The sequence below is a fragment of the Cetorhinus maximus genome, chromosome 1 (assembly GCF_964194155.1).
Source record: "Cetorhinus maximus chromosome 1, sCetMax3.hap1.1, whole genome shotgun sequence".
In the NCBI taxonomy this organism is placed as follows: Eukaryota; Metazoa; Chordata; class Chondrichthyes; order Lamniformes; family Cetorhinidae; genus Cetorhinus; species Cetorhinus maximus.
Genome location: NC_135879.1, coordinates 177,359,353 through 177,647,710, shown reverse-complemented (window position 1 = coordinate 177,647,710; position 288,358 = coordinate 177,359,353). Strand labels below are relative to the sequence as shown.

Below are 288,358 nucleotides of genomic sequence, written 5' to 3'. Positions count from 1 at the left end.
TGCGCGCACGCGCAAAAAAGTGCACTTTGACAGTTGGGGAATACTCCCCCCCCCACCCCCGCACAGTAAGCGCATGGCGCTTCCCGTCTGGCGGCCCACTGGGCGAGCCTTAATTGGCCTGCCCACTCAAAATGGCGGCAGGGCCCGTTTCGGCGGCGGAGTTCGGTTGCCGCCTGCCCATCGAGGGCTAAATTCTGCCCATAATGATATAGAAAATTTCTCTGAACATGCTTCAGAAGCTCTTCCCCCTCTCTACCATTATACTATTACTATACTACTCTATACTAGAATAATTAAAGCTCCCCATTATAACTAAAGCTTTTGCAGCTCTCTGGAATATCCCTACAAGTTTGCTGCTCTATATCCTTCTTATCACTTTGGTTTTGCTGATGTTCACTTTCATTCCAAAGTTCATGCCTGATGCTACTAATCTGTCTTCTAGCTATGTAACCCTGTGCTTTGAACTAGAACAGGTGCAAAAATTTAAGTATTCTGGAAGCATAATATCTGCAGATGGAAGGTGCAACAAAGAAAGAAGAACAAGGAAAGCAATGAGAAAGGCTGTATTTAGTAAGAGACAGTTGCTAACCAGAAATCTGAATAAACAAATTAATAAGCGACTTGTCGAAAGCTTGATTTGGAGCACTGTTTTGTATTATGTGAGACTTGGACCTTATGGAAATGGATCAAATTGCTAAATAGCTTTGAAATGTGGGTTTGGAGGAGAGTGGAAAGGAGCAGATCGAAAATAGGTTAAAACAATGAATAAAAATGGAAGCAAATTTAAAATATAATAATAAAAATAAGTGGAAAAAGATAAATATAAAAAAATAAAAATTAATTTTGAAAAAAGGGGATCAAAAAGGGGTGAGGATGAAGGAGGGAGTTCATGGTCTGAAGTTGTTGAACTCAATGTTAAGCCTGGAAGGCTGTAAGGTGCCTAATCAGAAGATGGGATGCTGATCCTCCAGTTTGCGTTGATCTTCACTGGAACATTGCAGCAAGCCAAGGAAGGACATATGGGCATGAGAGCAGGATGGCGTGTTGGAATGGCAAGTGACATGGAGGTCTGGGTCATGTTTGCGGACAGACCAAAGATGTTCCACAAAGTGACCACCCAGTCTGCGTTTGGTCTCTCTAATGTAGAGAAGACCGCATTGGGAACAGCAAATGCAGTCGATCAAATTGAGGGAAGTGCAAGTGAAGCACTGCTTCACTTGAAAGGAGCGTTTGGACCCTTGGATGGTGAGGGGGGCAGGTGTAGCACCTTCTGCGATTGCATTGGAAGGTGCCGTGGGAGGGCGTTGAGCTGTTGGGGATGATGGAGGAGTTGACCAGGGTGTCCCGGAGGGAACGGTCCCTACGGAATGCGGACAGGGGGAGTGAAGGGAAGATGTGTTTGGTGGTGGCTTCATGCTGGAGTTGGCGGAAATGACGGATGATGATCCTTTGAACGTGGAGGCTGGCGGGGTGAAAAGTCAGGACAAGGGGGACCTTATCATGGTTCTGGGAGGGAGGGGAAGGTGTGAGGGCAGATGCACGGGAGATGGGTCGGACTGGTTAGGGGCCCTGTCAACCACTGTGAGTAGAAACCTTGGCTGAGGAAAAAGGAGGACATGTCAGAAGCACTGTTTTGGAAAGTGGCATGCGACGGAGGCGAAGGAACTGAGAGAATGGGATGGAGTCCTTACAGGAAGCAGGGTGTGAGGTTAACCGAGGTTACCCACCCACAGTGGTTGACAGGGCCCTCAACCGTGTTCGACCTATCTCCCGCATCTCTGCCCTCACACCTTCCTCTCCCTCCCAGAACCATGATAGAGTCCCCCTTGTCCTGACTTTTCACCCTCACACCATGTTCCGGTAAGGACTCCTTCCCATTCTCTCAGTTACTTCGCCTCCAACGCATCTGTTCTGATGATGCCACTTTCCAAAACAGTGCTTCTGACATGTCTTCCTCCTTCCTTAACCGAGGTTTTCCACACACGGTGGTTGACAGGGCCCTCAACTGTGTCCAACCCATCTCCCGCGCCTCTGCACTCACCCCTTCCTCTGCCTTCCAGAACCATGATAGGGTCCCCCTTGTACTCATTTTTCACCCCACCAGCCTCTGCATTCAAAGGATCATCCTCCGCCATTTCCCCAACTCCAGCATGATGCCACCACCAAACACATCTTCCCTTCACTCCCCGTCAGCATTCCGTAGGGACCATTCCCTCCGAGACACCCTGGTCAACTCCTCCATCACCTTAACCCCCTCCCAAGGCACCTTCCCATGCAAGTGCAGAAGATGCAACACCTGCCCTTTTACTTCCCCCCTCCTCACCGTCCAAGGGCCCAAACACTCCTTTCAAGTGAAGCAGCGCTTCACTTGCACTTCCCTCAATTTGGTCTACTGCATTTGCTGCTGCCAATGTGGTCTCCTCTACATTGGAGAGACCAAATGCAGACTGGGTGACCGCTTTGCGGAACACCTTTGGTCTGACGGCAAGCATGACCAAGACCTTCCTGTCACTTGCCATTTCAACACACCATCCTACTCTCATGCCCAAATGTCCGTCCTTGGCCTGCTGCAATGTTCAGTGAAGCTCAACGCAAACTGGAGGAACAGCACCTTATCTTCCGATTAAGCACTTTACAGCCTTCCGGACTTGACATTCAGTTCAACATCAGACCATGAACGCTCTCCTCCAACCTCACCCCTTTTTGATCCCTTTTTTTCAACATTCATTTTTTTCCACATATTTTTATTGTTTTAAATTTATTTCCATTTTTATTGTGTTATCCCCATCTTTTAGCCTATGTTCGAACTTTTTTCCCACCACCGTCCCCTCCCCCTGCCCCACCCCCACTAGATTCACCTGTCACTTGGTCATGTTGTCCTTTCCAGAGTGCTTACCCTGGTCCGGCTGTTATCACATTCTGCTTTCTACTCTTAATGTCACCATCAGCACCTCTAGCCAGTACCACCACCATCAACACCCTTTTGACCTTTTGTTTATGACATCCATTGCCTCCAGCTGGCTTTCTATCCAGCTTCACCTGTTCCACCCCCCCCCCCACCCTTAAACAGTATATATTTCACCACATTTTAACTTCTCTTTCGCTCATAAGAGTCATACAAACTCAAAACGTTAACTCTGTCTTTCTCCCCACAGATGCTGTCAGACCTGCTGAGATTTTCCAGCATTTTTGTTTCAGATTTCCAGCATCTGCAGTATTTTGCCTTTATCTGAGGATAATATCAATGCTGGGTGGCTTAAAATTGAAGAAAGCTATTGGAAAATGAAAAGAATGGCATGGGACAGAGATACATGGAGACGACTATGATCCAAGGACCTGCCTTCAGGCAGAGTACACATGAGAATGATATCTTTCCCACGAGTTGGCGGCCTGTAGAATCCACCCAGTATTGTAATGACACCTCAAATGGTTTTGATTGTAACCAAATAGATTATGAATGTGAATTGCAACAGAAAAACACTGCCTCGCAATGACAACAGAATGTGAAACATCAGCCAGTCGGCCAGAGGAAGTCCAGGTGAAGATGTCGCCAATGAGCACTGGGAAGGAGGAGGACACCTCTCGGCACATCATTGGTCATGGTTTTGTGTCGTCATTGCTGGCTCTGTGGTGCCGGCCAATCTCATTGCCAGGTGTTACTGGAAACCCTGCTTCCCTGATTGGTTAATGTGCAGGATGAAGCGTCAGCTACGTGCTGACGTAGGCGGTGACGGAATTCCGGCCCGGCTAGTGAACTGTCAGAGGAGAAGGAAGTGGCTTCAGTTGTTGCATCAGCGGAGCGTGTGATGGAGGTTAGGGCCAGGGCAGTGACTGAACAGCTGGAGGCCATGGATCTGGAGGGCCAGGTGAGTGTGAGTCGAGGGCCTCCCTGTCTCCGCCAGCGGCCGACCCCTCTCGCTGAGTACGCCGTTTGGACTGAGCACCTTTCCCGGCTTGGCTCCCGCTGTGAAGTGAGGAGGGCTGAAGGGACATTGTCCACCTCATGGTGGTGAGGTTTCTAAATCCAGAGTCGTCTGTTTAGACCACGACTGTTTGGTCAGCAGAGGGTGCGGATGTGGTGTTTGTGTTTGTGTTTCTGACAGGAACCAATACTTCACTGGACCGTGGTCTAGGGACAGTTTACTCTGCTTTCTGTAGCCTCTACTGCAGCTATTATTCATTGTGGAAGCTTTGATAGAGGACTGGTGACTCCAGTGAGACAAATCACAGCTGACCTCAACAAGAACACCTATGTTCTTTCAACAAGGCCCCCTGAATATTTGTCAGGAGTGAAAGCCCATGACAGGGTTTTACTTTTCTAGATATACTGATGAATTGTACACAATGAGTGGTTAGGGCCTGGAATGCACTGCCTGGAAGTGTGTTGGAGGCAGGTTCAATTGAGGCATTCAAGAGGGCATCAGATGATTATTTGAATAGGAACAATGTGCAAGGGTACAGGAAAAAGGCAGGAGAATGGCACTAGATCATAATGCTTATTTGGAGAGCTGGTGCAGACACAATTAGCCGAATGGCCTCCTTCAGTGCCATTCTGTGATTCTTTGATTAGCTGAGTTTAGGATGGCCAACCCTGGTTGGAGGCTGTCCTGAAGATTTGTTCATGCAAGGTCAGCAAATGATTTTGTGTTTATCTGGTGGAGGTTGGGTTCCTGTAGTTGGGCACCTTTGTTCATGATTTTGCATCAGTAGCTATTGCTATTAACTTTTAAGGAGAGCATCAATCTTAAGGAAAAAGCATATAAGTAGGCAAAGATGAGTGGCAGGCCAGATGATTGGTCAGAATATAAAGAATGATTAAAAGGTTAATCAGTGGGGAGAAATTAGAGTACGAGAGGAAGCTAGCTAGAAATATGAAAAAAACAGATAGTGAAAGTTTCTACAGGCATTTAAAAAGGAAAAGAGTAAGTAAAGTGAGTGTCTGTCCTCTGGATTGTGACAATGGGGAGTTAATAGTAGATAATAAGGAAATGGTGGATGAAATGAACAAGTATTTTGCTTCTGTGTTCACAATACAGGATTCCAGTAGTAGCTGTAAATTACGAGGTGGAAGTGAGAGAGGAACTTCATGAAATTACAATCACTAGGGAAGCGGTACTGAGCAAACTGATGGAGCTGTGGGTTGACAAATCTCCAGATCTGGATGGCCTTCATCCTAGGGTCTTAGGTTGCTAAGGAGGTAGTAGATGCGTTGGTGTTGATTTGCCAAAATCCATTAGATTCTGGAAAGGTTCCATGTGACTGGAAAGTAGCAAATGTAACCCCTCTATTCAAGAAGGGAGGGAGGCAGAAAACAAGAAACTATAGGCCATTTAGCTTGCCGTTTGTCATGGGGAATCGATCATTAAGGAGGTGATAGCTGGGCACTTAGAAAAAACTCAAGGTAATTTTTTTTTTATTCATTCAGGGGACGTTGGCTTCGCTGGCTGGACCAGCGTTTATTTCCCATCCCTACTTGCCCTTGAGAAGGTGGTGGTGAGCTGCCTTCTTGAACCGCGGCAGTCCATGTGGTGTAGGTACAACCACAATGCTGTTAGGAAGGGAGTTCCAGGATTTTGACAGTGACAGTGAAGGAAGAGTGATATATTTCCACGTCAAGACGATGATTGGGAAGAGTTAATATAGTTTTGTGAAAGGGCAATCATGTTTAACCAATTTATTGGAAGTTTTTGAAGGAGTAACATGCGCTATAGATAAAGGGGAGCCTGTAGTTGGACTTCCAGAAGGCATTTGATAAGGACCACATCAAATATTCTTGCGGAAAATAAAAGCTCATGGCATAGGGAGTAACATATTAGCATGGATAGAAGATTAGCTGGCTGGCAGAAAAAGAGAATATGCATAAATGGGTCTTTTTCTGATTGGTAGGATGTGACGAGTGGAGAATCACAGGGATCTGTGCTGGGGCCTCAACTTTTTTCAATTTATATCAATAACTTAGATGAGTGGAGCAAAGGCATAGTAGCTAAATTTGCTGATGGCACAAAGATAGGTAGGAAAGTATGTTGTGAAGAGGATGTAGGAAGGTTGCAGATGGATATAGATAGGTTGAGTGCGTGGGCAAAAATCTGGCAAATGGAGTTTAATGTGGAAAAATTTGAAGTAGTTCACTTTGGCAGGAAAAATAAAAAAGCAGAGTATTACTTAAACGGAGAATGACTGTAGAGTTCCAAGGTGCAGAAGGATATAGGTGTTCTTGTGCATGAGTCACAACAAGTTAGGACGAACGTACAGCAAATATTTAAGAAGGCTAATGGAATGCTATCCTTTATTGCAAGAGGAATTGAACATAAGAGTAAGGATGTCAAGCTTTAGTTATACATGGCATTGGTGAGACCAAGTCTCATACTGTGTGCCGTTTTAGTCTCCTTATTTAAGGAAGAATGTAAATGTGTTGGAGGTGGTTCAGAGGAGGTTTACTCGATTGATACCTGGAATGAGTGGGTTGACTTATGAGGAAAGGTTGAACAGACTGGGCTTATTTCCACTGGAGTTTAGAAGAGTGAGGGGTGACTCGATTGAAGTATATAAGACCCTGAATGGTATTGACAAGTTGGATGTGTTGTGTAGGAGTTGCCCTTTTAGGACAGAGATGAGGAGAATTTTTTTCTGAGGGTTGTGTGACTTTGAAACTCTGTCCCTGGAGGCAGGGTCGTTGAATATTTTTAAGACAGAGGTAGATAGACTCTTGTTAGGCAAGGGAATCAAAGGCCATCGGGGTAGATAGGTATGTGGAATTGGAAATACAAACAGATCAGCCATAATCTTGTTGAATGGAGAGCAGGCTTGAGGGGCCAAATGCCTACTTCTGCTCCTATTTCACATGTTCGTATACACAGAAGATCTGAGAACCAAGAGACTACCCATGTGGAGACAAAGATGAAACCTGAGGTGTGTGAGGAACTGAGTGGGGAACCATTGGTAGAAGACTCCTGATTCCACTATTAACTAATACTAACTCACTGAAAGTGTACAAATGATGAATAGTTATATTGATGAGGCTTAGATTTCCATGATAATTGACAGTCTATATGTAACTGGTGGTAATACATGTAATGCTCTGATATTCTACATGTAACTAATAATAATCCTATAACTCTGATATTCATACTTTCACTAGAAAGGCAGAATCACCTAGAGGTGATCACCTAGAGCACCTAGAGGGTGCTCTACTGCATAACATATTCTTCAGATATTGATATTTATTTTCTGTGCTTTCAGCTTAAAGTTGCATCTGACAAACATAAAGGAGGAGGTAAGAAGAAAAGTATTAAGGATGGTGGTGATACAACAAGAGCAGAGGTGAGAACTATTTGTATTTACGTTTTTGTACAGAACAAAAACTATGCTAGAATTCAGCTGTTGGTAATTATTGGGTCACTGACAATTTTTAGTTTCTGATTCAGTATAATAAGAATTGGTCTGAAATTCTTTGGTATTCAATTCTTTCGTATAAACATAAGTCAAGCTGGGTGTGCCCGCACCCTGCATCACATGCCACAGTGTGGTTATCATTGCTTTATTGGATCAGTTTATTTCATACTCTTCAAGCAACCGCATGGCAAACATGTAGGCAGAAGTATCAGGAGAGTTATTTCTGGTGTCCTGCCAATATTTATCCCTCAGTCAACATCAGTACAATAGATTGTCTGATCATTATCACTTTAGAGTTATTGGGAGATTGCTGTGTACAAATCAGCTGCCAATCTCCTACATTAAAGCAGTGGCTTCAAAGGAATACTTGTTTGGCTGTAAAACATTTTGGAACATCCTACTTCTTGTGAAAGACAAATAATAAGCAACACCTTGACTTTAAAATTCTCACCCTCGTTTTCAAACCTCTGTAATCTTCCAGCCCCACCACCCTCTGAGATATTTGTTGCTTCTAATTCTGACTTCTTAAGTATTCTTGATTTTAATTGCACCACTGTTTGTGGCAGCGCCTTCAGCGACATGGGCCCTAAACTCTGGAATTATCTGTCTAATCCTTCCATCCTGTTACCTCTCTTTTCACCTTTTAAGATACTCCTTAAAACCTGCCTGTTTGCCCAAGCCTTTGCACATCTGCCCTAATATCTCCTTGTGTGCTTGGTGTCACTTTTTGTTTTATAATGCCCCTGTGAAGCGCCTTAGAACACTTATGTAAATGCACTATTATGTAAACGGGGAGATGGTGACTTAGTGGTAATATCGCTGGACTGGTGATCCAGAGGGCCGTATGTGTGTTAGCACCGGCAAGCACTTGTAAATCAGTGTCTCTGGTCATTGACTTTTCCAGACCATTTTGTGTTTTCAGTCCTTTTTGTTGGCAATTCTTGATTTCCTATTCTGCAGGCATTTCAGTTGTTTTCACACTGTTCATTTATTAAGGTTGATACATCAGGAATTTTACTCGCGTCAATCCTTTGCTCAACTGGACCACAATTCAGCAAAGAGTTTTTATTCACAGGAACAACTTTGAAACCATGACACTCCACATCACATACCTTCTCTTTCCTTTTGTCCAGTTTGCTTCAAAGTTCGAGAATCTCATTGTTCTTTTCTCGACGAAGTTCTAACAGTTAGTTTTGGTTTTTAATTCTGCAACCAATTATTCTGATTTACCAACAATTTCTTTTCTTGTTCAAGACATTTTCCGTGATATTTCATAGCAACTATTGATGCTTGAAGTTTATCAAGTTTTAACTGAAGATTGACCTTTGTTAAATTTGCTTCTACAACTTTATCATTTAGACATTCAAGTCCTCAGTCAAGTGTTCTACTTTCTGTGAATGTTTCTCAATTGTTCTCACCAATTCTCTCCTTTCATTAGCAAACTCCCCTTTCACACATGAAAGTTCATTTTCTACATTAATCAGGTTTTCCTTCAATTGCTTGTTAGCGCCAATAAGTGTTTTGTCTTTGGCCACAGTAGTTTCCTGAAGTTTAAGTTCAACATGATCAAACACCTGCTGCAATACAGTCGTTGCCACATTACAGCCTCCACTAGCGAAGTCATTACCCAGAATAAAATCCACCCCTTCAAAAGGTGATTTAGGAATAATTCCCACCGTAACAATTCAATTTACAAAGCAACTTTATAAGTTAACTTTACACAAAGAAACAGTTTCATAAATTCCATCAATATCCCTTATTAATACTTTTTTCTTCATAAAACTATCTGGAACACAAATTGTATCATCAGAACCATCAATGATTGATCTGCACCTGTATTCCTCAATTTTAATCTGTTTACTTATTTTGTTGAAGGAGTAAGGGGACACTTCTCCCTTTGATACAAAACATCCAGTCCCTCTAACAACCTGACTTCACCAGTAATCAAAGAAGAATTCTCTGGACTATCCTGAACCAAATCCCTGTTTCCTGTATGTTCTGAGGGAACATGTTTCACCTGTACTACTGCTACAGTTTTAACAACCATTTACTTTTCTGATGCAATCTTTCCTAAGGGTTCTTTGGGTGTTCGTACTACTGCATGAGGTCTACCATTTAATTTCCAGCAATCTGCCCTAACATGCCCCACCTTGTTGCAGTGAAAACACCTAGGTTTTCGAATGTCACTTCCACCCTTCGCACCTTCCTTTCTGGTCTGAGGAGAAATTTCCTGAGAATTCCCAACGGTCCCTTCTCTTCCCTGACTACTTGCTTTCCTTTCACCTTCTCATCTTCTATCCTTCTCAGGTTTATGGGGATGACAGGGAAAAAAGTTTTGATTTATGGACCAGTTCATAATTGTCATCCATCTCTGCTGCCTGTCTAGCTGTTTTAACCTTCTGGTCTTCAACATGGATTCTAACTACAAGAGGAAGTGATTCTTTAAATTCTTCCAAGAGAATTATTTCCCTAAGAGCTTCATATGTTGTCTCTACCCTTAATGCCCTCATCGAATGGTCAAAATTACTTTGCTTTACCCTTTAAAATTCAATATAGGTCTGCCCAGGCTGTTTCCTTATATTCTGAAATTTCCACCTGTATGCCTCAGGGACTAACTCATATATGCACTCAGAATAGCCTTTTTTTAACTGCATCATAATCCACTGATACCTCTTCTGAAAGTGAAGTATAAGCCTCATGAGCTCTACCTACCAACCTAGACTGTGAAAGCAATGTCCAGATTTCTTTTTGTCACTTCATTTGCTAGCTACCTTTTCAAATGAAATAAAGAATGCCTCTACATCCCTTTCCTCAAACTTCGGAAGAGCTTGTACAAATTTAAACATCTCCCCACTGGGTTCTGATTTGGAAATAAGTCCTTCCTCCCCTACTAGTGCCTTTTTTTAATTGCCAGCATTTTAAGCTGGAATTCTCTTACTCTCTCTCTCTCTCCTTTCTTTTTCCTCCTTTTCTATCCTCGCTGTTTATAACTCCCTTTTCTGTTTTCTTTCTCTCTCCTGCCTTTATGCCTGTTCCCTTTGGAATGCGCTTTCCTTTTTCTCCATTTCAATCTTTTTCATTTGCAACTGAATTTGAGCCCATTCCAATGACCCACCCCTTGGAGAACTCGGTCTCTGGAGTATTCCTTCCAACTTTAAATATGTTATACCTTCAATTATATCTGATTTCCTTACCCTTGCAGGTAATCCTAATTGTGACTTATCTGCCAATTCTATCAGCTTACTCTTGGTTAATTTCTGTAAACCAGTCAGAATTATATTTTCCACCTATAAAAAAGCCTTAGCAACCTCCAATGCCATTTGAAATTCCAACCTGTAAATACCTCGCAGCAACTCCAATTTTTATGTCCAGGAGCTCTTTACCGCCATGTACTTGTTAAAAGGATTCATTAAACCCCACCAATGTCAAGGATTTCCAATCCCGGACCAATTATTATTCCACGTCCAATCACCCGCTATCTGCGTTTCAAATCCCGGACGAGCCTCCACTTGTTATGATCCCCGGCTGAGGTTACCCCTGGACAAGTCTGATCCCAGAGTGGAACCCAACTTGACAAATCCTAACTTTTATTTGTTTATGTAGCTGCATGGAGAGTAACTACTGAGCAGAGACACAGAAGCCAGCTGATGAACTTTTAACAAAAGAATAAAACATTTATTCAACAAGAAAAGATGAACTATATTATAATATCCCTTCACCCACAACTACACCTTTACAGATATATACAGATTTGTAAGGTTAACACAAGTTACAAAAGCTATCTTATAATTTAATGTTCATAGTAAATACATAGTCCATCTAAGCCAATAGGCACCCTGTGGTCCGACACACCACACTCTGAAACCAATTAAGAGATGTCACCTCAACCAGATGCTATGAATCTCTCCTCAACTCCCCCCAGACACTTGTCACACTGTGAGGCATCCAGTCTCACTGAATTCTGTCCTTCACACTAGGGTTTCCAATCTCCACTCTCCAAGACTCCGCCTTGGAATCTTCTCCCAAATCGATCCTTTCTCACAGACACCTTCCAGAAGGGTTCACCTCCAAGATTTCGAACTCTCCTTCTGATGTTCCTCTTCCCTGGGTCACCACATGCATTCAAGCTGTTTTCCATGCACTTTCTCTCACCAACTCAGCCTTAACAGTACGCCACCGCCTCACGTGCCCATAGCAAAGAATTACAGACCTTCAGTTGTGCCTTTGAATCTTCATGCTTCTTGCAAGTTGTTCTTGCTTTAAATCTGCTTTCTGCAGTTTTTGTCCCTTTTAACCTGAAGTTGGGGCCTTTCTCTCTGCCCCTCACTCTTAACTTCACTTAACAGGACCTTTTCCTAGGCTCCTGTCCTTCCTTTGGCTACAAGGTCTCCTTTGGACTTCCCCCTCTTCCACTCTCCTGGATTTTTGGGTTTTTCTTTGCTTGGGACCTTTTTTGTTCTTTTGGGAAATCTGCAGTTCCTTAGCCTAGTGTCCAGGGTTCTGGCTTCAACTGAGCTTAAAGCTTCTGTTTCTTTCGTTCTGTGGGAGGAACCTGCCTATCTGGCCCCCCTATTGCTTGGCAGCAGCACTATTCTTTCTACTCTTGTGTTTACTTTTGGGGGTCGCATACTTCTCATTAGAAATGCAAGCAGCCTTTTAAAGTGAAACTAAAACTCTATTTGACCTTTCTTAACATACAGAAATACAAATCAAACTTCAACTTTAAAGCTAAAACTCATTCCTAACACCCACAAATACAAATATAACTTACTTAAGCTATCTCTCTCTCCTAACATCATCAGTGGTGTATTCTCCATGGCAACGCCACTTGCAAACCAATCAGCACTCTCTTCACATACATTATAAATTGTTGTTTTCCCCTTATATTGGTATTGCAAGTGTCCTGATGAGTGCAAGACGAAAAGCTTAGACATGTCTCTTTTCTCAGCAATACTCAAGTTCTGTATTACCAAGCACTCATTGTTGTTGTCAACCTAAATTATGCGCTGATCCTAATTTTTTTCACACCTTACATTTTACCCACTGACTCAAATTGGGGCTTGAGATTAACTACGGGAGCAAATAGAGTAATAAGGTTGAGCAACATTTCGCATTAGCTGTTAACACACTTGCTTAATACGGCAAAGTTACTTGGTGAAAATAATTTTGTTGTGAATGATCATGCAGTAAGTGGTTGCTACAGACTTTAAATATATAATGTAATTGACTGTTCATGTTTGTTTTGAACTTAATTTCTGTGTCAGTATTGACTGCTGCACTTTCTGTCACACGTGTGTTTAAAAAAGGATTTTTAATATATTTTTCTATATTTTCATATAGTGATATTCACATCCTCAATGACCCAAAGCTTTGCAACATTATCTTCTGAAGTATAGCAACAGTTGTTTTATAAGGAAACATAGCAGCCAATTTGTGCAAATTAATGACATGAATGAACACTTAAACTTTTGAGTGGTTTTGATTGAAGGATAAATGTTGATTAGGAGAGTTTGCCGCTCTTTCTCAAAGAAGCGAGTGCCATAGAATCTCCACTTAAACAGGTGTTGGGTTTCTGTTTAACATCTCATCTGAAAGATGCATCTCCTGCCATGCAGTACTTCCTCTGTACCTCACTTGAAGTATCCACATTCAATCCTGGAATGGAACTTGAACCCACAAATTAGCTGACAGGGCTGATATTTTACCATTAAGCTGTAAGGTTTACGTATTTAACAATGTACTTGGCTTTCAGTCTTACTAATGAAGGTGACACTGTGATGCCGTAAGAATAGGTTGAGGCTGCAGTCCTTGTCTATATACTGTACCAGAAATGAAGGTTTCAGATGCAGGAATCAAACAGCTTTAGGTTTACTAAGGGTTAAATGACATACTCAGACAGTGCCCAAGATGACACTTTGCTGTAGTAGAGCACAAGTGTGAATATTGAACTTGACGCTCTAGATACCTCTCTCGCTCCCTCTCTTTCCCTCTCTTTTTTTCTGTTTCTTCTCTCTCCTTTCTATCTTCTATCCCCATAGTATAATTTCACAATTTTTATTTATTTCTAACTACGTTACTTCATCACCAGCTCATAACAGCCTTTATCGGGAAGTTACTGGCCCTACATCTGTCATGGTTCAAAGGCCTAACAGGCTGGTTTTTAGGTTTAGCAAGACATGGAATGTACTTATCATGACTACACTTTGCAGAAGTGACTCCCTAAGTGTGTATGAATTTGTGTGAAAGTTCAGAAATAAATGAGACTTGTGTGCTTAACTTCCATCAGGCTGTTTGTAGACTCTGCCATTTTGATGCAAGCTCTACAGGCCTTGAGGCTAATACAAAATAGATTCCTTACCTGCTGTCATTTGTGAAACAGTGCTATTCCTCATATCTCAACCAACGAATATACCATAAAGAAGAGTACACACTCCTGCTTGTTTCTAATTGAGGTGATATTGGACGGCAACTGACATAATGAAGTAACTTTTACTTTTTTTCTCCTCCCTCTCTTTAGTTGGATCCATGGCCAGCTTATATTAATGAACGCCTTGAACTGTACAACAAACTCAAAGCAGAAAGTGATTCTATTTTAGCAGAACGTGCTATGAAAGAGAGCAAGCAAATAACAATTACTTTGCCTGATGGTAAACAAGTAAAGGGAGACTCCTGGAAAAGCACACCTTACCAGATTGCCTGTGGAATTAGGTAGAGTACTTGTACCTGTACTAAATGTCTGTTTTATTACTGTATTCTGTAGAACCTGTAAAGACCTCCTTTTTAAAAAGGACATTGGAATTGTGGAAAGGGTAGAGAGATTTCTCTCTGAAGGAGAAGTAAAAGTTGAAGATGAATGTATAAAATTGTGGTTTTTCCCCCTGAAATAGCGAGGGTTAAGATTCAAAGTGCTAAGCTCAATAGAATGCATCCCCACAAATAGCTATTGAAGTAAAGACAAAAACAATGTTTAAAATCAAATTGGATACTTATTTAAAAAGAGAAAACAAAGTGATGCAGTGAATGGGCAGGTTAATGATTTACCTGGCCTGAATAGTCTCTTGTACTGCAAATTCTGATTCTATATGTACATTTATTGAATATGAAACTCCATTCAAATTTCTTATAGCTTTTTTGGTGCATAAGCTTATTAACTGAGATTCTGATTCGGCCATGTGCCTATTACTTGGAACGTAGGAGATGAGTTAATCGGATGGCTTCTTAAAGTGCTTCTTAAGATGTTTTGGTCTACCGTTTCTTCTCAGTCAGTGAACCATTACGCGGTTCATTGCTGCATAGCCTGCCGTTAAAATTCCCATTTCCCATTGGCAATGTGCATGTTAGGTTTCATCCCTGAGGCCAAGCTTTTGGCAGGAACCTTGATATCAGTTTACTGCCCTGGCTAACCACCTGTGACCTGTAGTCTCCCATCTAACTCCTCCCCCACACCCCTGATGCTGTTCTTAGCAGTTCAAGAAGGCAGCTCACCACCACTTTCTCAAGGGTAATTAGGAATGAGCAATAAATGCTGGCCTGGCTAGTAACACCTACATCCCATAAATGAATTAAAAAAACTAAAAATATAATCTTTCTTGACTGGCCTGTTCCTGGCTATCAGAGCCATTCTTTGGCTAGTTACTTGCTTCATTTTTAATTGAGAGAATATTGTTGGCATAGAGAATTAAGACAATTCCAGAGATAATTCATTATGTGAATAGCTTTCAATATAGAAAGCACTACATTAATGCTAGTATTGTTACTTCATTGAACAAGGTTATTTCCTCTTGTATATTTGTTCTGTGTGTGATTAATCCAGTCAGGGTTTGGCCGACAATGTGGTTGTTGCTAAAGTAAATGGAGTGGTTTGGGACCTGGATCGACCACTGGAAGAAGACTGCAGCCTAGCATTGCTTAAGTTTGAGGACGAGGAGGCTCAAGCTGTAAGTAGTCTCTGTTTACAACTGGATGAAACATTAATAATAAGCCATAATCAATAGGTCTTCCCCCTTAGTGAATAATCAAAATTCAAATAATTAGGTAATAGTTTACTGCCATGAAAAGTTAAAACCCTGATCCTTGGCCTTACCTGAAGTAGCAGTGCAAAGTTAAAGAAAGCCAACAAAAGGCACATCGCAACCAGGATTTAGCCACAGTAAACTGGGAAGTCCTGATGAAGGTTCTGTGCAAATATGAAATAATGATCAGTATCATTCGCATGTTTCATGATGGGCAATGTGATGCAAGGTGGTACATCATCAGATGCCTTTCCTGACAGCGCCAAACAAGGCTGTGTATTGGCTCCAGCTCTGTTTGCCATATACTTCTTGGCTGTGCTACTGTATACACTCGAAGACCTTAACACAGGAGGACACATTCAATTCAGGACAGATGGCAAACTCTTCAACTTGCATAGGCTTGATGTTAGCGCAAACATTACTGAACAGCTACTGCGTGAACTCTTATTCGTGCCCAACTGCACTCTTGCAGCTTACACTCGAGGACATTCAGCTGCTTATTGATCACTTTGGCCTAACCTTAGGACACATTGGCCTCACAATAAGCCTGAAGAAGACAGAGATCTTGCATCACTGCGACCCTGGCCATGTACTCCAACACCTCACAGTCACCATCAACAACACACCCCTCCATTCAGTGTAGACATTTTGCTATCTTGGGAGTATACTCTCCAATAACATTATGCTGGATGACAAAACCAACAATTGCCTGGCAAAAGCAAGCTCAGGGTTTGACAAGATCACTCTCAGACTTTGGAAAGAACTTAGAGTTTTGTCTCAGAACAAATATCAAAGTCTACCAGGCAGTGATTCTTAAATCACTTCTTTATGGATGCAAGACTTAAACAACCTACCAGTTTCATAAAAAACAACTAGAAGCATTTGTCTTCGCTGTCTGAGATCTGTTTGCAACAGGACAAAATTCCTAACACCATTGCTCTTGAAAAATGCTGCATACTTGGCATCGAGAGTGCTCATCAGAGCTCAGTTTTGTTGGGTTGGTCATGTGGTTTGCATGAAGGATTCATGCATGCCAAAAGCAGTACTCTGCAGTCAGCTGAGCACAGGAACCCGCACCACAGGGTGCCCCAAACTTTTATATAAAGACAATCTGAACGCCAACCTCTGACCTTGCAATCTGGATCCCAATACGTGGGGGGAAAAAAGCGACCTTGGCAGACCCAAATGGAGAAGCCTCTGTCATCAATTACTTCTTCATATTCAGTATTTGCAATCGGTTATACAAATTGGAACTTGGCCTAATGTCAAACATGAGACAACTCAATCTAGACTGTAGATCGGTCTTTTTGTTCTTTGCGGACCACTCATCTGTTCTGAGGGATTTTGTGCAGCAAGCTTTATTTTGTATGCTTCTACAAAGCTTGTTGGTCAGCATGAACCAATTCCATCCTAGCTCTGACTTGGAATGTGTATAAAATATTTATTGAGTTGCGGTCCAGCAATTGAAAGACCTGATGGGCTCGATTTTGCAGTCATTGGTGATCAAGCGACATCAGTTGTTCACGACATGTACACTTGGCCATGTACTTTCTATGGGTTGAGCAATAAATGCTTTCCTAGCCAGCAACACCCACATCTTGTAAATTAATTTTTAAAAAAAATCATCAGAGCCAAAATGGTATGGTGCCCTTTACAGGGGAACTGGGATGTGTTAACAGAGCAAGCAACTGTGTATCTGTTTAACTGATATGAGATTGAAGAATCGTTAATGAACAGTCTGAGCCTGGGAATGTCACTTAGAAACCGATTAGATTTCTCTGTTGCATAATATTGGTTTTATTCCTAATGATTTTTTGTGTATGTTAGGTGTACTGGCATTCTAGTGCCCACATATTGGGAGAGGCCATGGAACGAGTCTTTGGAGGGTGTCTCTGTTATGGACCACCAATTGAAAATGGTTTTTATTATGACATGTTCTTGGAAGAAGGGTATGTTTTAGTTGACCTCTTTCTTTCATTGTTTTCAGTTCTCTGAATATCTGTTTAATGATAAATATATTTTTGACCTTTCTATTTTTAACAAAAAAAATCTTTACAACAGAGGTGTCTCCAGCAATGACTTTCCAGCTCTAGAAAATCTATGCAAGCGTATTATGAAGGATAAGCAACCATTTGAGAGACTTGAAATAAAAAAAGAGACTCTTCTGGCAATGTTCAAGGTAAACTATTTCTAAATTTTCCTGGGGATTTGTATCACAATAGAGGCTAAACAAAGACAGCCCATTTCCATGCATCTGTTCACTATGTTTTGAGTTGGCTGGTTAAACATGCACAAGCAGTTGGTGCAAGATGTCCTGATCAGAGGAAGCTTTAAGGAATAAATTATAACTGTGTATCCAATAAGCCCACCTGCACTCTGCATGGTGAACAATAGAGATTGGCTGCCCTTTTTGAGTACCGAATGTCTTTTGAAACTTGCGGGTTGTTAACGGCTAAAAACAAGAATGAATTTAATGGTCTTATTCTAGTTTTTACCTGGACTTATCAATATTATATTCAACATTCTTAATTCAGCATTTCTTTTAATTTTTAGTACAACAAATTCAAATGCAGAATTCTAAATGAGAAGGTGAATACTCCTACTACAACAGTGTATAGGTAAGGAACAGTTACTGTTGTTTGGAAGGTTTTGTTTGATAAAATTAAGATTTCCTTAAATACATGCATCTGAAATGAAGTGCTTTAGGAATGCAACTTTTTTTTAGTACAAGACATAAAAATTAGAGTAAAGATCAGTATTATGAGTTGTCTGTTTGTTAGTTGATCTGGTGAAAGATTTTTTTTTTTAACTTATTTGTTCAAGGGATGTGGACGTCACTGGCTAGACCAGCATTTATTTCCCATGCCTAATTGCCCTTGAGAAGTTGATGGTGAGCCGCCTTCTTGAACTGCTGCAGTCCCTGTGGTATAGGTACACTCACAGTGCCGTTAGGAAGAGAGCGCCAGGATTTTGACCCAGCAACAATGAAGGAATGGCAATATATTTTCCAAGTCAGGGTGGTATGTGATTTAGTAGGGTACTTGCAGGTAGTGTTCCCATGCATCTGCTGTACTTGTCCTTCTAGGTGGTAGAGGTCGTAGGTTTGGAAGGAGCTGTTGAAGGATCCTTGCTGAGTTGCTGTAGTACATCTTTAATATGGTACACATGGCTGCTGCTGTACATCAGTGGTGGAGGGTATGAACGTTTAAGCTGGTGGAGGGGGTGCCAATCAAGCGGGATGCCTTGTCCTGGATGGCGTCAAGCTTCTTTAGTGTTGCTGGAGCTGCACTCATCCAGGCAAGTGGAGAGTATTCCATCACACTTCTGACTTGCGCCTTATAGATGGTAGACGGGTTTTGGAGAATCAGGAGTTTAAGTTACTTGCCACAGGATTCCCAGCCTCTGACCTGCTTTTATAGCCGCTGTATTTATATGGCTAGTCCAGTTCAGTTTCTGATAATGGTAACCCCCAGGATGTTGTTAGTGGGGGATTCAGTGATAGTAATGCCATTGGATGTCAAGGGAGATGGATAGATTCTCTCGTTGGAGATTATCATTGCCTGGCAGTTGTGTGGTGCAAATGTTACTTGCCACATTTCAGCCCAAGCCTGAATGTTGTCCAGGTCTTGCTGCATATGTACAGGGACTGTTTCAGTATCTGAGGAGTCACAAATGTTGCGGAACATTTTGCAATCAATAACAAACATCCCCACTTCTGACCTTATGATGGACGGGAGGTCATTGATGAAGCAGCTGAAGATCAAAGGTTATTGGGGGTTTGAAGATTATCAGGGGTAGGTGGAATGTGGAGTTGAGGCGATAATAAGATCAGCTATGATCTTATTGAATTGCGAAATAGCCTCGAGGGCCGAATGGCCTACTCCTGCTCCTAATTCGTCTGTTCCTATGTAAGATGGTTGGGGAACTCCTAGGATTGAGATGATTGACCTCCAGCAACCACAATCATCTTTGTGCTAGCTATGACACCAACCAGTGGACAGTTTTCTCCCTGATTCCATTGACTCCAGTTTTGCTAGGGCTCCTTGATGCCACACTCATTCATATGCTGTCTTGATGTCAAGGGCAGTCACTCATGCCTCACCTCTGGAGCCCTTTTGTCCACATTTGAACAAAGCCTGTAATGAGGTCAGGAGCTGAGCGGCCCTAGCGGAAACCAAATTGAGCATCAGTGAGCAGGGTATTGCTGAGCAAGTGCCACTTTTTAATCACTGTTGGTGACACCTTTCATCACTTTGCTAATTGAGTGTAGACTGCTGGAGTGGTATTTGGATTTGTTCTGCTTTTTTGTAGACAGACATATCTGGGTAATTTTCCACATTGCTTTCCTGCTGTAACTATACTGGAACAGCTTGCTTCGTGGCACGTCTATTTCTGGAGCATGAGTACTATTGCTGAATGTTGTCAGGGTCTTTGCAGTGCCATCAGATAACTACGTGAATTGAATTGGCTGAGATGGATCAACCACTTGGCACTTATGGCTGAAGATGTTTGCAAATGCCTTGTTTTTTGCACTAATGTGCTGGGCTGCCCCATCATTGACAATGGTGATACTTAGTTAGTTGTTTAATTGTCTGCCACCATTCATAACTGGATGTGGTAGGACTGTAGAGCTTAGATCTGATCCATTCTGCCCTGAATCTGCCATGACCCCTCGTGGGTTTGTGGGTGTGTCCAGGACAGTGCCCTGGTGATGGTGGTGTCTTAGACATTGTCTGTAAGGTATGATTAATGAGTATGACTATGTCAGACTAGACTGTGGGAGAGCTCTCCCAGTTTTAGTACAAGATGTTATTGAATTGCTCCTAGATGTTAGGGAGGTGGACTTTGCAGGGTCGAAAGGGCCAGCTGTGCCGTTGTCTGCTGGGCGATCCATCCGGTTCCATTCCTTTTAGGATTTTTAAGGTTTGATGCAACTGAGTGGCTTACTAGACCATTTCTGAGGACATTTAAGAGTTAACCACATTACTGTGGGACTTTTTACGACAATCGACAATGGTTTTTTTTTTAATTCCAGATTTATTAATTGAATTCAAATTCCACAGGATTCGAACCTGGGTCCCCAGAGCCTTAGCCTGGGCCTCTGGATTGCTAGTCCAGTGACAATACCACTACGCCATTGCCTCCACAAGGGAAATAAGTTAGGTAGTGGGTTAAACAATGGCTTTTTAACCCTGGGGCAATTATTTAAGCTCAGTTGAAAATATCTTTTCTGATATCTGTAAACCTCCTACATGAAGTGAGGTTGGGCTCAGCACACAAAACATGATGTAGTAACAAAGTGTTAATCTGTCTCACTGACAATAGGATGCATGGTGCTGGAAATGGAAAATTGTCACACCACTGTGGCAGCAGATGGTTTTAAGATTGGGGCCATGCATAATGTTAGGCCAGAGTAAAGGAGATTTACTCTCCAATATTTATTTGTCTGATCTGTGAGTGCTTGTTGCTGATTAAAACGGAAAATGCTTTATTCCTCACCAATTGGTGAGTACATATTTTGAATTTGAAGTGATGGTCACCCAGTGTTTAGCCACAGAACTCTCACTGTTTGACACATTTAGGCAATTATTACCTGGCGATTTAATGCTGTGATATCCTCATCTGCCTGAAAGTAGAACTTTTGTACATTTGTTATTTTAGTAGCAAGTGCATTTCCAGTAATGGGAATGAATTATGTTTTCTTTTGTACCTTGGTTTCAGGTGTGGACCCCTGATTGACTTGTGTAGAGGACCTCATGTCAGACACACTGGAAAAATTAAGGCCATGAAAGTTCACAAAGTAAGAGCTTTACAAACTGAGAATGTTCTCATTTCTCAAAACAATAACTTCTTTCTACCATTTGTGGAAAAATTCCACTAAAAATATCCTCTATAAAATGTCTACTAAAATGAACAATATTTCAATTTAGCCTTGTCATTTGAGTTTAATCAGCCTGATCAGTTGTTATTGTGTTGAGCAAAAGTGACACTGTTAATCTAATTTTGAATTGCAGGTTTTTTTTGTTTGCTTTTATTTGTGTTACAAATACAAAATTTATAAGTTATGTTTTGGGGCTGTTTAATTTAAGGTGAAGGGGGTCATATGACCAACTCTAAATCCTGCTTGACAACAAGCCTGAGTAGTTTGGTTGCTATGGGGACAGAGAGGCCCAGGTTTATTGGGGAAGAAGAAGGTGCAAGATGTTCACACCTGTAGACAATGGCACGGGCATCTGTGATAACTCTGGATGGACTGTTAGTCTCCAAGTCAGAGGAAGGTGTTAGGAATGTCAGGTTTTGTAAACTGTTATACTTTATAACAAAAACAGAATTACCTGGAAAAACTCAGCAGGTCTGGCAGCATCGGTGGAGAAGAGTTGACGTTTCGAGTCCTCATGACCCTTCAACAGAACTGAGTAATATTAGGAGAGGGGTGAAATATAAGCTGGTTTAAGGTTGGGGGAGAGAAGTTGGGGGGGGGTGGTTGTAGGGACAAGCAAGCAGTGATAGGAGCAGATAATTAAAAGATGTCGCAGACAAATGAACAAAGAGGTGTTGAAGGTGGGGATATTATCTAAACGAATGTGCTAATTAAGAATGGATGGCAGGACACTCAAGGTACAGCTCTAGTGGGGGTGGGGTGGAAAGACTAACAGGTCATTAAAGGTATAGATTTAAAAATAATGGAGATAGGTGGGAAAAGAAAAATCTATATAAATTATTGGAAAAAACAAAAGGGAGGGGGAAGAAACGGAAAGGGGGTGGGGATGGAGGAGGGAGTTCAAGATCTAAAGTTGTTGAATTCAATATTCAGTCCGGAAGGCTGTAAAGTGCCTAGGCGGAAGATGAGGTGCTGTTCCTCCAGTTTGCGTTGGGCTTCACTGGAACAATGCAGCAAGCCCAGGACAGACATGTGGGCAAGAGAGCAGGGTGGAGTGTTAAAATGGTAAGCGACAGGGAGGTTTGGGTTTTTCTTGTGGACAGACCGCAGGTGTTCAGCAAAGCGGTCGCCCAGTTTACGTTTGGTCTCTCCAATGTAGAGGAGACCGCACTGGGAGCAACGAATGCAGTAGACTAAGTTAGGGGAAATGCAAGTGAAATGCTGCTTCACTTGAAAGGAGTGTTTGGGCCCTTGGACGGTGAGGAGAGAGGAAGTGAAGGGGCAGGTGTTGCAACTTTTGCGTGGGCATGGGGAGGTGCCATAGGTGGGGGTTGAGGAGTAGGGGGTGATGGAGGAGTGGACCAGGGTGTCCCGGAGGGAGCGATCCCTATGGAATACCGCCAGGGGGCTGAAGGGAAGATGTGTTTGGTGGTGGCATCATGCTGGAGTTGGCGGAAATGGCGGCGGATGATCCTTTGAATGCGGAGGCCGGTGGGATGATAAGTGAGGACAAGGGGGACCCTATCATGTTTCTGGGAGGGAGGAGAAGGCATGACGGCGGATGCGCGGGAGATGGGCCGGACACGGTTGAGGGCCCTGTCAACGACCGTGGGTGGAAAACCTCGGTTAAGGAAGAAGGAAGACATGTCAGAGGAGCTGCTTTTGAAGGTAGCATCATCAGAACAGATGCGACGGAGGCGAAGGAACTGAGAGAATGGGATGGAGTCCTTTTAGGAAGCAGGGTGTGAGGAGCTGTAGTCGAGGTAGCTGTGGGAGTCGGTAGGCTTGTAATCGATATTGGTGGACAGTCTATCACCAGAAATTGAGACAGAGAGGTCAAGGAAGGGAAGGGAAGTGTCAGAGATGGACAATGTGAAAATGATGGAGGGGTGGAGATTGGAAGCAAAATTAATAAATTTTTCCAGGTCCTGACGAGAGCATGAAGCAGCACCGAAGTAATCATCGATGTACCGGAGAAAGAGTTGTGGGAGGGGGCCGGAGTAGGACTGGAACAAGGAATGTTCCACGTACCCCATAAAGAGACAGACATAGCTGGGGCCCATGCGGGTACCCATAGCCACACCTTTTATTTGGAGGAAGTGAGAGGAGTTTAAGGAGAAATTGTTCAGTGTGAGAATAAGTTTAGCCAGACGGAGGAGAGTAGTGGTGCAGGGGGATTGTTCGGGCCTCTGTTCAAGGAAGAAGCTAAGGGGCCTCAGACCATTTTGGTGGGGGATGGAGGTGTAGAGGGATTGGACGTCCATGGAGAAGAGGAAGCGGTTGGTGCCAGGGAACTGGAAATTGTTGATGTGACGTAAGGTGTCAGAGGAATCACAGATGTAGGTGGGAAGGGACTGGACAAGGGGAGAGAGAAGGGAGTCAAGATAATGAGAAATGTGTTCCGTGGGGCAGGAACAGGCTGACGCGATCGGTCTGCCGGGACAGTTCAGTTTGTGGATTTTGCGTAGGAGGTAGAAGCGGGCCGTCCGGGGTTGGGTGACTATCAGGTTGGAAGCTGTGGGAGAAAGATCTCCAGAGGAGATGAGGTCAGTGACAGTCCTAGAAACAATGGCTTGGTGTTCAGTGGTGGCGTCATGGTCCAGGGAGAGGTCGAGGAAGTGTCTGCAAGTTGACGCTCAGCCTCCGCGAGGTAGAGGTCAGTGCGCCAGACAACAACAGCACCACCCTTGTCAGCGAGTTTGATGACAATGTTGGGGTTGGACCTGAGAGAACGGAGTGCAGTAAGTTCAGAGAGAGACAGATTAGAATGGGTGAGAGGAGCAGAGAAATTGAGACGACTTACTGTAAGGACTCCATCCCATTCTCTCAGTTCCTTCGCCTCCGTCGCATCTGTTCTGATGATGCTACCTTCAAAAACAGCTCCTCTGACATGTCCTTCTTCTTCCTTAACCAAGGTTTTCCACCCACGGTCATTGACAGGGCCCTCAACCGTGTCCGGCCCATCACCCGCGCATCCGCCCTCACGCCTTCTCCTCCCTCCCAGAAACATGATAGGGTCCCCCTTGTCCTCACTTATCACCCCACCAGCCTCCGCATTCAAAGGATCATCCGCCAACTCCAGCATGATGCCGCCACCAAACACATCTTCCCTTCACCCCCCCTGGCGGTATTCCATAGGGATCGTTCCCTCCGGGACACCCTGGTCCACTCCTCCATCACCCCCTACTCCTCAACCCCCACCTATGGCACCTCCTCATGCCCATGCAAAAGATGCAACACCTGCCCCTTCACTTCCTCTCTCCTCACCATCCAAGGGCCCAAACACTCCTTTCAAGTGAAGCAGCATTTCACTTGCATTTCCCCTAACTTAGTCTACTGCATTCGTTGCTCCCAATGCGGTCTCCTCTACATTGGAGAGACCCAACGTAAACTGGGCGACCGCTTTGCTGAACACCTGTGGTCTGTCCACAAGAAAAACCCAAACCTCCCTGTTGCTTGCCATTTTAACACTCCACCCTGCTCTCTTGCCCACATGTCTGTCCTGGGCTTGCTGCATTGTTCCAGTGAAGCCCAACGCAAACTGGAGGAACAGCACCTCATCTTCCGCCTAGGCACTTTACAGCCTTCTGGGCTGAATATTGAATTCAACAACTTTAGATCTTGAACTCCCTCCTCCATCCCCACCCCCTTTCCGTTTCTTCCCCCTCCTTTGGTTTTTTCCAATAATTTATATAGATTTTTCTTTTCCCACCTATCTCCATTATTTTTAAATCTATACCTTTAATGCCCTGTTAGTCTTTCCACCCCACCCCCACTAGAGCTGTACCTTGAGTGTCCTGCTATCCATTCTTAATTAGCACATTCGTTTAGATAATATCCCCACCTTCAACACCTCTTTGTTCCTTTGTCCGTGACATATTTTGATTATCTGCTCCTATCACTGCTTGCTTGTCCCTACAAGCACACCCCCCCCACCCCCAACTTCTCTCCCCCCACCTTAAACCAGCTTATATTTCACCCCTCTCCTAATATTACTCAGTTCTGTTGAAGGGTCATGAGGACTCGAAACGTCAACTCTTTTCTTCTCCACCGATGCTGCCAGACCTGCTGAGTTTTTCCAGGTAATTCTGTTTTTGTTTTGGATTTCCAGCATCCGCAGTTTTTTGTTTTTATCTCTGTGTTATACTTTATTCTATCTTGAAATTAAATATGCAGGTTAGAGCTTGGGTCTAGAGGATAGATAATTAGTACTTCTACCTAGGTATAAGGTCCATGTGATTCATGTTGCCGTGGAGGTGGGCTCTGAGAGAAGATGACTCCGTTGCAAGCCTTGTAGAATCAGATTATAGGATTTTCTTTAAAATATCCCCCACAGTTTGGTCTGCAAGAATCTGAGAGAGCAGAGAGATGGACGCAGCCAGTATCTATTGCTCACCATGCAGGAAGCAATGGGAGCTTGCACTTGGGTTGAAGAGATCAAGTTTGTGAGGATTTAAGAGACTGGAAGATTTGGCTAGAGCTTTGCGCTGGTTCCTGAAGAATGAAGTGTTCACTTAAGGGACAGACTAAAGTATAACCATGGAGGGGGATTTTCAGTCATTTTTAAAAGTTAAATGTGGGTTCTTTTCTACAGTTTAGAGTATGGGTTACCTACTGAATAGTATTTAGACAATGTTACTTTTAGTTTGTTTATTACAGTAAAAAAAGTCTTAAACCTGAAATCTTGTGTGATCTTTCAGTCGGTCATTGTAATCAAATATCTTTCTAAAATTTTTGTTCACAGAATTCCTCCACTTACTGGGAAGGAAAGGCTGATATGGAGACGCTACAAAGAATTTATGGAATTTCTTTTCCAGATTCAAAAATGCTGAAAGAATGGGAAAAGTTCCAGGAAGAAGCCAAAAACAGAGACCATAGAAAACTGGGGAGGGTTAGTCTTAAATAATTGTAATAATAAATCTTGATTACATGTGCTGAAAAAAATAACATCCAGCTCAGGTAAAGCCTGTTACTGAGATCCCTTCTATGAAGAACTGTACTTAATTCACATGTTGCACTTCAACAAATTATATCGAAAGTGTGCATAATGGCTTATAATGTGGCTTGTATGTGCCTAAAATGACATTAGCTCACTCTTGGTACGTTTCACTTGATTGAAAAGAGAATGTAAACCAGGTTTCTTCAGATCGCGAGGCAGGCAACACAGGAAGTTCTGCTAACCCTGTGTCTATTTGTTCAATGTTTCTAATTTGTTTATCCACTAGGGATAACTCCATTTTGGTATTGTCAAAAGTTTTAAATGGTTCTTGTAAACCAACAGTTTACTATTGGAATGCAGAATATCCTTTAGAAATTATTCCTTGTTAAATGAGGCTGTAACTGGAGTGGAAACCTCTTCATGTCGGTATATTGTTTCAAACAGCAATATAAAACTGCTTTTACCCTTTAACATAGTGTGTTTTAAATCCATAACACTAAATGAGATTGGGTTATTTAAAATATATTTTAGCTGCTCAATGCTGATGCTTTTCTTATAAGTAATAATTCTGAATTTTTCTGTTTTCAGGAGCAAGAGTTGTTTTTCTTCCATGAACTCAGCCCAGGAAGCTGTTTCTTCCTGCCTAAGGGAGCTTATATCTACAATGGACTCATTGAATTCATTAGGGTAGGAGTGATTCCTTCAAGTTTTTATTTCAGATTAACGGGCAGAATTTTCCCCCCATTGGGGGGTGTTGTGCGGGGGCGGGCGAGAGCGGGCGCAAACCCGATCAGCTCCCCCGATTGGGCCCGCGCCGCCATTTTACGTGGGCTGGCCAGTTAAGGCCCACCCAGCGTGACACACGCCAGGAAGCGCTGTGCGGTTGGGGTGGGGGGGGATTTCCTGAGTTGGGGCCTTCCCTCTTTGCGCATGCGCGCGAAAGAGCGCAGAAACCTCCGAGGCACAGAGGTGCCTCAGGGAGATTAGTTTAAGTTTTAAAAAACTAAATAAAGGAAAGAAAATATTTTAAGACCTGTCCCCTCGTGACAGTGTCACGTGAGCTGAGACATGTCAAGGAACATTAATGATAAACTTTATTTAATTGATTAAAAACTTCATGAAACCTCATTCCACCTGTGGACGAGGTTCTGTGAAAAATGCGAAGGCTGCCTGGGCTCTTTGCCTGCCCGCCAACCTTAAGGTTGGACGGGCAGCTCATTTAAATATTTTAATTAGTTTTTAATAGGCCTTTGACAGTTCGGTGGGCTCGCAGCCGAGTCGGCTGCGCGCCTGCTGAACTGGAAACCTAAATGACGCATGGTGACGTCGGGACGTACGCCTGACATCACCGTGCGTCATTTTACGTGTTGGCGAGCGGGCCCTGCCCCCGCTCACCGACCCGAAAATTCTGCCCTGTGTTTAAACTAATTAATTGAGTTTCCTGTGAAAGATTTGCAAAAATTTTGGATTTGAAGGGAAAAAAAATGGGTGGAGGAAATGTGGGCTTTTTACAGTATGCACTGGAGGATCTGCGGATAGGAGCATAGTTAACGTTTCGAGTCCGAATGACCCTTCAACAGAACTAAGTAAAAATAGAAGAGAGGTGAAATATAATCTGGTTTTGGCCGGTGGGGGGGGTGGAAGAAGAGCTGGATAGAGGGCCAGTGATAGGTGGAGATAACCAAATTTTGAGTTCAACAATTTTAGATCATGAACTCTCTCCTCCATGCCCACCCCTTTTCCGATTTTTCCCCCTCCTTTTTGTTTTTTCCAATGATTTATATAGATTTTTCTTTTCCCACCTACCTCCATTGTTTTTAAGTGTATTTCCATCCATTGTTTTATCTCTACCTTTTAGCCTATTTCGATCCCTTCCCCCCACCCCACCCCCACTAGGGCTATCTGTACCTTGCTCGTCCTGCTTTCTACCCTTAATTAGCACATTCCTTTAGATAATATCACCACCTTCAACACCTCTTTGTCCTTTTGTCTGTGACATCTTTTGGTTATCTCCACCTAGTTCTGTTGAAGGGTCATTCGGACTCGAAACGTTAACTGTGCTCCTATCCACAGACGCTGCCAGACCTGCTGTGTTTTTCCAGGTATTTTTGTTTTTGTTTTGGATTTCCAGCATCCGCAGTTTTTTGCTTTTATTTATGTACTGGAGGAGTTTGGGAAGAGCCATGAAGCAATGTAGTGGGAGTAGGAAAAGAGGATGTTAGAGCAATTATCTCTAATTAGTCATTCACGATGTGGATGCTTCAAGTCACATAATGATGGAAAATTCATGGTCAATAGACAGCCATTTTCAAACAGGTTTGTAGTTCATTGCGAAAGGATGAAGGAGTTTATTATATGTTGTCTCTTCCCACCAGCGAGGTGTGCAATAAGATACATCAGTGACGAGTTTTAGAGGAAATTACACTGGTGTATTTTACGAATGCAATAAAGGTGCCCTTTTTATGTAGTAAACTCTTTGTTTTATACTTTTAAATTTTGCTTTAATTTCTGGTGTTGGAAAAGAACAAGTGATTCCAGATAGTACTGGTGAATTGTAGTTATTATGTAGATATCGTGATCTGTACGCTTTCTGGAATGAGTGCTTTTATCTCCTCTGCCTCTAGAAGTAACATGATACTTTATTATGAACCCCTGATGAAATGCTTGTATATTTTCTATTGGCATTACTATTTCTGGACTTTATATGATTCATCAGTATCGGCATGTTTACTGGAAAAGCATTGTTCTTGTCTCTGATTTTAGTTGTTCCATTTCCTTGGTTGAGAGAATAGACAATTTTCTTCCATGCTGCTTTTAGTAGTTGAATATCTATGAATGCTAAGAGGCAAGCCAAAATTGTTCAGCATGACATCTTCTCTGTTGAAAAGCGTAAAGTTTTCACTGATGCCTTTGTTGTAGGTCTTCTGATAACAAACTGCTTTGCAAATTGAGGTTTAGGTGCCAATACATATTTTTAATCAATATAAATTTATAACTTTGGCCACTGATATATTTATGAATTTGTGTGTTTTTTAGAGCGAATACAAGAAAAGAGGCTTTACAGAGGTGGTGTCTCCCAACATTTACAACTACAAACTGTGGCAAACATCAGGGCACTGGCAGCACTACAGTGAGAACATGTTCTCTTTTGAGGTGGAGAAGGAAATCTTTGCCCTAAAACCTATGAATTGCCCAGGTCATTGGTACGTGATTGAATTCCTGAAACCTCAAACGTTTTAGCTTTCTTCCACTTTCTAAGTGCCTTCCTGAGACTCTTGCAATGTAGATCTATGATTTAGTCTTAATTAATTATAGGGTGTGATAGACTAGTGGTTATGGTACTGGACTAGCAACCCAGAAGTCAAATGCCACCATGATGGACTAATAATTTGGGGACGAGCACAGGAAAATGACAGTGTGAAAACTGTTGAATTATCTTAACCCAATTCATTTGTTAATGTCCTTCAGAAAAGGAAAAGTGTCACCCTTATTTAGTCTGGCCTTCATATGATTTGAGTCTGTCATTAAGTGGTTGACACTCTCAGGATAAGAAAGGATGTAATTGTAGAGTAATGATGTAAAGGTAAGTAAGTATTGTCCTGCCAGTAACATCCACAACCCAACAAGGCTTTTTTAAAAAAGTTAGTAATTCTGGTGCAAGAGGTCATAAAGAGCATCTCAGTCTCTCCAATTTTCCCTGCCTTTCTGTTAAAACAGTGTTTTCTCACAATGGGGTAGTTCCCATGGTGTACTTATATGCATGACTTCAAGTGCAGTCTGTAGAAGAAGGCACACTTAAATGTGGAGTTAAGTTTGTCCCAGTGGTTGCGAATCTTTTTAGTGTGCGTTTACATTATTTTGCACCCTCCCAAAAATCACTTTTTACTTCTGATTTGTGGGAGAGGAATGAAGAAACGCCTAAGGAATACTTAGACATCACTTTTTTATAAAGGATTTTGATGTTATGTCCATACATCATGTTTCATCTGCAGAGTTTAGAATAGTTCTTTACCTCTGACCAAGAGCTGATATTCTAAACTGTTGCAAGTTTGTCAAATTTAGAGCACAGGAAATATTTTTCGTGATTCCTTTTTTAAAAAATTATTAATATGTAAAGCAATGAAACCGTCATATTACCTAGTTTTCTATCCCTTGCCACCTTCCTGTCTATTTTCAAAACAGCCCCCAAACCCATTGCTTTGAGTCTGTCTTTGCCCCCACCCAACCTCTCCATTATTCCATTCCCTCCATTTATTTTAACCTGTTGACTCTGAACAGGTAGTGACTAATTGGCCCTTGTGTTTGTACCAGTTTCCCCAAAGGAATTACCTACCCTAATTCCTTCCTGTTTCCCAGCACTTAAGATTTTATCTTGGGGGTGATTTACTCTGCACTGATTAGCTTTTGATCAATTCTGGTGTTTCAGAGGCTTCGCTTAATTAAAATTCCATGAGGTTTTATCAAAATACTAACATTGAGCGTAACTTTTATTTTAAATGCAAGATGTTTTTATAATTATTTGTCCATATTTCAGCCTCATGTTTGACCATCGGCCACGGTCCTGGCGGGAGCTGCCAGTGCGGTACGCTGACTTTGGAGTGCTACATCGTAACGAGCTGTCTGGAGCATTAACAGGCCTGACTCGGGTCCGCCGGTTCCAGCAGGATGATGCCCACATTTTCTGTACCATGGAGCAGGTATAATTGTGATTCATTCATCTTGTTCAGGTTTCACATATGTTGTTCTGTTACTCGGGATTGTTGGAAACGATTGCAGTATGATTCTGGTCACTTCTTGACAAGTTTTGTTTTGCTTTTAAAAACCTGGGGTCAAAGTCAATAGTGCAAGGCACCAACAAGGTTGAGGAAGAAATGATAGGATAAATCTAGAATAAATAGTTAGATTACACTAAGCTTGAGTTTTGGCTGGAGGAAGGAAAGATATTTGATTCACTTGCTTGAAACCTAAAGTAATTTGTTAATGGGAAGTTTGCCCAAGAGCAAGGCAGTGCAATGAGTGATTTCAACCAAGGAAAAATATCTACAGCACAATGAATTTTGAGCCTCAAAAGAGAGAGGAAGAGGAAAATAGTATAGATAAGTGAGATGGGTACCAGGTATCAGATGACAAACTGCTACAGTACTTGTATTCTTTGTAAGCATGTGAGGTCATAGAAGAACCTCCCAAGGTTGGGGGTGGATGACTAGGTCTCTGGTGAGCTGAAAAGGGAAAAACTATGCATAATATGAAAGTTGTGTTGGTGATGCAAGGCAGAACATTGTTTTCCACCTGATGCTTGAGATAACAGAATTGGAACTGATTTGATATGAAAACATTTACTCGAAAATTAAGTTTTGTCATTGGAAATTATATCCAGCTTTTAGAAAAGTAAATTAGTCAGTAGAAGTGGGTGTAATCAGTCTTGTATGTCTGAGGTTTTTCCTGCTCCCAAATTATTGGAATTATTGAATTTTTGTTTCTGTAGAAATAAATGCACACGCTAAAAAAACGAACTGACACTCTGAATGTACTAACACTCTGAATACTTTAACTGAATCAATAATCCAGTATCAAGTATCTTTTCTCACCCTACCCTGCCATAATTCTAACAACGCCAGCAATGATTAGCTTATCTTTTTAGTCATATAATAAATGGTATGTTACTCTTATCTGCTTCATAATCATAAATTATTATACATCCAAGAATTCTGGAAAAAACAGAAGGAGGGTAATAATTTTTTTTGGAAATATGTCTTTTGTTGTTTTTTCCCAAGATTGAAGCAGAAATTAAAGGTTGTCTTGACTTCCTACGTGCTGTCTATGATGTTTTCGGATTTACTTTTAAACTTGAACTTTCCACTCGCCCAGAGAATTTTCTTGGTGATATTGATGTCTGGAACACAGCTGAAAAGGTCAGTAATCCTACTCTACACGTTTAGATGATGTTTAATGCTATGTTATTGTGCATTTTTTAATCATACCAATAATCGCATAACCCTTTCTCCCCCCCAGCAACTTGAAAATAGCCTCAATGAGTTTGGTGAGAAGTGGACCTTGAATCCTGGTGATGGTGCTTTTTATGGACCGAAGGTAACTTAAAATAGTGTAATACTACCAGAAACACTTAATATGACAAACACAAGGTTTCTAACATCTTTTTAAAAAAAATTCTTCCAGATTGACATAAAAATCAAAGATGCTATTGGTAGATATCATCAGTGTGCTACAATTCAGTTGGATTTCCAGTTGCCCATCAGATTTAACTTGACCTATGTGAGGTAAGCCTCTTAAAATGAAGAGCACTTCAAGTAGGAAATGTGTTCGTTTTTGAGCTGTATGACTGGTGATTTAAAACCAATTTAGCATTCTTGTCTCTTTTTTAAAGAGTAAATTTCTTTTGCTGTAGGACAATATAGAGAAAATGAACATTTATTATGGTAGTGAAATTAAGCCATGGAGTTTGATTATATTAGTGCTGCAATCTCAATGTTAACATGCTGGGAAAGTTTGCCAGCAAATTTTTTACCTTTTCACAATCTAATGAAAGGGATCTGATTTGCAGATTTTCAACAGAAAACGGGTGCAATCAACTGGAATAAAATTATACTTATTGGAGTCTAACATTATTATAACAGTTTTACTTGTTAAAACCAAAGCTTTCTGACTGCAATTTTTTTTTGGTGATAGGATATGAGTATTCCTGGTGAGGCCAGCATTTGTTGCCCATCTCTGATTGCCCGTGAAGGTTTGTGAACAAATAAAAAGAATTGCAGTCAGGAAGCTTTGGTTTTACAAGTAATGTTTTAGGAAGGGTCAGAACAATATTTGAACAGTAAATACTTACAACTGTGTTCATAAAATAAGATGCTGAAAAGGGTTGATGTTCACCAGCACCTAAATCCTTAGTACCTCTTGCCCCTCTTTCTTTCCAGTGGAACTTTATTCAGCCAAATGTATATGATGCAGATGAATGAAAGTACATAATATTTTGATGCTACATGATGGAACATATACTCTGCCAAACAGAAATAAGAGCTGTGTATGTTACACCCGATTTGCACTGTACTGACATTAATGTTTCTGGGTTGTATCTTGGTAATTCCAATTCTGGAATTCATTTCTTGAGAGTAATTTTGGTGATTAGTTAAGTTCAACACAAAAATAAGTGGTTTATTTATAAATCTTTTAGGTTTTTTCCCCCAGATTAACTCTTTTTGATCTTTATAGCTTATTATCCTGTAGTTGTGGACACTTTGCACTGCTCTATATGGTATATAAGTAGGTCAAAACACTGTATGTGCATGTTTTTCTTGCATCCTGAGAGCAATCTGGCATTATGGCTTGCTCCATCTAGCAACCTGTGTAAGAACCTGAAACCTCCTCTTACCGGTCATTGGGTAGACAGATATCCAGAATCACTTTTATTGTAACCTTTATGACAGTAATCATGAGTCAATAGCTTGTCTTTGTTTAGAGCTTACATAGCATATTTAATTATTCCTCCTCTTACTTAAAAAAATGTTTTATTTAGTAAGATTCATGTTAAAATACAAGAAGTAATGAAATGGTTCTATTTTATTTCACAGTCATGATGGTGGTGACCAGAATAAGCCTGTTATTATTCACCGTGCCGTCCTGGGTTCCGTGGAACGTATGATTGCAATTTTGACTGAAAACTATGGAGGCAAATGGTAATCAAGAACTCCATTTTCTGTGTTCAGTTAGATTACATAAGTGTTGCTAATATATACATAACTTTCAAAACCAGTGTTAAGCAATATATATGTATTATTTATAACATACACACATGTGTTGGCTGCTTCATGATTTCCAATGTGTTATAGTGAGCAGCTACCAATTTGAGAGCCATTTGATGTCAGGAACTGATCTCCCAGTAGGAAATAAAAATGTGCTGCTGGAAGTGTTCTGTGCTTTCACACAGGAAGCTAACAACACTTTTAGCTGTCCCTGTTGTTGGGTCACTTGAGATGAACCCTGGATATGTGCTCAACTCCTCAACTGTGGTTCTATAATGGGGGCAGTAAGTTGGTCATACAACCTTGGAACAACTCAAAAGAGTAATTGAAGAGAATTACATAGATGCTGTCCCTAAGCAGGTTAATACCACTGCCAATCCAATAGACTACCCTTGACTCCATGGTCCGTGATGCTGTGTGTAACCAACAGCCTGAATCCAGTTGTTGCTGCCTTACTATCTATTATCACATTGACATACACCAGAAGGACCAGAAGGGTAATTTTAATTTTAAAAAAGCAGGCAAAAAGAAGTGAATGAGGATGAAATGGTATGATCTAACCGCTGCAAAAATCAGAAAATTGATCAGGAGTTAAATGTTGCATTTAATCATAAAGCATTTGTTTGAGAAGGGAAAATATAAATGCAAAATGAGATGCCTCAAATGTCAGAGAATCAAATTGTTGCTATCATCTACCTAATTAAAAATCATGGAATATGATCCATAAACATCAATAAATATCCAGGGAGCTCATGTAATAAAAATGGAATTTAGCCTCAGTAAACCAAAGTATGTTGTAATTATAAATTTTCTTGACTCAAGTTAACTGGCATGTAGATCAAGTCCGCTTCCCCAAAAGATTGCACACCTCTGATTTAGTGATGCACAGACTAGCACTGTCATCAATATATTGAGTACCTGATTTTCATCTGAACTACTTGGAGGGACTTCTGAGTGCTTTCTTTCCCAGAGTGGGAGAATTGACCTGCACCAGCTTTGTTAAGCAACTTTGATAAATGTCTGGGAGCAAATAACATGCACTCAAGCAATAGTGTACAGTTTTGCAGTTATCTGAAATATGCTACAATTTCTACATTGTAGGCCTCTCTGGCTGTCTCCTCGTCAAGTTATGGTTGTACCTGTGGGACCTACATGTGAGGAATATGCACAAAAGGTAAAGTCTGTGAAGCTACAAATGTTATATAGTTCCCCATATTGTGCAGTAGATGTGTGAATGTTCAAAGTTCAAGCAATAGTGCTCTTTGTAGGATCAGGTTCATGTTTGTAATTGTTTACATGTGGAGTTTCTATCTTTGGCATGTTCTTGAAGCAAGCAGTTAGAATCTTGTAATTAGAATCTTGGGAACCTTTTGCAAAGGAGAGAAATACGGAGTTGTTGAACCCAAGGTGAACTGATGAGCCTTCATGTGGCTAGCTCAAGGGGATAAGGAACTAGTTAGTTATCAGCTTTCAATTTTGCCTGAGAGCTGGTGTGAGGAGAGTGGCAGAGAAGTTATAGTTCTTTCAGTGTACAAATGGGATAAAAGCACTTGAATTCCAAATGTTCCTTGGTACATGAGATTATTAATAGATTTTATTTTTGTCCTGTACATGGTTTACTAAGCAAGTTAAATTACCACCCTCAAGTATTTTGGCTTTTATTTTTGAAATAAATGTGAAATAGAGTTGCAACACAGTTATATTATGCGGATACTGAGATTAAAAAGAACTTTGGTCTGATAATTCCATTCTCTAGTTCCCAGCTCTGTAATGATTTTTATCTGCATATTAAAAATAGTTCAGATTTGGGTATTTAATGCATTCCTCATGATAGATGAGACTGTTGCTACTATTGGGTGAAAAGGCTTGGAATCAAAGACCAAACTTTTAAGAACAAATGAAACAGGAATAGGCCAAATGGCCCCCTCAACCCGCTTCACGATTCAAATAAGATTATGGCTAAACTTCTAGATCAGCCCTACTTTCCTGTCCTATTACCAGATCCCTTAGTGCCTAAAGATCTATCTCTCTCATGATAGATGAGATTTTTACATTATACTCATTAATGAGCATCCACAGCCCCCGGGGTAGAGTATTTCTGAGTGAAGAAATTTTTCTTCTCAGCTCTAAATGACTGACCCTTTATCCAGAGACTATGGGCTGAATTTTTGTCCCCTAACACTGAACACGGTGCTGGTCAATTTAATGGTCTCTTACCTTTTAAAGACAGAGCCCTATGATCAATCACTGCATTGAAAACATACTTAAATCATCAAACACCATGATAGTTGAAGTTGGCAACTATTTGGAGAATGAAACAGGTGGTGTATGGGCCACATTCCCGCTGATCGCCATTTTTGCTGGGTTGGGAAATGTGACAGGTCATACATGACCTGACGTTCGCTTAGAGTGACATGGAGTTCGCTATTTAAATGCCTGCTCCAAATTCAAGTTTCCTTGTCATTACTAATTTCGTAGAGGCAGGTGGGTGCCTGAAGGCTTTTGGGAACCATACCAGGGGAAGCCTGTTGTGAAGTCAGGAACCTTTTGACAGGTAAGTTTAAAAGCTCTTGCCAACTTCAACTATCATGGTGTTTGATGATTTAAGTATGTTTTCAATGCGGTGATTGATCATAAGGCTCTGTCTTTAAAAGGTAAGCGACCATTAAATTGACCAGCACTGTGTAAGGGTTCAGATGCAGAGTCCTTTCTCCAGTGGATAAGTCCTCTTTTGAATTCTGCAGTATGGAGCATCAGATATGAAAGTATGGAAAGAAACCTGTGACTTGATTTTTGAGGAACTCTCCCAGTATGCATTCAAAACTCCCTTCAAAAAGAAAATCACAAAACTATCAAATACTGAAAGTTCCATTGAAGAAACCTTAAATCCTCATAACACCTCTTAATCTTGTCCAAATTATTACAAGCTAATATAACTGTCAATCAAACAAACAGCCACACACAGGGAGGAATGCATTAGTCAGTCTTGGAGCTCAACCAAGCATTCATAATGAGGCCATCTGGCAACTGTAATAACAGTAGCAGACTGTACAGATGGTCAGACATCTGTTTTTGCCAGATGGCCTTATTAAGGAATGCTTCGCTGAGAAGAGCCGCTAATACATTCAGCCTTAAAGTTACACAACTTGAAGGAGGCCACTAACTTTGTTTGAGAGTTTTATTAGCTTGCAAAAAGTTCACCTTTCTTTGAAGTGGTTTTACAATACCTGTTTGTTTATTTGGACAAGATTAAGAGTTTGTCAAGAGGATTAAAGGTTTCTTCAATGGAACTTTCACTGCCTGTGTATGACAGTTTTTAATGAAAATTTAAGAGGGGCACTTTTTTCGAAGGAATTTTTGATTGTCTTTTTTATCTATTTCATGAGCATTTCAAAAGTTTTTCCGGTGTTATTATATGGTTCATTGGCTGTGTAGCTAGTGCATACTGGGTGAGTGGGTATGAGGGTGAGGGCTAGAAGACCTAACAACAATGAATACAACTGGGTCACTGTCACAGTAAACAGAGACGGCCCTTCAAACATGCTGGCCTCACCATCTGCCCAAATCTGTTGCTGCCTTGGGCCTGATTTTGGAGGCAGCAACCACAACTCCAGCCCTCACCATTTCTGGAGACACAAATACTGGGTGAATGAACTGCCTTAGAAGTTGGGATCATGATGTCAGGAAATGGCTGACTCATGGTTCCCGAACTGAAGACAAAAATTATACCCAGTGACACCTGATTCCAGACTCTCCAGTAGGAGAAACAATCTCTCAGCATCTACCTACACTTTTAAACCCTCTAAGATTTTTTATGCTTCAGAGTATAGGCACATTATACTCGATCTCACCTCACTGGCAAGCCCTTTTATCCCAGAAATCAATGGTTAAACTCTCTTGAGGGCATGTGTATCATTCCTTAGGTAAGGCAACCAAAATGTACACATTACTCCAGGTGTGGTCTTACTAAAGCCCTATATAATTGAAGCCAGACTTCCTTACTCTTAGCCTTTATTGCAAGGGGGCTGAAGTACAACATACCATTTGCTTGATGTACCTGTATGTTAAATTTCTGTGACTTATCAGATATTAAATTGAAATCTGTGTTGGAAAATGGACATCCTGTAATTTGAAAGCTGAAGTGTAAACGTCTAGAACTATTATAGTTGGCGGCAGCAGCAAATACCATCTAATACAAACAGATGCTGGCTACTTTGAAGTATTCCATTGCAACTGAGACAAACGGGAAACCTCCAGTCTAAAAGTTGTTTTACTGTGTGCAAACCTGAAATGATAAAAATGGACTTGTGCTTGAAATGTCCTTTGCATTCATTCACAGCTGGTGTAACTGTGCCTTTGCTGCATTTACTCTGCAGTACGTTGCTGTGACCTTCGAGTAAACCCTCAATGCTGCCACTTTAAGTGATTCATAAGCTCCCATAGGAATCAATGATAAAGACAGAATTAGGTTCCTTTGTTATTTTTCTGGGTGAGAAATGTCCAATGTACAAGTTGTAATACTGTACCATGCATGTACAGCACTGTGCATTCCTAGCTGAAAAAACTTGCAAAATAAAATACATCATTAAATATAAAAGAGAATCTTTTTTAAAAATTGCAGTATTCACCTCCGTACAAAGTACTTTTAGATCAGGCTTGCCCAACGTGCGGCCCGCGAAGCCCTGTGGAGCCAGTTTTCAAAATGCCAGTCAAAGATGTAAGTTTGAATGGAAGATTTTGCATAGGCCTGCTCCTCTAATCACAAGGCGTTTCTCTCCAACGTTTGCTGCTCTCTAGTGAGCCTATCAGCAGAAAAAATTGGAGAGAAACAATCCGTGATTGGCAGAGCAGCGAACACCAGCAATGGTGAGTTTGGGGCCCAGGGAGCTGACACAACTTCATTAACAACGTTTAAGTGAGTTGATGTTAATTGAGGACTTCCCGTACTGCTGTAGTCTTTCTGATGGGAGCCAGGCCCAGGGAGTGGAGATGCTGGGGAGCAGGGCCCAGGCGTCCAGTGTGGGGCCCAGATTGGGGCCAGATCAGTGCGTGAGGCAGCAGGAGCGGGGCCCACTGGCATCTGAGTGACAGAGTGACTGGAGACTGAGGGCGAGGGCTTGAAGAGGCAGAAGAGTAAGAGGGAAAGGAGGGGGCGTGGAGGGGCTTGAGGGGAGGGGTGGGGGTGGAGAGGGAGGGAGGGAGGGTGAGTGAGTGAGCACCCTCTGACTGGGAGTGAGCCAGACACGCACTCACCATATCTTTATTTATTAGTCTTTTTTTGCTCTGCAAATTGTTTCCTTTCATACCTGTTTTTTTTAAATTCACATTTAATGTTGTGCCAAATTTTATCTTTCTGAAATTTGCTCATTGGCCCCTCGAGGGGGAGAATTTTTGAAATGTGCCCCCTAACCCCCACAATTGAGAAGGTTGGACAAGCCTGTTTTAGATTCACCAGGCTCCATCTAGTGGCAGATGTTAGTCTGTGCAGTTAGCAGCTAAAGCCCTGACTACCTGCACCAATCAGCTTCTGTCACTAGATGGAGCCCAGGACTTAGTGCGAGTTCACAAGCAAAGCCAGGAGCTGTGGCCAGAAGCCGGGAGCCACTGAAGAACAGATCCCAAGGATTTGGGTAAGACCAGGGGCAAGGGAGGCGGAGGGGTATCATCAATGCCAGGAGTGGGGGGAACGTGGACTGAGGACAAGGGCGGAAGTGCTCTGTGAAAAGTCAAGTGAGCATATAGGCCACAGAAGAGGATGCCTGTGGCAAAAAGTTTAAGTGAAACTGGCAACATTAAATGGATACACTGACACCACTTGATTAATGACATTAAAGTGAAACAATGTTAAATGAATCGACATTAAGTAAGGACTTACTGTACTTTTGTAGTCTTTCTGATGGAAAGCTCAACCAACTATATATATTTATTTATTTTTACAAGCTTATTCAGTTTATCTCTGGTGTGTTCTGATGGTATTAGCGAGGTTCAGGATACCAGGACGTTGAAGCAGTGTGAGTTGAGATGAGAAAGGATAAAGGCAAGAAGTCACTAGTGGGAGTGGTGTACAGATCCCCTAATTGTAACTATATGGTAGGACAGAGTATAAAGGAATAGATAATGGGAGCTTGCCAGAAAGACACAGGAATAATCATTGGGGATTTTAATCTACATATAGACTGGAAAAATCAGATGGGCATAGGTAGCGTAAATGAGTTCATAGAACGTTTTCGGGTTAGTTTTTTATTCATTCATGGGATGTGGGCTTCACTGGCTGGGCCAGCATTAGGCTACAGCTAGAGTATTGCGTGCAGTTCTGGAATCTGGATTATAGTAAGAATTTGATTGCAGTAGAGAGAGTGCAGAGGAGATTTACCAGGATGTTGCCTGGGCTGGAGAGTTTTAGTTATGAGGAGAGATTGAATTGACTGGGGTTATTTTCCCTGGAGCAGAGGAGATTGAGTGGGTGCATGATTGAGGTGTATAAAATTATGAGGGGCACAGATAGGGTAGACAGGAAGGAACTTTTCCCCTTGGTGGAGGGATCAATAACCTGGGGGCATAGATTTAAGGTAAGGGGTAGGAGGTTTAGAGGGGATGTGAGGAAGAATTTTTTCACCCAGAGGGTGGTGGGAATCTGGAACTCACTGCCTGACAGGGTGGTCGAGGCAGAAACCCTCATAACATTTAAGAAGTATTTGGATGTGCACTTGCAATGCCATGGCATACAAGGCTATGGGCCTAGTGCTGGAAAATGGGATTAGAATAGTTAGGTACTTGTTTGACTGGCACACACCCGATGGGCTGAAGGGCCTTCTTCTGTGCTGTAGACCTTTATGACTCTGACTCATTTATTGCCCATCCCTAGTTGCCCTTGAGAAGGTGGTGGTGAGCTGCCTTCTTGAACCGCTGCAGTCCATGTGTTGTAGGTACATTCACAATGCTGTTGCGAAGGGAGTTCCAGGATTCTGACCCAGTGACAGTGAAGGAATGGCGACATATTTCCAAGTTAGGATGTTGAGTGACTTGGAGTGGAACTTCTAGGTGATGGTTTTCCCATCTATCTGCTGCCCTTGTCCTTCTAGATGGTAGTGATTGTGGGTTTGGAAGTTATTCTTAGAACAGCACATTTTGGAGCCAACCAGAGAACTGGCTATACTAGACATGGTATTCTGTAACGAGATGGGATTAATTAATGATCTCATAGTTAAGGTGCCCCTGGGTAGCACCGATCATGATATAATTGAATTTTACATTCAGTTTGAGGGAGAAGAGTGGGTCCAAGACTAGTATTTTAAACTTAAATAAGGGCAATTATATGGGAATGAAAGCAGAGCAAACTAAAGTGAACTGGCAAATGAGGTTAAGGGATAGGTCAATAAAGATGCAGTGGCAGACATTTAAAGGGATTTTCAGAATACACAGAATAGATTCGGTCCAGTGAGAAAGAAAAATTCCAAGGGGAGGACCCACCATCCATGGTTAACTAAAAAAGGTAAAGACAGTATCAAACTTAAAGAAAAAGCATACGATTGCACAAAGATGGTTAGCAGGTCAGAAGATTGGGCAGAATATAAACGGCAAAGAATGACAAGATTAATAAGGAGGAAAAAAATTAGAGTACAAGAGAAAGCAAGCTAGTAATATAAAGATGGATAGTAAAAGTTTCTATGGATACTTAAAAAAGAAAAGAGTTAACAAAGTGAGTGTTGGTCCTACAGAAAATGAGTCTGGAGAATTAATGGAAAACAAAGAGGTGGCAGATTAATTGAACAGGTATTTTGCAATGGTCTTTATAGAAGATACAAGTAACACCTCAGAAATAGGTGTAAGTCAGGAAATGGAAGGGAAGGAGGAACTCAAAATTACAATCACCAGGGAATTGATACTTAGCAAATTGTTGGAGCTGCAGGCTGACAAATCCCTCGGTCCTGATGGACTTCATCCTTGGATCTTAAAAGGAGTGGCAAGTGAAAAATGTTGATGCGTTGGTTTTAATTTTCCAAAATTCCTTGGATTCGCGGAAGATGCCATTAGAATTGAAAATAGCAAACATAATGACTTTATTCAAAAAGGGAGGGAGACGGAAAGCAGGCAACTGCTGGATAGTTAGCTTAGCATCTGTCATGGGAAAAATATTAAAGAATATTATTAAAGACGTTATAGCAGGGCACTTAGATAAATTCGAGGTAATAAGGCAGAGTCAGCATGGTTTTGTGAAAGGGAAATTGTGTTTAACCAATTTATTGGTGTTTTTCTGAAGGAATCACATGTATTATGGATGAAGGAAACCAGTGAAGATACTTGGATTTCCAGAAGGCATTTGAAAGTGCCACTTCAAAGGTTACTGCAGAAAATCAAAGCCCGTGGTGTAGGGGGTAAACATATTGGCATGGATAGAAGACAGGTTAGCTAACATGAAAAAGTTGGCAAAAATGGGTCTTTCTCTGGTTGGCGGGATGTAATGAGTGGTGTGCCACAGGGATCAGTGCTGGGGCCTCAACTTTTTATATAAATGACTTAGATGAAGGGACTGAAGGTGTAGTTGCTAAATTTGCTGATAATACTAAGTTAGGTAGGAAAGTGAGTTGTGAAGAGGACATGAGGAGGCTACAAGGGAACTTAGACAGGTTAACCGAGTGGGCAAAGATCTGGCAAATGGAAAATGTGGAATTGTCTATTTTGGTAGGAAAAATAAGAAAAGAAGCATATTATCCAAATGGTGAAAGATTGCAGAGATCTGACATTGAGGGATCGGAGTGTCCCAGTGCATGAATTACAAAAGGCTAGTATGCAGGTACAGCAATCAGATAGGAAAGTGAAGAGTGTTAACCTTTACTGTGAGGGGAATTGAATATAGAAGTAGGGAGGTTATGCTTCAATTGTACAGGACACAGCTGAGATGACATCTGGAGTACTTTTTATTCATTCACGGGATGTGGGCTTTGCTGGCTGGGCCAGCATTTATTGCCCATCCCTAGTTGCCCTTGAGAAGGTGGTGGTGAGCTGCCTTCTTGAACGACTGCAGTCCATGTGGTGTAAGGTGTTGTAACAGTGTTGTTAGGAAGGGAGTTCCAGGATTTTGACCCAGTGACAGTGAAGGAACGGCGATATATTTCCAAGTCAGGATGGTGAGTGACTTGGAGGGGAACTCCTAGGTGGTGGTGTTCCCATCTATCTGCTGCTCTTGCCCTTCTAGGTGGTAGTGGTCGAGGGTTTGCAAGGTGCTATCTAAGGAGCCTTGGTGAATTCCTGCAGTGCATCTTGTAGATGGTATACCCTGCTGCTACTGTGCGCCGGTGGTGGAGAGAATGAATGTTTGTGTATGTGGTGCAAATCAAGTGGACTGCTTTGTCCTGAACGGTGTCCAGCTTCTTCAGTGTTGTAGGAGCTGCACTCATCTGGACAAGTGGGGAGTATTCCATCACATTCCTGACTTGTGCCTTGTAGATGGTGGACAGGCTTTGGGGAGTCAGAAGGTGAGTTACTCGTTGCAGGATTCCTAGCCCCTGACCTGCTCTTGTAGCCACAGTATTTATATGTCTAGTCCAGTTCAGTTTCTGGTCAATGGTAACCCTCAGGATGTTGATAGTGGGGGATTCAGTGATGGTAATGCCATTGAACATCAAGGGGCGATGGTTGGATTCTCTTTTGTTGGAGGTGGTCATTGCCTGGCACTTATGTGGTGTGAATGTTACTTGCCACTTGTCATCCCAAGCCAGGTTATTGTCCATTTCTTGCTGCATTTGGACGCGAACTACTTCAGTGTCTGAGGAGTCGCGAATGGTGCTGATCATTGTGCAACCATCAGCGAACATCCCCACTTCTGACCTTATGATGGAAGGAAGGTCTTTGATGAAGCAGCTGAAGATGGTTGGGCCAAGGACACTACCCTGAGGAACTTTTGCAGTGATGTCCTGGAGCTGAGATGACTGACCTCCAACAACCACAACCATCTTCCTTTGTGCTAGGTATGACTCCAACCAGCGGAGTTTGTTTGAACCAAGGCTGTAATGAGTTCAGGAGCTGAGTGGCCCTGGCGGAACCCAAACTGGGCATCAGTGAGCAGGTTATTGCTAAGCAAGTGCCGCTTGATAGCACTATTGATGACCCCTTCCATTACTTTACTGATGATGGAGAGTAGACTGTTGGGGCGGTAATTGGCCAGGTTGGATTTGTCCTGCTTTTTGTGAACAGGACACAGCTGGGCAAATTTCCTCATAGCCAGGTAGATGCCAGTGTTGTAGCTGTACTGGAACACCTTGGCTAGGGGGCGCGACAAATTCTGGAGCACAAGTATTCAGTACTATTGCCGGAATATTGTCAGGGCCCATGGCATTTACAGTATCCAGTGCCTTCAGCCGTTTCTTGATATCACGTGGAGTGAATTGAATTGGCTGAAGATGGCATCTGTAATGCTGGAGACCTCCGGAGGAGGCCGAAATGGATCATCCGCTTGGCACTTCTGGCTGAAGATTGTTGCGAATATTTAAGCTTTATCTTTTGCACTGCTGTGCTGGGCTCCTCCATCATTGAGGATGGGGATATTTGTGGAGCCACCTCCTCCGGTGAGTTGTTTAATTGTCCACCACCATTCACGACTGGATGTGGCAGGACTGCAGAGCTTGGATCTGATCTGTTGGTTGTGGGATCGCTTAGCTCTGTCTATCACTTGCTGCTTATGCTGTTTGGCATGCAAGTAGTCCTGTGTTATAGCTTCACCAGGTTTACACCTCACTTTTAGGTATGCCTGGTGCTGCTCCTAGCATGCTCTCCTGCACTCTTCATTGAACCTTATTTAAGGAAGGGATGTAAATGTATTAGAAGCAGTACAGAGAAGGTTTACTAGACAAATACCAGGAATGGGTGGGTTGTCTATGAGGAAAGATTGGACAGGCTAGGCTTGTATCCACTAGAATTTAGAGTAAGAGAAAATGTGATTGAAACATATAAGATTCTGAGGGGTCTTGACAGGGTAGACGTGGAGAGGATGTTTCCTCCTGTGGGAGAATCTAGAACTAGTGGTCACTGTTCAAAAAATAAGGGATCGCCCAATTAAAACAGAGATGAGAAGAATTTTTTTCTGAGGGTAGTGAGTCCTTGAACTCCTTCCCTCAAAAGGCAGTGGAAGCAGAGTCTTTGAATGTTTTCAAGGCAGGGGTAGATAGATCCTTGATAAGCAAGGGGTGAAAGTTTATCTTGGGTAGGCGGGAGGTTACAGTCAAATCAGCCATGATGTTATTGAATGGCGGAGCAGGCTCGAAGGGCCAAGTGCCCTACTCCTGTTCCTAATTCGTATGTTCGTATGCTTTTTTTACATTTGAAAGACATATTGAGAAGAGGATTTGGAGTTTAGAGATGTTTAACATCGCCACTTGATTCTTCTGAGAACTTTGAGGAAATTAATTAACATTAACAAATGGTGTGATTGTGATAAAATGACTCTTGATGAATTAAATGGTCTTTTCACTCTGGATTTTCTCATGTGGAAGAGAAGTTTATCAATCGCAATTCCTATCAGGTAATCAGTTCCCAAATTTACCTCTGGTGTGTTCTGATTTTATAGCAAATGATCATATTGATTTTATTCCATTGGGAGCGAAGTCATGGCCACTTGAGGTTTTTTGGTTATTTTAAAACTTTAACTTTATAAACATTTTCAGTAAGGGTGTTTCTTTTTATAAATTCATATGACTAGGTTCAACAGCAGTTTCGTGATGCTGGGTTAATGAGTGATGTTGACCTTGATCAAGGATGCACACTGAACAAGAAAATCCGAAATGCACAACTTGCCCAATATAACTTCATCCTTGGTAAGCTTCGGCAATCTTTTTTAGACTGTTTGTTGAGGTGGGTTGAAAGAGATGTTAAATCTTTTTAATTACTTTGAACAATGTCTATCTTATTCTGTTTGGTATGGATTTAATTTTTCGACTCTTGAAATAATTAGTGCTACAACTGGCTCGATTTTTAACCGCTATCCAGTGGGGAAGGTGAGGAGAAAAGCCCAGTGCTCCAGTGAAGCTGTACCATCATTTCCACACCCAGGGTAGAGCTGGTTCAGTTGCAAAGAAATTTCTCTTCCAGAATTGGTATCTCCCCTGAGATATCCAGAAAACTCACTCTAAATTCACTATTACTTTAACTTTCAAGCAATATATATGAGTTTCTTAACAGTGTGGCAACATTTCCAGCTAGAGAGAGAGAGAGCCTTAAACTTTTCTGTCTTCATCCTGTGGTATACTCATACCAACTGACTAAAAAGCTACTTTCTGTTCCTGCCTGTTTCTGTGGGTATCCCTGTCTGGGCCCCTGTTGCTCAGTTGCACAGAAATAACATTTATTTCTACCTATGTGATTGTTTAACTTCCCTAAGCCACTAACCCTCCCTGGTCATGCAGCTCTTCACTTCAAGAGTCTAAAATCTCATTAAAAATGTATTCAAACAGGGCCTAGAAACTTCGTGGCCCCATCTCTCAGAAAACTAAAAGCCAGGTTCCACCTTTCTCAACACACAAATAAAACATATAAATTAAACTTAAATCTCTCTCTCTCATTCCTAACACCCATAAATTACTTAAAACTATCTCTCGTTCCTAAAGAAAGGAAACTGGTTGCCCTTGCTGGGTCTAGCCAATGTGATTCCAGTGCTACGTCAGTGTGGTTGACTCTTAATTCCCCTCTGAAGTAGCCTAATTGGAGATAGATGATAAATGTCTTGTTAGTGAATAAAAATAAATACCCATTATGATTGTTAATTAACCTATTTAAATTGAAGCATTTCTGCAAAGTTGAGAGGATGGAATATTTTCAGCATTTTAATTAAGCAAAACCATACCCTGAAACAGAAACTAGTTAGTGTTTAAGACAATACTATGAATGGGGGGGAATTGTCGTTTCTTTAGCCATGATTAAAGTAACAAATGTAACTTTTTTAAGTAAATACTCCGCCACGCCAAGGCACAGTGCAAATTAATACTGACTTCAGTCATGCCAAGAGGTGTTCAGATACTGCCATGTTGGGAAGAAGAAAAAGGACAGCGAATCATTCTTATACATCAGCTGGTTGTATCTGGTACCGGTCATCTACTTTATCAACATTTCTGACAGTAATTCCAAAGCATTATCACAGTACCTTCATATACAACTTTATTTTTTGGAATCTTTTTAACTGATTTTGTTTTCCCTGCTTAATTGCTAGAATGTACTGAAAATATGTTGTTGCCTTTGCAGTGGTTGGTGAAAAAGAGAAGAGCAGTGAAACAGTCAATGTGCGTACAAGAGACAACAAGGTGCATGGAGAACGCACAATATCTGAAACCATCCAGAGGCTTTTACAGCACAAGAAATCCAGAAGTAAACATGCTGAAGAGGAGTTCTGAAAATCTAATAATGGCATTTCCAAGCGGCAATCTCAAAATTTCTGTCTGCACAAAATGGTCAATAATGTGAGTTGTAGGTTAAGAATTAAAGTTATTGTTTCAATTTATGTATAATGGCAATTTCTTGCATGCAAAATGATTTTGAAAGTACATCTTCAAAACTTTATTTGTAGGTTTCTTTCTGTAATTCATATATCTGTATTTTTAACAAATATTAGGATTCACAATTAGAGTTCAAAGGCACCTAATAAAATAAATTTCCATTACCATTGATTCTTGTTATAAAATGCATTGTGCAAAAATGGGATCAGTTTGTATTCCAGTAGTAAATTGAGTTCTCCCCTTTTTCCATTGTTATAAATAGATATTTTTCAAGGTCATCTAAGTATATATTCTTCATATGTCCAAGTGAAGTTCATAATCTTAAGGAAAATGTCAGCCTGGTGCCATTGAGTTGCCACGAGATTTTATTTTCAAATCTGTTTAAAAACCAAAAGGCTACTTTTTAAAAAAAAACTCAAACAGCAAAACTATTGCTTTTCTCAACATGCAAGTTGTCAGGTGTTGCCTGGCAATGCCATTATTTCAGCCTGTACCATACTCCATCTCCAGATCAGTAAGTGGCAGTTACACTGGCACTATTATTCTTGCCTCAAACCCATGAGATTTGCAACCTTTGCATCCAATAGGAAATGCTGAAGTACAAGGGAAAGAAGCACCTGTAGATACTGTCTATTTATATCCTGTAGTGGGGGTTAACCACTAGCCCCCACCCTCTCCCACTTTTAAATTAGGGTCAGGTTGGCTGAAATCTCTAATGTTCTTGTGTTTGAGGTGTTGTTAATAACTATCGTTGGAGTCTTCTGAGGCAGGATTTAACATCAACTTTATTCAAATCATGACAAAGAATAACTACATCTAGAATGAGATTTCATCCTTGCCACGAGGCTGCAAGAAAGAACCCAATCATGATAGTCATGTGACCTTACATCACTTCCCTAAGATGGTATGAGCTGTCTCATTTACATATTCACACTAACCCTTTACACTATATCTCCCCCAAGTCTCTGACTTCATCTCTGATTCATAGAGACAACCACTGGCGATTTCACCAGTCTACTCGACCATGTTCTCAGTTCCCTCAGAGGAGGTTGTGAATTCGAGCTCTCCATGCATTCTCTTGGACTATGTTGGGCAGAATGAGAATTGTCAGAGGATACCAGTTCACCATCCAGGCCGTCTTCCAGGTCTCCTAAAGAACTGGTCAACTCTGTAGAAGGCCACCTTGTAGAAACTAGTGCACTCCAATTCCTTTTTTTTCCATCTCCACAAGATAGGATCAACATGTGTTTTCTCAAGAACTTGGCCTTGATGAGCTTTATCACAAATCCACACTGATTTTCCAGGCTGGAGGTCTGGTAGTTTGTGTATTTTGCGGCAATTATTACGGTTCCATGTTTGACTGGAATGGTACTCATCCTCCCTATTCCTCACCTTGTCCAAGTCTGCTGCTGTGCGCGGAAGAGTAGGAAGTTGAGTCCTTGGCTGCTTTCCCATTAAAAGCTTGCATGGAGCCAGATTATTCTGGGGCGGGGTAGAATGATAGCTCTGATGAAGAGTTATGCAGACTCGAAACGTTAACTCTGTTTCTCTCTCCACAGATGCTGTCAGACCAGCTGTTTTTCCAACATTTTCTGTTTTTATTTTAGAACGATAGCTTAGCAGTGCCAAGCTAATATCATTGTTCTTTTTTAATAAAGCCTTTACGGTCTCCACTTTTGACCTCACCATTAGCATGCAAATATCTCGGTGAGTTAGTTGTGTGTGGACATAACCATAAGATTCAGCCAATTCCCTGAAGTATTCATTGGCAAACTGTGGGCAGTTGTCAGAAATGACGAGGAATTTCTTTCAACGATGCAATGACAACCTTAGATGTATGACCATGTAGATGTTTTACCTCTATCCACATTGAATAGTAGTCAACCGCTATCAAAACAGTGTTCCCTCTGAGCTAGAAGATCCATCTGGAGATGTTCCCACAGTCTGGGAGGAAATGAGGATACAGTGGTTCCCTCTGCTCCTGCTGATGGATAGTGCATGTGATGCAATTGGATATTGTCTCTTCTAAATTTGGAGAGCCCTGGCCACCAGGCAGAATTACTTGCTCTGGCACAACACTTTGTAATGCTCAAGTGACCTTGGTGTAACTTCTGAAATATATCAAGTCGTAGGAATTTGGGTTTCCCCAGTCTCTCATCATAAATCAGCAAGTCATCCACAACATTGAAGTGTCGTCTTTGCTCAAAATATTGCCTTAGAATAGGATTTTGTGGTGTATATCCCGGTCATCTTCTGCTGCAGTACTCACGGATTTGAGCACATTCTTTGTCTGACATATGTGCATTTCTGATCTCTTAAGTGTAGTGTTGTAGCTGGCAGATATTTAGTCATTAATGAAGTAAAAGTCTACACGTCTTCAACAAAATGTACATCCCATTGTTCCAGCCTCGCTACAGGAATATGCGACAATGCATCCATTGTTGTCTGTTTCTTCCTTTGCACATACTCAGTTGTAGCATCAAATTTCATCAACCTCATACAAAATCTTGGCACCCTTGGGGGCATCTTTGCTAATTCCTTTGCATTTAATAGTGTAACCAGAGGTTTGTGGTGAATCTCAATTGTGAATTGAAGATCCAGGACATAGTCTGCAAACTTATTGCAAGCCCCCCAGGTAGCAGCTAAGATTTATTTTTCAGTAACTGCATACCTTTGTTCTGTTTTGGTCAAAGAACGAGATGTGTAGTACACCTATGTCTATGTTTACCAACACTCTGATGATAATCCAGCAACAATCGTAGGCAGTTCTGGATCATAATCAGCCAATATGTCTGGTGATATTAACATTTCCGTGATCCTTACAAATAACATCTGTTGGGCTTCTTCGCAGTACCAAGCCTGGCCCGGTTTTAGCAGCTGACACCCAACTTAACAAACATGAATGAACCAGTTTAAGAACTTCCCCACTTGATTCATCATCCCCATGAATCACTGGAGCTCTGACATTTCGAGGAGAAATTCTTTGATCACTGTAGTTTTCTGAGGATCCGCTCTGACCCCTGACACATGTACAATATGCCCTAGGAATTTAATTGTCGATTGCAAGAACTCATTTGTTATTAGGGGTAAGTCCCGCTTCTTGTATATGTTGTAGCACAGTTCTCTGGCATCACGCTCAGTTGTAATACTGCCATGGATTAGGACATCATCCATATGGCAAATTACTCCATCCAATCCTTCCAGGCTACCTGTCATGGTTTGCTTAAAAAGTTCAGGTGCAGATGTGATACCAAAAGGTAATCTGTTAAAGCAATACCTCCCCAATGGTGGATATAAAGCTTTAAATAACTTGGATTCCATATCTAAGGGTAACTGCCAAAAGTCACTATTTGTGTCTAGCTTAATGAAGTTTGAACTCTTTCCCAGCTTTCCCAGATTCTCATCCACAGATGACATTGGCTGAATTTCCCTTTCAACAGCTTTATTCAACTGTGTGAGATCAACACAGATTCTCAGTGATTCATTTCATTTCGACAGAACCATACCTGAACATCGACTTGCAGGTTTGTTACAGGTAAGATTACTCCTTGTCATAACATTGATTCGGCTTCCTGCTTTACCTGCTGCAGAAATGGTGAGGAACTTTCCTTGGTGTAAACAAACATAGTGGCTTTGCTTCAGGACTTAAGATGATGTGAAAAACTGTTTTCAGCTTCCTTTGAACAATTATGGAAATCCAGCTCCAAAAACTTTAGATAAAAGCAAAATGCTGCGGATGCTGAAAATCTGAAATAAAAACAGACAATGCTGGAAAAGGTCAGCAGGACTAACAGCTTCTGTGGAGAAAAAATACAGTTAACATTTTGAGTCCTTATGACTTCTTCAGAGCCAAAAACTTTAGGCTGCTCTTGATTTTCCAATTCCTCCACTCTGTAGATCAGTTGTAAATTAGTACAAGTTCTTCTACTTAAAAGTGAACAACCCGGGTTCTGGATTACGTATGAGCTTTTAGTGATTCTCCACTCTTTATATTGAAATGTTGCAGTCATCTGTCTCATGACTTTAAGTTATATGCCTCCTGTTCCATGGAGTTGTACACTTGATGGGTGAAGATCTCACTCCAACCATGTTCAGTGTCAGAAAGAACTGAAACTCCAGCTCCAGTGTCCAGTTTAAAACATGTTTTATGCCCGTCAACCAAAATTTGAGCACTCCAACAACTTCCCGTTGATCCTTTAATCTTGCCCAGGAACAGCACCTGTAGATCATTGACGTCTTCAATTTGTTGAATTTTGCTAACCTTTGAGGGGTTTTCTTTCTGTTTCTGCAATGAAAACTTCTTGATATGACACACTGCTTTAAAATGACCCATCTTCTTACAAAAATGGCACTCTGTAGTTTTGACAGGACAATCTCCACTTTGACCCTGCCTTTTCCCGCCACTCCAATAACACTTGGTTATGACGGTTGCTGTGCCCTCTTTTGCACTTCCCCTGTGTCTGTACAACCACATTTTTAATCTGAAACGCAACAAACTCCTGGAGTCGGGGCTTCTTTGTAAATGAGTCTCCCTGTCACCTTGAAGTACTGAACGAGTCTGTTTCCCAACCTCAGCTTGCCTGGTCAACTGAATGGGCCTTGGTTAATGTTAAGTCATCCCTTGGTTAGTGTTAAATCATCCCTCGACTGCAAGAGGTCTGACAAGTTTTCATCTAAGACTCCAACAAAGATTCTATCTCATATTAATTTTTCCTTTTAAGTTGCATTCATGTATGTGTAATTATGATATCACAGATTTTAAGGACAACTGTTTTAAAGGCCCATTTCTGTTTTCAAACCTTCACATTGAGTTTAAAAAGCTTTTTCAAAATGGCAATATGGACAGACAACATGGCACCTTTGTGTTTGTTCAAACCTTGTCAGACTCATATCTGTAGAACTGGCTACGAAGAGTCTTTAAAATGCAAAATATGTCTCCAGGGATGTCCACTGTATCTTCTAAAAATGTGTGAAAACCCCTTGGCTTCTGAAAGAATAGGAGACCAGAAGGGACTTCAAAGGACCACAATGTAATTAACTTCTTTGCTTGATGAAATAATGACTCCCGGAAATTAATGTAGCAGCCATTTTTGTGTTTTTTGAACTATGAAGATGGCTGTTAGATGCCATCTTGATTGGCAGCATGAGAGACAATAGCAACACATAGCTCTCAGCTGAAACAGCCAGGAACCCCTAAGAAGAGCTCTGAGAGACATCAGAGAGGTTTTCTCTCTGCCACCAACAGTCAAAGAGTAATGGATTTAAAAATCAGCTGCTGTTCTGCCGAAAGAGTCCAGGCAATCGTGTTGTAACTGCAGAACGAGTGACGAACAAGAAACCTCTCTCCCAAAATCTGCTTGACCTGCTGACCCCAACTGAAAAAGGCAAACACTGACTGACTACTTGACTGCAGAAGCCATTGCAGCAGCTAAACTGAACCACAAATTTCAATCCATTGACTTTGGAAAGAAGGAACTCAAACAGCGGGCCCTCAATGATATCTCAAAAAGACTGATTTGAAATCTCATCTTTAAAAGCAGAAAAAGATACTTAATCTTTGTATCTGTTTGTTAGTAACTTTATCACTTATTTCTTAAGTAGCTTTAAGTAATAGGTTTATAATAAATAACCGTTATCTATTAAGACTAAAGCTTGTCTGCTGGGTTATTTTTAAATTGAACCAGCCAAATTAAAAGGGGGCTACATACAAATTCTTAGCTCACAGACCACTTTGAGGAAACACCTTTTATGTGGCTGTGACAGATGCCACACTTGCAGTTTTCTACCAGTCATTATGGGTCATTAATAAACAAATCAACAAACATATGAACAAATAAATTAGGAGCAGGGGTAGGTCACTTGCCCCTTGAGCCCGCTCTGCCATTCAATAAAATCATGGATGATCTGATTGTAACCTCCCGCCTACCCCTGATAACCTTTCACCCCCTTGCTTATCAAGAATCTATCTACCTCTGCCTTAAAAATATTCAAAGACTCTGCTTTCACTACTTTTTGAGGAAGAGAGTTCCAAAGACTCTCAACCCTCTAAGGGAAAAATCTTTCTTCTCATCTCTGTCTTAAATGGACGACCCCTTATTTTTAAACAGTGACCCCTAGTTCTAGATCCTCCCACAAGAGGAAACATCCTCTCCACGTCCACCCTGTCAAGACCTCTCAGGATCTTATATGTTTCAATCAAATCGCCTCTTGACCTTTTAAACTTCAGTGGAAACAAGCCTCGCTGGTCCAACCTTTCCTCATAAGACAACCCTCCCGTTCTTGATGTTAGTCTAGTAAGCCCTGTCGCTGAGTGCGCTTATTAAACATTACCCACTCAACAATGGTATTTTTCCTGAGACTCAAGGAGGCATTGAAAGCTTTCATTACTTCGCCATCCCTTGTCTGACTAGGAGATCGTCTACACAATACCCATTGCGTACAGAAATGCATTGACCTGCTCCTTGCTCGGCTTTGTAGTGAATCCCAATGCAGTGCGCTACCTTGCAAATCTTCAACACCGCTTCAGCTTGATTTGGACCTGCAACTTCCTCAATGCAATCTGGTAATGGCAATGAATTCTCCAGTCAGTTCCTTTTATTTTTAATATGCTGCTTGTCCATGTGCTAGTCGGTCAGTCACTATTCATTTTCCTGCTGCCACCATCTAATGTTCTTGTGTTCAAGGTATTGTTAACAACTATTGTTGGAGTCTTTTGAGGTAGGGTTTAACATCAACTTTATTCAAAACATAGTAACTACATCCAGAATGAGACTTCGTCTTTGTCACGAGGCTGAAACAGAAAACCCAATCATGATGGCCATGTGATCTTACATCACTTCCCAAAGATCATGTGAGCTGCCTCATTTACATAGTCACATTAATTCTTTACACTAAAAAATCCAGCATTTCAATCATTATTTTTGTAGGGGAGGCAGTGTAGTGCTAATGTAGCGGACTAGTAATCCAGAGACCCAGGATAATACTCCGGGGACATGGGTTTGAATCCCACCATGTCAGTTGGTGGAAGTTAAATTCAGTTAATAAATATGGAATTAAAAAGCTAGTCTCAGTGATAGTGATCATAAATCTGCCGTCTTTACCCAGTCTGGCCTACATGTGACTCCAGACCCACAGCAATGTGGTTGACTCTTAAATGCCCTCTGAAATGGCCCAGCAAGCCACTTAATTATATTAAACTGCTAGAAAGTCTACAAAAAGGAATGAAACCAGACAGACAACCTGGCATGGACCGGAGCACCGGAAATGACAATGGCAAACCTGGCTCTGTTGACCCTGCAAAGTCCTCCCTCTGAACATCTGGGGACATGTGCCTAAATTAGGAGAGCTATCCCACAGACTAGTCATGCAGCAGCCTGACATAACCATGCTCACAGAATCATATCTTACACATAATGCCCTAAACACCACCTTCACCATCCCTGGGTATGCCCTGTCCCATGGGCAGGACAGACCCACCAGAGGTGGCAGCACAGTGACATACTCTGGGGAGGGAGTTGCCCTGAGAGTTCCTAGCATTGACTCTGGACCCCATGAAGTCTCATGGCATCAAGTCAAACATGGGCAAGGAAACCTATTGATTACCACCTACTGCCCTCCCTCAACTGATGAATCAATGCTCCTCTATATTGAACACCATGTGGAAGAAGCACTGAAGGTGGCAAGGGCAGAGAATGTAATCTGCGTGAGGGACTTCAATGGTCATCACCAAGAGTGGCACCATCACCATGAGCTGGACGAGCCCTAAACGGCATAGTTGCTAGATTGCGCCTGCTGCAGGTGGTGAAGGAACCAGCAAGAGGGAAAAACATACTTGACCTCATCCTCACCAACCTGCCAGCTGCAGATGCATCTGTCCATGACAGTGTTGGTAGGAGTGACCACCACATAATCCTTGTGAAGACAAAGTCCCACCTTCACATTGAGGATCTCTCCATCATATTGCATGTCACTATTACCATGCTAAATGGGATAGATTTTGAACAGATCTAGCACCTCAAAACTGGGCATCCATGAGGTGCTGTGTGCCATCAGCAGCAGCAGAATTGTATACAACCACAATCTGTAAGCTCATGGCCCAGCAAATCCCCCACTACAATCAAGTCAGGGGATCAACCCCAGTTCAATGAAGAATGCAGGAGGGCATGCCAGGAGCAGCACCAGGCATACCTAAAAAAAAATGGTGTCAATCTGGTGAAGCTACAGCAGTATTATTGGCATGCTAAACAGCAAAAGCAGCCATGTGGTAGACAGAGCTAAGTGATACCACAGCCAACAGATCATTTCTAAGCTCTGCAGTACTGCCACATCCAGTCAAGAATGGCAGTGGACTATTAAACAACTAATTGGAAGAGGATGCTCCAAAAATATCCCCATCCTCAATGAAGGGGGAGCCCAGAACATCAATGCAAAAGACAAGACTGAAGCATTTGCAACAATCTTCAGCCAGAAGTGTTGTGTGGATGATCCATCCCGGCCTCCTCCAGAGGTTCCCAGCATCACAGATGCAAGCCTTCAGCCAGTTCGATTCACTCCATGTGATATCAAGGAATGGCTGAAGGCACTGGATACTGCAAAGGCTATGGGCCCTGACAACATTCCAGCAATAGTACTGAAGACTTGTGCTCCAAAACTAGTTGCACCCTTAGCCAAGCTGTTCCAGTACAGCCACAACACTGGCATCTGGAATATGGAAAATTACCAAGATATGTTCTGTCCCCAAAAAGCAGGACAAATCCAACCCAGCCAATAACCCCCCATCGGTGTACTCTCGATCATCAGCAAAATGCTGAAAGGGGTTATCGACAGTGCTATCAAGCAGCACTTGTTCAGCAATAACCTGCTCACTGACACTCAGTTTGGGTTCCGCCAGGGCCACTCAGCTCCTGACCTCATTATAGGCTTAGTCCAAACATGGGCAAAAAAGCTGAACTCAAGAGTGAGGTGAGAGTGACTGTCCTCGACATCAAGGCAGCATTTGACAGAGTGCAGCATCAAGGAGCCTTAGCAAAACTGGAGTCAATGAGAATCAGGGGGAAAACTCTCCACTGGTTGGAGTCACACTTAGCACAAAGGAAGATGGTTGTGGTTGTTGGAGGTCAAGCATCTCAGTCCCAGGACATAACTGCAGGAGTTCTTCAGGGTAGTGCCTCAGGCCCAACCATCTTCAGCTGCTTCATCAATGACCTTCCTTCCATCATAAGGTGAAAAGTGGGGATGTTCGCTGATGATTGCACAATGTTCAGCACCATTCGTGACTCCTCAGATAATGTAGCACCCCATGCTCTTATGGAGCAAGACCTGGACAACATTCAAGCTTGGATTGCTAAGTGGCAAGTAACATACACGCCATACAAGTGCCAGGCAATGACCATCTTCAACAAGAGAGAATCTAACCATCTCCCCTTGACATTTAATGTCATTATCCTCGCTGAATCCCCCACTATCAACATCCTGGGGGTTACCATTGACCAGAAACTGGACTGGACCAGCTATATAAATAGTGTGGTTACAAGAGAAAGTCAGGGGCTGGGAATTCTGCTCAACTCCTGACTCCCCAAAGCTTGTCCACCATCTACAAGGCACAAGTCAGGAGCATGACGGAATTCTCCACTTGCCTGGATGAGTGCAGCTCCAACAATACTCAGGAAGCTTGACACCATCCAGGACAAAGCAGCCTGCTTGATTGGCACTCCATCCATCACCTTCAACCTCCACTTCCTCCACCATCAACACAGTGGCAGCAGTGTGTACCATATTAAAGATGCATTGCAGCGCCTCACCAAGGTTCCTTCCACAGCATCTTCCAAACCCATGACCTCTAACACCTAGAAGGACATGGGCAGCAGATGCAAGGGAACACCACCCCCTAAAAGCCACACAGCATCCTGACTTGGAACTGTTCCTTCACTGTCGCTTGGTTAAAATCCTGGAAGTCTCTATCTAACAGCACTGTGGTGGTACCAACACCACATGGACTGTAGTAATTCAAGAAGGCAGCTCACCACCATCTTCTCAAGGGCAATTAGGATTGAGCAATAAAAATGCTGGCCTAGCCAACAATGCCCACATCCCATGAAAGGATAAAGAAAAAGAGGCATCCTACAAAAGGCACAATCCCTGTGTGCCTGCTCATTCCTGGAAGAATGGTACAGTCCTGTAATAATGCTCTGTAATAAACATTTGCAGCCACTTTGTCCTCCCTCACTTGAGCATGATGTGTATTTCCCTGAAATATACTTGGGGGCTGTGGGCACACAGTATATGGGTGCAATCTATCTTGGGTACCGGGCCTAATCATCCTCCTCAAATTTAGCTAGTTTCTCTTGTATTTTCTTTACTTCTTTCTTTATTATTGTAATATTCCTCTGAGTTTCCACTGAGGATGTTAATTGAGGTGTTGGCAGAGTTTGGCCTGGAGGGCAATTAGCACTTCATTAAAAAAACACATCCTCTCCTCAGCTATATTCCACTTGCACAAGCCATCACTGTTTATGGAGAATATGGACTTTGGTATGTTACATCCCACCTTCAACTCATTGGCCCACACTGGTGTCAACAGACATTGAACGAGGTATTGGCATTTTATGGCCTGCATTTTGCAGTCAGCAGTGAAGTGACAGTGTTCACCTCTGACCTGAAAGAAAGCTGCCCTCTAAGACCTAGTGATCTCTGTTTGAATCTGATGCCAAATCCAGGAGATCTCCAGGTGTCCAGCAACAGTGGCATTGCCGAGCAGGGTAAGCAGCCACAGTGAAGTATTCCCACAGACAGCAAACCAGGAAGTAAAATGCATTGAACTTTTCCCATCTATTTAAAATTTTAAAGGGTGAAATAAATAATTGAGATATAGACATGGAATTAAAGTTGAAATTTAAAATGAATGTAATTGTAATGGAGAAATATGAATTCCCACAAATATAAAATAGTTTTTCAGGGGTAGTGAGGCTGTTCAGAAAGAATTTTTAACTTAGTACGTTGTTAAAAACTTAGTTATACAAGCTATGGCTCTTACGAAGGTTTTTTTACACAGACTAATAAATAAAGGGCAAGTTTAGATAAATGGCTTCTACTTGATTGCAGTCTGGGCGACTTCAACGCACCCTCGGGGGCAGAGTAGAATCACTGACAGTATTCCGAATGTCTGTGTTTAACTGGGCATGTGCGGACCCCAGAAGTTGCTGCTAGAGCAGAAATGACAGCAAATGGTGACAACCACAAAATCTGAGCCAGTGTATCATAGGGAAGAATCTGTACCCAGATTGAAGTGTGGCGAGCGTCACTAATTAGCTGCATCGCCCCACAGCTCCAGGGTCCCTTGCTCTCGCTCGGCCCCTCCTAATCTTCCCAGAACCTGGCAGTCCAGCGCCACATACAAACACACCTGAACTTACTCCTATTAAAAACCCTGTGCATTTAAAATAAATATTTATATGTATCTTAAAAATGATTATTTCCAGAAACATCTCCGTTTACTAATGTTTTCCTCCCAGAAATGGTCGCATAAACTTTTACACTTTTGTTTTTTTTTTAAGTGGGCGGGATAAATCCTTGCACTTGGGATATCACATGGCAAATTGACCTTGCTGTGGATAGTTTCTTTTCCTGTAATAAAGTTGAGTGACAATCTGAGGGTGTGAGTGATCTACCAGGCTTCCAAAGGTCAGTGTAACTTGGCAGGAACGCTGAGGGATTTTTTTTCCCAACAGATTTATGATTTTTTGGATTCTTTGCCATGTTGTATCATTTGTTGTCATGATGCCAGGAAAGCACATTGCTGCTGATCAGATCACCCGAAAATACATTCCCATAGCCTACATCCAGATTTAATATAATACGAACTTGTCGATTTAATTTAGCGTTAAAACAAATTGAGTTGGTGCTTCATTATTGCAATGAATTTATAAATTCGCTGCCTATGAAACTGCACTAACTAAACTCTCAATAAGTCCAAGGTTTCGATCTTATCTTTGCAATTATTACCAATCCCTAAATACTTACAGAATGTGTAAGTTGAAATCAACAATATCGTCATCTAGTTCTGGAAAACAATAAATGCCGGTGTTTTAATGAGACAACGACCAGTGATTGGTTTTAAATAAAGGAGATTGGAAAAAAAAGCAATGTGTTGCCGTCACAGGTAATTTGGGTGAAATGTTGTTAATGGAGGAACAGAATTGGACTCAGTCATTGACCACACCTTTAGCCACGCAGCATGTTTAGTTGTTGGAATGACCCTTTCCCTCCTCCGGGATCTGGGCAGAGTTCCAGTGGGTGAGGAATTGGACTCATTCGAGCGCCACAATTACATAGCACGGGGAGAAAGTGGAGGAAGGGATGAAGCAATCTTTCTGGCCCAGCTGTCTATGAATAACTCAGCTGAGTGGGATGCGAGCAATCCCAAATTCCTCATTGACGGACAGTCCCAAACCTTCTAAGTAATCCCTTCCGTCACTAATTATCACAGCGTCCTCTTGACCACAACTGAAACATAAAGTCCACCAGAAAATAAACATTCCAAACCAAATTTATCAATGAAATTATTAAGTATTGTAGGCAAACTTGTACATCCCCTTAAGTGTCTGTCTATAATGTTCCTTTGCCTGCCCTAATGCTCCTAGTGGAAGGCTACTGACTTTCAGTGGAGGGACTATAGATGGCCTAGGAGGATGTGCTGGAATAGCTCTGGCTTTAGGAGGTCGGCTTCACACTGCACCATCTTGGCCTGGGAAGCAGCTGACAGGAACCAGCAACAGTTGGTAGAGTGGCAGGGGTGGGAGGATGAATGCTGTCACGCTGAGAAAGGACACCTGACTCATGCTCTCTGGGCAGTGCCTCAGCAATCCTAGTAATTTGTTGGAGGACAGAGTGCTGGATGGCTGTGACACCCTACAAGCTCCTTTGCACAATGTAATCTGATCATTGTGGCAGCGGTCTGCCCTTGCATAACCTCAGTCTGAGCTTTTAGCGCAGTACTCAGAAATTGGGTGGCTGTAATTGTACTGCAGTGGAAGCTGGAACACAGCCATCAGATGCTGTATCAGGTTTATCAGGGTTTTCTCCATAAATATTCAAATAGAGTTGGTCATCACTTCCATGCTAGAGAGGATATGCTTCAAGCTCTGTACATTGCCATGTTGTAACTTGGTGATGGACTCTTCCTTGCACCTTGACGTTGAGTGCAGGCTTTCTGGTAGCCCTGCCAATACACCAAGCATTTCATAGTGCACACCCACCAGTCTTCTTCAGTATATTGCCCCATCAAAGTTTTTAGCTGAGTCTCTGTAGTAGAACCCATGAGTGACCTTGGCCACCAAGAAGCTGGTACGAGTGCTATCCTTGCTTATGTGCTGATGTCTCAGCATCTGCACATTCCGCCTCTAATCTACCCTTTAAGATACACACAGTGTCAGTACCTGAGCAGGTAAGGTGTGACTGAAATCAAGTGATGGTGCTGTGTCTTCATTATCACTGCTTTCTTGCTGTTCCTCCACTGCCTGGTGAGGTTGGACCTCTTGGGAATCTGAAAGGAGAAATGCACAAGTGTAAGGTTATGGTGCAGGGAGATGATGAAAATAAGAGGTGCATATTTACACCATCAGCAGCTTGTAAATCAGAAGAGATTGTGAGATGAGGTGGAAGTGGGATGAACCATCTCCTTCATGGGTGTTAGGACATACAGATGTGCCTGTCCCCATACGGTTAGCTCCTGCTGCTTCTGTTTGCATGTCAGCTTGTTCTGCAAAAGAGAGGGAAATGTGTTGGTTTCATGCAATCTGTTTGGCTGATGCTTGAATAGCTGGCACTGTGTGCAAGCTGTAAGATGTGAGTATGAGGCTTGCAGCAGTAAAAGTAAAGATGCCGTGTAGCATATAGAAACTAGGAGCAGGAGTAGGCCATTCGGCCCTTCAAGCCTGCTCTGCCATTCATTTTGATCATGGCTGATCGTCCAACTCAATAGCCTGCTCCCGCTTTCTCCCCATACCCTTTGATCCCTTTCGCTCCAAGAACTATATGATTGTTAGGTATGAGTACTAGATTTTAGAGATTGTTGGTAGGTGAGTGAGGGGCTGTGGCGATTTGAGCAGTAGCTGAGGCTGGCTATTGGTGTAATTAGTGGGTATGGCATTTGAAAATGTGTTAACTGACCTTGACCACTCATGTAAGGCCGTTAAATTTCTTGTGGTACTGCAGTCAGCTCCTTGAGGCTGACCTGGCATTGACAGCCACAGCTACATTGACAGCCACAGCTATCTGCTTCTATTGCCTGTTGACTGCGTATCTGGAGGGCCCCTTTCCTCCCACTGCAAATACAAAACATCTCTCTTCCTTTCCATCTCCTCCACCAAGACCTCCCATGCCATATTCTCTCCACTGCTGTGCCATTCCCCACTCTTTCCCCAGGTGAGATTCTCTTCATTGCACGGTGCCAGCATTGTAATCAATGCGCACAGTTAAGTCATGCTTCGTGGTTTTTGCACCTTTTTTTGGACAGCTATCTAACTTAGTGCCTGAAGATTTTAATCCATCTCACCTTATAGCATTTAGCATGGTTTGCTGTTACTAGCAGAGCATTTGCTGAAGGGAATACCCTGCAATATTTGTTTGTGATTTTCTGTGCATTGCAGGAGTACGGTGAGGATTGAAGAGTTGGCAGTGGCATTGGTTTTCCCCCAGAATGGCAAATCTTCTACGCGCTGTGGTCACCAGCTGCTGCAGTCCTCTTTTCAGTACAGTGGTACCAGTAAAATTGAAGGTGGTGAGGACCCAATGTTTACAGCAATTTAGAACTCATCAGGCCGTCTGGTGCCAAAAGCCAGGTACAGGAAAGACAACGTATAGAGGCAGTCACTTGTATCATTTTGTGTTTGGAAGTAATGTATAAAGAAGCAAATCCACTCGTGATTTACCATGGTGTTTCCAGCTGTGATTCTGAGGATGCAGTCTGTCACCCACATGTAGGTGATGTCTTATCGGGGTTGACGATTTTGGCATCCTGTCTGATCCAAACCTGATCATATCTGATGTGATGCTCCCTGTTGCCTCATAATCTTAAATGTCAGCCATCCTTGCAAGCAAGAACAAACCAAGATAATAGAAATAATAATATATGTGACTTAGAATGAGAAAAGAATGAAATATTCAAGTGGTGATTAATATGATTTGAGTTAAAATATTGCAGTAATTGTATGGAATAAAATATGGAAATGGTAAACTGTTTATGGAGAGGATCAGTCATCTAGTTAACATGTTAAAATTACAATTTTAAAAATTGTAATGTAAATTAAAATGACTACTGAATTGAAAACGTAAGAACAAGATATTTAAATTTACTCAATGAATAATCTTAATTTAACATTTCAAAATAAAATGTTATAGATGATTGAATGGACATGAATTCAAAAGTTTAAATTTATCAGTAGATAAAGTGACAAAATTAAATAGTTAATAATGGTGAAACTGTTGGAAAGGCCAAAAGGACAGGAAGGAGTTCATTGGAGCCAGGAAATGGCAGTCAGGCTTTCGGCCCAACATTGGAAAAAAATAAGCAATGAAGAGTGACAAAAAGGCTTCAAAAATATCATTTGCAGAAAAGAAGAAAAACTGTATGTCTCAAAGTGCTTTGCAGCCAATGAATTATTTTTTGAAGTATAGTCACTGTTGTAATGTAGGAAACACGGCAACCAATATATGAACACAGCAAACTCCCACAAACAGCAATGTGATGATGATCACAAAGTTTGTTTTTGTGATATTGATTGAGGGATAATTATTGGCCAGGGCTCCAGGGAGAACTCTCCTGCTGCTCTTCAAAATAGTGCCATGAGATCTTTAACATCCACCTGAGCAGGCAGAGTGGGCCTCAGTTTAACATTTCATCTAACAGACAGCACCTCCAACACTGCAGTACTGCCTCAGTACTGCACTGGAGTGTTAACCTTGGTTTTCATGTTCAACTCTTGGAGTAGGACTTGAATCTAGAATGTTGTGACTCAGGTGAGGATGCTACCACCTAAACCACAAATGATAGTCAAATAATATTCACAGGGAAAAAGGGATAGGTGAAAGTTCAGCCCTGGTCCAAACATGTTCAAAAGAGCTGAATTCCAGAGATGAGGTGAGATTGACTTAACATCAAGGCAGCATTTGACCCAGTGTGGATTCAAGAAGCCCTAGCAAAATTGAAGTCAATGGGAATCAGGGTGAAAACTCATCGCTGGTTGGAGTCATGAAGGAAGTTGGTTGTGGTTGTTGGAGCCCAATCATTTCAGCTCAAGGACATTGCTGCAGAAGTTCCTCAGGATAGTATCCTAATGCCCTAGCCCTAACCATCTTCAGTTGCTTCATCAGTGAGCTCCCTTCCAACATAAGGTCAAAACTGCGGATGTTTAACAATGATTGCAGTGTTCAGTTCCTTTCATGATTCCTCCAGATACTGAAACAGCTCCTGCCCACATGCAGCAAGACCTGGACAACATTCAGGAATGGGCTGATAATTGGCAAGTGACATTTGTGCCAACAAGTACCAGGCAATGACCATCTTCAAGATTGAGAGAATCACCTCCACTTGACTTTCAATGGCATTCTCATCGCTGAATTCTCCACCATCAACATCCTGGGATGACCATCGACCAGAAACCTAACTGGATCAGCCACGTAAATACTGTGGCTACACGAGCAGGTTAGAAACTGGGAATCCTACCATGAGTAACTCATCTCCTGATTCCTCAAAGCCTGTCCACCACCTGAAAGGCACAAGATTTTCCTGATGAGTGCAGTTCCAACAACACTCAAGAAGCTTGACACCATCCAGGACAAAGTGGAACGCTTGATTGACACCCAATCTGCCACCTTATACATTCACTCCCTCCACCACTGACGCACAGTAGCAGCAGTGTGCACCATCTACAAGATGCACTGCAGTAACTCATCAAGGTTCCTTCGACAGCACCTTCCAAACCCATGAACTCTGTCAGCTAGAAGGACAAGAGCAGCAGATGCATGGGAACACCACCACCTGCAAGTTCCTATCCATGTCACACACGATCCCAACTTGGGACCGTATCACCATTCCTTCACTGTCTCTGGGTCAAAATCCTGGACCTCGCTCCCTAACAGCATTGTGGGTGTATCTACAATACATGGACTGCAGCTGTTCAAGAAAATGATTCACCATCACCTTTCTAAAGACAAGGCATGGGCTGGAAATGCTGGCATTGCCAATGATGTTCACATCACACGAACAAATAAAAAGCAAATTACTGACTAGTGAGAGTCGGGTGGACAGTCTATGGAAGCTCAAGGTTGGGACATATTTGAGGTTGAAGGGGGCTGGTTAGCTCAGTTATTAACGAGGCTAGATTGTGGTCGAGTCCCTGTAGTGGTAGTTAATGAAGGGCTCCCTCATCGCCTTGCCCATGCTTGATGTGGAGTGGTGCCTCTGAAGTATATAATTCATTATTCCTCTTTAATGGAGAGAGATGCCCATGGTCCTTGGTGGACGACTGCCAATTACCCATTGGAATTAAATGATAAGCAGCTCCATCTAGTGTTAGGAGTTTGCAGCTTCAGGTAGAGTTGGGAGTGAGAGGAATGGGAGATCCTACACTGGAGTCAGGGAGAGGTATGGCAGAATGGTGATGTTCAAATAAGCCTCTGGCATGTGTGGCAAATTTTAAATATTGTAGATGTATGTGTCAATTTTTGTGCTGTTTAAATGTTTAATTCACATTAATAATTATTGGGAAAGACTGACAAAGCTAAAAAGACTGAGAGGTCTGAGGGGTGACCTGATTGTGGTTTTTAAGATGATGAAGGGATTTGATGAGGTAGATGAGGAGAAACAAGCCTGACTTGTGCTGGAGTCTAAAATTAGAGTTCATAAATCCTAATAAATCCAATAGGTAATTCAGGAAAAACTTTTCCCAGGGAGTGGTTAGAATGTGGAATTTGCTACCACAAGGAGTAATTTTGGCAAATAGAAGATATATTTAAGGAGAAGCTAGATAAGCATATGAGGGAAAAAGGAATAGATGAATATGTTGATAAGGCTGGATGAAGTGGCAGGGCTGCATAAAGGATAAATGTGGCACAGGCCTGTTGAGCTGTGTTGTAGATTCTATGGGGTGAATTTTAGTTAGTTAGCAGATTGCTGACTTTAAAACAGGCTGCCCCACAGTGATAATAGATTGGGGTGGCCTTAACAAGGTGAGAGTGGGACTTATGCTGCTGACGGACAGGAATTCCCAGCCTTTGAGTGCTGCCGGCCAATCTGATTGGCTGGGAGCTGAGTAACCCCAACAGCACCAGGATGAGGTAGTGGCCACTGCTGGGACTACAGGCAGTCCCTGAGAAGAAGATCCTAGATACAAGACTTCAAGATAAGTCGGGCATTTTTGGTTGGGGATCAGGGACCCAAGCGAGGGGAGCTGGTGGTGGGGGGGGGGGGGTGTTAGGGGTTAGATTCGAGAGGTTGGTGGTGGAGGCACAAGGGGTTGTTACCAACATGGGGAGTGCCCCTAATGAGGACAGGGGTGCCCCCAAAGGAGGTACTCCCCCTATTCCTTCTCTCTTTTTACCCTGAGTTGGGAAAGTAATGGACTGGCCACTTTTCTTTCACCTTCCCCTACCCACAGTATTGTGGCAGTGGAGGTGGAAAGAGGCCCTTAAGTGGCCTTTAATAGGCTCCTTAGGCAGTACCTCCCTAACCCATGACCACGAACCACCTAGAAGGACAAAGGCAACACATACATGGGAACACCACTACCTGGAAGTTCCCCTCCAAGCCACTCACCATCCTGACTTGGAAATATATCGCCGTTCCTTCACTGTCACTGGGTCAAAATCCTGGAACTCCCTCCCTAACAGTACAGTGAGTATACCTACACCACAGGGACTGCAGCGGTTCAAGAAGGCAGCTCACCACCATCTTCTCGAGGGCTATTAGGGATGGGCAATAAAGGCTGGCCTAGACAGCGAAGTCCACATCCCATGGGAGGCGATGGCGTGGTGGTATTAGGGGAAGGGGTCGTTAGCTCAGTTGGCTAGATGGCTACAGTGTGATGCAGTATGAAGCCACCAGAGTGAGTTCAGTCCCTATAGTGGCTAGGTAGTTCATGGACACTTGTCTCCTCGCCTTGTTCCATGCTTGTGGAGTGGTACCCTTCAAGCTATATATAACCAATTGTCACCTAATGGAGAGAGATGCCTATGGTGTTTTGTGGACTAATTGTGGCTAATTACTTAGTAAGAAGAAACTTTAAGTTTAAACTGGAATGGGAGGGGGAATGGGAACCTGAGCAGGGAGACAGGGGAGGGGGAAACAAGGATAGAAACAAAAGACAGAAAAGTTAGAAGCAAAAGTGGAAGGCAGAAAAAGCAAGGGCAAGAAACAAATGGGGTCATAGTGCAAATTAAAGCTAAGATGACCAACAAGCTTAAAAAGACAAGTCTAAAGGCATTGTATCTTAATGCACGGAGCATTCGCAATAAGGTAGATGAATTGACAGCGCAAATAGATATAAACGGTTATGATATAGTTGCAGTTATGGAGACATGGCTGCAGGGTGACCAAGGATGGGAGCTGAACATTCAGGGATATTCAGTATTTAGGAAGGACAAACAAATAGGGAAAGGATAAAAGCAAAATACTGTGGATGCTGGAAATCTGAAACAAAAACAAAAATAGCTGGAAAAACTCAGCAGGTCTGACAGCATCTGCGGAGAGGAATACAGTTAATGTTTCGAGTCCGTATGACTGTTCATCAGAATGGGGAAATAGGGAAAGGAGGTGGGGTAGCATTGTTAGTAAAGGAGGAAATCAATGCAACAGTGAGGAAGGATATTGGCTGGGAAAATCATGATGTGGAATCTGTTTGGGTGGAGATAAGAAACACCAAGGGGCAGAAAACGTTGGTGGGGGTTGTCTATATGCCCCCAAACAGTAATGGAGATGTAAGGGAAGGCATTAAGCAGGAAATTAGAGACACTTGCAATAAGGGCACAACTGTAATCATGGGTGACTTTAATCTACATATAGAGTGGACAAACCAAATTAGCAATAATACTGTGGAGGAAGATTTCCTGGATTGTATATGTGATGGTTTTTTAGATGAATATGTTGAGGAACCAACTAGAGAGCAGGCTACCCTAGACTGGGTATTGTGCAATGAGAAAGGATTAATTAACAATCTTGTTGTGTGGGGTCCCTTGGGGAAGAGTGACCATAAAATGATAGAATTGTTCATTAGGATGGAGAGTGAAGAAGTTGAATCCAAAACTAGGGTCCTGAATCTAAATAAAGGGAACTATGAGGGTATGAGGCGCGAGTTGGCAATGATGGATTGGGGAATCTTACCAATAAGGTTGACAGTGGATAGGCAATGGCTACTATTTAAGAAATATATGCAACAATTACAGCGATTATTCATTCCTGTCTAGCACAAAAACAAAACAGGAAAGGTGGCTCAACTGTGGCTTACAAAAGAAATTCGAGATAGTGTTAGTTCCAAAAAGGAGACATATAAAATTGCCAGAAAAAGCAGCAAGCCTGAGGATTGGGAGCAGTTTAGAATTCAGCAAAAGTGGACAAAGAGATTGATCAAGAAGGGGAAAAATGGAGTATGAGAGTAAACTTGCAGGGAACATAAAAGCTAACTGTAAAAGCTTCTATAAATATGTGAAGAGAAAAAGATTAACAAAGGCAAATATAGGTCCCTTACAGTCAGAAACAGAGGAAATTATAATGGGGAACAAAGAAATGGCAGGAGAATTGAACACATAGAGGACACAAAAGAGGACACAAATAATTCCCCAAAAATGTTAGGGAACCAAGGGTCTAGTGAGAGGGAGGAATTGAAGAAAGTCAGTATTAGTAAAAAAAAAAAAATGGTGCTCGAGAAATTAATGGGGTTAAAGGCTGAAAAATCCCCAGGGCCTGATAATCTACATCCCAGAGTACTAAAGGAAGTGGCCCTGGTGGTCATCTTCCAAAATTCTATAGACTCTGGAGCACTTCCTACAGATTGGAGGGTGGAAACAGTAACCCCACTATTTAAAAAAGGAGAGAGAGAAAAAACAGAGAATTACAGACCAGTTAAGTTTAGACTATTAGCATTATAGTGGGGAAAATGCTAGAGTCTATATATAAAAGACTTGGTAACAGAACACTTGGAAAGCATTAATGGGATTAGACAAAGTCAGCATGGGTTTATGAAAGGGAAATCATGCTTAACTAATCTACTGGAGTTTTTTGAGGATGTAACTAGTAGAATAGAAAAGGGAGAACCAGTGGATGTGGTGTATTTGGATTTCAAGAAGGTTTTTGATAAGGTCGCACATAAGAGGCTAGTGGGCAAAATTAAAGCACATGGGATTGGGGGTAATATACTGGCATGGATTGAGAATTTGTTGACAGACCGGAAACAGAGAGTGGGAATAAATGGGTCTTTTTCTGGGTGGCAGGCGGTGACTAGTGGTGTACCACAGGGATCAGTGCTTGGGCGCCAGCTATTCACGATATATAGAAATGACTTGGATGAGGGAACCAAAAACAATATTTCCAATATTGCTGATGATGCAAAACTGGGCAGAATTGTGAGAAGGATGCAAGGAGGCTCCAGAGCGATTTAAACAAGTTGTGTGTGGGCAAACACATGGCAGATGCAATATAACATGAATAAATGTGAAGTTATACGCTTCGGTGTGAAAAACAGAAAAGAAGAGTATTATTTAAATGGTGATATATTGGGAAATGTGGATGCACCAAGGGATCTAAGTGTCCTTGTACACCAGTCAATGAAAGTAAACAGGCAGGTGCAGCAAGAAATTAGGAAGGCAAAGGATTTGAGTTCAGAAATAGCGATGTCTTATTGCAGTTATACAGGGCCTTGGTGAGACCACACCTGGAGTATTGCGTGCAGTTTTGGTTTCATAAGACCATAAGACATAGGAGCAGAAATTAGGCCATTCGGCCCATTGAGTCTGCTCCGCCATTCAATCATGGCTGATAAGTTTCTCAACCCCATTCTCCCGCCTTCTCCCCATAAACTTTGATCCCCTTACCAATCAAGAACCTATCTATCTCAGTCTTAAATAGCTAAGAAAGGATTTACTTGCCGTAGAGGGAGTGCAGTGAAGGTTCACTAGGCTGATATCGGGGATGACAGGACTGTCATATGAGGAGAGATTGGTTCGACTGGGCCTGTATTCACTAGAGTTTAGAAGAATGAGAGGGGATTTGATTGAAACGTATAAAATTTTAACAGGGCTAGACACACTAGATGCAGGGAGGATGTTTCCCCTGGTTGGGGAGTCGAGGACCAGGGGCCACAGTCTCAGGATACGGGGCAGGCCATTTAGTACTGAGACGAGGAAAAATTTCTTCACTCAGAGGGTGGTCAACTTGTGGAATTCTCTACCACAGAAGGCTGTAGAGGCTGGGTCACTGAGTATATTCAAGAAAGAAATTGATAAATCTTTGAATATTAGAGGCATCAAGGGGTATGGAGAGAAAGCGGGAATATGGCGTTGAGATAGAGGATCAGCCATGATCATATTGAATGGCGGAGCAGGCTCGAAGGGCCGAATGGCCTACTCCTCCTAGTTTCTATGTGTCTGTGTGTCTATATGTTGTCGCTGGATTAGTAATCCAGAGATCCAGGGTAATGCTCTGGGTACCTGGGTTCGAATTTGAATTAAATAAAAATCCTGAATTAAAAATGTCTAATGATGACCATGAAACCATTGTTAATTCTTGTAAAAATCCATCTGGTTCACTAATGTCATTTAGGGAAGGAAACCTGCTGTCCTTACCTGGCCTGGCCTACATGTGACTCCAGACCCACAGCAATGTGGTTGACTCTTTAATGCCTCTGAAATGGCCTAGCAAGCCACTCAGTTGTATCAAACCGCTACAAAGTTACAAAAAAGGAAGGAAACTGGACGGACAACCCTGCATCGACCTAGGCACCGGAAACAACAACGGCAAACTCAGCCCTGTCCACCCTGCAAAGCCTTCCTTAATAACATCTGGGGGCTAATGCCAAAATTGGGAGAGCTCTCTCACAGACTAGTCAAGCAATAGCCTGACATAGTCATCTTCACGGAATCATACCTTATAGTTAATGTCCCAGACACCACCATCACCATGTCCTGTCCCACCGGCAGGACAGACCCAGCAGAGGTGGCAGCACAGTGGTATACAGTCGGGAGGGAGTTGTCCTGGGAGTCCTCAACATGACTCCGAACCCCATGAAGTCTCATGGCATCAGGTCAAACATGGGCAAGGAAACCTGCTGATTACCACATACTGCCCTCAGCTGATGAATCAATGCTCCTCCATGTTGAACATCACTTGGAGGAAGCACTGAAGGTGGCAAAGACGCAGAGTGTACTCTGGGTGGGGGTTCTTCAATGTCCATCACTAGGAGTGGCTCGGTAGCACCACTACTGACTGAGCTGGCCGAGTCCTAAAGGACATAGCTGCTAGACTGGATCTGCGGCAGGTGGTGAGGGAACCAACAAGAGGGAAAAACATACTTGACCTCATCCTCACCAACCAACCTGCCTGCCGCAGATGCATCTGTCCATGACAGTATTGGTAGGCGTGACTGCCGCACAGTCCTTGTGGAGACGAAGTCCCGCCTTCACATTGAAGATACCCTCCATCATGTTGTGTGGCACTACCACCATGTTAATGGGATAGATTTCAAACAGATCCAGCAACTCAATACTGGGCATCCATGAGGCACTGTGGACCATCAGCAGCAGCAGAATTGTACTCGAACATAATCTGGAACCTCATGGCCCGGCATATGCCCCACTCTACCATTGCCATCAAGCCAGGGGATCAACCCTGGTTCAATGAAGAGTGCAGGAGGGCATGCCAGGAGCAGCACCAGGCATACCTAAAAATGAAGTGTCAACCTGGTGAAACGATAATACAGGACTACATATGTGCGAAACAGAATAAGCAGCTAGTGATACACAGAGCTAAGTGATCTCACCACCAATGGATGCAGTCCTGCCACATCCAGTCGTGAATGGTGACGGATAATTAAACAACTCACTGGAAGAGGAGGAGGAGGCTCCACAAATATCCCCATCCTCAATAATGGGGGAGGCCAGCACATAGGTGCAAAAGATAAGCTGAAGCATTTGCTACAATTTTCAGCCAGAAGTGCCAAGTGGATGATCCATCTTGGTCTCCTCCAGAGGTCCCCAGCATCACAGATGCCGGTTTTCAGACAATTCGATTCACTCCACATGATGTCAAGAAATGACTGAAGGCACTGGATACTGCAAAGGCTATGAACCCTGACAATATGGCAATAGTACTGAAGACTTGTGCTCCTGAACTTTCTGCACCCCTAGCCAAGCTGTTCCAGCACAGCTATAACACTGGCATCTACCCGGCTATGTGGAGAATTGCCCAGCTTTGTCCTATACACAAAAAGCAGGACAAATCCAAACCGGCCAATTGCAGCCCCATCAGTCTACTCTCGATCATCAGTAAAGTAATGGAAGGGATCACCAACAGTGCTATCAAGTGGCACTTGCTTAGCAATAACCTGCTCACTGGTGCCCAGTTTGGGTTCTGCTAGGGCCACTCAGCTCCTGACCTCATTGCAGCCTTGGTTCAAACATAGACAAAAGAGCTGAACTCCAGAGGTGAGGTGAGAGTGACTGCCCTTGACATCAAGGCTGTATTTGACCGAGTGTGGCATCAAGGAGCCCTAGCAAAACTGGAGTCAATGGGAATCAGAGAGAAACCTCGCCACTGGTTGGAGTCATACCTAGCACAAAGGAAGATAGCTGTGGATATTGGAGGTTTGTCATCTTCGCTCCGGGACATCACTGCAGGAGCTCCTCAGGGTAGTGTCCTCAGCCCAACCATCTTCAGCTGCTTCATCAACAACTTTCCATCATAAAGTCAGAAGTGGGAATGTTTGCACAATGTTCCGCACCATTTAAGACTCCTCAGATACTGAAGTATTCCATATTCAAATGCAGCAAGACCTGGACAATATCCAGGCTTGGGCTGACAAGTGGCAAGTGACATTTGCGCCACACAAGTGCCAGGCAATGACCATCTCCTGAGAGAAGCTAACCATCTCCCCTTGATGTTCAATGGCATTAGCATCACTAATCCCCCACTATAAATATCCTGGGGTTACCATTGACCAGAAACTGAACTGGACTAGCCATATGAATACTATGGCTACAAGAGCAGGTCAGAGGCTAGGAATCGTGCAACGTGTAACTCACTTCCTGACTCCCCAAAGCCTGTCCACCATCTACAAGGCACAAGTCAGGAGTGTGATGGAATACCCCACCATTTGCTTGGACGAATGCAGCTCTCACAGCACTCAGGAAGCTTGACACTGTCCAGGACAAAGCAGCCCACTTGATTTGCACCACATCCACAAACATTCACTCCCTCCACCGCTGACGCACAGTAGCAGCAGTGCGCACCACCTGCAAGATGCACTGCAGGAATTCACCAAGGCTTCTTAGACAGCACATTCCAAACCCATGAGCGCCACCATCTAGAAGGACAAGGGAAGCAGATCGATGGGAGAATCACCACCTGGAGGTTCCCCTCCTAGTCACTCACCATCCTGACTTGGAAATATATCGCCGTTCCTTCACTGTTGCTGGGTCAAAATCCTGGAACTCCCTCCCTAACAGCACTGTGGGTGTACCTGCACTACAAGGGCTGCAGCGGTTCAAGAAGGCATCTCACCATCACCTTCTCAAGGGCAACTAGGGATGAGCAATAAATGCTGGCCCAGCCAGCGAAGCCCACGTCCCGTGAATGAATTTTAAAAATGAATAAAACAAACATAAGGACCTCAATAGGCCTAAGGGCAGGCAGGCTGGCTGACACCTTTACCCACCCACAGTAATGTGGGGGTAGGTTGGGGATAGGCAGGAAGGCAATGGGCTAGCCACCTATTTTATTTTACATGCTGCCCTTGCCTTTATATATGCTGGTGGGGGAGGCTGTAAAATTCCCCCTTACATAACTTGTTGAGTTATTCAATAATGAATAAGGTGCTCACTGAACTGTTCAGATAAGCACATTTTTATAATTAAAGGTTATTAAATCCACATTAAGTTTAAAAATATTTGAATATATTAATCTTTGGTGTAAACCACAGGACCTGAAATAGCATCTTTTAACTTGGTGAGGCCCTTGGTTTCTCCTCACAGAACCATCTAACTTTTTCTTGATAATGTTTGAAGAACTGCAACAAAGGAAATGAAAACTTCTTAATTTAACCTGAAAACTCAGGATGATGCACATTTGATTTTGCTCTGCTCTAAGCTGCTTTGGCAATGTAGGTGGTGGAATGTTTAGTTAATGCTGTGATTTTTTTCATTGGTGTGGTAATGGAATGAATGAGTAACCTGACGAGATTTCTCCAAGACTGTTTTCATTCTCTGAATAAAGTTTAACCTCTACTTTACAAAGGTTTGTTTTCCTCTTTGTAACAGGACAAACAACTCTCCCGACTTACATCACCAGTCTGATGTAATTTCATGGTAGTTTAATGAGCCATTCCCTCTTGAATATGCCTGAGGTTACCCTCTGGCATTCACCAAATTACTATGACTAAAGCAACCTAGGGCTGCTTCTTCACTGGCTGTGGCTCAGTGGTAGCAACCTCGCCTCTGAATCAGAAATTTGTTGTTTCAAATCAGGAGTGGAAGTGTAGTTATTGCTGTAATGTCGGGAACTATGACTCTTATCCAGTCCAGGAACTTGAACACAAAATTTAGCTGGCACTCCATTGTAGTAATGAGGGAGTCCTGCACTGGCAAAGGTGCTATCTTTCAGACAAAATGTTATCAAGTTCCTATCTACTCCCTCAAGATAATGTCAAAGCTTTTACAGCACTGTTGTGAAGAAGAGCTGAGATATACTCCCCTGTATCCTGGACAATATTTATCCCTTAATCCATTGTTTTATTGATGTGATTATGGTCATTATCTCATTGCTGGTTGTGGGACCTTGTTGTACATAATTTGGCTGCTGTGTTTTCTACATTACAAGAGTGACTACACTTCAAAACATACTTTATTGGCTGTAAAATACTTTGAGACATGCTGAGGTTGTGAAGGCACTATATAAATGCAAGTTTTTTCTTTACCAGCATCAACTCAATTCTGTTATCCTTCTGACCTTCCCACCCAGGAACTCACCTCACCATTGTTCTTCCTGCTTAACTTACCCACCATTGTCCCTTGGACCCCACAATCACTGCCCCTCTCCACGTTTCCTTCCAAAGTGCCATTAATTCACAAGCAAGACCCTTGCCATCCCCATTACATTGTAAATATGATGATTGTGTTAAGATAATGGCCTTTAATGAAATTTGCCAGTGGCTCTGACTGGGACCATGGCCATGGAATTCTTCAGTTTAAGATCCTCCCAGGCTAGAGTAGGCAACATCTGTAACAACTCCCAGTTCACTGCCTACTGCTGCATAAAGGAGGTAGGTGACTGACAAGAGAGGGGCATACATTGTGTTCTTTCCGACCAGAGCGAAGCACATGGAGCATGCAAGTGGCTTTGCCAGGCTAACAGGCATCCCCATGATGCAGGGTGCCATTGACTGCACACACTTAACTTTGCGGGCACTGCATCTAGATGAAGAGATTTGCGGCAACTGCTAAGGTTGAATGCAGATGACTGCACTCCTTGAATGTGCAGTTGCAGTGCTCAGCACATCATACAGATGAATTCCTGCTATCCTGGGGCTGTTCCCTCATAATGTGAGCCATGACATCAAACCAGCGGATGGCTGTTGGACAACAAGAGCTATCTACTGACCACCTGGCTCATGACTCAGGTGCATAACCCAACCACAGATGGACAGCTTGAAACATCATAGAGCAAACCAATGGTGTGCTGAAGCTGCCTGGATAGCTCAGGAGGAGACCTACAGTACTTGGAATATTTCTCCTGATTCATTGTGATCTCCTATGTACTGCATGACTTTGCCATCATGAGGACACAGCCCTTGTGCAGCTGGGGAGGAGGAACAGGAGGAAGGAAGGAGGCAAACGACACATTCCCTTTCTGGCCGGGCTATCTGTGATCGCCTCATTTGATTACAGTTTCACTGAACACAGCCTAAAATCCCCATTCTACAACAGTTACACATTTACCTCTCTCTGTCACTGATCACTACAGCGTCTGCTTGGCCACAACAGTGAAATAAAAGCCACCACAAAACTACCTTCCCAAGCCAACTTTATCACACAAACTGTCCATTATTCCAGACAAAAGTCAATGAACCACCCTTGAGGATTCACTTAGTGCCTGCTGTACTGGTGCCATTGCCTGGTGAGGGTCTTGGGGTGGGGGGTGGGGCGGTGGAGATTGCAGACGGTTTTGCAGGACAACCTCAAGCAGCCCTCTCCCTAGAAGGTCCAGCTTTGGACTTCACCAGCGTGGCCTGGCTGGCAGGCGAAGTAAAGGCACTGGTGGAGTGGCAGTGGTGGTCTTAGTTTTCACTGCAGTACTGAGACATTGTGTGGTTTCTCCTTATGCTGTAATGGAAGTTGAGATATCAACCACCAGATGCTGTATGCTAGTTGGGTCCAAGTATGTTCCCATGCAGTGGGCCAACACTTAGATGCTGAAAAGGATGGGCTTCAAGCTATGTGCAGAATCTGTGCCAATTTGGTGCTGGACTGCTGCAGGTTTCCTGACAGTGACGGTAGGCCTGTCAATGTACCAAGCATTTCACTGTGCATGCCCATCAGCATTCGTTTGAATCCTCCGCAGCAAAACGTGTCTTGACCTCCCCTCACGAGCTGGCACCTGAGCTATCCTTTTCCCTGCCCTGGATATGGGTCATTTGTTCCCGGTGACTCACCATGCGCAGAACCTGCTTTTATACTACCCTCTAAAGTTTGCACTGTGACAGTAACTGAGGTGGTGAATGTGATTGTGAGATTGAGTGATGATATTTCTTCCTGCTCCTCTTGCACTTCACGCTCTAGCACCACTCCCTGGTCAGGTTGCAGTTTGGAAGTGTCTGAAAGGAGAGAGTCACAAGGGTAGAGTTGGGATGAGGTCAGGGAGAGAAGCGGGGTGCACGCTTACACTATCTGCAGCGTGTAAATCGGAAATGGTTGTGGGATGAGGGGGAAGTGGGATGCGAGATGGTGGGTTCTGTAGGGACGTAAAGACATCTTCACAGAATCACAGAACCTTAATGGCACAGAAGGAGGCCATTCGGCCCATTGTGTCTGCACCGGCTCTCCAAACGAGCATTATGACCTAGTGCCGTTGCCCTGCCTTTTCCCCGTACCCTTGCACCTTGTTTCTATTCAAACAATCACCTAATGCCCTTTTGAATTCTGTGATTGAACCTGCCTCCACCACACTTCCAGGCAGTCCAGACCCAAACCACTCGTGTGAAATTCTTAAGTCACATTTGCTCCTTTTGCAAATCATTTTACATCTGTGCCTTCTCTTTCTTGATCCTTTCACGAGTGGGAAAAGCTTCTCCCTATCTACCCTGTCCAGCCCCCTCATGATTTTGAAAACTTCTATCAAGTTTCCTCTCAGCCTTCTCCTCTCCAAGGAAAACAGTCCAAACTTCTCCAATCTATCCTCATAGCTGAAGTTTCTCATCCCTGGGACCATTCTTGTAAACCTCTTCTGCACTCTTTCCAATGTATTCACATCCTTCCTATAATATGGTGCCCAGAACTGTACACAATATCCCAGCTGAGGTCTAACGAAGGTCTTAAATAAATTTAGCAAAACCTCCTTGCTCTTGTACTCTGTGCCCCTATTATTAAAGCTCAGGATACTATATGCTTTATTAACTCTCCACCTGTCCTGCCACCTTCAATGATCTATGCACAATACACCTAAGTCTTTCTGCTCTTGCATCCCCTTCAAAATTCCACCCCTTATTTTGTACTGTCTGTCCATGTTCTTCCTACCAAAATGCATCACCTCACAGTTCTCCTCATTGAACTTCATCTGCCACAAATCTGCCCACTCCACCAACTTGCCTGTGTTCTCTTGAAGTTCCACACCATCCTCCTCGCAGTTCACAACACTCCAAGCTTTGTATCACCCGCAAACTTTATCTAGATCTAGATTGTTAATATATATCAGGAAAAACAAGGGTCCCAATTCCAATCGCTGGGGAACTCCACTACAAACATTCCTCCAGCCTGAAAAACATCTATTGACCATTACTCTCTGCTTCCTATTTATCAACCAATTTTATATCCATGTTGCTACTGCCCCTTTTATTCCATGAGCAATAACTTTACTCACAAGTCTGTTGTGTGGCACTGTATCAAATGCCTTTTCAAAGTCCATGTAAACCATATCAACAGCATATCATCGACCTTTTCTGTTCAAAAAAACTCCAAGCTAGTTAAACACAATTTCCCTTTTAGAAATCCATGCTGGCTCTTCTTTATCAGCCCATATTTTTCCATGTGACTACTAATTCTATCCCGAATAATTGTTTCTAGAATCTTGCCCACCACTGAAGTTAAACTGACTGGTCTATAATTGCTGGGCTTATCCTTACAACCTTTTTGGAACAAGGGCATAATGTTTGCAATTCTCCAGTGCTCTGGCACCAAGACTGAAAGATTATGGCCAGTGTCCCTGCAATTTCTACTGTCACTTCCTTCAATATCCTTGGACACATCTCATCCGGTCATGGTGCCTTGTCAACTTTAAGTACCGACAGTCTATTCAACACATCCTCCTGATCAATTTTGAACCCTTAGAATTTCCTTGTCTGCCACCTGGCTCTACCTCATCTGCCTCCTTGGCAAAGACGAATGCAGAGTTTTCATTTAATACCTCAGCTATGGCCCCTTCATCCAAGTGTAAATTCCCTTTTCGGTCCCTAATCGGCCCTACTCCTCTTTTTACCACCTTTTTACTACTTAAATACCTGTAGAAGACTTTGGGATTCCCCTTTATGTTGGCTGCCAGCCTTTTCTCATAATCCCTCTTCACTTCTCTAATATGCTTTTTCACCTCCCCTCGAGCCTTTGGTATTCCTCTTGGTTCTGAATTGTATTTTCTACCTGACACCTGTCATAAGTGCACTTTTTCTTCTTTCTCTTAATTTCAATCTCCTTTTTCATCCAGGGAGCTCTGGACTTGTTTGCCCTACCTTTCCCTTTCGATGGAATATACTTTGACTGCGCCTGAGCCAATTATTTTTTGAACGTAGCCCATTGTTCAGCTGCAGTTTTTCCTGCCAATCTTTCATTCCAGTCTATCTGGCCCAGCTCCGTTCTTGCCCCACTGAAGTTGGCTGTTGTCCAGTTAATTATTTTTACTCTTTTTATTTTTATTTTCTATTTTTACATCCTCTGCGGTTTCAGCCCAGTTGCTGAGCAGCTGTGACCCCACTGGTTAGGTACTTCTGCCTCCAGTTATGTATCATTGCCCGCAAGAGAGCGGGAAGTATGTAAGTGAGTGTGGTGCTGTCTTTGGGTGATGCACCTGTCATAGTCCTTTGGTTGGAAATATATGCAAACTGAGGGACGTGGATGTGAGGCTTGCAGGTGTGTACAGTGTTTCAGGGTGAGGTGAAACTATGAATGATGGATGTGAGTTGTGTCCTGAGGATGTGTGGTGTGTGATCTGGAATATTAATCGTTAATTTCATCAACTGGTGGAATGTCTTGGATTGTTTTTAAGAAGGAAGGAATCAGCTAGAACTGCAAAGACACTGTTTTAAAATGGCTGCAGAAGTCACCTGACCTACAAATTGGCCATGTTTCTCTCTGCAAAACAACTCTCTGCAAAACATAAGGACAATAGGCCACCAGATTTTCTGACTCCAGAAACTATCAGGAATACAGAAGGACTAACGAAACTCATTATTCAAGGAGGGTGCTAAGGACCCCCTATCTATTTCAGTGGCAGCTTGATAGCTTTGACAATGCAGATTGATGCTCCTTTGTTAAATGGATTGCCCTCCATTTTATGCCAATAGCCAGCTGCCACATGATCAAAACCCCACTTATGAAAAGCTATGAGCGGAATCATCCCAGATTTGCAGTAAGTGCGGAAGTGGCAATGGCGGCTTTTCATGCCGTATTGTCCCAAACCCGCTGCATTAATTATGTATTCCCGGAAAACACACCGTTTCAATGGCGGGCAGGCTCTCATTCACCTGCCACACCAGTACTTCGGTGCTTCATCACACTGGGCGCCATAGTTAAAGTCCAGCCGCGCATACACCTCTCAGTGCTTCCAGCCCACGACTGCTGCACGGAAGACAGGATGGCCCCGAAAGGCAAGAAGACTGCAGTCCCCTGGTTTAGTGACGCGTCCCTCGAGCACCTTTTGGGCACCAGGGATCTCACATCTCAAGGGACAACATCACTCTCACACACACCCTCACATCTCCATCAGGCTCATACCCTCTTGAGCTCACATCCTCATCCTGTCCATGTCTCCGCTCACCACACAAACATGCCACGCAGTGTCATATGTCCTACTCTCACACTCTCCATCTGTTTTCAGGCAGGAGAAGCCTGCTCACACCAGCTGGAAGAGGTCCCAGACCGGGGGTGGAGTGGCCCACCTTAGGCCCCTCACTCACTTTGAGGAACGTGTCATTGCATTGACTGGTGAGGACATGGACTGTGCCTGCGCTGACGGTGAGGTTAGCGGCGAATACCCTCGTGAGGACTCTGCACCACATCATCCCTCTCTCAACGCAAATGTGAGTGCTCTCTCTGCTGCTTTTGACTCTGCTGCCATGCACTAATCATCTCTACTTTGGTTCACAGGGAGCTCTGCCAAGCGATTGACACCCTCAGCCAGCCAGTCCCTCAGCTTCATCCAGGTCCTCACCTCCAGCCAAGACGACACCTCCTCCATTGAAGAGCTGGAAACAAACAGCCTGGAGGACCTGTCACAGCGCTTATCCAACCCTCCACCAGTGCAGAGACACACACCTCGGTGGGACCTAAATCTAGAGCAGGCTCGGGGTCACAATCTGTAGGTCACCGCAGGAACACGTGTCCACAGCAGGAGGAGGCAGGTTTGTGCGAGCTCCCCGGCACCTGGAACCACTGGGGATGAGGTATCAGTGAGGTCCGAGTCAGATGACAAGCCTATAGATCTGGCCTTCCAACTCATCCTAGAAAGTCAGCAGTAGCCTTGGGAACATCATGCAGAGCTTTTGGAAGCCCTCAACATAGTGGCACGTGAGCCGGAGGAGTGCGTCCACCTGCTCTGTGATGAAGTGGTGCCCACATGTGCATGTATGGAGGTCTCCATGGGAGGATGGCGGACGCCATGGAGATCCTGGTCCAGCAGAATACGGAGATGTGTGCAGACCTGCACTCCATCGTGGGAGCCTGGGTGAGTTCCTGCAGTGGCAACGCAAGAGGGAAACGGGGCACCTTGACATCCCTCCAGGTGCTCCTTCCTCTCAAGGAGTCAGGCTGGGGTCCCTGGGCACCCGAAGGGAGGAGGAGTGGCCGCTGGATACCTCTGGGTCATCCACTCAGGAATCTCAGAGGCTATCCTCTTCGTCTGAGTTCTCTCTGCCTGTGAGCCCCTCAACCTCATTCTCGGTTGCCACAGAGGGAGCAGCTGGCCCACAAGTAATTCCAGAGGGAAAAGGGTGTGTGTGTGGCAAGCACTTTCCCACGCATGCGGATGTATCATGTATCACACTCACCTCAATGTCCTGAGCATTTTGAATGCTGCCTGTTGGGGTTCTCTTGCAGTTGTCCATCTGAGCTGACCTGCATCTCCACCCACCCAATGATCACACTCCATGCAGCACCTGATCCCCCCCACCACGACTGTTGTTTCACTTTCGATTTGGTTCTTTGTGTGCTCCCCCGTCTTTTCTGCCCTCGGTCATTCTCAGCATTCCCTCATACCACGCCCACCCTCAGTTCACTCCCCAGGAGGCAGCTGTGAACCCATCAGACGCCTCCCTTGCACATTCACCTGGATTTAACCCCCCTCCCCGGAGCCCCCTCCAGTCTCCTTGTCCCCACCCCACCTGCCCCTTTAGTCCTCCCACCACCACCACAACCCGGACTCCCCTCCCCGCTCCCTCACCCAGTCCCTCCCCCTTTCTGAGTCCCTCAGACACCCTTACTTCTTCTGCCACCCTTAGCCCTTCCCCCCTCCCGACTCCTTCCTCTACCTTTACTCCCTCCCCTCTCTGCACTCATTCCACCCCCTGGACTCTATCTCTTCTCCGCACTATTTCCCCACTCTGAACTCCTTCCCTTACACCTTCCACCCCCCTTTACACCTACCTCCCCAGTTGCCATCTTCTCCCCAGTTACACCCTCCTCCCCAAGTACTCCGTCCCCCACTCCCAACCTCCCCCGCCCCTGATACCTTCATTCCCCCTGTCCCAAGCTCACCCACCCCAGACATCTTCATTCCCCCCCCTAACCTGAACCCTCCAACACCTCTTCCTCTCCCAGATGATCCTGGACCTTTGTTTCCCACCCCCTCAACCATCGTCCGTTGTGAGCATCAACAATGACATTCCCCCTTCTGTGAACTGCTTCGCAGCAGAGCCATGTCCACGAAAATCCATCCAGCTTGCCATGGATGTTCCTCCAGGATCCCATTGCTATTGGGCTCCAGCATCTTCCGCTCCTTGGATGTCCACGATGTGAGCAAGGCCCTGGCGGTAAGTCCTGAATTCTGCACGTCACAATTGTCAAGACATGTCCTGCACCGGCCTGTTTTCCCGCCGACGTGGGCGGATGATCCAATGGGATGGGGGGATGAGTCTGGCAGGCTGGCCTTATAATGATATGCTGATGTAATACAATGAGGTTCCCAATGTCCTATGGTGGGGAACTCGACCTGCCATCGATGGGCTGTGCGGACAATCACAAACTGGTTTCACAACGTCGTGAAACCGCTTTTTGGCTTTCTCACCATATTGCCCAACCACGCCACCGAACACGCTTGATGGCAGTGGGCACGGATGAATCCGCCCTATGATTATAAACTTGTCTGTTACAGCAAATGGGAAGTCTGCAGTATGCACCAGGAACATTGAGAAGAAGCCTGCAGAACGTAACATCATCTCGCTCTTCCTGCTACTCTCAAGTTCGGACCCTATCTCGGTTACATTTTTGGAACACATCACAGAGATAGAGAATTTTAATAAAAAGAAACTGCAAGTGCCATAGCATCCACTTTGGAAAAACAGTGATTAAAGTTAAGGGACTGTCTCCAGTAAAACAATAAGCTTACATCAGCCACAACACCTCTGCAATTTCAAGACCGCCAAAGGAACTTTGGAACATATATTTCATTTTTTTTCTTATGAACTTTAACCCTTATCAATTCCACCCTCTTCACACAGTAACTTGTGCTGTTTTGCATGCGTGTGTGTGTATGTCATGGGATTCTTTTTACTTTTTTAATAAGTCTTATACTTTTACCTGAATGAGTTTTTAACAATAAAACTAACTTCTTACTTGTTAACTCGAGAACTGGCAGGCTTATTAGTTCATGTAACTTTACATACTAAATTGAAACATTACAACTTCTTAAAAATTCAAACTCTGTTAGAACCAACCTCAGGAGTGGAAAAGAGGAATTTATTCACCCTCCCTGACTTGGTTGTAACTTGGAGTTGGAACTATATGGCCGTTCCTTCACTGTTGCTGGGTCAAAATCCTGGAACTCCCTTCCTAACAGCACTGTGGGTGTATCTACACCACATGGACTGCAGCAGTTCAAGAAGGTGGCTCACCACCACCTTCTCAAGGGAAATTAGGGATGGGCAATAAATGCTGGCCTAGTCAGCGACACCCACATCCTGTGAAAAGAGTAACAATAAATGGGAGGATATTGGGGGGGCAGAGGAAGTGAAAGATCTTGGAGTATATGTCCACAGGTCCCTGAAGGTGGCAGGACAGATGGATAAGGTGGTAAAGAAAGCATATGGAATCCTTTCCTTTGTTGGACGAGGTATAGAATACAAAAGCAGGGATGTAATGACGTAACTGTATAAAACGCTGGTTAGGCCACAGCTGGAATTTTGTGTACAATTCTGGTTGCTGCATTGCAGGAAGGACGTAATTGCTCTGGAGAAAGTACAGAGGAGGTATACAAGAATGTTGCCAGGGCTTGAAAATTGCAGCTATGAGGAGAGATTGGATAGGCTAGGGTTGTTTTCCTTAGAACTGAGGAGGCTGAGGGGGTGACCCGATTGCGATGTAAAAGATAATAAAGGATCTAGACAGGGGTGCCCTGTCTGCTGTAATGGAGAGGCGAATTACTGGGGACACAGATTTAAGGTGATTGGTAGAAGGATTAGAGGAGACATGAGGAGAAACTTCTTCACCCAGAGGGTGGTGGGTGTTTGGAATTCACTGCCTGGCTTGGTGGTGGTGGCAGAAACCCTCAACTCATTTGAAAGATACCTAGATCTGCACCTAAAGTGCTGTAACCTGCAAGGCTATGGACCAGGTGCTGGATGGTGGGATTAGAATGGGCGGCTTGTTTTTTATTTTTTATTTTTCAGCCGTGCAGACACAGTGGGCTGAATGGCCTCTCTGGGCCATAACTTTTCTATGTTTCTATGTAGTGGCCACCGTACAGTCCTTGTGGAGACAAAACCCCATCTTGGGCATCCATGAGGTACTGTGGACCATCAGCAGCAGCAGAATTTTAAGCAACCACGATCTGTAACCTCATGGCCTGGCATACCCCCCACCCCACCATTACCATCAAGCCAGTGGATCAACCCCTGGTCAATGAAGAGTGCAGGAGGACATGACAGGAGCATCACCAGGCATACCTAAAAAAAATGAGGTGACAGCCTGGTGAAGCTACAACACAGGACTATTTGCATGCCAAACAGCAGAAGCAGCAAGTGATAGACAGAGCTAAGCAATTCCACAACCAATGGATCAGATCTAAGCTTTGCAGCCCTGCCACATCCAGTCGTAAATGGTGGTGGACAATCAAACAACTCACTGGAGGAGGAGGCTCCACAAATACCCCATCCTCAGTGATGGGGGAGCCCAGCACATCACTGCAAAAGACAAGGCTGAAGCATTTGCAACAATCTTTAGCCTGAAGTGCCGAGTGGATGATCCATCTTGGTCTCCTCCTGAGGCCCCCAGCATCACAGATGTCAATCTCCAGACAATTCGATTAATTCCACGTGATATCAAGAAACGGCTGAAGGCACCGGATACTGCAAAGGCTATGAGCCCTGACAACATTCCAGCAATAGTATTGAAGACTTCTGAACATACAAAATAGAAGCAGAAGTAGGCCATTCAGCCCCTCGAGCCTGCTCCGCCATTTGATAAGATCATGGCTGACCTGTTTGTGTTTTGAATTCTACATTCCCATCTACCCTTGATAACTTTTGATTCCCTTGCCTAACAATAATCTATCTACTTCCGCATTAAAAATATTCAATGACCCCACCTTCTGAGACAGAGAGTTTCAAAGTTTCACTACCCTCTGAGAGAAAAAAATTCCCTTCATCAGTGTCCTAAAAGGGCAGCCCCTAATTTTAAAACAGTACCCCCTTGTTCTGGACTCACCCACAAGAGGAAACCTCCTATCCACCTTGTCAATACCGTTGAGGATCTTATATACTTCAATCAAGTCACCCCTTGCTTTTCTAAACTCTAGTTGAAACAAGCCCAGTCTGTCTAACCTTTCCTCATAAGACAATCGACTCATTCCAGGTATCAATCTAGTAAACCTCCTCTGAATCGCCTCCAATGCATTTATGTCCTTCCTTAAATAAGGAGACCAAAGCTACACACAGTATTCAAGATGTGGTCTCACCAATGCCCTGTATAACTGAAATATAGATTCCTTACTTTTCTGTTCAATTCCTCTCGTAATAAAGGATAGCATTCCATTAGCCTTCTTAATTACATGCTGTACCTGCATAAGAACATCCTGCGACTCATGCATTAGAACACCTAGATCCCTCTGCACCTCGGAATTCTGCAATTGTTCTCTGTTTAAGTAATACTCTGCATTTTTATTCTTCCTGCCAAAGTGAACAACTTCACAATTTTCTACATTATACTCTCCATCTGTCAGATTTTTGCCTACTTGCTCAACCTATCTATATCCATCTGCAAGCTCCTTGTGTCCTCTTCACAACATATTTTCCTACCTATCTTTGTGTCATCTGCAAATTCAGCTACCATGCCTTAGCTTCCTTCATCTAAGCCCCTGCGGTACTCCACTTGTCACACCCTGCCAATCAGAAGAAGACCCATTTATGTACACTCTCTGTTTTCTGCCAGCCAGCCAATCTTCTATCCATGCTAATATGTTACCCTCTACACCATGAGCTTTCATATTCCACAATAATCTTTGATGTGCCACCTTATCAGATGCGTTCTGGAAATCAAAGTACAATAAGTCTACAGGCTCCACTTTAGCCACGGCGCATGTTACTCCTTCAAAAAACTTCAATAAATTGGTTAAACATGATTTCCCTTTCACAAAACCATGCTGACTCTTCCCAATTAGCTTGAGTTTTTCTAAATGTTCAGCTATAGCTTCCTTTATTATCGATTCTAATATCTTCCACATGACAGATGTCAAGCTAGCTGGTCTACAGTTTCCTGTTTTCTGCCTCCTTCCCTCCTTGAGTGGAGGGGTTATATTTGCTAGTTTCCAGCCTGATGGAGCCTTTCCAGAATGTAGTGAAGTTTGGAAAATTAACACCAACGCACCTACTACCTTATTAGCCCTCTTTTAAGACCCTAGGATGAAGTCCATCTGGGCCTGGAGACCTGTCAGCTCACTGCTCTACCAGTTTGTTCAGTGCCGCTTCCCTAGTGATTGTAATTTCACCAAGTTCCCCTCTTCCTTCCACCTCTTGATTTACGGCTTTTACTGAAATGTTTTTGTATCCTCTATAGTTAAGACAGAAGCAAAGTATTTGTTCATTACATCCACTATTTCCTTATTATCTACTCTTAATTCCCCACTGTCACTCTCTAGAGGACCAACACTCACTTTACTTACTCTTTTCCTTTTTAACTACATGTAGAAACTCTTGCTATCTGTTTTTACATTTATAGCTAGCTTCTTCTCATACTCTAATTTCTCTCTCCTAATTAACCTTTTAGTCATTTTAGCTGTTCTTTACATTCTGACCAATCATTTGACCTGCCACTCATCTTTGCCCAGTTATATGCTTTTCCCTTAAGTTCTTTCGATGACCATGGATGGTGGGTCCTCCCCTTAGAAGTTTTCTTTTTAGTAGGAATTTACTTATTCTCAACATTCTGAAATATCCCATTAAATGTCTGCCACTGTTTCTCTATTAATCTATCCCCTAGCCTAGTATCTCAATTCACTTCAGCTAGCTCAGCTTTCATGCCCACATAGTTGCCCTTATTTAAGTTTAAAATTCTGGTCTAAGACCCACTTTTCTCCCTTTCAAACTGGATATAAAACTCAATCATATTGTGGTCACTGCTACCTAGGGGTGCCTCCACTCTGAGGTCATTAATTAATCCTGTCACATTACACAACACCAAGTCTGATATAATCTGCACTCTGGTTGGTTCCAGAACATGCTGCTGTAAAAAAAAATCTTGAAAGCATACTATGAACTCCTCATCCAGGCTACTACTGCAAATTTGATTTTTCCAGTTTATATGTAGATTAAAATCACCCATGGTTATTGTCGTCCCTTTATCATATGCACCAAACATTTCTCCTTGAATACTTTGTTGGTTGCCGTTAAGGGACCTGTAAACCACTCCCACTAGTGACTTCTTTCCCCTAATATTCCTCATCTCCACCCAAACTGATTCTATATCCTGATCTCCTGAACCAAGGTCATCTCTAACTATTGCACCAATGCCATCCTTGATCAACAGTGCTCCCCTTCCACCTTTAGCTAGCTTCTTATTCTTCTTGAATGTCATATATCCCTCAGTATTCAGGACCCAATTTTTGTCATCCTGCAGCCACGTCTCCATAATCGCAATCAGATCATATTTATTTACTTCAATGTGCGCTATTAATTCATTTACTTTGATATGAATGCTACGTGTATTCAGGTACAGAGCCTTTAATTTTGTCTTTTTGTTATCTTTGTGACATCAGGTCTTCACTGTTGGTGTATTCTTAGGTTTTATCTCTTTGTCCTTCCTGTTATTCTATGACCCTCATTTCCCATATTACTATTATGGCCTCCTGCCATGAATTTATGTTTTAATTTGCTAGATCTACCCAAGCTTGATCCCATACCCCCTGTTTAGTTTAAAGCCCTCTCTACTTCCCTAGTTATATGATTCGTAAGAACACACGACCCAGCTCAGTTCAGGTGTAGACCGTCCCAATGGTATAGCCCCCACTTTCCCTAGTACTGGTGCCAGTGTCTCATGAACCGGAACCCACACCTCCCACAACAGCCACGTATTCATCTCTCTAATCTTATTTGCCCTATGCCAATATGCACGTGGCTCACGTAATAATCCAGAGATGATTACCTTTGAGGTTCTGCTTCTTAATTTAGTACCTAGCTTCTCATAACTGACTATGCGGAACCTCTTTCCTTATACTGCCTATGTCGTTGGTACATGGACCACAACAACTGGATTCTCCGCCTCCCACTGCAAGTTTCTCTGCAGCCTTGAGCAAATGTCCTGAACCCTGGCACCGGGCAGGCAGCACAGCCTTCTAGATTCTCATTCATTGCTGCAGAGAACGAGCGTCAATCCCCTTCACTATATGATCCCCTACTACCGCTACATTTTTTGTTTCCCCTGCTTGAACAGCTTCCTGTACCACAGTGCCATGGCCATCTTGCTCATCCACCTTGCAGACCTCACTTTCGTCCTTACAGGTTGCAAACATCTCAGAACTGTTTGACAATTGCAAAGTTTGACGCTCCTCCACTACTGTCTGCTCAGCCCCTTTACCTGCCTCGCACATGGTCACATCCTCCTGTCCCACACCGCTGACCAAAACTGACGACTCTATTTGAAGAGGCGTAGCCATCTTCTGGATCAAAGTGTCTAGGTATTTCTCTTCCCCCCCCCACCCCCCCTGCCTTTTTTTTTGTTGTGCAGGGTCTGCAGTTTGGCTTTCAGATCAATAATCCTGATCCAGAATTCCTCAGGCTACTTGCACTTCCTGCAGTTGTGTTTGTCATGGATCGACTTGGTGTTCAAAAGCCCTCACATTCCAAAGCTGCAACATAACACCTGTCCTGCCATTGTTACTTCATGGGAGCAGGAGTAGGCCGTTCGGCTCCTTGAGCCTGCTCCTCCATTTAACCTACCTCAACACCATCCTCCCACACTATCCCTGTATCCCTTGATGTCATTGGTATCTAGAAATCTATCAATCTCTGCTTTGAACATACTCAATAACTGAGCCTCCACAGCCCTCTGGGGTAGAGAATTCCAAAGATTCACTACCCTCTGACTGAAGAAATTCCTCCTCATCTCGGTCCTAAGTGGCCTACCTCTTGTGTCCCCTGGTTCTAGGCCCCCCACCCAGGGGAAGCATCTGCATCTACCCTATTGAGCCCTGTAAGAATTTTGTACACTTAAATGAGAGAACTCTAGAACTATCTGAACCGCTAGCCAAGCTTTTCCAATACAGCTACAACACTGGCATCTACCCAGCAATGAGGAAAATTGCCCAGATATGTCCTGTATACAAAAACAGGACAAATCCAACCCAGCCAATAACCCCCCGTCGGTGTACTCTTGATCATCAGCAAAATGCTGAAAGGGGTTATCGACAGTGCTATCAAGCGGCGCTTACTCAGCAATAACCTACCCACTGACATTCAGTTTGGGTTACGCCAGGGACACTCAGCTCCTGACCTCATTACAGCCTTGGTCCAAGCATGGACAAAAGAGCTGAACTGAAGAAGTGAGATGAGAGTAACTGCCCTTGACACCAAGGCAGCATTTGACCGGGTGTGTCATCAAGGAGCCCTATCAAAACTGGAATCAATGGGGATCACGGGGAAAACTCTCCACTGCTTGGAGTCAGACCTAGCACAAAGGAAGATGGTTGTGGTTATTGGAGGTCAATCATCTCATTCCTGGGACATCGCTGCAGGAGTTCCTCAGGGTAGTGTCCTCGGCCCAACCATCTTCAGCTGCTTCATCAATGACCTTCCTTACATCATAAGGTCAGAAGTGGGGATGTTCGCTGATGATTGCACAATATTCAGTACCATTTGCAATTCCTCAGATACTGAAGCAGTCCATGTCCACATGTAGCAAAATCTGGACAATACCGAGGTTTGGGCAGCTAAGTGGCAAGTAACATTAGTGCCACACAAGTGCCAAGCAATGTCCATCTCCAACAACAGAGAATCCAACCATTCAATGGCATTACCCTCACTGAATTCCCCCACTATCGACATCCTGAGGGTTGGGGCTACGAGAGCAGGTCAGAGACTGGGAATTCTGCGAATTCACCTCCTGACTTCCCATAGCTTGTCCAGCATATACAAAGCACAATGCAGGAGTGTAATGGAATACTGTCCACCTGCCTAGATGAGTGTTGCTCCAACAACACTCAATGAGCTTGACACCATCCAGGACAAAGCAGTCTAATGGATTGGCACTCCATCCAGTATCTTCAACATCCACTTCCTCCATCACTGGTGCACAGTGGCAGCAGTGTGTACCATCTACAAGGTGCGTTGCAGCAACTCGCCAAAGCTCCTTCAACAGCACCTTCCAAATCCTTGACCTTTACCACCTAGATGGACAAGGGCAGCAGATGCATGGGAACACCACCAAGTTGTACACCATTCTGACTTGGAAATATATCACCGTTCCTTCACTATCGTTGGGTCAAAATCATGGAATTCTCTCCCTAACAGCACTGTGGGTGTTCCTACAACACATGGGGAAAGATTTTCCTCCCATTGGGGGGGGAAAGCGGGAGCGGGCGCCAGCAGGCAGGCTCCTGATCAGCGCCGCCTGTGCGGGCGGGGGGGAAATTCCTTCAGCCGGGAGTGCGCTCTTTCACGCATGCACGCAAAATAGTGCACAGATCACCCTGAGGCTAAGTAGTGCCTCGGAGATCGGCTCTGTTTTGAAACTTTTAGTAAAGAAGTTTAAAAATTTTCCCTGTCACATGAGTTGGGACATGTCCATAACTTTTATTGCAACCTTTCATTAAAATTTTAAAACCCTCATGAAGCCTCATCCTGCCTTAAGGTTGGACGGGCAGGTCCATTAATGAGCTGAATTGGTTTCTTAATGGCCTTAATAGGCCGTTGACAGGTTGGCAGGCTCGCAGCCGATTTGGCTGTGCGCCTGCTGACCTGAAAATGTAAATGATGCGGGGTGACGTCAGCAGTTCCACCCGACGTCATCCCTCGTCATTTTACACGTTGGTGTGTGGGTACCACCCCCCGCAAGCCGTCGGAAAAATTCTGCCCATGGACTGCAGCGGTTCAAGAAGGTAGCACGCTACCACTTTTTCAAGGGCCCAGCCAGCAATACCCATATCTCATGAACGAATTTTTAAAAAAACTATTGTATCCAGATAAATGATAGTCAAATGATCAATATTGGGAGTTGCTATCACTCACTTATACATTTAAGGCTTTTCATTGTACCCATCAGCGAGTCCTGTGAGCAGGCTTGGTTGTGTCCTGAGTTTAGCTTTGATTAATCATGAACGATATCTGTCTATCTTCCCTTGGTACTGCTGGGCCAAAGGGAGGTGAGAGATGGTTGGGAGCGGATACTTTGTTGACCAGACAGAGGCGTGTAGATGACCCACACTTTTCACTCTTGTAAAATTGTTTCATTCAGGACAGGTGATTGAAGATGTGAAAGTACTGTAGAGATTTCTAAAGACTCCTGTCTTTGAAGAGATGTAGAGTCAAATTAATCTAATTAATCTAGTTAAATCTTCAGGCTTTTAAAATCTGTTAACCTTTCTCCTTAATAAACTTGCTGTTGAGACAAGAAGACTTGTGCTCAAACTGTCATTGTGGTATTTTCTATTTCTTGGACATGTTTGAAACTTGCATCATTTCCAGTGCGTATCTCCATCACTTGAGAGGATTTAATTTTCACTCTGTGACTCCAATCCCAGATTTACCTTGTGTGTTTATGTTTTGGGTAATATAGTTTTGGATCATAAAGAGTTTGCTTATTAATGTAGACTTTCCATCAAGGAGGTGAGAACAGGGTCCTTGTGATACAATCACTGAGAGCACTTTGTGCAGGTTTGTGTTAAAGTTAGGCACCATTTTGAGATGATTCAACATATGCTTGATGCTGATACTAAAAAAAACCCTCTTTCCTCCACATTTGACTTGTGAATTTCTCTTAAAACATGGCTCTAAAAAGGTGTTAAATAGGTAGGTTAAACCAGATAAAAAACACTTTGAGGCCTACTATTATAAGAGTTAATAATTGAATTCTTAAAAAAAATAGAAAACCTGTTTCTAATGAACCGGTATTATATCATACACAGCCCATTTTTTTCTCTTGTTGGTCCCTAAAAGCAGAGGCAGCTCAATTAAGTTGTGTCTAATAGCCAGACCATTTGCAAGGCACTTTTTAGCTTTTAAATTCGTTTTGGCATTGTTTCCAACAGTGACATCATATGCTAAAATGTTTAAATGTTTTCAACTGTGGAACTGTCTAATGTGGAACAACATCAATAGACTTAGGCCAGTGTTGCCTTAGCTGGGATGTGGGGAGATGGTGAGAATAATTATGTCAAATGGCCGAAACGAGCACATGTATTTCTCTATTTGCTCTGTGGTTTACATTATCGCAATAGTTAATGGATGGAATGTTGATTTGTGATGGTAGGAATTCCCCATAAACAAATGACAGTAGGAGTCCCTAAAGAGATCTTCCAGAATGAGAAGCGAGTGGCTTTGACTCCAGCTGGTGTTCAGGCTCTGGTGAAACAAGGATTTAATGTGGTGGTAGAATCTGGTGCTGGCGAAGCAGCTAAATTCTCCGATGACCAATACAGAGGAGTTGGTGCCAAAATTATAGGGACCAAGGAGGCCCTGGGTTCAGACCTCGTTGTCAAGGTAAGATTCGTTCTTATGATTTTATTATAGTGTTCTGCAATTCACTATACCATGTAGTGAGACATTCAAGTCACTAAGCTAGTTTTTTTTAAGCAATAATCATTATGTTTCTTGATCCTTCTTGGAGAATACAGTACATTCTCTGATTATTGGGGTTGTGCAAGCATACTTAACATTGGAGAGTTGAGATTCTACTCTATTAATTTTAGTGGAAAAGTACATTATAGGTGGGGAGAACCAGCATATTTGCATGGTTTGCCATTGGAATTAGTGAAGAATTTTACCTCTGGACTGTTCAATTTGCTCATTTAATTTTATGTTTAGGGCTAGACAGAGTTAGCAGGAGGCTATCTGACCTTGAGTTGAGGGGAGGGGTGGGAGGGGGTCAGGGGCAGGGGGAAGGAAAGGAGGGCATCACAAACATAAAACAATCACCACCATTCTTTTTAAAAGTATTCTTCTTTTATGTTCTATTCAGTGATGTGGGGTCGGGAAGTGAGCTACTCCTCTGTCATAATTATTTAGGAGATGTGAGTCAGCTTTTCTTCCCTGTGGAAAACCACCTAGGTTTCATTCAGTACCTATTAACAGGAGGAGAAAACGGATCTAAGTGCACCTTCCAAACCCACGACCACTACTATCTAGAAGGACAAGGGCAGCATATAGATGGGAACACCACCATCTAGAAGTTCCCCTCCAAGTCACTCACCATCTTGATTTGGAAATATATGTCGTTCCTTCATTGTCACTGGGTCAAAATCCTGGAACTCCCTCCCTAACAGCACTGTGGGTGTGCCTACACCACATGGATTGCAGCGGTTCAATAAGGCAGCTCACCACCACCTTCTCAAGGGCAACTAGGGATGGGCAATAAATGCTGGCCTAGTCAGCGAAGCCTACATCCCATGAATGAATAAAAAAAAATCAGAATTGTTAAATTGTTCTCTAAACTTAGGTAAAAATGTAACGTATTAGGAGTCGGTTTGAGAAATATACCTTTGATGCAAATTAGTTCCCTCACTCTCAAGAAAATAGCTTATGGAAAAAAATGTTAGTTCTTTCTCCTTTCTACTTTGAGAAACCACAACTTTTTAATGTAATTAGTAGTTTGCTGGAAATGTGATTCCCATCAGTGATGAATTGCTTCCCTGAAGTATGTGGTGGGCCTATCTGATGTTGGTAATTGTTTTGATAAGATTATGAGTCTGCATCCTTTTCAATCTGGGACGCTTATCCCAGAGCTCTGAAATGTTCGAAAGTGGTATCCTGTTTTAGTATGTTCTTCCAGATGTTCCTAGAAGTTTTTTCTTGCTGACATTGCACATTGGTTTATCAATATGATAAATGATTGGATCCAGGAAAATGCTTTGAATTTACTGCACTTGGATCAGTTTTCTCCTCCTGTTAGTCGGTATTGTTGGTTTTCCACATCTCCTAAATGATTATGACAGAGGAGTAGCTCACTTCCCAACCCCACATCGCTGAATAGAACATAAAAGAAGAATACTTTTAAAAAGAATGGTGGTGATTGTTTTATGTTTGTAATGCTGCCCCTGACCCCCCCGCCGCCACCCCACCCCCCCCTCAACCCACCCCCCCTCAACCCAAAACCAGATAGCCTCCTGCTAACTCTGTCTAGCCCTAAACATGAAATTGAGTAATTTGGTGAAGATATTCAGTGCCCTTGGGAGATAGAGGAGAAACTAAGTTGATAATGGGATATTTCTTAAAATAAAGATTTTAAGGACTGACTTCTTGGAAGTTGTTATATGTGTAACTTGTTCACAGAATAATATTTCGGCACAGACTAGAAGGGCCGAATGGCCTGTTTTCTGTGCTGTAGTGTTCTATGGTTCTAATAAAATGTGTTGCAATCCCATTGTATATTTATAAAATCTTTCTTTAAGGTTCGGGCTCCAACCTTCAACACTGCACTGAGAATTCATGAGACTGACCTTCTAAAAGAAGCGGCAACTCTGGTCAGCTTCATCTATCTAGCTCAGAACCAAGAGCTGCTTGATAAACTCTCGCTGCGTAAGACTACGGTGTTAGCAATGGAACAAGTTCCCCGAGTCACAATTGCCCAGGGATACGATGCTCTTAGTTCTTTGGCCAATATTGCAGGGTAAGAACCATTTGTGTTTTGTGATTGTTTGCATTGAAAATATTGCTTATGACTTGTGACAATTCAGGGACTTTGAGATGAATGTAAACCATTCTACCTTAAATTCCCCTTATCGCAAATATTTTTGTGATGCTCCCTTGACCCTTTTTGTTGAAAAGACCCCTTTTATCCTAATAGTTTTCCTGAACTAAGAAGATCAGATTGGATCCTGTGTAATCCTTGACCTGGTTTTTAATGTTTACAAGTGCCACTAATTTGATATAGCCCTCTTTACTTTCTCACTCTTTCTGTCACCCTGACCTCCAGTGAAGAAATTGTTCCTTTCCTCAGTGCCCTCTTTCCTCATGAGTAACGTGAAGTATAGTCAAGAAATAATTTGTGAAATACTATTGTTTAGCATTGTATGTGCAAAGATACATAATAGAGTATGGTATATACTGGCTGTGTTACTGGACTTATAGTCCAGAGGCCTGAACTAATAACCCAGAGATTTGGAGCTCAAACCTCATCATGACACTCCCACGGTTTGTATTCGGTCATAAGTAATGGTGAAAACAAAAAAAAAACTGCTACAGGTTAAAAAAATGAACACAAAGCTATCAGATAGAAGCCCAACTGGTTCACTGTTGTCCTTTAGGGAAAGAAACCTGCCATCTTTGCCCAGTCTGCCCTCTATCTGACTCCAGTCCCACAACAACATGGTTGACTTCTGAAGTGACCCAACAAGGCACCCAGTTATATTAAACCACTACAAAAGATAACAAGAAAAAAACCAATAGGAACTCACTACCAAAAGCATTGTAGGAGGGCCTTCAATCCAGTGTTCAAGAAGGTGTCCCATGACCACCTTAGAGCTAATAGGCATGGAACAGAAATGTCAATGACACCCACAGCCCAAGAATACATATTACAAAAAAAAATGTATTCAGTCTTCCTTTTCTAAAAAAATTAAGAAATTTGTTCTGGGAATGTCCTATCCCTGAGAGTAGGGTATGGATTTGTGTCTGTAATTCCGTCTACTAGACCTGCTTTGCTGACCTCTAGTGAATGTAATGATTCAGCTCTTAGGATATCAGCTCAGCTCACTATTTTCTCAGTTTCCAAACACATTAAATCACATATTTCCCCATTTGTCTAGAGAAAAGATCATTTTTTAATTTGTTGGGAGTCCTTTAGACTTGGCAGCACTCTTGACCATGAGTGAGGTCAGGAGTAGGCTCATTAATTTGCTGCTCATTCCTAGATAACTTGTGTTAAACCCAGGTTTTGCGCAGTGCATTAAAATATAAGGGGTCTCTTTTCCCGATTACTCTACAGTCATGCTGATTTTATCCCTGTCCTCTGCTCCCATCTGGACGAAATGAAAAAGGTTAATTTATAATTTGATAGTTCATCTGTTGTTGGTGGGCTTTCCTTTTCGTCAGATAAACCTAACACAGTACCAAGTTAATATGTTAAAGTGATGCAAATAGAATAAGAAAAACAACTTTGTAGATCTTTGATAGATATAACACTTTGGGGGAGATTAGCTGCATTCCTTTTGTAGTTGAGTTAAACCTATTTGCAGCTTTGAATCAGAACAATATAGTTGAGTGTTAAGATTTGTGGGCAGTGACAGGTATAGCAGGATTCTGTGTGAAAAAGCACTGTTGTTACTATATGCAACATAAATACTGAAATAATAATTTGGTGATTTGAAATTAATTACTTCTCCATGTGGCATTTGGAATATTCGAGAGTGAAGTTCAGGTCCCCGTTTTTCCAAGGGGGCTGAGAAACATCTGATCACAAATGGGAGTGGGTGAATTTTAGGTGTTCCTGGCAGCCGCTTAAACCTTACATATGTAAATGTAAGGCTGTCTGACATGTGTTTTAGGACAGGCCTTATCCCAAATTGGACAGTGCCGAGCAGAGCTGGTGCCCGACCTGCTGCATTTGGGATCCTTCATTGGTTGCTGTTAAAGCAGAGATTGGTATTTAGAAATCTATCAATAACATAAATGGTTATGTGGATAGTGTGGGAAAAAGGCATTGAAATGGATGATCAGCCATGATTGTATTGAATGGTGGAGCAGGCTTGATGGGCTGAATGGCCTACTCTTGGTACTATGTTCCTATGTGGAGTGAAGTGAATCCTCTTGTAATATGAAATCTGCTTCTGGAGATGAAGCAAGTAGTGGCAACTCGCCCAAATTATTGAGGTGAGGCCTGAGGCCTAATTTAGACCAAGCCTTGGGCCTCCCAGTTAGGGCATGCACTATCCATGTGCTGTTGGTAATGCGCACGAGAAACATGCTATGACCAGTTTCCACTGTCTTGTGTTTAATTGGAAGCTGATTTACTGTCTCTCCGTTTTTGGCAGGTATAAAGCGGTGGTGTTGGCTGCAAATCACTTTGGGCGTTTCTTCACAGGCCAAATCACAGCTGCTGGCAAGGTTCCCCCAGCAAAGGTAAGATTGGCAGGACTTGAGAGGTAAAGTGCAGCTGTTCAGGTTGCATAATTGTACAACATTGCCGGTGTTCGGGGATGATACAGTTTACCTTCATCAAAGTATTGTCAGGATACTCACCTCAGTGCCTCACTTTAATATAAAATTGATCAAGTGAGAAGAACAACAGATGAGTTGCTTTTTTTTAAAAAAAAAGTCCAAATAGTTTGCTTGCATGCAAGCTTAAGACGCTCCTACTAGATACGCCTGGCGGTCTAGATGACCATGTGTGCAGGAGGTGCCTGGAGTAATTCAAGCTCCGGGTTTTGGAGCTTGAGCGACAGCTGGGGCACTACGGTGCATTCACAAAGATGAGAGGTTCGTGGATAGCACGTTTCAGGACGTGATCGTCCTGCAGCGTAAGGAAGTGCAAGCAGAGAGGGAATGGGTGACCACCAGACAGAAAAAGGGGATCAGGCAGGTAGTGAGGGAAATCCCGAGCACATCTCGCATGCAAAACGTTTTTCGGCCTTGGATAACGGTGAGAGTGTCGGTTCCTCTGTGGAGGCCAACCAGAGCCAAGGCCATGGCATGGGTGGTCCAGCTGCTCAGGGTGGGAGGAAGAAGTGTGAAAGGGCAATAGTGGTAGGGGATTCGTCAGTGAGGGGAGTAGACAGGCGCTTCTGCGGTCATAGACGTGACTCCAGGATGGTATGTTGCCCCCCAGGTGCCAGAGTCAAGGATGTCATGGAATGGCTGCAGGGCGTTCTGACGGGGGAAGATGAACAGCCAGAGGTCGTGGTCCATGTTGGGACCAATGACGTAGGAAGAAAGAGAAATGACGTCCTGCGAGCAGACTTTAGGGAGTTAGGTAGGAAATTGAAAAGCAGGACTTCAAAGGTAGTTCTCTCCGGATTACTCCCGGATAGAGCAGATGAGTGCATGGCTGGAGAGATGGTGCGGGAGGGAGGGCATTGGCACCACTTCTGGGGGAGGTTGGACCTCTACAAGTTGGATGGGTTACATCTGAACAGGAATGGGACCAACATCCTCGCAGGGAGGTTTGCTAGTCCTTTTGGAGCAGATTTAAATTAAATTGGCAGGGGGATGGGATCCTGAAAAGTTGTTTAGAGGGGAGAGAAGCTGAAATGGAATTAAAAGTTAAAACATTAGTAAGTGAGTCCGGAAGGCAGAGGAAACATAGGGAAGAGTTTTCCCGTCGGCGAGCGGGGGAGGGGCCCGCTCACCGATTCGTAAAATGACACGCGTGACGTCGGGCGTGCGTCCCGACATCACCATGCGTCATTTAGATTGTCAGTTCGGCAGGCACTCAGCCGCATCGGCTGCGCTCCCGCCAAACTGTCAAAGGCCTATTAAAGCCATTAACAAAGTAATTAAAGCTGTTAAGAATGCTGCCCGTCCAACCTTAAAGTTGAGGGGCAGGCGAAGAGCCCACGAGATCTTTGCATTTTTCATGAAACCTCATCCACGGGCAGGATGTGGTTTCATGAAGGGTTTATTAATTACATAAATTTTTTTGAAAAAATTAATGGACATGTCCCAGCTCTTGTCTCACACGAGGGGACATGTCCTTAAATTTTTTTTTTTAACCTTAATTCCATTTTTCAAAACTTAAACTAATCTGCTTGACGCACCTCTGCGCCTCAGGCAGATTTCAATGCTCTGTCGCGTGCATGCGCAAAAGAGCGCAGGTCCCGACTCAGGGAATCCCCCCCCGCCCGCACAGGAAGCGCTCAGCGCTTCCGGGTGTGTGTCACGCTGGGTGGGCCTTAATTGGCCCGCCCATGTAAAATGGCGGCACGCACCCGATCGGGGGCGCCAATCCGGTTCGCGCTCACTCCCACCCTCCCCTGCACAACCCCGCACAATGGGGGGAAATTTCTGCCCATAGGCTAGATAAGAAAGAAGTGAGTTTAGCAAGGCTAAATGGAATATATTTTAATGCAAGGAGCTTGAGGAATAAGACAGTCAAGCTGAAGGCACAGATAGACACGTGGGAGTATGACATCATAGCTATGACCGAGAATTGGCTAAAAGAAGGGCAGGATTGGCAGCTCAACATTCCTGGTTACAGGGTATTCAGACGAGATAGAGAGAGGGAATAGAAGAGGAGAGGGGGTTGCAATATTGACCAAGGAATCAGTTATAGCAGTGAGGAGGGATGATATCCTGGAAGGATCATCAAATGAAGCCATATGGGTAGAAGTAAAAAACACAAAAGGGGCAAATACGCTGTTGGGTGTGTACTATAGACCCCCAAACAGCCAGGGAGAGATAAAGGATCAAATATGTAATCAAATTTCAGAAAAGTGTAAGAATAATAAGGCAGTAATAGTAGGGGATTTTAACTACCCAAATATTAACTGGGATAGTTTTAGTGTGCAAGGTAGGGAGGGAGCAAAGTTCTTAAGTTGCATCCAGGAGAACGTTTTTAGCCAGTACGTAGAAAGCCCAACAAGGGAGGGGGCAATTCTGGACCTAATATTCGGAAATGAGCCCGGGCAGATGGAAGGTGTATCAGTAGGGTAGCATTTTGGAGATAGTGACCATAAATCAATTAGATTTAGGATAGTTATGGAGAAGAATAAGGTTGGGCTGGGAAAAGTTCTAAATTGGGGAAAGGCTAATTTTACTAAGATGAGATACGATTTGGCCCAAGTAGACTGGGAGCAGCTACTTGCAGATAAAACTGTGTCAGAGCAGTGGGAGGCATTCAAGGAGGTAATAACGAGACTACAGGGCAAATATGTTCTCATAAAGACAAATGGGGGGACCAAGTCTGGGGAACCCTGGCTGTCAAGAGGCATGAAGGTTAGGATTAAGAAAGAAACAGAAGCTTATGGCTGATACTGAGGGCTCAATACAGCAGAGTCCCTAGAGGAGTAAAAAAAGCGCAGGGGGGACCTTAAAAAGGAAATTGGGAAAGCTAAGAGAGTGTATGAGAAAGCATTGGTGGGTAGAATAAAGGAAAATCCAAAAGGGTTTTTTAAATATATAAAGAGCAAGGAAGTAACTAGGGTAAGAGCAGGACCAATTAGGGGCCATAGAGGTAATCTGTGTGTGGACCCGGAAGACGTGGATACAGTCCTCAATGAATATTTTGCATTGGTCTTCACAATAGAAAAGGATGACACAGGTATAGACATCAGGGTGGAGGATTGTAAAATATTAGAGGAAATTAACATAGGGAGAGAGGAGTTACTAGTGAGTTTAGCGGCCTTAAAAGTGGATAAATCCGCAGGCCTGGATGAGATGTATCCCAGGCTGTTGAGGGAGGCAAGGGAAGAGATATCAGAGGCCCTGACAGTAATTTTCAAATTCTCTCTGGCCACAGGTGAGGTGCCAGAGGACTGGAGGGCTGCTAACATTGTCACATTATTAAAAAAGGGAGGAAAGGATAGACCAGGAAATTATAGGCCAGTCAGTCTACCCTCGGTGGTGGGGAAGTTACTAGAAAGAATTCTGAGGGACAGAATATATCTGCACTTGGAGAGATATGGATTAATCAGGGATATTTAGCATGGATTTGTTAAGGAAAGGTTGTGTTGGGCAAATTTGATCAAATCTTTTGAGGAGGTTGATGAAGGTAATGCTTTTGATGTGGTCTGCATGGACTTAAGCAAGGCTTTTGATAAGGTCCCTCATGTCAGACTGTCAAGAAAGTAAGAGCCCATTGGATCCAAGGCAAAGTGGCACATTGAATCCAAAATTGGCTGAGAGGCAGGAAGCAAAGGATGATGGTAGAGGGATGTTTCTGTGACTGGAAGCCTGTTTCCAGTGGGGTTCCACAGGGCTCGGTGCTGGGGCCCTTGCTGTTTGTGGCATACATAAATGATTTGGACTTAAATATAGGGGGTATGATCAAGAAGTTTACAGATGATACAAAAATTGGCAGGGTGGTAAATAGTGAGGAGGATAGCTGTAAACTGCAGGAGGATATCAATGGACTGGTCAGGTGGGCAGAGCAGTGGCAAATGGTATAAGTGTGAGGTAATGCACTTGGGGAGGGCTAACAGGGCAAGGGATTACACTATGAATGGTAGAACTCTGGAAAGTACTAAAGATCAGAGGGACCTTGGTGTGTATATATACAGACCCCTGAAGGTAGCAGGACAGCTAAATAAGGTGGTTAAGAAGGCATATGGGATACTTGCCTTCATTAGGTGGCTTCACGAGGTGTAGAATACAAGAGCAGGGAGGTTATGCTGGAACTGTATAAAACGCTGGTTAGGCCACAACTGGAGTACTGTGCGCGGTTCTGGTCACCACATTATGGGAAGGATGTGATTGCACTGGAGAGGGTGCAGAGGGGATTTACCAGGATGCTGTCTGGGCTGGAGGGTCTGAGCTATGAGGAAAGCTTGGATAGGCTGGGGTTGTTTTCCTTGGAGCAGCGAAGTCTGAGAGAGGACCTGATAGAGGTGTATAAGATTATGAGGCACATAGATAGGGTGGATAGGAAGGCACCTTTTCCATTAGTAGAGGGGTCAATAACCAGGAGGCATAGATTTAAGGTAAGAGGTAGAAGGCAAAGAGGGGAGTTGAGGAGAAATTTTTTTCACCCAGAGGGTGGTGGGAATCTGGAACTCACTTCCTGAAAGGGTGGTTGAGTCAGAAACTCTAGCAACATTTAAGAAGTATTTAGATATTCACTTGTGTTGTCATAGCCTCCAGGATTATGGGCCAAGCACTGGAAAATGGGATTAGTGAGGTCAAATCTTTGTTGACCTGTGTGGCCAAATGGCCTCCTTCTCTGCTGTAAACGTCTATGTGTTTATGAGTCTTAAAAATGAGTCTCATTTGAAGCTGTTTTGTATATTGTAAAGCAGTTAAAGAGTAACTCACTGCCTTCTTATCTATAGCTGTCCCGTTGGCGAGTTTGAAGGCAGGGCCATGTTGCACCATGCCCAACCTGCCCATCCCTCCAATTTTGCCACCAGCAGGAGGTGAGGACGTCGGGCAGCCCACCCACTTTTTTGTGCAATTTAATTACAGATTCCAGTAGGCTTAGAATTGGATTGCCTTTGATGCATTCGGGTACTATAGTTTCTCGCACGTTAGGTTTGTTGTGTTTGCTGGAGGGGGAAAGGTTGAGTAATTCCTTGTGAGAGGTGAATAGGTTCTGAGATGGTGTGAAATTACAGCCAGGATTTTCTCAGCGTTCTGGAGAAGGGTTGGAGCTGGGTGACAGGACGTGTGGGAAAATGGTGGCAAAAGGTGTTGGAGAGGAACTCCCATCGTGTTTATGTCGCAAACAGACTGGCAGGAGGAAATTACGTGTGAACACAGCGGGCAGGTAATTAGACCTGTGAAACAGGCAACTAATGGTGATTTTACCAGACTTTTTCCCTTTTATGAGGGTATAATGGAGCTTCAGAGCCCCTCCAGCTGTAACAAGGCAGTAGGCAGAATTCTCCCAGAATTGCACGAAGTGCGGTAGCGGGTGGGTAAAATGGAGTCCTACCCGCTGATGAAAATGGCGGGTTTTCACGAGCCCGCCTCATTATTTATGCATTCTTGGGAAACACGCCGTTTCCATGGCAGACAGGCTCTCATTCGCCTGCTCGTCATCACCCTGCTGTTGCATCATGCCGACTACAATCTTTAAAAGGCAGCCGCCAGCAAAGCACTCGTCACCACCGCTGCCTGGGAGACATGGCCAGCAAAGGTAAAAAAACTGCAGCTCCCCGCTTCAACGACGGGTCCCTCGAGGGACTGCTGGATGCTGTGGAGGCCCACTGGGATGTACTCTACCCCCACTCTGGCCACAGGATGGGCAGCAATGTCACCAACCCGTCTTGGGAGATGGTGGTAGTAGTGGTCAGCACGAATGCCCTGCAGAGGAAGATAGCCACCCAGTGCCACAAAAGGATGAATGATCTCCTCTGTTCCATCAGGGTAAGTCGCTCTTTTCATCACTCTAAACTCACACACTCACAAACCCATCAAACATCCATAAGGCCCTCACTCACTGCTAGTGCGAGGGACATCACTATTCACGCTTTCACACACACCGTCATCGTCCTCATCCATTCCATGGGACCACTCACCACCCATCCAGGCCAGGCATATTTATCATCTGGCCTGGCAGGCATTCTGATACACTCTCCCCATCTTTATCCATGCAGGACAAACTGGCTCACAACAGCAGGGAAAAATCGCAGACAAGTGGAGGGATTCTGGAATTCAAAGTTCTGACAGAATTTGAAAACAGCCATCCAGCTGGCTGGCGGTGACCGGGACCGGTCCTGTGCTGACGGTGAGGTCGGCGCTGCTCTACCAAGTGAGGATCCAGCAGTGCAACATCCATCAGCCAATCATGCTGTGTCCTTTTTCACAGGCCACTGCCATGCACTAATTATCTCCCCTTGCTTTCGCAGGCACATCTGCCAAAATGCCGACAGTCCATGACCCAGGGCCTCCAATCAAGCTCTGAAAAAACCTCTGAAGAGGAATCTGAAGGCATCCTCCCTGAAATCCTGTTACAGCGCTCACCCACACCCTCCACCAACGCAGGAACACACGGCTCAGTGGACCTAGCTTTAGAGTAGCCTCGGGATCACAATCTGGTGGGCACATCGCGCTTTCAGATCCACAGCAGACGGAGGCAGGGTCGTCCCAGCTCTCTGGCACTCAGAGGACTGCTGGAGGCCAGAACGTTTGCTGGGTCCAAGTCAGATGACGAGCCTCTGGACTCGGTCATGTCACAGTTGCTGGAGCTGCAAAGGCAAGCTCGGGAACATCAGGAAGGGATGTCCGCTGTACTCCTCAGATTGCAAGGCACGATGGAGGGGTCCGTCTATCTTCAGGCTGTGGTGATAGCGCCGGCATTGCAACACACCGAGGTCAACACTGGCAAGATGGCGGCCACCATGGAGACCTTGGTCCAGGACGTCACTCCTGTACTGCTGTGCGGGCTCAACCCCATCGCTGATGCCATAGTTGGCCTCCAACAGTGTGTACGTGAGGGGATACTGGGCAGTTCGATCTCACTCCAGCTACCCCTTCTGCTTACGTGGTCAGCCAGGGGCCCCTGGCCACCCATAGGGAGGAGGATCAGCAGGTGCATGCTCTGGGGCCATCCACCCAGGTGACTCTGGGAGTGACCAGCCCATCCGAATCCTATCTTCCTGTGACCTCCGCAGATCCAGCTGCAGAGGCCGAGGAGGCTGCCACTGCCACACAGCAGGACCCAGAAAGCAGGCCGGGGCCCTCCAAGTCTCAGCCCTCCAGAGGACACCCACCAAAATCATCACAGACATGATGTCACAGTCAGCAGGCTGCCTCCACCTCTGCTGTGGATGTCCGGGGAGCACCAAGACATAGCAGCAGGGTTAGGAAAGTTAGGTAGAAGTAACTCTTTTGAGTCAATCAAGTAAACGAAATTAACAAAATTAGGGGCAAAGTAAAAGGGAAACTGCAAAAACAAAGACAAAATTTAAAGGAAACTTTCAAACCAAAATGTGATTAAGAAGGTAAAAATAGTTGTACAGCCTGGCCACAGGTGTTGATCACTTGTACACACTGTTCACTATTGTCATTAAACTCATAAGAATGTCTCCCTGCCTGTGGCTCCTTGTTCTGATGAGCAGTCTTTGTGTCACTCAGATGTGAAACATTTTTGCACAAGATAAAGGCATGTGTCTCATTCCAGGGCTTCTTCCCTGTGCAGCCTTCAGACCACAGTGATGGTCCAGCCTCACACTTCCTGGAAACATTGCTGATCCCTGCACCTCGGCAGTGCTGGTCATTGCTGCCAGAATGTAGTGGGCAGGCGCCACAGAGTTCTCTCATTCTCTCTGTGTGCTCTCCGCATCTTTAAGGTGGGGCTGGCCCCCATCACACCAGCATCTGCCAGCAATGATGCTGTGCACCAGCTCCTGAGGTGCTGAAGGCGGACACAGCATCAGATGTGTCTAAATTTTCATGGCTGCATCTCTGAGATGACCCTGATCATGGAGCGCGAGCGAGTTCCCCTTGGCCAGACAGGAGTCAGACATTCACAGAGGCTATGTGAAGATTCATGGAGTGTCCTCACTGCATGTTGTCATCATCCTCCTGCGCTCGAGCGACTATTAAGGCCTCCACTACATCTCCATGACAGGAGCGTTCTCACAGTGGGTATTGGCGCTGTGGTAAGCCAAACTGGAGTCAAACATTCACAACTGCGATGTGAGGATCTATGGGGACACCTCACTGCATGTCGTCATCATCCTCCACAAATCTGGCACCTATTAGGGCCTCCCGAGCATGCCTGCCTCATCTAGCCAGTGTGACAGCCTCATTCCCGTCATCGTCACCACCGAGGACCTCCTCACCTTCATCCTCATCAGCGTCTTCCTGATTGGAGGAGACATGCAGCTCCAACGTCTCCTCCGGACTGTATTGCAGGACTCCACCATACCCATCCAGGCACGGGAACCACTTCGTCAGCATCCCAATGGTCTGCTCCACCAAGTTGCGGTTGCTGCCTGAGTCTCATTATACCATCACTCTGCTGCAGTCTGAGGCCGCCGCATGGGTGTCATCAGCCACGGCCTCTGTGGGTAGCCCTTGTCCCCAAGGAGCCAACCCTGTAGCCTCTGTGGACCCTGTAAGACTGAAGGGATGTGCGAGCAACCCAGGATGTAGGCGTCGTGCACACTCCCTGGAAACCGTGCACACACCTGCAGGATGCGTTTCTGGTGGTCACATGCCAGCTGCATGTTCAGTGAGTGTAAGCCCTTGCGGTTGATGAAATCCACTGAGTGTAGCGACGGAGACCTGAGCGCCACATGAGTGTAGTCAGTTGCACCCTGCATCTGTGGGAATCTGGAGATCAGGGCGAATCCAATGGCCCTTGTATCCTGGCTGTCCCGGTCCCAGGAGGAGTGCACAAAGTTGTGTGCCATGGAGAAGATGGCATCCATGACCTCATGGATGCATTTGTGGGTGGCGGATTGTGAAATCTCGCAGGGGTGACCTGTGGAGTCCTGAAAGGAGACACTGGCATAGAAATTGAGCGCCGCGGCCACTTTCACAGCCAGTGGCAGTGGATGCCCTCCATGTCCCCTTGGCGCCAAGCCCTGCAGTAAGCGGCAGATGTGAGCCATCGGGTCCCTAGATATGCGCAGTCGTCGGCGACACTGGTTCTCAGTAATCTGCAGGAATGGCAGGCAGCGTCTATAGTCCCTGGGTATCGCTAGGTGCCGACCAGCCCCGGCTTACTTACGCTTCTGGGCAGCGTGTGCTGGAGCCCCTGCTGCCCCTTCTTCATGAGGCTGCTGCTTCTGCCTTCGCATGGCCAGGAGCCTCAGTTGCTCTTTCCTCTGTCTTCTTCACTCTCTGTAGGCCAAAAGGCATACAGCTAGGTCACCAGGATCCATGATCCTGATGTGGTCCTCCTGCAGCATGAAAGAAAGAGAGATGTGGTTATCATGGCTGTACTTAGCACCTTTCCTGGCCCTGTGTGACCGCCCCTTAATGCTTCCTGGAGAGAGCTGGTCACCCCTTTGATGTCCAGAGATGAGTGCGCTGCATGGCTGCCCTGTCAGCCTGCGACATGGGGGACACTGGTCCAAACCAGGACCCTGAGATTGCAAGGGGCTGTGAGTGCCCCCAGCAGTGACTGCTACATATCCAGCATTGGCGAGGAGATTGTACAACATGTGCAGTCCAACTGCTCCGCGGTCCCATAAAGTAGATGCGGTTTCGAAGTCTGTGCAGGGTGGGTGGGGGTGGGGATGGCGGTGGAGATGGGGTAAGATATGGGGCGCCTGGTGGCCCTTTGGTGCCTCCGCATTGCTTGCATGGATGGGCAGGCTAGGAGCCTGACCCCCAATCATATCACTGTGGCTGCACCTGATCTGTCTCAGTTGCAGAGGCGTGGTCAGTTTATACAGGAGTTCCTAATGCGTGGCCACTTCCCTTGCTTATCCTGCCCCTCACCTCCATTGCCTGTGTGCGGGACGCAATGCCAGGGCAGCACTTGACCCCCGCTCCCCTCAGCAGTCGCCTCTGAGGATGGGCAGCATTTGCCCCAGACACCTTCCCCCCTGCCGCCCCCTCGAGTAGTTGCCTCCAGAGCCAGGCATCAGTTGCCCCCACTCCCCTGGCCATTTGTGTGCCGGTAACACTGCCCACCATAGAGGGTCGACCATCAAAAGCTCAACTTCCTGCAAATGTCAGAACAACAGTGTCATCGATGACTGCATCTTTCCAGGGAGGTGGTAACTGAGCTGAGTGCGATCATGGAAACCAGTGAGAAGTGGTAGTCACCCGCTACCCGTGGCCTTGAAGGTTAACATGGTACTGAATTTCTAAGCTCAGGAGCATTCCAGGGAATGATGATGCCAGAGCAAAAGTTTTTTTAATTCATTCATGGGATGTGGGCATCACTGGCTAGGCCAGCATTTATTGCCCATCCCTTGAGATGGTGGTGATGATCTGCCTTTTTGAACCACTGCAGTCCATGTGGTGTAGGTACACTCACAGTGCTGCTAGGAAGGGAGTTCCAGGATTTTGACCCAGCGACAGTGAAGGAACGATGATATATTTCCAAGTCAGGATGGCGAGTAAGTTGGAGGAGAATTTCCAGGTGGTGGTGTTCCCATGTGTCTGCTGCCCTTCTCCTTCTAGATGGTAGTGGTCATGAGTTTGGAAGGTGCCATCTTAGGCTTGGTGAGTTCTTGCAGTGCATTTTGTAGATGATACATTTCCAAGTCAGGATGGTGAGTAACTTGGAGGGGAACTGACTTGGAAATATATCATTGTTCCTTCACTGTGCATCGGTGGTAGAGGGTGTGAATATTTGTGGATGGGGTGTCAATCGAGTGGGCTGCTTAGTCCTGGATGGTGTCAAACTTCTTGAGTGTTGTGGGAGCTGCACTCATCAAGGCAAGTGAGGAGTATTCCATCACACTCCTGACTTGTGCCTTGTAGATGGTGGGCAGGCTTTGGGGAGTTAGGAGATGAGTTACTCACCGCAGGATTCCTAGCCTCTGATCTGCTCTTCTAGCCACAGTACTTATATGGCTAGTCCAGTTCGGTTTCTGGTCAATGGTAACCCCCATGATGTTGATATTGGATATGAATTACCAGTTTTTTTTTTCACATTTTAAAATGCCCACTCCCCCACACCAGCAGTGCACATTTTATTCTCTGGTTATAAGTCGACCCCCGTTTTTGGAAGGATTTTTGGAGGCTTCAAACGTTAATTTATATGCCGCAATCTACGGTAGACTTGTCTATGGAAAGAGAAGGAATTGAGGGATATGATAAGAAGGCAGGTAGGTGGAATTAATCTATCAAAGAAGAACAGGCTTGTTAGGTCCAGTGATTGTGTCTTATTTCAAAAAATTCTACTTTAAAGTTAGGTTATCAGGTGCAGGTTTCAATAATTCCGAATCAGCTCCTTAAGTTTAAGATAACAATCTTCAATATAAATGGCCAGATTTTTGCAGAGTGCAAAATGGTGGGGGGGACCTGGATGATGAAGTCCCGCCCCCATTTCCAAGAGATCCCATTTTTGTCGGCAGGGGGAAGGGGTGGGCATAAATCAGACAGGTGGAAAACCTGAACTCAGCAGAGCCATTTGAAGCTAGTGCTGAGTTCAAACAGGCTCCATTTTCGCTGTTTGAAGGGCATTAATCCGCAGTGTGGGAGTCACAAATTTATGGAGGAGGCATAACCTCCTCCTGGGGGAGATAGTGTTGTGGCAGTAATGTCACCAGATTAGTAACCCAGAGGCCTAGGCTAAATCTCTGGGGACGTGGGTTCAAATCCCACAATGGCACCTAGTAGAATTTGAATTCAATCAATAAATCTGAAACATAAAGCTAATCTCCGTACTGGTGACCGTGACAATTATCGTCAATTGTCATAAAACCCATCTGGTTCACGAATGCCCTTTAGAGAAGGAAATCTGCCATCCCTACTTGGTCTGTCCTACACGTGACTATAGACCCAGAGCAATGTGGTTGACTCTTAACTGCCCTTCAAAATGGCCTAGCAAGCCAATAGGTTCAAGGGCAATTAGGGATGGGCAACAAATGTTGGCCTTGCTTTATCCCATGAAAGAATAAATTAAGTGCTCTCACATGGCGATTAAGATCTGTTTAAGTATCATGATCTGAAGACATTTAACTCCCCAGCCCCTGAAAAATGAAAAGAAAACAGGCTCCAGCTTTCAGTTGGAGTAAGAAAGAAGACACCAGCTGCTGGAGTACATTGATTTTAAAGGTCAATTGGTATAACTTAGGAAAAACCATTAACCATCTGTTCCCACAGCTTCAGTGGGCTTCATTGTTGACATTTCCCAAAGGCTGCTATTACAGCTGAATGCATTATGAAGGCTTGACTGAGTTCACATTTTGATTGACAGTTTTAAGAGGCTATTAAAGGATTAGCTATCTTTGATGTGATTGGTGAATCAAAGGGTTTTTTTAAACAGCAGATTGACCACTTGAGTGGATTTAAAATTTTTGAACGGGTTTCATGAATGAGAGTTTCTTTTCTGTATCAAGTGTGTACGAGTGAGAACTCTCTTGGATTGTTAGAAGCACATATTTGTCATCTACACGTGGCTCTTGAGGTCTGCCCAAAGTTGATGCTGGATGACTGGCTATGGAGGTAGCATGGGAGGCATGGAGGTGGCATAGGGGTTATGAGGTGGCATGGGAGGAGGCATGGGGTATTGAGGCATGGAGCTGGCATGGAGATATGGGGGCATGGAGGTATGGGGACATGGGGCTAAGGTGGTATGGAGGCATGAAAGTGGCATAGAAACTGGTTATGAGGGGGCATGGTTGATGGGGGGGTGGTTGAGAGGTGAGGGCTGGAGGGCTGAATAGCCTTTTATACAACTGGGCCATAGTCTCAGAGAACCTAGGCAGACCTCCTAACCCATCCTCCTCTGTGGCCACCTCTGAACTGCCTCTGGAGGCAGTAGGCCCAACTTGACCACCGCACCCTCCCTCTCCCGGAGTGAAAATCATGGGTGTGGGGGCTGTTTCCGTGGAGGCAGGTCTACCGAGATTTCCCAATTTGAGCTTCCCACCTCCGTGGCGAAAATCCAGCCCAAAGTATCAGTTATCGTGAATGCAAACAATTTCATTTATATTTTTGTGAAGTTTCTTGTGGTGTGGCTCTTGAAGATTTGGATTAAGAGATTGGACAGTATTGTTGCATGATTCAGTTGCTTAGTGTCTGTATTTTTGGCGCTACAGGTGCCGTTTTAGTTAAAAAATTCAGCATATTCATATTTCTGGTATGAGTCATGCCATTGACATTTTGACAAGGGCGCCAGTGTACACATGGGGAACAATCTCCAGAAATATGCAGAGTACATAGGTTGTGATGTCAATCAGCATGTATTACTGATTTGACATCAGCGGAGCCATTTCGGAGCTCAATGCTCCAGCTAACAACCTCCCTTAACTTTTCTGCTGCTGGATGCCTTTTTAGCTGTGTAGAGGACCCCCAACAACATTACAACTACTTATTGTAAGTTGCTGATTGATTTCTGCAGGCTCCGGCTGATTTTGTAGAAGTGTTTGGTGCTTTTGTAGTGTCATTTAAATTTGATGAAATTTACAGGGATTGGCGTGGCACTTATGGAAAGACTTGGTCCTGACTTTAAGGATTCTGCACACTTGCTCCCAGGCAAGGGTGCAGTAATTTGGATCCCCTTTGATCTACAGCATGAGGTCAAATGAGCAGCAGCGACACAGAACAGGACAAACTGCTTGAAGAGGGAGGAGTGCAAGTAAGAGAAGGGCTCTAAGCAGGAGGCCATATCTGCCCAGAGTCTTTCGGAAGCAGTTCTTCGACCTCAGCCTCAGTGAGGAACAGTGTGTGCAGTGTCTCCGCTTCATGAAGGAGATCCTCACTGAAATCTGTCGCCAGTTGCAGCCAGACCAGCATGTCTCAGAGCAGGGACAGGACGGCAGTGTCAGTGGCTGTGACGGTGACTGTGGCCATGAACTTTTATATGTCTGACCCCTCCCAGGCTGGAACAGGCAACATTGGCAGCATCTCCCAGTTTGTTGTTGAATAAAGGACGTCACTGAGTCTCTGTATTCAAAGGGAGCTGAATACATTTCATTCCCACTTTCCAGAGAGAAGCAGGTGGAGTGAGCACGAGGCTTCATGAGTATTACAAGTTTCCCCATGGTGCAGTGTGGTGCTATTGACTGCACACAAAGTGCTTTGTGGGTATTGCATGTAAATTCAGAGATGTACCTCAACAGGAAGGGATTCCACTCCCTTAACCTCTAGCTGGTGTGTGACCATACTCAATGCATCATCTCGGTCAATGCCTGATATCCTAGCACCAGTCATGGTGCCTTTATTTTATTGGTCCACTGTACCATCTGCATCTGAACCACGATGACAAACCATTAGGTGGTTATTGAGCGGCAAGAGCTATCCATTGATAACATGGCTCATGACTTCGTGTGCAACCCACGCATACGTGAACAGCATGTGTATGACCAAAGCCATTTGTCACACAAAATGTGATTGAGCAGAACATTAGGGTAGTTAAACAACATTTCCACTGCTTGGATCGCTCTGGAAGAGCCCTTCAGCACTCAGCAGAGTGTGTGTCAAGATCTGTTGTGGTGTGCTGAATGCTGCAAAGTCTTGTCAACATGAAGTGGAGAGCCCTTAACCACCATTTGTATGGTAAACAGCTGAGGAGAAAGAGGGAGAGGAGAAATAAGGAAGCTATAAACACATCCTCTTTTTGGCCAGGATGTTTACGATTAACATTTGACCTCAGTACCAGTAAACACAACTCCAGTTTCCTATTTACCAATGTCACGACTGGTCCCCGGACGAGGTCCCCAATTTGTTACAACCGGAACGGGATCCCAGTTTTGTTATGATCCTGGGTGAGGAGGAATGAGCTGCCTTTCCTTCTTTATTAAACCCCCTTGGTTGGCCACAACAAGGTTAATTTAAAAATCCTTTACCCGTGGATACATTTTCCAGTCCAAATGTATTTACTTTTATTAAGGAGCCAATTTAACCAGGCTTTTTTGAATCAAAGAGAGAGTAAGTTTATTAGTTACGAAAACCCGAGAAAAATAATAAAAACGCGACACACGTACATACAGTTCAGAAATGAGAAATTAAGAGTCCAAATAAAAGTAAAAAAAATACAAGTCAACCCTTTGCTTGTCCAAGGCGCAGGTTAAGTTGGGTGATTCCAGTAGAGCTGACCTTGGCAGATTCGCAGTTAGTTGGAAACACTTAGTTCTGCAGGGTTGCTGAAGAGACTATTTCCTATTTCCTTTTTTATTGTGGTTTCTGCTGAGCCCTGCCTGCAGCAACAGAGAGAGAGAGAAAGAGATTTTGTCTGCAACTGCAGGGATGACTGATTTTTCTTCTCGCTGACACACTCACCCAGCACATTGGTCTGCAGCTGGCTTTTTAACCTATTTTTTTCCTGTGTACTCCAGGAGAGGAAATAGTCATGTCTTGCATCCATCTCAGAACTATTAACACACTTTGAGATATAAAACAACAGGAGATGGATTTTTGGGTGACTGCTGAGATGTGCAAATCAATCTTTTGTCTCTGCAACCACAGGAGATTAAATTTTAGTCTTTTGCATCTTTCCTATCTCCCTTTCAAGTATCTCTGCTTCAAGAAGGCTGTGACACCTTTCCAGGTGCAACATTCCATGTTCTCTCAGGACCTGTCGGTCAACTATAACCCATACAGGTATTTTCCAGAAAGTGGCCATTTTACATTATTAGCCATTGTTTTCTCAGTGTCTATGCTTGTATTTCTTTCAAAAAACACAGGTCTTCCTTACAAATTTCAATATGCCTGTAAGTAATTTGTGGCTGTAATCTGTTTTTCATGACACCAACTATCCCACATCTTACCTTACCTCTGTCATTGGCCATCACAGTGGCATCTTAGTCTCGATGCTTGAAATAAAAGCCACCACAAAACAACTTTCCAAACCAGCTTTGTCAAACAAACTGTCTAATATTCCATACAAAATTCAACCCTAGTGCATTCCCTTAGTGCTTGTCTTCCATGTGCTTTTGCCCACCCTAGTGCTCTTAGGCAGTGCCACCAGACTGCCTGCAGCATAGCTGGTGAAAGGTTGTTGACTTTCGGTAGAGAGACTGCAGGTGGCCTTGCAGGACACCCTTGAGCAGCCCTGTCCCTAGCTTCGGTCCGGTTTCAGACTTCACCATTTGGACAAGGGCAGCAGCAGCCTGGGCTAGCTGGCTGACAGGCAACAGCAAGGTCACTAGGCAGAGTGGCAGGCATGTGAGGCCAAATATTGTCATCCTGAGAGGGCAGTAGGCTTGTGCTCCATGGAACCACTGACATTTTAGTTAATATGGAGAGACTTGAGAAGCTAGGATTGTTCTTCTTAGAGCAGAGAAGGTTAAAGGGGAGATTTAATAGAGGTGTTCAAAATCATGAGGGGTTTTGATGGAGTTAAAAAGGAAAAACTGCTTCAAGTGGCAGGAGGGTCAGTAACCAAGGACCACAAGAATTATAATAATTGGCAAAAGAAGCAAAGGGCAAATTAGGAGAAATTTCATCACACAGAGGGTTGTTAAGATGGGGAGCAATAACCTGAAAGAGTGGTGGAAGCAGATTCAATAGGAACTTCAAAAAGGGAATTGGACACTGTATTGAAGAGTTGAAATTTACAGGGTTATGGGAAAAAGCTGGGCAGTGGATATTAGATAGCCCTTTCAAAGAGCCGGCATAGACACGATGGGACGAATGACCTCCTGTGCTGGAAGATTCTATAACCCTTCAAGCCTCCAACTGGAGAAGTGGGTCATGAAGATAAAGAGAAGGGGGAGAGAATTAAAAGTAAAGGGATCTTCTGCCATTATCCCAGGGCAATGCCTCAGCAATCCTATCAATGTGTTGGAGGACAGATTTCTGGACTGCTCTCCACAAAGTCTTGTGCAAGTTAGTGCTAAACTCCTCCATGCTCCTTGACATCGACAGCTGGCTTGCTGCCAAACCTGACAATGAACCAGTCATCTTAGATGTATCTCCATCTGCCGCTTTCTCTTGGCTGTGCTCATCTGAATTCTCTGTAGTGGAACTTGTGTGCAGCCTTGTCCTACAGGGAACTGGCGCCTGCACCTGGCTGCAGGCCGCCCTTCCCCAATGTGTCACCATGTGCAGATGTTGACTCTAAGCCATCGTTTGAAGTGTGCACAGTGTCAGTAACTGAACTGGCGGTTGCGAGTATGAGATCAAGTGAGGGAGTTTTTCTTTATCACTGTATCGTTGCTATTCCACCTCTTTTTCTTTGAACACTTCCTGACCAGATTTCTTGGGTCTATGAAAGGCACAAGGGTATGGTAGTGGTGAGGGGTAGAAAGTAAGAGTTTACACCATCGACAGCTTGTACATCAGAAGAGATTGTGAGATCTGTGAGAAGTGCGCTGTGAGAAGGAGAATTAGGTGTGAGGATACTGAGGGCATGCAACCACATCCGTTCCCTGCTGGTTGGGTGCTATTGCCTCCAGCTGTGACTGTTGGCAGGTAAATGATGGGTATGTGGTGAATTGAGCAGTGTCGAGTATAGTTTCACTTGGTGGCATATGGTATTTGATGATGCATTCACTGGCCTTTACCACTCTTGTGAGGTCATTGAATTTCTTGTGGCACTGTGTCCAGAGCCTTGGAGCTTTGCTGCTTGCACTGACCGCAATGGCTATCTGTTCCCACTGTTTTTGCACAGTGTATCTGGAGACCTTCCTGGTCCCCTGTGGATAAAGGACATCTTTCCTCCTTTCCAACTCTGGCAGCATCTGAGAACCTTGTAGCATGCCCTCTCCCCTGTTGCATCATTATTCAGTGTTTTTCCAGCTCTGAATGTCTTCTGCAATCAGTTCCAGCACCTGCTGCAGCCAGAATGCACCTCCTCTTTAAGAGTTACAGGCTAACGTTAAGTGATGCTACTGCCACATGATCCTGCCCCCATGCTAAGGTGTGCAGCCGCTCAACAATGCACTTAAAGCTGGGCTGCACATTACAATTATTTAAATGAGCAGGCAGCACAAAGTTTCTGCCTGCATTGAAAGCAATGGGTGTTCATTAAACAGGCATTGTGATCCCTACACCTGTATTTGGGGGCTGTCCAATTTTGTTTGCAATATGTTACAACCTTAGTAAACAGAAGTGGGATTATTTTGGTCAGAAGGTGGAAACAGGTACTAAGTGGATGCTGTGCTAATAAACCTTGTTGAAAGTCTGGCTTTAGGACTTCTGGTCCTAATTGCTGCTTACTATAATTAGAACATGCCCGGAGATGCTGAAACAGAGACTCCTACAGACTTCACAGAATCACAGAATCGTTACAGTGCAGAAGGAAGCCATTTGGTCGACATGTCTGCATGGCTCTCTGGATGAACATTTCACTTAGTGACATGTTCCTGCTTTCTCCCTGTAACCCTGCACATTGTTCATTTTCAAATAATTATCTAATTCCCTCTTGAATGCCTCGACTGAACGTGCCTCCACCATACTCTCAGGCAGTGCATACCAGACCCTAACCACCTGCTGTGTGAAAAATGTTTTTCTCTTTGCTTTTGCTTCTTTTGCCCTTTACTTTAAATCTGTGCCCTCTGGTTCTCATTCCTTCCGCCAATGGGAACAGTTTCTCCCTATCTACCCTGTCCAGGCCCCTCATGATTTTGAACACTTCTATCAAATCTGCTCTCAGCCTTCTTTTCTCCAAGGAAAAGAGTCACAATTTCTCCAATCTGTATTCATAACAGAATCTTCTCATCCCTAGAATTATTCTCATAAACCCCTTCTGCACTCTTCTTCACATCCTTCCTAAAATGCCCAGAACTGAACGCAGCACTCCAGGTGAGGTCTAACTAGTGTCTTATACAAGCTCAACATAACCTCCTTGCTCTTGCACTCTATGCCCCTATTAATAAAGCCCAGTATACAGTATGCTTTATTAACTGCTCTCTCAACCTATCCTTCCACCTTTAATGACTTATGCATATACACACCCAGGTCCCTCTGCTCCTGCACCCCCTTTAGAGTAATATCCTTTCTTTTATACTTTCTCTCCATGTTCTTCCTACCAAAATGTATCACTTCACATTTCTCCACATTGAACTTCATCTGCCACCTATCCACCCATTCCACCAACTTGCCTATGTCCTTTTGAAGTTCTACACACTCCTCCTCACAGTTTACAATGCTTCCAAGCTTTGTATCATCCACAAATTTTGAAATTGTTCCCTGTGCACCAAGGTATAGATCATTAATATATTATCAGGAAAAGCAAGGGTCCCAATACCGATCCCTGGGGAATTCCACTACAAACCTTCCTCTAGCCCGAAAAATAACATTAAGCACTACTGTCTGTTTCCTTTCATTCAGTCAATTTTGTATCCATGTTGCTACTGCACCCTTTATCCCATGAGCTATATCTCTTCTCACAAGTCTGGCACTGTATCAAATGTCATTTGGAAATCCATATACATCACATCAACAACATTGTCCTCATCAACCCTCTCTGTTACCTCTTCTAAAAACTCCTACAAATTAGCTAAACATGATTTTCCCTTAAGAAATCCATCCTGGCGCTCTTTCATTAACCTGCATTTGTCTTTGTGACTAACAAGTATGCCCCAAATTATAGTTTCTAGAAGTTTCCTCACCACCAAAGTTAAACTGACTGGTCTGTAGTTCCTGGGCTTATCCTTACTCCCTTTTTTGAACAAGGGTGTAATGTTTGTAACTTTCCAGTCCACTGGACCCACCCCTGAGTCTAAGGAAGACTGAAAAATTATGGCCAGCATCTCTGCAATTTCTACACTCACTTCCCTCAGTATCCTTGGATGCATCTCATCTGGTCCTGGTGCCTTGTCAACTTCAAGTACAGATAGCCTATCTAATATCTCCTCCTTATCAATTTTAAACCCTTCTTTTAAACCCTGACTGAATTTCTTCCTCTTTCACCTTGGCCTGGGTAGCATCTTCTTCCTAGGTAAAGACAGATGCAAAATATTAATTTAGTATTTCAGCCGTGCCCCCGCCTCCACGTGTAAAGCCCCTTTGTAGCCCCTAATCAGCCCCCCTCCTCCTTTTACCACCGTTTTACTGTCTATATGCCTTTGGAAGACTTTGGTATTTCCTTTTATGTTGGCTTCCAGCCTCTTTTCATATTCCCTCTTTGCTTCTCTTATTTGCTTTTTCACCTCCCCCCTGGCCTTCTGTATTCAGCCTGGTTCTTAATTGTATTTTCTACCTGACACTTGTTGTAAGCACACTTTTTCTTTTTCATCTTAATTTCTACCTCCTTTGTCATCGAGGGAGCTCTGGATTTGTTTGCCCAACCTTTCCATTTTGAGGGAACATAATTTGACTGTGCCTGAACCATGCCTTCTTTGAAGGTAGCCCATTCTTCAGCTACTGTTTTTCCTGCCAACCTTTGACTCCAATTAATTTGGCCCAGATCCGCTCTTACCCCATTGAAGTTGGCTTTCCTCCAGTGTTAGGAACTAGAGTTAGTTTTAGGTAAGTTATATTTGCATTGGTGGCTATCATTTTAAGTTTAAGTTTTAGCTTTAAGTTCATTTTTTTTATTTGTGAGTCAAAAGGGGGAAACCTGGGTCTAATTTCATTTAGAATGTTGCCTGCAAGTTTGTGGATTGTTTGTATGCCTGCATTTTAATGAGGTTTTATGACCTTTGAAGCGGTTTAGGGAAATTAAAACAAAGTAGGAAAAACTGGGCTGTTGCCTAGCAACAGGAGGCCCACACAGAAAGAGCCAGAAAACCAGTTTGAGTTCAGTTGGTCTATGGATACCACAGCGTGAGGAAGCTGGATGAGAGAGGGAATTTCCCAAAAGAACGGAAGAAAGTCCCAGAAACAAGGGAGTGGGGACAAAAGAAAGTCCCAGGAAGACAGTTAAGTCAAGGAACAAGAACAGGAATTGGGAACAGGCTCTGTTCAGTGGAAGTGAGAGCAAGGAGCAGAGAGAGAAAGGCTCTGAATTGAAGAGAGAAAGCTGTGGGGAGTAGAATCAAGGCATAGGTGCTTGTGAGAAGCCAGAAGATCCGAGGAGACAGCCAAAGGTTGGTGACTCCTTACTACGGACCTGTGAAGCAGTGGTGTTCTGTTGACACGGCTGAGTATCTGAGAGAGAGAGAGTGTGTGGAAGGCACGTGGCAATTAAAGGGAGAGGAACATCGGAAGGAGAGATTGAAACCCTGGAGGTGGACCTTTGTGGAAGACATCCAAGAGAAAGCATTGTTTGGATGAAGATTCCAAAGCGAGTTCATTGAGAGTGGGCAAGATGTTCGCCTCCCTCACTTGCCCTTCCTATCTATTTCTCTTTCTCCTGCAGCAGCTGGTGCTTGGTTCCATCCCCTTTTCCCATCCTTCCTGCGGACTAAAGGGACCCTTAGCAAGTTGTTGATGCCCAAGCACACCCTTTCTTCTGGTGACTCCTGTAAGGTGTCCAACATAGTACCTCAATCAAGCACCCTTGGGACTGAGGCCGTGCTGGATTTTGGATACTCATGGATTTTGCGAGGGGCGATTTGGATCGTGGGCAGTTCGGTCAAGTTGGGTTGGGTGGGGTCATGGGTCACTTGGAGTGCAAGATAGCGCGCCAAGTGGGGAAGCTGGTAAGTAGTCTAGAGCCACACCACGCTGATGCAGCACCTACCTGAATTGTCCAGGTGAGTTTTTAAAAAAATTTTAGTAGCTTAAAATTGATGGATGGAAGATTATAAAAAGACACTGCCAGTTTTCAGGTAGCACATTTGAGGTATTCTACCTGTAGTACTCTTTTGTAGGTGAATTTCTCAGACAACTTCTAGAATAAATGTTAATAAAATGTTGGCTAAATCTTGACAAGCTGTCCCACAAAGTCTCCCGATGTGTTTCAGAAGCCCTCTTCAAGCCTCCTGTCACAAGAGAACAGTGAAAGGTGATATACCTTTAAGCAGCTCCCAACATCCTCTTTACTGACTAGTTTATTCCCAATCAGCAGGTCACTGTTAGGAGAGGATGCAAGCACAAGCACTAGCTGTTAAAATGGCCTGGTCGTCATAATGAGTATTATCAGGAAATTTAAGTGACAATCCGCTGCTTAACAATCCTCCGGATTGTAGGCCTACAGCCGCAATCACTAATTTTTCGTAATATTATTTTTGCTTCTGTTTTGATTTTTGAGTTGACCTGTAATGAATTGTACTTTGTAGATGTTGATTTAAACCTAATTGTGATTGTGCTTTGATGAGTGATTAATTATATAATCAGTAATATTGTTATGTAGACTTGGTCTTTTTCGCAAGGATTTTATTTTCTTGTGTGTCATATCACATAGGTATTGTTTTGACTGAAGATGTTTTTCTAGATGCGCTACTAAAAAAAACAGAGATATTTTCCAATTTTTAAAAAGCAGAGCTGTTCTTACTGTTTTGACCCCAATGACCCTTGAACTACATGCCAAGACAAGGATGGCCTTACATGGGGAGCAACAGGAGATGTAGTTCGATTGATGGGCATAACACTTGATGGATGGCAGATGGGAAGACACCATCAAAAGGTACATAAACAACTTGGATGTTGCAAAGTCTGCATAACCTTGCAGTGCCTCTGAGGAGAATTGATAAGGACTGAGACTTGTTTTGAGAATGTCTGAACCGGGCTTTGAAAGGCTGGAATGGAGCCAGAAATTTAGCTTAAAGGGGCACTGCTTCGAGGACTCAGGGCTGCAGCCAGAGTAGAATAGTCAGCCACTGGAGATGACGGAGGAAGGGACATCGGAATGATTGGCCGAAGAGCCTACCCCCATAAGGTTACTCAGAAACTTGGTAATGTATGTAACAAGGGCTGTTTTTATCAATTTAGTGTCCTGTTATGGAACAGGCTCAGTTGGCGTGATTGTTTATATGTAATCAGAAGAAAAGAAGAAAGACAGATTTTTTAAAAGCATAAACAATCACGCCAACTTTCTCCTGTGCTTTCTCCTTTCAATTAAGTAATCTGTTTTTAGTTTTACTTCTTTGTCTTTTTATATTATCAATTATAATTGACATATCATTATTATTGTAATAATGATCCTTATTCAATATTCAATAAAGTTGTTGTTTTAACACATTACTTGGCATTGTCACTCATTCCTGTTACGTGCAGAGTACTGCTCCAAACCTAAGTAAGACTCCAAAGGGACTCTCATGACCTCTTAGAGGATGGATGCTCCTACCATACGTTTTAACTCCTTTACCAAGATGGTGTCTTGCATCAAATGCCGGCTAAACCAGCATTTCAGCTCAAGGCCCCCATTTTGGCCACCTTGAAAGTTCTTTAGCACCTAAAGCATTCAGTGCAAATCGGCCTCAAAATAATTGGAATGATATAAGGTCACCTTATGGCAGTTTGACACAAAATTGAAAGCATCAGAGTATAACTTTATCCTTTTATCTTTCTCCCCGTCTCCTTTTTATAAGCTCTCCACCAACTATTTATTTTTATCTCTCTACTCCTTTATTCTCTCTTTCCTTCTTCACTTTTACTCTCTTCCCCCTTTACAGGCTCCCTCTTTTGCTTTCACACCCTCCCTTCCCTTTACTGCTTCCCCTTTGATTTCTTCCCACTCATCTCTCTATTTCTCTCTGCCCTCCTATATCTTTAGAGTTAAAGTACAGATCAGCCAATAGAATGGCGTATTAGGCTTGAGGGGCTGAATGCACTTACTCCTGTTGCTATTTTCCATCTATTCCTCTCTATCCCCCTTCTCTGACTTTCTGCTCCTTTCTCTTCCCTTTCCTCTGCTCCTTTCTTTGGCCGCCTTTCTTGCCCTCTTCCCTTTTCATTCTCTCCCTGTTTATCTCCATCTCTTTCCCTTTCCTTCTCATGCTTATCTTGCAGTCAACTCTCTCTTCCCATTTTTTTGTTTACCTCACCTTTAAGAGTGCCTGTGTAGGAATCAACGACTTTGAAATTCTGCAGATCTTTTCTTGTCAGACTTTTGAAACAATGATATGCAGCAGTGACTCTTGTGTTTCTTTTTGATGTAGGTCCTTATTATTGGTGGTGGTGTTGCTGGTCTCTCTGCAGCAGGTTGTGCAAAATCAATGGGAGCCATTGTGAGAGGATTTGACACAAGGTATTTTTAATTTTCCCTGGGTTGCTGAGATACTTTCTCTTACCTCCAATCTCTGAGCTACTCTTATATCCTTTCCTATGTTGAGATTCTCATTTATCTGTATAAAATATTCCAACTGTAGCCTAAGCCACATCTTGTTCCAGTTCAATATTAATTACATGCTTCTAGCCCTATTTAAAACTTCAGAATCCCATTTACTGTTTCTATTTTCACTCCCACTTTTCAATATCTATAAGTGAGGCTTGGCAAAGCTTGCTATAATCCAGTTGATCTGGTAATACATGGCTAGGCCAGTTGTTCAACATTTATGTTCAAGTCAGCATCTTTGCACTTCAGAGCTGTAAGTTGTGGGCTGTACCAGGGGACCGTGAATGTTTTGTTGAGGGCAAGAGCATTAGAAGTAGAAGTGGTCGTGAAAATTAATAGTTGCAAAGGTATTGTGGGTGGAAGGCTGAAGGAAAGTAATCGAAAGTGTAGTGCTAAGCAACTGGGAAAGATATTTCTTCAAGGGGTGAATGCAAGGTGAAGTAGGGTGGAAGAAGATAGAGGAATCTGGGTGGTAAAGGATGCAAGCAAGTAATTAGAGAAGATTTTATCATTGGGAGGGTAGTCCAGAGGGCATTGGAATAGCCAAGTCCAGGGATAGCAAAGGCATGGATGAGGGTTTCAGCTGCAAATGAGCCGAGGCAAGGTGGAGATGAGCAATGTGACACAGACGGAAGTTGACGGTTTTGGTGATGGAGCAGATATGTGCTTGGAAGTTCATCCTGGGTCAAATAGGACATCAGGACAGGCTGGTTCAGATCGAGTGATCAGGAGAGAGATGAAGTTGGTGGCTAGGGAAAAAGTTTGTGGTTGGGACTGAATATGATGGCTTTGCTCTTTCCTATGCCTAGTTGGAGGAAATTTCTGCTCATCCTCTATCACATGCTGCGTGTCGTACAAGCAGCATGAAAAAACAAGTGCACTGGAGGGGTCAAGAGAGGTGATGGTGAGGTAAAGCCGGATGTGGAGGTAGAGCCGGATGTGGAGGTATAGCCGGATGTGGAAGTGGAGCCGGATGGTGAAATGGAGCTGGATGTTGTCAGCCCATATGACTTGGCTTGGCCTGAGGTATTGATGGGAGATATATGGAGCCGAAGCCAATTGCTGGTAAGAGCAATAGCTGATGGTTTCATATTTACTGGCATTAAGCTGGAACAAGTTTGAACTCATTAAGATATTTATTTCAGACAGGCAGTTAGAGCATGTAGCAACAACCATGGAAACTATAAAAGAAGCAAAGAGGTAAAGCTGAATATCATGTGGAAACTAATCATGGAGGAAATTTTCACCTTCACCAGCTGGGGAGCCAATCATCCACTTGTTTTTCTTTCTTTTCATTTCAAGAGGTGCAGGTGAAAATTTACCCCCTTTTGTTTACAGAAAGAGTAGCACTTAAGTGATAGAAGAAGGGACCAAGGTCACAACTGGAGATGGTTATCAACACAAGAAGAGAAATCGCTGGAGAAGACGCAGCAGATAGAAATAGTACCATGAAGGGGGAGTGTCATGGAGAAGGAGTTGTTGACAGTGTCAAAGGCAGCAGACAACAAGCGATGGTTGTTACTTTTGATATATGGAGTCTTCGTGCTGTGGATTGGGGAATAACTGAATTGCAGGATCTTGATGGGAGTGTAATTATGAGCAGCGATGCTTTCCAGTACTGAGAGAAAGGATGGCCATGTCGTTTCAGTAAATATGTTTTTGCTGGCAATATGTTTGTGGATAACTGTGTGCAGAAGACCATTGTGATTAAAGTATATTATCCAGATTGAAGTGACAATTTGAACAATACTGGATTTTATTTCACTACATCTTGCAGAGGAATAGCATATTTATAAATATTGCATTTCTGTTGCTGCTCATTTCTTGTTTTCACTCTAATCGTCATCTAATGGATGGTGGGAAAGTTTGGGATATGGAAAGGACTCCTAAGTTTGGAGTCCAGAGGTATGATTATATGATGTTCTTTTCAAATGCATGTCTAACAGACAGTATAATGGATAGATGTTTGCTTAACAAATCTGTAATTGATGATTCATCTTCCAGGAATATTTCATAAATTTACTATGGAGGTGTGTTCATACCCATTGTTCTGTTTCTGCCAGGTTTCACATGCCTGCTGATGACATCGAGCTACCTCTCTCAACCCCTTCATTGCCCCTGACCTGTCACACTGCTTGTGTGACATCTAATACTGGATGAGCAGAAATTTACTCCAATTAAATATTGGGAAGAGCAAAGTCGTTGTCTTTGCTCCTCGTCACAAATCCTGTTTCCTAGCTCTTGATTCCAATCCTCACCCTGGCAACTGTCTGGTGCTGAGCCAGACCAGTCACATTCTTGGTGTCATACTTGATCCCAAGATGAGTTTCTGAACATGTATCTGCTTCATTCCTAAGACTGTCTCCTTCCACCTTTAAAACATGACCTGTCTCAGCCCATGCTTTAGCTTACCTGCTGCTGAAACTTTTATCCATGCCTTTGCCATCTCTAGACTTCGTTATGCCAATGGTCTCCTCTCCAGCCTCCCGTCTTCCACCCGACATAAACTTGAGGTCATCCAAAACTCTGATGCTCGTAGTCTTACTTGCACCAAGTCCAGTTAACCCATCTCCTCCTGTGCTCGCTGATGTACGTTGGCTTCCAGGTCGGCAATGCCTCAACCTTAAAATTTCACCTTGTTTTCAAATCCCCCTGTGGCCTTGTCCATCCCTATCTCTATAATCTCCAGCAACTGACCAACTTGCCAATGATTCTGAACTCCAATACTAGCCTCTTGAACATCCCAAATTTTAATCGCCCCACCATTGGCTGCCATGCCTTCAGTTTGCTTATGCCCTAAGTTTTGGAATTCCCTCCCAAAATCCCTTCCCTTCTCAATCTCAATCCCCTCCTTTAAGACACACCTTAAAACTTTTCTCTTTGACCAAGCATTTGGTCATCTATCCTAATATCTCCTTATGTGGTTTTGTGTCAAATTTTGTTTGATAATGTTCCTGTGAAGCACCTTGGAATGTTTTACTAATGTAAAGGCACTATGTAAATGCAAGTTGTCATTGCCTCACTGTCCCATAATAATTTGCAATTTAACCATGTAATGTGTCTTAGCAGCCAGCAGGTGGCACTCATTGTCAAGTGAGCCAATATAATGTTACCTGTTAATCCTTTTCTACTTTTCAATTATTATTTTACTTCAGTTTGTCTTTATAGTTCAATGTTTTTTCTGATGAGAATAATGCTCTGAGGATGCAAGAAATGTAATGGAGTTTTATGTAACCTATCTCCCCTTTTAGTTAAATCTCTCAGTCATACAGCACTCTGGTTATTCATAGAAAATATATGGAAGTTATAAAAATGGATAAAAGACATTTGACCCCAATATGTATCCTCCACACAAGCGAATAGTTCTCAACACATTTACACATCCTTTTCTCATGTTCCTTCAACTCCTTTTCATCATCCACCATCTTACTTTGAAAGGCAGTTTAGGGGTATTTGAGAGTGGCAGTATAATTTGTTTCCCCAAACTCCCTGTGATAATGAATTCCATTACTTGTCACATGTCCTCTTTGAATTTAGGAATGTAAAATATTTTGGAATGGAGCCTGTACTTTTTTTTGGGTAGGTCGGATGAAATGGCAAATGAGATTTAATGCAGAGATGTGTGAAGTGATTCATTTTAGTAGGAAGAACAAGGAGAGGCAATATAAAATACAGGGTGCAGATCTAAAGGGGGCATGCTGAATTAGCTGCTCCAAGGTGCTACAGTTGGCCTCAGCATTCCTGTCTGAGGGAAGGAAAATGTTACTGAGAATTCCTGCTCTTGGTTTCTGTCCAGTGTTCCTGCTGGAACTGCATATTTGGAACTTTGGATAAAGCAGCACCAGGTTAGGTCGAGATGGCCCAGAGGTGAGTGGCTTGCTCGCGTATGAATAATGGCGACTAAGGTGAGATGCTGGCAGGCACCGTGTAACTGTACCCCAGCATCGAGTTAACAGCTCTGAAATGGTTAGGGCTAGAGAGGGCAGAAAACCAAATTCATGCCTGGGGTTGTGGAATTTTTGGCGCAACTTTGGTTTGCCAGGATTTCATCATGTTTTCCCCAGTGGTTTAAATTCTGGAGGGGGTTCCGTGTGCAAATCTTCAGCCTTTAGAAAGGCCTAGACCTTTGCTAGTCTAAGGTGTTGATCCTGGAGGGAATGGTCTGCTGCCTAGATAGCTTGTTTTGGTGCTCAAGGCTGAAGCAAATCAATTTTCTATCTTCGGCCCGATCAGGGTAGATAGGGCTGGGTGCTGCTGGAGTCCAACACGCTATGCAAATGTACCGCTCCCTGGAATTTGGAATAGGATCTGCTGCCTAGGGTTAGTTTGGGTTGATAATCCATGGGGGAGGAGAAGTTTCAAGGGGAAAGGAGAAAAATCAATGCTATTTTCTTTAACTTAAGAATCCATTTTATGCATCTTTTTTGTTTACTTTGAATAAAATCTTTATGTGGATCATGTTGTCCTGTATCTTTCCTTTGTTGCCATCTGGTAACATGGTTGTTTCATATTAAATTTGCATGAGTTCTAATTTGGCACTGTTCTCTGCCTTGGTTATTAAACAGATTTTGGATCTTTTGTCCCATATAGTGCTGTTTTATATTGCGGATCTTCCTTTCATGTGCCTTAGTTTGGATTGAGCAATTTCACAAATGCACAATATAGATTATTAACCATAACCATAAATTTTCAAAAGTATATATTGAAGTATATGCTTACTAATGTAGCATAATGCAGTTAAAATTTATGTTCCAAAATAATAATACTCAGCAGTAAGTGCAAGGGTTATGTATTTACCATTAAAAGCGCTTGTAATGGGAAAAGTTTCACCATTATTTATGAGGAGTAATGTTTTGCATTCCGTATTGCAAAAGGTTTTAAGCCTGATCTGACGAGGTCTAGATTGTGCTTTTGGGAGAAGACTTTCTTTCAGTTCCCTGTGCTACACATTAAATGGAAAACTTCATTTTGATGCTACGAATTTTGCTTCCCCCCACAATTCCCCCACCCATTCTTCCTGTAACTTAGTTTTAGTACCCCACCTAAGGAAGAACTGTATTGTTCTAGGGAAGATGCAGAAAAGGGACATTGATGATGGCCCCTGGCTTGAGATCATTGAGCTATGAAGGTAGACTTTATGTCTTAGGTTTGTACTTGCTGGAGAGACAGAGACTTGAAGCAGATCTAATCCAGGTATTTATTATGTAAGTAGATAGGGTGTTTGAGGTGATGAGGACAGATAATACGAGGTTACCTGCACAAACTGAGGAAGCAAAGTGGTGGGTTTGGAGGCTGGTGTGAGTGGGGTGGTTGTTGAATGTCTGAGACTGATGATCGACCAGTGGAAGAAAATTCCAGAGGAATTGGTGGAGACTTATTGCTTACAGTCCCTCAAGAAACCCTTGAATGAATTTCTGGAAAACAAGGTGATCATAAGGTGATTAGGCATCAGAAAGGCCCTTCAACCCTTTCTAATGCATCCATCCATGGAGAGACTAGAGCTCCCCTGATTGTTTCTTAAATGATTCCAGATATTTTGCCTCTGCTACTCTTATGTAGATTTGCAGCGATCATCGTTTATGTGAAGAAGAATTTCCTGGCATAAGCCCTAACTCTTTTACTAGCTTAAATTTACGTCCTCTTGTTCTACTTCAACAATTGAATTCATTGGTACAGTAGAACAGTGTTTATGTGATTTAACTAGTAACCTAGAGAGTGTGAGTGAAAATCCTACTGTGACAGTTTGAGGATATGAAGTTGCTTCTTCTCCCTCCCTGCAGCAATTTTTGTCCTCTTTCCACCCCTCTCATTACTCTTTTCACCCTCCTTTTCATCTTCTGATCTTCTCTACCACTCTCCACATCATTCTTGCCAGGTTTGGGTACCAATTAGATCTGGAATATGGTAATAAGGTCCAGGATTTTAAATGGTTCGGACCTCATGCTGGCAAAACAGAGTGAACCTGCTATTTTCCTTGCCAGTGCCGCAATGGCATCCAACCCCCGAGTTAAAATCAGGGCTAGAATATCTGAACTGAAAATAATGGGGATTGTATTACATCTGCTCGTGAGAAATCTCAATATCACACCAAATCGAGATCTATCCTAGGATGCGTACAATAGGTATTAAACCTTAAATTATGATTTCCTTCCGCAGAGCTGCAGCTCTTGAGCAGTTTAAGTCTTTGGGTGTAGAACCATTGGAAGTTAACATTAAAGAGTCTGGAGAAGGTACAGGAGGTTATGGAAAAGAAATGTCCAAGGAATTCGTTGAAGCAGAGATGAAGCTGTTTGCCAAGCAGTGTCGAGAGGTCGACATAATCATCACTTCGGCCCTTATTCCTGGTAGGATATTTTTAAGCAGAAAAACTCAAGTTATGTTGGACTCTTTGGAAGCCGTTACACTAAACTTATTATTTCTCACTTTGCAACAAGCATTTTTCCTGTTTAGCATAAAATTGGATTCATGGCAAAGTCAAAGGGAAAACTGCCGCGCGCTGGGATTTTGAAGTAAATAGTGGCTGCATGGATGGCGAACAGAGGGACAGTTGGGAAAACATGTATGTGTCAATGAAAAAAGTTAGAGGAGTTAACTCTTTTTGAAGGAATATCCTTGTTCGGTATTCAGCCAAGTGAAATTGAGTGTGTGAGCAGAGTTAGTCTGAAAAAGATAGAAATTAAAATGCCGAAAGTATTGATATTGCAGTTGGGTTTTTAAAGTAATGAAAACAACAGGATTTCCTGCCTTGGATGGCCATCTTCATTCTTGGAATGATGGCATTTCTCACACCATAAAACCTTGTCTAATCCTGGATGGTTCTTGACATTGCATGTGTTTTTTTTTCATGATCGTACAGAATTGGCATGATTCCCCCGCTATTGTTTAAAGGCTCAAGATCTTCCTGATGTGCAATTATCTTAAACAACTTCCCTGAAACCTTCCTTAGATTCAGACCACTCCTCTGTTGCATTTGGCTAAAGAGTTAACAACATGAGAGGGCTCTTGAGCGTAGGTGATATTTGAGAGGAAAAGATTACACCTGGTAGGGACAGCATCCAAACCTGGCCAAATCCTTCTGGCCCGCACAAGGCTCCTAATGTTTCTAGCACAGAGGCTGGCAAGCCAAGTAATATTGCCACAGCTTAGAGGAAGTGCCCGTCTTTCGCCCCAATCCCCGTCACCAGAAAATTTAAACAAGGCCAGAACCTGAAAATGGTTCAGTCGTTTTGGTGTCAGCTTTAGGTGGGCAGCACAGGTTCTCTACAAACGTGCCATACGTTTCAGGCAGTAATGGAAGATTACCCCCAATATGTCTTTGGTAGTAACAATGGATTAGCTGAGCATTGAGCTCTATCTTGGCAGAAATTGTTAACTGTTGGGCATAAATGGACAGCAGCAATGGTAACTGACACTATGTAGCGTTCTTAACATAGTAAAGCATACCAAGGTGCTTAACAGGAGCGTTATGAGACAAAATTTGACACTGAGCCACATAAAGCGATATTAGGACCGGTGACCAAAGGCTTGATCAAGAGGTAGTTTTAAGCAACGTCCTAAAAGAGGAGAGCGAGGTAGAGAGATGGGGAGGTTTAGGAAGGGAATTCCAGGGCTTTGGGCCTAGATAGTTGAAGGCATGGTCACCAATGTGGAGTGATGAAAATCAGGAAGATATCAAAGAGCCCTAAGACCAAATGTTTCTGGATTTATATCGTTGGTGCAACCAGATATCCGCGAAGTGGTCTACCAGTGAGTCTGGTATTTATCACAGTGTTTCATTGATAAAGCCTGCTGAATGCATGAAGAATTTAAAGAACAATAGATTCTGTGCCCAAAAAGAGTAATTGTCCTCGATTAGCTAAAAGGACTGGTATCCTGTGGTTTTAGTAAGGAGAAGTTGGTCCCAGCTGAATCTGCACATGAGGAATCAATTAAAAGAAAATCAGATAAGATCAATAATGACTCAGCACTGAAAAGGGTTAAAAGCTGTAAAGTAATTATCTCTTCTAAGCCTTGCTTTAAAGCTGCAGGCCTGAGGAAGTCAACAGAAGTGATATTGGCGGTTCAGAGTTTTCTCACAGTAACAGTTTAAAAAGAAGTGGACTGTTGCACAGATCTGATCATGAGCATGGGAACAGAGGGTGACATGGGCAGGGGGTGATCCTGTGTTGCATTGAGGAGATGGGGGGGGGCGCATTTGATCATAAAAACACTCATCATTTGGACAGGTTACCAGAGTGTGTGAGGAATACCTGAATGACTAAGAGAATTTTAAGATTTTGGGGCCATCTTCTAGTCTGAATCCTTAACTATGTTCTTGTAAATGAAGGAATGTATGGAACTGCATTCTATGTCTTCCTAAGTAGCTGTTAACAAGAGTTCCCATGCTTAAGGGAGGCTGCTGATTTATTCAGGAAGCACACTTCAATCGTCATTCAGTGTCAGTAAAAATGTATTTTCATTGACCAAGATGAAAACTAGGACTATACGTTTTGTGAAGCTTAACGAAAAATGCTAAAAATTGAACTTAAAAGTGCAAAATTAACACCGACATTAGTTCTAAGAAGAAAGCAACTATAAAAAAAGTTGGACCTTAACTCAGACAGATGAAACCTTAGGGCTGGATTTTACCACCAAGGCGAGTAGCTCGAGTTGGGCTTTGAAAGGGGCATAAAAATAAACTTTTAACAATCCAATGGAACTGTCACTCAAACATACTTCACACTGAAAAAAAACTCTAGATCCAATGAAAAAATGTTAAATCCATTCAAGTGTTCAATCTTGTTACAAAAACAAACTTATGTTCAGTAACTACATCGAAAACAACTTATCATTGAATAGTCTCTTTAAACTGTCAATGAAAATGTGAACTCAGCCCCAACCTGCTAAGATAAGTGTTTTGTAGATTTTGGAACTCAGCCAAGCATTCATAATGACCTCAGTTGTAATAACAGTCCTCGGGAGATGTCAACACAGAACTCTGTCGGAACTGTAGGAACAGATGTAATGGTTTCATTCTAACCCAAACCAGAGAGCCTGTCAATCAAAGCAGTCCAGCAATCCAAACTGACAGCTTCAGTCCACTTTTTTCATGTTTAAATGCCTAGGGATTTAAAACAACTTCAGATATTGAAACAAAAACATACCTTATTCACCCTTCAAGAGTGTTTATTGCTGTTCTATAAAGTTGTGACTCCCACACTGTGGGTTAAAGCCCTTAGAACAGCAGAATGCGTTTTTTTAAAACTCAGCATTAATTGCAAATGGCCCTGCTGAGTTCGAGTTTCCGGCCTGTGTGATTCATGCCTTGCCCCCTTTCCTCTGCCAGCAAAAATGGACTCTGTCAGAAATGGGGGCTGGACATCTGAATCTGTGTCCCACCTGCCATTTTAAAGGCCACTGGAATCAGTCTGACTCTTCGAAAACCTGGCCCTTAGTTGTAATTCAAATATTAGTTTTCAACATTTTTTGTGGCATTATGAGTTGTGTGATAAGTTAAATAATTCTGATTCTTTGAAAAAGAAATGTAGTACAGAAACACGGAAAACAAAAACTAGATCAGGGTGTCCTGATGAAGGTCTTTAAAATTATGAAAGGGTTTATAGGTTAGATTTAGAGAAGATATTTCTAACTGCAGAAGGGACCAGAAGTAGGAGCCACAAGATAGTCACGAGTAAATTTGAGGGAATTCAGGAGAAACTTCTTTTACCCAAAGAGTGGCTATAATGTGGAACTTGCTACCGCAGGAATAGTTGAGGCCACTAACATGGTTGCAACTAGGGGAAGTTAGATAAACACTGGAGAAAAGAATAGAAGGATATGCTAATGGGGTTTGTTAAAGAACATTGGGAGGAGGCGCATGTGGAGCATAAACACTGGCAATGATCTGTAGGGCTGAATGGCCTGTTTCTGTAAAAAAAATTATATATGTTCACATCACCTGAGCAAAAGATTACAAATAAAATGAAATCAGACACTTTGACAAAGAATAAAAACTAATATTTCCGATAGAAATTAACTTCGTCTGAAACTTTATGTTCTTCCTCAAATGCAGGTTTTTAGAAAAAATGTTGCTTTAGAAATAGACTTTATCTTCTTAATGTTAACTTCAAGTCCCTAAAAGCATTGGCTATAATTGTGTACTTTGCTTGTTATTCCAAGTGAGACTAAAAGATAAAATACTAAAAGGATTAAGATATCATTTGTTGAAAAAAGCCTTTTAATCCTTGCTAAATAGGATATTAATCTGTATCTATTGCAAAGATTTTTTTTTTGCAACAATTGAATATTTATACGTTCCAAAAGATAAGTGAAAACATACTTTGTTCATTATCTACGTTGGTTCTTTTCCTTTTTGATTACTAAGATTGCTAAATGCTGTTTTTTATAATTTGTATAATAAAGCTGTATCATGTGGTAAAGTTCAGTAATGCAGAAACTTGCAGTCAAACCCCAGCTTTAGGGCATTTGTTTTGTAGTGGGTTTTCTCACTCACAAACAGTAGAATTCATACAGAAATTGTGACCAGAACCAATTGCAGAGCTCTGCGTAAGAACTTTCATCCAGTTTTAAAATCTAGTTTGATATTTCTGCAGGCAAGAAAGCTCCTTTATTGATTACCAAGGAAATGGTTGAGTCGATGAAGGATGGATCTGTTGTTGTGGATCTGGCTTCTGAAACTGGAGGGAACATTGAAACCACTAAACCTGGAGAGCTTTATATACACAAGGTATGGAAGTTGGAGTTGATGTTCCTGATGCATAGCTTTTGACATAAGCCCATTGCATAGAGGTTACATTTTATGAAGAGTCACCATTTACAGTGATTGCAAAAATTATATTTTTGTAAAAGCTAATGATTGTTACTGGATTTTTCACCCCTAAGATTATCCTTTTGGTCCTAATTGTCCTTTTGTCTTCATGTTTTTGATTTTTTAAAAATATACTTTAAAGATGAGATAGAGCCTTTTCTACATGGACTTTACTGGGTCCAAAACCCCAATAACCTTGATTTTATGAAATGCTTTAATGGTAGTTTTACATAGATTCATAAGGCTGAATTTTACATGGAAATGGTAACCCTGCCTTCTGGTGAGAAAGTTTGGTCCAGGAAGCCATGATGCAATTCTGCATGGCTCAGGCAAATCAGTTGCTTCAGATCCTGGCTTTCGCTGCCTTGAGGGAAGATCTCCCACCTCCAACAACTGCGGGCCAATCAGATGGCTGGCAGCTCTTCAGTTCCAGCAGCGTCACTGTTGGGACTACAGTCAGCACCTGAGCAGGAGCGTTGCTGGAAGCCGGAGTTCAAGGCAAGTGGGGTGGCCTCACCGAAGCAGGTCAGGCAGACTGAAGGAGCCTTTCCGCTGTGGGCTTGGTGGTAAGGGGTTGGGGGGGTGTGGAGGGGCTGCATCCAGGGACACAGGAAGTCCAAACAGGAGGACTTCCCCCCGCACACCTGAGCCTGCAGCCAGGCAGCCTGGCAGCCTCATCATATGGCGTGGGAATTCCCCCACTGCTGATAAAATACCAGTGACAGCAGAATGAGGCCCTTATATAGCCATTAATTGGCCACTTTACGGTCTCAATTGGCCCAAGGGCAGATGGATTGCTTAACACCCACCCAGCTGCTGGTAAAATACAATTGGAGGCAGGTAGACAACGGACATGGCGCCCCCTACCAATTCACTGATTTCATGTTCGTTGCCATCCGCGCCCATCCCCCTCCCCGCCCCACCCTCCCGTGCATGCCAGGACATAAAATTTATTTCACAGAGTCATTACAGTGCAGAAGTAGACTATTCAGCCCATCAGATCTATGCTGGCTCTCTGTATAGAATCCCGTCAGTCCATTTATTTTTAAAAAATTAATTCACAGGATGTGGGCTTCGCTGGCTGGGCCAGCATTTATTGCCCATCCCTAATTGCCCTTGAGAAGTTGATGGTGAGCTGCCTTCTTGAACCGCTGCAGTCCATGTGGTGTAGGTACAGCCACAGTGCTGTTAGGAAGGGAGTTCCAGGATTTTGACCCAGCGACAATGAAGGAACAGCAATATATTTCTAAGTCAGGATGATGAGTGACTTGGAGGGGAACTTCCAGATGGTGGTGTTCCTGTCTGTCTTGACCTTCTAGATGGTAGTGGTCGTGGGTTTGGAAGATGCTGTCGAATTGGTGAATTCTTGCAGTGCATCTTGTAGATGGTATACACTGCTGCTACTGTGCGTCGGTGGTGGAAGGAGTAAATCTTTGTAGATGGGGTGCCAATCAAGCAGACTGCTTAGTCCTGGATGGTGTTAAGTTTCTTGAGTATTGTGGGAGCTGCACTCATCCAGGCAAGCAGGGAGTATTCCATCACACTCCTGACTTGTGCCTTGTAGATGGTGGACAGGCTTTGGGGAGTCAGGAGGTGAGTTACTCACCGCAGGATTCCTAGCCTCTGACCTGCTCTTGTAGCCACAGTATTTATATGACTAGTCCAGTTCAGTTTCTGGTCAATGGTAACCTCCATGATGTTGATAGTGGAGGATTCAGTGATGGTAATGCCACTGAACATCAAGGGTTGGTTAGATGCTCTCTTGTTGGAGATGGTATTGCATGGCACTTGTGTAGCATGAATGTTACTTGCCACTTGTCATCCCAAGCCTGGATAGTGTCCAGGTCTTGCTGCATTTGGACATGGACTGCTTCAGCATCTGAGGAGTTGTGATTGGTGCTGAACATTGTGCAATCATCAGCAAACATCCCCACTTTTGACCTTATGATGGAAGGGAGGTCGTTGATGAAGCAGCTGAAGATGGTTGGGCTGAGGATACTACTCTGAAGAACTCCTGCAGTGATGTGCTGGAGCTGAGATGATTGACCTCCAACAACCACAACCATCTTTTGTGCTAGGTGTGATCCAACTAGTGGAGAGTTTCCCCCCTGATTCCCATTGATTCCAGTGTTGCTAGCACTCCCTGTTGCCACACTAGATCAAATGCGGCCTTGATGTCAAGGGCAGTCACTCTCACCTCACCTTGGGATTTCAGCTCTTTTGTCCATGCTTGATCCAAAGCTGTATGGAGCTGAGTGACCCTGGCGGAACCCAAACTGGGCATTTTTGCTAAGCAAGTGCTGCTTGATAGCACTGTTGGACCCCTTCTATTACTTCACTGATAATGGAGAGTACGCTGATGGGGCAGTAATTGGCCGGGCTGGATTTGTCCTGCTTTTTGTGTACAGGACATGCCTGGGCAATTTTCCACATAGCCAGGTAGATGCCAGTATTGTGGCTGCACTGGAACAGCCCTCAAGTGTCCATCTAATTTCCTTTAGAAATCATTCATTGTCTCTGCTTCACCACCCTCATAGGCAGTGAGTCCAGATCATTACCAATCCCTATTTAAAGAAGTTCTTCCTCACGTTCTCTCTGCATCTCTTAGCCAAAACCTTAAATCTATGTCCCCTTGTACTTGTATCATCAGCTAATGGGAAGAGATTCTCTTTGTCTACCCTATCTAAACCTGTCATGATCTTGTCTTCTTCTTCTTCGTAGGCAGTCCCTCGGGAATGAGGATGACTTGCTTCCACTCTGGCTCAATGGGCTCCAGGGTGGCTGATAAGTCCAATGCACGATCTGCAGACCCTGCCACACGCGGGGTGGATGGTGCTTGGAGGGTCAAGATGAGTTCTTGGAAGGTTTGTGCGCTCACTCTGATGCCTCGACTTCACCTCTGCACAAAGCCCCTTGATGTATTTGGTGCTTTCCCAAATGAACCTTCTCCATTTTGGTTGGTCACGAGCCAGACCCTCCCATGAGTTGGGAGGAATGCTTGTCCTCTTTCCTGTACACTTTTTAGCACTGTGCCATTTCGTTTGTATTGCCTTTCGCTATCACTTCTGCCAAAATGCATCCCCTTACATTTCTCCATGTTGAATTCCACCTGCAGCTTGTCTGTCTATTCTGCCAACCTATATATGTCCTGTTGCAGTTGATTCATATCATCCTTGCTGGCAGCTACAGCTCCAAATATCATCAGCAAGTTTCAAAATTTTACTTTGTATTCCAATATCCAGGTCCAATATCCAATATGTCAGAAAAAGCAACAGTCCTAGCACTGAACCTTAGAGAACACCACTGTATACCATCCTCCAGTCTGAAAAAACAACTATTTACCAGGATTCGCTGCTTTCTGTCCTTAATCCAATTTTTCATCCAAATGGACACTGACCTCCTATTCCATGAACCCCGCTTTTGTAAACCAGCCTTTTATGTGGTACTTTATCAAAGCTTTCTTCAAATCCATATAAACTGGTACATCATTAAAAAATTCAATTGGGTTAGTCAAGCATGATCTGCCTTTTACAAATCCATGCTGGTTATCCGCAATGAATGCAAACCCTCCAAGTGCCTGTTGATTTTTTTTCTTTGATTATTGTTTCTAAAACCTTACATGTCGCTGATGTTAAACTGACCGGCCTGTAGTTAGCAGGAATGTCCTTACATCCTTTATTAAATAATGGAGTTACATTTGCCAGTCTCCAACCTTCTGGCACCCCCCTGTATCTAGGGAAGATTGGAAGATCATGGCAAGCTCTTCTGCTATCTCCAGTTCTACTTTCTTTAGTAACCTGGGATGCAAGCCATCCAGACCAGGTGACTTATCCACTCTAAGCATAGCCAGCATTTCCAGTGCATTCTTGCTATCAATTTTTACCCCGTCCATTACCTTTATGATCTCCGTTTTTACTAATATTTTAATGTTTAATGTCAATGTTCTCTTCTTTATGAACATCCAGGAAAGTACTCATTAAGTATGTTTGTGAAAGTCATGTGGCAGTCTCTGGGGAGAGTCACTGGCTAGGCTAACATTTTTGCCCATCTCTAATTGCCCTTGAGAAGGTGGTGGTGAGCCACCTTCTTGATCCGCTGCAGCCCATGTGGTGCCATAGGTACACTCACAGTGCTTGGAAGGGAGTTCCAGGATTTTGACCCAGGGCCTCAATACCTGCTCCCTCTATGTTGTCACTGACGTGTTTTCATATTATTCGTTCATGGGATGTGGGCATTGCATTTATTGCCTATCCCTAATTGCCCTTGCTCAGGGGGCGTTTAAGAGTCAACCACATTGCTGTGGGTCTGGAGTCACATGTAGACCAGACCAGGTAAGGACAGCAGGTTTCCTTCCCTAAAGGGCATTAGTGAACCAGATGGGTTTTTACAACAATCGGCAATGTTTCAAGGTCATCATCAGACTTTTAACTCCAGATTTTTGTTGGATTCAAATTTCACCATCTGCTGTGGGATTCAAACCCGGGTCACCATAGTTTTACCTTGAGTCTCTGGAAAATTAGCCCAGTGACAGTACCACTATGCACCACCTCCCTCCAGTTGTACCGTACCTTCTGGCACACTACCTTCCCTGTGCAGAATATTCTGCACTGTCTCTGTGATGTCCTTTACCCTGGCACCTGGGAGGCAACACACCGTACAGGAATCATGATGACGGTTACAGAAATGTCTGTCTGCTTCCCGAGCTATGGAATCTCCTAAAATGACTGCATTTCTATCCTTTGCAGTTCCTTTTGCCCTTTCCTTTACCTATTTGTGCAATGGTTTGAACTGTACTCCTTCAAGGTGTCGTCACTCCCAGTAACCTCCAATGCTGAGTGTCGGTTTGAGAGTGGAACACACTCTGAAGACTCCTGCATCTCCTGCCTTTTCCTACTCTTCTGGACTATCACCCATCTACTATCTTGAGCTTTCTCCACCTGTGGGATGACCACTTCCAGGAATGTACAGTCTAGGAAGCACTCATCCTCCCTGACGCTCCACTGTGACTCCAGCTGTCGCTTCAGCTTGGAAATCCTGAGCTCGAGCTCAAGCAGCTTGAGACACTTTCTACACATGTGGTCACCCAAGAGACATGAAGTGCCCTGCCATGTCTCACTATCTGCTGCACCCTCACTCGGGCCGCTCCTTCTAAAAGAGCAGAACAGCACATCTTCCCTCGCTACACTGAATTCCTTCACTAACCAAATTTGCCGAGTTAAGTACTCTGTCGAAGCAGTACTCCGTCAAGCTGGCCACCGTGTTGCTTACGATCCTATAAACAGCTGAAGGTTATTCGGCCCATATTAAATTATCCACTTACAATTTTAAAAGGTCTGGATTCCCCCATCATGCTAGCTGCCTGTATGTTGAACGAACTTAAACTCTACATCTCCTCTGGCTACAGCGAAAACAGCTCCAAAAGTTGGTTTATTCCTTACGTATATAACTTCTCAACAGCAGCCTGTTTCAGCCCTTACAAACTTGTTCAGTGCTTTGGTTTGCATTGAAGTAATGCTTTGGATTGACTTTATTGTTGATGTCCGCTATCTTGACTGCTTATATTAGATCCATTCTATTGCCACTTTTCAGGATCAATCCTGAATTTCTCTGATCTTCCCAGTGCTTTGACTTGAGACAGTATACAGTTTTTGTGTGATCTGTTCTGACATAATACTCAATTGATCTAGCAAAATAGTTCGATATGCTCAGCATTTTGGGTAGTGCTGTTCTTCAGTGGTTTTACTTGCTAATTGTGTTCATGACATGGTCTGAATTTTAGGCTTCAATTTGACTAAAGAAAAATGAATTGTGCCTAATTTGCTAACCCATCGGATTAATGCTGAAAGAAATTTAGCTCACTCTTAAGTTTGTTAACAGGCTGTCAAAAGTGTGGGAAGTAGCTTCTACAGAAAGGTTAATTTTCTTTCCTTTTTAAGGGGGTGACTCACATCGGCTACATAGATCTTCCCAGTCGACTAGCTACCCAGTCCAGCACGTTGTACTCCAACAACATCATTAAACTGTTGAAAGCTGTTAGCCCCGACCCGGAAAACTTTTACTTAGATTTGAAGGATGAGTTTAATTATGGCACAATGGATCATGTGGTTCGAGGAACTGTGGTGATGAAGGTAAGCACTGAACGCAGACAGAATCCATCTGACACTTAATGCCCATTCACGTTAATGTCAGATTGTAGGCTTGTGTAGCGTTTTCTGTTGGCATGAATCAACACAGATAGTTTTAAATAGATGTCAAGAGTATTAAAACTAGGACAAAATTTTACTGGGGAGTTTATTATTGCCTTTGTGCCTTCTTTCATCTGTGAAGGCACGATAGTTTGATCTAAGGGTCATTATGTTGATGACAAGGTTCCTTAATAATTCTTTCTTCCCAGCCCTCACCCACCGAGAAGGAAAGTGCTTTTTTTTTTTGACTGGTTTTAACCATTAGTCCCTACCATGAAGGAGCCAAGGGGTAAAATTCAACTGCAATGGAAATGAAAATGAATTGAATTGATTTCTGTAGCGGAGTCGAAAGGTACCAGTCACCTTCCTGTAATTTGCCCAACTGGCCATTGTTCCTGTCTGAGTTTAGCATGTGAGCATCAGCCTGCAGACCATCACAGTTAATCCTGAATTGCACTTAATATCATACGTGCCCACTTCCTGCAGGAAAGCATTGAGGAACAGGGATCCCAGCAGAAGGAAGAAACAGCAAAATATGGAAATGACTGGTCATGGTCCGAACTGGAGTTCTATTTTAAGGTATACAAAGCCAATTCAGACCAGTACCAGTAATTTCCCAAATTTTACTGGTTTTTCCTTCTGGGCCAGCTGACTGCCATTTCCCCCCAAAACCTTCCCCTTTCTAACCCAGGGCACTGAGGTGAATTGTAGAGCCTCCGCTGTCACTCAGCCAACAACTGGGCTTGAATGTGGATGTGTCTTGCATTGCACGGGCCACCTATGCATTGGATAAACTAGCTGTGCACCAAGTAATTTGGGTTACAATCCTGATTGTGTGTACTTACTTTAATTCTTCCAGTCCTCTTTCATTAACAGGATGGAAAACTGATCTTCCCAGCACCTCCACCACAGAATATTCCAGTAAGTACTCCGGTGCAGCCTAAGAAGGTGTCTGAGCTGGAGGCTGAGAAGAAAGAAGTAATTTCTCCGTTTATCAAAACTATGAACACATCTGCTGTCTGCACAGGAGGTGAGTGTATATCAGCATAGGGCATGTAATCATTGTTAACTCTTACATAGTCTGCGTTTAAACTGAGTATTAACCAGCTCTTTACCTGAAGCATTGACAGTCTCCATCCAATTGTTACTTCAGCACAACTTAATTACCATTTGAATTGACTTTAATCAATGTAATCTACCTTTATTTCATGTGGAATTAGGAATTTAAAAAAACATTTTTAAAAAATTCATTCACGGGATGTGGGCTTTGCTGGCTGGTCCAGCATTTATTGCCCAACCCTAGTTGCCCTTGAGAAGGTGGTGGTGAGCTGCCTTCTTGAACCGCTGATGTCCATGTGGTGTAGGTACGCCCACAGTGCTGTTAGGAAGGGAGTTCCAGGATTTTGACTCAATGACAGTGAAGGAACAGCAATATATTTCCAAGTCAGGATGGTGAGTGACTTACAGAGGACTTCCAGGTGGTGGTGCTCCCATTTACCTGCTGCCCTTGTCCTTCTAAGTGCTGGTGGTCGTGGGTTTGGAAGGTGCTGTTGAAGGAGCCTTGGTGAATTCCTGCAGTGCATCTTGTAGATGGTACACACTGCTGCTGTTCTGTGTCGGTGGTGGAGAGGGTGAATGTTTGTGGATGTGCTGCCAATCAAGCGGACTGCTTTGTCCTAGATGGTGTCCAGCTTCTTCAGTGTTGTAGGAGCTGCACTCATCCAGGCAAGTGGGGAGTATTCCATCACACTCCGGACTTGTGCCTTGTAGATAGTGGACAGGCTTTGGGGATTCAGGAGGTGAGTTACTCGTCGCACAATTCCTAGCCTCTGACCTGCTCTTATAGCCACAGTATTTATATGGCTAGTCCAGTTCAGTTTCTGGTCAATGGTAACCCCCATGATGTTGATAGTGGGGGATTCAGTGATGGTAATGCCATTGAACATCAAGGGGCGATGGTTGGATTCTCTCTTGTTGGAGATGGTCATTACCTGACACTTGTGTGGCGTGAATGTTACTTGCCACTTGTTAGCCCAAGCCTGGATATTGTCCAGGTCTTGCTGCATTTGGACATGGACTGCTTCATTAACTGAGGAGTCGCGAATGGTGCTGAACATTGTGCAATCATCAGCGAACATCCTCACTTCTGACCTTATAATGGAAGGAAGTTCATTGATGAAGCAGCTGAAGATGGTTGGGCTGAGGATACTACCATGAGGAACTCCTGCAGTGATGTCCTGGAGCTGAGATGACTGACCTCCAACAACCACAACCATCTTCCTTTATGCTAGGTATGACTCCAACCAGTGGAGAGTTTTCCCCCTGATTCCCATTGACTCCAGCTTTGCTAGGGCTCCTTGATGCCACACTCGGTCAAGTGCAGCCTTGATGTCAAGGGCAGTCACTCTCACCTCACCTCGGGAGTTCAGCTCTTTTGTCCATGTTTGAACCAAGGCTGTAATGAGGTCAGGAGCTGAGTGGCCCTGGTGGAACCCAGACTGAGCATCAGTGAGCAGGTTTTTGCTAAGCAAGTGCCGCTTCATAGCACTGTTGATGACCCCTTTCATTACTTTACTGATGATCGAGAGTAGACTGATGGGGCGGTAATTGGTTGGGTTGGATTTGCCCTGCTTTTTGTGTACAGGACATACATGGGCAATTTTCCACATAGCCGGGTAGATGCCAGTGTTGTAGCTCTACTGGAACAGCTTGGCTAGGGGTGCGGCAAATTCTGGAGCACAAGTCGATCGGCTCCACTCCGCAGTTTCATGCAGGGGAGCCAATTAAGGCTCTCCTTGTGTTGATCGCAAGTGGCAGCGCTGAGTGCTGCCTGTGCGGGCGGGGGGAGTAGGGAGAGCGGTTCTAGCACGCAGTTCATGCATGCGCGTGAAAGATCACTTCAATCTCCCTGACGCACAGAGCTGCTTCAGGAGATTGAAGCGCTTTTCTAAAAAATTAATAAAGACAGTAAGAATTTAATAAAACATGTCCCATCTCATGTGACTTTGTTACATGAGATGGGACATGTTTTTAATTCCAAAATAAAGTTTTTATTTAATGTTTATTTGCTTTAAGAAACCTCGTCCTGCTCGTGGATGAGGTTTCCTAAAAAATGTAAAGGCTGCTTGGCCTTTTTGCCTCCCCCCCCCCCAACCTTAAGGTTGGACAGGCAGTGTAAATTTGAATTTAATTAGCTTGTTAATGGCCTTAATATGCCTTTTAATTATCGGCAGACGCGCAGCTGACTCCGGCGCGCGCCTGCCAAACGAAATGTCGCACGTCATTTTATGCTCAGGCGTGTCGAGTGCTTGCCCACACGCCGAGCATAAAATTCTGCCCCAGGAACTGCAACCTGTCCATCCTTAAACATGAAGCGGTGTCAGAGAACTAGAGAATTGCAAATGTTACACCTTTATTTTAAAAAGGGTGGAAGAATAAACCCAGCAACTAGAGGCATGTTAGTTTAATTTTGGTGGTGGGAAAACCTTTAGAAACGATAATCCATGACAACATTAACAGCCACTTGGACAAATGTGGATGAATTAGGGAAAGCCAGCACGGATTTGTTAAAGGTAAACCATGTTTAACTAACTTGATTGAGTTTTTTGATGAAGTGACGGAGATAGTTGATGAGATTAATGCAGTCGATTTAGCATATAGCGACTTTCAAAAGGCATTTGATAAAGTGCCACATAATAGACCTGTCAGCAAAGTTGAAGCCCATGGAATAAAAGGGAAAGTGGCAGCATGAAGCAAAATTGGCTGAGTGACAGGAAACAAGAGCGTAACAGTAAACAGTTATTTTTCAGACTGGAGGAGGTTATGCAGTGGAATTCCCCATGACCTAAGCTTGGGTGTGCAGGGGACACTTTAAAAATTTGCAGATGACACAAAATTTAGAACTTGTATTGTGAACTGTGAGGAGATTGTGATAGACTTCACAAGGACATAGACAGGCTGGTGGAATGAGGGACACGTGGCAAACGTAATTTAATGCAGAGAAGTGTGAAATGATACATTTTGGTAGGAAGAATGAGAAAAGGCAAAATAAGATAAAGGGAGTGCAGGAAGAGAGCGACCTGGGGTATATATGTGCAAATCATTGAAGGTGGCAGGGCAGGTTGAGAAAGTGGTTAAGGATCCTGAGCTTTATAAATAGAGGCATAGCGTACAAACACAAGGAACCTTTATAAAACTCTGGTTCGGCCTCAACTGAAGTATTGTGTGTAATTCTACACTTTAGGAAGGATATAAAGGCACTGGAGAGGGTGCAGAAAAGAGCCGTACGAATGGCTCCAGTATGGATGGACTTCAGTTATGCAGATAAATTGGAGAATGTGGGGTTGTTCTCTTCGAAGAAGAGAAGGTTAAGAGGAGTTTTGATAGAGGTGTTCAAACCCATGAAGGGTCTAGACAGAATGGATAGAAGGAACCTGTTCCCATTGCCAGAAGGATCGAGAACTAGAGGACATCAATTTAAGCTGATTGACAAAAGAACCATCGGTAACTTGAGGGAAAACCTTTTTTTGCCAGGTAGTGGTTAGAATCTGGAATGAACTGCCTGAGTGTGCGGTGGAGACAGATTCAATCAGAACTGAAATGGAAGTTGGATAAGTACCTGAAGAGAAGAATTTGCAGGGGTATGAGGTAAGGATAGGGGAATGGGACTGGCTGAGTTGCTTTTGCAGAGAGCTGGCATGAGCTTGATGGGCTGAATGGCCTCCTTCTATGCTGTAACCATTCTATGATACTAAGTCTAACAGGAACAGAAGAGTGATGATGATGAAACATCTTTATCAATCTCCTACTTGCAGGCACAAGCTCAGATACTGGCACTATGCACTCTTTAGAGGGTAGCACAGAGGTGGGATCTGTACATGGTGAGTCACCCGGCATGTGTGGGCTGCTGCCAAGGTAGGGGAAAGGATCGCACAGGTGCCAGTTTGCTGGAGGGCAGCGCTGAACACGAGTCCAGCTGCAGAGGACGCAGATGAGCACTTCAATGGCAGCGTACATGATGGCGAAGTTGTAACGCATGTAACAGACCACAACGAATCATGATCCACGCTCTTCTGAAAACTGCAGAGAGAGAGATCCAGGCAGCCAAAGCATTGCTTGAGCACTCAATAATGTTTCATGTGACAACATGGTTCTCATCATATACATGCTTGCCATGTGTAGTCGGGTTCTGCACAGTAGTCACAGGCCAGGTCCTTGTCAAAGAGCAGCCACCCTCTGGTTTGACATGGTGGCTCAAATACTGATGGAACAGCTGACTGGTGCAGAATAAAGACATCATGCTGCTGCCAGGATACCAGATACTCACTTGCACGATGTGCTCTGCTTGCACACCAGCTGCACATTCAACCTTTTGCAATTGTGGCACATCCCTGCATTTAGATGTAGTGCTCACAACAGCAGGTGTGTGCATTCGCTGGCTCACCCTCCACCTTTCTTTACCCACCTCCGTGCCCCCTAACCTAGGCCTGTGCCTATAATGTCAGTGAACTAGTTGGTGAATCTCTTGCATTTTTCTCTCTTTTGCCCTGAGCAGAGCTTGCCACTTCCTGGGTTAAAACATGCAGAATTTTTTAAAATCCATTTTCATTTTCCTTAATGAAAGTTTTGCATCCTGCCAGTTTTACAATAAAATGGTAATTTAAAAAAAACTTAGTACAGTGATCAAAATTGGGGGGATTGTTTTGAATTTTTCTTGGGATGTCCATGCGTTGCCCTTCCCTTGTTACCCTGGTGGTGGAGTGACGGTGATTATTCTTACAACTGATTGACAGGCTGGGCCACTTCAGAGCGACGTTGAGCCAAAAACATAGCGTGAGACTGTAGTTATGTTGGCCAGACCAGTTAGGAATGGCAGGTTCTTTTCCCTGAAGGATATCGCCGAACCAGTTGGGGTTTATCCAACCATCTGGCAGCTTATTGTCATTTTTTGTAACAATACATAGATTAACAGATTTAGTAAATTCAGAATTATACGTTTGGTATTACAGAACTTGAGTATTGCTGAAAAAAGAGACATGTCTAAGCTTTTCATCTTGCACTTATCAGGACACTCGTAAGAATACCAATATAAGGGAAAAACAACAGTTTAACAGCAAGAATTAGAACTTGCCTTGGTGGAATATGACGTAGTTATGTTACCAGAGTTGTAATCCAGAGGCCTAGACTAATAATTCAGAGAATGCGAATTCAAATCCCCTCATCACAGTTCCTCTGTTTCACTACTTGCTGCCTAATATTATGAGCTATCAGCTTTGCTACCAGTATTCTATGGGCTGATATTATTAATAAATGGACTGCACTCTTATGATTCTTTGAATAAACTGCATGATAATTAAAATTACAGCCTATCTTGGCCGCAGGAATTTTATGCTAATAGAGATAAGGGGTGGAGTCATCCCAGATTTGCACTAAGTGCGATCGTGGGCGGGTAAAACGACGTTTTACCTGCCAGACAGGATATCGGCTTTTCACGCTATATCGTCCCAAACATGCCACATTCTTTCTGCATTCCCAGGAAACATGCCGTGTCCATGGTGGCGAACTCTGATTCGCCTGCCACGCCGTCACCATCATGCCAGGCACCACATTTAAAGTGCTTCCAGCCCAGGACTGTAGCAAAGAAGACATGGCCCTGAAAGGCAAGAAGATGGCAGCCCTTGAGCACCCTTTGGACACCATGGAGGCCTGTTGTGATATCCTCTATCCCCACTCTGGTTGCAGGAGGGGCAGCAGCATTACCACTACGGCTTGGTATGCGATGGCAGTAGCAATCATAGAACCATAGAACCATAGAACACTACAGCACAGAAAACAGGCCATTCGGCCCTTCTAGTCTGTGCCGAAATATTATTCCGCTAGTCCCATCGACCTGCACCCAGTCCATAACCCTCCAGACCTCTCCCATCCATGTATCTATCTAATTTATTCTTAAAACTTAAGAGTGAGACCGCATTGACCACATCAGATGGTAGCTCGTTCCACACTCTCACCACTCTCTGAGTGAAGAAGTTCCCCCTAATGTTCCCCCTAAACCTTTCCCCTTTCACCCTAAAGCCATGTCCTCTCGTGTTTATTTCTCCTAATCTAAGTGGAAAGAGCCTACTCGCATCTACTCTGTCTATACCCCTCACAATTTTGTAAACTTCTATCAAATCTCCCCTCATTCTTCTACGCTCCAAGGAATAAAGTCCTAACCTGTTTAATCTTTCCCTGTAACTCAACTCCTTAAGACCCGGCAACATCCTAGTAAATCTTCTCTGCACTCTCTCAATCTTACTGATATCCTTCCTGTAGTTAGGCGACCAGAACTGCACACAATACTCCAAAGTTGGCCTCACCAATGTCTTATACAACCTCACCATAACATCCCAACTCCTGTACTCAATACTTTGATTTATGAAGGCCAGTATGCCAGAAGCTTTCTTTACAACCTTGTCTACCTGTGACTTTCAGGGAATTATGTATCTGAACTCCCAGATCCCTTTGTTCCTCCGCACTCCTCAGTGCCCTACCATTTACAAGGTCAAACCTTGGTTTGACCTTCCAAAATGTAACACCTCACACTTTTCCGCATTAAATTCCATCTGCCATTTTCTGGCCCATTTTTCCAGTTGGTCCAGATCTCTCTGCAAGCTTTGAAAGCCTTCCTCGCTGTCTACAACGCTGATCCAATTCACCACATTATCATCCAAATCATTGATATAGACAACAAACAACAATGGTCCCAGTACAGATCCCTGAGGCACACCACTAGTCACAGACCTCCAGTCTGAGAAGCAATCATCCACCACCACTCTCTGTCTTCTCCCACACAGCCAATTTCGAATCAAGTTTACAACCTCTCCATGGATACCAAGTGTCAGAACCTTCTGAACTAACCTCCCATGTGGGACCTTGTCAAAGGCCTTACTAAAGTCCATGTAGACAACGTCCACAGCCTTTCCTTCATCTACTTTCTTGGTAACCTCCTCGAAAAACTCTACAAGGTTCATTAAACACGACCTACCACGCACAAAGCCATGCTGACTATCCTTAATCAACCCTTGGCTGTCCAAATAATTATATAGCTGATCTCTCAGAACACCTTCCAATAATTTACCTACTACTGACGTCAGGCTCACTGGCCTGTAATTACCTGGTTTACTTTTGGAGCCTTTTTTAAACAACGGAACAACATGAGCTACTCTCCAATCCTCCGGCACCTCACCCGTGGCTAAGGACATTTTAAATATTTCTGCCAGGGCCCCTGCAATTTCTACACTAGTCTCCCTCAAGGTCCGAGGGAATATCATGTCAGGCCCGGGGGATTTATCTACCTTTATTCGCTGTAAGGCAGCAATCACCTCCTCTTTAATCTCTATATGTTCCACGAAACTACTGCTTGTTTCCCTTCCTTCCTTATACACTATGCCAGTTTCCTGAGTAAATACTGATGCAAAAAAACTGTTTAAGATCTCCCCCATCTCGTGAGGCTCCACACATAGACAGCCACTCTGATCTTCAAGGGGACCAATTGTGTCCCTTACTATCCTTTTACTCTTAATATACTTGTAGAAACCCTTCGGGTTTACCTTCACATTATCTGCCAAATCAACCTCATGTCTTCTTTTTGCCTTCCTGATTTCCTTTTTTAGTATTTTCTTACATTTTCTATACTCTACAAGTACCTCATTTGCTTCTTGTTGCCTATACCTGCTATACACCTCCCTCTTCTTCTTAACCAGATTGCCAATATCCCTCGAAAACCAAGGTTCCCTATGCCTGTTAACTTTGCCTTTAATCCTGACAGGAACATGCAAACTCTGCACTCTCAAAATTTCGCCTTTGAATGCCTTCCACTTACTGAACACATCCTTGCCAGAAAACAACTTATGCCAATCCACTCTTCCTAGATCCTTTCTCATTTCCACAAAATTGGCCTTTCTCCAATTTAGAATCTCAACTCGAGGACCAGACCTATCCTTATCCATAATTAGCTTAAAACTAATGACATTGTGGTTACTGGACCCAAAATGTTCGCCTACACATACTTCTGTCACCTGACCTGTCTGGTTCCCTAATAGGAGATCAAGTATTGCATCTTCTCTCGTTGGTACCTCTATATATTGATTTAGAAAACTTTCCTGAACACATTTGACAAACTCCAAGCCATCCAGCCCTTTTACAGTATGGGAGTCCCAGTCAATATGTGGAAAGTTAAAATCTCCTACTATCACAACTTTCTGTTTCTTACATCGGTCTGCTATCTCTCTACAGATTTGCTCCTCCAATCGATCAGTGCCAGTGCTGCACAGAACAGGTTGGCCATTTAATGCGGATAGAGGATGAATAATCTCATCCATGCAGCCAGGGTATGGCAGCCATCTCAGCACTCTAAACTCACACACTCAAGCTCATCACACATTCACTGGCATCTCATTCACTGCCAGCTCATGGGACATCACCACCCATTCTCACACACATACCCTCACATGTCCATCTGGCCTCATGTCCTCTGAAGACTGCCTCTTCAGGCATCACCATCTTGAGGCTACTTGAACAGATCAACATGTGCCCTCCATGCACACCCTGGGCTACCCTCCTTCTCCAGTACAACTCTTGTCCTGCAGCCTGTTCCCTTGCCTGAGGCCACTTCTCCCCCTTCACCAAGAAAGACCTTGCCCTGCAGCCATTGAAAAGCCACCCACATATGGCTGATCTGATAGGTAGAGACCTGCCTGTGAGCCCCCCTAAAAGTGATGTGGTGCTGTCTGTGAAACCAGGCGCTGGTGACTGCGAGTGCTGATTGAAGCAAGGTAGGCAAACAAGTCTTGAAGCCCTGAGCGAATTGCAGCCCGTCAGGTGCACGTCGCTTATGTGCTGTTGTGAAACACGTCGGCGTGTTTTCCCACCTATGTGTACGGACGATCCAGCGGGGCGGGGAGACAATTCCGGTGGGCAGGCCTAATAATGATATGCTGATGTATTACAATGAGGTTCCCAACGTCTGATGGTGAGGAATGTGGCCCACATCGGCGGGCTGAATGGACAATCGCGAACTGCTTTCTCGCTGTCGTGAAACCGATCGCGCTATATTGTCTGCTCACGCCAACGGACACGCCCGACACCGGCAGGCATGGAAAACCCCTGCCAAGGACTTCTGTGAGAAATGTGTTCAACTTGCTCACTTCAGTGATTTTAAAAACGATCAAAATCTTTAAGCTATACACTTGAGGGTAGGAGGAGCAGGGTTGAGAGGGGAGCTCAGCCCAAATTGACTACTTGATCTATTGTGCCTTCAATTTTTAACATTTGAACAATTAATTTCTAAATAAAAATGCCGTTGTTTCAAGCACCTACGAAACCAGAAATTGGGAAACAGCTAAAGACATAAATTATCTAGCACCAAGTTTTCCAAGTCCTTAAAAATTCTCCAAAGATATTGCTCGATCCTGGCTGTAAGTTTATGCAAACAAAGCTATGCGAGTGTTTTGCCTGGGGTCAAAGCAGGAAGAAACATGAGGCAACCAATTTATTATAGTCAACTTCTTTCTTTAATTTTAGTTTATAGCATTTAATAGTGCAATAGCTTGCAAACAAAACATGAATACAAATTAAATTTCGATAATCCTCTTTCCCTTCCCTTGTAGAAAAAAATGAATGGAAAGAATAAATGGATTAAAATAAATATTCTTTATTATCCCTGAGCTGCTTGTGCATGCACTCCTACAGCTGCTAACAATTAGATTTTACTTTCAGCATTCCTAAGAAGTGAATTTTGCAGACTTTGCAGTGCTTTCAAGGGTGTAAATCCCTAGCAGTACCCTGGCTAGTTCAGTATTTTACAGTTACACTTTGGTGAAACTTATGCTATCGCCAGCTACCATTGGATACGCGTCAGATTTGCTAACATCAGCTGTCTTGCTGCCAGTGAATGACTCGTGAACCAAGTGGGACAGTTTATGTTGGCCTTTTACAGTTTTTGTGACAAATGCTTTGACCTTGTGCTCATTGACAATACTATGTACATGATTCTTTTTATTGGAAATTGATGGTATCCAGTCAGAAACCAGAAATCTGATCAGCCTCCAGATGCCTTCAATTCTCCATTGGGGTCTAATAAGAAATTAAAGACCCTACATCAGCCACATCTATTAAAGAGAAAGCCCCTTATCCATATGCAATGTGTTACTGATATTTTTTTGCTATTAAGCCTGCTGTGTTTTTTTTTTAAAGTTCAAAGTTCACTCTGTTTTATTTCTTTGTTGTGCATTTCTCCTCACTTAAAATTGCTGACTTGAATTATCCATTGATATGTAATAATAGAAAGCTTTCTATCCTTTTTAAATAGAAAAACTCATGTTTTAAAAAGTCAACTTTTGTGAACAAAAGTGTAATCAAATGGCAAAAATACATTTAAAGATGTGTGGAATTGGTGATGACCACTTTGTGTAAAAGGCTTCAATTACTAACTATGCTTTTTGAATGGTAAACCCTCTATTTATTGCTTCCCCACTTCCTTTCCCCATCCCATCCCCCACCCACCCCCTCCTTCTGCTCCATTTGTTGCTGCATTAATGAACTAACTTCAATATTCATGTTTACTCATAGGTCTAATTACTTTGATGGGACTTGGAATTTATGCCCCTAATGTTGCATTCGCACAGATAGTGACTATTTTTGGACTTGCTGGAATTGTTGGATATCATACTGTTTGGGGAGTCACTCCAGCTCTTCACTCCCCACTTATGTCCGTTACTAATGCCATCTCAGGTAGGTACTTCTGTAGTGAATGAAATGTTTTAGTAAACTTGTTGGTTACAGAATTTGACAACTGATTAAAATAATTGCAGGCTAATTTATAGTGTCTTTAGTTTCACTCTAATGGATGTTTCATCCATCACCGTGAAGTGATTCCAATCTGGTAGTTAATAGCAATAAAATTTGGGGAAAATTTTGACCATGTGTTGATATTGAGGCAATCTGCTAACTGAGACTGATAGAATCTCTACCCATGTAGCATTGTTTCACTTTGTTACTTGAGACTACGGCCCAGATTTTCATAGAACAATTCCGGAGCTATTTAAAAATGGAAGGCAGCATCCAGTTCTGGGATTCCCACCCCCATGCCCTTTCCATGCCAATTTATGCCCCACACCCACCTTCCATGGCCCCTTATACCATCCATGCCAACTCATGGTGCTTTCATGCCTATTCACCCAGTGTACATTATGTACAGAACCAAAGAACCATATAGTAACAATGGCATGTGTGGACTGCTAAAGAAAACACCCATTCACAAATATTCTTTTGAAATAAACTGCTGTTCCTACGACTCTATAAAACTGTCAATCAGATAGACCGTTACAGTATCAATAACAGAGGCTTCAAACACTTCACACATCTTAATCCTGTGCAAATAAACATTGAGATATTGACAAAAGAGACCACAAAAAGAACAACTTATTATAACCACTTAAAGGTGTCAATCAAGCAAAGGTAGTGTTCCCTCCAGCTGTCAAAACAGAACCCTATGCTGAGAAAATCCTTTATAAACCTGGACTTTCAGCCAAGCATGCATAGGGCCATGCTAGACAGAATCCTCTGTTATTGATACTTTATGGTCTTTAATGAGGGGGGCATGGGGTTGGATGTGGGGGCATGAGTTGGCTTGGAGGTGGCATGGAGAGTGGGTGTCGATGAGGGCTTGAGGGCCTAAAAGCCTTTGGAACAACTGGATGAAGTTCCAGGGAACCGAGGCGGTCCTTCTAACCACCACGCCTCGGCACTTGGCCACCCCCGTGTCTGCCTACACTCTGCTTCCAGGTTTGGCAAGCCCACACCTCTGCCCAGCATGGAGATAGCAGTGTTGTGGTCCTTTTTACCAATCTGGGTCTGGTGAGCTGGGAAATTTCCCTACTTGAGCTACCTGCCCCATTCACGAAAATCCAGGCCTACATCGGCAATTTGGACTGCTGTAAGTTGCATCTTTAATCTTTCACATGAACAGACATTTTGTATTTTATTAAAATATATTGCTGGAGATGCTTGACTTCTTTATTTCAAGCGTATACCTTGGTGGAGACCATTTTCATTTTGCAATTAGTAAAGTACAATTGGTGTTGAATTCGGAACATTTTTTGTGCTGTGGGTTTATATGTAGTCATTAGGATTGTTTTATGGTGTCCCTATTTCTTATTCTGTTCATTTTATCTGATATTCCAAAAGTTAGGTGATATCACCTATTAAATGAACAAGTTGAGGTAAATTTTCCTTCAAGATAAAATGAATCAAGAAACCAGTAGAGCCATAAATAAGGCAGGCTGATTTCTGGCTCCAGATCTCCAGCTTGCACTCCTGTTGAGAAAGGATCATTCAGGAGCACCACCAGGCACACTTTCAATTTTTTAGAAATAATTTTTAATTTGCGTTTAACAACGTTGCTCTGAATCCAAATATTTCTTGCAAGAAATAAGAATAATTGGAGGTGTAACTGAATCTAAAAGTCGGAATAGGAATAACATTGGATAGGCAGGAAATTTGAAATAAAGGCAGAATGTGCTGGGAAAAGTGTTTGATCAACACTTGAAAAAAGAGAGTAGGTTAACAGACTGCCCGTCCTTCAAGCCTGAGGTTTGATAAAGAGTCAGGTTCCCTACGTAAATTTGGGCATTACAATGATATGGCATTAACATAGGGGCCAGGGATTAAAATCAAGCCCTGATTACGTTTGATGGGCTTCATGGGAAAACGGTTTCCAAACGATGACAGACACAAAACAAAAATTTAAATAAAACAGAAATGCTGGAAAAACTTCTTCGGAGTCATATGGACTCGAAACATTATCTCTGTTTCTCTCTCCACAGATGCTGCCAGACCTGCTGAGTTTTTCCAGCATGTTCTGTTTTTGTTTCAGATTTCCTGCATCCGCAGTATTTTCCTCTTAGTTTAAAAAAGGAAAGTTCTTAATTTCATTTTTGTTTGAGTACAATAATGATAGCAAACTTGCTTCTTTTATTCCTCCTCAATTTCTAACAGGTTTAACTGCAGTTGGTGGGTTGGCATTGATGGGAGGAGGTTATACACCAGGAAATATTCCAGAATGTCTTGCTTTGATGGCAGCTTTCATTTCCTCAGTTAACATTGCTGGTAAGATTCATTTTAGGAATATTGTGTATCTAGTTTAAACAAAATAAAACTGTTCCCAAGCAATGGTTCCCAAAGTAATTTAGTATAATTCAAGTTCCCTAGCTGATAGTAAGCCATGGAGAAACAACATTTTCACCTCTCAATGGATAGTTAGTAAGACAAAGTTATTCTGTTCAGCCTTTGTTAAACAAAAACTCCACACCCATGCTCTAATTGTATCATGTTTCCTGGCTGATTGTCAGTTCAGGTTGAACTCATCTATCTGCTACATCAATATCCTGTTTGATGCCAAGTGAGTGTCAAACCTAATATTATATCCATTGTCAAGACTGCCAATATCCACCTTCCAGCATCAATTATCTTTTGGAACAGTCATCCTGCCTTTGTCACCCCTGGACTGGAATTCTCCAACCATTTCCTCACCATCCTACTAAGCATCGGTCTACATAACTTTAACACATCCAAAACTATCCTGCTCTCCTATCAAACATGCCAACCCTCAACCTCTAATGGTTTCCCATTCCCACAGTGTGTTCCTCCTTCCAATGTCTCCCACCAGCCCCCCAACCTCTGCAGCCACTCCCATTCTTTCATGCCAGGCTGTGCTTTGCTTTACTGTACCACCTTTCGTTTGCATTCTCAACTTTCAGAGGAAGGGTCGTTAGCCACCTTAGTGTAATGTACCCTGCAACACTCCTGAAGTCTCTACACTTTGCTACCTCCCTCCTCACCTTTACAAGCTTCCTCAAAACTCAACCCTTTGAATATGCTTTTGGATACCTCTCCTAATTCTTTTTTTACTGCATTGTGCACATCTTCACCTCTGAAATGTCCTAATTAACCAACATTACCGGAAAAACAGATTATTTGGTCATTATCAGATTGCTATTTGTGGGAGCTTGTTGTAAGCAAATTGGCTGCTGCGCTTCCTACATTATAACAGTGCCTGCACTTCTTATGTACTTCATTGGTTATAAAGCGTTTTGGGGCTTCCTGAGGTTGTGAAAGGTGCTATATAAATGCAATTTCTTTGAGATATCTACTACATTGTTAATGCTGTATCAGTGCAAGGTTTTGTTAACAAGAAATCAGAATATTTAACTAATATTTAACTAATTTCCTGTTTAATCTCTGTTAGACATTTAGCACCCACTCCTTTTTGATCATCGCGTGCTGAGTGTATTTTCTTGTAAATGCATATGCATGGATGGTGCATAAAGATAATACCCCAGTTTGAAATACCCTTAATCATTCTTATAAAGGAAAACAGATGCCTATTAGACAGGTTTATAGAAATTAACTTTGACAGCTTAAAGGTTTAGCTGATAATTAGTACCAGAGTATGTTATACTAATGATTCCCCTTCTTAAACTCCCCCTTTACAAATGCAGTTTGTATTTCTCAGTGTCTGTTTGCTGCTAAATAGCCAGGACACTAGGAAGTTTTATACATTGTAAACAACAGCCTAAACCTGATGACAGGGCTTTATCAATTGTTGTTCTGTATCAAAAAAAAGGTTGAACTTATATAGTGCCTTTCACAACCTTGACCACGTAGAAGTATGTGACTTGCTCTATCTTCATTTGGGGAACAACCAGAAGTTGCTGAGGGGTGACATTCTCTGCAAATCATCTCAAAAGCATCCTGCAAACATTAGTGGCTCCTTTCCTACCATACCTCACCGTGGGCAGAATCTTAACTGAACATACCTGTACGCAGCAGGCAGGCCGATAGTAAGTCAGGAACTCATTTGTTGTCTTAGTGGGCTTTGTGTCATGATAACCCACGCTCTGTCAATGAAGGATCTTCATTTAAAGGGAACCCACAAGGGGTCAGAATGCCTGCAGGAACCTTGCTTCTGAATGATACTGATGGCAAGAACACGACAGGAAGATCTGCGAAGGCTGCTTTCCCGGTTCTCTGACTCTTCTTGGAGATCATGCTAGAGGCGATGAGGGCCAGAGGGATGTGCTGTCTCCTCTGGACTCTCTTCCTCAGGAGGAAGAAGCCAGTCACCCAAACTAAACAGGTGTGGCTGGAAGATGCAAACACTGTCAATAACAGGAATACGGTGCCCAAGTGCCTGGATACAGCTTCAGAAAAGGCTTAATGACCTCATTTAGTCAGGAAAGGTGTCATACCACTTTCACATGGCATCCATCACTCTCTGTCTTCCTTAGCATTCTCCTGAACAACGCTACTCTGACTGACGCACCTTACAGTTCCACACTTCCCTTTCGCTCCAAGCATCGCCTCACATCTCCATCTGAACAGCCAACACTCGCACTAACCCTCATCCTATTGCCATCTCGCACCCATTCCTCATCAACACTCTCTACAAATGTTCTCATTCTATCCTCATACACGTTACATTTCTCACACTTATAACTCCCTGCTTTCTTTCATTACAGAAGAGAGCAGGGGACAAAATTTTTTTTGTGAGGGGTCTTTTTGAGAAAAAAAACTGCCTGCTCAATTTTAGTTGAAGACTACTTTTCGATTTTCAGGGACTCCTGTTTTATTTTCACTAACCAGCACACACACACACACACACACACCGCACGCACCACTCAGCCCCTGTTCCCCACACCCTGAGGTGTCAGAGGGGTAGTCAAGTTGGTGAAGGTAGTTGGAGGGGTCCCATGGTTGGCCGGGAGGGTACTCAGGAGTGTAGTCGGGGGGATGGGGAAGGCTGTCAGGGTGGGTAGTATAGTTGGGGGTTGTCGGGGGTGGGAAGGGTAGTTGGGGTGTCCCCTGTGGGCTCGGGAAGGTAGTCGGGAGGGTTGAGGGGGAAGTCATTGTAGAAACACACTCTGGGAGGCTTCTTAGTTAAACAAAACTAACTTTATTTACGTGTGAGCTTCCTTGGCTGCTTGTATCCAGCCAGCCCCTCATACAGTCATCTTTTTCTCGGAAACTCTTCTCTAGAATTTATTCCCCCGCACTAGCCACACATTGGCTGAACAAATCATGTGACCCCTACTTAGTTGAACTGATCTTAAAGTGACAGTCATCACAGTCAGGGTGTGTGGAGGGTAGCTGGAAGGTGGCGGGTATTTGGAGGTCCCATGTGGGTTCGGGAGGGTAGTCAGAGGGTGGGGGGTGGTAGTCAGTGAGTGGGGGAGTAGTCGGGTGGAGGGCGGGGTGGTAGTCGGGGATGGAGAGGGTAGTCAGGTGGGTGGGGGGTAGTTGAGGCATCCCGGGGTTGGGGGGAAGGGTCAGTACTATAGTTACCCAGGAGTTAGAAGTGGTTTTAATTCTTCTAAAGTTTCCTGAGTAAGTGTTACTGTAAGGCAGTTGGAACCATCTGAAGCCTGCAATTTAAATTGGAGTATCAGATAGTTCCCAGTGTAGGACAATTGCCCAATGCATCTTTGGGGTACGCCGCTCCCCACTCCCCACCCCCCCACCCCATCTCCTAGTTATGACACCCTGGAGATTGGAAGTTATGGGTCAGTATATTATCACAAACGTTTTAAATTCGGTATCTAGGGCCGCACAGTTCATTGAAACTCATTATCTAGAACACCTGTTACTTCTGTAGGTGGTTTCATGATGGACCTTTTCAATGTTAAAAGTGTCACGTTGTGTTTAACACAACAGACACAATTTTATCTTGAGAATCAATTGCAATGAGATTGTACATCTGGCCACCTGAATTCTAAAAATCACTTAAAAGTCTTTGCCAATTTTATCAATTGCCTTTTTTTCTCCCTGTAACTGAAATTTCTAATCTCAAAATATTGAGCATTCGAGAAAAAGTTTATCTAGAAGAGGTTTTAAATGTATCGTGTAATTCCTTTCCAGCACTTCCAGTTGTGCTTCTAACCAACAGGGCCTGAAGCCCTGATGATTTCAGTACTTTGATATTTTTTCTGCTGCTGCTCACTTTAGGTGGTTTCTTAGTCACAAAGAAGATGCTGGATATGTTTAAACGACCCACTGATCCCCCAGAGTATAATTTTCTGTACCTGCTGCCTGGCGGGGCTTTTGTTGGAGGTTATGCAGTTGCACTGGACAATGATTATTCTATTGAACAGGTGAGACACTTCTGTGAACTGAATCTGTAAATCTGCTACTCAAAGCCAGGTCTACTTCCCTTGTCTTTTTTTGTTTGTGTGCTATTTTTGCAAACTTTATTAACTATATCTTGTAGTCTTGAGAGTGAGCAACGTTAGTACCAGATAATAGAACACTTAATATCAGAAACAACAATAAGTTGCATTTATATGAACAGGAGTAGACCATTCAGCCTATGAGCGTGTTCCGCCATTCAGTGACATCATAGTTAACCTGTACCTAGCTCCATATATGCACCTTTTCCCCCACCCCTTAATACCTTTTGTTAACAGAAATTCATCAATCTCAACTTTAAAATGACCAGTTGACCCAATGTCATTTGTAGTTTAAGGAAGAGAGTTTCAAACTTCGACCACCCACTGTATGTAGAAGTGTTTCATAATTTCACTCCTGAAAGGCCTGTCTCTAATTATTGGATTATATTCCGTAGCCCTAGATTCCCCAATAATTGGACATAGTTTCTCTGTATCTACCTGATCAGTTCCTTAATCTCAGAAACTTCAATCAAATCACCTCATAATCTTCTAAATTCCAAGGAATACTATTCTAGTTTGTGTAATCTCTCCTTGTAATTCAACCTTGGGAGTCCAGGTTTCATTCTGGTATATCAAGTTGCTCTCCCTGCAAGGCCATTATGGCCTTCCAAAGGTGTGGTGCCCAGAACTGCTCACAGTACTCTGAGTGTGGCCTATCCAGGGCTTTGTGTAGCTGAAACATGACATCTATTCCCTGTGTTCTAGTCCCCTACACGTAAAGGCCAGCATTTCACCAGGCTTTTTGATTATTTTCTGTACCTACCCTTGATACTTAGGAACATAGGAGCAGGAGTAGGCCATTCAGTCCATGGAGCCTGCTCCACTATTCAATGCAATCGTGCTGATCATCCACTTCAATACTTATTTCTCACACTATCCCTATGTCCCTTTACGTCAATGGCATTTAGAAATCTGTCAATCTCTCCTTTAAACATACTCAATGACTGAACTTCCACAGCCCTCTGGGGTAGAGAATTCCAAAGATTCACAACCCTCTGAATAAAGAAATTCTCCTCATCTCAGTCCTAAGTGGCTTCGCCCTTATTTTGAAATTGTGTCCCCGGTCCTAGACTCCCCATCTAGAGGAAACATCATATCTGCATCTACCTTGTCTATTCCTTTAAGTATTTTGTAGGTTTCAATGAGATCACCGCTCATTCTTTGAAACTCTAGAGAATACAGGCTCAGTTTCCCCAATCTCTCTTCAGAGGACAGTCTTGCCATCCCAGGAACAAGTCTGGTGAACCTTCGTTGCACTCCCTCTATGGCAATACTATCCTTCCTAAGGTAGGGGGACCAAAACTGCACACAGTACTCCAGCTGCGGCCTAACCAAGGTTCTATACAATTGAAGCAACACTTTTCTACTCCTGTACTCAAATCCTCTTGTGGTAAAGGCCAACATACCATTAGCCTTCCTAATTGCCTGCTGCACCTGCATGTTAACTTTCACTGACTTATTGATGAGGACACCCAGATCCCTTTGTACACCTACACTTTCTAATCTCTTACTATTTAAGAAATACTCTGCACATCTGTTCCTCTTACCAAAGTGGATAACCTCACATTTTCCACATTATATTCCATCTACCATGTTCTTACCCACTCACTAAGTTTGTCCAAATCGTCTTGAAGCTGGAAAAACTCAGCATCGGCGGAGAAGAGCACAGTTGACGTTTCGAGTCCTCATGACTCTTCAACAGAACTAAGTAAAAATAGGAGAGGGGTGAAATATAAGCTGGTTTAAGGGTGGGGGGGCGGGAAGAGAGAAGTGGGGGGTGGTGGTTGTTGGGACAAGCAAGCAGTGATAGGAGGAGGTAACCAAAAGATGTCACAGACAAAAGCACAAAGTGGTGTTGAAGGTGGTGATATTATCTAAAAGAATGTGCTAATTACGAATGGATAGCAGGACAAGCAAGGTACAGATAGCTCTAGGGGGGTGGGGTGAAATAAGACTAAAACGGCATAAAAGGTATAGATAAATGATCGGTGGAATACATTAAAATAATGGAAATAGGTGGGAAAAGAACAATCTATATAAATTATTGGAAAAAACAAAAAGGGGGGGGGAAGAAATGGAAAGGGGTGGGGATGGAGGAGGGAGTTTAAGATCTAAAATTGTTGAACTCAATATTCAGTCCGGAAGGCTGTAATGTGCCTAGTCGGAAGATGAGGTGCTGTTCTTCCAGTTTGCGTTGAGCTTCACTGGAACAATGCAGCAAGCCAAGGACAGACATGTGGGCAAGAGAGCAGGGTGGAGTGTTAAAATGGCAAGCGACAGGGAGGTCTGGGTGATGCTTGCGGACAGACCGAAGGTGTTCTGCAAAGCGGTCACCCAGTCTGGCCACCCAATGTAGAAGAAACCGCATTGGGAGCAACAAATGCAGTAGACTAAGTTGAAGGAAATGCAAGTGAAATGCTGCTTCACTTGAAAGGAGTGTTTGGGCCCTTGGACGGTGAGGAGAGAGGAAGTGAAGGGGCAGGTGTTGCATATCTTGCGTTCGCATGGGGAGGTGCCGTAGGAGGGGGTTGAGGCGTAGGGGGTGATGGAGGAGTGGACCAGGGTGTCACGGAAGGAACGATCCCTACGGAATGCCACCAATGGTGAAGGGATGATGTGTTTGGTGGTGGCATCATGCTGGAGTTGGCAGAAATGGCGAAGGATGATCCATTGTGGAGGCTGGTGGGGTGATAAGTGAGGACAAGGGGGACCCTATCATGTTTCTGGGAGGGAGGAGAAGGCGTGAGGGCGGATGCGCGGGAGATGGGCTGGACACGGTTGAGGGCCCTGTCAACTACCATGGGTGGAAAACCTCGGTTAAGGAAGAAGGAGGACATGTCAGAGGAATTGTTTTTGAAGGTAGCATCATCAGAACAGATGGGACGGAGGCGAAGGAACTGAGAGAATGGGATGGAGTCCTTACAGGAAGCGGGGTGTGAGGAGCTGTAGTCGAGGTAGCTGTGGGAGTCGGTAGGCTTGTAATGGATATCGGTGGACAGTCTATCACCAGAAATTGAGACAGAGAGGTCAAGGAAGGGAAGGGAAGTGTCAGAGATGGACCATGTGAAAATGATGGAGGGGTGGAGATTGGATGCAAAATTAGTAAATTTTTCCAGGTCCCGACGAGAGCATGAAGCAGCACCGAAGTAATCATCGATGTACCGGAGAAAGAGTTGTGGGAGGGGGCCGGAGTAGGACTGGAACAAGGAATGTTCCACGTACCCCATAAAGAGACAGGCATAGCTGGGGCCCGTGCGGGTACCCATAGCCTCACCTTTTATTTGGAGGAAGTGAGAGGAGTTAAAGGAGAAATTGTTCAGTGTGAGAACAAGTTCAGCCAGATGGAGGAGAGTAGTGGTGGATGGGGATTGTTCGGGCCTCTGTTCGAGGAAGAATGTGAGAGCCTTCAGACCATCCTGGTAGGGGATGGAGGTATAGAGGGATTGGACGTCCATGGTGAAGAGGAGGCAGTTGGGGCCAGGGAACTGGAAATTGTTGATGTGACGTAAGGTGTCAGAGGAATCACGGATGTAGGTGGGAAGGGACTGGACAAGGGGAGAGAGATAATTTATATAGATTTTTCTTTTCCCACCTATTTCCATTATTTTAAAATCTACAACTAATACCTTGTCAGTCTTTCCACCCCACCCCCACTAGAGCCGTACCTTGAGTGTCCTGCCATCCATTCTTAATTAGCACATTTTCTTAGATAATATCACCACCTTCAACACCTCTTTGATCCTTTTGTCTGTGACATCTTTTGATTATCTGCTCCTATCACTGCTTGCTTGTCCCTACAACCACCCCGCCACCTCAACTTCTCTCTTCCCCCGCCCACCTTAAACCAGCTTATATTTCACCCCTCTCCTAACTATACTCAGTTCTGTTGAAGGGTCGTGAGGACTCGAAACGTCGACTCTTTTCTTCTCCACCGAAGCTGCCAGACCTGCTGAGTTTTTCCCGGTAATTCTGTTTTTGTATAGGGTCCCCCTTGTCCTCACTTATCACCCCACCAGCCTCCGCATTCAAAGGATCATCCTCCGCCATTTCCGCCAACTCCAGCATGATCCCACCACCAAACACATCTTCCCTTCACCCGCCCCCGGCAGCATTCCATAGGGATCGATCCCTCCGGGACACCCTTGTCCACTCCTCCATCACCCCCTACGCCTCAACCCCCTCCTACGGCACCTCCCCATGCGAATGCAAGATATGCAACACCTGCCCCTCCACTTCTTCTCTCCTCACCGTCCAAGGGCCCAAACACTCCTTTCAAGTGAAGCAGCATTTCACTTGCATTTCCTTCAACTTAGTCTACTGCATTTGTTGCTCCCAACGCGGTTTCCTCTACATTGGAGAGACCAAACGCAGACTGGGTGACTGCTTTGCAGAACACCTTCAGTCTGTCCGCAAGCATCACCCAGACCTCCCTGTCGCTTGCCATTTTAACACTCCACCCTGCTCTCTTTCCCACATGTCTGTCCTTGGCTTGCTGCATTGTTCCAGTGAAGCTCAACGCAAACTGGAAGAACAGCACCTCATCTTCCGACTAGGCACTTTACAGCCTTCCGGATTGAATATTGAGTTCAACAATTTTAGATCTTAAACTCCCTCCTCCATCCCCACCCCCTTTCCGTTTCTTCCCCCTCCTTTTTGCTTTTTCCAATAATTTATATAGATTGTTCTTTTCCCACCTATTTCCATATTTTTACTGTATTCCATCGATCATTTATCTATACCTTTCATGCCCTTTTTGTCTTATTTCACCCCACCCCCCTAGAGCTATCTGTACCTTGCTTGTCCTGCTATCCATTCTTAATTTGCACATTCTTTTAGATAATATCACCACCTTCAACACCTCTTTGTCTTTTGTCTGTGACGTCTTTTGGTTATCTCCTCCTATCACTGCTTGCTTGACCCAAAAACCACCGCCCCCACTTCTCTCTCTCTCTCTCTCTCTCGCCCCCCCCCACCCACCCACCCTTAAACCAGCTTATATTTCACCCCTCTCCTATTTTTACTTAGTTCTGTTGAAGGGTCATAAAGACTCGAAACGTCAACTGTACTCTCCTCCGCCGATGCTGCCAAACCTGCTGAGTTTTTCCAGGTTTTTTGTATTTTTTGTTTTGGATTTCCAGCATCCGCAGTTTTTTGTTTTTATTTTTGTTTTTACCTCTTGAAGCGGCTTTGCATCTTCCTCGCAACACACATTCCCACCTAGTTTTGTGTCATCCACGAACTTGGAAATATTAGATTTGGTCCCCACATCCAAATCATTGATATATATTGTGAACAGCTGGGGCTCGAGTACTGATCCCTGTGTTATCCCAGTAGTCACAGCCTGCCAGCATGAGACTGACCCACTTATTCCTACTCTCTGTTTTCTTCCTGTCAGCCAACCCTTAATCCATGCCAGCATATTACTTCCTATCTCATGTGCTTTAATTTTGCTAACTAACCTCCTGTGGGGAACTTTAACAAAAGCCTTCTGAAAATCCAAGTATACCACCTCCGCCGATTCCCCTTTATCAATTTTGTTAGTAACATCCTCAAAAAAACTCCAACAGGTTTGTCAAACTTGATTTCCCAGTCATAAATCCATGTTGACTATGCCCAATCAGATCATAATAATCCAAGTGTCCATTTATCATATCCTTTATAATAGATTCTAGCATTTTACCTACTACTGATGTAAGGCTGCAGAGCATGCATAAATGGGTCTTTTTCGGATTGGCAGGATGTGACGAGTGGACTTTCACAGGGCTCTGTGCTGGAGCCTCAACTTTTTACGATTTACATCAATGACTTAGATGAGGGGAACAAAGACATGGTAGCTAAATTTGCAGCTGACACAAAGATAAGTAGGAAAGTATGTTGTGAAGAGGATATGAGGGGGTTGCAGATGGATATAGATAGATTGAGTGAGTGGGCGAAGATCTGGCAAATGGAGTTTCATGTGGGAATATGTGAAGTTGTTCACTTTGGCAGGAAGAACAAAACAGCGGAGTATTACTTAAATGGAGAATGGCTGCATAATTCTGAGGTGCAGAGAGATCTAGGTGTTCTAGCACATGAGTCACAAAAAGTTAGTATGCAGGTACAGCAAGTAATTAAGAAGGCTAATGAAATGCTATCCTTTATCACGAGAGGGGCTGAACATAAAAGTAAGGATGTTATGCTTCAGTTATACAGGACATTGGTAAGACCACACCTCGAATACTGTGTTCAGTTTTGGTCTTCTTATTTAAGGAAGGATGTAAATGCATTGGAGGCGGTTCAGAGGAGGTTTACTAGATTGATGCCTAGAATGAATGGGTTGTCTTACCTGGAAAAGCTAGACAGACTGGGCTTGTTTCCACTGGAGTTTAGAAGTGTGAGGGGTGATTTGATTGAAGTATACAAGATCCTGAACGGCCTTGACAAGGTGGATGTCGAAAGGATGTTTCTTCTTGTGGGTGAGTCCAGAACCAGGGGGCACTGTTTTAAAATTAGGGGTCGCCCTTTTAGGACAGAGATGAGGAGAATTTTTTTTCCCTCAGAGGGTTGTGCAACTTTGGAACTCTCTGCCTCAGAAGGTGGTGGAGGCAGGGTCATTGAATAAGGCAGAGGTAGATAGATTGTTTGGCAAGAGAATCAAAGGTTATCAGGGTTAGATTGGAATGTGGAAATCGAAACACAAGAAGATCAGCCATGATCTTATTGAATGGCGGACCAGACTCGAGGGGCTGAATGGTCTATCCTGTTCCTATTTCTTATGTTCTTATGTCTGTAGTTACCTGCTTTCTCTCTCCCTCCATTCTTAAATAGTGGGGTGACATTTGCCACCTTCCAATCTGCAGAAACCATTCCAGAATCTATAGAATTTTGGAAGATGATCACTAATGCATCCACGATCTCCATAATTACCTCTTTCAACAGCCTGGGATGTAGGTTATCAGGTCCTGTGGACTTATCAACCTCAGTCCCATTAATTTCTCTAATACAACTTTTTTACTAATACTAATTTCCTTCAATTCCTCATTCTCCCTAGTCTCTTGGATCTCTAATTCTGGGAGATTTCTTGTACCTTCCTCAGTGAAAACAGACACAAAGTAATCATTTAGCTTCTCTGTCATTTATCTATTCGGCATTATGAATTCTCCTGACTCTGCCTGTAATGGATCCGCATTTGTCTTAACCAAATGTTTCCTTTTTACATTCCTATAGAAGCTTTTACAGCCCGTTTTTTATGTTTTATGCTAGTTTACTATATTTTATTCTCGCTTTCTTTATCAGTTCCTTGGTCCTCCTTTGCTGTATTCTGAAATCCTCCCAATCCTCAGTTTTACTACAATTTCTGGCAACATTATAGGCCTTTTCTTTTAATCGTATACAACCCTTTTAACTTCCTTTGTTGGCCATGGTTGACTGACTTTTCTTTTTGTTGTTTTTGTACCTCGAAGAATGTGTAATTAGTGTAAACAATTCTTTAAAGATTATCCATTGCCTGTGTACTGTCATACTTTTTAATGTATTTCCCCAATCCACCTCAGCCACTTCGATGCTCATACTTTCATAATTTCCTTTATTCGACTTTAACAATCTGGCTTCAGATTGAACTACCTCACTTTCAAACAGAATGTAAAATTCTATCTTATTATGATCACTCATCCTTAAAAGGTTATTTTACAACAAGATTATTAATTAGCCCTTTCTCGTTACACAATACTAGTTCTAAAATAGCCTATTCCTCAACATACTGCTCTAGAAAACCATCCCTAACACGCCCCAGAAACTCGTCTTTCACAGCATTAGTACTCATTACGTTTACCCAGCCTATATGCAGATTGAAGTCACCCATGATTACTGTGTTACCTATGCTACATGCTTCTCTAATCTCCTGATTAATACCATGGCTCACATTACCACTGCTGTTTGGTGGCCTATAAACAATGCCTACCAATGTTTGCTGTCCCTTGCTGTTTTTAGCTCTACCCAAACAGATTCCACATTTTGTTCTTCTAATCTGATATCCTCCCTTACTAATATACTGATCCCATCCTTTATTATCAGCACAACACCACCTCATTTTCCTTTTTGAATGTCCTTCCTAAATGTCGAATATCCTTGAATATTTAGTTCCCAGTCTTGGTCCCCTACAGCCATGTTTCTGTAACAGTAATTAAATCATACCCATTTACCTCTATTTGTACCTTTAATGATCTATGTACATGAATCCCTAAGTCTCCTTGGCCCTCCACAATTTCTAGCTTTTGACCATTTATTGAAATTCATTTTCCAGTTTTTCCCATTCACTCAGTCTATTAATATTCCTTTGTATGGCTATTTACCTACCTTGCTGTTATCAGAAAACTTGAATATAGGAACATAGGAGCAGGAGTAGGCCATTCAGCCCCTTGAGCCTACTCCGCCATTCAACTAGATCATGGCTGATCATCTACCTCCACACCAGTTTCCCACGCTATCCCCATGTCCCTTGATCTCATTACTATGTTGAAATCTATCGATCTCTGTCTAGAACATACACAATGACCGAGTATCCATAGGGTCTGGTTAGAAAATTCCAAAGACTGCTCTCTGAGTGAAGAAATTCCTCCTTACATTAGTCCTAAATGGCCAGCCCCTTATTTTGATACTGTGTCCCCTGCTTCTAGACCCTCAGTCAGGGGAAACATCCTTTCTGCATCTACTCTGTCGAGCCCTGTAAGAATTTTTTATGCTTCAATGAGATCACTGCTCATTCTTCTAAACTCTAGCAAATACAGGCCCAAACTCCTCAATCTCTCCTCATAGGATGATCCCATCATCCCAGGGATTAGTCTGGTGAACCCCTGCTGCACTCCCTCTATGGCAAGTATCCCCTTCCTTAGGTAAGGGGACCAAAACTGTACACACTACTCCAGATGCAGTCTAACCAAAGTTCTATACAATTGCAGCAAGATATCTTTACTTCTGTACTCAAATCCCCTTGCAATTTTCAAGGTGTTCAGTCCTATCCTTAATTGTAGACTCTAGTAATTTCCTGACAATAGGTGTTAGGCTAGCTGGCCTATAATTCCTGGGTTTCCCTCTCTCACCTTTCTTAAATAGTGGACTGGCCTGTGCAATTTTCCAATCTAAAGGACTGGGTTCTGAATGAAGAGAACCTTTGAAGATCATAATTAGGATGCATGCAATGTTCTCATGTACTTTCTTTAATCCCTAGGATGAATTTTCAACAGTTTTGCCCATTTGTCGCTCTTTAGGTTCATTATTTTCTTTGTTACTGTAACTTTGTTGATGTCAATTTTGATAAGCCCCTTTCTCTGATTCAGTATTAGTTTCCTTATTTTGTTTGGAATGTTGAACTCTTCCTCTGTTGTAAATACTAGCGCAAAGTAGCTATTTTTCTTGACTGCCATTTCCTTATTTTCACTTATAATATCACCATTATTGTTTTTAAGAGGCCCACATTGCTCTTAATCACCCTCTTTTATTATAATTTTAAGTGCTTTGGGTTGATTTTGCTATCCCTTGCGAGTTTCTTTTCACATTCTGTTTTTGTAGCTATATCTGTTTTGTCACTGTTGGCTCTACTTTATATCTTTCCCATTTACCAAGATCTGTGCTTTTTTGGCATTATTGTATACTTTATCTTTTACTTATACGTTGTCTCTTACCTTTTTAGTCATAAGCAGTTTTTTTTTAACAAATTGACCTCTTGCCCTTTAGGGTATAAACTGGTTCGGTATCACATTGAATTCTTTTTTGAACACCTCTGATTGATGTCCTTATTTTACCGATTAACAGATTTGCTCCATTTACTGTGGATAACCTGTCACGTTGCACTGAAGTTAGCCTTACCTAAATCCAGAGTGTTAATAGTTGTTTTGCATTTTTCCTTTTCAAGCACAATGTTGAATTCAATCATTTTATGATTGTGATTAGGTAAATGTTCACACACCATGCATCTATTAATCGATCAAAGGGAGTGATTGAAGCAAATAGAATAGATCCATTTAAGGAAAAGCTAGACAAGCATATGAAGGAGAAGGGAATAGAGAGTAAAAATGGTAGACTTAGATGAGGAAATATGGAAGAAAGCTCAAGTGGAGCATAGATACCAGCATGGGCAGGTTGGGCCAAATGGCTTGTTTCTGTTCTGTATATTGTATGTCATCCTACGTAATTAATCATGATAAAATCTAATATGGCCTTCCCCCTTGTCGGTTCTAGACCATATTGTTGCACTATCTGACTACTCTTCTCCCACCCCTCACCCCCTTCCCGAGTACACCCCCACAGCCTGAACACCAATGGAATCCCCTTAACCTGTCACGGGACCTCCGACTATACCTCCACCCACCAACTGCCAAACCCTCCCTGCCACCCCCCGCCGACCCCTCCACAGGACCCCTGACTACCGCTGCTCAAAGTGGCTGGACCTTTAAGCTTACTTGCTTTATGGCAACTCGTGCTGTAAAAAAGGGGCGTGCCTTCCTTTACCTCCAATGCTGCGGAACAGAAGGCCGTGGAAATCTGCTGCATTACACCCAGCCTGAGTTGGAAGGTGGGGTGAGATGGGAGTGGCTGGATTTCCAGGTAAGGAACTATGAATGAAGTGGCAATCTGACTCAATTGCCACTCCAACGGAAGTTACAGGACATTATGTCTAAGCGAAAACATCAGTTAATGCTGAACTATGACCAGCTTTATGTTGGGAACTGTGTTCAGTGGACTGGTAGTGCTGAAACTCATTTCAAGCAGGACTCTCCAGTAACTGGTTAGACAAGGATGTTGTCCACCACTTCTGACCAATATTCCTCCCTCAACAGCTATTCAGTTCATTGCTGTTGATAGGATTTAGCTGTGTGCCAAACAGCTGCGTTTTTGCTTCAATAGCAACAGCCACTGCATTTTAAAGCAATCCCTTGTATCTGAAACATTTCAGATATTTGAGCAATCAGAGTGGACATTTTCAACAATTCCCGCATTCGTGAAAAGAAGGGGACATAACCCGTGCCAAAGGTATGTTGAGGCAGGTTGGTGGGGGTGGCGGGGGGGCGGCGGGCGTGGGTGGTGGGGGACAAATCATTGGGAATAATGAGTGATGATGTAGAGCGACAGCATTTTGGTCTTCCTGTTTCAGTTCTTTGCACCCAATGGAAACATGAACCATATATAAAATTTGAATTAATTAATTTACATATTTCTTAAATGCTGATTTCATCTGGGTTTTCTAAATTAGAGTTTATCCACCAACAAAACAGCAAGACCTTTACAGCTGCCAGGCTGAGGATAATTTCATTTCATCACTCTTAATTTGAACCCAGAGCTCAGCTGAAAGGGCACTGCACCACCCAGTTCCCTCCTCTATTATGTACGTTTAGGTATACGGCAAAGGACATGTGACATTACATACAATTACACGTGCACAAAGTATCATAATAGGCAGAAATCATAGTCCTTCATGTTGGAGGAAACAAAGGAGAGAGAAAATGCAGTGCTGACATATTTTGTAAATATAGCCAACAGAGAATAGATTCCCTACAATCCAACAGTAGCTTTGGGGCTATCTTATCAATTGAAGGAAAAATTAAATCAAATAGTATTATCATACACCTCACCTCCTGGTTCCAATTCTATTGTTTGCTTATTCCTGGTTGCTTTTTAGGCTCTGAGCTGAATTTGTACTTGAATGGTATTTATATTCCTTGCAAATATAGCAAAATGTTTTTTTAGATGCAGAAGAAACATGTAGCACCAAAATACACTGAAAAATGATGCAGCTGCTTGGAAACCTGATTGAAGTTTTCTATTCCTAATCTGCTGCAGCATGTGGAATGGAGGAACAACGATGTAGTAGTTCTATCCTGGGTGCACTAATATATCTAATTGACATTGACATTGAGGAAAGCTATTGTGTAACTTAAGTGTAGCTCTTTAAAAGTTTTACTTGAAAGATCCTGAAGCGAATATATTTTGAGGTATTATATAGTAGCACAATAACCCTGGAAACAACCTGATCTTGTTTTGTAATTTAGGAGAATCTGATGTTTGTGAGATCCTGCACATATTGGTTCATGTTTGTCTACAAAACAACAGAGACACTTCAAGTGTACTTCTTTGGCAGAGAAATGCTCTGGGCTGTTCTGAGGATATGCAAGGTGGCACACCTTTCTCTACATGACATTATAAATTGCATTGACGATACATATTATTCTTATTCATCAGATGATGTATCTCGGATCAGGCTTGTGCTGTGTTGGAGCTTTGGCTGGACTGTCCACTCAAAATACTGCTCACCTTGGCAACGCTTTGGGAATTATTGGTGTAGCTGGAGGCCTTGCTGCTACACTTGGAGGCCTTAGACCTTCTCCTGAACTATTGGCTCAGATGTCTGGTGTGATGGCTGTTGGTGGCACTCTTGGTAAGTATTTGCTTGTCTGCGTAGGGGAAATGAGAAAGGATTTTTTCCTTTTCCTGCTTTTAAATTGATTAAAATTATTTGGAGAAGTGAGAACGAGGGAAAGAACAGGCAAGCCTTACCACATCCATGATGTCCAGCATCACAGAGAAATATTCACTAGGTCATTGTGTTTTTGTTTTGCTGAATCTAACCAGATATAATCTGTTGTCGCTCCTTGATAACCACATTCTTTCCTCCTATATCTCCTTTAGGGTGGATCACCACCCAACAGGAGTGTGTTGCTGCTACAGTTGTACAGTTTCGATGTACAGATGTACAGTCTCATAAGATGGTGGTGTGCCATGGTGGTGAACTTTGTGTTAAGCGTTGCCTGGTGAGCTCAGGAGCCCCACTCAGGCATGGCAGTCTCTGCCATATTTGCTCCAGAGGAAGACAGCAGGCTGAGAAGGTGCATGATTCACTGGCTTCTGTTTTCTCTGATCCCTCTTCTCAGCCAGATGAGATTTTTGTTTCTGCTTGCAACTTCCAGTGCCCTTCCAAACAGTCAGTCTCCAGAGGTAATGGCTGTCAACGACTGTCTCCCAGGTGTCAGTGTCCGCCACCTTCATATCTCGTTTGCAGGTATTGTTGTAGCAGAAGTATGGATGCGCAGGAGGCTGTGACCCAGTGACCAATTCATCAGTACAGAAGGTCTTTGGGTGTATGGCTGTCATCCATCCGATGAGCATGGTTGAACCACCGTAGATGGCATTGGTCTAGCAATGAGTGTATGCTGATGGAATTAGCACATTCCAGGAATTGGTGACCTTATCCTGCCAAGAGGTGCCGAAAATAGCGAAGGTGGAAACGGTTCAGCCTTTTCTCCTGCCTAGCATATGTTGTCCAGGACTCCCCATTGTAGAGGAGTGCGCTGAAGATGCAGGCTTGGTTGGTTCACAGTTTGGTGTTCTCATTCAGGTCACTGCTGTTCCACACTCTCTTACTCAGCTTGGGCATAATCACTGCAGCTTTTGCAATGTGTGTGTTGATTTCAGCATCAAGTGACAGATTGCTGGTGATTGTGGAGTCGAGATATGTGAAGCTATAAACAACCTCCAGCATCACATTGTCAATGCTGACAGATGGCAGTATGGCAACATCTGGATCATGACATTTGTCTTCCTGATGCTGATGGTCAAACCAAACTCTTTGCCAGCGTGAGAGAGTCTGTCCATTTGCTGCTGAAGGTGTTCCTTAGTTTGGAATGTTAGTGCGGTATCATCAACAAAGAGCTATTCTGATGAGGACTTGGTGCATCTTTGTCTTGAATCTCAGACGAGCAAAGCTTTCCATCAGTTCTGGTATGTAAGTAGACATCATCTGTCGAGGACCTGAAGGCATCTGACAGCAGCAATGAGAAGAATATGTTAAAGAATGTCGGTGCCAGAGCACGATCCTGTTTGACCCCACTGCAGATCTCAGAAGGTTCCGATGTTGCCCAGTCATAGCTGACCTTACCCATCGTGTTGTTGTGGAAAGAGGAGATCACATTGAGCAGCTTCGGCAGGCAGCCGATTTTCTCCAGCAGCTTAAATAAACCACCTCTGCTCACATGGTGAAATGCCTTGGTGATACCAATGAAGGCAATATATAGTGATCTCCTTTATTCATGGCATATCTGTTGCAGCTGCCGGACTGAGAAGATCATGTGAATTGTAGATCTTCCGGTTCTGAAACCATACTGGAATTGGGGATAGATGTGTTCAGCCAAGGACTGCAGTCTGACGAGGCCAACCCGGGCTAATTCCTTTCCCACGATGCTCAGCAGGGGGTGCTTCAATAGTTGTTGCACTCGCTGCGGTTGCCCTTGTTCTTGTACAGGATCACAATCTTGGCATCATGCATATCCTGGGCCACTTTCCCATCATGCCTCATGTGTTCTTGGACATTAGAATTACCACCGAGATGTGTGGGAACAAAACTGCACAGGTTGGATTGGTTCAATGGATATCTAATTTATTGTTCCTTATAATTCAGGACAAGCTCTTCAATTACATCAAATACTCCAATATATATACAGATATATACTTACTACCACCTGCTTGGTTGGTCTTCCGGTAGTGGAATAGGTGTTTGACAGTAGGTGATCAGCCTGCTGTCACTTCCTGCTTGCCTGCAGACCTGATGTCATCTTCTATATGTACTAACACCTGCTCAACTGGTCTTCCAGTGATAGAGTAGTCTCATGACAGTAGGTGACCAGCCTGCTGTCGCTTCCTGGTGCCTATGCCACGTTGGTTTCTTCTCCAAGGGCAGGATTTTACGTTCATCAAGCAGGCACGTGCCTGATACAATCATGCGTTAAATCCTGGCCCAAGTGTTCTTCTTGTGAGGAGGGCAGCTTATATAGGGTCTTTGTTGCATTATCATGTTAAGTTCTTCAACTTCACCTTTTTGCCATCTCAGCAGTTTCTACACATGGGCAGGGGCTTCTCAAGACCACAGTAATACAATCGATTTTCTCAAGACTCAGTAACACAATCAACTGTCTGTCATTGTTTGGCCAAGCCTAGCAATTCAGCAATGTCCACCTGTTTGTGTATCAAGAGTTCCACCTGCAATCTGCTGAGGCCCGTTGATTTATGATCAGTTTTGAACGATTCATAAGTTTGCTGAATTCACTGGCCTTCGACACTCTCCCTCCAGTAGAGATAGAAAAGCTCATGTGGAGGCTGCAGGAGTGTTGGTTTCCAATGTTTGATGAGTTCAGGTAGCAGAGCAACAGCACCTGAACAGCAACTTGCCCATGGCAGGCGAGTCAATAGCTTTGCTAAGCTCCTACACTGTGGGTTCGATATCCCGCTCTGCCATGACAGGCAGGTTTTCTATGGTGTTTAGAGCTTCCTTGGTGACAGTGTTCTCCCTAGAGTCCAACTCAAGGCAGTGTTCCACACAGCTGTCCCCTGTTTATTGCTGTTGCTGATGACCTCCCCTGCCTTTGTTTTCAGTGGAGCCATTTTTTTTACTGATGTACCTGTTGTCTTTTTGATCCCTTCACACATGTCTCTGACATTCCCTGTGTCAAGGAGCATCTGGATATTCTGACAGAGTTGTTACCAATAGTCATTGTCATCTAGCAGTCTGTTGGAATTTACTTGGAACAGCTCTTAGTACATTCAGAGTTTTCTCCCTTAGACCTCCCTTGTAATTAATGAGAATGGACAGCCTGCCTTCAATGACAGGTTCCATTACAGTGACATTAGCCTCAAACCAGTCTGCATTTTTCCACTGTTGCTTTCCATATGTTGAGAGTGTGGTATTGTAGATGATGCCCCCAAGTGTGTTCCATTTCACTTCTGCATTCTGTGTGGGAATGTCGGACAGCATCTGTTCAATTGATAAAAGCAAAAAACTGTGGATGCTGGAAATCGAAAACAAAAACAAAAATACCTGGAAAAACTCAGCAGGTCTGGCAGCATCTGTGGAAGGGAGCACAGTTAACGTTTCGAGTCCGCATGACTCTTCAACAGAATGTTGAGTTTTTCCAGGTATTTTGGTTCTGTTCAATTGAGTCATGGAACTGTTGGTTTTTATCTGGGTAGGCAGCATGGCTGATGTTGATATGAGGATGGCATTTCTGATTTGAACAAGGTTCGCGGTGAGGCAGTGGCAGAATGGTATTGTCACTGGACTAGTAATCCAGAGACCCAGGGTAATCCTCCGGGGACCCAGGTTCGAGTCCCACCAAGGCAGATGGTGAAATTTGAATCCAACAAAAATCTGGAGCGAAAAGTCCACAAAACCATTGCTGATTGTCATAAAAACCCATCCGGTTCACTAATGTCCTTTAGGGAAGGGAATCTACTGTCCTTACCTAGTCTGCTGTGACTCCAGACCACAGCAATGTGGTTGACTCTTAAATACCCTCTGCAGGAGTGCAATTAGGTATGGGGCAATAAATACTGACCTAGCCAGCAACGCCCACATCCCATGAACGAATAAAAAAAAGTTTACATCTGGTGCACACCAGGGAGTGACCTCTGTAACACTGTGGTAACTGTGTGTGTTGTGAATGATGCTCAGAGAGGCATGTCTGGTGATGATCCGATTCAGCTGGTGCCAATGACCTAATCTTGGATGTCTCCACGACACCTTGTGGCATGATTTGTTCTAAAAGAAGGTGTTAGTTATATAAAGCTCAAGTAGTTAGTTATATAAAGCTCAAGTAGTCTCTGGCCATTCTCATTTATCCTTCCCAGGCCATGATGTCTGAGGCAGGAGGGCCATGTCTCCTCATCCACTCTTGCATTGATAATCCTCAGTAGGTAAAGATGTTCTGCAGGCTCTCTCCGATAGTGGGAGGGGCTTTTGTATCCCATTGGATACGATAAAGACTTGGTGATTTTGCTGATAGTAGTGTCAAGCTCCTTGTAGAACTGGTCTTTCGCCTCTGTAGTAGAGCACAGTGTTGGAGCATAGATACTCATGAGGTTAACTGGCCCTGATTTGAGTTGAGAAGTGGATGAAGTGAACATGTTCAGAACCATTTGCGGGAATTCTGTCATCGAGAGTATTGAGTTCCTTACAGCGAAGCCTACACCTTGCCCATGCATTTCCTCTGAACTCTTTCCTTGCCAGATGAACGTGTAATGTTTTTCTTTCAGTGATCTGCTCTTGGCAAGCCTCGTCCCTTGTAGGGAGGCTATGTCGTTGTATCAAGTTCCATGTTGATCACAGCTGTCTTGCACATGTTATCGACCAGCTGCAAGTCGTTTGTCAGTCGCGTGCACATGGTCCTGACGTTCCAGCTTGAGCAATGGAGAGTTGGCATCTTCTTTCTTTTTGTTTGTTTTGCTTGTTTGCCTGATGTGATGGATTCCATCCAATTGTTGAGCAGAGACTCTAAGCTCCAAGCACCTATTGAAACAGATGGACTATGGCGGGTCAGCACCTTACTAGTCATGAGCTGCCAGACAGGAGGTAGGCGATGGCTTGCCAATGGGATACGATGGCCCCTCCCACTATCGGAGAGAGCCTGCAGCACCCATTCTTTACACCAATCGAGTTGGGTTTATCATTCATAACTGCTGTCCCCTGTATTGTTTTAACGCTGTGTAGCAAAACTGGAGTGTCCTCTCCAGGGGGGCAATTTATGGAAACACTGGGCTGCCCAAACATCAAGATCTCCTTCTCGACCTCCCCAGTCGAGTCCAAAGGAATGCAAAGCACTACGTTTGGCATCGGCATGCTTGCAGGAGTTGCTGGAAAGATGACATATTTAGACATTAATCCACCTTTGGGCTCCATGCCAGATTAGTTGACAGGATTCACTCTCTTGGCCTTCAACCCTCCCAAAGTATTCACAAAGCAGCGGAGCTATTCGCCTATAGCTGGGAGTTTAGTTCATAAATGCCAGGACTTGTCCACATGCCGCTGGGCCTGCACACTCCATATCTGGGGGTCATACCTCCTCTGAGTTCCCTGAAGTTTTAGCCTGGGGTCGTGAGGGACCCAGTTTTTGTGTGTTACCACGGGGAGGCACATCTAAGGAATTGCCGATGGAGAGGCTGTGTACTGACAGGGAGAGACTTACACATTTGGCTCTGTTTTTCACATTACTGCTAGCCAGTGGTGTGGGCTGAAAATGAGATGCAAACTGACAGACAAAAGCAGAAAGCACACTAACTCTCTTCACCCACACACATGCTCACCCCATGGACACACAACCGTTGCTGCTTTAACCATCACTACAACATCATCTGTACTCATTAATGAAATTAACTGAAATTAAAAGTAAAGCTTAAAATCTACATGGTGCCCAAGCATCAGCCAGCTCTCTTAATCCTCTATCTTTCCCCTTTGTGAAGTGCTTGGGATGCCTCATTATGTTGAAGGTGCTATGGAAATATTTGTAGTGATGATGGTCATTGCTAAAAACTACCCAAGTCCTTAAGTGAATACAGAAGTTGCTGATTATATTATAAATGTTATGATGCATGAATTGACAAGTGCAGCTTAACATTGAATCCTTTATGGTTAAGAAAAAAAAATGTATTTTTGAGTGAAATAGTTTATTTCTCTCAGCGTGTAAAGCACAAAGAGTTGATGCAGGGGAAAGATTATTGATGTAGCCTACAAACAGAGCTTATTCTTATTCAGGCACTTTATTTGGTAGACTGTAGTTGTAAATTTAACTTATTTCTAAAACTTCCTACAGGACTGGGAATTGCCATGCGTATCCAGATCTCTGAGCTCCCTCAGCTGGTTGCTGCTTTCCACAGTCTGGTCGGTTTAGCTGCCATGCTTACCTGTGTGGCTGAGTACATGGTGGAATATCCTCACTTCACTACAGACCCTGCAGCCAGTTTGACCAAGATCATAGCCTACCTTGGCACCTATATAGGTGGGGTGACATTCAGTGGCTCTCTGGTCGCTTATGGCAAATTACAAGGTGAGTTTGGAGCCATCTGTATTTTATATAAAATCATTAGATTGCACTTTAGAAACAAAATTGAACCGATTGCTTAGGAAGAAGCTAATTAGTGGAGTCAGATTTTCAGAAAAAGGTTGATTATTGTAATTATGATCCAGACCTGGAGATTCAGCAGAATAAATCACTACCTTTTCACCTCTGGGCTTCAAGGATTATAGGCAGGCCAAATAGAGGAAATGAAATATCCAGCTCCCCACCCCTCCCCTGTTGGTTTTTACAATTTATTAACTCAATGGACTAGATTTTCACTAAGTCGGATTGACTCGGGAGCCCTTTAAAAGTGGCAGGTGGGTTCTGATTCAGGGATTCCCAATCCCATTCCTGGGCTCTGCGATTTTTGGGAGTGCATTTAAAGGATGCGGGCTGCTTCCTGTCAGAAGCCTGCATTTGGCACTCCTGACCTGTCTGGCTCCATTTTGGAATTAACTATCTCCTACTCCGTCGCAATTTTCATGGAGTCGGGCCAGGTTTTTAAAGAGTTGTGGTTCACGGCCTCTCAGAGGAATCATGAACCCTAGTGTGCATGAGGGGACCTTTGAAAGGTAAGTTCAAAAGATCCCTTAAACCCCCATGCCAAGTTTTGCTTTTCCACCCACCCCTTATGTTCCGTCATTCCCCCTATATTTGTCAATGATACCAAACATAGAGGTGTGGCAGACAGCAAGGATGACACCAATTGTCTGCAACAGGACATAGGCTTGCATAATGGATGAACAAATGGCCAATGGAATTTAATATAGAGAAATATGAGGTGATGCATTTTGGCAGAAGGATAGGGAGAGGCAGAATAAACTTAATGATACAGTTCTAAAAAGTGTGCGGAAACAGAGGGATCTGGGGTTCATATGGATCGCTCTTTGAAGGTGGCAGGACATATTGAGAGGGTAGTTAGCAAAGCATATGGGATCTTAGGTTTCATAAATAGAGGTATTGAGCACAAAAGCATGAGGTTCTGTTGAACTGGAAAAAAGCTCTGGTTAGGCCACACTTTAGGAAGGATGTGAGTGTCCTTGAGAGAGTGCAGAGGAGATTTACCAGAATGGTTCCTGGGATGGGGGATTTTAGCTACAAGGTTAGGTTGGAGAAGCTGGGTTGCTCCCTTTAGAGAAAAGAAGATTGAGGGGAGATTCAATAGAGGTGTACAAGATTAGGACAGGTTTAGATAAGGTAGACAAGGGAAAACTGTTCCCAACAGCTGATAGTACAAGGACTAGGAGACACAAGTTTAGGATTTTGGGCAAAGAGATGCAAGGGGATGTGAGGAAGAGCTTTTTTACTCAGCTAGTAGCAGTGACCTGGAACACACTGCCTATGAGGGTGGGGAAGCAGAGAGAATAATTGATTTCTAAAGGAAATTGCATGGGCACTTGAGGGAAATAAACTTGCCGGGCTACGGAGATACAGCGGGGTAATTGAACTGACTGGGATTGCTCTACAGAGAGCTGACATGGAATCCATGGTCCCAGTGGCCTCCTTTTGTACCATTCTGACTCTATGACTAATCCATGATAGATTAAAATTTCTTTCTGTTGCATTGCCTCACAAATATGATTCTCTCAAAATGTGCATGTTCTAACCATTATGCTCACAGTATTTCATTGTCGGTTTGGTAGCTCACTGATGTCCTTGCTTTTAGCAAATGGTCATCCCTCAGAAGGGTGTTCTTTTGCATGTGCCCTGATGATGTAGCTAATGAGTATCAGCACTTTCTGTAACTAATGGATGCAGTATGTTGCCACCACCATAGTTACTAATCTCAGTCGGGCAGTTCTTAAAGAGAAGAAAGGTAAATGGGAGGTAGGGGTGTCTTTGCACGGCAAACAATTTGGGAAGATAGTTCTCAACAAGACTCTAGTAAGTTATATTAGGGCAGAGGAAATGAAATTGGAAAAGTTCTTAACATCCTTTGAACCTATTTGCTCCCCTACCCGGACATATCCCTAACAGCACTGTGGGTGTACCTACACCACATAGACTGCAGCGATTCAAGAAGGTGGCTCACCATCATCTTCTCAAGGGCAATTAGGGATGGGCAATGAGAATGCTGGCCTAGCCAGTGATGCCCACAACCCGAGAAAGAATCAAAAGAAATATTCTCTGGCTTTCTTTCTCCCTGTTTTTCTCTGTCGTGCTCTTTTCCCCCACCCACCCCTCAATCCATTTATCTACCTATTGATGTTTCGATTCTAGATTTGAAAGTACCACATCTAAAACTGGTATGTTATGTGCCCAATTCAGGATATGTTTATTACCCACTCATGTAAACAAAGAATATGCAACATGAGAGACCTGTGATTTTTGACAATAATTAGTTTGAAAGTAGCCCTTAGGGATGTTAATATGGATTTTCACAAGTGTAAAGTTTTGTTTTGGTTTTAGGCAGCTGTCCCATCTGGCCCTTTGGTCTTTCTGCAGAAGAATCCTCCTGTGGCATAAACTGTTAATTACTTATGAAATGCACATCTCAGTAGAATATTCATTAAAGTAACACACTCATTATTGTGTAAACAATGGCAACATTTGTGCTAAATGATAATTTTCCTCCAATATCAAAAAGAACAGTGGCTTATTTTAAATGCAGCTTTCTACAACTTTCAGAGAATGATCCATGCAATGCTTTCAGCAACGGAGATGAAAAGGAAAAGTTTTGAAACTAAAATAAAAGCTCTCTAATAAAGATGAAAATGGCAATATACCAGTTTATAGGGATGTGTTGTCTGTCAATAAAAGTCTGTTGAGATCTTTTCATGTTTGTTTTGAAATAAATCACCATTCTAAAAGGTTTTCAAAGCTCATTTTTTTTTCATCCCTAAGTGCTCACCCCCTGCTACCTTATCGTATTACCAAAAAGAAAAATAAATTATTACTTGAAATCTGAAATAAAAAACAGAAAGCACATAGCAGATTGATCAGCATCTGGAAGTGAAAGATAGGTTACATGGAAACATAAGAACTAGGAGCAGGAGTAGGCAATTCAGCCCCTCGAGCCTGCCCCGCCATTCATTACGATCATGGCTGATCTCATTTCGGCCTCAACTCCAATTTCCCGCCCTCTCCCCATAACCTTTCAACCCATTACTAATCAAAAATCTGTCTATCTCATCCTTAAATTTATTCAGCGTCCCGGCATCCACTGCACTCTGAGGTAGTGAATTCCACAGATTCACAACCCTTTGAGAAAAGTAATTCCTCCTCATCTCTGATTTAAATCTACCACCCCTTAGCCTAAAACTATGGCTACAGGGGTAGGCCAATCATACTAGCCCAATGCCAACCCCCCGCCCTATTTCCTGCATTTAGCTAGATTGTAGCTGATCTGTGCCTCTACTCCATTTACCTATCTTTGATTCATACCCCTTCCTACTATTAGCTACAAAAGATCTCTGTCTTAAAAATTCAAATGGACTAAGCATTCACAGCCTATTTGGAGAGAGAATTGTTCAGGTACATCATAAAACATAAGCACTGGCACCAAACAATTGCTATTTTTCTGCTTTTTACAGGTTTGCTGAATTCAGCTTCACTCCTTCTTCCCGGGCGCCACTTTCTGAATGGAAGCCTCCTGGCAGCCAGTGCTGGAGCAATAGTTCCATATATGATTGACCCAAGCTATGCAACTGGTATTGCCTGTTTGGGTTCTGTATCTGCTTTTTCTGTGGTTATGGTAAGTGACAGAAAACAATAACATTTGTAAGAACCTGAAAATAATGACTTGCAGACTTGGTGGTAAATTGGAGAGTTAGAGTTGTCCTTTGTTCGGCCTATAAGAGAAACATGCTTACTTGGGGTAATAGGTACTCATTGTGCTTTAGGGCTGAGACTTATTATGATATATGGCTTTCTTCTTAAAGAATAAAAAGTGGGAAAATGTTCTGTACCTGTGCCAGAGATTATTGAATCATCCGGGCACAGTCCATTGGGAATGCAAATCCCTGATAGAGCCCATCCATTTCTATCAATAGATGGAAAATTATATTGGCGCCTTTAGGCATCTGTTCCCCTCCCCACCCAGTTTCTCAGTGGAGAAAAGGGGGAAGAGTTATGCTTAAGATATCAGAATCAGAGGGACGGAGAGTTTGGGAGATATTGTGGGCTAGAAGAGGTTATACAAACAGATATGGGGCAATTCCACAGAGGGAGTTTAATATGAGAAAAATAATTTTAAATTTGAGACTAATATTATTCAGTTACAGGCAAGCGGGACCTGGTGTAAGATAGAATACAGGCATTAGCGTTTTGTAAATCCCAAATCACATAGCTGAAACAGACAGAAGAAACCAATAAAATATGTAATTTAATTAAAAAATTAATAGTTAGAGTCCTACGGGCCATCGATTGAAAAATGAAGAACTATTTCGATCTGACTGTGTAGCTGATCATTTTTAGATTTGTTTTCATGATTGTGTTTCTCCCAGCTTTAACTTGGTTGTGAAACGATTGTAATTCCAAGATATGGAGAGACTTGAGTTTCTTAAGCTTCAAAAAGGAAGTTTTCTCTAACCAAAGAGTTAAATAGTTTTTGTTCCCCTCTTGTAAAATTATGCTGCTTTCCAGAGTTCTTCTAAAACCCCAACATTGTGTTGCTAGGGATAGTTTTTTTGTGTGTTTTCTAAGTTATTTTGTACTCACTTTGTCTGTTTCTCCTTTAGGGTATAACATTAACAGCTGCTATTGGAGGTGCTGACATGCCTGTGGTCATCACTGTGCTTAATAGTTACTCCGGCTGGGCCCTGTGTGCTGAAGGGTTCCTGCTGAACAATAACCTGCTAACTATTGTTGGTGCCTTGATTGGCTCCTCTGGTGCCATCCTCTCCTACATCATGTGTGTGGTAAGCAAAGCATTTCTACATTTTGTTGCATACGTTACTCAAAAGGGAAAGTAAATTGACTAATTTGTTGAGTACATTTAAATTTCAGTATTGCGCTGATAATATCACGTCGACTTCCTTTAAATTTTTAATAAGAACATAAGAAATAGAAGCAGGAGTAGGCCATACATCCCCTCGAAGCATCTTTGACATTCAGTACAATCCTACATCAACTTTAGCTTCCTGCCCTACCCCCATATTCCTTGATTCCCTTGGTGCCCAAGAATCTATCAGTCTCAGTTTTGAATATGTTTAACAACTATAGCTTAAGAATTCCAAAGATTTGCAATCTTCTGAGTGAAGCAACTTTTCCATTAGCTCAGTCTAATTGACCAATCCCTTACCCTGAGACTATGATCCCTAGTTCTAGACTCTCCAGTTGGGTGAAGCAACTTCTCAGCATCTACCCTACCAAGCCCTCTAACAATTTAAACTTTTCCATGGAATCACCTCTCCTTCTTCTAAACTCTGGAGGCTGTTTCATGACTGATTTATATTTTACTTCAATTCATCTGCCTTAGTTCTTTAAATGTTAACTTGCTTGCCTAACAAAAATCAATCAATCAATCAATTGGAATTTTCAATTGACCTAGCCTCAACAGCTTTTTGGGGGAGAGAGAGTTCCTGATTTCCACTAACCTTAGTGTAAAGAAGTGCTTCCGGACAACATGTCTGAATGACCTAGCTCTAATTTTAAGGTTATGGCCCTTGATCTGGACTCTCTCACAAGAAGAAAAATTATTCTCTACCTACCATTTAAATCATTTAATGATCTTTAACAGCCATAGATTTCCTTTTCATAGCAATCATCTTTTTTTTGGCGGGGGGGGGCGTTGGAGTTACAATGTTTTTTCTTTGTGGAAATTCATTCCTATATTTATTCATTGTAATGGGGGTTAGAGATGGGAGAGATGGTGACCTCAATCACACAGCCATCAAGTCTGGTGTAAGATTGAAATTATGCATAATGAGCTACTTTTGAGGTGCAGGTTAAGGCAACATAGTGGGACCTTTGAATCTGACACACAGCAAAGCTGCCCTGGAAGTCCTCTATTCTAACACTTGAGTACAAAACTTGAAAAAAATGTTCCAAACCCTAATACTGAGATCCCTCCCTTTGGTAATGCAAACCTTTCTCGCCTGCCCCAAATAAAGGATTGGGACAAATGCTATGCAGCAGATTGGTAGGTTATCTGCTTGCATCTTCACCCATGATTCTTCATTACTAGTTCTTGTTCCAAGCTGGTCTGTCAGAAAGGCATGCACATTGGAAACTATGGGACACGTCTGTACAGGAGGAAAGAGAGCTTGAGCCATTGTTCAGCTGCAATTGTACACCTCCAAGTGAATCACTGACCTTAGTGAAGGGACGGAAATGATGGAATTGTGGATGCCATTGGGCACCTGAAAAAGATAATGATGGGAAAGAGACAGGAACTAAATATAGAGGAGAAAATAACATTTCTTAATTTGTGTTCTGAGAATAGATATTTATATATCTTTAAATTCCAAAGCCCTTAAGATGAAGGTCAACTTTCCATTAACCTTTTGGATTAGTTTTTCCTTATGTACACTAGATTTTAGTGATTTATTTAAGGAGAATTGATAAATTATGGCCTAGAGCCTCTGCTTTCTCCTCCCTGCCTTCTTTGTTTCAACAGTCTTCAGGCATTGATGAATTATCCACTTTGAATTCTGCTCTTTTTTTTAGAACCAATTCCTTTTCTGCAGTTAGCTCCATTCATTTATATAGTGCATATACTTCACATCCTCAGGATGTGCTTTCATTGTCAATAAATTACTTTTTGAAGTTTAATCACTGTTGATATGTAGTTATTATGTTCTCACCTCAATCATTTTTTAAATGTTAAAACTCCTTTTCTCATCCATGAATGGCTTTGCCCTCACCTAAACTATTCCTTTCTTAAGTTAAGAAATATCAGTTTCCCTTTAAATTATTTGCTTGTTATTATCATTATTCCCTTTTAGCCATTGTAACCTCCATTTCACCTCTCCATTGCACTTTCTATAGTCTTGTTAGGCTTATCTTTATTGTATGCTTCCAATAAACTCTCAGTTTAGTTTAAACCTCTCTTTATCCATGGAACTCTTATCATGATGCACCCTCTTTTTACCTAATAATGTTTACCGTAGTTTTTGATTCATCATGTGTTTGAAGATTTCCAATTGGTAATCTTTGACCCCCTTTGTTAACTTTTCTACCCAGTAATTTCGGGTCAGGTCTTGTTTAATCTCATTGAGCCTTGTCTTGTTCCCATCCAGCACCCTCATCATTGACTCTTTATTAGCCTTTTCTATCCTTACATTGAACCTAGCAATGTGTTTCCTGATTGTTCTTCTCTTGTCACAGCATTTATTTACCCCACTTCATTCCCCAGAACTAAATCAAGCATTTTTTTTTTCCCTTTGGGTCAGAAATGTACTGATCCTGCCATTAGTTTTGGCTGCAGACTGAAATGGTGATGCATTGCCATACCTTGGCCACATATGTAACCTTTATTCCAGTCTGTCTTCACATAGATAAAATTACCCAGGTCAGAATTTTACCTTCAGCGTGCAGGCACGCACCCAACACGCCGGAACGTAATATGACGCACGATGATGTTGGGCGTGCGTCCCGACATCACCGCGCACTCGCGTGATATTTCGTTTGGCGGGCGCACGCCAGAGCAAGCTGCGTGTCCGCCAATAGTTGAAAGGCCTGTTAAGGCCATTAAAGACCTAATTAACTTGAAATTTATGCTGCTCGTCTAACCTAACGGTTGGAGGGCAGGCGAAAAGGCCAAACGGCCTTTACATTTTTTAAGAAACCTCATCCACGAGCGGGATGAGGCTTCTTAAAGCTAATACTAATTAAATAAAACCTTTATTTTGACATTGAAAACATGTCCCATCTCATGTGACACAGTCACATGAAGGGACACGTTTATTCAATTTTTACTGTATTTATTAATTTTTTAAAAAAACACTTCAGTCTCCCTGAGGCAGCTCCGTGCCTCAGGGAGATTGAAGCGCTCTTTTGCATGCATGCGCGAACTGTGCTCAAGCCCCGACTCTCCCTCCTCCCCCCGCTCACACAGATAGCGCTCAGTATCCCCGCCCGCGTAAAATTGCAGTGTGGAGCCGATCGCAGGCGGCGGTCGGCTTCCCGAACACCCCTGTCCGCCCCCGCCGAGCCTGCACGCCGACCAAAAAATTCTGGCACCAGTGTTATTGTCCTGTTGTACTTGCAAATCTCTGAACTGAAGAATTACATTATTTCACTAAATATTTTCTCTTAGCACAACCTTCTGTCTTTGCCTTAGAACTCTTCATCATTACTGCTGCCCCACCTCCCTTTTTATTCCCAGTCCAGCCCCTCTCCATTATAACTATCATATCTAATGCCTATAACTTTAAAGCTGTGTTTGGATGCTTTATGCATTCACACAGCTACTACTCAAACCTGATTATTGTTTTGAAAAATGTACCCTTATTCTTTTTCCTTGCTTTCTCATTTAATTTCTTTGATGTCCATTGATCTTTCTACAGCAGCGCATTTATTTCTCACCATAGCCTGCTTCTTGCCTTTCATCCTTTTCTCAATATTTATTACAGCTAAGTATTCTGCTTCTATTCCAATAGCTTTACAATGACTGGTTCATCCTCTTTGGTCTCAAACATAGACTTTCCCTTGTCCTGCCTGTTACAGCTTAGGCTAGAAATCGCAAATGTCACATATAGGCTTGCTTTCTGTGACATGCTTTAACCCTAGGACAGACTTTTCACCCCGTTATAGGTGCTGGAACAGAAGTGTCCGGGCGCATTATTTCCCACTGCTGGCTGGTTTATCGGCATTATCCCACCCCTGGGTCATCATCTGCCCACAAGACGCCACGGCATTGGGAACAGGTGTCCTCCCAGTGGCAGAGCCAGCCCTCCAGGCAGGCATTGAGGCCCTCCCCACCCACCAGGCTACAGCTGCTGCCACAGGTCACCCTGTGGAGAGGCCACCCTTCCACAATGGTGGCCTAGCAACTGTGGTGATTTTTTAATTCAAAATTTTAATTCACAAGTTGCTGAGTGGTTGCCTTAAGGTGGAGGTGCCTTCACTCTCCCTTACCTGCAGTGGCAGGTTGCAGCTCCTTCCATGCTAGTGGGTCTCCTGTTGGCCCTCCAGCTCCAAGAGCTCACCTGCCATCCTTAATTGGACGAAGAGTGTGCCCTTTGACCACTAATTGGCCAATTCAGTAAAAATCACTGCCGGATGACCGCTCCTAACATAGTGCGGGGTCAGGACCTCCATTTGACCCCGATGTCAGCGTCCTGCCCAAATCCCAAAATCCTCCCCCTGTTTAAAAAAGAAAGGATTCAAATGTGTTTTTTTTTTATTTTGGAGCATTTGAAATGAAAATGAATTTGAAAATGTATTTTTTTCCAAGCAAATTATTGCTGAATATGTATGTGATGTTGCAGTTATGAAAACTTACCACAGGGAGACAGGCTACTGTTGCTGCACATATACTGGGACATTTATTTACAGGCAGCTCTTCCTTTTATTAAAGTCTTTGTTGTGTCAACTATTTTGTTCTCCACAAAATTCTTATAAAGCTACTAAGTAAATTCCTATGTAGTAATGAAGCAACAAAAAAAAGAAATGAAACAAAAGTAACAAAACTTAATAGATCAAAGCCCTTTATTTGTAGGCCATGAATCGCTCTCTAGTCAATGTGATTGTCGGTAGTTATGGTACCTCCTCTACTGGCATTGGTAAACCTATGGAAATCACTGGCACTCACACTGAAGTTAATGTGGACCAAACGGTTGAGATGATCAAAGAGGCCAATGATATCATCATCACTCCAGGTCAGTGTTTAGATGAGAAGTAAACTTATTTTTCTAAAGATGTTTTAGTTGATCTTTAAAAGGAAACTTGGGATTTAAAGTTGGCTTGGGAGGTTTGAAATTCCTGTGGTCAATGACCATGCTGTTGGGTGACCTTTTATGGCTGTCATTCTTGCTTTGTGTAGAAATACCATGTGAAACTGTGCATGAGGCCTTTCCAAATGTCACTTCACTTACTTTGAATAAATTTGCACATGATGTTAACCATGCTGGGTTTGGCTCACATCCTTTGTTTTTGGTCTGAGTTCCTTCAAAGGCATTCGTGAACAAAGTAGTTTTTGGTTTTGATTTTTATTAAATATATATATTTTTTGCAAAAAGGCATGGGGCTGGATTTAATGAAGGTGACAGGGGTCTTGCCCACCAGTTGGAGAACTGGCAGGAGACTCATGTCGCTTCCGTTGGGACACCCAAACAAATTAAGTTCCCATGCACTTAACTTAAACCCGACAAGGTTTGCTGAGCGGCCTTTGGAGGCACGAGAAAGCTGCATGATTCCCATTTAATCTATGAACCACCACTAAATTCTGGTGGGTTTGGGGATAATTGGTGTCAATTGGAACATTAATGAGCCTTATTGACACCCCATCATGAGCAAGCAAGCTTTTCGCATTGGTCTCTTCCTGCCTCTGACTTAATGCAGGAGGTTTTTCAACAGACTGACACTTGGCCTCTCCCACAATTAAGTGGGCCCACCCACCATGTTTCCTGCCATGATGGGCTGGATTAAATTCCACCCATGGTAACTGGAATTCAGCCAAGAACTTCCTTTGGGATTGTTTCAATCGGTCACCACACCTCAGTGAAAAGAAACACATATGTGCAGAGCTTCCGGCGGTCCTGCACCGAAGATACAGCAGGCCATTGGTAGAACCCTTGAGGAAATTCACAATGATTGAGCATTAAAATACAAGGAGTTGGAGAGGAGAGGCCAGCTCTAGCTATGCAATCCGAAAGGGTATTTTTAAATCTATTATTAACCCACGTTTAAGGGCAGCACAATTACCCATACTGGAGGATTGCATTCTCTACTGGGAGAGCCAACTTGAAATCACAGTCTCAACTGGTGCTTACATTTTAATTGTCAGTGTTCAATATGGTGTCCTGACCAATATCTATCACTCAAACAACATAACTAAAACAGTTTGATCATACCACGTTGCTCTCTGTGGAACTTTGCTGTCCACATATTGGCTGCCTTGTTCCCTTCAACGCTAACTACACTTCAAAAACTACTTATTGGTTTCAAAGTGCTTTGGAACAACAAGGGCTTGTGGAAAGTGCTATATAAATGCATACATTTTTCAATTTCCCCTAGGACCCTTAGTTTTAACCAATTTATCCAGCTTCTACTGGGCAATTTAGTTATGCTATCTTTCTTGCATTAATTCAGCTCACTAACTGAGCATTGGCTGATGTCTAGTGGATGAGAAGCAATTTTAGGTGCACATTGATGCAACAGCTGAAGTATAATGAGGGAGTCAGGTTGATTATCTGACCCAGACCCCATAATGGGAAGAGGTGTAAGACCGCCTTCAGAAACTCGGTTCACATGGCTCAGGTGTTCAAAATGGCTGCAGCGTAAAGGAAGTCTCTGGTGCGGTCTCCAAGTTTGGAAGGTTCTCTGGTGATTTTAAAATGTTATTACCAATCCTGTTAGCATTAGCAGAGAGTCAATTGTTAGCACTGGCTTTCCCCTAACATGAAAATCTAACCAACACAGCAGATCGAAGACTCTGAGTGGAGTTTTATGCATATATGCAAGTATATAAGCCTAAACTCCATCGTTTTTGGGCAAAAAGAAACATGAGCCAGCAGTGTAACTCAAATCTGAGACTCATTTGTCGTATAACTGGCCTAAAGCTGTTCTTTGTCAGAAATCAAGCATCCTGCTACTGTAGCTGAAGAGGGTAATGTGAGTTGGGTGAGCAGAGTTTAAAAATATGCAGGAGGGAAACAAAAAATATGCCTGAATGTCAATCTTTAATTGCACAAAGTATTTTTTACAGGAAATTTGTAAAATATTTGGAATATTATTTTCAGTTTTGTAGGTAAACATGTAAGAGAGTGAGCAATCTGAACGGAATGATGCAAATACTCTCACCTATGAAATTTAAATGATTGGAAAAGATTATAAGCAGTTATCCTGTAAATATAACCAAGTATCCACTGTTTGTATTGGCATACCATTTGAAGTTCAACTAGGGGTTAGACAAGGAGTTGTTGACTATGAAATGTCGGAAGGACCACTTGTAGACTGACCCAGACATACCTACAGATGGCTCGTGTTTGGTCTTCATTTTGGTTAAGCAATCTTTGCTATATTGATTCTTTAACCCATTATGTTGTTAGCCTTTTTGGATCAAAAAAACATATCAAGCAAAAACCATTTGTCCATTTGGGCTTTTAACTTCCACATCACATATAGACCTATTCTGAAGCAGAACCACATTAATTTTTAGACCAGTTAAGTGACATTCTGTTATTTAAGATGTTCAGCTATATAACACGTATAGCACTCTCATTGGAGAATATTCAGGTGTGCCAACATTCTGCTTCACAGAACATTAGGACTCTGATTTCAGGCATGGTCAGTTCTATATTAGTTGGCCCTGGTGGAGAAGGAGGAGAGAAAGAGGTATGGAGCAGTGGCATGTTGCTTTCAGGGAGTGAAGGAAGGCTACAATCATTTTTTCTCAACTTATCTCATTTGGTCTGGTGACCTCCAGCCCAACAAAAAAAGCATCACCACATGGGACCTTATTTTCCTTTCTTTGATAATGTTATCAGAAAAGAAAAAAAAAGTACAATATAAGTAGAAAGTATTACCCATGTACTCGTTCATGCCTAGTGTGGATTTTTGGGATTTTATTCAAAAATAGGTGCAGGAAATTTAGTATGAAGAACAAGAGTCTGTGTTTTTCTTGTTAAAGATTTGTTATTTGAGCAATTCGTGCTGAATTACACAGGAAGATATAAATTAAAAGTGAACATTGAATTTTCAGGTCAGATATGGTTATAGCTCACTGAATGAAGAACACGATTTTGAAATATCACTGCACCATTGTAGTGCATTGCAGTGTTTAGGGCAGAGAGGTTTTTTTAGCATACAAAATGAGTGTAGCAACAATTGTTGGGGATTTCAGTTAGTTGAGCAGGAGAATGCAGCTAACGCTTGCAAAGGGCAGAGGAGGTGCTGGGGTCACCAGAATGAACTGTTGCAGGTGGTGAATAAAAGAGAGTTGACTAGATAGGCATGATGTAGGTTCTGTGAATAATGAGGCTTAGACACAGTAGGGAGCCTGCTTTAGAATGAAGCTACTTTGCAATGTTAGAACAATTGTGAGGATTGAGAACACCCACCCAAACTTATAAAATAAAAATATAAAATGCTAGAAAAACTCAGCAGGTCTGGCAGTATCTGTGGAGAGAGAAACAGAGTTAACGTTTCGAGTCTGTATGACTCTTCTTCAGAGTTTTGCTTTCACCCAAACTTATAGTTCATTTTGTCTCACGAATTACAAGAGAACAAATTGATGACTGAATCAAAAAGCTGTTATGCTTAATGGTGTTAGTTTATTTGTATCCATTATTACAGATTTAAAATGACAGATTTGAAATGGAAACAGAAAATTATTACAGATTTGACTGGTTAAGGAAAAAAAGAAAAGAAAATAACAAAAAAAAACAGCTGCCTTGTTACCTTATTGCCAGCAAATGAATCCTTAAACAAGGTTACTCTACTCCCAGCAAATAAATTCTTCAACAATACCTAGCATTAGAATGTGCGAATATGTTACCAACCAGTCGTACAATCACCTGAAATGGTCAATCCATTGATTGCAGACTCTATTCAATGCTCAGCCAGGCTTACGATGTGGAATGGGATTTCTCCTACCAATGCTCGGTCGGGTTTACTCCTATCCTAGACTGCAATGCTGGTCTCTCGCCCGTGCAGTAAAAGGGCTGGATTTTCACAGAGTCGGGAAAGATTCCACCAGATGCAGTGGCCCCGCCCCCATTTCCGACAGATCCCATTTTTGCAGGTTGTGGGAAGGGTATGGGGTGTGATTCACAAAGGCAGGAAACCCGAACTCAGCATGGCCATTTGAATTTCTTGCTGAGTTCAAATAGACCCCATTTTGGCTATTCTAAGGGTCTTAAGCCATAGTGTGGGAGTCAGGAATTGATGGAGTAGATGTAAACACTCTCTTGAAAGGTGGATGAGATCTGTGTAAGTGTAATGATCTGAAGTGTTTTAAATCTCCCACTCTTTATACATGAAAAAGAACTAGGACTAAGGTGTCAGAAAGAGTCTAAAAACAGCCCTCTGTTGGACCAATTTGATTGACAGGCCATCTGGTGTAGGCTAGAAAAGGAATTATCATCTGTTTGTGCAGTTTCAGTAGAGGTTTTTGTTGATATTACCCAAGAGCTAGTAATTTGTTATTATGAATGCTTGGCTGAGTTTCAAAATCTACAATTATCTCAACAGAGGGTTCTAAGTTCATATTTGATTGGTAGCTTAAAGAGGCTATTAAAGGATTAGCTGTCTTTAATGTAGCGTCTGTTTGTTTTTAAACGAGGTTAACCACTAGAGGAAATTTAAAAACATTGAATGGGTTTCATGCATGGGTGCTTTTTCACTGTTTAGTGTGTATGAGTGAGAGCTGTATTGTATTGTTAGAAGTTTATTTTTTTTCATCTCCACATGGCTCCTGAGGTCTGCCAATAGTAAATACTGGGTGAATGGCTACGGAGGTGGCATGGGAGGTATGAAGGGACATGGTGGGTGGGCGGTGATGATTTGGCATGGAGGTGGTATGGTGGGTATGATGTGTGTGAGTGAGGAGATATGAAGGTTAGAGGGCTAAACACCTCTAAAACAACTAGGACAAAGTCCTAAAGAAGTGAAGCAAGCCTTCTAACCAGCCCGTCTAGGCATTGGCCACCCTGGTGGCCATCTAGAATCTGCTTCTGGGTTTGGTGGGTCTGACCCAATTTTGCTACCACCTCCCCAGAGCGAAAATTGGGTCCAGTGGGGCCCTTTAAACCCAGGCGGGTCTGCTGAGTCAGGAAATATCCCAATTCAAGCTACTCGCCTCAGTAGCAAAAATCCAGCCCAAAATCTCTGATGTATTCAACCTTTTGCGATTTTTTTTTAATGATAAGAAGAATGTTGCGCTGCTAAAGCCTTACTGATCAATCAATAATTGCCTAAGAGTACAATGCCCAATAGTCTGTTGCTCTTTTGTTTAAGTAAAGCTTGTCTCAACCATTCATCTTTCTTAAACTTCATTTAGTAAATTTGCATCATGTTCAAAAGCTGTGGCTGATTGACAGCTTTCAAGGTGCAAACCTCCAGACTATGGGCAGAATTTTCCGGTTGACGTGCGGGTGGCGGAGCCCGCACGTCAGCGCTTAAAAGCGTCCCGACATCAGCACGTGGCATCACGATATTTCAGTCGGCGGGCGCGCTTAGCAGTGGGGCCCTCGCCCGCCATTAATTAAAGGCCTTGTTAAGGCCCTTAACTTGCCAATTATCCAGGATTTTGAGGGGCCCGTGCGAACTTCGGGTCGGCGCACGGGCCCAATGGGCAGGCGGGTAGGAGATTTTTAAATAAAACTCATGCACTGGCTGGATATGTGGACTCAGAGGGGTTGTTCATCTTTTCCATGAAGTTTTAATTGGAGAAAGTGTTTTAAAGTTGCCTGTTTGGTTGTTAGCAGTTCACATCGATTTCCAAGTGTTTTTTTGTGTACTTTGAAACCAGTCTGCAGACAGTAATCCTTCTCGGGCCTGCAGCTTTCCAGAGGCCTCCATTTAGCCTGGGGGTATGGGTTCTGACATCTCCACTGGAGGCAGCTCCTCTGAGGAGGAAGGGAGGGATAGAATAAGGAGGAGGCCAGGAGTGGACAATCAGCATCCAGGGGAGCCACCTTTGGGAGGCCAGGCGCAGGCACAAGGGGCGCAGGGCCAAAAGGTTGCCCAAGGTGCAAGGGACCGCAGAAGACGCCACTATCCTGCTGCCAGGGTATACAGGCGGCGAAGCAGCTACCTCAATATGACTGAGGTGCAGTGCCGAAGGGGGCTCTGACTCTCAAGGGAGGCAGTCAACTATATCTGTCAGATGATTGGCCCTGAGATATCTCCTAACTGTGTGGGTGGACACCCCATGCCAGCGGCTCTGAAGCTAATAGTTGCCTTCCACTTCTATGCCTCTGGCTCCTTCCAGGGCTCGGTGAGTGATCTTTGCGGTGTCTCCCAATCAGCTGTCCACACTTGTGTCAAGCAGGTTACAGACGCTCTGTTCAGACGGGTATTGACCTTCATCCACTTCCGCTGCGACCAGGCAAGTCAGGCACAGCGAGCCAGAGGCCTCGCGGCCATTGCTGGCTTCCCCCGCGTCCAGGGTGCTATAGACTGTACACATGTGGCCATCAAGGTGCCAGCAGGTGAGCCCGGTGCCTTTGTCAACAGGAAGGGCTTCCACTTCATGAACGTGCAGATAGTGTGTGATCACAGGATGCTGACTCTGCAAGTTTGTGCAAGGTACCTAGGCAGCTCCCACGATGCCTCCATTCTCAGACACTCCCAGGTGAAGAGCCCCGGCTCGGCTGGATGGTTGGCTGCTGGGTGACAAGGGCTATCCCCTGCAAAGGTGGCTCATGACACCTCTCTGCCATCCAAGAACAGAAGCTGAGCAGTGGTACAATAGGAGCCAGAGCACCACAAGGGCTGTGGTGGAGAGAGCCATCGGTCTTCTCAAGATGCGCTTCCATTGCCTGGACCGCTCAGGGGGCGCACTCCAGTACCCCCCAGATTGAGTCTCTCTGATAGTGGTAGTATGCTGCACTCTGCACAATCTTGCGCTGGAAAGCGGGGATGCAGTTGATGATGAAGACCTTGAAGCCCTGGATGAGGCTGCACATGATGAATCCAGCAGTGCCTCAGAGGATGAGGAAGCACAGGGTGATGATAAGGGGCAGCACGCTGACCCGCTATTACACCAAGGGGGCAGGGACACCCGGGATAATTTAATCCAAAGAACCTTCAGCTAGCTCCACACACATGGATCAGCAGGAACAGCATTGCCTGGCGCTTCCACACGTGGCACTTAGGTGCTACATCTTCCACCTGATCAGCTGCAACTAAGGGCTTAGTACAGAAACATCAATGTCCACTCAAACACTCATGAAATGTCTGTGAAAAAGAAAAATGCACCACAAAGGAAACACGCTCAGCCATGGTCAGAAAAGTGGACTTTATTATGTCCAAAAAAATTACACAGACTTCTCCATTGCAATAAGAAGAATTTTGTTCCCTATTCTAAGGCTAACACAAAATCACCAGTGACATACCCGTTGATGGCGCCAGCAGCCGGAGGGCTGCAGGGGACGAGGCACATGCTGAGTCCGGCACTGATGATGTGCCTTATGCTTACGTATGCGGGTGCTACGTCTAGGTGCCGCCCCATCGCTCGGAGTGGCTTGTGAGACAGCCTGCTGTCTCTGCTGTCCTGTTGGCGTCGATGACCTTGGCGGGCGTCCTCTGGCCCATGGAGCCTGTGATGGCCCTGCCTGGGAGGGAGTGGCCAGTTCCAGAACTGGCACCTCCTCAGTTGTCGCAGCCTCAACGGAAGCAACGGTCACTGGCAGAGGGGCGAAGGAGCTGCTGCCCTCATCTGGAGCGCCCTGAGAGGAGCTCGCAGCGACGACAGACAGCTGCTGCACCAACGTGAGATCCCTTTCGACCTCCCTGCTCACCATAGATGCATGGGCACCGAGCGCCGACGCTTGGTGCCCACAGCATCTCCTACTTTGGAATGACCACCCGTGGCCAGTACCACTGTGAGGGCTTGCAGGTCAGAGCGTAACCCAATCAGAAGATTTTCCATCCGATTGAACCCCCTCCTGGCCTGGACTCCTCCATTGCAGAGACCAACTGAAGCATACCCTCATGCAACCCTGCCAGATGCGCTCACGCTTCCTGCTGTTTGTCCTGCAGCTGCTGCATTGGTGACAACTCCAGACGCATGTCATCAGTGCCGGACTCAGCATGTGCCTAGTCCCCTGCAGCCCTCCGGCTGCTAGCGCCATCGGCACTCTCTGTCCCTACCATCTCCTCCAGCGATTGTGATGTGCCCTCTCCACTGTGCCCCGGGACACTAGCCGACGGTAAATTCCCCACCGAGGTGTTTGTGGTGTGCGCTGGTGCCTGGCTGGCTGAAATGATGTGCCGCAAGTTGCATGTGTTGGGCCTCAGGTGTGGAGGGGGGTGCTGCGGTGTCTCTGGGCGTGGCCATCTGGTGGTGATGCTGAAATTAACAACAAGGACAGTGCATCAGTTAGCGTACAGTCAGTTAAACCTTTCATCCCTTTCCCCCCAGCCTCATAAGTCGCTCGCCCTTCAAGACCCTTAGGAGTCGAACATTGGTGGGGTGGAAAAGAGTCAAGAGGAGTCCCAACCATTAAACACGCATGCAGACAGGCTGGTCAGATGGCCTCAGGAATGCCACATGGCATGTTATGTACCATTGGAGTGGGGAGAGTGCAGAGGTACCTGACCTGGATGCATGCTGGCCTGGATAGTTGTGGTGTTGAGGAAACATCGCAAACACTTGCGACATTTGCCGTGGATCACAGGAAATTGAGAGGTCACATTATTGACCTTCATACCGTTAGGAGGGGCATAGACTGGGTGGGCAGAAGGCAACATTTCCCCTTGGCGCAGGAATGAGTAACGTGGTGGCATTTATTTAAGTTGAGTGCCATGAGGTTCACAGCTAAGGTGCTGAGGACCTTTTGACAGAGTAATATGTGGCGCACTGGCTGAAAGGGTGGTGGAGGTCCCAAACCCCCTAAGATGCAATAAGTCTTTGGCTGTGCAGCAGCGATGCCATGGCATGTTAGGCCATGGTGATAGTGGACAAATGGGATAAGGTGACTTTGGAAGGTGGTGGAGACGCAAATCGTCAAGGGGACGGGGGACCTTTGTGTATGACCCACATGTCAGAGTGTCTCAGTTTGTGAATGAGCAGTGTTGCAGCATTAACGATTGCAGCAACCATCAGTGGTTTAGAAGGTGGGCAGACAGAGTGGATGGGAATGTGGACCTCAAATACCTGGCTGCTGGACCCCAGCCTCGCCGCCCCTGGCCTCCTGACTCCTGCCCAGCTCCATGGCCTGCTCCTCAAAGGTGGTGAGGCACTGGAGCAGGGCGTGCCCACCTCCAGTCCTCTGGTGCTCCCGCAGATTGTGTTAACCTTTTGCCTGCAGAACAGAGAAGAGGATTTATTGGGGCTGATCGCTCATGTACTCTGCACGCACACGCCGCACCCCAACCACAGTGGCCCATCTGAGGCCTCCAGCGGCTCCTGTCCACACTACTGGTGATCAGTCCCCAGAAGATAGTACGGCTGCTCCCAACCCCCTCCCCCAATGGCCACCTTGGACACATTCGGCATCCATCACTTTGAATAACACACGGGTCTTAGCGCCCGTGGCAAGGAGGCGCAACTAGGTGTGGCGCCGAGGCCAGCAGATGGCACTTGGCCACAACACCTTGAAGCTCCCCTTCCACCATCTCATCACCATCAATATGACATGTGTTGGAGTTCTGAGTATGTATCTAGCTGCCTCCCCTGCAGGTTGCCCCCAGACTACTCAAATGCCACAAACACCAACATATGCTGCAGGGAGAACCCATCTTCTCCTCAACCACCAAGGTAAACATGGTCATTACCTGTTTGCGCACCCAGCGTGCGCCAAATGCCCAATGCAGTAACGATAGCAAGACGTGGGGCGGCGGCGGGGGGGGCTGCTCAAAGGCTAAGGTCGCCTTCTGGGTCAAATGGCCAAGAGAGACATGGTACTCACCCTTCCAGAGCACAGCAAATCATTGAATCTTTTGTGGCACTGGGTGCCAGTGCGCCGCACATCATCATGGGCGCTCACAGCTTCACCACCCTCCTCCCACGCCTGGCTGGTGACATGGGGTGCCCTCCTCCTCCCATCCTCTGGATACAACACATGCTGACGGCTGGAAACCTCTTGGAGGAGGACAACAAGGCATGCATCGGAGAATCGAGGGGCACAGTGGCCCCCCACTGGCTTCTCCTGCAGCCTGCTCCCCTCCTTCTGCTCATGCTCCTGTGGAACCACAGCTCCCTCCCTCACTTTCTCAGTGGCCACGGTGCACTGTCTCAAGCAGGCTGCCTGGCCACTCTTCATACAGACTGCCGGTTCCCCATTGGAACCGGTGGCCTGAAGCCGCCCGCCCCCGCGACTATTTTCCCGTTCTCCACGGGAGTCGCTAACCCACTGGGCGGGCCTTAATTGGCCTGCCCGTGGAAAATGGCAGCGCGGCCCGTTTCGGCGGCAGCAATTGGCTGCCCGCCCGCAGGCGAGTCGGTCGGGCCCGCCCACCTGTCAAACGGAAAATTCTGGCCTATTACATAGTCTTATCAGAAGTTGCTGGTGCACTGACCTAGCAGCCTCCAAGGCCTAATAACATGGCTTTACTGCCTTCTGATCATGTTTGCCTGAAAATGTCTCATATTTCAATTATTTGAGGGAGAAGGGAATAGATGGTTCCAATGGTAGATTTAGATGAGTAAAGATTGGAGGAGGCTTGAGTGGAGCGTAAATGTCAGCATGGACTGGTTGAACCAAATGTCCTGTTTCTGTACCATGTATCCTATGTAATCCTATGTAACTCAGCAAGCTTAATTTTAAAAGATTGGTTGAGTGAGTGGGTTAAAGATCTGGCAAATGGAATATAATGTTGGAAAATGTGAAATTGTCCATTTTGGAAGGGAGAATAAAAACAAAGCATATTATCTAAATGGCGAGAGATTACAGAGCTCAGATGCAGAGTGATCTGGGTGTCCTAGTGCATGAATCACAAAAGGTTAGTATACAGTTACAGCAAGTAATTAGGAAAGATAATAGCATGTTATTGTTTATTGCAATGGGAATTGAATACAAAAGTAGAGACGTTATGCTTCAGTTATACAGGGCATTGGTGAGACCACATCTGGAGTAATATGTACAGAGTTGGTCTCCTTACTTAATGAAGGATGTAAATGCGTTGGAAGCAGTTCAGAGAAGGTTTACCAGACTAATTTCTGGAATAGGCGGATTGTCTTATGAGGAAAGGTTGGACAGGCTAGGTTTGTATACACTGGATAAAAGCAAAAAGCTGCGGATGCTGGAAATCCAAACAAAAACAAAAATACCTGGAAAAACTCAGCAGGTCTGACAGCATCTGCGGAGAGGAGCACAGTTAACGTTTCGAATCCGTATGACTCTTCAACAGAACTAAGGAAAAATAGAAAAGAGGTGAAATATAAGCTGGTTTAAGGGGGGGGGTGGGACAAGTAGAGCTGGATAGAGGGCCAGTATCCAGCTCTACTTGTCCCACCCCACCTTAAACCAGCTTATATTTCACCTCTTTTCTATTTTTCCTTAGTTCTGTTGAAGAGTCATACGGACTCGAAACGTTAACTGTGTTCCTCTCCGCAGATGCTGTCAGACCTGCTGAGTTTTTCCAGGTATTTTTGTTATTTTGTATTCACTGGAGTTTAGTAGAGTAAGAGGTGACTTGATTAAAGCATATGAGATCCTAAGGGGTCTTGACACGGTGGATATAGAAAGGATGTTTCCTCTTGTGAGAGAATCTAGAACTAGGGGTCACTGTTTAAAAATAAGGGGCCACCCATTTAAAACAGAGATGAAGAGAAATTGTTTTCTCTCTGAGGGTCGTGAGTCTTTGGAACTCTCTCCCTGAAAAGGCAGTGGAAGCAGAGTCTTTGAATATTTTTAAGGCAGAGCTAGCTGGATTCTTGATAAGCAAGGGGGTGAAACGTTATTGGGGGTAGGTGGGAATGTGGATTTGAGGTTATAATCAGATCAGCCACGATCCTATTGAATGGTGGAGCAGGCTCGAAGGGCTGAATTACCTACTCCTGCTCCTATTTTCTATGTTTCTAAGTATACTGGTGTGTTTAATGTATTTTTCTGTTCTTTATTCCCAGTGAATTATGAACATCCTTTTATATCTCATATATATGGTCTACTCCCCTAGTTGAGAGAGTACAGGCATCAGATGGCTGTTTAGCCATTGTATCTGTCCTCTCATTCTCCAATAATTATAGAAAACGGTTTTTGGCTATTTCTTTCTTTCTGCATTCTGCAAACAAAATTGTGTTGCACAAGATTGTGAATAACTGCAGCTTTATCAAAATTTGGAAATGATGTTTTGCCTCCACAAGATTTTATCGCAGTCTTGGAAAGCCGGAGGGCATCCTATCAAACATTTGTTTCAGATATTAAGTAAGTTTATTTAACCAACAATGAACAAACCTAACGTGATATGATACAATTGTGTGTTTACAGTAGAAAGTTTGTTTCTTAACTTCTGGAGTACAAATGAATGAGTCACAGTATAAAACTAAGCTACACCTTTACAGAATGCTTTTAGCTACAGGAGTTAGCTGGTCTACCACAACTTTTCCTGTGAGGTTTTAGACTAGCTCAACAGCCTGCTACAAACTCAATGAACAGATCCAACCTCTTTAATAGAATCATAGAGCGGAATCATCCCAGATTTGCACTGTGTGCGGTAACGGGCTGGTAAAATGACTTTTTACCCACCGGTCGCGATGGCGGAATTTCACGTCGTATCGTCCCAAACCAGCCACATTAATTTTGCATTCCCAGGAAACACGCTGTTTCGATGGCAAGTGGGCTCCAATTCGCCTGCCATGCTGTCACCTCGCCGCTTCATCATGCCAGGCACCACATTCAGTGCTTCCAGTCCAGGACTGCAGCAAAGAAGACATGGCCCTGAAAGGCAAGAAGACCGCAGCCTTTGAGCTCCTTTGGATGCCGCGGAGGCCCACTGTGATGTCCCCTACCCTGGCTCTGGCCACAGGAGGGGCAGCCTCTTTCCCTCCCTGAGGCCACTTCTTGCCCTTCCCCAAGCAAGACCTTGCCCTACAGCCATTGAAAAGCCACCCACATATGGCTGATTTGGTAGGTAGAGGCCTACCCGTGAGCCCCCCTAAAAGTGATGGGGTGCTGTCTTGTGAAGCCTGGTACTGATGACTACAAGTGCTGATCGAAGCAAGGTAGGCAAACCAACCTTAAAGCCCTGAGTGAAGTGCATCCCGCCAGGTGCTGTGGTGAAACACGTCAGCGGGAAAACAGAGGGAGGGGGGGTGAGTCTGGCAGGCTGGCCTTATAATGATATGCTGATGTATTACAATGAAGTTCCTGACATCCAATGGCAGGGAATGTGGCCCACCATTAGCGGGCAGAGCGGATGATTGCAAACTGGTTTCACGACACCTTGAAACCGATTTTTGGCCTTCTTTCTCACGCTACCGAACACGCCCACGCTGGCAGGCACGGAAACCGCTGGCCACAGAGTTATCATGGCACAGAAGGAGACCATTCAGCCTATTGAATCCATGCCTGCTCCATGTAAGCAATCTAGTCAGTCCTATTGCCCCACTCTCTCCCCATGGCCCTGCAAGTTTAGTTCCTGCAAGTGCCTATCCAATTTCCTTTTGAAATCATTGATCATCTCCTTTTGCTAGTAGCCTTAACATGTTGGAATCTTTCATAGCTGGCACTTGGAATTAAAATAATTGGCTATCGTGCACTTAACCAAACAAATCTGTGTTTGTTCAACGTTAGCTTGGTTCTACCTCCCCTCAAGCACACAGCATGAAAATCAGTTTGAAATGACTTTACAAATTAAGTATCAAAAGTAAATTTGGAACAGGGATTTGAGCTACAGTTGTGTTCTTTAAACTATGAAATAGAGTGACTGAATGTAAAGAAACGGCAACTAATTAAACTAGGCATGAAGACTTAAGCCTCACATTTAACTGTGAGCCAGTTTTGGGTGGGTGGGCAATGGTGTGGGTGAAGAAAACATCCATTTCATCAGAGATGAGGCCCAGGCTATTTTAAGTCCCAGGCCTCGTTTAAATTCTGCTGGCTGACTCCCTGCCTGTCTTGGACAGCAGGAAGACGGTGGGAAGCATCAGGAAATTTGCTCCTAAATTGCGGGATTGAGCCCCCACTATCAGGGGAGTGGAGTGATTGCAGGAGCAGAGCCCCTAACCTTTAATTGTGGGACCTGAAGGGGGACTCCAGCTCTTTCTGGCCCCATGAGGAAACCAAAATTCAGGAATTCTTGAAAATTACTTTATGGGGGCCCTTTTCGTTCCTAAACCGCTTTGATGCTGGCTTGAGCTGCTGGGAAACATCGAAAAGCTTGCCACTCAGGTTGCTCCCTAAAAAATAGCAGTTGGATCCTCAACACATCATCGGCACCCAATATGCATGCTAGATGTCCAATGTATTTTTGTTCCTTAATGTACATTAGCTCAATAAATCTGGAAAAAAAAGCAAGTCTCAGTAATGGTGACCATAAAATTACCAGGTTGTTGTAAAAACTTGCCTGGTTCACTAATGTCCTTTTAGGGAAGGAAATCTAGTGTCTTATGTCCAGCAGACCTACATGTAATTCCAGATCAACAGCACTATGGTTGGCAAGCTACCCCATTGTATTCAAGAAGGCAACTCACCACCACCTTCTCAAGGACAATGTGGGATGGGCAATAAATGCTAGCTTAGTAGTACCACATCCTGTGAGTGAAAAATAAACATGAGGAACTCTAGGTAAATAAATAAAATTGGGCTGCTTCCTCTGACTCAAGTGGCTCTCCTCGTATCATCGGCAAATATGGACCATTTGCATTTCATTTCTGTAACTAAATTGGTGATGCAGATTAGGACTCTGAGCACTGATCCCTATAGGACATACACTCGCACTCCCCTTTCGCTCCCACCACCTTCACCTTGACATTACTTCTCTAATAAGCATCCACTGCTGGCCAGTTGCTTACTCGCATCTAGGTTTCACCTTGAACTCTGTCTCCAGTTTCGGTAATAGCTTCTCATAAGGAATTTTACGAAAGGCCTTTTGGAAAATGCATTCTTGGGATGTCGATCCTAAGCAGATTGGTCAGACAAGATCATCCACTTCTGAAGCCATGCTAACTATTAGCTACTGGATTGTTCTCATACAGACACTTTCTCCTTGAAGATAAACTCCCTTATTTCACCGATATTAATATGAGACTGAAGAAGGAAATGGGAAGAGAAAATAATTGAATGAAGATCAGATGCAATAATATCTACCAAATATATACTTGCTGTATAATTCTGCAGCTTCAGTGAGATTAAATAGTGGCCGGAATTTTCCATGCCCTCCCCCCACCGGTGTCGGGCATGATCGGTGGAGTGAGTGGACAATATGGCGCGATTGGTTTCACCAGTTTGCGATCGTCTGCTTAGCCCGCCAATGGCGGGCTGCATTTCCTGCCATTGGACGTTGGGAACCTCATTGTAATGCATCAGCATATCATTATAAGGCCAGCCCACCGGACTTATCCCTCCCCGCTGGATCGTTCGCCCATGTCGGCAGGAAAACACGCCGACGTGTTTCACAACAGCACATATAAGGCGTGCATGTGGCGGGCTGCACTTCACTTGTGACTTCAAGGTTTGTTTGCCTACCTTGCTTTGGTCAGCACTTGCAGTCATCAGCACCAGGCTTCACAGGCAGCACCAAATCACTTTTAGGGGGCATCACGGGTAGGTCTCTACCTACTCAATCAGCCATAGGTGGGTGGCTTTTCAATGGCTGCGGGGCAAGGTCTTGCTTGGGGAAGGGGGAGAATTGGCCTCAAGTAAGGGGAGAGGCTGCAGGACAAGAGCTGTACTGGGGAAGGGGGTTATCCCAGGGTGTGTGTGGGGGCACATGTTGATCTGTGCAAGTGGCCCCAAGATGGTGAGGGTGTGGAGGCAGTCTCCAGAGGAGATGAGGCCAGTTGTACATGTGATGGTATGTTTGTGAGAATGGGCGGTGATGTCCCTTGAGCTGGCCAGTGAATGTGTAATGGGCATGAGTGTGTGTGTTTAGAGATTTGAGATGGTTACCATACCCTGGTAGCTCAGATGACATCATTCATCTACTATCTGCATTGAATGGCCAATCTTTTTTGTGCAGCATTGGCATTGATCCCGCCTGCCATGCTGGATTGGTGATGCTGCTGCCCATCCTGTGGCCAGAGCGGGGGTAGAGGACATCATGGCGGGCCTCCACGGTGTCCATATGGCATTCCAGTGACGTGCCTTTAAACCAGGAGGCTGCAGTCTTTTTGCCTTTCATGGACATCTTCCCTGCATAGTCATGGGCTGGAAGCACTGAGATGTGTGTGTGTGGCTGGACTTTAAACATGGACTTTAAACAGCGTGATGAAGTGGTGAGGTGATGGCGTGGTGGGCGAATGAGACCCTGCCTGCCATGGAAATGGTATGTTTCCCGGGAATGCATAAGTAATGTGGCAGGCTTGGGATGATACGGTGCGAAATCCCACTGTCATGGCCGGCAGGTAAAACGTCGTTTTAGCCGCCCACTACCACACTTGGTGCAAACCTGGGATGATTCCGCCCAGTAGTTCTGTTATGAAGGTGAACATTTTAAATAACACACCCAAATTTCAGTTTTTAACTTTGTTTAATATTGTTGCCTTTACCTCTACAATTCTTGAAGTTAAGCCCTAATTGAAAATGAAATTATGGAATAATACCCAGTTGAAGAATTCTGTTGCCATATTTTGTGAACTTGTAACATTTTATACCTTTTATAGGATATGGTCTTTGTGCTGCTAAGGCTCAGTACCCCATTGCTGAACTCGTCAAAACGCTCATAAACCAAGGAAAGAAAGTTCGGTATGTACCCTCCAGAATTATTTTGCTTGTGGGTTTAGATGTGTAATCACTTCCTGGACTCCGTGTATTGTCCAGCTGGACAGGACTGTCATAGCCAGAGTGTAACCTGCAATGGCTTCTCTTCCCATGTCCGCAGTATTACTGACATCATCTGAAAACACAGAGTCAGTTTCCACAACATCTAGCTCTACCTCACTACCACCTCCTTCCGCTCTTCCAGCGTCACTAAATTTTCAGAGTTTGCAAAATAAACCCTTGTAAGTAATGTTCAGAAGAAATTTGATTACAGCAATCCAAAAGCTTTGTGATGATTTTAGCTGATGCCAGCTCTTTAAGAGTATGGGCAGCGAGGGGGATGGGGGGTGGGGTGGCGTGCAGTAGTTGCAGGGGTGGGGGTGAACTAATGCACACATATTAGTCCAAAAAAGCAGAGGCCCAGCTTTGCCAACCCAACTCTAGGAAAGAAGCAAAAACTCAAGGCATAGGCCCTTAAGTGAAGGGGAAATCTATTGGAGAAATTGCCAACACAAACTAGGTTTTGGTAAGTTTAAAATTTTTTACATTAAAGAAGCTTGCAGCGTGGAAGGGGATCATTCAGCCCATTGTGCCTTAGCTGGCTCTTTGAAAGAGCAGTCATACTTAGCCCCCCATCCTTGCTTTTTGTTCTTAACTCTGTAAATTCCTCACCCATGTGAGGAAGGAGGTGTCAGCTGAGATAGTGGATGCATTTGTGGTTATTTTTCAAAATTCTATACCCCACTATTTGAGAAGGGAGGGAGAGAGCAAATGGAGAACGACAGGCCTGTTAGTTTGATGTCAGTTGTGGGGAAATTGTTAGACTATTATAAAGAATGTGATAATGAGACACTTCTAAAATTATATGATTGGGCAGAGTCAACATGGATTTATGGAAGGGAAATCATGTTTGACAAACCTGTTGGAGATTTTTGAGGATATTACTTGTAGCATAGATAAAGGAGAAGCAGTGGATGTGATATATTTGGATTTTCAGAAGGCTTTTGCTAAGGTCCAACACAAGAGGTTAGTAAAGAAAATTAAAGCACATGGAATTTCAGGTAATACACTGGCATGGATTGAGAATTGGTTAACAGATAGAAAACAGGAATAAACAGGTCATTCTCATGTTGGCAGGCTGTGACTAGTGGGTACCACAAGGATCAGTGCTGGGTCCACAGCTGTTCACAATCTATAACAATGATTTGGATGTGGGGACCAAATGTAATACTTCCACATTTTCTGAGGATATGAAACCAGATGGAAATGTAAACTGTGAGGAGGATGCCAGGAGGCTTCATGGGGACAGGGAACTACGAGAGCAAAAACATGGTAGATGGAATATAATGTGAATAAGTGTGAAGTTATCCACTTTAGTAGAAAAAAACAGAAAGGCAGAATATTTCTTAAATGGTAAGAGGCTGGGAAGTGTTGATGTCTGAAGGGACCTGGGTGTCCTTGTTCATGAGTCATTAAAAGCAAGCATGTAGGCATAGCAAGCAATTAGGGAGGTAAATGGTATGTTGGCCTTCATCACAAGAGAATTTGAGTACAGGAGTAAAGATGTCTTACTGCAGTTATATAGAGCCTTAGTGAGACCACACATGGAGTGTTGTGTATAGTTTCGGTCTCCTTATCTAAGGAAGGATATACTTGCCATAGAGGGAGTGCAATGGAGGTTTACCAGACTAACACCTGGGATGGCGGGATTGTCTTATGAGGAGAGATTGAGGAAGCTAGGCCTGTATTTTCTAGAGTTTTGAAGAATGAGAGGTGATTGCATTGAAGTTTACAAAATTCTTACAGGGTGTGACAGGGTAGATGTAGATACGATATTTCTCCTGGCTGGTGAGTCTAGAACCAGGGCACAAAATGTCAGAATAAGGGGCAGGCCATTTAAAACTGAGATGAGGAGGAATTTCTTCACGCAGAGGGTGGTGAATTTTTAAAATTCTCTACCCCAGAGAGATGTGAAAGCTCAATCATCGAGCGTGTTCAAGACAGAAATCAATAGATTTCTGGATACTAATCACATCAAGGCATATAGTGATATCATGGGGAAGTGGCATTGAGGTAGATGATCAGCCATGATCAAATTGAACGGTAGAGCAGGCTCGGTGGGCCAAACGGAATATAATACAAATTCCATCTCCTGCTCCTGTGTTCCTATGTACCCGTCCAATTCCCTTTTAAAATTATTTATGGAATCAACTTCCACCACATTTTCAGGTAGGGCTTCCCAGAACCCAACAAATCTCTGAGCAAAAAAAAAATCTCTTCATCTCTGTCTAGATCTTTTGGCAGTGATTTTAAATCTATGACCTCAGATTATTGATCCAATGCACAAAGGGAATAGTATCTACTCATCTAAACCTTTCATTATCTTTAAAACCTGTATTAGGATACCTCTTAACTTCCTCTGTTCCAAGGAAAACAATCCTAACTTTTCCAATCTCTCCTCATAAACCAATTCCTTCATCCGTGGTAATACCCTGGTAAACCTCTTCTGTACTCCTTTACATCCTTCCTGAAGTATGGTGCACAGAATTGTCCACAGTGCTCCAGTTGAGGCCTTTGAAAATTATTTTTAAGCTTTGATCTCATTTTTAATAAGTCTAGTGTTCTGGACTCAATCAGCCTTCCTGATAACCTGATTACAGTGTGTAAACAAATATTTCCTGATGTTTGTTCTAAATTTGCTCATCATAAGCTTGAAACTGTGTCTGATTGTTGTACTCCAATCCACCTCCGATTGCTTTCCTTTATTAAAATAGTTGAAGTATTTTGTGTGGGTTGGCTGGTTCTTATTTGGCAGTTTTACCTACTTATCTACATTGGTGGATCATTGTGGTTACAATCAGGTGGCAGTCTGACGAACACTTTGCAGGCGTGGCACTTTAAAGTGCAACATTTCCCACATACTATACATTTGTGCTTGATGCAAAACTTTTAGTTAAATAGAAATAAATCTTTGGTAAGGTGTTTGGGCAAAGCTAAATGTAGCATTAATTTACTCAGTTTCCATGGTTGTAGTGGAACACACTGGTGCTGGAATTCTGAAGGAGTTCCTTCCTTCTGTTCTGCACTCTGCTGCTGTCACTTTGGTAGGAAAGTGTCACAATTGCTGGAGAAAATGGCTGTTACCACGGTCTCATTGAGGATTCCCTGGCCTCCTGTTAACATTATAGTGGAACCCTGATGTCGTGAAACATGCAAGCTGTCAGCTTCAGTTACAGACAACTTTGTGGAATGTTTTCAGGCCACTCCAGCACATTAGATGAATTCAGGTGGGACATATGTAAGTGTATTATGCCTGCTGATTTTGTTTATTAAATCTTCTAATCTGCTAAGTATTAAACATATCCCAATAAACCCAGTCGATCAAAGAGATGCAGATGGTCTCTAATTGATGAAAACAGTGTTTAAATTATTTCAAGTGTTCCCATGGTATTAAGTATATTGGTCTCAGAATTATTTATCTGAGCATTAAAGCCCTAATTTTTGAGACTTGCAATTTTTTACATGCAAGACTTTTTCTGTGCAGGCCTCATGAATGTGGCAATAATATTAAAACTGGGTTTCATATTCTGCTTGCCCAATTAATCTTAATGCAGGGGGGAGCCTGGAGCCTGGCTAGAAGTAGCCTTCTTGAAGGCAGATGACAGTTTTCAGCTGGTAGAATTGGTTTGGGATTTTTAATTATATTTTGATTATATTTTGCTGCATGCATGAGTTGGCCTTGCCAGGTAGCCCAACACTATCCTTCATTACACTTATTCACTGTTGCAATTTTAAATTGGACCGTTCAAAGGGGTATTCCTTCAGAGAAGATTTCAGGAGGGTTAACAAATGCACCTGAAATGATACCTGGGCCATTTTGTCTGCGTCTGTCATTAACTAGTTGCACAGGACCAACATTTGTAGGTCTCTGCAAACGTTCCCCAAGATATCAGCCAATTTCTGTCTTCTGTGTTAACCGTGGCTCAGTTGGTAATACACTCACCTTTAATTCACAAGGTTTTGGGTTCAAGTCCCACTCCAGGGCTTCAGCATAAAAATCAAGGTTGACACTCCAATGCATTACTGTCTTTTGGATGAGACGTCAAGCCAAGGTCCCATCTGCCTACTTGTGCGGATGCAAAAGATCCCATGGCACTACTTTGAAGAAGAGCAGGGGAGTTGTCCCAGTGTCTTGGCAAATATTTATCCATCAATTAACATTGCAAAAAACAGATTATCTGGTAATTAACATGTTTGTGTTTATGGGCATGACAGGGTGCAAATTAGCTACTGCATTTCCTACATTACAACAGTAACTACATTTCAAAAAGTACTTTGTTGGCTGTAAAGCACTTTGAGACATCCCGTGGTTGTGAAGCATGCTTTATAAATGCAAGTCTTTCATTTTTCACTGCCACCACTTCACAGGATTGTCAGTGATAGTTGCCCAGGATTTCATAGAATTTCCAGCACTGAAACAGGCCATTTGACCCAACCAGCAAATGCCTACATTTATGATCGTATCAAGCCTCCCATCCCTCTTCATCTAACTCTATCAGCATAACCCTCATCTGCTTATCTAGTTTCCCATTAAATGCATCTGTACTATGTAGTTCAACTACTCATTGTGATAGCAAGTTCTGCATTCTCACCACTCTCTTAAGTTGCACTAATTTCTGCAGGATGACTTACAAACCACATCTGGAATAGGGACAGCTCTTCCTGCAGAAGTGAAGCTTCACTACTGGATCCATCCAAGCTAAGGATTATTTGGCTCATTCGGCAATCTACAGTAAACAAACGTAACCAGCAAGATTCAAATTCTATATATGCAAAGGTGAAATACCTGTGGAAATAAAGTGCAGGTGGCACTGATTAGGGTGTAAGTGATTCAGGTATCTTCATAGTTTACTTGAACACTTGTACTTAGACTTGTACTTAATTCCAGACAGGTGGTATTGGGATGGAGAAACTTCAGTCTGTATGTTAAGGCCATTAGTAAGAAGCTCACAGTATTTGAAGGAGTAAAAAAACACTATTTAATGGGTGTTAAGAGAACATGACTATGTTCCGCATCCATGATGGTTAACACCATTGCAAAACCTGCTAGGCATCTTTGCACCTGTTTTCTGTCCCACAACTGCTACTTTCACCTTTAGGAAGAGGGTTTCACATGGCTTTGACACATGTTGCATATGCCTTTAAGGGATATCAACGTGCCATTGTAGTATAAGGGCATTCAGCAGAGCAAAGGTTGATGTGGGACTGACAAACAGTCCCACCTACGGTATGATGTAGAGAGTCACATGGTATTAGACTGTGGAGTTGAGTCTGGAAGGAGCCAACATGGAGACAGTGCCCATGCATGGCAGTGCCTGGGATATGTACATAGTTATGGGTTAACAATAAATGGTTTATGTTTAAACATACAAGTCTCCAGACCTCTTAGTGAGACACCAGGTGACCCTTTACAACATGGTGGCAGCTAATGAACGAACCCAGAACCTCAAAGCAGCTGAAGAAGGAGCTCAGAAGCTCAAGGTATGAAAAACTAAAGATACTGAAGCCTGACCTGTGAGAAGTGCGCCTGAATTGAAGACACAGCTGGAGATTGCCTAAAAAGAAAAGTTGAATACATAGTTGAAGATTGTCTAAATGAAAAGCTCCATTATAGACATGGAAGCTGGAGGACTCCACCAGAGTACATGGAGGTCCATTGCCAGACCTGAACAAAGGCAGAGTCAAGGAACTTGGCCAGATCATAAAAAAGGCTGAGAAAATTTCAGGAAAAAAAGGAACAAAGGCTGCCTGTGAGTTCTAATTCAATGCTTGTTGCTTACTGTTAGTGAGGCCCAGCACTGAAAATGGTCCAGGTCTCAAGCTGAGGAGATCAGGCAAGTAGCACAATTGCACCACCCAATTTCTGTCCCGAGTGAAAAATGATTCCATGATGTCTTCAAAGCTCATGAGTTGGTTTGCAGTCTTCACCTTACCCACTAAAACTCAGATTTTGGGGCAGTTATCCCATTCTGAAGACAAGAAGGGTACACTAAAACTCATTGAAAAGTGAGCACCGTGCAAATATTTACCTGACCAAATAGAATGACTGAGTGCATGTTTACTGCATTAATTTAGCTCAGTTATAGTTTACTGTGCTCAAAAATGAAATTTAAAAAACTGCACTCATATCAGTATAGTTACGGTAGTGACACCTTGTCTCATTTGGTAGCACACACACCTCTATGAGCCAGAAGGTCATGTGTTTAAGTCCCATTAAGCTGGCCCTTCAGTGAGGTGTTGAGGAAGGGCTACATTGTTGAAAATGCTGTGGTCTTACTTCAAGCTGCATTGCCTGCTTTTTCAGGTGGATGTAAAATATCCCTTGGTATTGTTCAAATAGAATAGGGAGCTGTGTTGGGCAATATTCCTTCCATTCCCACCACCGCCAAAAATAGTTTAATTGCACATTTGGATCTTGGGCACTGTGTCTTCCAATGCAATAAATACGATTATACTTCAAAAAGTAATTCATTCAATTATGAAGCACTTGAGACATCTTGAGGACGTGCTGAGGTAGGAATTAATCGTTGGAGAATCATAAATTGGAAGCTCAAGCCCCCAATCATTCTGTGATGTATAATCTTGGAGCACTACGATGAGCATTTTTCATTTCTTTCTCTCTTCTCCAAAGAATCTGGTACTCGTTGATGATCTGTGAGCAACAGGTACCTTATCCAGGTGACCTTTCTTCTTGTGCGATCCTAGATATTGACTGTTGGTTGGATATTGCTGGGCTGTTTGATTCAACCCTCACTCATGTCCATATGAATTTGCTTGCCAGCAGTGGTCCCTGAGTAGCAAACAGGAGCCGGAAACATGCCCCCAACCATCCCTGGCACTGAGGCAAATTTAGTAATCGCTCTGTCAGCACTCCAGATGAGATCAGCTAATATAGCACAGATCAGGGATTAGATCTTTTGTGGTGTGTAGAGCTTATTGCTCCTTGCGGACCAGGGAACTGTCCAACTGATACATTCAGGAAGCTTTGCCTTACTTTTGTTAGCCAGTCTGTCTGTCCACATGTTCTTATTAAACATTTGGAATTTCAGTATAAGTTTTTTCTATAAGGAGTTAGGCACTTTTTAAAAAATTCATTCATGGGATGTGGGCTTCACTGGCTGGGCCAGCACTTATTACCTATCCCCAGTTGCCCTTGAGAAGGTGGTGGTGAGCTGCCTTCTTGAACCGTTGCAGTCCATGTGGTGTAGGTACGCCCACAGTACTGTTAGGGAGGGCGTTCTAGGAATTTGACCTATAGAGTCATAGAGGTCTACAGCACAGAGAAAGGCTCTTCGGCCCATTGAATCTGCGCCGGTCAAACAAGTACCTAACTATTCTAATTCCATTTTCCAGCACTAGGTCCATAGCCTTGTATACCATGGCATCGCAAGTGCACATCCAAATACTTCTTAAATGTCATGAGGGTTTCTGCCTCTACCACCCTTTCAGGCAGTGAGTTCCAGATTCCTACCACCCTCTGGGTGAAAAAATTCTGCCTCACATCCCCTCTAAACCTCCTGCTCCTTACCTTAAATCTATGCCCCCTGGTTATTGATCCCTCCATCAAGGGGAGAAATTCCTTCCTGTCTATCCTATCTATGCCCCTCATAATTTTATACACCTCAATCATGTCCCCCCTCAATCTCCTCTGCTCCAGGGAAAATAACTCCAGCCTATCCAGTCTTTCCTCATAACTAAAACTCTCCAGCCCAGGCAGCATCCTGGTAAATCTCTTCTGCACTCTCTCTAGTGCAATCACATCCTTCCTATAAAGACATTAGTGAACCAGATGGGTTTTTAAAACAATTGGCAATGGTCTTGTGGGTCATCATTAGGCCTTTAATTCCAGACTTATATTGAATTCAAATTTCACTATCTGTCATGATGGGATTTGAACCCAGGTCCCCTGAGCATTACCCAGGGTCCCTGGAATACTAGTCCAGGGACAACACCACTATGCTACAGTCTCCCCCCTACCTCCCAGTGACAGTGAAGGAATGGTGATATATTTCCAAGTCAGGATGTTATGTGACTTGGAGGGGAACTTGCAGGTGGTGGTGTTCCCACGCACCTACTGCTCTTGGCCTTCTAGGTGGTAGAGGTCACGGGTTTGGAAGGTGCTGTCAAAGGAGCCTGGATGAGTTTCTGAAGTGCATCTTGTAGATAGTGCACACTGCTGCCACTCTCTGTTAATGGTGGAAGAAGTGACTGTTTAAAGTGGTGGATGGAGTGCCAATCAAGTGGGCTGCTTTGTCCTGGATGGTGTCAAGCTCCTTGAGGATGGTGGACAGGCTTTGGGGTTTCAGGAGGTGAGTTACTCACCGCAGGATTCCTAGCCTCTGACCTGCTCTTGTAGCCACTATACTTATATGGCTGCTCCAGTTCAGTTTCTGGTCAATGGTAACACCCAAGATGTTGAGAGTAGGGGATTCAGCGATGGTAATGCCATTGAATGTCAAGGGAAGATGGTTATTTCCTAGCACTTGTCTGGTGTGAATGTTATTTGCCACTTATCAGCCCAAGCCTGAATATTGTCCAGGTCTTGCTGCATTTGGACATGGACTGCTTGAGTATCTGACGAGTCGTGAATGGTGCTGAACATTGTGCAATCACCAGCGACCATCCCCACTTCTGACCTTATGATGGAAGGAAGGTCATTGATGAAGCAGCTGAAGATGGTTGGGCCTAGGACACTACCCTGAGGAACTCCTGTAATGATGTCCCAGGACTGAGATGATTGAACTCCAACGATGATAACCATCTTCCTTTGTGCTAGGTATGAAAATCTCAGTCATATCAGGAGTCTCTTCAAGTTGGTGCTCATGGGAAGGAGAAATAAAATTCATAACTTGGTGCAAAATATTGGTGACCAACCCATGCTTTGCTACTACTGTATAGTTATTATCTTCCTGTTATGTGATAGCAGTTTAATGGTTTAAAGGGACAAGACTCTTCAAATGCCATGGTCAGACCAGGCATTAGCAGGAAAACTCTGTTAAAAGTCTAGAGGAAATTTAGGACTTACAAGATTAGTGATGCAAGGGTTGCCTGGGATATTTAGTTACATGTGATTATCTTTACACCCAGGTTTGGAATACACCCTGTTGCAGGACGAATGCCCGGACAGCTGAATGTGCTGCTTGCTGAAGCTGGAGTTCCATATGATATTGTATTGGAAATGGATGAAATCAATGCAGATTTTCCAGGTAAGAGTTTAAGAAAAGGTGCTTCCTCAGGGAATAAAGCCTTGATCTTTTGGTAAATAATATGTTGTATCTTTGGGCAGAACTTTTGGGTTCCGCCGAGGTTGGGAACCATGCATAGCCAGCTGGCATGGTGGTTTCCCAACCGCATTCCTGACACTGGCCATTTTTGCCGAGAAGGGTTCAGGGCCTGGCAGGACTACCCATGCCAACGAGGCGGGCAGCCAATGTGGCTCATTGAGAGCCTTATTAAGGGCGCTGAGAGGAGGCCAACTGGGATTTTCCAGTCAGCTTTCAGTTTCCAGGTGTGACAGGGGACAGGCTGGGGCCCAGTGCTCCAGTGAGGCCTTCTTGCTTGACTTGGAGCGAGTCCAGCCACAAGCTGTCCTGTAGAGGGATTGCTCCCCACAGTGGTGGCATGGCTGCTTTTTCTGTTTTTTTATTTAAATTTTTAAAAACATTGCTGAAAGGGAGCATTCATGTTGAAGCACCTTCTCAGATCCTTACCCTTCCTTGCAGACTGCAGCCTCCTCTCAAGGCCTCTGTTTGGTCCTCCAGCTTTGAAATCCTGCCTTCTGCCCTTAATTGGTCTGGGAACCTCTCTCCAATTAGGGGAGTGCTCCAAGGAGTAACTGTTTCTCCCCTGGAGGCAGGTTTTGGGACCCGGAAACAGTCCCGATTCTTATTTCCCACACCCAAGATGAAACTTCAACCCATCCGTCAGAGGATTCAATGGGTAATTGTTAACAGAGCAACAACCTACAGGTTTACATATCCTCAGTGAAGTTTCAGTTACTGTAGGGCTCACTTCTGGAGCCATTGCTGTTTTCAATGTATATTAATGTTTTGAAGGAGGGGATGGTAAGCTTGAAACCAAAGTGGGAAAAGTTATGGATAGTAAGCAGCAACAGATCAATTGCAGAGGGAGCTGAACAGGTTGAAGAACTGGACCAAAAGCGGGAAAGATCATTTATTGTAGAAAATACACAGCCATAAAGCAGGGAAAAGAAATAAATGCAAACAGAATATACTAGAGGAACAAACAGGAGGAGGGGCTGGAGTTTTAGGAAGGTTGCTCCCCGGGTCACTCACCCTTACCTCAAGGTGCTGCTAAAGGATCTGAGGGGCTGTCTGGGAAGGCTGCTCCCCGGGTCACTCACCCTTACCTCAAGGTGCTGCTAAAGGATCTGAGGGGCTGCTGTGCAGTGAGCTTTCCCTAGGACAGGTGGAACCTTTCCAACCAATGAGCCAAGGTTAGAAGTGACCAACAAAGGAGTAGTAACCAACAGCAGGAGTGTGCTCCCTTTACCCTTGAGACAGTGAATGAAGAGGATCAAGGACATCAAGGGCAGAATTTTTAGCTTGGCGTGCAGGCGCGTACCCGATCCGTTCGGACTTGAAATCGCGCGAGATGACATTGAGCGAGCATCCCAACATCACACCGCGCTCATGAGATATTTTGGTCGGTGGGCGCCCGCTAAAGCCGAACGTGTCTGCCAACAATTAAGAGGCCAATTAAGGTAATTAAAGGTGCAGTTGTCTCCGATTTTTCATGTTCCGTCCAACCTTATGGTTGGCGGACGGGCGAATCGGCCAGGCAGACTTTTCATTTTCCATGAAACCTCATCCAAGGTTGGTTTGAGGTTTCTGTTATTAAATGAAAAAAAAATAAAAATCTATGGACAGCACTTTTATCATGCGTATGTCCAGGTGACTGATTGTGATGCTTGCACATTTTTTTTCCTGATTTTAAAAGCTTTATTTAATGCTTTTCAAGTCTTCAACTCCCTGAGGCAGCTCTCTGCCTTGAATGAGCTTTCTGTCAGTGCTCGCCCTCCTCCTGTTCCCACCCCGGCAGTGCTGAGCTTCTCAGCGCGCTTATCACACTGGCTGGCTGTTAATTGGCCAGCCAGTGTGAAATCACGGTCGGGGGCCAATTGTGGTCAGCAGTCCATTCCCCAACTGATCTGGGCCTGGCGATCATGCTCACCCGCCGACCAAACAATTCTGCCCCAGTTGGGTGGGAAAGTTGACTGGCACAACACTTTCAGGCCCCATACTCTGACTTGCCCAACATTCTCCTTCACAAAGTCCTTAGGACAACACATCTTGAGCTCCATTCGTCCCTTTCTTTCCAGGCATCTCATCTCATCCTATTCGCACCTATGCCTCACAGTTACCCTCCACAAATGTTGCCTTTCCTTCATTTCCATTATGTAGACTCATAACTCTGTCTCTCCTTGCAGGAGACAAGAGCACAGAACTCCAGGGAGAGGCAGAGACCTAGGGAGGGAGTGCTTCTCCAGTGACAAGCACTTTGATGACCACTGGCAATGCATGTTCACCTGGTCCACTGTGAAGGAGGTCTTGTTCCAGGAACCTGCAGATGTCTCCTGAGGCTTTGGTACTCAGACACATTGTGAGAGCTGATCCTCTTCCTGTAGACCCTATGTTAGGGGTCTCGCCTTCTTTGAGCTGGATCTCTGTGTCCATCCTTGTCCTGTGGAGTGGCGTCTGGCTGAGGAGACGGCAGCAGGTGTTGATGGTGTTGCTGCTGCTGCCACCAGTTTTGGTGGTGGCGTTGCTTCTCCTCGTCTTCTTTATTAGGGGTGCAAGTTCGAGCTACATAAGCTGCTACCATGCCATGTGAAGCCTGAGAGCATAGATATGCAGCTCAAGGTGAGTGAAGTGCTAGACAGATGAAGTGACTTTCAAGAAGTTGGTGATCATCTGTTAAGCAGTGAAAGTATACTGTGAGAAGGGGTGATGTGAGTACCAGCCTCTCACCTGGCCATGGCTGGAGCTCCTCAGTTTCACTGATCAAAGGCTTTCCAGCCTGTCAGTTTCACTTAAGGTGCACTCTTCGCTGTGCACTCACCTCTGTGACTCTGGCAAGTAATTGATGGCTTGAGAAACCCGGACACTAGCTGTTAAAGCAAGAATCCTTGATTAAAAACTGAACTTAATGACTTAGAAAATTTAAATGCCTTACCCGACAGCTGCATGGCGATTCCCCTTTTGCTTTCAAACCCACCCAGGTGAAATCTGGAATCGAATGGAATGATATCAGGATCCCGATCTGGCGTCAGTTTTGAGGGATTTATCTCCTTGTGCACACCCAAACCCTGCCTCCCTTTGCTTGTAAGAATTTCACCCTGTTTGTCTGTCATATCTAAAAACCATAGTAATTCCTTTTAAGAATTGTCATGTGGAATTTGAGAAACACAGTACATGTCTACTTCATAGTTTTTCAATGTTTGGTGCAGAATGATTTCACAGTCCTGAAAGTCCAAAGGCTGTAAGGTGCTAACTGGTTTGTAGATAGTTAACTTAAACTGCAGACAACAGCTGCAGCTTGTGGATTTCAGCCCTGTAGTGTTCTTCACGCTGCACTAAAACTTTAGTAGTTTTTGGGGAGAAGATGGAGCTGAGTGAATTAAATCTTGTGGTTACACAGGCATTTTTATTTGCATATTTCTTGAGTTGAACTTCTTTAAAAAAACATTTTATTTATTTTTCTGAGTAATGGATAGGTCAGATTTTATTAACTTTGTAAAAGTTTTATTGGGCTAGAGCAAGGCAAAAAAAGGCCAACATACCATGTTTAAAATGCATTGAATGAGTACTTGGCTGTGGTTTTCACTTCTAGTTCTGAATTATGTGTGTACAGTACAGCTAGCCTTTTTGGACTGGTGTATGCAATCATAAATTTAAAACTTTGGAGACACAACCTCAATTTCTCCATCTATCTGAGCAGTTTGCTTAACATGTGGATATCTCTGCATGGAAGGAAAAGTCCAGTGATAGGTAAATACAGTAGACGCTGAAGCAGGAATTCTAGATTGTGTGAAGTTATTCATTGCCAACTGAACACCTTGTCCGAAAGACAAATATACCAATTAATAGGGGGCTTGGTGGGGAGGGGAGATAAATAACGAATGTGCTAAACATGAAATTAAAAAAGTTGGAAATCCAAGTGAGTCAGCATTTGGAAGGAAAAAAATTCAAGGTTCAACTGTTCAATAGATGCGTGATGAGAATTAAATCAGAAATGTTAACCTACCATTCTCTTTGAGATACTGATTTATCTACTGCATAGATTGATCTACTAAGGACATCTCCTCAGGGCTGGAGAGCAACCTAGAGTGGGAGGGTAGGGATCCAGTTGTCGTCCACGTCGGTACCAATGACATTGGTGGGACTAGAAAGGAGGTTCTTCCAAAATAATTTGAACAGTTAGGAGCTAAATTAAAAAGCAGAACCTCCAACGTAATAATCTCGGGATTGCTACCTGAGCCACGGGCAAACTGACATAAAGTAAATAAAGTCAAGGAGCAAGGCTCAAAGATTGGTGTGGGAGGAATTGGTTTCAGTTCATGGGGCACTGGTACCAGTACTGGGGTAGAAGGGAGCTTTTCTGGTGGGACGAGCTTCATTTGAACGGTGCTGGGACCAGTGTCCTGGTGAATTGAATAACTAGGGCTGTAGAGAGGGATTTAAACTAAATAGAGAGGGGGAGGGTCCTGGAGAGAGGATACATAGGCTTACAGAGCAAAAGGATATGGCATCATTGCAGAGCAGCTATTTAGATAATGATATCCAGAGTGTGACAGGAAGGGATAGAGTGTACAAACATTAAAAAAAAAGCAGCAAATAGGGTCAAAGGGGGAAAAAATGATAAAAAGACAAAATTATTGGCTCTTTACTTAAATGCACATAGTAATCGGAACAAAATAAATGAATTAACGGCATAAATAGAGGTTAATGGGTATGATCTTATAGCCATTACGGAGACATGGTTACAAGGAGATCAAAACCGGGAACTAAATGTTCAGGGGTATGTGACTTTTCAAAAGGATAGTCAGGAAGGAAAGTGTGGTGGGGTAGCTTTGTTAGTACGAGATTGAATAAGTACGATAGCAAGAAAGGATCTTGGATCAGAAGATGTAGAATCCATATGGGTTGAGGTAAGAAATAACAAAGGAAGAAGACACTGGTGGGAGTAGTTTATATGCCCCCTAACAGTAGCTATACTGTAGGACAGAGAATAAATCAGGAGATAATGAGGGCATGTAAAAAAGGCAGTACCTTAATCACGGATGACTTTAATCTTCATGTAATTGGGAAAACCAGATTGGCAGAGGTAGACATGAGCAAGAATTTGTAGAGTGTATTCAGGACAGTTTCCTAGAACAATATGTTATGGATCCAACCAGGGATCAGGCTATTTTGGATCTGGTAATGTGTAATGAGGCAGGTTTAATAAATGATCTCAGAGTGAAAGATCGCCTAGGAAACAGTGACCATAACGTGGTAGAATTTAGCATTCAGTTTGAGAGTAAGAAATTTGGGTCAGAAACAACTGTGTTAAACATAAATAAAGGTGATTAAAAAGGAATGAGGGCAGAGTTGGCTGGAGTGGACTGGGAAAGGAGTTTAGCAGAAAAGAAGGTTGATGAACAATGGCAGACATTTAAGAAAATATTTCATGACTCAGAACAAAGATATATCCCAGTGAGGAAGAAGGATACTAGGAAGGGGATAAACCAACCATGGCTAACCAAGGAACTTAAGGATAGTATCAATTGAAAGAAAAAACACACAATGTGGCAAAGATTAGTGGTAAACCAGAGGATTGGGAAAGTTTTAACAACCAACAAAAGATGACAACAAAAAAGGAGGGAGAAAATAAACTTTGAGGGTAAACTAGCAAGTAATATAAAAACAGACAGAAGGAGCTTCTTTAAATACGTAAAAAGGAAGAGAGAGGCCAAAGTGAACAGAGGCCCCTTAGAGAATTTGACTGGAGAATTATTAATAAAAGGGAACCAAGAAATGGCAGAAGAGTTGAATAAATACTTTCAATCTGTCTTCACAGTAGAAGACATTAATAGCATTCCAAAAATACTAAATAGTCAAGGGGCAAAAGGGGAGGAGGAAATAAATACAATAACTATCACAAGAGAAAAAGTATTAGGGAAACTAATGGGGCCAAAGACTGATAAGTCACCTGGACCTAATGGATTGCATCCAAGGATATTAAAGGAAGTAGCTACAAAGATGATGGATGCAGTGGTAGTAATCTTACAAGAATCCTTAGATTCTGGAAAAGTCCGAGAGGATTGGAAAACTGCCAGTGTAACACCCTTATTCAAAAAGGGAGGGAGACAAAAAAACAGGTAACTATAGGCCAGTTAGCTTAATGCCCATCGTTGGGAAAATGTTAGAGTCTATTATAAAGGGTGTAATAGCAGAGCATTTAGAAATACATAATATATTCAAGCAGAGTCATGGCTTCATGAAGGAGAAATCATGCCTGACAAATTTATTAGAATTCTTTGAAGAGGTACCAAGCATGATAGATAAAGGGGAACCAGTAGATGTAATATATTTGGATTTCTAAAAGACGTTTGATAATCTACCACACATAAGGTTACTTAATCAGATAAGAGCCCATGTTGTTGGGGGTCATATATTAGCATGGATAGAGGAATGGATAACTAATAGAAGACAGAGAGTTGGGAAAAGGGGGGCATTGTCGGGAGGTCAGGCCTGTACTCATTGGAGTTTAGAAGAATGAGAGTCAACCTTATTGAAACATATAGGCCTGAATTTTTCAGTTGGCGGGTGGGCTCAGTGGGAGTGGGTGGGGGCGGTCGCCGAGCTGATCGCTGCCCGTGATCAGTTCTGCGCCGCCATTTTACGCGGGCGAGCCAATTAAGACACAAGCCGTAGCGCTCAGCGCTACCTGTGTGGACAGGGGAGGTGGGAGAGTCGGGGCCAACGCGAAAGGGCGCTTCAATCTCCCTGAGGTACAGAGCTGCCTCAGGGAGATTGAAGAGCTTTTGAAATAAAGAAATGGTTGGAAACTTTAATTAAACATGTCCCCTCATGTGACTGTGTCACATGAGATGGGACATGTTTTTATAATACAGGAACATTTTTTATTTAACTGTTAAAAGCTTTAGGAAACTGTTTCCTAAAAGACGTAAAGGCCGCTTGGCCTTTTCGCCTGCCCGCCAAGCTTAAGGTTGGACGGGCAGCATAAGTAAATACATTAATTGATTCGTGCTCCTCCATGTTGAATGTCATTTGGAGGAAGCACTGAGGGTGGCAAGGGTGCAGAATGTTCTCTTGTAGGGGACTTCAATGTCCATCACCAAGATTGGTTCAGTAGCACCACTACTGACTGAGCTGGCTGAGTCCTAAATGACATAGCTGCTAGGCTGGGTCTGCGGCAGGTGGTGAGGGAACCAACAAAAGGGAAAAACATACTTGACCTCATCCTCACCAACCTGCCTGTCGCAGATGCATCTGTCCATGACAGTATCGGTAGGAATGACCACCGCACAGTCGTTGTGGAGACGAAGTCCCCCCTTCACATTGAGGATACCCTCCATCGTGTTCCAACAGATCTAGCAACTCAAGACTGGGCATCCATGAGGCACTTTGGGCCATCAGCAGCAGCAGAATTGTACTCGAGCACAATTTGTAACCTCATGGCCTGGCATATCCCCCACTCTACCATCGCGTGTCATTTTACGCGTCGGCGTGTTGGGCCCGCCCCCGCACGCTGCCTGGAGAATCCTGCCTATAAGATTCTTAGGGGGCCTGACAGGGTAGATGCCGAGAGGTGGTTTCCCCTTTCCCGTCCCCTGTAAAGCAGGTAAGTTTAAAGGTCCCAGCCACTTTGCGGGTAGGGCAGGGGGGGTTCCCCAAACGCATCTTCTGGGGTACCTCCTGGTGCAACCCTTTGGACATCTGAAGTTATGGGCCCTTGTGTGCAAATATAACTCTTTTCTTTGCTCATATAAATATAATGATATCACTCTCTCTCCAGAACATATTATTAGCCAGGTAGCTTTTTTGAAGTCCAGAAATCTTGATAGTATGCCATATAAGTGTATTTCTCTGTGTAGCATGCTGTTTCCCTCATTTCCTCATACCCAGACTGGTTAGTCTTGAGGCTCTTTCCCCCTCCACTATGATCACTTTATAATATGAGAGTGCCATCTGTGCAAATCTCTAATAACAATACCTAAATCCATCTTCAGTTTATGAAGATTCAACAAGATAATGTAGATATTTATTTATTTTTCTGCTTCTTAGCCTTAAATAATTCCTCCTTTTTCAGGAACTGACCTGGTACTAGTTATTGGAGCAAATGACACAGTTAACTCAGCAGCTCAAGAAGATCCAAATTCAATCATCGCTGGAATGCCTGTGCTGGAAGTCTGGAAATCTAAACAAGTGAGTAAAGAAGGCAAGAAACCAATGAAAAATTATCTTGTCTCATTGATATGCTATAATTGAAATAAAAGTGCCATTGTACTATGTGTTGCTGTCAAGGCTTTTGGATAATAAGCAAATGGGCAGGGTTTGGAGGCAAATTTCAGAAAGGAGTCGATGCCTTCAGGTGCGATGGGAAAGGAAGAAATTTGCACAGGTGGAGGAGAACTTTGAGGTACAGCTGACAGCTATGATAAAACAGTCTCATAAAGTTTGAAGGGAAGCAGATATTTTTTGTAACAGCAAGAATTCCCAGAATAAAGCCAACGACTTGGGTTGTACACTGGGTATGAAAAATATGCCTTCACATTTGACTCAGTTGTCTGTTCCAAAACAAATTTATGAAATATTGTCATAAAAAACTCTGCAATCACCTTAAAACTCTTACCAGATAAATAAAATCATCCTTACGTGCATATCCTCAGACCTGAACAGAATTTCCATGCTGGAATATTGAATGCTAGGTACAACATTGAGATTTCTTTGAGGAAATTGCATCATTTTTGCATTTTTTTTTTCAATCTAGAGAGTCAAGATCAACTGTAGTCTTGGGTGAAGCAAGGTTAAAGGACAGGGATAATTGAACTAGCATGTGAAGATATGATTCAAGTCCCCATTTTTAAAGTCATACGTTCTTGATTTTATATAATACCTTGATGTATTATTTACAGTGAAGTAACAAAGCAGGCAGCAAATTGGGAATTGGAGAAGTAGAATTATTTGGACATGGGAGTTTCTCTGCACTGTAGACAGAAGCTGGGAAGTGGAAGGATAGGCATAACCACATCACCTGTGGTGAGTGGGCGCAATTATAGCTTGACCAGTTCACATAGGCCATTTGAATTCTGACTGTGGACATAGAAATTTATAATCAATAAAATCTCTGACAGGAAGTTTTTTATTTGTTCATGGGATGTGGGAATTGCTGACTAGGCCAGCATTTATTGCCCGTCCCTAATTGCACTTGAGATGGTGGTGGTGAGCTGCCTTCTTGAACTGCTGCAGTCCATGTGGTGTAGGTACACCCACAGTGCTGTTAGGAAGGGAATTCCAGGATTCTGACCCATTGTAAAGGAACAGCGATATATTTCCAAGTCAGGATGCTGAGTGACTTGGAGGGGAACTTCCAGGTGATGGTGTTCCCATCTATCTGCTGCCCTTGTCCTTCTAGATGGTAGTGGTTGTGGGTTTGGAAGGTGCTGCTTAAGGAGCCTTGGTGAATTCCTGCAGTGCATTTTGTAGATGGTACACACTGCTGCTACTGTGCATCGGTGGTGGAGGGAGTGAATGTTTGTGGATAGGGTGCCAATCAAGCGGGCTGCTTTGTCCTGGATGATGTCAAGCTTCTTGAGTGTTGTGGAAGCTGCACTCATCCAGGCAAGTGGGGAATATTCCATCACGCTCCTGACTTGTGACTTGTAGATGGTGGGCAGGCTTTGGGAAGTCAGGAGGTGAGTTACATGTCGCAGGATTACTAGCTTCTGACCTGCTCTTGTAGCCACAGTATTTACATGGCTAGTCCAGTTCAGCTTCTGCTCAATGGTAACTTGCAGGATGTTGACAGTGGGGGCCCAGAGATAATAATGCCATTGAACGTCAAGAGGCGATGGTTAGATTCTCTTTTGTTGGAGATGGTCATTGCCTGACACTTGTGTGGCGCGAATGTTACTTGCCACTTGTCAGCACAGGCCTGAATGTTGTTCAGCTCTGGCTGCACATAGATACGGATGGCTTCAGTATCTGAGGAGTCGCGAATGGCGCTGAACATGGTGCAATCATCAGCGAACTTCCCCACTTCTGACCTTATGATGGAGGGAAGGTCATTGATGAAACAGCTGAAGATGGTTGGGCCTAGGACACCAACCTATGGAACTCCCTGAGTAAGCATTTGTAGACAGGAAGTGTATTTGCAATTAAGATTTTTAACATATATTCAGATAAATAGAAGTACAAACCAACCAATAATTGAGGGGTATAGTAGTATTGTGGTTAAGTTACTGGACTAAGAATCCAGAGGCCTGGATTAATGCTCAGGATACATGAGTTCAAATCCCACCACGGCACCTGAAGAATTTAAATTCAGTTAACTGAATAAGTCTGGAATAAAAAGCTAATATCAATAATGGTGACTGTTGTGGATTGTCCACTAGTGGATTGTCTTAAAAATCCATCTGGTTCAGTAATTCCCTTTAGGAAAAGAAATCTATCATCCTGACCCAATTTGGCTGACATGTGACTCCAGACCCACAGCAATGTGATTTACTCTTAACTGCTCTCTGAAATGGCCCAGCCAGCCATTCAGTTGTATCAAACCTCTACGAAAAGGTCTAATAAGAATAACACTGGACAAACCACCTGGCATCGACCTAGGCAATGGAAAAGACAAAGGCACACGCTTTCCAGTTAACCCTGCAAAGTCCTCACTAACATTTGGGAATTTGCGCTAAAATTGGGAGAACTGTCCTATAGACTCGTCAAGAAACAGCCCGACAGTTATATTCACCAAATCATACCTTTCAGTCAATGTCCCAGACTCCTCCATCACTATTCCTGCATATATCCTGTCCAGTCGGCAGGCAGATCCTCCAGAGGTGGCAGGACAGTGGAATACAGTCATGAGGGAGTTGTCCTGAGAGTTCTCAACATTGACTTCAGACCCTATGAAGTCTCATGGCATCAGACATCAAACATGGGTAAGAAAACATTCTGATGACTACTGGCTGTCCTGCCTTCTCCCCATAACTCTGCACATTCTTTCTTTTCAGATAGCAGTCTAATTCCCTTCTGAATACATTGATTTAACCTGCCTGCAACACACTCTCAGGCACTGCATTCCAGACCTTAACTGTGTGAAAAAGTTATTCCTGATGTCCCTTTTGCTTCTTTTGCCAATTACTTTAAATCTGTGTCCTTTCATTCTCAATTCTTTCACGAGCATTAGACCCACTCTACGCGAGACTACGAGAGACAGCTGAAAGCATTCGATACAGCAAAGGCTATGGGCCCTGATAACATCCCAACTGTAATATTGAAGACTCCAGAGCTAACCACTCCCCTAGCCAAGCTGTACAGCTACAACACCAACAATGTGTAAAATTGCCTAGAAGTGTCCTGGCTGACAAGTCCCTAGACCTGACAGCCTGCATCCTAGGGTCTTAATGTAAGTGGCTGCAGAGATAGCGGATTCATTGTTTGTAATCTTCCAAAATTCCTTAGATCCTGGAAAGGTGCCAGCGGATTGGAAAACCGCAAATGTAACTCCACTATTCAAGAAAGGAGGGAGACAAAAAGCAAGAAACTAAAGACCAGTTAGTCCAACATCTGTCATTGGGAAAATGCTATAGGTAGTACCTATGAAGAGAGATTGGATTGGCTGGAGTTGTTTTCCTTGGAGCAGTGAAGGTTGAGAGGGGACCTGATAGATTATGAGGAACATAGTTAGGGTGGGTGGGAAGGCACATTTCCATTAGTAGAGGAGTCAATAACCAGGGGCATAGACTTAGGTTAAGAGGTAGAAGGCTAAAAGGGGAGTTGAGGAGAAATGTTTTCACCCAGAGGGTGATGGGAGTCTGGAACTCACTGTCTGAAAGGGTGGTTGAGTCAGAAACTCTTGTAACATTTAAGAAGGATCTAGATATTGCGTTGCCATAGCCTCCAGGGCTATGGGCCAAGCGCTGGAAAATGGGATTAGTGTAGTCAGATCTTTGTGGACATGATGGGCCGAATGGCCTCCTTCTGTGCTGTAAACGTCTATGAGTCTATGAGACATTTAGAAAATCATAATACAACCAGGCAGAATCAACATGGTTTTGTGAAAGGGTAATTGTGTTCAACAAATCCATTAGAGTTCTTTGATGTGACAAGCAGGGTGGATAAAGGGGAACCAGTAGATGTAGAGCATTTGGATTTTTAAAAAGCATTTGACAAGATACCATGTAAGAGGATACTGCAGAAGGTAATAATTCATGGCACTTAGGGACGATATATTGGCATGTAAAGAGGATTGGCTAACTAACCGGAAACAGTGAGTCATGATAAATGGGTCATTTTCAAGTTGGCAAACTGTAACTAGTAGGGTGCCGCAGGGAACGGTGCTGGGGCCTCAGTTATTTACGATCTATAATAATAACTTGGATGAAGGGACAGACTGTATGGTAGCCAAGTGTCATGAAGGTATTAATGTATATAATGTTATTGGAAAATATTTTTCTTCTTAACAAAAAAATTTAAAATTAGTCTGTGGGTGTGTCTTAATTGGATTAAAGCCAGCTAGTCTGGGTGCTTTGACGTGTACTAGTTTTGATATGGAAGAGAGGTAGCGAGCATTTGCATTTTTTGAATAGAGCATTCAAGAAATAGGGTGAAAATGGACACCTATCTAGCAGCTACCAAGCAATATGTTTATATTACTAATAAAATTGGTACTATGAAAGGGGTTTTATTGTTAGAGTGGTTTAGTTCAGAGGTTGTTGATACAATGAGAATTAACATTCAGTGGACAGTGGTAGGAATAACAAGACAACTGTTTTGGGTGTGCAGAGGAGAGGCAATAGAGAAAGGCAGCTGCAAGCCTCCAACTGGCTCCATAGCAACCAAAGTAAAAAACCTCAATTTGAATTCGTAAGGTGAAAATGCTTTGCCTGGTGTTTGGTTAAGTCTATGGGTTGCTGTTGCCTTAATGGAGATTAGTTTGGGAATTTGTTATAAGTTATGATAGTAGTAATTTGTAGCCATGTGTATATATTTTAACCTGTGTAAATTAATAAAATGTTTCATTTACGTTAATGTAAAACCTCGAGAACTGGTGGTCTGATTCCTGAAGTTAGAGTCGCATCTCAAACATAACACTTAAAATTATAGGTTGTGACAGTTGATTACAGTTTCCCTCTTAAATAACTCCGCTTTACCAACTGCATTGGCCATAACACCAAGTATGCTGATGATACAAATATAGGTAGGAAAGTAAGTTGTGAGGAGGGTACAAAGAGTCTGCAAAGGGACATAGATAGGTTAAGTGATTGGGCAAAAAATTGGCAGATGGAGTATAATGTGGAAAAGTGTGACGTTTATTGTTTAAATGCAGAAAGGCTGCACCACCACCAACTACAAGTTACCCTCCAAGTCAAACATTATAGGTTGTGACAGTTGATTACAGTTTCCCTCTTAAATAACTCCGCTTTACCAACTGCATTGGCCATAACACCAAGTATGCTGATGATACAAATATAGGTAGGAAAGTAAGTTGTGAGGAGGGTACAAAGAGTCTGCAAAGGGACATAGATAGGTTAAGTGATTGGGCAAAAAATTGGCAGATGGAGTATAATGTGGAAAAGTGTGACGTTTATTGTTTAAATGCAGAAAGGCTGCACCACCACCAACTACAAGTTACCCTCCAAGTCAAACACCACCTAGACACATTGTTGCTGGATTAAAATCCTGGAACTCCCTCCCTAATACACTGGGCATACCTATACTACTCGAATTGCTGTGGTTCAAGAAGGCAGTTCAACATTTTCTCAGGGAAAACAGGGATGGACAAAAACTGCTGGCCTTGCTAATAGCATTCACCTTCCATGAATGAATAAAAAAGAATAAAATTACTTTCCTACTAGTGACCGATTCTATCCAGACCTTATATTAAATTGAAAAATAGAAATAGTAAACTTTGCATATATATTACCAGACAACTGAGGACAAGGGACTGACCTGCAGACTCATCTTCAAATTAAGAACATAAGAAATAGGAGCAGGGGTAGGCCTTTTGGGTTTTAAATCTGCTCCGACACCTTTTGATCTTTTACCGTAGCTCCACCTTCCCACACTATCGCCATATTCCTTGACTCGCTTAGGGTTGAAAAATCTATTGATCTTTGACTTGAATATACTGAACGACTGAGCATCCACAGTTCTCTGGGATAGAGAATTTTAAGGTGCACAACTCTTTGCGAGACAAAATTTCTCCTCAGCTAAATACTAAAAGGCCAACCTCTTATTCTGAGATCATGACCCCCAGTTCTAAACTCCCTAGTCAGGGAAAACATTCTCCCAGTGTCTACTCTGAAAAGCCGCTTCAGAAGTTTATATATTTCAATGAGATCGCCTCACATTTTTCTAAACTCCAGAGAACATAAATCTGGTCTACTGAATCCATCCATATAGGACAATGCCTTCATCCCAGGAATCAGCCTAGTTAACCTTCATTGCACTCCCACTAGGACAAGTATGCCTTTCCTTAGATAAGGCAACCAAAACTGCACACAGTGCTTCAGGTGTGTTCTCACTAAGGCCCTATACAATCACAATAAGATTTCTTAACTCTTACACTCCAATCCCTTTCTAATCTAAGCTAACATACCATTTGATTTCCTTCTTGATTGCTGTACCTGCATGTTAACTTTGTGTAATTCATGTACAAGGATATCCAAGTCCCTCTAAATGCACACATTTCTCAGTCTCTCATCATTTAACATATACTCTGCCTTTCTATTTTTCCTAACAAACCCTACATTACTTTCCATCTTCCACATTCTTCCCCACTCACTTAGCCTGTGCATATCCCTTTGTATCCTCTTTGCATCCTCCTCACAGCTTATTTTACCACCTAGTTTTGTATCATCAGCAAACGTCGATACATTGCAGTCGGTCCCTACATCTAAGTCATTAATATGCTTAGATATAGGGACCGACTGTAATGTATCGAAATTTGCTGATTAATATGCTTTGTAAATAGCTGAAGCCAAATACTGATTCTTGTGATACCCTATTAGTTACAGCCTGCCAACCCGAAAATGACCAGCTTATTCCTACTTTCTGTTTGTCCATTCATTAACCAATAGCCAATTGTGTTAATATATTACTTCCAATCCCATGAGTGTTAATTTTGTGTAATAATCTCTTGTGTGGCACCTTACCTATTGCTTTTTGAATCTAAATAGACCTACATTCAACAGTCCAAGACAATTTAATCTGTCTGGTGTTGTCATTATTACTTAATTAGATGGTTACTAATCAAGTAATAATAATAACACCAAACAGATTAAAACACCTGAAATAATTTAATTTTTTTCTTTTACTTTGATAATTAAGGCAAAATGCTACCCTTCCTCTCTCCTTAAGAAAATTTCAACAAATGTTTTGTCAATGGCAGATATGTTTGATCTAATTTATTCCTAAATTCTGTCAGCCAGTAGTCTTGTTAAGTATCAACTCTGACATATTAATCTTTTCAAAGTTTTTGGTTGCGACAATGTGAATGTGTTGCTCTTGGATTTCATTTCAACACAATATATTGTAGAAGGGGAAAGGTTTTCACAGAATCACTGAATTGTTATGGTGCTTTGTGATGTTTTGTGGTGGGATTGAACCAGAGTAAAGTTTTACAGTAGTTTCAGTCACAAGGTTGTTGAGGTGGTGCTCCCTGATTGCTCAGCAAACTATCGAGTAAAGCTTGGCGTACAGTTTGTCATCTCAACTGGGACAGTGCTGGGTTACCAAGATTGGCTCTGTTCCCTAGATTACAGAGGGAAGAATTGACCTGGGCTTCACCTTCTCACCATCGTCCTATCCGCAATGCTATCTGCAATCATCACTTGACTTATTGTTGATCCTTCCATGTGAATAATGGAGGGTGGCCAGTAACCATGGAACCACCACTAATAATAGCTTGCATTGTTTTGAATATTCTTTCATGGGATGTGGGTGTCACTGGCTAGTCCAGCATTTATTGCCCACCCCTAATTGCCTTTGAGAAGGAGGTGGTGAGCCACTTTCTTGAACTGCTGTAGGCCATATGGTGTAGGCACACCCACAGTGCTGTTAGGGAGGGAGTTCCAGGATTTTGACCCAACAATATATTTAACATTTAACATATTAGGAATGGCGATGTAGTTCCAAGTCTGCATGGTGTGTGCCTTGGAAGGGAACTTGCAGCTGGTGGTCTTCCCATGTGTCTGCCACCCTTATCCTTCAGGTGGTAGAGGTCATGGATTTGGAAGATGCTGTCGAAGGAGCCTTGGTGAGAGGGGGAAGAGGGATGCCGAAGGGCGGTAGGGTCAGAGTTTGTGTGCAGCAGATGTAGTTTTCATCCATAGGGTCGTTGAGGGAGACAGGAACCGTGGCATGGATTACGGGGAGTAGGCAGGATCAGGGTGGGCATGGGCACGGTGACAGGTGTCAGCTCATCTGGGAGGGAAGGCATATCCAGGTTAATGGTTATAGGGTCCAGGGTGATGAGGGGAGGTTCAAGTGTTACTGAGGAGAGAGTGAAGGTCACATTAGGTTGAGGCGGGTGGTCAGTGGTGATGGGGGGAAGTTGGTGGGTGACCGGAGGAGGGTAAAAGGTGGTGGAAACAGTGTCAAACATTACATGCACCATCCTGAGACACAGGCAGCTCAATACCAAGGCAACACCCTTGATGTCCAACTCCAAAACATTGAGGTGGGTGGAGCTGAAGGTCAGAACAATTGGACTACCAAATTATAATCATGTGGAGACTGTATGAAAGCTTTTTGCTTTTGAAATCCACACTCTCTGGTGAAGCCCGCATGACAACAGATCTGGCCCTGAGGGTTCTCATTACAATGACATCCCCGCAATGTGTAGAGCTGCTGTTTACTCTGATCCATTTGTCATCTGCTCCATTCAGAGCGAAGGAAGAAGTTGAGGGAGGGAGGTGGATGCCTACAAGGGTCATGCAGGTGAATGACAGTCAACTCACGACTGCAAACCTCCATCCTCCCAGGGAAGTGCCATGGGCTCATGTGGTTAGTCTTTTTATTACAAGGCAAAAGTCGCTCTATAGAGTCTCAAGGGCAGTGGAAGCAAGTGGAATAGTGTGAGTGGAATGTTTCTCGCATATGGCTCTCATCACCATTGTTAAAGAGCAATGTCTCCATGCGCAGGTATGTATTAGTGGGAGGAAGAGCCGTACCAGGTCCCCCAGGATGTCCTTCACCTGGACGGGCTGGAGTGCACACGACCATTACAACAACTAGCCGTAAGAATGAATTCAGGAGACTTCCAATCAGTGCAAGCTAACATACATTTACTAGTGCCAAACTATATACAATGATTGTACGCCCATGCCACCAGTGATCATTCAAATCTTCTTAATTTTTCTAACTCAACCACTCCGCCTGGGTGCGTTCTTGACATCCGCAGCAGAGGCAGTGGCAGTCTGCTAACCACTATGTCCTCTTTCCTGTGATGACTTTGGCGGGCGTCCTCTGGAGGGCCCCAGCCTCCTTTGGGTCTCCTGCTCAAGGGCAGGTGCACCCTCCGCAGCCTGAGTAGCTGGAGCTGATGGGGTCACAGGCAAAGGGGGTTGGAAATGCCTGGACATCCTTGGAATGTCCTGGGTGGATGCCCCCAGAGGGGCCACATGACACTCCTCCTCCCTTTGGGTGCCCAAGGTTCCCTCCCTGATCTCCTGGAGGGAGGTCGAGGTGCCCAGTCCGCCTCTCATCTAGCCACTTCAGAAAAAGACCCATGGCTAGAACAATGGAATGCAGGTCCAAGTGCAAATCTGGCAGAACCTGCTGGATCTGCACCTCCATGGCATCTGCCATCCTCCCCATGGTGACTTTCATGTTCTCACATGCTAAAGCCACGACATCAGAGAGCACGTGGACAGACGCCCCCATCTCTTGTACTACTCTGTTGAGGGCCTCTGACAGCTCTGACTGAACTTCCTGTGTATCTCTTTGATATTCCAGCATCTTTTCTCAGGCCACTTCCAGAGGCTCGTCATCTGATTCTGAATTAGAAGGGGCCTCTTCTCCAGCATCCTCCGGGTGCCAGAGACCTTGGCCTTCACTGCTTCTGCCTGCTCTGGACACATGTCTGTGAGGTGACCACCAGAGAATGACCCAAGCCTAAACTAGATATATGAGCCACCGAGGTCTGTGTCTCTGGACAGGTGGAGGGTGCTGGTGAATGCTGTGATGGCTGTACAGGTGGGAAGTCTTCATTGTTGGAGAACTGGGAGCCAGCGCTGATTGACAACAAGAGAAGTGAGGGACAGCACGTAGGCAATAAAATTTGAACATGTTGGAGCTTGCGTAGGTTGGGCAACCAATGACTCGATAATTGGAGAAATCTGGTTTAGAGGTCACAAATGCATAGCTAAGAGCTTCAGTCACAATGAGGGTGAAACATGGGCAAGGGCATCGAACAGTGGAAGTATACAGTTCTGGTAATGGCTAGAAATTGGGATTTAAATTTCAACTTTACATGGAACAGTCTTGCAGAGCTTGTAATTCAGCTCAAGTGATGTAGCAGGGAGAGGAATAGACTTCACGACAAGGGAGTGGAAATGTTGGCCAGGGATTTTAATGTGGCAGTTACATATAAAAGTTGATGAGTGACCTGATTTATTTCACACCTACTGTGGTCCAAATGAAATGTGTTATCAACACATGTGTATGAATACAGATGTATTCTAAAGGGAAAAATTGTACTGCATACTTCCCTCTCCCCTCTCTCATCTAATCCCCACCAGCCCAAAAAAAGTGTGGCTGATGTGTACGTGCAAATATTAGATTTGATCCTATAGAAAATCAAGCACACAAGTGTTTTAAAAATACTTGACAGATTTTTGGCTGACGATTTTAAAAAAAACAATTAATGTTACTATCCCCGGGAGTGAACTCACATTGTGGTATGAGGCTCTAGTTACATCATCGACCACCACCCACTTTCCACAAAATCTTGGAACAACTGAAAATGGAGTTTAGAAGACAAACTACTCAAAATTAGTGTAGCCACAATATTTTGTAAAACTTTATTTTTGTGGTCATTTGTAGAATTTTGGACAACTGAAATGAGCAGTTTTGTCTCCATATCAGTGCCTTTTTGAAAAAGAATGACAGGCAAATGATCCATTATGTAATGTTTTTAAGAATTATTTGATCCAAGCATGTGGTTAACATTAGCAAGTGCACATTACTTACCTTGAAAATGTTGGAACATGGGAGCAGTAGGCCATTCAGGCCGTTGAGCCTGCTCCACCGTTCAATACGATCATGGCTGATCATCCACCTCAATGCCTTTTTCCCACATTATCTTCATACCCCTTTATGTCATTGGTATTTAGAAATCTGTCAATCTCTGCTTTAAATGTACTCAGTGACTGAGCTTCCACAGCCCTCTGGGGTAGAGAATTCCAAAGATTCAACTCAGTCCTAAGTGGCTTCCTGCTTATTTTGAAATTGTGTCACCTGGTTCTAGACTCACCAACCAGGGGAAACATTTTACCTGCATCTACCCTGTCTTTCCCTTGAAGTATTTGGTAAGTTTCAGTGAGATCACTTCTCATTCTTCGAAACTCTAGAGAATACAGGCCTAGTTTCCCCAATCTTTCTTCATAGGACAGTCTTGCCATCCCGGGAACAAGTCTGGTGAACCTTCGTTGCACTCCCTCTGTGGCAATAATATCCTCCCTAAGGTAGGGGGACCAAACTGCATACAGTACTCCAGGTGTGGTCTAACCAATGTTCTATACAATTGAAGCAAGATTTTGCTACTTCTGTACTCTAATCCTCTTGTGATAAAGGCCAACATTCCGTTTGCCTTCCGAATTGCCTGCTGCACCTGCATGTTAGCTTTAGGACACCCTGGTCCCTTTGTACATCTACACTTTCTAATCCCTTACCATTTAAGAAATACTTTGCACACCTGTTCCTTCCACCAAAGTGGATAACCTCACATTTTTCCACATTATATTCCACCTGCCATGTTCTTGCCTACTCACCAAGTCTGTTCAAATCCTCTTGAAGCGGCTTTGCATCTTCCTCACAACACACATTCCCACCTAGCTTTGTGTCTTCCATGAACTTGGAAATAATGCACTTTGTCCCCACATCCAAATCATTGATATATATTGTGAACAGCTGGGGCCCGAGTACTGATCCTTGCAGCATCCCACTAGTCACAGCCTGCCAACGTGAGACTGACCCCATTTATTCCTACTCTCTGTTTTCTGCCTGTTAGCCAATCCTTAATCCATGCCAGTATATTACCTCCTATCCCATCTGCTTTGATTTTGATAACCAACCTCCTGTGGAGAACTTTATCAAAAGCCTTCTGAAAATCCAAGTATACTCTGTCCACTGACTCCCCATTACCAATTCTGTTGGTAACATCCTCAAAAAACTCCAACTCCGAACATGATTTCCCATTCATAAATCCATATTGACTGTGTCGAATCAGATCATTATTATCCGAGTGTCCATTTATCACATTGCTTTCCCTACTACTGATATAAGGCTAACAGGTCTGCAGTGCCCTGTTTTCTCTATCCCCCCTTTCTTAAATAGTGGGGTGACATTTTCTACCTTCCAATCTGCAGGAACCATTCCAGAATCTATAGAATTTTGGAAGATGATCACCAATGCATCCTCTATCTCCATAGCTACGTCTTTCAATACTCTGGGATGTAGAATAACAGCTCCTGGGGACTTATCAACCTTCAGTCCCATTAATTGCTCCCATACAACCTTCTTACTAATACTAATTTCCTTCAATTCCTCATTTTCCCTAGTCGTACTCTATTTTCCCCTTCTTAATCAATCCCGTGGTCCTCCTTTGCTGAATTCTAAACTGCTCCCAATCCTCAGGTCTGTTGTTTTTTCTGGCCAATCTCTATGCCTCTTCCTTGCATCTAATACTATCTCTAATTTCCCTTGTAAGCCATAGTTTGGCCACCTTTCCTGTTTTACTTTTGCGCCAGACAGGAATAAACAATTGTTGCAGTTCACCCATGCGCTCTTTAAATGTTTGCCATTGCCTATCCACCGTCATCCCTTTAAATAACGTTTCCCAAACCATCATAGCCAACTTGCGCCTCATACCATCGTGGTTTCCTTTATTAAGATTCAGGACACAAGTCTCAGAATCAACTACGTCACTCTCCATCTTCATGAAGAATTCTATCATATTATGGTCGCTCATCCCCAAGGGGCTTCGCACAACTAGATTGCCAATTATTCCTTTCTCATTACACAATACCCAGTCGAGGATGGCCTGTTCTCTTGTTGGTTCCTCAATGTATGGGTCCAGAAAAACATCCCGTATACACTCCAGGAATTCCTCCTCTACGGTATTGTTACTAATTTGATTTGCCCAATCTATATGCATATTAAAGTCACCCATAATTACAGATGTTCCTTTATTACATGCGTCTCTAACTTCCTGTTTAATGCCATTCCCAACATCACCACTACAGTTTGGGGGTCTGTATACCACCCCCACTAACGTTTTTTGCCCCTTAGTGTTTCTGAGCTCTATCCATACAGATTCCACATCGTCGGAGCTAATATCTTTCCTCACTATTGCGTTAATTTCCTCTTTAACCAGAAATGCAACTCCACCGCCTTTTCCTTTTTATCTGTCCTTCTTAAATACTGAATACCCCTGGATGTTCAGTTCCCATCCCTGGTCACCCTGAAGCCATGTCTCTGTAATCACGACTATAACACCTGTTAACATCTATTTGCGCGGTTAATTCATCCACTTTATTGTGAATGCTCGTCGTGTTCAGGCACAAAGCCTTAAGGCTTGTCTTTTTAACATTACATGTCCCGTTCCCACTATTTTTCACTGAGGCCCTGTTTGATTCTTGCCCTTGAATTCTCTGACTATCACTTTTCTTATTCCGCTTTCTGTCTTTTGTTCTTGTCTTTGATTCCCCTTCCTCTGACTCCTTGCATAGGTTCCCATCCCCCTGCCATTTTAGTTTAAACCCTCCCCAACCACTCTAGCAAATGTTCCCCCGAAGACATCAGTCCCGGTCCTGCCCAGGTATAACCCGTCCAGTTTGTACTGGTCCCACCTCCCCCAGAACTGGTCCCATTGTACCAGGAATCTGAAACCCTCCCTCTCACGCCATTCCTTCAGCCACGTATTCATCCAATATATCCTGCTATTCCTACTCTGACTAACATGTGACACTGGCAGTAATCCTGAGATCACTACCGTTGAGGTCCTACTTTTCAACTTACTTCCTAACTCCCTATATTCTGCTTTTAGGACCTCATCCCTTTTTTTACCTATGTCCTTTGTAGCAATGTGTCCCACGACCACTGGCTGTTCACCCTCCCCCTTCAGAATGTCCTCTAGCCGCTCTGAGACATCCTTGACCCTAGCACCAGGGAGGCAACATACCATCCTGGAGTCTCCTTTTCGGCCACAGAAACGCCTATCTATTCCCCTTACAATTGAATCCCCTATAACTATTGCATTCCCACACTTTTTACTCCTCCCCTGTGCAGCAGAGCCAACCGGGGTGCAATGAATTTGGCTGTTGCTGCTATCTCCTGAGAGGCCATTCCCCCCAACAGTTTCCAAAGTGGTATATCTGTTTTGCAGGGGAATAACCACAGGAGATTCCTGCACTGCCTGCCTAGTCTTCTTGCTTTGCCTGGTGGTCACTCATTCCCTTCCTGCCTGTGGACTCTTAGCCTGTGGTGTGACCACATCTCTATATGTGCTATCTACCATACTCCGCGGATGCTCCACAGTGTCCCCAGCCACCGCTCCAGCTCCAAAACCGGGGCTTCCAAGAGCTGCAGCTGGAGACACTTCCCCAACACATGCTGGCCCTGGGCACTGGAAATGTGCCCAGCTTCCCACATAGAGCAGGAGGAGTACACCATGGCTTTGAGCTCTCCTGCCATGACTTACCCCTTAAAATTAAATTAAACCTTTTGGAAGATACTTAATATCAATTACTCTTGGGCCCTTCTTCCTTGCTCCTCATTGTTACAGAATATAGCCCCTACAAACGATGAACCACAAAATAAGACCTTAAAAACTATAAGCAATAAAAGTAGTAAATGCTTACCCGGCCCTACTCACCTTACTCAAAGGATCACCTCACTCCTTCCTCACCGAACTCCCTCAGCCACCCCTGCTGTCCCAGCTTCTTCTTCAACTCCCGACTCCTCTCGTGCTTTTCTTCAACTCCCAGCTCCTGTCCCACTCCTTTTCAATTCCCGACTCCTCTCGTGCTCCTCTTCAACTCCCGACTCCTCTCGCGCTTCTCTTCATCTCCTGACTCCTCTCGTGCTCCTTTTCGACTCACGGTTCCTCTCGCACTCCTTTTCAACTCCCGACTCCTCTAGATGCTGCTGACTGCCTGTCCCAGAGTCCTCCTCTCGCACTCTCCTCTAGGTGCTGCTGACTGCCTGTCCCAAAGTCCTCCTCTTGCACTCTCCTCTAGATGGTTGGGCCTAGGACACTACCATGAGGAACTCCTGCAGTGATGCCCTGGAACTGAGGTGATTGACCCCCAACAACCACAACCATCTTTTTTTGTGCTTGGACTACAACCAGTGCAGAGTTTTCCCCCTGATTCCCATTGACTCCATGTTGCTTGGGCTCCTTGACATCATACTCAGTCAAATGCTGCCTTGATGTCAAGGTCAGTCACTCAGCTCACCTCTGGAAATCAGCTCTTTTGTCCATGCCCAGGATTTTACAACCCTTCCTGCCCGGCAGGATATTATGGTCCCACCGAACTGAATGGTGGTTTAACTGGTTCGCTGCATCCACCAGGGGGAGACATGCTGCGGTGGGGCCGTAAAATCCTGACCCATGTTTGGACCAAGGCTGTAATGAGGTCAGGAGCTGAGTGGCCCTTGCGGAGCACAAACTGAGCATCAATGAGCAGGTTACTGCTGAGTAAGTGCCACTTGATTGTACTGTGGATGATCGCTTCCATCACTTTACAGATGATCGAGAGTAGACTGATGGGGCGGTAATTGGTCAGGTTGGATTTGTCCTGCTTTTTGTGTACAGGACATATCTGGGTAATTTTCCACTTTGCCAGGTAGATGCCAGTGTTGCAGCTGTACTGGAACAGCTTGGCTAGGGGTGCACTTAGTTCTAGAGCACAAGACTTCAGTACTATTGCCAGAATATTGTTAGGATCCATAGCCTTTGCAGTATCCAGTGCCTTCAGCCATTTCTTGATGATATGTGGAATGAATTTAGTTGGCTATAGGCTGGCGTCTCCACCCGAACCGATCTGGGACAAATGTTCTAGTGAAAAGGGTAAATAGGGTGGTCAACAGGACTTTAAACTAGAAAGTGGGGGGGAAGGGAAGGGTAAAACTCCAAGAAGTATGACTAATGGGAAACAAAGCAGCAGGTTAGCGTGTGGGGTGGTGGATTCAACTTCATGGAAAATTATGAAAAAACTGAAAAGAAAGGAGAGCCCAGGAGAGGCTATTAAAGTCTCCAGAACACAAAATAGGACAGAGTGTTTGGGAAGGGCTAGGAATCAGATAAAGGGACGACAATGAGAAAGGGGACGGGAAATACAGGACTGAAGGTGTTGTATCTGAATGCACGCAGTATACGAAATGAGCTTGTGGCGCAGATTGAAATTGGCAGGTATGATGTGGTGGGCAACATGGAGACATGGCTGCAAGGGGATCAGGACTGGGAGCTAAATATCCAAGGATATACATCTTATCGAAAAGATAGGCAGGTTGGCAGAGGGGGTGGGGTTGCTTTTTTGTAAGAAATGAAATTAAATCGATAGCAAGAAACGACGTAGGGTAAGAGGATGTAGAATCTGTGTGGGTAGAGTTGAGGAACCGCAAAGGTAAAAAAACCATATTGGGAGTTATGTACAGGCCACACAGTAGTCAGGATGTGGGGCACAAGATACACCAGGAGATAGAAAAGGCGTGTAAGAAAGGCAAGGTTACAGTGATCATGGGGGATTTCAATATGCAGGTAGACTGGGAAAATCAGGTTGGTAGTGGATCCCAAGAAAAGGAATTTGTGGAATGTCTACGAGATGATTTTTTGGAGCAGCTTGTGGTGGAGCCCGCTAGGGAACAGGCAATTCTAGATTTACTGATGTGTAATGAGGCAGATTTGATAAGGGAGCTTAAGGTGAAGGAACCCTTAGGAGGAAGTGACCATAATATGATGGAATTTACCCTGCAATTTGAGAGGAAAAAGCTGGAATCAGATGTAACGGTATTACAGTTGAATAAAGGCAACTACAGAGGCCTGAGGGAAGAGCTGGCCAGAATTGACTGGGAGATGAGCCTAGCAGGAAAGACAGTGGAACAGCAATGGCAGGAGTTTCTGGGAATAATTTGGGAGACACAGCAAAAATTCATCCCTAGGAAGAAGAAGAATACTAAAGGGAGGACGAGGCAACCATGGCTGACAAGGGAAGTCAGGGACAGCATAAAAGCTAAAGAGAAAGCATACAATGCGGCGAAGAGCAGTGGGAAACCAGGAGATTGGGAAGCCTACAAAGACCAACAGAGGACAACTAAAAAAGAAATAAGGAGAGAGAAGATTAAATATGAGGGTAAACTAGCCAGTAATATAAAAGAAGATTGCAAGAGTTTTTTTTAGATATATAAAGGGTAAGAGAGAGGCAAAAGTGGACATTGGGCTGCTGGAAAATGACGCTGGAGAAGTAGTAGTGGGGAACAAAGAAATGGCGGAGGAACTGAATAGGTACTTTGCGTCAGTCTTCACGGTGGAAGACACGAGTAACATCCCCAAAGTTCAAGAGAGTTGGGGGGCTGAGGTGAGCCATTACCAAGGAGAAGGTGCTAGGAAAACTGAAAGGTCTGAAGGTGGATAAATCACCTGGACCAGATGGATTACATCCCAGAGTTCTGAAGGAGATAGCTGAAGAGATAGTGGAGGCGTTAGTGGTGATCTTTCAGGAATCACTGGAGACAGGGAGGGTCCAGAGGACTGGAAAATCGCTAATGTAATCCCCCTGTTTAAGAAGAGTGAGGCAAAAGACGGGAAATTACAGGCCGATTAGCCTGACCTCAGTCGTTGGTAAGATTTTAGAGTCCATTATTAAGGATGAGATTTCAGAATACTTGGAAGTGCATGGTAAAATAGGGCAAAGTCAGCATGGTTTCATCTAGGGGAGGTCATGCCTGACAAATCTGTTAGAATTCTTTGAGGAGGTAACGAGTAGGTTAGACAAAGGAGAGCCAATGGATGTTATCTACTTGGACTTCCAGAAGGCCTTTGACAAGGTGCCGCACAGGAGGCTGCTCTGTAAGATAAGGGCCCATGGTGTTAGAGGCAAGGTGCTTGCATGGATAGAAGATTGGCTGTCTGGCAGGAGGCAGAGAGTGGGGATAAGGGGGTCCTTCTCAGGATGGCGGCCGGTGACTAGTGGAGTTCCGCAGGGGTCAGTGTTGGGACCACAACTTTTCACTTTATACATTAATGATCTAGATGAAGGAACTGAGGGCATCCTGGCTAAGTTTGCAAATGATACAAAGATAGGTGGAGGGACAGGTAGTATTGAGGAGGCGGGAAAGCTGCAGAAGGATTTGGACAGGTTAGGAGAATGGGCAAAGAAGTGGCAGATGGAATACAACGTGGGGAAGTATGAGGTCATGCACTTTGGTAGGAAGAATAGAGGCATAGACTATTTTCTAAATGGGGAGAGAATTCAGAAATCTGGATTGCAAAGGGACTTGGGAGTCCTAGTCCAGGATTCTCTTAAGGTTAACTTGCAAGTTGAGTTGGTAGTTAGGAAGGCAAATGCAATGTTGGCATTTATTTCGAGAGGACTAGAATATAAAAGCAGGGATGTGCTGCTGAGGCTTTATAAGGCTCTGGTCAGACCACATTTAGAATATTGTGAGCAATTTTGGGCCCTGTATCTCAGGAAGGATGTGCTGGCCCCGGAGAGGGTCCAGACGAGGTTGATGAGAACGATCCCAGGAATGAAAGGCTTAACATATGAGGAACGTTTGAGGACTCTGGGTCTATACTCGAGGAGTTTAGAAGGGTGAGGGGGGATCTGCTTGAAACTTACAGAATACTGAAAGGCCTGGATAAAGTGGACGTTGGAAGATGTTTCCATTAGTAGGAGAGACTAGGACCCGAGGGCCCAGCCTTAGAGTAAAGGGAAGACCTTTTAGAACAGAGATGAGGAGAAACTTCTTTAGCAAGAGAGTGGTGAATCTATGGAATTCATTGCCACAGAACGCTGTGGGGGCCAGGTCATTGAGTATATTTAAGACCGAGATAGATAGGTTCTTGACTGGTATGGGGATCAAAGGTTACGGGGAGAAGGCGGGAGAATGGGGTTGAGAAACTTATCAGCCATGATTGAATGGCGGAGCAGACTCGATGGGCCGAATGGCCTAATTTCTGCTCCTATGTCTTATGGTCTTATACTGGGGACCGTAGGAGGTTGAGATGGATCATTCACTCAGCACATCTGGCTGAAGATGGTTGCAAATGCTTCATCCTTGTCTTATGCACTGATGTACTCGGCTCCCCCATCACTGCAGGAGTTCCTCGGGGTAGTGTCCTAGGTCTAACCATCTTCAGCTGTTTCATCAATGACAATGATATTTATGGAGCTTCCTCCTCCTCTTTGATATCTAATTGTCCGCCAGCATTCATGACTGGATGTGGCTCGACTGCAGGGCTTAGATCTGATCCGTTAGTTGTGGGATTGCTTAATTCTGTTTATCGTATGCTGCTTCCGGTGTTTGACATGTAAGTAGTCCTCAGTTGTAGATTCACCGGGTTGACACCTCAATTTTAGGTATGGATGGTGCTGCCCCTGGCTTGCCCTCTTGCACTCTTCATTGAACCAGGTTGGATCCCCCGGCTTGATGGTAAGGGTAGAGTGGGGGATATGCTGGACCATGAGGTTACAGATTGTGGTTGAGTACAATTCTTCGGCTGTTGATGGCCCACAGTGCCTCAGGGATGCCCAGTTTTGAGTTGCTAGATCTGTTCGAAATCTGTCCCATATAGCTCGGTGGTAGTGCCACAGAACACGATGGAGGGTATTCTCAATTTGAAGATGAGACTTTGTCCCCATAAGGATTGTGCGGTTCTCACTCCTACCACTACTGTCATGGACAGAAGCATTTATGATACAAAAATCGGTGAGGACAAGTTCATGTAGGTTTTTCTCTCTTGTTGCTTCCCTCACCACCTGCTGCAGAACCAGTCTAGCAGCTATGTCCTTTTGGACTCAGTCATCTTGGTTAGTGATGCTACCGAGCCACTCTTAGTGATGAACATTGAAGTCCCCCACCCAGAGTACATTCTGTGCCCTTGCCAACCTCAGTGCTTCTTCCAAGTGGTGTTCAACATGGAGGAGCACTGATTCATTAGCTGAGGGGGACAGTATGTGGTAACCAGAAGGAGGTTTCCTTGCCCATGTTTGACCTGATGCCATAAGACTTCATGGAGTCCGAAGTTGATGTTGAGGACTCCCCGGGCAACTCCTTCCCGACTGTATACCACAGTGCTGCCATCTCTGGTAGGTCGGTCCTGCTGGTGGTGCGGGACATTCCCAGGGATGATGTTAGTGGTGTCTGGGACATTGCCTGTAAGGTATGATTCCATGAGTATGACTACATCAGGCTGTTGCATGACTAGCATGTGGGACAGATCCCCCAGATGTTAGGAGAACTTTGCAGGGTTGAGAGTGATGGGCGTGTTGTTGTCATTTACAGTGCTTAGGTTGTTGCCGTATGGCCTGTCCAGTTTAATTCCTTTTAGACTTCGTAGTGGTTTGATACAACTGAGTGGTTTACTAGGTCATTTCAGAGGGCAATTAAGAGTCAAGCAGAGAATCTTTACGGTGCAAAAGGAGGCAATTCAGCCCATCAAATCTGCACTGGCTCTCTGAAAGAGGATTCTGCCTAGTCCCACTCCCCTGCCTTATCCCAGTAACCCAGCAAATTCTTTCTTTTCAGATAGCAATCCAATTCCCTTTTGAGTACCTTGATCGAACCTGCCTCCACCACCCTCTCAGGAAGTTCATTCCAGGCTCCAACTCTCTGGGTGAAAAAAGTTTTCCTTACATCACTTTTACTCCTTTTGTCAATTATTTTGAATCTGTGCTGTCTAGTTCTTGATGCTCTCTTCAGTGGGAATAGTTTCTTATTATTTACTCTGACCATATCCCTCAGGATCTTGAATACCTCTATCAAGTCTTCTCTCAGTCTTCTTTTCTCCAAGGGAAACAGTTCCAACCTCTCCAATCTATCCACATAGCTACAGTTCTTTATCCCTGGAATCATTCTTGGGAATCTCCTCTGTACTCTCTCTAATGCCTTCACATCCTTCCTCAAGTATGGCACCCAGAACTGGATGCAATGTTCCAGACGAGGCCTAACCAGTGCCTTATACAAGTTCGACATGACCTCCTTACTCTTGTACTCAATGCTGTTATTAATAAAGCCTAAATACTTTATGCTTTATTTACTGCACTCAACACGCCCTGCCACCTTCAATGACTTATGTAAATATACGCTGAGTCCCTGGGTTCCTGCGCCTCCTTTAGAGTTTCTGCCTTTATTTCATCCTGTCTCTCCACATTCTTCCTGCCAAAATGAATCACCTCACACTTCTTTATATAGAACTTCATCTGCCACTACCTGCCCAATCCACCAACATGTCTATGTCATTTTGAAATTCAAGACTTTCCTCATCGCAGTTGACAACGTTTCCAGTCTTCGTATCATCTGCAAATTTTGAAATCATGCCCTGCATACCACAGTCTAGGTCATTAATATATATTAGGAAGAGCAAGGGTCCCAACACTGACCCCTAAGGAACTCCACTACAAACCTTCCTCCAATCTGAAAAACAACCATTTATCACTACTCTCTGTTTCCTATCACTCAGCCAATTTCTTATCCAAGTGCCTACTTTCCCGTTTATTCCATGAGCTAGAATTTTGCTCCAAAGTCTGTTGTGTGGCATTGTATCAAGTTTCTTTTGAAAATCTATATACACCACATCAATAGTGTTTCCTTTATCAACATTCTCTGTTACCTCTTCAAAAACCTCCAGCAAGTTAGTTAAACATGATTTTCCCTTAATGAATCCATGCTGGCTTCCCTTAATTATCTTGCACTTAGAGTCTAAGTGATTATTGATTTAGTCTTGAACTATAGTTTGCAGAAGTTTCCCTACCACTGAAGTCAAACTGACTGGTCTGTAATTGCCAGCTTTATCCTTGCACCCCTTTTTGGACAAGGGTGTAACATTTGCAGTTCTCCAGCCCTCTGGCACCACCCTTGTGTCTAAAGAAGACAGCAAGATTATCACGAATGCTTCTGCAATTTGCACTCTCACTTCTCTCAATATCCTTGGATGCATCTCATCTGGTCCTTATCTATTTTAAGCAAAGAAAGCCTTTCTAACACCGCCTCCTTCCCAATTGTAAATTCTCTGATTGTGCCAGTTAGCTTCTCTCTCACCTCGGCCTGGGTAGCATCTTCTTCCTTTGTAAAGACAGATGCAAAGTACTCATTTAATAATTTTGCTGCCTCAACGTACAAGTCCCATTTTTTGTCCTTAATTGACCTTAGTCTTTCTTTTATAGAAGACCTTAGGATTCCATTTTATGTTAGTTGCCAGTCTCTTTTCATGCTCTCTCCTTGCTTTTCTTATTAGTTTTTTCATTCTCCTCTGGTCCTTCTATATTCAGCCTGATTCTCCATTATATTTTCTACTGACATCTGTCGTACACACACGCTTCTTCCTTTTCATCCTTACCTTTATCTCTCTCGTCATCCAGGGCACCCTGTCTTACCTTTCCCCTTCAAGGTAATATACCTTGACATCACCTGCAATACTTGTACTTTGAAAGTGACCCATTGAGCAGCAACCGTCTTTTCTGCCAACATTTGATTCCAACTCATTCGACTCAGATACATTCTCATCCCTTCGAAGTTGGCTTTACCCCAGTTAACTATCCCTGCTCTGGATTGTTCTCTGTCCTTTCCCATGACCAACCTAAAGTTTATGATACAATAGAACCAGGTCCAACAGTGCCATCTGGAGTCACACATAGGCCAGACCAAGTAAGGATGGCAGATTTCCTTCCCTGAAGGACATTAGTGAACTAGAAGGGTTTTTACCACAATCGGCAATAGTTTCATGGTCACCATTACTGAGATTAGCTTTTAATTCCCGATTTATTATTTGAATTTAAATTACATCAGTTGCCGTGGTGGGATTTAAACCCATGTCCCCGGAGCATTAACCTGAGCCTCTGGATTACTAGTCCAGTGACATTACTACCACTACGCTTCTGCATACCCTTTCAGTGGTATTCAATGAATAATAGTCCGAGGCGAGGAATTTTTATCTTGGCTTGGCGTTTTGTAACATCATTTTTTATGTTTGTTCATGAGATTTGAGTGTTGCTGGCAAGGAAAGCACTTATTGCCCATCGCTAATTGCCCTTGAGAAGTTGCTGGTGAGCCACCTCCTTGAACCTCTGCAGACCATATGGTGTAGGTACACTCATAGTGCTTTAGGGAGATAGTTCCAGGGTTTTGACCCTGCAAAGGTGAAAGAACGACGATCTATTTTCAATTCAGAATGGTTTTTGGTTGGAGGGATATTGCAGGTGGTGGTATTCCCATGCATCCACTGCCCTTGTCCTTCCAGGCGGTAGAGGACGTGGCTTTAGATGGTGCTGTCGAAGGAGTCTCGGTAAGTTGCTGCAGTGCTCCATGTAGATTGAATACACTGCTGCCACTGTGCGTCAGTGGTGGAGGGAGAGAATGTCTAAAGTGGTAGATGGGGTGCCAGTCAAACAGGCTGCTTTGTCCTGGATGGTGTTAAGCTGCTTGAGTGCTGTTAGAGCGGCACTCATCCAGGCAAGTGGAGAGTATTCCATCACACTCCTGACTTGTACCTTGTAGATGGTGGACAGGCTTTGGGGAGTCAGAAGGTGAGTCAGTTGCTGCAGGATTCCCATCCCCTTGTAGCCGCAGTATTTATATGGCTGTGCCGGTTAAGTTTCTGGTCAATGGTGATTCTGGTCAATTATTGCCCCGGCTGAGATCAGATAACTCAGCAGCGGCTAGCGATCAAACCTGGGATAGTCCACATGTATTTATTTATCCACTGAGCTGCAGGCAGATGCCTCAGTTACTGGCTCATGACTGATGTTGATGTTTTTCCAGGTCGTTGTGATAAAGAGATCTCTGGGAGTTGGCTATGCTGCTGTTGACAATCCAATCTTTTACAAACCCAACAATGCCATGTTGTTGGGTGATGCAAAGAAGATCTGTGATGCCCTGCATGCAAAAATCAGAGAATCAGCTGAATCCAGCTAAATGCAACAGAATATTTGACAGCCAAGGTTTTTAAGTAAGCAGCGTTAATCAGAAGCAAATCGCTCAAGGTAACTAAATACAACATATAAATTGGTGGATCTATAGGTTTTGAAAGGGAAAGGTGGTGTACACAGGTACTTGGATTGAATGCTTCCTGGTTTTTTCAAGTACTTGTTAACCTTTTATACTGAAGTGTGGGAATTGTTTGCACACGGTACGGAATGTCACCATTGGAAGTTAAATTTTCTGATTTTATATCAAGGAGAATAGTTGCTCACAATGTATTTTCAGTAGCTTTGTGATGAGGCATGGAGCAAGTGAATTTTTATCTGGAAGTTCTGTGCACTACGCTGCTCTACTAAACAGCAAGCATGTTTCTGGTTGCTTCTTTAACAGAGAAACCATATGATGTGGACTACATGTGTCCTTTGTTACAAAATCCCTTTTGCAAAGGCACCAAAGGAGATCTACTCTATAATATATTAAATATTCCTAGGCCAGCAATTATTCAATAGCAACATTTGGAATATGCACAACTGAATAAATATTGTCAGAAGGCCAAAATGTGCTCAACAAACCACATGCTTCAAAATAGTCATTTCTTTTCATAGAAATGTCAGCCAGCGAAATAATAGAAACATCTTTTTATATTGCATTGAAAGACTTTGTGCCAGATATTCTACCGTATATATACTGATAAAGTGAACTTTCATTTTCAGTTGATTACTGACCTAAAATTTTATCGAGGATGTGTCATTGGTGCAGTGGAAACCGGCCAACGGGCTATAAAACTATGGGCTATGTTATGTGTATTGTGCAAAAGTGAGAGACAACAAATGGCAGTTATGTCAGATTAGTATGGAATCTACAGTATTTGTCATTTTATGAAATATTTTGAGGAACTTGTAAAATCACAATGAAGCAATATGTTTACATAACCAATATCTATATATTGGGACCACCTCTAAAATCTTTTTGAAAGACCTATTTCAATATTTTTTATGGCTACCTTTTAAGTTTCTTGCTAGATCAATTCACATTGCCCAACTGGTGCTGATCTGTATCAATGGTATTTTCTTTATGAATGCTATTTAAATTGCATTCTGCCACATTAGAGCAACAAGAATTTTGACTTATTAGTCCTTGCAATGAGTTCCGTTAAAGTTATATTTTTAATTTTAATTTTGGGTTGTAAGGTCCATCAAACAGTAAAACTGGCAGCTAGTTTTAATTAGTGTGTTGTGTTGTTCAGTTTGTTCTGTGGTCAGATCACAGAATAGTTTACAGTGCAGGGAATTGTGTAACAAATCTATTCCATAAACAAAAAGGGGGGAAATTCCATCTAACAAAATGTAACATTCGCAAATATTTATGTAATGGTTTAAATGCTTAGAACTTTAGCTCACTTTGGCTGTAAAGTATTTGGTTACTTAAAGATGTAAAGGTGCTACATGTTACTCCAACTTCTGTTGCCTATAATGTACCTTCATTCTTACATTTATAAATAAAGGAAGTTGAATTTGCTATTTTGCAGATTAAAGTCAGCGTGTTCCTGAATAAGAAACCAGCAGGAGTCTTCACATTGGGCTCATCAAAGAAAATAGTTCAATAAAGAACCTGACCAAACTGTCTAACTGGTGTTTGTTTTTATTAAAGCAATGAGTGTTGATGAAGGTAATGCATTTGATGTGGTCTACATGGACTTTAGCAAAACTTTTGATAAGGTCCCTCATGGCAGACTGGCCAAGAAAGTAGGAGCCCATGGGATCTAAGGCAAGTGGCACGTTGGATCCAAAATTGGCTGAGAGGCAGGAAGCAGAGGATAATGGTAGAGGGTTGTTATGGTGACTGGAAGTCTGTGTCCAGTGGGGTTCCACAGGGCTCGGTGCTGGGGTCCTTGCTGTTTGTGGTGTACATAAATGATTTGGCCTTAAATGTAGGAGGTATGATCAAGAAGTTTGCAGATGACACGAAAATTGGTAGGGTGGTAAATAGTGAGAAGGATAGCCATAAACTGCAGGAGGATATCAGTGGACTGGTCAGGTGGGCAGAGCGGTGGCAAATGGAATTCAACCCGGAAAAGTGTCAGGTAATGCACTTGGGGAGGGCTAACAAGGCAAGGATTACACTATTAATGGTAGGACCCTGGAAAGTACTGAAGATCAGAGGGACCTTGATGGATGTGCATATCCACAATTTCCTGAAGGTAGCAGGGCAGGTAGATAAGGTGGTTAAGAAGGCATATGGGATACTTGCCTTTATTAGCCCTACAAGAGCAGGGAGGTTATGCTGGAACTGTATAAAACGCTGGTTAGGCCACAACTGGAGTACTATGTGCAGTTCTGATCACCACATAATAGGAAGAATGTGATTGCACTGGAGAGGGTGCAAAAGGGATTTACCAGGATGCTGTCTGAGCTGGAGGGTCTGAGCTATGAGGAAAGATTGGATAGGCTGAGGCTGTTTCCCTTGAAGCAGTGAAGATTGAAAAGGGACTTGATAGAGTTGTATAAGATTTTGAGGGACATAGATATGGTGGATAGGAAGGCACTTTTCCCATTAGTAGAGGGGTCAATAGCCAGGGGGCATAGATTTAAGGTAAGTGGTAGAAGGCTAAGGGTGGAGTTGAGGAGAAGTTTTTTTTTTCACCCAGAGGGTGATGGGAGTCTGGAACTCACTGCCTGAAAGGGTGGTTGAGTCAGAAACTCTTGTAACAGTTAAGAAGTATTTAGATATTCAGTTGCGTTTCCATAGCCTCCAAGACTATGGGCCAAGCACTGGAAAATGGGATTAGTGTAGTCAGATATTTGTTGACTGGGGTGGACATGATGGACTGAATGGCCTCCTGTGCTGTAAACGTCTATGAGCCTATGTATTTTGATTAGTAACTGTTAAAACACCATTAATGATCTTTATGAATGTAATTTGTTTAATAAGAATTTTCATTGTAAGGAAGATTAAACTTAGCATTTCAAAGTGGTTGGTGTCGTAAGGTTTGAAGACTGGCCTCTGGGCTTCAGTCCAATATAGACAAGTAGGTTCAAGGCTTTGTATTTGGCTGTGGAGGGTCCCCTGTGAAATTAAAAGTGCAGGAGTTTACAGCACAAGTCTGCACACACAGTCATAATTTACACTTTATTACTAGAGTGATTGGAATACTTAACACTTGAAGCTGCTTCATAAAAATAAATCATATTTTTATTTTAAATTTGAGGCAGTGACTTTTTCCTATGAGCACGAGGCACCTATGGGTACCTCACACCCATAGCTGTTATTCACTGATCAGCCTTGGCAGTGACTCTTGGCAGACCATTTCATCACAACTGAGCTGATTTTTGTCATATTACATGTTTTTGTCCCCTTTTTTCTACTTCTCAACTAGGATAATGATCATGACTAGGAAGTTTTATTACCCCACTAACCGCCTCCTGCCCCTCCGAAACCTCTGAGCGAATTATGGTGCCACTATTGCTGCCCCAGCTAGTCTCAGCTAATGCAATTCAGACTAGTGATTAATCCTGGGACCCTTCTAATCAGTTATCCAATGCAAACTCTCCGATCCATTGGGGAGCCTTTGAATATTGGTTTAGATAAATCAAATAGCTGGAATTGATGGAATGACAGGAATTTGACTTGCATGCTCCTTGTTATATCTTAAAATACGAAAATTATATTCCTGCCTTGAAATCGCTCATTAGCACCTATTTTTAACTACATAATACACTAGCTAATTTTGTGTACATAGGGAGCAAAAAGTTAAACCTTATATTTGTCTTACTGTGGCTGCCAACTGAGATGTTATTGCAATCCCTCTGCTGTACATTCAGTTACCTAGAGCTGGGCCTGTTAGCAACTGCTGATTGTTGTAAAAACCCACCTGGTTCACTAATGTCCTTTAGGGAAGGAAATCTGCTGTCCTTACCTGGTCTGGCCTACATGTGACTCCAGATACGGAGCAATGTGGTTTACTCTTAAATGCCCTCAGAACAAGGGCAATTAGGGATGGGCAGTAAATGCTGGCTTAGCCAGTGACACCCACATCCCATGAATGAATAATAAAAAAAACATATGTTCACTACCTTAGTCTCATATTTGACCCCAAGATCAGCTTCCAAGCACTTCTCTGTGCCTTGACAAAGTTCTGTGCCATCTCTGTAACATTGCCTAACTCTGCTTCAGCTTATTTGCTGCCAAAACCCTCATCAATGCCTTTGAAACATAGAGCCATAGAAAAGTTACGGTGCAGAAAGAAGCCATTCAACCCATCGTGTCTGGGCTGGCCAAAAAGAGAATAAAGAAACTAGCCACTCATTGTAAACCCACTTTCCAGCACCTGGTCTGTAGCCTTGCAGGTTACAGCACTTCAGATGCACATCCAGGTACCTTTTAAATGAGTTGAGCGTTTCAGCCTCAACCACCAAGTTAAGCAGTGAATTCCAGATGCCCACCACCCCCGGGTGAAAATTATTTTCCTCATGTCCCCTTTAATCCTTCTATCAGTCACCTTAAATCTATGCCCCCTCATGATTGACCCCTCAGCTAGGGGAAACAAGTCTTTCCTGTCTACCCTATCCAGGCCCCTCATAATTTTGTACATCTTAATTAGGTCACCCCTTAGGATCCTCAATTCTAAGGAAAACAACCCTTGCCTATCCAATCTCCCTTCAAGCAGTTTTCAAGCCCTGGCAACATCCTTGTAAATCTCCTCTGCACTCTCTTCAGAGCAATCATGTCCTTCCTGTAATGTGGTGACCTTTAGACTTGAATACTTTTTAAAAATTTTATTTCATGGGATGTGGGCATCACTGGCTAGGCCAGCATTTATTGCCCAGCCCTAATGCTCTTGAGAAGGTGGTGGTGAGCTGCCTTCTTGAACTGCTGCAGTTCATGTGGTGTAGATACATGCATAGTGCTGTTAGGGAGGGAGTGGCCCAGTGACAATGAAGGAACGGTGATATATTTCCAAATCAGGATGGTGAGTGGCTTGGAGGGGAACTTGTAGGTGGTGGTGTTCCCATGTGTCTGCTGCCCTTATCTTTTTAGGTGGTAGAAATTTGTGGGTTTGGGAGATGCTGTTGAAGGAGCTTTGGTGATGTTACTGTGTATCTTGTATGTGGTACATACTGCTGCCACTGTGCATCGGTGATGGGGAGAGTGAATGTTTAAATTGGTTAATGGGATGCTGATCAAGCAGGCTGCTATGTACTGGATGGTATCAAGCTTCTCGAGTGTTGTTGGAGTTGCACTCGTCCAGGCAAGTGGAGAGTATTCCATCATACTCCTGACTTGTGCCTTGTTGATGGTGGACAAACTTTGGGGAGTCAATTGCAGAATGAGTAACACACTTCTGGCCTGCCTCCCAATTCTACCCTTCATTAACTTGAGGTCATCCAAAACTCTGCTACCATGTCCTAACTTACACCAAGTTCCATTCACTTCTGTCCTCGCTGACTTCCGGGTCAAGCAACAACATGTTTTTAAAATTCTCATCCTTCTTTTCAAATCCCTCCATAGGTGTCTCACTTCATGATCATTGTAATCTTCTCCAGCTCAATAGCCCTTTGAGATATGCTGACTTATCAAATTCTGGTTTCTTGATTCTTTCTGATTTCAATTGTTCCACTATATTGCTTGCCGTGCCTTTGGTTGCCTAGGCCCTGAGCCCTCGAATTCCCCCTCTAAACCTGTCCACCTCTCTACCACTCTTTCCTTCTTTTTGACGTTCCTTAAAACTTATCTCTTTGGCAAGCTTTTTGCCCCTCTGCCCGAATATTGTTTTATGGTTCAGTGTCAGATTTTGTTTTATAATGCTCCTGTGAAGCACTTTGAATGTTTTAGTATATTAAAAGTGTAGTATATGTATACAAATAGTTGTAATGTGTAGATTTCCATAACCTTCACTTTCAGGCCACTGGTGAGCGAAATGTATAAGAGTTTTATGTGCGTTTTCAGGTTGTATTTAATTATGCTTCAAATTAATAATTGGAACTTTGTGATTCATTTTTCTAAGAAAACTATTGGGTTGAATATTTTGTTCTTTTTGCCACCCACGGATGGGAGACTTTTGATCATAAATATACTATATTTTCCTGGTGAAGAGATAACCTGTAATCATTGGACTTTAAATTCCTTCCCAGTGTCAATTTGGCCCAGCTAGTGGCACTTGTCCCTCAGACTTCGAAAAGTTATGGATGTAAGCACATTATCCAGGCTGATAATTTCAATACCTGGACTTGATCTGCCTGCTCTCATGGCCGTAAAAGGTCCCATGGCACGAATGACAAAAGTGCAAGGAGCTCTACAGGTGCCCTGGCCAACATCGCTCCCTCATTTATCATCAGTAAAAACAGATTGGCCTGGAAGTTGGACCTCAAATTACGGCCATTCTGCCAGCGTCACATTGCACTCAAATTTCTTGCCATCTATCAGCATATGGCTGAGCGTAAAATGGGTATAAATTAGTGTGATTGGATGGTGTAATTTGAACGTAATTTGAACAGAACCAATGGGGCCTCAAGTTTTAGAGTGGAGCGCTATAGAAGAAGGGCATTGTTCATCAGCAATTCTGATGAGAGGTCATTGAACTGAAACGTTAACTCTGTTTTTCTCCATAGATGCTGCCTGACCTGGTGAGTTTTCCTGAACTTTTTTTGTTCTTACTCCTTGATGCCACACTCGGTCAAATGTTGCCTTGATGTCAAGGACAGTGACTCTCACCTCCATTCTTGAGTTCATCTGTTTTGTCCATTTTAGACCAAGGCTGTAATGAGGTCAGGAGCTGAGTGGCCCTGGCAGAACTCAAACTGAGCGTCAATGAACGGCTTATTGCTGAGCAAGTGCCGCTTGATAGCATTGTTGATGACACCTTCCATCGATCTGCTGATGGTCAAGAGGTGGCTGATGGGGCGGTAACTGGACAGGTTGAATTTGTCCTACTTTTTGTGGACAGGACATACCTGGGCAATTTTCCACATTGTTGGATAGATGTCAGTGTTGTAGCTGTACTGGAACAGCTTGGCTAGGGGGCATGGCTAATTCTAGAGCACAAGTCTTCAGTCCTATTACCGGAATGTTGTCAGGGCCCAATGCCTTTGCAGCATCTTGTTTCTTCAGCCATTTTTTGATATCACGTGGAGTGAATCAAATTGGCATAAGACTGGCATCTGTGATGATGGGGACCTCTGGATGAGGCCAAGATGCATCATCCACTTGGCATTTCTGGCTGAAGATGGTTGCAAATGTTTCAGCCTTATCTTTTGCACTGTTGTGCTGGGCTCCATCATCATTGAGGATGAGGTTATTTGTAGAGCCTCTTCCCCTTGTTAGTTGTTTAATTGTCCACCTCTATCCATGACTGGATGTGGCAGGACTGCAGAGCTTAGACCTTATCTGTTGGTTATAGAATTGCTTAGCTCTATCAATCACATGCTGCTTTGAACTGGCATGCAAATAGTCCTGTGTTATCACTTCACCAGGGTGACTCTTCATTTTTAGGTATGCCTGGTGTTGCTCCTGGTGAGTTGTTATTTTTTAATGACTACCTTGTTTTTGGAGTGTTATTGTTGCTAAGTAAAGCAATATTGATTCAAAGAGGTTAAATCTTTATTTAAAGTAGTCAACATTTGCCAAGGTTTTAACATTTGCTGACGTTTACATTAGGTTAACTCAGTTTCCAGCAGTTCTGAACATTGATTAATGTTCAGTAAAGGTTTAGTATTGTAAATAGTTGTTAAAAGTTCTACAGAGAGTTTAGCATTCCCATGAAACACTGTTTATAATTAAAATTACTTTCTCAAAGTCTGGTTAATGTCTTTTGGAGTTCCTGTAACAATTTGTTGAAATGCTGTAATCATAGGTTAACTTCTTCAGGCAGTTATTTGTAACAATTAAACACTTAATAATGACATGGAATATTTTATGTAACAAAACAGACATTGAAGTCAAAGAGCTATGTCTTGGTGCTCCTTCTGGTTATGATCTCTGTGGGGACGCACATTGGACGTAAGCCTGCACTATGGCCTTTTAGCTGCCTCTGACTTCCTTGACCTCTCGAAACGATGCTGACTGCAGGTGCACCGTGTCCTTTGGCTTTGTGCAGTCCAGAATCTTCTGTTTCGATTGACTCCTCCCCTGGTATATCAAGACTCAGATCTTCCATCATGGCCTGGTTGTGGAGGGCACAGCACATGACCATCCTTGCTACCGTCCCTGAGGATTATTGGAGGGCACCTCCAGACCTATCCAAACACCTGAAGGATTGCTTCAGCACCCTAATGGTCCTCTCAGCCATCTGTGTTGTGGGCATTGTTATGACCAGGATGGCAGGAGTGAGCAATTTGACTAGCCCCACTATCCACACGTCGCACCATTAGTTAAAAGTTTGTTTCACTCACCAAAATGGCCAATTGTTTACCTTAGCTTCTGTTACCCAGAATAAAAGTGATTTTAACCAAGCTTCTTTCAATAAACAGCAAACTTTTAGTTTAATATAAAACCAGTCTTGTCAAACAGAATGGCAAAGCTTATTAACATACGGTACGAATTATTAAAGTAATACAATTACTCTTTTGAGATAAGAACAAAAAATGCTGGAAAAGCTCAGCAGGTCTGGCAGCATCTGTGGAGAGAGAAACAGAGTTAATGGTTTGAGTTCGTATGGCTCTTTTTCAGACCCTGAAGAAGAGTCCAGGCGCCATACTTAAATGGAACCCATCAGCCATTCTCTTGCTGCAAATCAGGACTTCTGGAAAGAAAATGTCAAGGACAAGGCAGCAACCTTCAGCCCCATGGTTCAGCGATGCCTCCCTGGAGATTCTTCTCCAGGTGGTCGAGGAAAGGAGGGAGGTCCTCCTTCCGAGGGATGGGAGCAGGAGGTCCTCCAGTCTGACCACGCAAGCCTGGTTGGAGGTCACCAGGGTGGTGAGCACCCGTGAGGTCTAAAGAAGGAATACACTGCACTGCAGGAAACGGGCGAATGATCCCATCTGCTCTGCTAGGGTAAGTTAAACTTCTAGTCACTGCAAACTCACGCTCCCATAAGGGCATCAGACAGTCTAAGGGTTAGAGTCCACAGGGATGTCACACACTGTCAGCAGTTGGGATCTCAGCACTGTTTTTATCCTTTCACGGGATGTGGGTTTCGCTGGCTAGGCCAGCATTTATTGCCCATCCCTAATTGCCCTTGAGAAGGTGGTGGTGAGCTGTCTTCTTAAACCACTGCAGTCCATGTGGTGTAAGTACACCCACAGTGCTGTGAGGGAGGGAGTTCCAGGATTTTGATCTAGTGGCAATGAAGAAACAGCGATATATTTCCAAGTCAGGAAGGCGTGTGACTTGGAGGGGAACTTGCAGATGGTGGCTGTCACATGCATTTGCTGCCCTTGTCCTTCTAGGTTGTAGAGGTTGCAGGTTTGGAAGGCGCAGTCAAAGCAGCTTTGGTGAGTTGCTGCAGTGCATTATGTGGATGGTACACACTGTTGCCACTGTGCATCGGTGGTGGAGGGAATGAATGTTGAATCATAGAAAGTTTATGGCACAGGAATAGGCCATTTGACTCATCATGTCTGCCAGCTAAGAAACAAGCCACCCAGCCTAATCCGAGATGCATATCCAGACACCCTTTAAATGAGTTGAGAGTTTCTGCCTCTACTACCTTTTCAGGCAGTGAGTTCCAGACTCCCACAACCCTGTGGGTGATTTTTTTTCCCCTCAAATCTTTCCAATAATCACTTTAAGTCTATGCTCCCTAGTCATTGACCTCTCTGCTAAGATAAAGAGGCCCTACCCATCCACTCTATCCAAGCCCCTCACAATTTTATACATCTCAATCAAATCTTCCCTCAGCCTTCCCTGTTCCAAGGGGAACAACCCCAGCCCAGCGTTGGATGTGGTGCCAGTCAAGTGGGCTGCTTTGATCTGAATGGCATTGAGCTCCTTGAGTGTTGTTGGAACTGCACTGATCCAGACAAGTGGGGAGTATTCCATCACACTCCTGATTTGTGCCTTGTAGATGATGGACAGGGTCAGGGAGTCAGGGGGTGAGTTACTCGCTGCAGGATTCCTAGCCTCTGACCTGCTCTTGTAGCCACAGTATTCATATGGCTACTCCAGTTCAGTTTCTGGTCAATGGTAACCCCCCAGGATGTTGATACTGGGGGAATCAGTGATGATAATGCCATTGAATGTCAAGGGGAGACAGTTGGATTCTCTCTTGTGGAGGTGGTCATTGCCTGGCACTTGTGTGACACGAATGTTACTTGCCACTTATCAGCCCAAGCCTGAATGTTGTCCAGGTCTTGCTGCTCTTGGCACAGACTGCTCATTATCTGAGGAATTGCAAATAGTGCTGAGCACTGTGCACAGCTGACTTTCTGATGGAAGGAAGGTCATTGATGAAGCAGCGGAAGATGGTTGGGCTTAGGACACTACCCTGAGGAACTCCTGCAGCGATGTCCTGGGTCTGAGATGACTGACCTCAAACAGCCACAGCCATCTGCCTCTGTTCCAGGTACGACTTCAACCAGCAGAGAGTTTTCCCCCATTGACTCCAGTTTAGCCAGGTCTCCTTGACGCCACACTCAATCAAATCCTGCCTCGGTGTGAAGGGCAGTCACTTTCACCTCACCTCTTGCGTTCTGCTCTTTTGTCCATGTTTGGTCTAAGGCTGTAATGAGGTCAGGGGCTATGTGGCCCTGGAGAACCCAAACTGAGTGTCAATGAGCAGTTTATTGCTGAGTAAGTGTTGCTTGATAGCACTGTCGATGACACCTTTCATAACTTTGCTCATGATTGTGAGTACACTGACTCTGACTGGTGATTGGCTGGGTTGGATTTGTCCTGCACTTTATGGACAAATCTGATAGCCACTTTAACAACACTCTCCCATCAAAGATCCTGCACAAAAGGCATCTAAATCCCTTATTGGGAAGGGCTCTGCACACACAGCAGGCATGCAAACTTCTGAACTGCTCTTTTATCCACAGTGCTCACTCTTAATCCACCTGTCTTTATTCAGGACAAGATTGTACACAACAGGAGGGAAATGGAGACAAGATGGGAGGTGGGACCCCAGAGCTCAGGACCCTCACCCAATTTGAGGAGCAGACTGCAAAGTTGGAAGGGGAGGACGCTGACCGTTCCTGCGCCTAAGGTGTGATTGGCCTCCCCCAACAACCCAATGAGGAAGCATCCATTATACAGATAGAACATTCAGACAATGACTGTGAGTTATGTGTAATGTTTGAGCCAACCTATGCAACCACTCATTCTCTCTTTTCTCCATTCCAGGTACCAGCAGGAAGAGCGGGAGGACATCATCCTCCACAAGAGAAAGGCCACCTTGGAGGAGGAAGAAGAGGGTCCAGCAGCTGTAGGGCCGTCACTGCGTTCACCTGTACTCTGCACCAGCGCAGAGACTGACACCTCGGTGGGTCCTAGATCTGGAGTTGGCTCGGGTTCACAAATTGGTGATCACCTCAACAACACGGGTCCACAGCTGGCGCAGGCAGTGACAGCCGAGGTCTCTAGCACTCGGAGGATCCTGCAGAGTCCGAGTCCAATGATGAGCCTCTGCAATTAGCCCTGGGACATGCAAAGAGAGGCAGGGGAACATCAGACAGAGTTGTTAGAGGCAGTCAACAGACTGGGACAAGGGATGGGTGAGTCCGTCTGCGTTCTCACTGATGTCATGGCTCCAGCATGCGAGTAGATCAAAGTCTCTAGCGCAAAGGTGGCAGCTGTCTTGGAGACTCAGGTCCGGCAGGATTTGTGCTTGGACCTGCTCTCCATTTTCTCCTCAAGGAGTTTGGGATGGGCCTTTGGGCACCCACAGGGAGGATGAGCGCCAACTAGGCATCCTGTGGGCATCCACCCGGGACACTCCAAAAGTGCCCTGCTGCTCCGCCTCCCTCTGCCAATGACCTCACCATCTCCAGCAGGTCAGGCCGAGGAGGGCACATCTGCCCCAGAGCAGAAGACCCTGAGCAGGCAAGGGCCCTCCAGGCCTCGGGTCTCCAGAGGGCACCCGCCAAAGTGATCTCAGGCAACAGGTCATAGCAGTCAGCAGGCTACCTCCAACTCTGCTGCAGATATTGGGGCTAAACCTAGATGTAGCAGTAGAGTAAGAAAAATTAAAAAGTTTTGAATGCATACTGATGGCATAGCTGTTCACTCATTGTAAATACATCGCAGCTTTGTAAATATATTCTGCTCTGTACCTTATCCAAGCCTCATGGATTCAATGGATATTCAAATGATACAACATTTCACATGCATTCCAGGGTGAAACATGTCCCCCCCAAAGAACTCCCATCTGGAACTTTAATTGCATTGATTCCCACATGATCTCACCACAGTGAATAGCTCTTATTTTCACATCTGTGCCATCAGCAAAGGCACATCATATATGATCGTAATGGCTGGCCAGGACACCTGCCATCCTTAAATCTCAGGCAAACATCATGTGGACGTGGGAGAATTGCTCATCAGACTTGTTGATTATCCTGCTGCTGTCACCCTTTCCAGGTGAAGGGCACCCTGGATGACCAGAGATGGGTGTTCCTCCTGTTCGTACATGAATGTGTATGAGACATGACTCTTTGACCAGGGTAATTAGAGCCATGTGCAAGAAGTCTCAAGCGAGCACTTTTCCGCTTCTCTCCAGTATCCTTAAAACTCTATAGAAAGACCATAGACTCGGCAGCATAGAAAAACTAACCGCATGATCTCTTGTCAGTCATGACCATTCACCTGGGAAGGTGGAGGTTTGAAGTTGCAAGTGCCATGCCCCTTGTAGGCATCCATCTCCCTCTCTCCCTTCATTCCTGCCTCTGATTGCAGCCGATGGCAAATGGCTCAGATAAACGGCAGCTCCACATCTTGCTGAGATCTTGATGTTATGAGACCCATGATTCTGAAACAAACCACCTGTCCCTTTAGTCGGCCAATTGTGGTGACGTTGAACTCCACCAACCTGAAAATACCCTCCTACCACGTCAATGTATCGCAGTTTCACATTGAGGGCATTGCCTTGCTGCTGTGGGTGCACCTCCCCCTGTCACCCACCAACTTCCCCCATCGCCATTGACCTTTAGTCTCCCCTCAGTCACCCTTGAACCTTCCCCGTCACCCTGTCCCTATCTCCATCCACCTCCACATACCTTCCCTCCCCTCGGAGCCCACACCTGTTATCAGCCCCATGCCCCCCCTGACCCTGCCCTCTCCTGTTACTGTGCCACCTTTCTTGTCCCTCTCCATAACCCACCCAAAGACATTTATGCCTGCCAAACACACACCCTGAATCTTCCACCTACTGTACCCCACTTCCCCCTCTGACTGTCACTATTCCTCTTACCATCAGTAAGCTGAGTTCTCCTCCACAGTAGCATTTCAGCCATTTGATCAGCGCTGAAAAGCTGCAGAAATCTCTTTGAGAGGGCTAATTGACTCCACAGAGCCTGTCCTTTAAAACACTCTGCACCTCCCCTTTCCCAGACAATTTACCCCCTTCCAGCCTTCCAAACCCCTCCCTTCCAGGCTTCCACACTCTGTCACCCCCTTCCACCCTTTCATCCACCTCCCCTGCCCAACCTCTACTCCACCCTTCCAGCCTTCTACCCTTCCACCCACTTCCAGTCTTCCACCCCACTTCCAGCCATCCACCCTCACTCCTTCAAGCCTTCCAACCTTCCACCCACCTTTCCCTTGCGTACCATTTTCAGCCATAGCACAGCTTTGGCTCCCAGCATCAGACAGGGGTCTGCAAGAGTGGGGAAAGCAGTGTCAACTGCCTGGAAAGTCCAGGAAGAAGTCTCCCTTGCCAGGTGCATGCTACTTATGTACTGCCGTGAAACAGAATGTTATAAATTCCGGCCGACAGGGCACTAAATTTGGAGAATAAACAAGATGTCGGTGTATTGGCCTTTTAATGAGCATTCATGAGGTACAAATGGGGTTCCCGACATAGCTCCGCAGAACACTCGACCCACCTTTAAGCCACCATGGAAGTCAGGAGAACAAGATTCCAAACTAATTTCCTGCCATTGGGAAACAGATTTTTTGACTCACGCCAAATCTTGCTCCCACGCCTGCCATGATCCCACTGCTGATGAGAGCGGAAAATCCTACCCCATGTGTTTGGGCGCTCACAGAGGATACAGCTGTGTGTGCCCATAGCAGTAATGAACATGGGAAAGCTTGGCATGTCTGCATAGTGCTGTTTCCACAAACAGATCAGCCATGATCTTATTGAATGGCGGAGGAGGCTCAAAGGGCCGAATGACCCACTTCTGCTCCTATTTGGTATGTTCATATGTTCGTATGAATTTCTCACCCTTACATCTGAAAGGTAAGTGGGCAAGTTTGAAGTTCATGTAAATAATCTTGTCATCATCAGTATAAATAGGAAACTTTTCTCAAACCTTATCCAGAATTATTCTGATGGGGTGTTTTTCCAATTATCGTCCATGTAGTTATGATTAATGCTCTTTTTGGGAGTATGTGCTGCTTACTAAAAATGTACAAACTTCTAATCATAGCCCTTTTGATAAACTAATGACAATGAACCAAAGTGCAGTGGCTGTTTGACATTAATTAACTAAGTCTAACTTAAAAACATCTTGAAGCAATAGGCTCCTCTCTGCTTTTCTCCCTTTTGACTGACAATGTGGATAATTGAAAAGCACATAGCAATATCACCTTACTAAAGATGAGCAAACCTCCTCAAAGACAGATGTTCCTGGTGTTGCAACACAAAGTAAGTTAGAAATAACTGATAAAATCAACTTTGCACCTCTTCTTCAAAGTTTAGTGAGATGTTACAGTTAATCAGTTTGTTCCAATATTTGAAACCATCATATAATAACTGGTGCAGAATATTCCTGTCCTGCTTGTGGCTATTCCTACCAGAAGATCTGCTGTCATGATATGCCACGCTCGTCTATCTTGCACCATCCTCATACATCCACATCAGCTCGTCTGCAACCACATTGTGACATCCATTGTCCAACTACATCTAGGTCACAAGAACACAAGAATCACCAGCAGGATTAGGCCATTTGGCCCCTCGAGCTCGTCCTACCATCCGATAAGATCATGACTGATCTGATTGTGGCGTAAAACCCACTTTCCTGTCTGTCCCCCATAACCCTTGACTCCCACGTTGATCAAAAACCTACCTAACTCAGCCTTGAATGTATTCAATGACCCGGCCTCCACTGCTCTCTGGGGAAGGGAATTCCACAGAATAACGAACCTCTGAGAGAAAAAAATTCCCTCATCTCTGTCTTAAATAGGAGACCCTAATTTTTAAACCGTGTCCCCTAGTTCCAGACTCCCCTACAAGGGAACCATCCTCTCAGCATCCACCTTGTCAAGTTCCCTCAGAATCTTATGTTTCAATGAGAAGTCTTTCCACTTTGCCTTCTCGGAGAGATCTCTGCAGCTTTTCAGCGCTGATCGAATGGCCGAAATGCTGACATATTTTTCTGGATGTCATTTTTTAGACATTCGAAATACAATAAAATATACTATTCTGACGAGCATCTGATAAAAATAATTTCTGAACTCTGAAAAATGTCATCTCTATCAGAAGCTAAAACAGAGAGACAGAAAAGAAGCAAGGACGTGCATTTATAAAGCCTCTTTTATGACCTCAGAATATCTCAAAGCATTTCATAGCAAATGGAGTACACGTCTGAAATGTAGCAGCCAATGTGTACACAGCAAGATTCCATGAACAAATAATGACCAGTTAATCTATTTTTTTGTGATGTTTGTTGAGCAACAAAATTGGACAGTACCCTCAGGATAACATTCCCTCAGTATTGTGCTGAAGTGTCATCTTGGAATATGTACTCAAGTGTCAGGAATGAGATTCAAACTCACAATGTTCTGACTCAGAGGCAAGTATGCTGCTACTGATCCAAAGCTGATCCATGGCACCAAATGTCTTTGTGATTGTTTCTTGAAGATCATTTCACTCCAACATGTATTATTTTTTAATGTGGAAAGAAAGAAAGTTGGGTTAAATATCTTCTTTAAACATTTAATGTAGCGAATAAGTGTTTTTAAAAAATCTCCTGTGTACATTAATCCTGCATATCCTGCTTACAATTAGCTTTGATTTGGGGCTGTTTTCTTGTTGGCTCCAGGTATAAATTGCTTCTGGCGTAGGTTATTAAAAAGCTGAATCCAGTAAAGTAGCAAGGTAGTGTAGCAGCACATTTTACTCTGAGACACTTCCCTATTTTGTTTTATATGGAAGGGTAAGAAAAGGAAAAGGTGAGTGAGATTGTAAAGTGAGACTATCCAGAACAAGCTGTGTTAAAGTAACTTGGGTCTAGCAGCCCAATAAACCCATGGTAGTTGGAAGGAAGCAAAATTCTCATTTATTGGTGGTGTTATTAAAACTCCAAATTATTTTGACTTCATGATAAGGTCTGATAAAAGAGAACAGTTGAAAGTTGGGGCTGGAAGATTTTAATGAGTCAAATCCATAAATCTTGGAGAGGCAGCGGTGCCCATGCCTAAATCCATTGATCTGCTCTTATTTCTACCATTTACTTTACCTTACTGATAGTGATGATAAATCTTAATTTTCTAATTAAATAATTGAGTCATTAAGTCGAAATATTTTGCCACAGCCAAAGTCATGCTAAATATTCACTGAGAAAAAAATTATCAGCACCAGTGTCTTTGTTACAAAAGAAAATCTGGACCTTCTCAAACGTTAAGCTCTGACAATAGCCTTTGCTTGTTTTTCACAAATTTTGCAGAAGCTGGTTCCTGAAACCAGTGCATGACCCTACTTTGTATATGTATATTGACCCAATAATTTAAATAATTTATTCTTTCATGGTATGTGGGAATCGCTGGCTAGGCCAGCATTTATAGCCCATCCCTAATTGCCCTTGAGAAGGTAGTGTTGAGCTGCCTTCTTAAACTGCTGCAGTCCATGTGCTGTAGGTACGCCCACAGTACTGTTAGGGGGGAAGTTCCAGGATTTTGACCCAGCGACAGTGAAGGAACGGCGATATATTTCCAAGTCGGGATGGTGAGTGACTTGGAGGAGAACTTCCAGGTGGTGGTGTTCCCATCTATCTGCTGCCCTTGGGCAGGATTTTACGTCCTGCAGGCGGACGCACGCCCGACCCAACGGCATAAAATAGTGCACGATGACGTTGGGTGAGTGTTCTTGTGTTCTCACTAAATATGGGTGACTGCAAATGGTAGGATATCAGATCAGGCCCACCGTATATAATTAGTTTAACATCCCTGGTTTGGAATGTTGAAGAGAAATCTAATTAAGCTGTTTAAAACCATAAAGTGATTTGATAGGATGGATATGGTGAAACTATTTCTTTCCATGGGGGAATCCAGAATTGGAGAGTATAATTTTAAAATTAGAGCTAGAAAATTTATTGCTGACATCAGGAAATAATTATTCACACCTGGGACAGTGTAAATCTGAAATTCACTCCCTCAAGTGCTCAGTCAGTGTGGGCTGAAGTTGATCTTACCTGACCTGCTGGAAATGGGTGGGTCAGAAAGTCCCATTAATGTAACAATATTTTCTTTTTTCTGGTTGTATCAATCCACTAAATTCCTTCCTTTGGCTAATTTTTGTATTGTTGGTATTTTGCCCTCTTCTTCTATTCTGAAAATTGACACAAAGCACTCAGTAAACATGTCTGCTACTTATTAACCTTGCTTACATGCACCTTTAATGGATCCACATTGCCCTCATTTATTTTCTTGCTATTATCTTTAATAGTCCTTGTAAGCTTTTTTTAATACATTCCCTTCTTGTGCCTCGTTTCTTTTTTTCCCTTTTGCTCCTCTTTATGGTACTCCCAGCCCACTAAATTTTCACTTTGCCTTGCATGTGTGCAAACTTTTTACTTTTCTTGATATATTTCCAGGGTGTGATTAGGATCTTGGCGGGAACTTACCTTAGAATCAGAGCCAACTGGTGTTGCGATATTTGTGATTTTTTTTAATGGCAGCTAACTCCTAAACTGTAAGCTGAAATGCTCAAGTGGCCCATTGCTGGTGAAATAGAGACATTAATTGTTAATTGGTGCTGACGCTCTTATTGTATTGCAGATGCTTCCTTGTAATATATTGCTGTGTATGAGGCCATTTGAGGTGAACTTGCATTAAGATGCTCCAGTAATCTGTTAACAGGTTGAAGGGAGACCTGGCTAGCCTCCAGCGTTCGCACTCTCACATAGGAGGAAAATCAATCCTTCGCAAGTTCATCGAAACTATTGTGATGACATTTATAAACAAGCTGGTGGGGGAGGAGGAAAGGTAATGATAGGCATGATGATAGACAAGTGTTTGCTCATCAATTCATTTGTGGTTTGGGAAAGGGAAAAATGCAGAAAGACTCGTCCCCACAGCGTGAAGATTTACTGGTCTCTCTCAAGTGATAAACAGTCATCTGCTGCAGGTCATCCGATTCCCATGGTGCCCCTGCATCCTTTCATCCAGAGCAAAGTTCTGCACAACACTGCAGTCTTTGAAATCTTGCCTTGGACTATATAACAATGCTTTCCACAAGCTCTCATACTAGCCCAAATAACCCAGGCACCTGAAACATATTTTCGGAATACAAACTCTGATCATGCTGATTCCAGTGCAAGAAAGAAAGGCTTGCATTTATATAGCACCTTTCATGACCACTGGACATCCCAAAGTGCTTTACAAAGGAGTACTTTTGAAATGTAGTCAATGTTTTAATAGGAAAAGTGACAGCTCCCACAAACAGTAATGTGATGATGACCAGATAATCCGTTTTTGTGATGTTGATCGAGGGATACTAGGGATAACTCCCCGCTCTTCAAAACAGTGATCATCATGGGCTCAATTGCATCTGCCCAAGAAGGCAGTATGGGGTAAAGGCAAAATACTGTGGATGCTGGAAATCTGAAACAGAAACAAAAAAATGCTGGAAAAACTCAGCAGGTCTGACAGCATCTATGGAGGAAAAGACGAAGTTAATGTTTCGAGTTCGTATGACTCTTCAGAATGAGGAGTTAAACTGAGGTCCCATCTGCCCTCTCAGGTTGATGTAGACAATCCCATGACAATATTTTGAAGAGGAACAGGGTAGTTCTCCCTGGTGTCCTGGTCAATATTTATCCCTAAACAGATTGCCTTGTCATTATTACATTGCTGTTTGCGGGAGTTCATTGTGCGCAAATTGGCTGCCACATTTCCTGTAGTGACCACACCTCAAAAATTACTTAGTTGGCTGTAAATCACTTTCAGGGATCCTGAGGTTGTGAAAGTTGCAACGCATGAAACATGTCGCCATTCATGTGGGGCGGGAACCTACTGCCGAGCGTGGCGCAAAAACCAGAGACACAGCATCGAAGCGAGATGCAATGTCCGCTATTAGAAACAGGAAAAGGCCTAGTAGAAACACTTCAGCAGCGACTTCGAGATTAAATTGTTATAGATGTGGAGGTGACCGCGGACTGGACACCTGTAAATTCAAGGAGGCAGAATGCCATTACTACCATGAGAAAGGTCACGTAGTAAGGCAACACAGGGCGGTTGAAACAGCCCATAAAGCAGCAAACCAACATGGCTGAATTAAAGAATGCAGCAGAACCTGAAGCTGCCGACACTGACATTTAATCCTTGTACAACATAACCGCTGTAAAGACCGAATCTACCACTGTCATAATCCAAGTTAATGAGAAGCCACTAATAATGGAGGTGGATATGGATGTCTCAACTGCAGTGGTGGGAGAGCACACTTTCAAATACCTTAATGAAGGTAGACAGTCAATAAACCTGGAGCAGACAACCACTAAATTAAAGACATTCACATGAGAATCTATTCAAGTAAAGGGCATTGCCACAGTACCAATGTCTTACAGGCAACATAGCCCAGCTGCCAGTGAAAATAGTGAAAGAATGACCCAGCCTTTTAGGCCGAGGCTGTACAGAAGATCAAGCTTGACTGGTTTGAGATATTTCACCTGAAAACAGGAGTAGTTCCTGAATTGCTAAGGAAATACGATGTGGTTTTTCAGGATGAATTAGGGAAGTTAAAAGGCGTGCCGGCCAAGATATATGTGGATCCTCAGGCGACACCATGTTTCTTTAAGGCTAGGCCTGTGCCTTATGCCTTGAAAGAGAAGGTGGATGCAGAGCAGTGCTGGTTAGAAAAGCTGGGCATCATCCAACCTGTCCAATTCTCAGAATGGGCAGTACCCATAGTTCCACAGGTTAAGCTTGACCAAACCAGACGCATTTGTGGGAATTATAAATTGACCATAAATAAGGCAGCAAAACTAGACAAGTGCCCCATTCCAAGGATAGACAACTTATATGCAAAGCTGGCTGGAGGCAAGTCATATACAAAATTGGATATGAGCCATGCCTACCAACAATTAGAGCTGGATAGCACGTCAAGAGAATATGTGACTATCAACACACACACACACACACACACACGGGTCTTTATCATTATACTTGCTTACCCTTTGGAGTATTGTCTACATGTGCTATCTTCCAGACAACAATGGAGAGTCTTTTATGAGGACTTCCCTGAGTGGTAGCATATCTAGCTGATATTCTAATCACAGCGTCAACCGAGACCGAACACTTGGCCAACCTGAAGGAGATGCTAAGGAGTTTCATGGAAACTGGCGTAGGGTTAAAGAAGGAAAAATGCACATTTCAAGCACTAGAAGTTACGTACCTGGGTCACAGGGTAGATGCCATGGGTTTGCAACTGGTAGAAGAGAAAGTTCAGACAATAAAAGATGCACCCCAACATCCAATGTAACTGCACTCAAGTCCTTCCAAGCTATGATCAACTACTATAGCTGCTTGTTGCCTAACTTATCAACTGCATTGGCACCATTGCACTTGGTAAAAAAGAATTGCCATTGATTGTGGAATTCACAACAGGAAGAAGCCTTTGCGAAAGTAAAGAAACTGTTGCATTCGTCGTGTTTGTTGGTACATTACGACCCATCAAAAGAGTTGATATTAGCGTGATGCCTCCTTATGGTGTAGGAGCCGTGTTATCACATAGAATGGCAAATAGATCAGAAAGGCCAATTGGCTATGTCTCAAGAACCCTCTCCACAGTCAAGAAGAGTTATTCAGAAAAGGAAGGTTTATTGGTGGTATTCGGGGTGAAAAAATTCCACCAGTACCTACATGGATGGTATTTCACCATTAATGGGTTTATTCAATGAGGGTAAGGCTATCCCACCAACAGCATCAGCAAGAATACAACGTTGGGCTCTGACTTTATCTGTGTATGAGTATACTTTTATGTACCACCCTGGCTTACACATTACAAATGTGGATTCATTCAGTCATCTCCTGTTACCAGATAGCATCGTACATGCTCCTGTTCCACAAGCAAATTAGAAATTGGACGAACAGAAACCCAATGTTGTCAAGAGTCAGAGACTGTGTTTTGCAAGGATGGTCAAATTTGCTTGTATCTGGAGATTTGAGACCATTCCATGCCAGAAACAGAGTTAAGCTGTCAAGATGGAGTTTTGTTATGGGGATCAAGAATGCTCATCCCTTCACAAGGTAGAGAACCACTCTTGACAGAGCTTCACAGTGCGCATCCAAGCATATCAAAGATGAAAATGCTTATGCAAAGCTATGTCTGGTGACCAGGCATTGATAGTGACATTGAAAGCATGGTCAAGTACTGTCTCCATTGTCAGCAACAACAGAAGTTGCCTGTTTCAGCTCCCCTGCATCTGTGGGAGTGGCCTGGTTGACCCTGGGTTAGACTACATATCGATTATGTAGGACCATTCTTAGGTACCATGTTTTTGTTGATTGTAGATGTACATTCTAAATGGATGGATGTATACAGAGTCAAATAACCAACATAGAGGGCAACTATCGAGAAATGGCGTCACTGGTTTAGCATACATGGCCTACCAGAAATCATCATTTCTGATAACGGTACAGCCTTTACCAGCACAGAGTTTCAGAAGTTCATGAACTTGAATGGAATCAGACATATTAAAACAGCCCCTTACCATCCCTCATCGAATGGCTTAGCTGAGAGAGCTGTATAAACTCTCAAGTCTGGTATGAAAAGGTTATCAGAAGGTACTCCAGAATCTCAACTTTCTCGCTTTCTTCTCAGTTATTGTACAACGCCACATTCGACTCTGGGTTCAACACCATCTGACTTATTGATGAAACGCCGCCTACATACACGGTTAAGCCTGGCATTTCCAAGTTTAGAGGGGAAGGTAGAGCGGAATCAGAGTAATCAAAAATTTAATCACATTATACACAGCAAAGCTCACACATTCAGTATAGGTGACATGGTATTCATGCGAAATTTCTGAAGTGGACATTGTTGGGTTCCTGGAACCATTGCCTCAGAGACTGGTCCATTATCTTTCCAAGTCCAAGTGGAAGATAGAATCATTCATAAGCAAGTGGATGATATTTGTGCTAGAGACACATTCCAACAACCAACTATTCCGCCTGTGATTAACGTCAAACCATGAATTCCTGAGATGACTGATCGACCTAGAATAGACATGCCCGATGTCTCTGTAGAGTTGCTAAACCCTGAACTGCCACTTTCTAATGATGTGTCTATGCAGCAGTTCCAGATCCTGTTGAGGAATCTCAAGTGATAAGCCACACTACTCTAGCCAAATAAGGAGAGCACCGCAGAGGCTTGATTTTGAAATGTAGTAACTGAGGGTACAGCCTCTCCAGCTGTCTATCAGGGGTCACGTGATGTACTGGGAGGCTCCAACCCATGAGCAATCTTGGCAATCTGGAGGGTGGGGCTTCCTGACAAAGTGTCCTGATTGAGTATGCAGCACCTGAAAAGCTCTCTGTAATAAAGTTTATCTATTTCTTGTTGAAACCTGTTCGCTCCATTGAGTCATTACAGTCCTATATTTGGCCAAGCATTTCCTGCTCCTGCCATCACTTCTGGCATAAAATTATTGGGGATAGGTGTAAATGCACTGGCAGGGATTCATGCTTGATTTCACGCATTCGTCCACCTGTTACTACACCAAATAAGTTGCAATGCCTTTGGAAAATCCAACCCGGCTTTCTTAATAAACAGTCCTTTAAAACTTGTATGGAATGACTGTGTATTCACCCTTTTTTCCTATAGTTCATGTTACCCAGATTTGTCTACCTATGGGATGAGAACTCATTTGAACAGTTTGGAAGATTGATGCCTCTCATTAGACCATTAGGTTTGGAAGGGGATTTAATTGTTTACAAGTTTATGGTCTTTGAGTCTATGGCCTCCTGTAGCTGACTGACCTGTTTCTATTTAGAACCAGTCTTTCTTTTGTACCTCTCATAAATCAGAGCTTAAATATATGTATCACTGTACTGATGTAGAGTGTTTTGGTGAAGATGAAATAAATGTTTTCAGGAAAACGAAGCAGATGGATTCTTCTCTGGGAGGAGGATTTTGATCCAGTTTGCACCACCAAGTGATTGGTGGGGTCATTAGTGGAGTGTGGCTAATGTCCCTATCAAGTGACATGGATACAGGTTTGTGGTAAGATTAAAGGAAGTTTTTTAAAAAAAAGGAAACACAGCATTAACCAATTTTTCAAATTCTTATTCAAAACATCTATTCAGCAGTTACATGGCCTAGTCAAAATAATTTCCCAAGTTCTTGACCTAGCAGCATTACAGTTTTGGAATTTGGAGAGCTGTTCTAACTGCTGATATTATCCTGGTTCAGGCTGATTCCCTGTTCTCAATTACCAGATGTAGTCCATTCCACGTTATATGTAAGAGAATGATTGACTTTGTTCATTAAGTTCACCCCTTTACACTTTGTGATTGGAAAAATTCTGCATTTTGTTTTAATGGGGAAACAGAAAGGAGCAATGTGACAAGGGGATGCATTCTACCTTTAATTCATGCTTCAGGTGAAAGGAAGAGCACCTAAATCACAGAGAGTGTCAGATAGCTGGGAATCTGTCAATTGAAAAAGAATTAAGGCCAGATGGCTTGGGAAATCATCAGAATCTCAAGGTTTTTTTGCAGTCTCACAGCATTATCATTTCTGTAATAGATATAGGGAGCAGAATTGGGTATCCCACAAAAATAGATGTGGCAATCATGATGCATGATTAACCCATGTGTATTACTTCCGATGCAGACAGTGCCAAGAGGTCATGCAGGTGGCAGAGGAATGGCTGACCTGTCCACACAAAGGCTGCAACAGGTATGGGGAAAACAGTTACAATGTCTGTGTCTCGAGCATATCAGGGAGATTTATCAGAGGCTGTGGATGGGGAAAGACGCTGTGGTAATTATGGTTTTATCTAATTCATAACATACCTTTGGAGAAGAATGTTTGTTAAGGAAGATCACATGATCTTTAATACCCAATAGGAGAGTGGCACGGGCTACCTCTGTAGTTAGTGGTGTAGAGATAGAGTTTGAAGTGAAAGCACACGTGTAGTTGCTGCTGAGAACCTTTGTAAATAAAATAAACTAGAAGTTTTCCACCTCTTAAGTGCATGTGGGAATAAAGCCTATGGCTTGATTCCAAGTTTGATGGCACCCATTGCCCCAGATTTGAAAAGTTTTGATGAATTGGTGGACCTTGTGAAGGGTTATTACCAGCCAAAGCCCTCATAATTATGCAAAGGTTCAAGTTTAACTCGAGAAAGAGAGTCCTGGGTGAGACAGTTGCATGCTATGTGGCAAATTTGAAGCAGTTAACGGAACATTGAGTTTGGTACATCTCTAAACGACATGCTCAGAGATCGTTTAGTGTGCAGTGTGAATGAGGACATGATTCAGAAGTGATTGTTATCTGAAGCAAATTTGGATTTCAAGAAGGCACTAGAGATAGCACTGGCCAAGGAGAGCCTAGTAAGAGATTCAAAGGCCATATAGGTAGGCAAAATGGCGACATCCTCCACATCGGGTGGGAAACCCCAGCCAAAAAGGGTGCGAAAATGCAAGACTCTGCCGAGAAGTGGGAAACAGCCCCCGCTGGCCAGAAAATGAGAAAAAAAATTACTTAGCAGCGAAAACAGGAACAATTTCAATAGAGGTGGAAACAAGCAGTCTTTTAAAGATTGCCAATTTGAAAAAATAGAATGTTTTTATTGTCACAGAAATGGACATACAATGAGGCAGTGCAAGGAAAGAGTCAAGCAGGCTTTTAAATTAAAGAAAAAACCCAGTGAGATCTACAATGTAGAAGAGTCTGAAACAACAAATTCGAGTATTTACTCATTGTTTAATTTGAAGGTTGGAAAGACAGAACCAATATATGTAATAGTGAAAGTGAATGGTAGACCTATTAGAATGGAAGTGGACACAGGAGCTTCCACTACAGTAATTGGGGAACATACCTTCAGATACCTGAATAATGGGGAACATCAATTAAATTTAGAAGAACCAACTGCCCAATCAAAAACATACATGGGTGAAGACATTTAAGACAGAGGCATAAGTCGAGTAACTGTCCATTATGGAAGCCAATTGGCAAAGCTACCCTTGATGGTGGTAGCAAGTGAGGGACCAAGCCTCCTGGGGCAAAACTGGCTGAAGGAGATTAAGTTAGAATGGGGTGAAATTTTCCAGTTAAGAGCAAGTGGGTTACCAGAGCTACTTTGAAAGCATGCCAGTCTTCAAGGATGAACTTGGGAAGATTCATGGGCTGCAGACAAAAATTAATGTGGATCCTGAGGCAACCCCCCAAGTCATGAAGGCGAAACCAGTACCTTACACACTGAGAAAAAGGCAACACTGAACTGAACAGACGAGAAAAACTGGGCATTATACAATCTGTGCTGTTCTCAGAACGGGCAAAAAACCTGACCAAAGTGTCCGAATTTGTGGAGACTACAAATTGACAGTTAATAAAGTAGCTAAGCTAGACAGGCACCCCATTCCAAAAATCGGAGACCTGTATGCCAAGCTGGCAGGTGGAACCACTGACACGAAGCTTGATATGAATCATGCTCATCAACAACTAGAGTTAGATAATGCCTCCCAGGAATTTGTCACAATTCATAGCCACAAAGGGTTGTACCAATATACACAATTGCCTTTTGGCATCTCAGCTTGCCCCATCTTCCAGAGAACAATGGAAAGTTTACTGCAGGGACTGCCCCAGGTTGAAGTCTATTTAGATGATGTTTTGGTGATAGGATTCACTGAAAAAGAGCATTTGGCAAACTTAGAAGGAGTCTTAAAATGTTTCTTGCAAGCTGGAGTATGTTTAAAAAAGGAAAATGCACATTCCAAGCGAGGGAGGTAATGTATTTGGGTCACCGGGTAGATTTACAGGGCCTCCACCCGGTTGAGGAGAAAGTGAGAGCCCTAACAGAGGCACCTGCACCAAAGAAGGCCTCAGAGCTCAAATCATTCCTAGGAATGATCAGTTATCATGGGCGGCTGTTACCAAATTTGTCTACAGAACTGGCCCTGCTACATTCTCTACTCCAAAAGAATCAACGTTGGTCTTGGGAGGCGCCCCAGAAAGAAGCTTTCATAAAGGTGAAACAATTGTTGCACTCGTCCAATCTATTAGTGCATTATGACCAGAAGAAATAATTGGTATTGACATGTGACGCATGCCCCAATGGGGTGGGAGCAGTGCTGTCCCATCGGATGGACAATGGTACAGAATGGCCTATAGGTTACATACCAAGAATGTTTACCACAGCAGAAAAGAGATACAGAAGGAAAAGGAAGGCCTGTCCATCATTTTTGGTGTCAAGAAATTTCACCAGTATGTACACAGCCACCATTTTACAATCATTTGAGACCACAAGCCATTGCTAGGATTGTTCAGCGAGGACAAGGCTATACCATGCATAGTCTCGGCAAGAATACAATGATGGGCTTTAATCCTGACAGTTTACGAGTATACTCTCCTACGTAGGCCTGGCAGTCAAATCGCAAACACCGATGCACTTAGTCATTTGCTTATACAAGAAAATGATGAGGACATCCCAGTTCCACAGGAACATATTTTATTGTTAAATTTCTTAGATTCCTCGTCAGTATGTGCTGAACAGATCAGAGACTGGGCAAGTCGGGACGCAGTCCCAAGTATGAGAACAAGTGTTTCATGGTTGCTCAGAAGAACCTGTATCTGATTAAATGAAACCATACTTTAACAGAAGACATGAAATAACCAGCCAGGATGACATCTTATTGTGGGGAGCACGAGTGACAGTACCTCCAAAGGGAAGGGAGTCACTTTTAATTGAACTACACAACACGCACCCAGGAATATCCTGAATGAAGACCATAGCTTGCAGCTACCTATGGTGACCTAGGATGGATGGTGGAATAGACAGTTTAGTGAAGAATTGTGTGCAATGTCAGCAACTGCAAAAGTTGCCTTCAGTAGCTCTGTTACACCCTTGGGAGTGGCCAGGAAGTCCATGGGTGCGGTTACACATTGACTATGTTGGACCTTTCATGGGAACAATGTTTCTGCTCATGGTTGATGCCCATTCAAAATGGATGAACATATATGAGGTGAAGTCACCAATGACTTCTGCTACAATAGAGAAGCTATGTCAAAGTTTTGCCATTAATGGAAAACCAAAAGTAGTCATTTCTGATAATGGCACGGCATCTATGGGTGCTGAGTTTCAATGGTTTATCAGCCTCAACAGTATCACTCATGAGAGAACTGCACCGTACCACCCTTCCTCAAATGGACTGGCTGAAAGGGCAGTGCAAAAGTTCAAGGCAGGCATGAAGAAGCTAACTGAAGATTGCTTAGCAACCAAGCCAGCATGCTTTCTTTTCCATTATAGGACCACCCCTCACGCAACAACACGTGTCACACCTGCAGAGCTATTGATGAATGCCGTCTCAGTATGAGATTGAGCTTAATAATGCCAAATTTAGAGGGGAAGGTGGAAAGGTGTCAGGGAAGCCAGAAAACTAGACATGACAGGCATTGTCATGAGAGGAAGTTTACAGTGGGAGAGATGGTATAGTGAAGAATTTTGGAGAAGGTCCAAAGTGGTTACCGGGTGAAATAAGTGAAGTGACTGGACCTCTACCTTAACATGTGGAGGTGGAAGGCTATGTCATACAGAGACATGTGGATCATCTAAGGAAGAGAGAAACAAATCACCAAGAATTGATTCCACCGGTGTTCACAACTGGGTCAGCGTTTCCTAATGAGAGTACTCAACCCAGGACAGACATGTCTGATGCTCCTGTAAGAGTTGAGAATACAGAAATGCAGGTGCCCACTGAAGCACCTGATGTTCAGGCAACTCTGGAAAAGGAGGTTGCTGACAAAGCATCTGAAGTTGTAGAGCCGAGACATTCTACTTGCCGAAAGGAGCGCGAGAGGTGTTGGTAGTTGCAGAGAAGCGAGAGAGGAGCCTGGAGTTGAAAAGGAGCTGGGAGAGCAGGGGTGACTGAGGGAGTTCAGTGAGGAGGGAATGAGGTGATCCTTTGAGTACTGTGTGTATGGTCGGGTAAGCATTTACTACTTTTATCGCTTATTGTTTTTAAGGTCTTATTTTGTGGTCCATCGTTTGTAAGGGCTATATTCTGTAACAATGAGGAGCAGGGAAGAAGGGCCCAAGAGTAATTGATATTATTTGATATTAAGTATATTCCAGAAGGTTTAAAGGGGTAAGTCATGACAGGAGAGCTCAAAGCCATGATGTGCTCCTCTTGCTCTATGTGGGAAGCCGGGAACATTTCCAGTGCCAGGGCCCAGCAGGTGTGGGGGAAATGTCTCCAGCTGCAGCTCCTGGAAGCCCGGGTTTCAGAGCTGGAGTGGCGGCTAGGGACACTGTGGAGCATCCGCGAGGCGGAGAGTATCGTGGATAGCACGTATAAAGAGATGGTCACACCACAGGCGAAGAGTCCACAGGCAGGAAGGGAATGGGTGACCACCAGGCAGAGCAAGAGGACTAGGCAGGCAGTGCAGGAATCTCCTGTGGCTATTCCCCTGCAAAACAGATATACCACTTTGGATACTGTTCAGGGGAATGGCCTCAGTGGAAAGCAGCAACAGCCAAATTTGTTGCACTGTGGTTGGCTCTGCTGCACAGGGGAGGAGTAAAAAGTATGGGAATGCAATAGTTATAGGGGATTCAATTGTAAGGGGAATAGATAGGCGTTTCTGTGGCCGAAAAGGAGACTCCAGGATGGTATGTTGCCTCCCTGGTGCTAAGGTCAAGGATGTCTCAGAGCAGCTAGAGGACATTCTGAAGGGGGAGGGCGAACAGCCAGTGGTCGTGGTACACATTGGTACAAACGACATAGGTAAAAAAAAGGGATGAGGTCCTAAAAGCAGAATATAGGGAGTTAGGAAGTAAGTTGAAAAGTAGGACCTCAACGGTAGTGATCTCAGGATTACTGCCAGTGTCACATGTTAGTCAGAGTAGGAATAGCAGGATATATTGGATGAATACGTGGCTGAATGAATGGCGTGAGAGGGAGGGTTTCAGATTCCTGGGACAATGGGACCAGTTCTGGGGGAGGTGGGACCAGTACAACCTGGACGGGTTACACCTGGGCAGGACCGGGACTGATGTCCTGGGGGAATATTTGCTAGAGTGGTTGGGGAGGGTTTAAACTAAAATGGCAGGGGTATGGGAACCTTTGCAAGGTGTCAGAGGAAGGGGAATCAAGGACAAGAACAAAAGACAGAAAGGGGAATAAGAAAAGTGATAGTCAGAGAAATCAAGGGCAAGAATCAAACAGGGCCTCAGTGAAAAATAATGGGAACGGGACATGTAATGTTAAAAAGACAAGCCTTAAGGCTTTGTGCCTTAACGCGAGGAGCATTTGCAATAAAGTGGATGAATTAACCGTGCAAATAGATGTAAACAGGTATGATATAGTCGTGATTACAGAGACATGGCTGCAGGGTGACCAGGGATGGGAACTAAACATCCAGGGGTATTCAGTATTTAGGAAGGACAGACAAAAAGGAAAAGGTGGTGGAGTTGCATTGCTGGTTAAAGAGGAAATTAACGCAATATTGAGGAAAGATTTTAGCTCCGGCGATGTGTAATCTGTATTGATAAAGCTGAGAAACACTAAGGGGCAAAAAACATTAGTGGGGGTTGTATATAGACCCCCAAACTGTAGTGGTGATGTAGGCAATGGCATTAAACAGGAAATTGGAGATGCATGTAATAAAGGAACATCTGTAATTATGGGTGACTTTAATCTGCATATAGATTGGGCAAATAAAATTAGTAACAATACCCTAGAGGGGGAATTCCTGGAGTATATACAAGATGTTTTTCTGGACCAATATGTTGAGGAACCAACTAGGTTGGCCATCCTGGACTGGGTATTGTGTAATGAGAAAGGAATAATTGGCAATCTAGTTGTGCGAGGCCCCTTGGGGATGAGCGACCATAATATGATAGAATTCTTCATCCTTCATCAAGATGGAGAGTGATATAGTTGATTCTGAGACTAGGATCCTGAATCTTAATAAAGGAAACTACAATGGTATGAGGCATGAGTTGGCTATGATGGATTGGGAAACATTATTTAAAGGGATGACGGTAGATAGGCAATGGCAAACATTCAAAGAGCGCATGGGTGAACTACAACAATTGTTTATTCCTGTCAGGCGCAAAAGTAAAACAGGAAAGGTGGCCAAACCATGGCTTAGCAGGGAAATTAGAGATAGCATTAGATCCAAGGAAGAGGCATACAAATTGAAAAAACAGACCTGAGGATTGGGAGTAGTTTAGAATTCAGCAAAGGAGGACCAAGGGATTGATTAAGAAAGGGAAAATAGAGTACGAGAGTAACTCTCTCCAGCTGTGTGCTTCCATCAAAGTCACAAAGGCAGTGATCAGAGACATTCTGTATGAAAATGACTGTACCCTTGCTGTCCACAACAAGGAAGATATCCAGACATCCACACTATGGACAAAAAATTCTAGAGTGCTGCCAAAAGCTTTTGGTCTCGACATCAGTGTTTCCAAGACTGAAGTAATATTTCAACCAGCACCAGGCACGTGCTATGAAGCACTAGACATATCTGTTGATAGCACCAGCCTCAAATTTATGTGAAAATTCTCATACTTTGGTAGTGTCCTTTTGGATGCCCCTATTGATGAAGAGCTGGAGAGTCATCAGACACTTAAGTGCCAGCGGCAGGTCTTCCCTGGGATCAAGAACCCCAGGACGGGAATCTTGCCCCCTGTAGAGCAACTGGCCAATCAGAGGCCAACAGCTCCTCATTGTCATCAGCGCCACCAGAGACCCAGGATCAGTGGGGGATGCAGTTCACAGGGACTGAGGGCAGGATGGTGGTCACAGGGGTGGGGTCAGGTGGGGAGGCAGGGGGGGTGGCCAGAAGAAAGGGCCGGGGTGGGGGGTAGGGTGGCTTTCAGCAGGCCCCCTTTCCCGAAGCTGATTTCTGCAATCAGGCACCGAGGAACCCCTCCTGGGAGCTCACAAACAAATGTTGCTTTTAGGGCTTCCCACATAGCAACCACTTGAACATAGTTTATAACAGGCCAGCCAAAGGCACTAGTGTTTTAGTTTAATTTCAGATAGAATGAAGCACAGTGTTCCAACAAAATGTAAACATCTTTTCCTGGAAAACTAACTAGAAGGGGTTTCACATTATGGAAAATTACTGAAGAAAGCAAAAGAAAGATGGACATACGAACATGGAGCAGGAGGAGGCTAGTCAGCCCCTTGAGTCTGCTCTGCCATTGAATAAGTTCATGGCTGATCTGATAGTAATCTGAAATCTGCATCCCACCTACTGCTGATAACCTATCACCCCCTCACAACCCTCTAAGTGAAAAAATTTCACCTCATCTGTTTTAAATGGACGACCCCTTATTTTTAAACAGTGACCCCTAGCTCTAGATTCTCCCATAAGAGGAAACATCCTCTCCGCATCCACCCTCAGGATCTTATGTTTCAATCAAGTCATCTCTTACTTTTCTAAACTCCACTGGATACAAACCTAGTCTGTCCAACCTTTCCTCATAAGACAACCCATCCATTCCAGGTAATAGTCTGGTAAACCTTCTCTGAACCGTTTCCAACACATTTACATCCTTCTTTAAATAAGGTGACCAGTACTGTACACAGTACTCCAGATGTGGAGTCACTAGTGCCCTGTACAACTGAAGCATAACCTCCCTACTTTTGTACTCAATTCTCCTCGCAATAAATTATAACATTCTATTAGCTTTTCTAGTTACTTGCTGTAACTACATACTAACCTTTTGTGATTCATACACTAGGACATCCAGATCTCTCTGCACCTCAGAGCTCTGCAATCTCTCACCATTTAGATAATATGCTTCTCTTATTCTTGCTGCAAAAATGGACAATTTCACATTTTCCCACATTATACTCCATTTGTCAGGTCTTTGCCCCCTCACTTAACCTATCTATATCTTCTTGTAGGCTCCTTATGTCCTCTTCACAACTTACTTTCCTACCTATCTTTGTGTCATCAGTATATTTAGGCAACCATCCCTTCATCCAAGTCATTTATATAAATTGTAAACTGTTGAGGTTGCAGCACTGATCCCCATGGCATTACATCTTACCAACTGGAAGATGACCCATTTATGCTTACTCTGCTTCCTGTTAGCCAGCCATTCTTCTATCCATGCTAATATGTTATCCCCTATACCATGATCTTTTATTTTCTGCAATAACCTTTGCTATGGCATTTTATCAAATGCCTTCTGGAAATCTAAATACAGGACATTCACTGGTTCCCCTTTATCCACAGCACATGTTACTTCCTCAAAGAACTCCAATAAGTTGGTTAAACATGATTTCTTTTTCACAAAACCATGTTGACTTGGCCTGATAATCTTGAGCTTATCCAAATGCCCTGCTATAACTTCTTTAATAATAGTTTCTAATATTTGCCCTATGGCAGATGTCAAAATAACTGGTCTGTAGTTTCCCACTTTCTGTTTCCCTCCCTTTTTGAATAAAGGAGTTACATTTGCTATCTTCCAATCTAATAGGACCTTCTCTGAATTTAGGGAGTTTTGGAAAATTAAAACCAAAGCATCAACTATCTCACCAGACACTTCTTTTAAGACCCTAGGATGAAGTCCATCAGGACCCAGGCTCTTGTCAGCCCGCAGCTCCAACAATTTACTCAGTACCACTTCTCTGGTGACTGCAATTTTCCTGACTTCCATCCCCGGTTTATAGCTGCTTCTAGGATGTTACTTGTATCCTCTATAGTGAAAACTGTTGCAAAATACCTGTTCAATTCATCTTCCATCTCCTTATTTTCCATCATTAATTCCCCAGGCTCACTTTCTATAGGACCAACACTCACTTTGTTAACAAAAACAGAATTACCTGGAAAAACTCAGCAGGTCTGGCAGCATCGGTGGAGAAGAAAAGAGTCGACGTTTCGAGTCCTCACGACCTCTGTTAAAGGGTCGTGAGGACTCGAAACGTCGACTCTTTTCTTCTCCACCGATGCTGCCAGACCAGCTGAGTTTTTCCAGGTAATTCTGTTTTTGTTTTGGATTTCCAGCATCCGCAGTAGTCTTTTGTTTTTAACTCACTTTGTTAACCCTTTTCTAAATATTTATAAAAACTCTAACTATATTTCTGGTTAACTTTCTCTCACACTAATTTTTCCTGCCTTATTAGTCTTTTAGTCATTCTTTGCTGTTCTTTATATTCCATCCAATCTTCTGACCTGCCACCTGTCTTTGCACAATTATATGCTTTTTCTTTAAGTTTCATACTATCTTTAACCTTTCTTAGTTAACCACAAATGGTATGTCCATCCCTTGGACTTTTTCTTACTTGTTGGAATGTATCTATTCCGTGCATTTTGAAATATCCTCTTAAATATTTGCTACTACACCTCTATTGATCTATTCCTTAACCTAATTTGCCAATTCACTTTAGCCAGCTCAGCTTTCATGCCCACATAATTGTTATTTAAGTTTAAAAACATAAGCCGTGATTTTCCAGCCCCGTTGCAGGCGGGACCTGCCACGGGCAAGGTGGCGCCCAAGCCAGAAGTCCATTGACTTGCGACGGGACCAGAAGATCGCAGCGGCGGGCGGGCGCGGAAAATCCCGCCCATCGTCTCGGACCCACTCCTCTCCCTCAAACTGAATGTAAAATTCAATCATATTGTGGTTGCTGCTACCCGGAGGGGGGGCACTTTCACTATGAGATCATTAATTACTCTCATCTCATTGCACAACACCAGGACTAACATAGCTTACTCTCTTGTTGTCTCCAGAACATGCTATTCCAAGAAACTATCCTGAAAACATTCAATGTACTCCTCATTTAGGCATCCTTTGCCCATCTGACTTTTCCAGTCTATATGTAGATTAAAATATCCCACGATTATCGCCGTGCCTTTCTGAAAAGCTCCCATTATTTCTTCCTTTATGCTCCACCCTACCATGTGGTTACTGTTAGGGGGCCTGTACACGACTACCGCAAGTGACTTCTTGCCTTTACCTTCTCTCATCTTGACCCAAATTGTTTCCCCATCCTGGTTTCCTGAACTTAGGTCAACCCTCTCTATTGTGTTAATACCATCATTAACTAACAGAGCCACCCCTCCATCTTTTCCTCACTTCCTGTCTTTCCTAAATATCCTGTACCCTACAATATTCAGGTCCCAAACCATGTCCTCCTGCAGCCATGTCTCTGTATTGGCTATCAAATCATAATTATTTATTTCTATGTACGCTCCCGGTTCATCTGTTTGTTTCGAATGCTACGTGCATTCAGATACAGAGCTTTTAGTTTTGTCCTTTATTCTTATTATAACCTCTAGCTTCATCTGTTGATTTTACTGTTAGATTTGTACTCTCTATCCCTTCCTTTCACAGTCTGTTTTTTATTTTCTGTAACAATATCTTTTTCTTTTGCCTTGTCTCTACTCTTTGATTTACCACATCTTCCAAATTTGATCCCTGGCCCCCACTATTCAGTTTAAAACCCTCTCTATTTCCCTAGTTATGCGGCTCGCAAGAACACCGGTCCCAGCACGGTTCAGGCCTAGAGTGTCCCAGCGGTACAGACCCCACTTTCCCCTGCACTGGTGCCAGTGCCCCATGAACCGGAACCCACTTCTCCCACATCAGTCTTTGAGCCACACATTCATCTCCCTAATCTGATTTGTCCTATGCCAATTTGCACATGGCTCCGGTAATAATCCAGAGATTATGATCTTTGAGGTTCTGCTTCTTAATTCGGTGCCTAGGTCCTCATGCTAACTATGCAGAACCTCCTTCTTTGTCCTGCCTATGTCATTAGTACCAACATGGACCACGTCGACTGGGTCCTCCCCCTCCCACTGCAAGTTCCTCTCCAGCCCTGAGCAGATGTCTTGCACTGGGCAGGCAACACAGCCACTTGGACTCACACTCTTTGCTGCAGAGAACAGTGTCAATCCCTCTGACTATACTATCCCCTACTACCATTACATTCCTTTTTCCTTCCCCCCACTTGAATGGCTTCCTGTACCACAGTGTCATACCAGGTAGCTCATCCACCCTGCATATCCCACACTCATCCAAACAACCTGAAAAGCCTCAAACCTGCTGGACAATTGCAAGGGCCGAGGCTCCTGCACTCCTGCCCTCTGAGCCCCCTTACCTGCCTCACCTGCATTCACATTCCCCTGTCCCTGACCACTGACCAAATCAGAAGACCCTGTCCTAAGAGGTGTGACTGCCTCCTGGTACAAAGAATCCAGGTAACTTTCCCCCTCCCTGATCTGTTGCAGTGTCTGTAGTCCAGTCTCTAGCTCATAAAATCTGAGCTGAAGCTGCTCAAACTTCAAACACTTATTGTAGGCGTGTTTGCCCTGGATCATACTGGCATCTGGGAGCTCCCACATGATGCAGCTCAGGCACATCACCTGTCCTGTTCTAATTAACTATTTAATTATTTTATTCAATTATATATTTTACTTTTGTTTTTATATATTTTATTAACCTTATCACCAGTTGCTATACTATTTTGAACCTTAGAGTTAGAACAAACCTAAGTCACTTACCAGATACTCACCAAATAACTAGCTGCTTCTCCTGCAGCAGAGTATGATCACTTGCTGAAGGCTGAGAAAGTTAGAAAGCAAAAGAGCACCTCTTTCCCTAACTCCCTTAATTACCAGCTCCCAGCACTCAATTCTAAGTCACACTTCTTGCAGTAAACCTTACCTAAAGCTCCTCTTTCCCTCTATGCACTGAATTCCCACTTTGAACCAAATTCCCAAATATACTCTCTCGTCTTTGTCTCCCTTCACTGATCATATGCCTCTTACTGATCGTATGCTTAAAAAGTCCCTTTCTTATATAGATCTGTGATGAGTCACTCTCTAGCCTAGCTACAGTTATCAACACCTAATTTAGGCCCTATTCAGGCAAAGGGCTTTCAGGTGATTGACAGTTAACTATCACTAAGATAATTGTTTAAACTGTTTAACTAGGCTACTTAACTTAAAGGCTGTTAATTCTGGGTTGTTAGTTCTAGGTCAGAAACTGACTCTTATTCCAAAATGAACTTGAATAAGATTTACCAGTTGAATTACCACTTTGAACCAAATTCCCAAATATACTCACTCGGTCTCTGTCTTACTCAGGCCGAAGTCACACTCTTTGCTGCAGAGAACAGTGTCAATCCCTCTGACTATACTATCCCCTACTACCATTACATTCCTTTTTCCTTCCCCCCACTTGAATGGCTTCCTGTACCACAGTGTCATACCAGGTAGCTCATCCACCCTGGATATCCCACTCTCATCCAAACAACCTGAAAAGCCTCAAACCTGCTGGACAATTGCAAGGGCCGAGGCTCCTGCACTCCTGCCCTCTGAGCCCCCTTACCTGCCTCACCTGCATTCACATTCCCCTGTCCCTGACCACTGACCAAATCAGAAGACCCTGTCCTAAGAGGTGTGACTGCCTCCTGGTACAAAGAATCCAGGTAACTTTCTCCCTCCCTGATCTGTTGCAGTGTCTGTAGTCCAGCCTCTAGCTCATAAAATCTGAGCTGAAGCTGCTCAAACTTCAAACACTTATTGTAGGCGTGTTTGCCCTGGATCATACTGGCATCTGGGAGCTCCCACATGATGCAGCTCAGGCACATCACCTCACTGATTGTGCGCCTCTAACTGGACAACTTTCTGGACAGATGTAAGCCATCATTTAAACAAAGGCCACAGAATATAATTGGGTATTGTGTTTTTAAAAGAATCATCATAGGACAGTATGCTTGTCAATATAATAGACTAACCCCAGACCCTGAAAAAGGGTATAAAAGATTGAACACAGAAAAGACTTGCACTGCAGTTGAAGGAAGAAGACCCTGCTAACTGTCAGAAGGTGAGCTCAGAAAGAGAAGAGAACTGATCATTTGATCATCAGGAGAAGATTCTACAACCGCAGGAGCCGGCCACTTCTAGTGCATATGTGACCAAGTTAATAGCTCATTTCAGCTAAATATTGGTGAAGTGTTTATTTGCTGGAAATAAGGTAGTATAATTGAGCATTCTGATGTTAGATATCAGTGAAGAGTTGATTTGCTGGGAGTAAAGTAACAAAGCAACTAGTTTCTTTGAATTATCATTTTCCTTACTCTTCTTCAATCTGTTAAATCTATAATCATTTTGTGAAATCATTTTAATTTTCCTGTGACCATTTCAAATCTGCGCTCATGTTACATTTGTAATTGTGGATACAACTAGACTAACTCCATTCAGCACAATAAACTGTTACTGAGTCAATTTGTTCTCTTGTAATTCGCATGTCAAAAGAATTGTGGCCTGAATCTTACATTCCGAGGTCGGGTGCACGCCCGACCCAAACGCACATAAAATTGTGTTGAAAGACATTGGGCATGCGTCCCAACGTCATCGCACATGCGTGCAATATTGAGGTCGGTGGGAGTCAGAGCTGCGCCTGTTGACAATTAAAGGGCCAAATAAGGTCATTAATAAGCCTATTAACTGTGATTTAATGTTGCCTGTGCGATTTTTAGTTCATCGCATGGACAAAACGGGCGGATGCAAATCACGTTTTAATCATTTCCTCATCCACAGGCGGGATAAAAGGCCCCTGGAGCAGCAGTATTTTCTCTGTCACTGCCAGTTCTTTGCTGTGAGGGTACGGAGTTGCCCCAGAGTTTCTTGGCATCTTGTTTGATTGTCAAGCCTGCCTTTCAGCATCTCAGGTCCTCACCTTCCCTGGAAGGTTCCCCTGAGTATTGCAGCATGGAGCTCCTTCATTTTCAAGACTCTGCTCCTCTGCATCCCATCTAATGGGGGTAGTGTATTCCTCTGGTGGAACCTCCTCTGAAGAGGAAGAGAGGGGCAGGAGGGAGTGGAGGCCAGGTGGGCATGGGCAGTGTCCCATGGACAGACCTTTAAGAGGAGGGGCAGGGGCACATTTGGTGCAGAGCCAGCAGGGAGGTCAAGTTGGGAGAGCTCACCAAAGATGCCACTACCCAGCGGCTAGAGTGTTCAGGCAGTGCTCCAATTACCTCCAGATATCCGAGGTCCAGTGCTGCAGGAGGCTCTGCCTCTCCAGGGACACAGTGACAGGAATATGTCACAGTTAGGTCTGGAAATCACCCACAATTGAATGGGTGGACACCCCATGCCGGTGGTTTTGAAGTCATAGTGGCCCTCAGCTTCTGTGCCTCTGGTTCTTTTCAGGGCTCAGTGGGGGATCTGTGCGGCATTTCTCAATCAGCTGCACACAGTTCTGTCAAGCTCGTGACTGATGCTATCTTTAGACACGTCCACAAGATCATCCACTTCCGGACAGATGAAGCAAGCCAGGTGGAGAGAGCATGAGGCTTCGATTGCTGGGATCCCCACCCCACCATCCGGATTGTAATACATTGCATTCACGTGGCCATCAAGGTGCCAGCAGGTGACCCAGGAGCTTTCGTAAATAGAAAGGGCTTCCACTCAATGAATGATCAAATCATCTGTGACCACAGGGCACAGATTCTCCAAGTTTGTGCCCGTTACCCCGGGAGCTCACACAATGCTTACATCTGGCAGCACTCACAGGTACCAAGGCTGTTCCTGGGTCCTGCAGGAGTGGATAGACAGTTCCTGGGTGACATGTACTATCCCTTGAAGAAGTGACTGATGCCTCCACTCCGTCACCCGAGAACTGAGGCCGAGGAGAGTTACAACAGTTACCTCCACAAGGGCGGTGGTGGAGATGACCATCGGGCTGCTGAAGATGCGCTTCAGGTGCCTGGAACAGTCAAGGGGAGCATTGCAGTATTGATGGACGGGCACTCCGCAGGGAGACTAGGCGCCTCATCTATCTCTCACACTGGCAGTGAGGTCACTGCATGTGTGAGGGCTTGCAGGCCTGAGGACAACCTCAGGAATCTCTGAGTCTGCTCCTGAAGCTGCCTCTCCATGAGAGTTGCCACTCTCCCCAGGAAGGAAGCTGTGCGCTTGGTGTTAAGGGTCAAAGCAGAACTCATGCTCTGCATGGACTCCTCCATGACAGAGACCATGGTATGCAGACCCTCATGGATCTCCGCCAGATCTTCCTGCTGGACATCCAGCATCCGCTGCCTGATGGACGACTCCAGAGGCTCCTCACCTGCTTCGGATGCAGCATGATCCTGGTCTCCAGCTGTGCTCCCACTGTCTGATCCCTGGGACCTCTCTGCCTCTGCCAGCCCCTCATGTAAATATGATGTGCCCTCACCACTGTGAATTACCCGTGGAGCCAAAGAACTAATGCCCACTGACGTGTCAGTATCTGTGCTGGTGTCTGGTTCAGAGAGATGGTGTGATGCTGGTGCAGGTGTGATGTTTTCCTTGGAGCTCCAAGGGGGATCCCCAGGGTCGCCAGCGGCTCCTGCGGATGGTGTGTCTGCGGGGGGAAGGCAAAAGATTAGTACATTCGATCATCATAGTCACTATGCATGGTAGGCGGGCTGAGGAGACTGCTGCGTGGTGCCATCTGCATTGGAGCTTCAATGGGCTCTCTGGCTATGACAGTTCAGTTTCTGATGAGAGGAGCCTGTTATGCTTCCAGTACCCACCACACATGCATCTGCCGCCTGCACTCTTACCTTCATCTGAGACCCCCGCCTCACCACGACTGGAGGAGCATTCCAGCTCCAGTACATCACTTTCGTGCTGAGGAAGCATAGATTTTCTACTCCTCCACCCATTCTGTGGTGCTCTGCAACATTAGGACTGCTCTTCTCCTGACAGAGAAAAATAGAAAGCCTCATTATTGCTCCATCTCCCTGAAGGTCCTTTCCTGGTTCTACGCCCCAGCCCACCCCCGCCACCCCCCACCCGCCTACCCGGGCATTAGGCGGGCCATGTCACGATGGCACAACTCGCCTTGCAATGCAAGGCCAGTCGTGCTGACACCACAGCCTTGGCAGGACAGGCTTCAGTGCCAGTTGGCGAACACACTCTTAGACCCTTGAACGTACTGAGAAACAGGCACCCGACTAAAATTCTCTGTACAGGTCCATGCCATTTCTGCACTTACCCTTGCTGACCACAGAAAGTCATTGAACCTTTTGTGGCATTGAAGCCACATGCAGCGCACTACGTCGTGGCCACTGACCTTGGCGGGGACCTCTGTCCAGGCCTTCTTGATCAGATGGGGGCGGGCTTCTCTTGCCATCCCTGGGCATTAGGATATGCCGCCTGGCACTGAACTCCTCGACCAACGCTCTCAGGCAGTCATCTGAGAAATGGGGGGGTGGGCAGAGTGCCCACCTGACTTGCCCTCTCACCATCCATGACCACCAAGTGCTGAGGCCATGACTGTACACCAGGATACTTCTTTAAAACAGCTTCCTCAGCTCCCCCCCCCCACCCCCCCCGCCCACACAAAACTCCTTACAGCCTTCAGGGAGCTGCCTCTCCCCTTTTTGAACAGCGCACTGGGTCCCTATTGGAACTGGTGCCCAGCGTCTTCCCACCCCTATGCATGGAAAACACATCTGACAGTCACGTTTCACACTAGACCGGCCTTAATTGGCCACTCAGCATAAGATCGTGTTCACAGTACAAATTTGGTTGGGAGCAGGTTTCAGCCTTGCCGACTTTGAGCGCACCCCGAGGGTAGAATTAAGGCCTGTAAGTAGGTTGTTACATAAAAGTCAGGAACTCCTACAGAGGTGTAATTAACAATGCTATCAAGCGGCACTTACTCAGCAATAACCTGCCCATCTGTGCTCAGTTTGGCTCCGCCAGGGCCACTCAGCTCCTGACCTTATTATAGCCTTGTTCCAAACATGGACAAAAGAGTTGAACTCAAGAGGTGAGGTGAGAGTGACTGCGCTTGACATCAAGGCAGCATTTGACCGAGTGTAGCTCAAGGAGCCCTAGCAAAATTGAAGTTAATAGGAATTAGGGCAAAACTCTCCACCGATTGGAGTGATACCTAGTATAAAGGAAGATGGTTCTGGTTGTTGGAGGCCAATCATCTCAGTCCTGGGACATCACTGCAGGAATTCCTCAGGGCAGTACCCTAGGCCTAACCACCTTTAGCTGCTTCATCAATGACCTTCTCTCCAACATAAGGTCAGAAGTATGCCGATGCTTAGTGTTCAATTCGAATTACAACTCCTCAGGTAATGAAGCAGTCTGTGCCCACATGCAGCAAGACCTGAACAATTGACAAGTGGCAAGTAACATTTGCATTAAGAAATGACCATCTCAAAAACGAGTGTTTAACCACTTCCCTTAGGCTTGACTAACAGCCCAGATTTATAAAACAATTAACACTGTTTGCACAGATGGAGAGAAGTGTTGACTTTGCTTGATTGACATCTGAGTTTATAAGTTATTTTTTCTGTAATCTCTTATGTCAAAGGCTCAATGTTTATTTGCACAAGGTTCTGTTATTGATACTTTAGTAGTCTGAGTGATACTTTTGTAGGGTTGTAGCAATACCAGTTATTTTTAAAAATTATGAATGGGTGTTTTTTGTCAGTTTCACACATGCCATTGTTACTATATGGTTCTGTACAGAGTGTACACTGGGTGAATGGGCATAGAAGGGCTCTGAGTTGGCATGGAGGGAATGAGGGGACATTGGGGGTTGATGGGGGCATGAGTTTGGCATTGATTTTGTAGGGGAGCTATAAGGGGCCAAGAGGGTGGGTGGCATGAGTTGGCATGGACCTGGCATAGAAGGGGCCTGGGGAATGGCTAAGACCTTTTGAAGTTACCTTTCAAAAGGTTCCTGAATCCAGATTATGGTTCACAACTCCTCTGAGAGGCCGTGAACCATGATTCATAGAGAAGCTAGCCCAACGTCATGGATATTGCAGGGGGCTCAGAGATGCCTACTCCCGCAATGGATCCGACCAGATTGAGAGTCCAGGCTGCGGGCTCACTCCCTGCACCCTTATCCAGTGCCAGCGAAAATTTGGGGCGCCAGGATTGGGGGCTGGAATCCCAGAATTGGGTCCCTCTCACCATTTTTAAATGACTGAAAATCTGGCTTTATGAAAGGCTCTATAAAGCAGGATGCTGCAATTGGTCTTTGACCTGGCAATACTATGCAAGCTCTGCACTACGATTCTGCAGCTTGCATTTCTCTTCCAACCACTCCACCAGTTTTTCAGCTTCCTACTGTGCTCGCTCTGCTTGGCTTTTTGCATTTTGTATTTCCTCTTTTAAACGATCCAGCATTTCACACATTTTGTTATTGGTCTCCAGTAAATCATTCTCTGACTGTGATATCATGTTAAATTGCATCTGCAGTTCACTAATTTGCTCTCTGAACTCAGCACTGCCATTTTTTTCAACTTCTATTTGAAGCATGTGCTATTAAAGTTTTGACTTGAGATTCAAGATCTCCCTCTTTGATGTCCCCTCTGCTAACTGTACAGCTTGCAGTTTCTCTTTGATGTACTCTTTGTCAATATGCCATGTTATGTCCTGCTTAGCCTTCAGTCTTTCCAGCTTGATTTTTCTCAATCTAATTCAGCATTTATTTTGCTTGTAATGCTTGGGCTTTACTCGCAGACAGTAAGTAAATGCTGCCACCATGTTATGTCTTGTGGTTAGATACACATACTGTAGTGAAGTGGTGAGTAAGGTGGAACTCTGCATACTTATGAATACATATGCATGAACATTTGGTTCTTAAATCATATTGGAATATTATAACAATATAACACACTCCTTAAACCTAACTCCTTGACCAAGCTTTTGGTCATCTGCCGAATATCTCTTTAAGTGGCTTGATGTTAAATTTTGTTTGATGATGCTCCTGTGAAGAGCTTTGGGACATTTGACTACATTAAAGGTGATATATAAATACAGTTTGTTATTTCTGCCCCTCTCACCTTTGCCTACCTCTGTATTTTCTTAAAACCTGTTACATCTAAACCTATAAAATTCTAACAGGACTAGACAGGGTAGATGCAGGAAGGATGTTCCCGATGGTGGGGGAGTCCAGAACCAAGGGTTACAGTCTGAGGATACTGGGTAGACCATTTAGGACTGAGATGAGGACAAATTTCTTCACCCAGAGAGTGATGAGCCTGTGGAATTCGCTACCACAGAAATTAGTTGAGGCCAAAACATTGTATGTTTTCAAGAAGGAGTTAGATATAGCTCTTAGGGCGAAAGGGATCAAAGGATATGGGGAGAAAGCGGGAGCAGGTTATTGAGTTGGATGATCAGCCATGATCATGATGAATGGCGGAGCAGGCTCAAAGGGCCAAATGGCCTACTCCTGCTCCTATTTTCTATATTTCTATGTTTCTATCTCTAACTTTCCCCAGTTCTAAAGGTAACTCTGTTTCTCTTTCAACACACATTCCCTGACCTGTTGAGATTTTCCAGCATTTTCTGTTTTAATTTCAGAGATTCGGAATCTTTTTCAGCCCATCGGGAATTTTACTACATTTTAGGCACTATATAAATATAATTTGTTTTTGTTGTTCATCAGCGCAAATATTTTAATAATCAATGTGACGTTTGTTTTCATGTAAAAACTGCCAGATCAGGTGCTAATGCTAAAGCTCTGTGGCGCTTATAATTTACCCTTGCCATTTTAGCTACACAAAGGGAAGAATTTTCCCGTCAGCGAGTGAGGTGGGGCCCTCTCGCCGACGCATAAAATGATGCGCGGTGACGTCGGGTGGGTGCGTCATTTAGATTGTCAGTTTGGCGGGCACGCAGCCGCCGAACTGCCAAAGCCCTTTAAGGCCCTTAAGAAAGTCATTAAAGCTGTTAAGAATGCTGCCCGTCCAACTTTAAGATTGGCTGGCGGGCAGGCGAAGAGCCCAGGCGGCCTTCGCATTTTTCATGAAACCTCATCCGCGGGAGGGCTGAGGTTTAATGAAGTGTTTTAAAATATAATAACGACTTATACTTTTATTCTTTGACGTCCCAGCTTATGTGATAGCGTCACATTGGGGGACATGTTTTAAAAGTGTTACAAACCTTCATTTCAAACTTTAGCGCTGAAACCAATCTCCCTGAGGCACTTCCGTGCCTCAGGGAGATCTCTGTGCTCTTTCGCGCGCATGCACGAAAGAGTGCGAGGAGCCCCTCAGGGAATCCACCCCCCCCCCCCACCCCCGCCTGCACAAGGAGCACTCAACACTTCTGGGTGTGCGTCACACAGGCCAGGCCTTAATTGGCCCGCC

At 43.7% G+C, this 288,358-nt stretch overlaps 2 protein-coding genes across 2 annotated transcripts; both read left to right on the top strand.

Annotated features, from left to right (window-relative positions):
- Positions 1-3,705: 3,705 nt before the first annotated feature.
- On the top strand, positions 3,706-47,622 carry tars1 (threonyl-tRNA synthetase 1). The gene is made up of 19 exons (XM_078550149.1): positions 3,706-3,866; positions 7,240-7,320; positions 13,910-14,100; positions 15,206-15,329; positions 17,232-17,353; positions 17,466-17,583; positions 17,958-18,022; positions 21,126-21,204; positions 26,030-26,176; positions 26,813-26,911; positions 29,261-29,427; positions 30,759-30,921; positions 31,999-32,136; positions 32,237-32,314; positions 32,402-32,502; positions 33,811-33,915; positions 35,083-35,155; positions 45,677-45,791; positions 47,212-47,622. Exons 1-19 carry the CDS (start codon positions 3,807-3,809, stop codon positions 47,358-47,360), a joined length of 2,175 nt encoding a protein of 724 aa, XP_078406275.1. The 5' UTR covers positions 3,706-3,806; the 3' UTR covers positions 47,361-47,622.
- Positions 47,623-59,056: 11,434 nt separating this feature from the next.
- Positions 59,057-245,345, top strand: LOC144685528 (NAD(P) transhydrogenase, mitochondrial-like). Its single transcript, XM_078550138.1, has 23 exons — positions 59,057-59,141; positions 62,108-62,299; positions 83,231-83,239; positions 92,310-92,539; positions 94,447-94,664; positions 97,027-97,114; positions 121,150-121,238; positions 127,482-127,669; positions 131,918-132,051; positions 138,069-138,260; positions 139,194-139,347; positions 149,928-150,089; positions 152,355-152,465; positions 156,360-156,505; positions 168,794-168,989; positions 175,186-175,419; positions 178,965-179,125; positions 180,111-180,290; positions 185,036-185,195; positions 201,968-202,049; positions 211,212-211,330; positions 219,462-219,577; positions 243,578-245,345. Exons 2-23 carry the CDS (start codon positions 62,158-62,160, stop codon positions 243,728-243,730), a joined length of 3,264 nt encoding a protein of 1,087 aa, XP_078406264.1. The 5' UTR covers positions 59,057-59,141; positions 62,108-62,157; the 3' UTR covers positions 243,731-245,345.
- The last annotated feature ends 43,013 nt before the right edge of the window (positions 245,346-288,358 follow it).

Bases quoted from the DNA above. Each gene is read 5' to 3' on its own strand.
- tars1 (XM_078550149.1), top strand. From the start codon at position 3,807: ATGGAGGTTAGGGCCAGGGCAGTGACTGAACAGCTGGAGGCCATGGAT. The intron at 17,354-17,465 runs GTATGTTTTAGT...TCTTTACAACAG, and splicing joins GACATGTTCTTGGAAGAAGG to AGGTGTCTCCAGCAATGACT. The intron at 29,428-30,758 runs GTACGTGATTGA...TCCATATTTCAG, and splicing joins ATGAATTGCCCAGGTCATTG to CCTCATGTTTGACCATCGGC.
- LOC144685528 (XM_078550138.1), top strand. From the start codon at position 62,158: ATGGCAAATCTTCTACGCGCTGTGGTCACCAGCTGCTGCAGTCCTCTT. The intron at 94,665-97,026 runs GTAAGAACCATT...CGTTTTTGGCAG, and splicing joins TCTTTGGCCAATATTGCAGG to GTATAAAGCGGTGGTGTTGG. The intron at 121,239-127,481 runs GTATTTTTAATT...TTCCTTCCGCAG, and splicing joins GTGAGAGGATTTGACACAAG to AGCTGCAGCTCTTGAGCAGT.